Source organism: Myodes glareolus, chromosome 2 (genome assembly GCF_982192425.1).
Source record: "Myodes glareolus chromosome 2, mMyoGla1.1, whole genome shotgun sequence".
NCBI lineage: Eukaryota > Metazoa > Chordata > Mammalia > Rodentia > Cricetidae > Myodes > Myodes glareolus.
In genome coordinates this window covers 123898062-124177317 of record NC_142027.1, presented here as the reverse complement: position 1 = coordinate 124177317, position 279256 = coordinate 123898062, and the positions used below count along the sequence as shown (strand labels likewise).

Sequence of the window (279256 nt, the reverse complement as noted above, 5' to 3'; positions counted from 1 at the left end):
GGCCCAGCACCCTAGGCAAAATACTGAAATGTTCACCAGTAGAGATGCCCTTTTGTCCAGGGCTGAGAAGGTTCTGATTGTCTCTTTAAATTGGAAGATCATCACACCATCTTCCCTAGTTGTTCACTTCACCCTGACTTCGCACCTGGACAGAGTGGCTAACAAGAGCCAGCCTCTGTGGGAACTACTGGCTTTTTTCATGAGGTAACGGCCTAGATCTAAATCTCTTTACCTGAAACTCTCTGAGCTAATATGCACTCTTATCTTCTCAAAATGCCACACCTCCAAGAAAAAAATTCATGGCACGGAGCAAGAGAACTGGAGTCCCTTCAGAGAAAGGTGAGTGGTTCACAGCTTGTTAGCTTGAAGGACCTTGGTTTCCACTGTGCTAACTGAGAGCTATCAGCTCTGATCTTTTCAAAGTTTTGAATTCATCTCTATGCATCTCTGGGGTTTTGGAAAATGCTACAAGAGGCAGAATTTGGAGAAGGTCAAGTTTGGGTGAACGGGAGAGCCAGTACCAACAGTTAAAGCACTCGGGACTGGAGCAGACTGAGTTTGGGCAGAGCCCAGTGCCGAGTGTGTATTGAGCCCCTGCTGTGGTCAGACTTCATATCGTATATACCTCTGAACAGTTTACAAATTCATGGGACTCTTAGGAGTCCACGGCCCTGTGGGTCTGAGAAGACTAAAAGGCCATCTTTGTCTTACTTCTCTGCTTTCTTCTCTGCCAGTTATGGGGCCCAAATCTGAAACATCGCCTTTGATATATCCTTGTCTTCTCCCCTTTGTCCTTCAACACCAGACTTGTCAGGTCACCTTCTTAATTCCAAGTCCATGTGCTTTGTTCTGGCCTCTGTCAACACTCTGCCTGGTTATGTCATTTCCTAGCTGACACAATGTATCCTCCATTCTCGTCTTGTCTGTCTTCGCCTCACAGAGGGACTTTCAGCGAGGTTGCACACCCACTGCAAACCCTCCCTATCTCACCCCTCTGACGTCTGCACGCCTTTGCAGCCCCGTCTGTGCTCTTTGTGTGTCAGTTGGTAATGTTTATTCTTCAAGGTTCGCCCAGGCAAGTTGCCCACACCCAAACCCTTTCTCCATTTTAATTCCCTTTTCCAATTACTACCATTTTTTTTTTCCTCCAGGTCTTTCCTTGAAAGTAGTTTAATCAGACCAGTGACAGTTCTCCTCCCTCCTGGTCCTGTTTTCCTCAGAACACTGAAGGGTCAAGATCATTCAGTTTTTCGTCCTCATGAGCTTCATGGCTTCTAAGGACCAAGACTCATTGCCTCTCGTTTCCTGTGGCACCAAGCACAGTGAGCATACAGGGAGCTAGGTAACCTGTGGATGAACTCAGTCCAGGCTACTCACTGGCCACCCCAACTGCCATTCCCAGAAACGGTGAAAGAAGAAAGACTTCTGAGTAGGAATTCCAGGAGGGGTCTGCAGTTAGCAAGAACAAGTGCCAGGCTAAAGAGGATATCAACTATGAATACATAGGAAATTTTAAAACCGATTTAGAAATTGATTATTTGAGCTGGAGAGTTGGCACAGTGGTAAAGAACATTTGCTCTTGCAGAGGACCTGGGTTTGATACCCAGCACTCGTCTGACTTCACAACCTCTGAGGGCACCAGGCATGTGCATGAATGTAAGAAAACCACCCGTATGCACTGAATAATAAATCAATGTTTAAAAAGTTATTTCTATTTTATGTGTATAGGTGTATTTGTATGTACTGCCTACATGCCTGGTGCCCAAGGGTCCCTGGATCTGGAGTTACAGAGGGTTGTGAGTCACCATGTGGTTGCTGGGAATCAAACCCAGGTCCTCCAGAAGGGCAGCCAGTGCTCTTAATCTCGGAACCTTCTCTTCAATCCCAGGATTTTTAAAACCTTAACTTGAGCAATTTAGGTAATAACCTAAATAAAAATAAACTTAAATATCATTTTGAAACAAACTCTTCCCCACAGCACTGGTGATCAAACAGCCTTGAGCATGGTAGACAAATGCTCTACCACTGAGCTACATTCTTTGAGAAAGGGCTTCACTACACAACTCAGCTGGACTTCAGCACATATCCTCATGCCGTGGCCTCCCAAGTGCTGAGCCAAACCTGAGGCACTATGCTTGGCTTCTTTGGACTTTTGATTCTGCAGACTGCAGTTGAGCTTCTTGGGTTTTGGTAGCTTTTGTTGTATTTTAGGTCAAGCCAGAACATAGTTTTGTGGAGGACCTAGCCTTTAATGAACATGTCTTTTTTTTTTTTTTCCTCCCAAGACAGGATCTCATTATGTAGCTCCAGCTATCCTGGAATTTACTATGTAGATTAGGACAGTCTTGAACTCACAGAGTTCTTCCTGCCTCTGCCTCCCAGTTGCTGGGATTAAAGACATGCACCACCACTACCCAGTCCATGAACAAGTCTTTTTAGATGAGGCTTCCCAAACACACACAGTAGTTGGTAATAGTGTGATGGCCACCTAATGTCATTAGGTGTCCTAACGGCCATCACCCACTGCAGTGGTCAGCCCAGGGCCAGTTTCCTTTCTACCCTCCTTACCCTCATTCTCATTATTTTGAAGCAAATCTAGATAACATATGGATTGCAACTGTTCATAGCATTTTTTTAAATTGGTCGAGCTTGGTGGCATACTTATAATCTCAGCACTTGGGAGGCCAAGACAAGCAGATCTCTGAGTTCAGGCCAGCCAGGGCTATATGTAAGACCTTGTCTTAAACAGGCAAACTAACAAAAATTCCCTCAAATCCCCCACATTTCCATAAGTGCATTAATACTCGTTAAGTCATTTAGAAGCTCCTAAGAGGTTACAGTAAATAAAAACCCTGGAGAATGGAGTATTGTAATTAATCAGATTTCTCCTTCACTGAATCATTAGCTAGACAACCCTTATTTAGAAAAGGAAAGAGCTTTCTAAGATAAGAGTTCACTTTCCTGCCTGAATGGGTATTGTACTGCAGGCTGCCTAATCTCTTTATCGAGTCTGATTTGGTACAGCTCCTGGGCTGTTTGGTTCCATTACAGTTGTAATGGGGGCAGGGTCTGAGCCAGCAGAGACTGGCACCCTGCCACGCACTCAACCAAGCAGCCCCATGCCACCCATTAGTGAGGGTGTGACTGACTTTCACTGGGACACTCACAAGCGCCGCCAGCATCTTCCCTTTTCGCCCTGAGTAGTATCCAGCATCTGCTCCTCTAGTCTGGTCCCCTTTGGTCAATAGCTATACCATGAAGCCTAGATTTGAGCTGCGTGTGGGGAGATCAACTTTACTGGAGATCAAACAAAATCGACTTCAATCCCAAGTGACACGGTCTCAGAGATACTACAGGAGCTGAGAGGATGCAAGACCAGGAGTGTTTCAGCATCTGGGCCAGGAGCCAAGCAAAGCTAGCCAGGCTGCAGAGGGATCTCCCAGGCAAAGCCTGCGGGGATGGAGTGAATGGCAAAGGAAGCAATGGTTGCCAAATCGTAAACGTCTTAGATTTTGGGGGTTTGCCCACCCCAGGGTTTTTCTTGTCTCTTACCTCCTCCGACTTTTGCATTTATCTCCTTTGTCCCTGACTCATTCCTTTCGTGAGTTTCTTTCTCAGCTCTCTCCTCCTCATCAACTTTTCTGTAACTTCCAGCCTCCCTTGCCGGAAAGTCGTGCATTCCCCCACACAGGGTGCAATGGCGCACCTTCTCTTTACCGCCTTAAGCCAAAGCTCGAGGCTCCACCTTGATTCTTTCTTTTCTTTTTGTCTCACATTCTCAATTTCAGTAAATTCTCCAAAATACACACAGATCCTTCCACCATTCTTCCAGAACAAAGCCCAAAGCCCGACTTTGCCATTCACCATAACAAGCTCTGTCTCCCACCGCCTTCCTGTTCACGGCCCAGGCAGAGGAGCAGCCGTGACCTGGCAGCCGTGCATCCCGATGAGTCCTCACCCTTTGCCTGCACCGCCTGCTTTCCTCCTCCATGGCCGGCCCTGGCCTGACTCGGCCTCGTTGGCCTTTGAACTCCCACCAGTGCTCCATTTCTCCGTTGCGCGTGTCACATGCCACCCTCCACTTAGTAATGTAGCCCTCGGTGCCACTTTCACGTCACTGCTGTGGCCTGAGGACAAAGACCATATCTCGTGTTATCTGACATCTGTCATGCATACAGCTTCTACACCCAGAGTCCTTGGTAAGGTCGTGATTTAAATCACATCTACCACTACCTGTTAGCATAGTGCAGCAGCCTGTGAAATAGGCACTATTATTACTCCCTCTGTAGAGATAAGGAAATTGAGGCTTAGAGATGCTTATGTAACACCCAGCACCAAATGCTGATCTGAGCTGTAGTCCGGGGTGTGTCTGGCTGTAGTGCCCTGTCAGGGATTCCCCTGAACTGTAGCAGGTGTGTGCTGGTTCCTCTACTGGACGTTCCAATAGTCCACTTTGTCTTCAGGGTCTACAGAACAGAGATGCTGTCCCATTTGGCACGTGAAAGCCGAGGTTTCCCTTGCTTGCATCTTAAGAACGTTTGGCAAACGAAGAACCCAGGGAACAACTTCAGTTTGACAAAGTTTATCTGTGAAATGTTTATAGCTAGTATATGGAGTAGTGGCAGAGAAAGTCTCCTCTAGGATCAGGAACAAGATTGGGATGCCACTTTGTGCCACCTCTATTCTGCTGTCCTGGAGCTTCTATCTGAGGCAGTTAGGCAAGAAAGCAGAATACAAGGTATTCAAGTTCAGAAAGGAAGACATAAAACCATTTCTTGTTCTAAGTGCTAATGAGAATCCTGTTTCGCTGCTGCGAGCACATGAAACTGGGTGTGTTGACCATGGTTTGCCTGTAAGCAACAAAACTATGTGTAGATGACATGATGTTATACATAGAAAAATCCAAAAAAGTGTCAAGATGGGTGCAGAAAGCAAGATTAGTACGCAAAAGTCAGCTGCATTCATGTGTACCAATAAATAGCCTGCAGATGGAATTAATATCCTGGGGCTAGAGAGATGGTTTAGTGGGTAAAGGCACTTGCCATGTAAACCTAATGACCAGAATTCAATTCCCAGAACCCATATAAAGGTGCGAGGAGAGTACAGTCTGTAAAGTTGTCCTCTGACCTCTACACACATACTGTGGTACTGGCATGTACACACACATGTCACGCCCACACACATTAATAAAATAATCTTATGTAGTATACCATCAAGAACAAACTTCTGCCAAGCGGTGGGGGCACACACTTTAATCCCAGCACTCGGGAGGCAGAGGCAGGAGGATCTCTGTGAGTTTGAGGCCAGCCTGGTCTACAGAGCGAGTTAGTTCCAGGACAGGCTCCAAAGCTACACAGAGAAACCCTATCTCAAAAAAAAAACCAAAACAAAAACAAAAAACAAAAAACAAAAAAAAACAAAAAAACCCAAACCAAACCAAAACAACAACAACAACAAAAAAAAAACAAAGCCAAAAGAAAAAAAAACTCCTAAGAAATAAATTTAATTAAGATAATTCAAGACTATTAAACTGAATTTTTTTCTTTTCGGTATATATTTTTTTTCAAGACAGGGTTTCTCTGTAGCTTTGAAGTTTGTCCTGTAACTCGCTCTGTAGACCAGGCTGGCCTTGAACTCACAGAGGTTTGCCCGTCTCTGCCCACCAAGTATTAAAGGCGTGCACCACCACCGTCTGCCCAGCTACACTGAAAATTTTACAACAGACTAGACACATGCCTTTAGTCCCTACACTAAGGAGCCAGACACGGGTGGATTTCTGTGATTTTGAAGTCAGCCTGGGCTACACAGTGTGACTCTGTCTCAAACAATTTTTACAATATTGTTGGGAAGTATGACTAACAATAAAAAGAAATTAGCTGTTTATATGCAGTACAATATAGGTGAGGGCTGGGGCTACAGGTGTGTACCATAATACCCCACATACAGACCTGACACAGAAGGTCACAGATGGTACGGTTACATACAGATGAGGGTCCTGGGTGAGACAGTGCGCATCTCTAGGGGCAGCGGAAGGTGACATTGCTTCAGAACATGTTGGTAGTGGTTTATTATACAACTTTGTATGCCAAACGCCACCAGATCATGGGCTTTACTATGGCTAACTTTATTTTGTATGAATTTTCTTTCTGTTTTGTTTGTTTTCCTTTTGAGGCAGGGCTTATCTGTGCAGATTTCTCTGTCCTGGAACTCACTCTGTAGACCAGGCTGGACTTGAACTCAGAGATCCATCTTCCTCTGCCTCCTGAGTGCTGGGATTAAAGGGGTGTGCGACCATGTCTGGCTATGAAATTTTCAATTAAAAAATGTTTAAGAAATTATCCCAGAACATGAATGGTTGAGTGAAGCAGGGGAAATCATGAGTTTGGGACTAGCCTGAGCTACATATTTCCCCAACAACCCTGCCTCAAGACATTCTGTGCTCATGGTTCGGGAGACTTGTCCCTGCTGTAGACTGGACATCTCAGCATGAGCTGTAGACTCAGTGCAGTCCCCACCAGACTCCGTCCTTCTACAGGAACAGACAGTCAGTCCTAACACCCATCTGTAAGGCAGGGAACCAAGAAAAACCAAAACCATCTTGAAAAAGAAAAAAGTTTAAACCCAATTTTAAGACCGTTTAAGTTAGGTGTCATGGCTCCTACCTGTTATCCCAGTGCTTGAGGGCAGAAGCAGAAGGATTACAGCAAGTTCAAGGCCAGCCAAGGCTATGTAAGGCCCTGTCTCAAAAAACAAAACAAAACAATAATTGTAAACCTACACTTTGCCTAGAACTTGAGTAAGAGAATCCAAGTTCCAAGCCTGCCTGGGTCACCTGAGACCCTGTCTCAAATAAAACTAAAATCATGGTGAAGCAATAAAGGAGCTGGGGAGATGTGTGTGTGTGTGTGTGTATGTGTGTGTATTGTGTGTATGTGTATGTGTGTGTCTGTGTGCACGCATGTGTGCTTGTGTGTCTGTGTATGTGCGTGTGTGTCTGTGTATGTGCGTGTGTGTCTGTGTATCTATGTATGTGTGTATGTGTGTGCACATATGTGCATGCATGTGGATGTATTGTGTATGTGTGTGTGTGTGCGCACGTGCATGTATGTGTATGTGTGTCTGTGTGTGTCTGTGTGCATATGTGTGTGTCTGTGTGCATATGTGTGTGTGTGTGTAATTTCAGTGGTAGAGCAGTAGTTGCCTAGCATGTGTAAGGTCCACAGTACTGGGAGGAAAGTAAAACAAGAACAGAGAATACGACTCAGTGAGTAGAACACAGGAATGTAAAACAGTGCATTGTGGGAAATAAGCAGTGCTTCCACAGCAAAATGCTGTGCAAGAATAAAGGCGTGAGTTCGAATCCCCAGAATCCAAGGAAAAGACCAGATGCAGGGAGAGATGGCTCAACAGTTAAGAGCACAGGCTCCTGGGTTCAGTTCCCAGCAACCACATGGTGGTTTACAACCATTGAAAACTACAGTTCTGAGGAATCTAGTGCCCTCTTCTGGTATCTATGGACACCAGATACACAAGAGTGCACAGATAAGCAGACAAAACACCCACATATAGAAAAAAAACAAAGAAAACATTGCCCGCAGTAGTATCTATTTCCCTGTAGTGCTAGCACTCCTCCAGGGAACGAGAGGGGAGACCGTGGAATTCCTGGACTCTCAAGCTAGTCTGGCAAACACAAGAGACACTAAGAGACCCTGTCAAAGTTAAGGTCTGTCTGGCACCCAAAGTTGTCCTCTGACCCCCACAGGTGTGCCGTGGCTCCTGCTCGTGTGCACACACACGCACGCATGCTCACACACACACATACATGCACACACATGCGTGCACGCACACAAACACACACACACACATGAACACACACACACACACCAAACATGAATCCTGTCATACTTTTATGAGATGTTTGTACCTACATTACAGTCAAATGTGGAATTGTTGAATATATCAAGCTGAATGTGGTCTATCCACATCAGGGAATGTCACTCTATCAAGAAGGATGAAGACAGACAGGTGCTTCAACATGGAACTTGAAAGCATCGTGCCAAACAAAGGAGGCCAGGCACAACTCCCCACACACCACGTGTAAGCGAAATGGCCAGAGTAGACAGATCCACAGATGGACACAGATTGGTGACTGCCGGAGCCTGGAGAGACACGGTACAGAGAGAACTGCCACCTTGGCGAACAGCGGTCTGGAATTAGATCACAACGGCTGTGGATGGGGCTACAGTGGTGTGCACACGACGGCTGTGGGTACGGCTGTGGTGGTGTGCACACGACGGCTGTGGTGGTGTGTACACGATGGCTGTAGATGGGGCTGCAGTAGTGTGCACACGACGGCTGTGGATGGGGCTGCAGTGGTGTGTACACAACAGCTGTGGGTACGGCTGTGGTGGTGTGTACGCGACAGCTGTGGGTACGGCTGCAGTGGTGTGTACACGACGGCTGTGGGTACGGCTGTGGTGGTGTGAACACGACGGCTGTGGGTATGGCTGTGGTGGTGTGTGCACGACGGCTGTGGATGGGGCTGCAGTGGTGTGCACACAACGGCTGTGGGTATGGCTGTGGTGGTGTGAACACGACGGCTGTGTGCACGGCTGCGGCGGTGTGCACATGACAGCTGAGGATGGGGTTGCGGTGGTGTTTAACTACTGACTTGACGGGTTCTGCAGTCTCGGGGAAGAGACTTCTGAGAGACTGTCTAGGTCAGGCTGGCCTGTAGGTGTGTCTGGGAAGGGGATTATAGTACTGAATGGCCCGTGGGAAGTGTGCGGCTCATGTCCCCGGTTCTGAGCCCTGGACGGTAGAGAGCAGAAAGCTGCCTGAGCAGTGGTGTATGCATGTAATCCTTCATCCTCTCTACGCTCTTGACTATGGGTGTGGGGCGACCAGAACCTCAACCCCCCCACTGTGGCCTCTACAATGCTAGACTGTACCCAGGAAATGTGTGCTCAAATAGACCTCACAGCTAAATTGCTTTTCTGTTTCCAATTTATAGACTAGGTCTCACTCTATATCCCTGGCTTACTATATAGTCCAGGGTGGCCTTGAACTCACTGCCTTCCTGCCTTAGCGCCTAAGTACTAGAATTATAAACATGTGATACCACTCTGCCCTAAATGCTGTTTTTAGAAAAATAAGAGTAAAGAACTGAAAGAGAGAGAGAGAGAGAGAGAGAGAGAGAGAGAGAGAGAGAGAGAGAAAGGGGCTGGAGAGATGGCTCGGTAGTTAAGAACATTGTCTGTTCTTCCAGGAGACCCGGGTTCAATTCCCAGCACCCACATGGCAGCTCACAACTGTCTGTGACTCCAGTTCCAGGGGATCCGACACCCTCACACAGACATACATGCAGATGAAACACCAATGCACACAAGATAAAAGTAAAATTATCTTAAAAAAAAAAAAAGAAAAGAAAAATAAGAGTACTCTCCCTAAGGTTACTTTGCATAGTAATTGTTAAGCCAGAACAAGCCCAAGTATCTGGTGTTAACACTGCTGCTGCTGCTGCGAACACTTCTGGGGCCCCTGCATAGACCACTTGATGAAGTCGAGACTCAGGCTGCTCAGAACTGAGATGGAGAGCTCTCATTATCAAGGACTGTCGTTTGGATAATCTATTAAAGGGCTGGGAGAAGCAACAGGCACTGGTCAGACTATATATTGGTTGCACGAGGAGCCGCCCCCCGACGAGGACTGTAGACAGCCGACTGGCTCAGACCAGCTCCTCTCGGAGATCTGTGAGGAGAAACTCGCCTGCTCCTAAGCCACTGCTGGGGTCAGGAACGTGATTCTTTACCTTCGCCGGTAATGTTCCCCGGGTCCACTTTCATCTCCTTTTAACTATCCCATTTTAAAACTTGAAATCATATTTATTAATCTTTCAAAGGTGTGATGGCTCACCCCTGTGATACTGGTTTTCAGGAGGGTTGCCCTAAATCCAAGGTCAGCCTCCATAGTGAGTCCCAAGCCAGCCAGGGTTACAGAGGAAGACACTGCCTCAAGATTGTTGCCGATAGGACTGGAAAGGAGGCTCAACAGACAGAGGCGATTCTGGTGGCCCAAATCCAATCCAAATCCAATCCCCAGAACCATGGAGAGGAGGGAGAGAAATGACTTCACAAAGTTGTCCCCTGGCCTCCACTGCACACTGTGGCAGGTGTGTACACATCATTCACATATAATAATTAGATACTTTTTAAAAATCTGCAAGCTGGATAAGCATGCAAAGGAAAGGACTCTCTGCCCCAAAGATGTCCTTCTTTATTGCTTTCTGTCCTCCTGTGAGACAGATACGCACAGCCGTGTGTGACTCCAGCTCAGAGAGAGAGCTTTATTAAGTGTTCCGTTATTCTGAGTTAGGGTCTCTTGTTGCCGAGGCCGTTCTCCAACTCTATGTAGCACAGGCTGGCCATTAAACTTACGATCCGTCTGCCTCCACCACCCCAGTGCTAGGATTACAGGTGTGTGCCAGCATGTTTTGACCAGGGCATGGTGTGTCATGCCTGTATTCCAGCCGCTGGGACATGGAGGCAGGAAGACTATTTCCTGCTTAGAGTCAGCCTGGGCTACATAGTGGTTTCCAGGGCAGCCTGAGCTAGAGACTTTGTCTTGGAGTTTTAGAGGCTGCTTTTATCCATTCGCCTGGTATTTTACCTGCGGCAGATCTTGCGTGAGAAGGGCTATGAAGGCTCGTCATTCTAGCACATAAAGAAGAACCTATTTTTTTTTCCTGTTTGGGTTGCATGGTGGCCATGAAAATGTGCTCTTTCAACCCTCACTGGGAAGTGTGATCAGCTGAGAGCCTCTGATGACTGAAAACCTCTGAAACACATTGCCCCACCACAAGGCCCCGCTCTTTACCAGCTACCCAGACAGTGGCAGTGTAGCAGGGACTGAACTGGCTCGACCTCGGGAGACAGGGACCCCTCTGATAATCAACTTTGACTTGGTTTTTTTCTCCAGCAGCTTAGTTAAACTGTATCAGTAGAAGCCATGCATGGGAGGGTACCCATCCATATCTACAGTCCCAGCACAGTGAGGCAAGAGGATCAGGAGTTTAAGGCCAGCTTTAGCACTGGAAATCTGAGACAACCTGTGTGACCTGTCTAAAAAAAAAAAGTTTGCATTCCCACCAGCAATGGATGAGGGTTCCCCTTACTCCACATCCTCTCCAGCATATACCCAAGAGATGCCCAATCATACTACAAAAACATTTGTTCAACTATGTTCATAGCAGCATTATTTGTAATAGCCAGAACCTGAAAACAACCTAGATGCCCCTCAATGGAAGAATGGATAAAGAAAGTGTGGAATATATACACATTAAAGTACTACTCAGCGGTAAAAATTAATGACATTTTGAATTTTGCATCCAAATGGATGGAAATAGAAAGCACCATCCTGAGTGAGATAATTCAGACCCAAAAAGGTGAATATGGTATGTACTCACTCATTTGTGGACTCTAGCCATAAATAAAGGACATTAAGCCTATAGTTCACAAGCCTAGAGAAGCCAAATAACAAGGTGAACCCAAAGAAAAACATATATAGATACCCCTGGAAATTGGAAGCAAACAAGATTGCCGGGCAAAAGTTTGGAGCATGGGGGTGGGGGCAGGGGTGGGGTTGAGCGAAGGGGAGAGGTAGAGAGAGAAGGGAGAAGGCAAAGACTGGAGAGAGCGCGGGGGAGTGGGAGGGTGGAGCTGGAGGAAGGGCAGATATAGGAGCAGGGAAGACGATATCTACATTAAGGGAGCCATTTTAGGGTTGGCAAGAGACTTGGCTCTAGGGGGAATCCCAGGTGTCCACGGGGATGTCCCCAGCTAGGTCCTTGGGCAGCAGAGGAGAGGGTGCCTGAACTGTCCTTGCCCCACTATCACACTGATGATTATCTCGAATATCACCATAGAATCTTTGTCCTGCGACGAATGGAGATAGAGACAGAGACCCACGTTGGAGCACTGGACTGAGCTCCCAAGCTCCAGTTGAAGAGCAGAAAGAGGGAGAAGATGAGCAAGGAAGTCTGGACCGCAAGGGGTTGGCCCACCCACTGAGACAGTGTGTCTGTTCTAGTGGGAGCTCACCAAATCCAGCTGAACAGGGACTGAATGAGCATGCGATCAAACCGGACTCTTTGAATGCGGCTGAAAATGGGGGCTGACTGAGAAGCCGTTGATAAAGGCACTGGGACTTGTTTCTACTGCATGTACTGGCTTTTTGGGACCCTAGTTTATTTGGATGCAAAACTTCCTAGTCCTGGATGTAGGGGGAAGGGCCTTGGACTTCCCACAGGGCAGAGTTCCCTGCCCTCTCTTAAGGAGGGAGGGGGAGGGAGGAGGGGGAGTCGGGGAGCGGGAGGGGAATGGGAGGAGGGGAAGAAGTGTAAATTTTTGAATGGAAAAATGAATATATATATAGAAAAAAACAATAAACAGAAACAAAGAGAATAATAAAAAGAAAAAGAAAAAAAATCTTAAACCAGCTCCACTGGCCAAGAGCTGCCTCCAGCTCCCCTTTGCTCCTTCCTTCTCCTTTAACTAAGATCTGACTGCTGCCAATGGGGTCACATAACTCTCCAGGGCTCCCAGCCCCTCCCCATTTTCGGTCCCTTCCCTCCTGTGAACAGGGTTGGTGTCAGTGTGATCCCTAACACTGGTGTGAAATGTTAGTGTGCACACCTTGTCTGTTTTGTGACCAGGTTAGGACAGGGCATCAGGGTCAGAGTCCTGGTGTCGCTTCTGGAGGTGGCTCTTGGGACTTTTCGGGTCACGACAGAAGCACCTTGAGTGACAGAAAGTCACGCCTCCTGATTGCCTTTCAGTCTCGGGTAAGCTTGGGCGCAGTTTCGCATTTACTGGCTGTTTGATTTATTATTTGACATTTGGTCTTTCTGCGCGCTTGTGGTTCTGAGGCGTCTGAGTTTTTATTTCTTCTCCCCTCTGTCCTTTTCTCCCCCTCTGACCCTCTGCTTCCTCTCTCTTGCCTACTGAATCTTCTAATTCCTTTCTGCTTTTCCTCACTTTTCTTTATACTCTAGAACTAGGAAGTCACATCATTCAAAACTCCTTGTCTTGGGGCTGGAGAGACGGCTCAGCAGGGCGAGAGCCCTTGTTACTCTCCCAGCACCCATGTCTCACAGCTGTAAACACCTGTAATTCCAGTGCCAAGGGACCCAGCGCTCTCTTCTGGCCTCCGTGGGCACCAGCTTACATGTGGCATAAGTTCACACGGACACACACATACACATGGCACATACACGGATAAAATAAAATCTTTCTTCCTACCACTGTGGTAGGCACCTGTTCTCCAACTACTTGGGAGTCTGAGGCAGGGAAATCCCTTTCACCTATAAATTAAAGGCCAAACTGGGCAGATCTGGCCTAGCGTTTATTTCTTTTGCTTTTATCTTTCCCTCACAGCTCTGCGTCTCCCCGACTTCCTTTATAAAGTGGGCAAGCTCCTGCTTTGCCCCAGAGACCCACCGGAATCAACAATCAAAGTTTTATTATTTGTTGTTTCTCTGTAACTCTGATTGTTCAGTTGCTTTTTTTCTTCTTCTTCTTCCTCTGAGTCGGTGGCACATGAATTTCTTTTTTGTTTTATGTTTGCTTATTTTTGAGATATGGTTTCACTACATAGTTGACCAGACTGGGCTGGAACGCCTGGAGTCCTGCCTGCCCCTGCCTCCGGGTTGCTGGCACCCGGCAGCACTTGACTCTTTTGTCATTATTGGGTCGTTATTGGGTATTGTTTCGAGTACAAAGCCACACTATGAAAGATATTTGGGATATTTAGTTTCCCACAAAATGCCAAGGTCTGCTTGTTAATTCTTCAGCCTCTTTCTAGGTTTTGGTTGCTCATGACCCAAAGACATTCTAGGTGCTTGAGAGGTTTTTTTCTAGTTGGGTTCCAGTTAGCTTGGGGTTTATCGTGTTCAGCATCTGTGGTTGGTTCTATCCAATGTCACTGCCTCTAGAGAAGGCAAATATGAGTGAGCGTTCCCTCTTGCCGAGGGTTGCAGCAGGTGGTCTTGATTTAGAGTGAATTGCTGCCTAATCTCTCCTATCTTTTTCGGCACTTTCCTTCTTTCTGAGAATCTGTAGGGGGAAATTAGGTGTTCAAGACAAATGTCACCACAATAGTGGGCCAGCTGCATCAGGCCTCAGGGCTTGTGTCAAAAGTCCCAATCCCAGTATGAAAGCCTCTAGGCCACAGAGGAACAGTGGGTGAAGGCATTGCTACCAAGCTGGCTCCTGACACAGGTCAGCTAGGACCCAAGCAAGCGGCAGTAGATGTCCTGATGCCTGTTCCATGAAGGACGAACCCCGAAAACATGATGCTGTGTGACAGGAGCCAGACTCGAGGGCACACAGTGTATGATGTCATCTAGAGGGCGCTAGAAGGGCAAACCCATACCGTCAGAGCGATTAGTGCTTACGAGGGGCCGAGAGCAGAGGGGGCTTGGGAGGAACCGCTAATGTGGCAGGCAGGGAGTTTCCTTTGGGAAAAATAAAAATGCTTTGGGACTCGATGGTGGTGTGGTTGCCTGACTCAGCAAGCACGCAGGGTTTCACCGGTTCAGAACACAGCTACTTTCCGAGGGTCCCTGTCCTTGTGTGGACACCATAGGGTACACTTGGACAGACCTGGAGGAACGGCCCAATCTCTAGGCTTAGCACAACAGATAGGAAACATGAGGTACAGGATGTACTGCCACCACGACACAGCATAACATTCTGTTGAGTTTTGCACTAGAAAGTAGCGGTACACTCTAAGATAATGCTGAAAGGTATGTATGGTTGGGAGTGTAGCTCAGTGGTAGAGGGCTCCCCAGCAAAGTCCATCACTGAAAAACAAAACACCTAGATGTACTGATGTCTGTCTCTCTTCCCAGCACTATCAAGGCAGAGGCAAGAGGATCACTTGCAAGTTCCAGGCCAGCCTGGTCTACATAGGCAATTCTAGGCCAGAGCCAGGATTGCTTAGACCCTTACTAACCCACCCCCAGCAACAATGTATATAGGACAGGATAGTATTGTATTGTGTAGTATAGTATTGCCTTGTATAGTATAATGTCTTAGTTACTTTTCTATTGCTGTAATCGAACACCATGACCAAGGCAACTTATAAAAGAAAGCATTTAATTTGGGAACTTGCAGTTTTAGAGAATTAGAGTCTATGACCATTATGGCAGGAAGATGGCAGTAGGCAGACAGGCACAACGCTGGAGTAGTAGCTGAGACCTCACATCTGGTCCACAAGCACAAGACAGAGAGAAAGAGAAAACTAACTCAGAATGGTACGGGCTATTCAAACCTCAAAGTCCACCCTCAGTGAACCTCCTCAACAAGACCACACCTTCTGATCCTTCCCAAATAGTGCCACAAACTAGGAAAGAAGCATTTAAATATATGAGCCTATGATAGCCATTCTCATCCAACTACTGTATATAGTACAGTGTATAGTATAGTATTATATATATATATAGCATAGTATAGTACTGTACAATATAGTATAATACAGTGTAGTAGAGTAGAATATATTATTGTATAATACAATATGGTGTTGTATGGTATAGTATTGTATAATGTAGTATAGTATTTTATAGCAGAGTATAGAACTGTACAGTATAGAATAATAAATATAGCATAGTAGAGTATAATATAGTATAGTATTGTATAGTACAATATATTGCATAGTATAGTGTTATATGATATAGTAGAGTATTATATAGCATAGGATAGAGTACATTATTGTATAGTACAATATGGTATTGTATGGTATAGTATTGTACTGTATAATGTGGTATAATATTGTGTAGCATTGCATAATATAGTATAGTGCTATCATTGGGATCTGGTCACCAGCCTATTGGACAACTGGGAAGTGGTGGAATGTTTAATAGATAGAGCCTAGAAGAAGAAAGCTAGATCACTGGGGTCGTCCCTTGGTCCCTGGGACTCCAGCCCCTCCTCTCCTTGCTTCCTAGACTCACCATGGGTGAACAGGTTTCCTCCACCCCAGGGTTCTGCTAGGATGAGCAGACAAAGGCAATGAATGGGACCAAGTGATTCTGCACACAAACTTCTGATACTGTTCCCTTTTCCCTTCTCCTTTCTTCTGAGAGAATAAGATAGTTTGTTCTGAGCCAACACACGTGGCCCCTGCCTGGAAGCATAGGTTCAGGTTATCCTGAGTTCCATCTCCACACGGAAGCAGTTACTGGAACTTCTATTGTTACACAACGAAGAAAGTCCTGGAGCCGCTGAGATGACTCTGGGTATGACATTTGCTACCAAGCCTCCTGACCTGAGTTCCATCTCTGGGGCCGTTATGTTGGAAGGAGAGAACCGACTTGGGAAAATTCCTCTCGCCTCTACATGAGTACTTAAATACTACACACACAAATAAGTAAGTGAATAAATGTGATGAAAATATTTTAAAAGAAACTAATAAACCGAGTCATTTGCCACATACATGGGCGGGGACTTTGGGGAGGTGGGTTTCTTGGTTTCTGTTCTGTTAATGTGAAAAGATGCCATGACCAAGGCAAGCACTTAACTGAGGAGTTGGGGGCTTGCTTAGAGTTTCAGAGTGTAGTCCACGGCCATTTTAGTGGGCAGCGTGGTGACAGGCAGGCGTGTGCTAGAACGGTGGCCGAGAGCTCTTCTGACCTGACAGGTGCAGGCGAAGGGAGAGGGACCTGTGGACTTCTGAAGCCCCAAAGCCCACCCCCAGGGACACACCTCCACTGACAAGGCCAAATGTCCCACCAACTGGGAAACAAGCCTTCACACATGTGAGCCTGTGGGGGCCGTTCCCGTTCAAACCACAGAGAAGTGGGAAAAACCCAGGTATGGGCTTCGGATGCTATCTGATGACATCCTTTTGTTCTGAGATTTATTGATTTTATTTTATGTGTATGAGTGTTTTGCTGGTTTGTATGTATGTATGTATGTATGCCACGTGTGATCCTACTGCCTACAAAGGCTAGAAATCCCCTAGAACTGGAGTCACAGGTGGTGGGTTCTGGGAATTGAACCCAGGACCTCTGCAAAGGCAGCAAGTGCCCTGAACTACTGAGCCATCTTTCCATCTTTCCGGGTCCTGATGATAATACTTTTAAATATTTTTATTCATTGTGATAATTTCATACATGTTTATAATATAGCTTGTTCCTGTCCCTTACCTTCTCGTGTCCCCCTCTAATGTCCTCTGAATGTCTTCCCAACAAATCCCCTCCTACTTCATACTCTGTGTGTGTGTGTGTGTCTCTTGCGTGTCTGTGTGTGTCGTGCATGCCTGTGCGTGTCTGTGTGTGTGTGTGTCTGTGCACGTCTGTGTCTGTGGGAGGAGAGAGGCCCTGCTCTTCGTCCTGGCCGCCCTGCTAGTTTACAGTTGTGTGTCTGTGTCCATGTCTGTGTGTGTGTGACAGAAAGGCAGGGAAAGACTGAGTTTAACTAGTGTTGTTTGCACAATATGGGTGTGAAGCTATGACTGAAGCACGGACAACCTTACCAGACGGCTACAGCTCTGATGAGCAATGACCCCTCCCACTGCAGCCACTGACCACCAGCAGGTCCCCAGGGTCCTTTCTCCCTTTTAAGTTGATTGTCTCCAGTGTTTTGCCACGGCAATGGAAAGTGAACACACATAGTAGTTATGCAGACTGCAAACAAAGATTATTTATGTACCAATTACTGTGCCTAATTTTAGATGCTATACCGGCTTTTGGTTTGAGCGTTGAAGACTGAGCCAAGGCTCTTGTACATACACAGGTGAGTGCTCCGCCGCTGAGCTTGGCCCCAAGCCCTGTGGGGTACATTTATGTGGTAGCACAGTAGACTTCTTGGCTGACATCTGTGTCAGCCCACGCACACACAAATCATGTGTTGTACCACCCAGTGACACCATCGATGAGTGCCCAGTTCTGAAGACTCGTGCACGTTTAACAATTTAACTGTGCTGATTATAGATCAATAAATGTGTTCGTATGTATTACCGAGACCTACCTAGAACCATCAAATCAGGATCTTTAGGTATCAAATCCAGGAATTTGGTTTTGTTTAAACACACCAATAGCACCAGCTACGTACTTAGATCAAAACACATGAAGGATTTTGAGAGAGTGGCAGGAACAGAAACTTAGCCATGCCTGCCACGTGTCTGTAATCCCAGCACTCAGGAGTCTGCCAGGAGGATTGCAGCTTCTGGGCAAACTGAGCTATTCAGCATGACCCTCAGGGTAGAGCATTAGGGTGCACAAGGACCCCTCTGGGTCCTTACAACTGCACACAGGCTGTGCCGCCACTGATCTTGATCCCCGAAGTTTGGGATGCTCCACCTCACAGAGCAGGCCATAAAGTGGACGTATAAAGTCTATTATTAGGCGGAGGAGTAGGGGTGTGTGTGTGTGTGTGTGTATGGTATGTGTGTGCCAACGCAGATGCTTGCTGCTGCGACTGTGTAGAAGTCAGAGGACAACGTCCACAAGTCAGACTTGCCTTCCACCTGGGTTTGAGGCAAGTTCTCTTGTTTCTGCTCTGCGCATGCTCTGTGCTGTCTGGCCCACGATCCTCTCTTGTTTCTGCTCTCCTGGCTCCATCTCCCTTCTTGCTGTAGGAGTGCTGGGATTACAGATGTGTGCCACCACATCTTCCTTTTACCCAAACTCCTGGGATCAAACTCAGGTCCTAAGGCCTGTGTAACAAGTGTTTTACCCACTGAGTCATCTCATGTCTAGTCAAACAGGGAACTAGAGAGGAGAAGCAGACATGTCATAAGGTGTCTTCTCCCTGCAAGGACCACTAAGTGGTTTTTAAAAAATGTTTCTATGTGTGATGTGTACATATGTATGTGAACATGTATTCATGTGTGTAACGCCCCCAGATGTTAATACTAGCCTTCTACTTCATTTGAGACAAGGTCTCTCGTTCAGTACTGTTGTATGCTAGACTAGCTGGCCCGTGACCGTCCAGCCATCATAGGGGTGCTGGAATTACAGGCATGCACTACCACTTTGGCTTTCCCTGAGTTCTGGGGATTTGAACCCAGGCCCTCCTGCTTCCACAGTGAGCTCTTTATCCCCTGAGCCATCTCCCCAGCAGAACACTGTAGCTTCAATCAGAAAACTGCTGTGGAGTCCCCCCGCCTGGGGCTGAGTCATCTCTGGAACTGTGGGCTTTCAGCGACAGAAGACAGGCTGAGAGACCCTAGCTCGGTCTCTCGTCTGCTGATTCCAGTGGAGCAAGAAGTTAAAGACACTAGGCAGGGATAGGCAGGGCCCTCAGAATCTCTATGAGCTCATTGCTTGTCATCACCCAAATCTGGGGCACTGCTGCCGCTGAGACCTTAGCCTTCCTGCTCCTAGGCACTGGCCCCCCTGTGGTTCCCATCTCTTCCTGTGAGGATTGATTTCCCACCATCTTGGCCGCCCCGCAAATGCGTCATGGCCTCCTTATTCAAAGTCTGGCCCTTCGGTCATGAATACTGAGAAGGCTTCACATTTCCAGGTAGCATGCTCTAATTGCCCCCCAAAACTTATCTCAGATTATCAAAGCAGTCCTCAAGCAGAGCGGGGGGCTTTCTCAAGAGAGCATCGGCTGCACACAGCTGATCCCAAGCGATCACACAAACCAGTGAAGGAGGCTCAAGTGCACCACCTCCCTGGCCACTTGACCCCGACCTTTGGATCCAGCTTCACTACCCCAGAGAAATCCCTTTGGTTCTTGTCTCTGGGACTCATCGTCAATCAAATGTGTCAAACAAATGTGTCAATCAAATGCAGCCCTCCGAGAGCAGGGCTGTTCCATCCAAGTTGCTATGCTGATAGGAATGTTCTGCGTCTGTGTTGTCCAGTGGAGGAGGGTATGGTCACCAAGCCATTTGGACTGTGGTCAGTATGCCCAAGGAACAGAATTGAAACAAAAAATATAGCGTTTCAGAGTTCAGTAACACGGCAGGACTGCAGCAGGTGAGAGACCCTGGCACAAAAGCAAACATCCTAAACCATGGAGCTGGGGGGTGGTGGCTCCCACCTTTAATCCCAGCACTTGGAGGCAGAGGCAGGAGGATCTCTGTGAGTTCGAGGCCAGTCTGGCCTACAGAGCGAGTTCTATGACAGCCAGGACTACACGGAGCAACCCTGTCTTGAAAAAAAAAAAAACCAACAAACAGAAAAGAAGTGATGGAGACTGCCCCTGAAGACACGGGTGTCTGGGGACTCCAAAGACTGCTGGGAGCCTACAGCCATGCCATCCTGAATGTACCTGACCATGGGTAAGCGTAGTATGAGATCAGAGTAGAGATACCCATTGGAGCAATAATGGGAAATCTAACCTGGTGGTGGGGGTGCACACTTTTAGTCCCAGCCCTAAGAGGCAGAGGCAGTCGGATCTCTATGAGTTCAAGGCCAGCCTGGTCTACAGAACAAGTTCTAGGACAGCCAGGGCTACACGGAGCAACCCTATCTTGAAAACCCACAAAGAGAAAAAGGATGGGGGGAGGTCTAACTTCTAGCTACACAGCACAGACTCCTGACCGCAAGTTCCCTCTGTGTGTCCTTTGACACATCACATCTCTTCCTTTGGGCCTCAGATTTCCCAAACAGACAACAAAAGTACTGGCTGACTCAAGATTAGTGGGTTTTGTTTGAGCACCTATGAAAATGAATACTGGGCTGATAGTTTATCGTGTGCTCAAGTACTAACATGCTCAAGGCCCTGGGCTCCATACTTGGCTTTGCAACAAGCAAAACTAGACGGCTAGCCCCACGCTTAGACGGTGCATGCGAGCAGATGGGCTCAAGGCTTTGTGTTTCCAGCCTGATGCTCGGTGCCGTTACTGCTGAAAGTTCCCAGACATTTTGAGACACCCCCACCCCGATCCAGATGCCCACTTAAGACCTTATCAGCTTCTACTCAACAGCATGTTGGCTGCCCCTACTGAAGTGGTGGAGCGGGTGAAGACCTGGGAATGCAGTGGGAATTCTGCAGGGGACACTGAGTTACCGCCCTGTACCAGCATGACATTGAACGCCCTTGAGACCCAGCCACTACCCAGAAGAACTAAGGTCAGGTAGGACAGTGAAGTACAACCTGGAATCTGGGTTACACTATAAGCAGCTGTGGAGCCCTGAGTAGTGACTAAATGATTCCTTGCCTCAGTTTCTCATCTTACATACCAAAATGACATTGGCCATGCTTATGACCTGGACTAAAGAAAATGCTTAACAGATGCCTGCTGCTGCTGGGATTAATTGTCTGCCTGTCTAGTGGAGGGAAATGACAGCAACAGAACACTAGCCATTTCCAGAACATTCCCATTCAGCAACACCGTCCAGTCTGGATTCCCACACTCTAATTCCAATGCCATCACAAACTCCAAACCAGATTATGAGATCATGTCAAAATAATTTATTAAATAGACCCTGAGGGCTCCTCCTCGGAGCATGAACACCTCAGCACATAAATACCAATAAATAAATATAGCTGCCACTTCCAGCCCCGGCAAGGGCGGAAGAATAAGGGTTCCGTGGACAGAATAAAAATATCATAAATAACAAGGCTTGTCACAACGGCACAGCCTCTTTCGAGTTAAGTCTGTGGTACAAGTTCAGCCCTCCGACATGGACTCTCCGCTAGAGCTCCGCCCCCTCACTCAGCATATCCTGTCCTTCGGCTTCAGTTTTTCCATGCAGTCTGAGAACTGTTTCAAAACAGTCAGTTTGAAGCTTTTACGCTCATAGAATTTTTCAGGCCCAGAGATGCTCGGTTTCGTTGGATTGGAACAGCTGATGTCGGAGCACGTGATATCACGGAGTCGTTTTATGACTTTGGAGGTGTCTATTCTGTTCTCGCTCAGCCTTCTGACCTCCTCCAGATAGGCCTGGATGATGGAGATGCTGGCTGACGCGTGGCAGCCCAGGGTGAAGCAGGGCAGCTGGAGGGACTGGTCGATCGGCACCTCGCCCGAGCTGTTTTTCTTCTGTAGAGAGAGGGAAAGGTTTGAAATACTGTGAGGATCAGGTTTGTGATAGCCCTAGAGATCTGAGCAGCTTGTTCCAGGCTTCCTCTGTGTCAAGCCTGACTCAGACATCAGCTAATTGACACAGCATCCCTGTGAGGCTCGGGCCACCACTAACCCCGTGTCTGCGGGAATCTAAGGCAGGTTTATAAGCTAGAAGACATGGCACACCCACCCAGGTCGGCCATGTTAACGCTCCTACCTACCTAGCTGAAGCCACCCAGCCTTCCGTAAACTGCGCTTAGATGCTTAGAGGCTGAGGTAAAGGACAAAGGGGGCTTATCTGAGTTTGCACACAGCTCCCTCCTCTTCATGCCTCTGTATGAAGGCCACTGGTACCACGGAAGATGGTTTATGTGGCCTGCACAGGCCTCTGAGAAGCTAGAGAGTTTCTCAAACAAACGAAGGACTCGAAGTCCTTCCTTACCCTCCCTCTTCCTCAAAACTGACAGCTTTTGGGTAAAACCAAATTGCTAAGACCACATCAGCCTCACCTTGCTCAGCACCTCTACGTCTGTGTCTATTTAAGCCAGGGACAAAGCTTCAATGCCGCCAGGTGGACAACAAGGTCAATGATAATATCAATGCCATTTCCCATCTGGGCGCTGTTTTTCTGAAGCTATCTGAGAGGTCTGGAGGAAGTGTGGTATTCACACTTACTGGGTCTTGTGCTATGCTCCTGCCAGCACCTGCCAAGGAAGAGGGCCTTCCAGCAAGTTCCAACAGCTCACACAGATAGTTACCTAGTTAGTTAACTGCTTTGAACTAGCCAGAGGCACCAGCAACCCAAGGGAGGATTTTCTCAACCCGCTTCCCCTAGGACATCTTCTGCTCCTTCGCAGGGGGATTCCTGACTGGAGCCGGCCCATCTCTGAAGCCGTGCTTCCAGCAGGAACGCTGTCTGTGGGAGCACAGACCGCCAGGTAGATGTGCGATAAGGAAGGTTGTGAGCTGCACACACATCCTGTCATCTGGGGAAAGTGGCTGGTGCCTGGGTCCCTTCACTAGTCTGCCTCCGCCTTCTCTGTTAGTACACTGATCCCCTCATAAGCATCCCCACAGCAGCCTGTCTGATTCCTTCCCATTCCACCCTGACTGCTGTAGCTGGTTTCACATCGGGAAAGAATAGCCATTCTGGAAAGCAAAATAAGGCATTTAAAGAAGTGATTTGGAAAAGAGACCTCAAGGGCACTTACGTAGTCTTCATACAGTTCCTTAGATTCAAGTTTCAAGTGTTCAAGTATAATTTTTGTCATGTTTGCTGTAGGTGCACTGTTTGTTGTAGGTGCAGCAAAGGATGGACCGCAGGTGGCCAGCAAGGTTCCTATGCAGCAGAGCAGCACCCAGGCAGGCTTCGTCAATCCTGGAGAGAGAGAGGGATGCCATGAGCTCATGGGTCAGCTCTGCCTGGTGTAGCTGTTCCTGTCTCATTCCCCTGAGAGCCACAGAGCTGAAGCCATGTGAACTACAGAACCGGTGATACCTGTGCGGAAGATCATGCTGATGGCCAGAGAGTGAGGAAAACCTGCTTCACGTGTGGCCTCTGGAGCTTGATGTGTTCGCCATGGCCACCAGGCAATATATAAAGGGCCGACACCGTGAGGGAGATCACAGGCCCGCCCATGGCGAAACCATTGCTCAGCTTTTCTCCAGAAAACACTTTCAAAGCCCTGCCAGCCACGCTCGGGGAAAGCGGGGCTGGAAGGAAGTACTGAGGTTACCCTCAAGGCAGGCAAAGGCTTGAGTCACAGCCATACACGTGCGTACACACACACAGATACACACACATACCACACAGGAAGGCACATGCATCTTGGGCATCTCTTTCTTCTTGGAAAGTGCTTGTTGGCTTAGTGAGAGGAAATTTCGAAGCCCAGTGTTGAAGAATTCTACCACCAAGTGGCTTAGCGGGGGCTGAGGGTCAATGCCCTGCAGGGAATTTCTGGGAGGCCATGTGTAGGCACAGAGTCACTGTGAAATCTGCAGAGCGATCCATCTGTGGGCATTCCTGACGCACATCCACGCCAGTGAACGTGGGACGGCTCCGATCAGCGCTGTGTAGGTGTGCGGGCAAAGATTCCACGCTACGATGCTTGCTCGTGTCCCTGGATTCTCACCTGCGACTTCACAACTTCTAGCTCTAGAACCAAAGCCAGCTCAAGAGTTATTTTGTGATGGTGTCTTCCATTTCCCAAGTAATGGGAGTAAGGAGGGTGGCTGATTATCAGAACACAGCGAGATGGCACACACCTGTAACTTAGTGCTCAGGAGGCTGAGACCAGAGGGTCACAAATTCAAAGCCAGCTTTGACCTAATAGAAAATCACTGTCTGAAAAAGAAACTATTTTTTGAGCCTTGAAGAAACATTTACTACTGAATTTCAAATCACACATGCAAAGTAAGTAAGACATTCTTCTGTCACCTTTAGAATCAAAATATCCTTTAACTATTTTTTTAAAATGAAAGAGTTTTTCATGGTTTGGAGAGATGGCTCAGTGGTTAAGAGCACTGGCTGCTCTTCCAGAGGACCTGGGTTTGATTCCCAGCTCCCACTAGCAGCTCATCACCATCTTTGACTCCAGTTCCAGGGGAATCCAGTGCCCTCTTTTGGCCTCCGTGGGTACCAGGCATGCACATGGTGCACAAATATACATGCACGTAAAACACCCATACACGCTGGGTAGTGGTGGAGCGCACCTTTAATCCCAGCATTTGAGAGTCAGAGGCAGGCGGATATCGGTGAGTTTGAGGTCAGCCTTGTCTACTAGTGAATTCCAGGACAGCCAGAACTGTTACACAGAGAAACCCTGTCTGGAAAAACAAAAACAAAAACAACAAACCTACCCATACACATAAAATAAATTTAAATAAAAGAAGAGTTATTCAGTCAGGCATGGTAGCTCAAACATATAATCCCAACTTTCAGGAAGCAGAAGAGGGAGGATTGATGCAAATTTGGGACCAGCCTTGACTACACAGTGAGCTGCAGCCCAGGCAGGGCAGAGTGAGACTGTAAGTCAAAGAAGAAAGTTCTTTGTTAGGCTGGGTTTATCCATCAATAGTGAACATGCCCCTCACATGCCCAAAGCTCTAATTCAATCCCCAGTGTTTAAAAAAATATTATTGAAAACATTTATTCTTTTTGTTAAGATTTAGTGTGTGTGTGTGTATGTGCGCGTGTGCATGTGTGTGTGTGTGTGTGTGTGTGTGTGTGTGTGCGCGCGCGCGTGTAGCCAATGCCTATGGAGGCCAGAAGAAGGCATCCGTTCTCCTGAAGCTGGAGTTACTGGTGGTTGTGAGCTGCCCAGCGTGTGTACTGGGAACTGAACTCAGGTCCTCTATGAGAGCAGCAAACGCCAAGGTGTCTCTCTAGCTTCCCATTTATTCTTCTTTGTTAGTTTTTGAAGATTCTGGGTCTGATAATTTATTTGTTACTCCTTTTGGAGGTTTGGGCTTTTTTTTTCCGGTTTTTTGAGACAGGGTTTCTCTGTAGCTTTGGCGCCTGTGGAACTAGCTCTTGTAGACCAGGCTGGTCTCGAACTCACAGAGATCCACCTGCCTCTGCCTCTGACCGGGTTTTTTTATTTTATTTTTGTTTGTTGGCTGTTTTGGTTTTGAGTTTTTTCAGACAGAGTCTCTCTATGTAGCCCTGGCTGTCCTGGAACTCTGTACATAAAGCAGGCTGACCTCCAACTCACAGAGGTCCTCCCGTTCCTGCCTCCCTAGTGCTGGCATTAAAGGTGTGTGCCCCCATGCCCAGCTGTGTGTCACTCTTAAAGGCTAGTGGACTGAACTCAGACTTAGAAGTAGCTCCTTTCAGGAAGGATAGCCTCCATTTCTTGGTAATCTGTTCTTGGTATTTTTCTTTGGCTTCCTTCATTCTCTTGATCAAAAGTTTAGCATCTTCTGCAGCCTCTTATTTTTCTATGTGTGTTGTTTCTTCAGAGCAATACATCAGCATCTGTGTTACAGGACACGTGCGTGGAGGAATAACACAGGAGAGCTTGGGTGCACTGGTCCTGGGCCTCTTACCTCCTTTGTTTAAGGGCTTCCGACAAGATATTGGTGAACATCGTCTCCTTTAAAGAGACAGAAAAGCTTTCGGATTCTGCTGCCTCTTTGGAACCACAACTGCTGAGGCCCACAGTAGAATCTGTCAGCCCAGGAGTGATCTTTCTCTCCCTCTTTTACAACAGCCAAGGTGAGACACTCAGATTGGCACCCACAAGGCATCCTGAACAGACTGTGCTTCCGCCCTCCAGTTCTCCTTGATCCATAACAAGAGTGCTCCTCACTCGCCGGGCGGGAACAGTGCTCCTCACTCGCCAGGCAGGAACAGTGCTCCTCACTCGCCAAGCAGGAACAGTGTGTGCCTTTGATCCCAGCAGAACCAGACAGAAGTAGAGAAGTAGGTGAATCTCTGACTTTGAGGCCAGCCTTGTCTACAGAGCGAGTTCTAGGACAGCCAGGGCTACACAGAGAAACCCTGTCTCAGAAAAAAAAAGAAAGAAAGAAAAGAAAGAATAATGAAAGGAGAAGAAGGAAAAGAAGAGGAGGAGAAGGAGGCCCCCTTCATTCAACAGCAGGAACACTGCAGTCGGTGCTGTTTGTTGGTAAAGACAGTCTTCATTCACTAAAATACATTAGAAATGCCACTACATTTCCTCTTTTTGTCTAATAAAAAAGAGGGCTACAACTAATATAAGAAAACTATACAGAATAAGTACAATGACTGCACACAATATACACAGGCAATAAATACATCAACAATATCTGGTCCATTTGCGTTTGACAAATTCAGAGAAAATACTCCATATCCATCCTATCTTGTGAGTCCAAAGTCTTGTACCTAATTTACTTTCTGTCATAACTTGCTTTCTGCTGCGTCAGGCAAACAAGGGAAGCTGTAACTCTCTAGTCTTCAACTCCCTCAGAGACCCACAAAGGAAATAATATTAACTGAGTAAGCAGGAAGTGTGAGCAAGTTACTTCCAAAAACTGCGAGTAACAACAGAAGCAGCCGATCTGGACCACATGGTCCTTCCATTCTCCACCAGAGCATCAGCTGCTGCTGCTGCGGCCACGGGCTTCTGGGCTTCTCGTAAAAAGTATATGATTTGCATTCATCGTCCACTTCAATGAGTTTCTGGCAGCCGTGGCTGGGAAAGTGACATGCAGCTTCATCTTGACGCAGCCAACCACCTAGGTGATGCCATGAAAGAGAGCCGAGAGAGCTCCCGACTTATTTATTTATTGTTGTTGTCTTTTTTCAAAACAGGGTTTCTCTGTTTTGAACTCAGGCTGTAGACCAAGATGGCCTTGAATTCAGCAAGCTCCACCTGCATCTGACTCCTGAGTGCTGGGATTAAATGTTCCACCTTTACTCTTATTTTGAGTGTTAGCTGTGTTCTCTTCTGGGTCCTCAGGAAGAGTCTCAACAAAGTCCCTGTCCTTAAGAGCCTAACATCCCAAAGGTCAAGGGACAGGATTAAAAAGTGTTCGCAAATTAGAAAACATCCAGCAACAACAAAATTACCAGTAACTGCCACACGACTAGCAAGAGAGTGGTGTGTCTGATCCCCTAAGTCAAGGGATCAGACGTTGAAACTAAAGCCAGGCTTGATGGCTCACAAACAGTTTGAAGCCAACCTGTATTACGTAGTAAGTTTCAGGTTAGCCTGGGCTACAGTGTGAGATCATCCAAGAAAAACTGACTTAACAATTAACTGATTGGTTGATTAAGAGTGAGACCTGGCCGGGCAGTGGTGGCGCACGCCCTTATTTCCAGCACTCGGGAGGCAGAGGCAGGTGGATCTCTGTGAGTTCGAGGTCAGCCTGGTCTACAGAGGTAGTTCCAGGACAGGCTCTTGAGCTACAGAGAAACCCTGTCTCAAAGAAAGGAAGGAAGGAAGGAAGGAAGGAAGGAAGGAAGGAAGGAAGGAAGGAAGGAAGAAAGGAAGGAAGGAAGGAAGGGAGAAACTGCAACCTGGAGAGTAAGAAAAGCTGTTGGTCAAGCTGGGGACATTGTTCCAAGGTAGAGAATAGACAGCTACAGAAGCCGGCTTGGTGTTCCTCCAAGGCCATGGTATCTGGAGTGAGGAGGGAGAAGAAGAAGGTGGTGGAAATGTGGGCAGAGGCCCCACATGAAGGACCTCGAGGCCTTGACAAAGACACCACCAGTTAGCTTTAGGTAGGGACACCGAGGATCCAGTGTGCTTCTGAAAAGAGAGAAATAATAGGCTGCTGGGTGAAGAGAGGAGCGAAGATGGAAGCAGGGAGCTAAGAGGTTACACACGTGTCCAGGTGGGAGGGCAGGACAGCCTGGACTCCTGGGAGCTGGGTAGACGGAGAGATGATGTCAGAATTTGTGCGCTAATGCAGAGATGAATCAGAGGGACAGACCAAGGATAACTCCCGGGTTTGTGAGCGTAGGAGCCAGCCATGATAAGCTAAATAGAAACAGAGCACCCAAAGGAAGTTCTTTACTTCCAACTATTATCACCTGCCAGTGTAGGACGCAGACATTAATAAGTTTAATGGAGGCCTGAGTCTCAGGAGTTTACCCTGGAGCAATGCCTAGTTGCAGGAAAAACCACAAACTGAGATTACCTGAGCATCACCCAGGAACAGACCAGCTAAAGGAACCTACCATTCCAACCATTGTAGATAGGATCACCTGACAGCACACACTCATCAGGACACCCCTAGACAAATGTCAACCAACCAGGGGTCCTGAACCTCAGAAACCCCTTACCCCACCTTTACTACTATAAAGACCCAGCTCTAACTGAGCTCAGGGCTCTGTGTTTATTCCAATACGTTGGCCATGCAGAGAGACCAAGTTTGCAAACTTGCATAAAATAAAGGCTCTTTGTTTTTACATATGGGACTCAGTCTTCTTGTTGGTTTTGGGGGGACTTCGCAGATCTGGGCCTAACAGGCAGATGGTTCGAGATGAGGAAAGAAGTCTGCAGACAGGAAGTAGAGAGCCCTGCTAGGAAGAGTTCACCTGGACGCCATTGTCCGTCTATCTGTTCTGTGACAAATGGGCCAGGACACTGGAGTCCAGAGCTCAGACTGAGGTCAGGTGTGGGCAGTTCATAGTGCCCAAGATACATAATAGAGGGCACACCGCCATAATAGAGGGCACACCGCCATAATAGAGGGCACGCCGCCATAATAGAGGGCACGCCGCCATAATAGAGGGCACGCCGCCATAATAGAGGGCACACCGCCATAATAGAGGGCACACCGCCATAATAGAGGGCACACCGCCAGGAGCCCCCTGCCACCCTCACTCCCACCTTTGCTGCCAGCTTCTCTTTTCCATTTTCTCCCCCGTGCTTCTTGGAAGTGTTTCACTCTTAGCCTAGCTTGTTTTGGAATTTACCTCATAACTAAGGCTAGCCTCAGACTCACAGGGATCCTCCTGCCTCTTGGGTCCTGGGACTACATGCATACACCCTGACTCTTCCTCGACCATGCCTCTCCACAGAGTGGTTAGTCCTTGCTCTTTGCCTCACTTTCCAAATCACAACTTAATTTACTCTTATGGTAAAGGCAGCAGTATGCAGTCCTGGGACCGCTGTTGTCTATGCCCGCCATGTTACATTTTGTGGCAAAAGGGTCCCTGGAGAGGAGATCGGGTTTAGTAATCAGGTTACTTGAAGATGCAGAAATTATCTGGCTACTTCGATTGGTTTAGCCCAGTCACGTGAGCCCTAAGGACAAGATGTAGCACCACGGTACAGGGCTTGCCTACCTTCTGAGGCTCTGTGGATCCATCCAAGCGGCCACCAAAACTGGAGGAAGGAAGGCAAGATGGTGCACACTCACCTTCTCAGAACTTGAGAGGTGGAGAGAAGACAGGAGGACCAGAAGGTCAAGGTCCTCTTTCCTATGTAGCCAGCTGGAGGCCCTCCTGGGTCTATGAGACCCTGTCTCAAAGAACAAATACAGTATGGCAAGCAGAACCCACACAAAATTAGGACAGAGAGAAAGGCAGAGATGCCATTGTTGGCTTAGGATAGAGGTACCTCAATGGAATGTACGAAAGCAAACAAATTTGACTTAAATAAAGGTGTGAGCTTGGTACAAGACCTGGAGCCCCGGATGAGAACAGGAGCTCCAGTCTATAGCTTCCTCCTGGGTCTGTTAGAAACCGACCAGAAGACTTGCCGGTGGCAGGCTGGATTTTCGTTGACTTTGTTTTTCAGATAAGGGTGTCACTTTGTAGCCCCAGCTAACCTGAAACTCACTGTGTGGCCCAGGCTTTGAACTTACAATAATCCTCCTGCCTCATCTTCCAAGAACTCAGACTGTTTTTATTAGTATATGTTAATTTTACATAATAATGGGTTTCACTATGACAGTTTCATGTATGTATGTAATGTATTTTGATCATATTCACACACACACACACACACACACACATATACACGCATGCGCTTGGCTGCCATTTTATCTCCCTTCCTCTTCCTCTGTTCCCCTTTCTCCCACCAGCTAGTGTCCCCTTCTAAATATCTTGCCTGTTTAAATGACCTGATAACTTTCATAGGGTTTCTTATAGGAACAGGGAAAATTGTTTGCAACTGAACGAGCACCTTATGGGCGGCTACACCACTGAGGAAAATGCCTCAATCCCTGAACTTACATAAATCCTCAGGGAGGGGTGGGGGCCATGAGCCCTCCATCCCTCCATGACACTCTGTCAACAGGCCCAGTCTTGTGCAGCAATTGTTTTATGAGAAGGGAGTCTCACTATGTAACCCATACTGGTGATCCTCCTGCCTCCACCTCCCTAGAGCTGGGATTCTAGGAATTTCCCACTGTCCATACAGCAAATTTACGGTTATCAAGAGAGTCCCAGTGCAGTCCCAGTGACCTCATGTTGTCGCCTCACTGCTTCTTTTCCGCTGTCTGTTCATGGCCCCTCCATGATCTGCCGGAATTCTGACCATTGTTACGCCACAATGCCAATCATTTCGCCTTTTTTGTGGAGACTGGATTCAGGTCCTTGGGAAGGCGAAATAAGCTTTCTCAAGAGAGCTATAGTTTTCTTAAAATTTCATGTTGGGCCAGGCAGTGGTGGTGCAAATCTTTAACCCCAGCACTCTGGAGGCAGAGGCAGGAGGATCTCTGTGAGTTCAAGGCCCACCTGGTCTACAGCGTGAGTTCTAGGACAGTCAGAGCTGTTATCCAGAGAAACTCTGTCCATAAAAACAGAAAACAAGAGATGTCCCAGTGGGTAAGCAATTGCTCTCCCGACACAAGAATAAATCCTCGGAGTCCACGTAAAGCTGGGCACAATATTACGTGTCCATAATTCTAGCTTTCCTACTGAGAGCCAGAAGGGGGAAACGAGAGGATCCCTGAAGCCTGTAGACCAGCTAGCCTGGTGTATGCCTCTGTGGACAATAAAGAGATCCTGCCTAACACAGGTGGAAAGTGAGGACCCAAAGCTGTCCTCTGACTTCCACATGGGCCCCCCCATACAACATTAATACATAAAATAATAAAATACAGTCTGAGCCAGGCATGGGTACACACACCTTTAATTCCAGCACTCGGGAGACAGAAGCAGACAGAAGTCTGTGTGAGACCAGCCTGGTCTACAGAGTGAGTTCCAGTTCAGCCAGAGCTACACATGAGACCGATGGTCTCCAAAAAACAAAACAAACAAAAGCCAACCTGGCAGAGTAGTGGTAAACACAGCTGCCTTCCAAACCTTCCTCTCCTCCTTCTGAACAACAGACTCTGTCCTGACTGTGCCTTCGCAGGGCTCTAGGCTAAGCACCTGCCTGCTTGGCTCTTTTCTTCGTGGACATATCTCCTAGGTTTCCATCTTTGACCTATATTCTACACCCCTTAGTGACCCCAATACCCTGACTGGATCTCCAACAGCGCATATTCACAGAGGAGCCAGGGTAATGCCGCAGGTGGATGTGGAGAGATGTGGACTGGAAAACTGTAGAAGAGTGAAGCTCAGGAAAAATGGCCGGCTGTGGAGACGGAGGAATAGGAGGAAAGTGAGGGCAACTTGTAGGCTTCTGGCAAGGCAAACGGATACATGGCAGTGAAGCCGAAGAACGAGGAGAGAAGAGAGCATCTGGGGCTTGAGAAAAGTAACTAGGTCCATCCTGACACTGTGAGGTGAAGGAACACGTAGAACACAGCTAGACACTGGTCGATGGTGGTGCACGCCTTTAATGCCAGCACTCGGGAGGCAGGAGGATCTCTGTGAGTTTGAGGCCAGCCTGGTCTATAGAACATGTTTCAGGACAGGCTCCAAAGCTACAGAGAAACCCTGTCTCAAAAAACAAAACCAGCAAACAAACAAAAAACACAGCTAGAGATGGTTAGCAGGACTGGGCTTGGATTCGCAACATAAAGGAGGGAACTGGAAATGCCCATTTGGAGGCCATCGGTATATTATAGCTGACACAACTGTAAGCTAATAGCGGATGACCACCACAAGAAGGGACAGTCCTTTGTAGAGTCTTGGGACCTGAGCCATCAGCAGCAGGAAAAAAAAATGACTTGGTGTACAGTTCAAGAAGGCACACCCAAAAAGGAAAGAAGGAAGCTGTCATGGAACAGGCTAAGGAGTGGTTTTGAAGTCAGAGGAAATGGCTGACTTCATAAGCCATGGAAAGGTCAGAAGATAAACCTGGAGAGTCTGTGGGTTTGTGCACTTGAGGTCACAGGAATCTGGCGAGGAAGCGTTGATTAAATCACTGGGGCAGAAGTGTAACTGTGGCATTGAGGAAAAAGTGAGAGCAGACTGCACAGTCATGAGACGCAGAGAAGGAAGACAGAGGGACGGGAAAAATGGGGTTGGGGACAGCAGGGGAGTCTCCAATGTGGCACTTCTGTCACGACTCTTAGAGTCGCTGGACTAGCCAGGACTGACCACATCCTGAAGCCGAGGGGAAATCTAAGTAAGCTCTCCAGATAGTTCCTTTAGTTCCTTGTTACTTGCTTTTAGTTGAAACTTAAAGCTACCAGCTGGGGGAGAGGAGAGAGTGCTCTACAGTAATGAGCACAGGCTGCTCTTCCAGAGGACCCCAGTTCAGCTCCCAGGGCTGACGTGGCAGCTCACACGGTCTGTGACTGCAGTCCTGGGGGATCCAATACCCTCTCCTGGCTCTGCGGACGCCAGGCTTGCTCGTGGTACACAAACTTATATGCAGGCAAAATGTCACATGCAAGCTAAACTTTAAAAAGACTATAATGAAGCCTGGTAGATAATAAAGCACACAATAAAGCAGGGGTGAGCCAGGCACATGCTTGTAGCCCCAGAACTCAGGAGGTGGGGTTCAGGCTTAGGGTTCTTCTCCGCTACCCAGCGAGTTTGAAACCAGCCTGGGCTCCATGAGTGAGTCTTGAAAACATCACAAATAAAGCAAAAAGATATTAAAAAAAAAAAAAACAAAAAACAAATCTTGCCTATGACTCCACCTTTGGAAGAAGCCAAGAAATGCACAGATACCCAATGCGAGGTACTCTTTGCCATTGGCAGAGCAGGTGGTAGAATGGCCATTTGCTTCACTGGTTTGTAACTTGATGGGAAATGATGAGATCACAGTGGTGTACTCTGAATACCACCAAAATTCACAGAATTGTGCACTTTGAGTTGTATGGTACTTAGATCACACTTCCACAAAGATGCTGCCTCCCCCACTCAGTCATCTCATCCCGTTGCAGAGACCACAGGCGGAGAGCTCCTACCACGTGGAGGTGCTTACCGGCATGACAAGAGAAGACTGGATGAGTCTAAAACGGGTCTGGTGCTCAGCGATTCGCGGATACATAGAACTACACTGGGATACCCTAATTAGAGTCCTAAAATGTTTAACCTCGGACTAATTTTTTCTCTTTGAAACTCCGATCTGCCTAGTGGGGAGACAACAGTCAGCACTCTCCACAGATTTTCCACCTTTGGAAGGAGGGAAAGAATCCCCTGAGAGACACCCACTACCTGCTGTTGCAAGGTGCTGCAGCAAGCCTGGTAGAAATTTAGCTGGGGTCTTTAATACTGGGAAGTTTGGCTTCCACCTGCTCTTCGCACCCAGGGTAACGCGTCTAGCGGTTGCGTAGCAACGAGCCTGTTTCTCGCAGCATGGCGACCAGCGACTCCAGCGCGAGCTACAGAATGACCGAGGGCATACCTGGGACCTTGAGCACCGCTGTGCGTGAGCATTTGCGGAAGCTGTGTCTGCGTGAATTCCCATGTGGCACCGGGAGCTGGGTGCGTACTCCCCACGCCGGGGATGGGGGTGAGGGAGGGAAGGATCCAGCAGGGGTGGACCTGGGACTGGGCCAGAGTGGCTGCATGGAGTAAACCGAAGTAGGTGGTACCTAGCTGGGAACTGGCTGCCCTAGTGGTCAGGAGATACTCAGGTACAAGTTTGAGGCCGGCTGGGAGGTTTGGATGTGGTGTTGACTGATTTGAGAGTTGGTGTAAACAGTGCGATCTGGAACATTGAAGGAGTTCAGGGACCAAGTTCCCCCTCTTGCCATGTGGGGACGGGCCCAGAATGGACTGACCAGCACATCAAGCTGACCTTTGATCTCATGTAGCCCAGGCTGCAGAGGCGAGAGGGAAGAGATCCCTGAGGGAAGAGCTTTGGTCTTGAACACTCTATAGCCGCTCGTGAATGTGGAGAAAATGATTCCCCTGTGCTCTGGGGCTACGGGCCTAGCTTTCTCCTTTTGGGCAGGGTCTTCTGCCCCTCCATCCCTGCCTGCTTCCCTTCTGTAACTGCTGGACTTGGGAAGCTTTGGGCGCTGTGTGACCTCTGCCCTCTTTCCGGGCTGAGGAGAGACTGAGGGAAATACAGCCAAGGGCATGGTCAAGCTCAGCCGGAAAAAAAAATCCCGTCCAACAGTGCAGGAAGATCCTCTTCCGGTCACTCCACCTTGTGCGTTCATCCTTCTCAGTATGCAGGGGGACCCTTGTCATCAGCTGGGTCCACGGGTCGGGATGAGCAGCCTGGTTAGACTTAGCGGTCCCTGAAAATGTGTTCTGACAGTCTGGGCTGTCACCTGGGCCTCCCCACACACTCTACCGGAAGTTAAACAGTCAAACTGGCCTTCCCCTTGTAGAAGGAAGCAGCCACCAGTCAGGGACACACTGCGTTTGTTTAGTCAAGAAATCAGGCTGACGGCTAACCTGTGCTGGGCACCGTCCTAAGCTTTGGAACTTCAAAGATGGATCTAGGGGTAGGCATGGGGATAAGTGCTTTCCCTGTTTGTCCAGGGTGGGGCCTTTAGTCCCACCCCCAGTTCCAAACCAAACAAAATCAAACAAGCCCAGAAAATCCGAAGAGGCGTATTTCAACCATTGCCTGGAGGGGCAGATTCTGAGGAGCACACTCATGTTTTACTCACCAAGACTCAGGTTTCACCTTTCCCTTGCCCCCACCCCTAGAAAACCTTCCCGCTGCGGTTTCCCGATTTCCCAGGTTGCCTACCCAGCCTCCTGCGCCTGTCAAACTAAACTCTCCTTTCATTCTATTTATTTATTGCGTTCTTTTAAATTGTGTGTCTCTGGGTGTGTGTGTGTGTGTGTGTGTGTGTGTGCGCATGCTGGGGCAAGTGATCTCAGGCTGGAAGAGTACACTGGATCTCCTGAAGCTGGAGTTGCAGGCACTTTTGAGCTGCCTGACTTGGGTGCTGGGAATTGAACTTGGGTCTTCTAGAAGAGTGTCAAGTGCTCATAACTACTGACTGAGCCACTTCTGCAGCCCCCAAAGCTATTCTGTTTTGCATGTTCAAAGTTCCCAACTCCAGAATGAAGTGAAAACAGGAACTTGGTCTTTAATATTCTGTGTCTTCTATGTGTGGTGGCACACACTGGGAATCTCAGCACTTGGGAGGCTGAGGCAGGAGGACTGAGCGTTCAAGGCCCGTCTGGCTACACAGTAAAGCTCTGCCCCCATAAATAATTATCTTGTGCCAGGCATGTAGTTCAGTTGGTAGAGACTCTTCTCGAGAGTTCCTAATTTCATCACATCTAGTGTGTAAGCAGAGGCAGCTCTTCTGTTTCCTGGCCGCCCATCACTAGTGTGGGGGGTGTGTGCCTATGGTCCCTCAATTTGGGAGATGGGAGCAGGAGGATCAAGGGGTTCAAGTAACTGTCAGCTATGCAGTGAGTTCAAAGCCAGCCTGATCTGCACAAGACCCTACCTCAGATCACCAGCACCCCTCTGATGGCTCAGGGCAGAAAGTTCTTCCTGACAACCCTGATGATCTGCGTTTGACCCCTGGGAACCACATGGTGTTATGAGACAAGCAATTCCTGCAAATTGTTCTCTGAGCCCGGGGTGGCTAGTCTCTTTATTTTGTCTTTTCAAGACAGGGTTTCTCTGTGTAACAGTCCTGGCTGTCCTGGAACTTGCTTTGCAGACTCACAGAGATCCGCCTGCCTCTGCCTCCCAAGTGCTGGGATCAAAGGCCTGGTGATGGCTATTCTGGATTACACCCAGAATTGACTAAAATCCAAATAGTTGGGTATATCTGTTAGTTGTTTTTTTCTTAAATAAATCATCTGAAGTGAGAAGACCGACTTTTTGTGTTTGTTTTTTGTTTTATGGAGACAGGGTTTCTCTGTGTAGCCCTGGCTGTTCTGGAACTCTCTTTGTAGACCAGGCTGGCCTTGAACTCAAGAGATCTGCATGCCTCTGCCTCCCAAGTGCTGGTTTAAAGGTGTGTGCCATCACTGCCTGGCAAAAAGACCCACTCTTAATCTGGATCTTTTTATCACATTATCTGGGATAAATGTGGATGGGATAAATGTGAAGGTAGCCTTTTTACAGGCTACCTTCTGCTGGTAGCCTGTGAAAAGGACATGGAAGAAGGAAGCTTGCTCTCTTTGCCTGCTTGCTCTCTCTGGCAAGTCCATTTCTTCACTGGCATTAGAGCCTGCTTCTTGGGGATTCTGGCGTATACCGAAGATGAGCTGAGACATCCAGCCTTGGGCACTGAACCATTACTGGATTCTTGGACCTTCTATTGGTAGAAAGCCCCATTGTTGAACTGGCTGGGCCACAGCCTGTGGGCCTTTTTAATTGTGGGCCATTTTAATAAATTCCCTTTAATCTTGCATGTATGTGTGGTCTCACCTTCTGTAAGTTCTGTTCCTGTGGAGAGCCCTGACTGACACAGAGCCCCACACGCACTTGCTATGGTGAACGCGGTAAACATACGTCAGTGTGAGAAGGCTTCCCTCTCTACCTCTGCAGAATAAGTCACGCTTTCTTCCTCAAACATGGCGAGCCTGGAGGGACTTGGTCCCCAAGGAGGAGGAGACTGTGAGTGCTGGCGAGGAGACTGTGGAGGCCCTGCTGGGTCTGGTCCGCAGCAAGCATTCTCCGTGGGCCTTGATGAAGGGCTCCAGCGCTGAGGACCATTTCCTGAGAGAGCTGGCCATCCAGCATCCGCTGATGATCAAAGACACTTTCTTCTACTCCTACTTTCGGTCCCTGCGGGTGGTGGACAAGGGGGTGAGTGCTGGGCATACGGACAGGAAGGGAGGGGGCAGCCTCGGGAGTTGGTTCTGGGGGACCCGGTCTTTTAGACCTCTCCTTAGGTGACAGGAGGGCCTCCGTGACCTTGGTTGTGTAGCTCTCTCCCTGTCTCTAACCCTGGAGAAGCTCAGTCCTGTATGTCTTTGGCTGACTCTTGCACGCTCTGCAGTGAATCCTCCTGGTAAAGACCTTTAAGGGACCATGATGTTTTTCTTTAAGGTGGAAGAGAGGACCTGGAGAGGGTTGGCTAACATCAAGCAGACCTGTTTTTGGAAAGCTGTCATATTAATAAGGCATAGTCATGACAACGACCCCCAGCCTCCCTGGGTCTCTCCTTCCTTCCCCTGTGACCCACCCATAGCATTTTGTCTGGGACTTTCTGAGGGTTGGAAACCTCCCAATCCTGGGCACACTAGTAGACTTGGTCACTGTAGGAAAGGGAAACTCAGTCTGGAAGGGCTTCTGATGACCTGGAGGCCCCAGGAAACCAGGATTCATGGGTAGAGTGATGAAGCCACTGGTAGGCCCTGCTCCGTCTAACCCACAGTGATTCTGGAAGACCAGGCCAGCCAACTGCTATATGCTTTTCTTGGGAAGAGGTAAAATTTCTCAGGAAATGCCAACAACCCTAAGAATGGCTCACTGAAGTTCATGTTGATGAGTATCATGTGCTCATTGCGTGTCTTGTGCAAGTGATGGATACAAACACTCCCCTCCCTAGCCATACCTCCCCGCATCCTTCTAGTCTTCCATTAACCAACATCCTGCTTTGTTTGGTTCTGAGTTCACAGAGGGACCTCTGCAAGCCTGAGTTCTCAGTACCACCTAGAGCTGAAGTAGAGTTGACTACAAGGCTCAGGCAACAGGGTGCAGGCAAAACAGACCATGCCAACGAGTGTTTAATGTGTGTTCCAGGACCTCTGCTGGTCTCAGGAGACACTGTCCGCCAGGGGAAGGATGGCTTGCTTGGCCTAAAGAACGGCTAAATGGTAGCTTGCGGCGGAAAGGAATTGCCCCGAGGGCTGGTCCCTAACAGTGGAAGTTCCTTGGGCTGTGGTAGACGTAGACAGGAGGATTCTTGTTTTCCCAGGAGTCCTGTGATCCAACATAGCAAGGACTTAGGACACTGGCATAGAGATCAAAAGCCTGCTTCTAGGGTTGGAGCTGGGCCCTTAAACCCTCAGAACCATGCCGTGCGGGTGGGAAGGTGATAGTCCTAGGAATGAGCAGCTGCGGAGATTTGACTGAGAGATGCCCCCACCCCCGACACACATACACAGACTTAGATATCTATACACTTCTTCCCCAATTCTTTGGGGATGTAGTGGAACCTTTGGGAGGTGAAGCCTTGCTGGAGGAAGCCCATCACTGAGGCTTTGAGGGGCTGTAGCTTCACCCCACTTCCTGTCCTCCCTGCTTCCTGTGTGTGGTTAGAGTGTGAGCGCTCAGCTTTGTGCCGCTGCTGCCGTGCCTTGCCTTCCCCTCCACTATAGACACCTAACCCTCTGGAGCCATAAGCCAGAGTAAACAGGGTGGCTTTGTCGTGACATTTTGTCACAGCAGCAGAACAGGCTAACATGGCTGTTACTTCCTCATGTGAACATACATGCTCCAGTGTGACCTGGCTCGCCAGGGTCCTCAGTTTCCCTTCCATCCCTTCCAGGTGAGTCTGGTGGACAAAGATCTCTTGAAATTTCTAAAACTGGAGGAGCTGGTTCTGAGCGCCAACAAAATCGAGGAAATCGATGCTAACAATCTGCCCCCAACATTGAAGGTACAGGTTCTGTATGGGGCCTGAGAGTCAGCAGCTTCAGAGGTCCTGCCCTCACCTGTCCCCCACAACTCTGGCTAGGGTGGCTGTGCACGGGACCCAGCCCCGGGCTTCTAAAACATAGGCCGTGTTCCTTATAAAGTTACATAATCCTTTGGACTCCTCTCTTCCGCGGTGCAGACGACAAGAATGGGAGGAAGGACCCAGGGAGGCTCTGGTTACTAGCCCTGCAGTTCACAGCAGACGAACCTGTGGTCAGATGAACAGAGGGGCAAAACATGGTCTCTCCATGCAATGGAATCTTGCTCACTTGTAAAAAAGGAAGGACATTGATAGTCACCTAGAAAACATCACACTCAATGGAAGAAACCGGATCTTAAGGAGAAAGAGAGAAAGATCTTTTTTAATAATTTATTTATTTGTATATTTTTATGTGTATTGGTGTTTTGCCTGCGGGTATGTCTGGGTGAGGTTGCCACACAAAAGTTACAGCAGTTACAGACAGTTAGTTGCGTGCTGCCATGTGGGTCCCAGGTCCTCTGGAAGAGCAACCAGAGGTTTTTTTTTTTTTTTTCTTGAGACAGGGTTTCTCTGTAGCTTTGGAGCCTGTCCTGGAACTAGCTCTTGTAGATCAGGCTGGCCTCGAACTCACAGAGATCCACCTGCCTCTGCCTCCCAAGTGCTGGGATTAAAGGTGTGAGCCACAACTGCCCGGGCCCTCACCCCTTTTATTTTGAAGACAGTAGGATCTAATGTAGCCCAGGTTTGCCTCAAGCTCAGTGTGTACTCAAACTCACTCTGTAAACCAGGTTGGCCTTGAACTCACAGAGTCTACCTGCTTCTGCCTCCCAAGTGCCAGGATTAAAGGCGTGAGCCACCACCACCACTAGCACTGCTTGGCAGTCTTGAACTCTTTATCCTCCTGCCTCCACTTCTCAAAAACTGGGATTCCAGGAGCATGCCATCACTCTGGGGTATTCATTCAGAGTTAGAGATGGCACTCTAGGTCCTGCGCAAGCTAGGTAAGAGCTCTACCAGCCGAGCTATGCCAGCCTTGACTTTTTCTTTCTTTTTCTTTTCTTTTTTTTCTTCTCTCTCTCTCTCTCTCTCTCTCTCTCTCTCTCTCTCTCTCTCTCTCTCTTTTTTATGTGTGAGGGAGGTTTTCGAGACAGGGTTTCTCTGTGTAGCTTTGGAGCCTGTCCTAGAACTCTCTGTAGACCAGGCTGGTCTTGAACACCCGAGTGCTGGGGTTAAAGGCGTGCACCATGACTGTATTTTTAAAAGCAAGTTGGCAACCCAAACTCCCTTCTGAGTTTCCTGGGGTAGGAGTAGGAGCTTGTGGGGTGAGACCGCCCCCCATCATAGTGGGTGCTCTTCTTTCTCAGGTGCTGGAGCTCTATGGCAACTTGATCACCAGCATGGAGTGTCTGTGCTCACCTGCACCCCCGAACCTGCAGCACTTGGGGCTAGGCCACAACAAACTGCAGGGCCCTTTGGAGAGTCTGTATGTCACCTCCAGAAACTGGTAACTTGGGGGCCTGGATGAAAGGAGGGAGAGGCGTTAAGAAAGAGGTGGGGGGTGACTCGGCCCTGGAGGACTCGGCTTTGCTCGTCCTGTGACTTCTCCATGGCTACTAAACGCACACTAGGATTTTATTCTCACTCGGTCACAATACCCCACTGGAGCTCCAGGGAGGCCAAGGATGCCAGCGGCTGGTGGGGGTGGGTGGACGGCAGGGGTCCTCAGCTTAGCTCCGTGGCATTTCAGCTGGCCATGCCTTCTGTAGTGGGGACATTTAGCAACACTCTAGGGGCTGGGTACTTGTAACATCTGCCTCTCTCTGCCCTTCCTTGTGATAATCAAAAATATCTCCAGGCAGAAGCCAGTCTTCTGAGGGCAAACCATCCCAGGCTGAGAACCACTGTCTAGAGACAGCTCTTGGGAGCCCCACTATCGCCCAGCATCCATTAGCCCTTATGCAGGGCATCCTCCCACCCCTAGTTTGTGTCTCCTTGGTGGATTCACAGAGGAAAACTTTGGGATGTGAGAAGCATGAAGAGATAGGAGGTCATCTATAAGGCTGTCACAGGGAGCTGGGGTAGGAGGATGGCCCCTGGGAGAAGACCGCCCTCCCCCTTCCCTCCTCTCCCCTTTTTTATGGTTTCTGAGACAGGGTTTCTCTGCATAATAGTCCTAGCTGTTCTGGAACTCGCTCTGTAGACCAGGCAGGCCTTGAACTCATAGAGATCCACCTGCCTCTGCCTCCCGAGTGCTGGGATTAAAGGTGTGAGCCACCACTGCCCGGCCCTCACCCCATTTCTTTTGAAGACAGCAGGATCTAATGTAGCTCAGGCTTGCCTCAAGCTCAATGTGTAGCTGAAGATGTGGTAGAATGCCTGCTCCCCCTCCTTAGCTCCCACCCCAGTGGAGGTTCAACCATTTTCTCTTGGAGGCAGAAGGTGCCGTGGAAAGGGAAGGCCCTCTCTGGCCCACCTCAGGCCTCCTCCTCTCTCTGCTAGTCTCACCCGATCTGCATGTCTTCTGTTCACTGGGACGCCTTCCTTCCATTGTTCCCTGGCTTCGGCAAACAACACACACAGGAAACAACTTGATCTTCTTGGGACAGCCAATGTAGGTTCATGTCACTGACTGAGAGCAAGTATCTGGCTTTTTTTCAAAATATAGCATAATCCTTTTTTTGGGTCAATGAAATTATAGTTTAATTAGTTAGAATATAGCATAATCTTGGGCTTAATGCCAGTTCGGGATTTAAAAAAAAAAAAACTTGATTGAAACTCATCATTTGCTGTTAATTAAAAGAGAGAATCAGTCGGGCAGTTGTGGCGCATGCCTTTAATCCCAGCACTTGGGAAGCTGGCGCACACCTTTAATCCTAGCACTTGGGAGGCAGAGGGCCTTGGGAGGCAGAGGCTGGGAGATCTCTGTGAGTTTGAGGACACCCTGGTCTACAGAGCGAGTTCCAGGACAGGCTCCAAAGCTACACAGAGAAACCCTGTCTTGAAAAACAAATAAAAAGAGAGAAAGAAAGAAAGAAAGAAAGAATGAAGGAAAGAAGGAAAGAGAGAAAGGAAGTCAAGTGGGAGGATCTGCCCTGGGAACCATTTATCCCCAGGAAGGACGACATTGTGCAAGGCCTGTGATGACCCCCTGCATTGTCCTTTTGTCCCTTTCCAGGGTCTGGCTAGTGACCAGCATAGCAGAACAGACCCTGGGAAGAGGAGGACAGAGGAGAGTGAGGAGGCTGGGTCCAGGCTGTGGGAAAGGCTCTGGGTGACCACGACAGTTGGTGTGGCAACATTATTCCCTGCTGCTTCTTCGGCCTTGGCATCAGCCAGTTCTGTGGTTTGTGGCATGGGCGGAGCTCTGCTGCTCCTGTGTCTTGGTCTCTCCTGGAGGCCTGGGCTTCGTCTTCGCCCGCCAGTCTCATTTGCTCGTGCTAGCACATTCATTCTTCGCTCCTGTGTTCTAGAGGATGCGCTGGCGAGCTCTCTGTGGCCATGGCCATTGTGGCTTTGAGGAGAGATTTCCAGCCACAGCCTGGTGACCCTTCCCGGTCCCCACACCCACCAGACTCCCTGGTCCACCCTCCTGCAGTGGTTTCCAGCATGCCTATCAGTGGGAATTTGTGAAGAACCTTCTAGAGGCACAGCAGGGGGTTGTTCTTTGGCCGAGAGGGAGGTGCAGGTGGAAGCCAGGTGGGGAGGGCTGTGAGAGAGAGTCCGTGAACACAGGCTGTGTTCTGGAGAGAAAGGAGACGGCTCAGGAGCTGATGGGTCCAGGACGGAACAAGGTGTGTGGCCCAGAGCACTGAGCCTCTGCTCCCTGAGCTTCCTAAGCGGCATCTTGGCCAACCTTCCAGGCCCCAGCTCGTCTCCCTGGACCTGAGCTTCAACGAGCTGACGGACTTGCAGAGCATGATAGCGGGTCTCAGCACCTTGAAGCACCTGAGGCTGCTAGTGCTGCAGGGAAACCCACTGGCCCTGGTTCCTTACTACCGCGGCTTTATCGTGGACAGCCTGGCACGCCTCTGTGTGCTGGATGACATCACCGTGTCTCCCAGCGAGAAGCACCAGTTCCGGGGGCTCAGCATTCATGGTGGTAGGTGTATCACACACCCAGGCTTCTGCTTCGCCCACCTTGGTCCTGGAAGCTGGCCAGCAGCTCTCCATTTGCCTCTGGCCCTGGTCAGGTCCACTAAGTACTTTGGGGGCTTTCTCTGTGTGGGACCCCTGTGGTTGGGACGTGGGGTGGCGGCTGGTCTTTCTGGATCTTGTTTCTATGGCAGCTCCACACCACCCCCTTGTGGCCCCTGATATAAGATGCACCAGAACCTTTGCTGGCCCAGTGGTGGGATTCTGGCCTTAGCGGCTACTGTCACAGCTGAGGTAGCTAACTGATGGTCTCCACCTCTCCCTTCCTCAGAACTGTCTCTGCCACGCGCCTCTCGGCACCCGCATTTGGCAAACAGGAAAACAAGACTTCATAGTTATCTAATGGCTTATCCCCGGCTCCCTCCCGCTGAACTCGGCAGAGCCGGGACTCTAACTCTGTGGGTGGGCAGGTCAGCTTTCCCTCCTCCAGCCCAGTCTCTCAGTCCTGCCATCACTCCTTGCAGACCTGTTGGCACGTGAGGCACAGTTTCTGGTGACCATTGGCAATGTCAGGGGTGTTATTGACAGCTCTGTCTTGGACCCAGAGCCGGGACCTGAAGGCCCTTTCATCAGCTACAGCTATTATGTGACCTACGACTTTGTGGAAGACGAGGATGGCGAAAGGAATGTGCTCGCCAGCACGATGGCAGAGACCCATCCCGACAGTGCCCTGGCTGAGGTGCGACCGTGCTAGGGAGCAGAGCGGACTTCACACAGGCCTGCGGGCTTTTGTGTGCACACAGAACCGCTTTTTAGTCCCCCCCCCCAAAAAAAATCTTCAGCACATAGTTATGCCTCATCTATTGGGGGGCTGGTTCCTGCCTGATATCCCCTTCCCCAGGCAGGTTGAGTGGCTGAGTTGTAAACCACCTGCCTGGCCTGCATGTGACCTTGCGATCCCTCTCCAGCACCACATTCACAGAGACAGACGTTTGCCTGCGCCAACCAGCACTCACTGGGATAACAGCCCGGGGGCGTGTTTGTCTTTGATGGCAGATGGTCGAGCCCTCCTCCAGCGTGGAGCAGTTAGATGAGGAGGGTGGCGAGGACCAGCAAGAGGTTCTGCTGGAGGACCACCATGGGGTCCAGCGCCAGACCCGGCCAGCTCGACAGGTCCGCCGTCAGAGGATTCGCTCAGAGTCTCCTGAGGTCATGTCCAAGGAGTTGTCTGAGTTTATAGCTGAGGAGATGAATCAGATGGCCGAGGACTCCGGAGAGTCTGGGATAACAGATATGGAGTCGGAGACAACCATTTCCATCCGCTCTGCCCCACTACCACAGTCAGTTGACTCATCGGAAGAGCTGTCAAAGCTACGGCCACGCATAGACCCACGGCTCTGTCCGTCCCCAGGGTAAGGGTAGAAGGCGGCTGTGGGTGGGCGGAGCATCCGTGGTTGCCACAAGCCAGGGCTGTACTTGCAGCTTGCCTTGGGCATCTGAACTCCTAAGGCCATGCCTTCTTATCAGCTGGCCCTAGGCTGCGCACTTAGCCACGGACCTTTCTTTTCTGGAGCCCTAACCTTCCACTCTGAGGCCCCCCCCAATGCCTGGGGGTGGCGGCAAAATTCTCGGAAAGACTAACTCTCCTGTCCATAGAGAGGACACATGACAGCTTCCATCTCAGCCATTGGAACTGGGTTCTTATAACTTTCCTTTAAAAAAAAAAAAACCAGGTGTGTTTATTTTCTATGGAGGAATGTTTTGCCTCTGTGTACAAAAGTGTACTGCAAATGTGAGTCCGGAAGGGTACAGGGCCCTCTGGAATTGGAGTTATAGCTCGTTGTAAACTGCCACGTGGGTTCTGGGAACTGAACCGGGGTCTTCTACAAGAGCAGCAGCCAGTGCTCCTAATCTCTGAGCCATCTCTCCAGTTTTTCTTTTAGCTTTTCTGTCCATATGGGATGTGTTCATATAAAATGCAGCAAGGGGGCTGGAGAGATGGCTCAGTGGTTAAGAGCATTGCCTGCTCTCCCAAAGGTCCTGAGTTCAATTCCCGGCAACCACATGGTGGCTCACAACCATCTGTAATGACGTCTGGTGCCCTCTTCTGGCCTGCAGACATACACACAGACAGAATATTGTATACATAATAAATAAATTAAAAAAAAAATGCAGCAAGGCACTGGGTTCAAGGCCGTCGGTTCTTTGTTTTGTTTGCTGTACTGGAGGTTGAAACAATAGCCTCATATTACTAGACAAGTTCTCTATGGCAGAACCCCAATCTTTTTTTCACTTTGTGCTTGGATACAAAGACTCACTAATTTTCTAGGCCAACCTTAAACTTGTGATCCTTCTGACTCGGTCTCCTGAGTAGCTCAAATCCCAGACCTCACCAGGCCTACAAGCCAGGTTTTTGTTGCCTAGTAAACCCAGTTTTCATACAGGGCAGGCGTACACACACACACACACAAGCACGCACACACACACACACACATACACACACACGTCTTTGCATGCATGTATTGAATGATAAATTTTCTGCTGGCTTTCATAAGAATGCAGAAAATAATATGGCTATTTAAACACAGTGTGGCTGAGCCCTGATTCACACATTTAACCCTTCATTGGCTTTGCCACTTTGTCGTCCTGGGGTGTGAGAGGTTAGCTTCTTTTAACATGGGCTGTAAGAGTTGGGTTTGTTCGAGGTGGCGAGAGGGAACCCAAGTCTCAGTGTCTGCAGAAAATCACCAGGACCGATCTGCACCCCTAGGTGTTAGTTTAAACCATGCTGAGTGTATGATCTAAACTTGCTGAGTTCCAGGGATCCTGGGCCTTGGCTCCCAGTGATGACAGAGCAGGGGAAACAGCTGTTCTGCTGCCACGGCCAAAACCAAGCAGGGATGCAGTCATCTGACTGTGTGTCCGGAGCCGAGGTGGGTCCCAGCTGAGTCTGCTGCTGAGGACTGAACGGGACCTCCTGCATTCTGTGCTGCCCTGCAGTTTGCCCTACCACTGAGCTTCATCAGGGCTCAAACTGAGGAATTAAACCAATGCTTTTTTACTTGGGGGAAAATTAATAAGAGAGGGTGAGTGGCCAGGTGTGGTGGCGCATGCCTTTAATCCCAGTACTCGGGAGGCAGAGGCAGGCGGATCTATGTGGGTTCTAGGCCAGCCTGGTCTACAGAGTGAGTTCCAGGACAGCCAGGGCTACACAGTGAAACCTTGTCTGAAAAACAAACAGAGAGAGAGAGAGAGAGTGAACATGGTGGTACATGTTTGTTATCCCAGTTTAGGAAGCTGAGGCAGGAGGATTGTGAGCTTGAGGTCTGCTTGGGCTTTGTAATGGGTATCTCTGAATGAATGAATGAATGAATGAATGAAGAGGCATGGGAGGGAGAGTCCAGAGAAAATCAGGCACAGGCTTTAAGCGTCTAAGAGTCCAGTCTTAGTAGAGTCATGATAGGGTCACACAGTAGGTCAACATGCTGTGACAATTCTTGAAAAAGAAATGATGTCTGCTGGAGAAGCTTCCCTCAGCCCGGCGGCTGCGCTTTCACTGGAATCTGGTCACATGGGCACCCATTGCCTGACACCCCACACTGAGCAGGCAGTCTAGACCCAGTGACCTCAGAGCCACCAGAGAACGGTGACAGCCTCCCAAAGCCCAAGCGTGCGGTCGGGGAGACAGCTTGGTGAAGTGCTTGTCTCATAAACACGTGACCACGGGTTCTGCGGCTCACAGAAGTTCCAGTGAGGAGTTGCATCCCTTGGCGCTGTAGTTACAAGTATTTGTGAGCCACCCATTTTGTGGGCGCTGGACTTCTGAACCCTGGTCCTCTGATAGATCAACTCTCTAGCCACTTAATATGTCCTTTGATGAAAGGAAGGGTTTTTTTTTGTTTTGTTTTTTGTTTGCTTGGTTGGTTGGTGTGTTTTTCAAGGCAGGGTTTCTCGTTGTAGCCCTGCCTGTCCTGGAACTCACTCTATAGACCAGGCTGGCCTCAAATTCAGAAATCTGCCTGCCTCTGCCTCCTAAGTGCTGGCATTACAGGCGTATGCCACCACATCTGGTTTTGTGCAATGCTGGAGATGGTGGACCCAGGGCTCTGTGCACACAGGCGAGCGAGCACTCTGCTACTTGAGCCACATGCTCAGACCTTTGTGTTACTCCGTGCTTTTTACTTAGTCACATGACAGACAAAAGTTGACAGTTTTATCCCTAGCAAAATGTCTATTACGCCGGGCGGTGGTGGCGCACACCTTTAATCCCAGCATTCAGGAGGCAGAGGCAGACGGATCTTTGTGAGTTTGAGGCCAACCTGGTCTACAAGAGCTAGTTCCAGGATAGGCTCCAAAGCTACAGAGAAACCCTGTCTCAAAAACAAAACAAAACAAAACAAAAACACCCCCATCAAAAAAAAAAAAGCCTAATTACAAGGCTGACGAGGTCTGAAACTCCACCCCGGCAAGATCATTATTGGATTCAGGTTCACTCAATGACAAGGAACAAACCACCAAAGTCTATTAAACTAGAAACACGCTTCTATAGCTGTGGCCATGGGGCTGGTTTTGGCCTCCTCTTATAGTAAAATCAAGCACCAGATGGAGGTCAAAGAACATTTACAACCTTGAGGTCAGGCTTAAAGTCACTTTACATTTTAAGTTTTACAACATTTGATTATAGGACATTAGAATATTTGCGAAAGCCCATGGCTGACACAGCCACCTTTTCCTGTCCCTGCAAGACAGAGAGTAGAGTCACGGGGAGGGGGGCAGTTAAAAATGAGGGTCCCATAGAGGCAACAGTTAGAAGCTAACTCTGTCTGCAGGACCTGCCTCGCTGGGAAGCTGGGAGGCAGGAGGCAATTGTTCAGAGTTTACTTCTGGCCAAACACTCGGAAGGCAGAGACAGGAGGCCATCCTGGTCTATAAGAGCGAGTTTCAGGACAGCCAGGGCTACACAGAGAAACCCTGTCTCAAAAATAAATAAATAAATATTATCTCTGTACACAGTGGCTGCCAGGATGATGGTGCTTAAGAAATGAATGGTCTTAAGAAAATGTTTGTTCTAAGGTTAACAGTGGCTGCCAGATTTAGTTTTTTTCTTCCAAAATGTGTTTGGCCTTACAATTTTATAGCTCTTTTTTTGTTTTGTTTTGTTTGTTGAGACAGAGTTTCTCTGTAGCTTTGGAGCCAGTCCTAGAACTAGCTCTGGTAGACCAGGACAAGTGTATTCGAACTCACAGAGATCCGCCTGCCTCTGCCTCCAGAGTGCTGGGATTAAAGGCGTGCTCCACCGCTACCCGGCACCATTTTATATTTCTATACCCCTGGACTCTTCAATTATAACTCCCTTTAACCCTGCCTGAGTATACAGCTCAGCCACACTATATTCGCTGGGACTGAGCCAAGGGATCATTGGGAGACCAAGCTCCTTCGCCATCAGCACCACCTGCCCAGCTGCCCGCCCCACCCCCACCCCAGCCTCCTCCGTTCTCACTACAGATCTGTCCAGGTCCGGCTTCCATACAGTCACCGCGTTTGCCTTTCCACGTCTGGATCATTTCTTTGAGCATGATGCAGTTTCAAAGTTAATGTATGCTGTAGCATGGGTCAGAATTCTCTTCCGAGTAGCCTTCCACTGATGGAGAGACTCCCCGCTTTCACTCATTCACCTGTTCAGCTGGGGGTGAATGGCTGACTTCCTCCCCTTGGCCGTTTGGAATGATGCTGCGAAGAACAATGGCCTATGAATACCTGTCCGAGTCCCTTTCAACTCTTTCACTGTGTGCTCTTCGGAATTCGAGCTTTGCCACCTTTGGTTTGTCACGCGCCACTACAAGTTCCAAGAGTCCTCGCATCGCCTTAAAGCATCGCTTTGTAATGGCTTGTGTTTATGATGTTTTTTCCACTTGGCTGTTTTTTTTTTGTTTTGTTTTTTAAATTTTGGAGTCGAGCATAGTGGTACAGACCTACAATTCCAGCATTTAGGAAGTAGAGACAGAGGGGTAACTTCAAATTTGAGACCAGCATGAGCTATTTAGTGAGTTACAGGTCAGCCAGGATTACAGAGTGAAACTTTCTTTCAAAAACCAAAAAAAAAAAAAAAAAACCATAGAGTCTAGCTGGTGGACAGCTACCGTTCCACATTGAGCATGCCCAGAAGTTGTTCAAAACTGAGCATGCCCAGAAGTTGTTCAAAACTGAGCATGCCCAGAAGAGCACCTCTGCTCAGCCTTTGCCAATGTTTCTTCCTGGTTTTCTGGGTCCTTTGCACTCCCCTGGTCTTGGTCTCTCACCATTTGTGGGTGCTTGCTGTCTTTTGGGGCGTCCCTTGGCAGCCTTGCCCCAGGTTGCCAACACAGTCCCACGTGTCTCTCGTTCCCAAGGACAGTTCTCTTCAGCACTGTCCGAAAGCCCTGGACTGACGTCATTCCTTGTAACTATGAGATGAAGCACACCCTCAAGGAGCTGGTGCGGGTCAAGAACTTCCTGCTGGCAGGGACCACCGTGACCATTGTAGAAGAGAAGGTGGGCAGAGCAGGCCTCTCATTGACTGGAATGTTCTGTGGCCGCATCCTTTCCAATGACCTTTTTCTCATCACATTGTCATATTCCTGTTCCCTCCTTGGTCGCCTTTCAGAGCCTTTCCAGAAAGGTCAAGGCAGGGTGGGTCTCAGGAGTCAGCCTCCCCTGTTCACCCGAGATCGGGTCTTGTTCTCCAGATTCTATCCTGGCCTGTGATGCCCACTCCTGTTGAGAGTCCCTTGCCTGCCAAGAAAGGGAAAGGAGACAAGAAAGAGAAGGAGAAAGAGAAAGAGAAAGAGAAAGAGAAAGGGAAGAAACAGAAGGCAGAGGAGGCTGCCAAGGAAAAGGTAAGGCCTGCTTGGGTCACCTTGGGGCAGGGAGGGGAGTGCGGCCCAGTCCTGCTCACACCTGTGTGCTCCTGGCCTTGCCCACAGGACAAAAAGGGGCTCAAGAAGAAAAAGGAGCCGCCCAAGGAGCTGCGCCAGGACCCGCCCGTGCTGCGCGTGCTGGGTAGCGGCCTGGTGTACCTGGAGCCCTTGCTGGCAGGGGACTCAGCGGTGACCACTGTGTGTAATTTTGGGGTGATCCGCACCATGGAATCTGACAGATTGACTCATGCCAGGGTACAAAGGGGCCCTTGGTCTTGCCCTTCCGTCTCTGCCTCCCCTCGTTCTCCCTTATGGACAGCTTGCTGGCTCAGGCAGGGATGGGGTAAGGTCGAGGGTGGGGACACTGTGGAGAGGCCCTGGTTGTATGTCAGGGCTGCTGGGCACCTTTGACAGCCCATTCTCCCCAAGCTCCTGGATGAATCCAAGGCCCAGAGAGGGGTGGGTGACCCCAGAGTCAGCCTCCGGGTCAGCATGGGTCCCATCAAGCACCCGGCTTTGTGGTTCTTTCTCTCAGGATTCAAAGAAGATAAAGAAAGTTCCCAAAAAAGGTAAGAGCCAGCAGCCGCCACTGAGGGCAGGGTGGGGATTGAGCCCATGGGACCATAGGAATGAGGGGACTGAGAATGGCTTCCAGCCAGCACAGAAGCAAGCCCAGAATCATCCTGAAGCGTGGCTGCAGTTGCAGGCTGTGTGTGCTGGAAAGGCCGGGGTGGGTGAGGCCTGGCCCAGCCCTGCCCTGCCTTCCCACCCTGCATTTCTCAGCCAGGTTTGTCTTACGTCTGAGCTTTCTAGCTTCCTTCTTTCGCCCCCTCCAACCGTCCCCGCTTTCTTCTGCCTACCTGGATAGCCCAGGCTGGCCTGGAACTCAGGATGTCTGTGTTAGATTTGAGAGTTTTTGCTGTTGTTGTTGAGACAGGGTTCTTTCACCCTGATCAGCCTGGAACTCACAATTAGTGGGGTGCCATTAAAGTACTTAGAGATTCATTCATTCAGTGCTTTTAATAGAAAAACTTCACCAAGCAGTGGTGGCGCACACCTTTAATCCCAGCACTCGGGAGGCAGAGGCAGGCGGATCTCTGTGAGTTCGAGGCCAGCCTGGTCTACAGAGCGAGCTCCGGGACAGGCTCCAAAGCTACAGAAAAATGCTGTCTTGAAAAATAGCAAAAGATTAAAAAAAACAAAACAGAAAACAAAAACAACAACAACAAAAAAAACCCCTTCAAGGGCTGGAGAGATGGCTCAGAGGTTAAGAGCACTGATTGTTCTTCCAGAGGTCCTGAGTTCAATTTCCAGCAACCACATGGTGGCTCACAACCATCTATAAGGAAACCTGGAGCCCTCTTCTGGTCTGCAGGCATACATGGAGGCAGAACACTATATATATATATATATATATATATATATATATATATATATATATATATATATATATATAAATCTTAAAAAAAAAAAAACAAAACCCTTCAAGCCAGGCATGGTGAAGCCAACCTGGGAGGTAGAGGCAAAAGCCTGAGAGTTTAAGATCATCCTCAGCTACATGTTTAAGGCAAGCCTAGGCTATATGAAACTATCTCAATAAACAAACTAGGCCTGGCAGTGGTGACCTGCGCCTTTAATGGCAGCACTCAGGAGGCAGAGGCTGGCAGATCTGAGTTCAAGGCCAACCTGGTCTAGAAAGAGAATTCCAGAACAGCCAGACCTAAGTGAGATGAGACCCTGTGTAAAAAAATAAACAACCGGGCTGGAGAGATGGCTCAGCGGTTAAGAGCATTGTCTGTTCTTCCAAAGGTCCTGAGTTCAATTCCCAGCAACCACATGGTGGCTCACAACCATCTGTAAGAAGATCTGGTGCCCTCTTCTGGCCTGCAGGCAGACACACAGACAGAATATTGTATACATAATAAATATTTAATAAAATAAAATAAACAACCAAACCAACAACAACAACAAAAAAAACACCCTGCAAAATACTCACACGTTTTCTCTCTCTCACCCAGTGCTGGAGAGCAAACCTAGGGCCACCGAAGCTCTCCACGAACTGAGCTGCATCCTCAGGGTCTTTCCTTTTCTTTTTTTTTCATTATGTATTTATTTTGTGCGTTGACTGTGGCCTGCAAGTGGGTCCTGGGGATGGAACTCAAGTCGTCAGGCTGGCCGGCTTTTAAAAAGCACTCTATATATATAATATATACATATATTATATGTATATATATATATATATATTTAAAAACTGAAACAGCTGAGCCTTATTCACTGATCTTGATAGATGCAATTGAACTTACTCTTTACTACAGCTTACATTCTAGGCCTGATCTCTTTCAGAATTTGAGTTCCTTTAGGTCGGAGAACACGGGATGAGGGAGGAGCACGTCCAGGGTCGGGGAAACCTGCATTCCCTATGTCCCTTGGGGCTCATCTGTTCGCACTGTTATTTTCTCAGAAAAGTCAAAAATGGCGACTCCAGCCTTCGAAAGCGGGTACCAGCCGGAGCCCCTGACCGTGGAGGTTCAGATCCAGCTGCATCAGTACCGCTCGGTGGAGGAAGCATTCCTCAGCCTACTTGACTAGCCGGGAAAGTAAAGGATGCTTCGCGGCCGGAGCTTGAGTGTCTGAGTATCCACCGGCAGGGGAGGGGCGTGGCGCGGGCCTCCCAACGGGCATCGGGAGGAGCGCTGCAGACGCTACCCGGGACGGAGAGCTTGGTGGGGCGGGGCCTAGGGCTCCCGGAATCCCGCCCCCGTAAGTCCCGCCCCGAAGAATTTCGTCGTTGCTCCTTTGGGAGCCCCGCCCCCGCACACTGCCCCCCCTCCATGAAGCCCCGCCTTCTCTTGGGCCCCGCCCAGCGGGGTTTCCAAGCGCACAGGTAGAAGCCGCGCAGCCTAAGCAGGTGCACGGTTCCCACGGGAGTTTAGGTAGGTCTGGGGGAAACGGGGGAGGCCACGCGGCCTGCGGAGCCTGGATCCCGTTGCCCGGAGTGCGGGCGCCTCTGCTGGCGGACTTTCTGTTGCCCCTCCGTCTTGGGTCCACTCTGGGCGGTTGTCCTGATTCACCGCGCTGCTGGAGCTGATGGGGCCCTTTTCCCGGAGCCTGAGGCTGGCGACACCCCCAGGGCGAGGGCGCGTAGGACCCAGGGCACGTAGTACAGTGGGAGGATCCGGTCCCGCAGGACGGAGTTTCGGGCAGGGAAGTGGACTTTTCGGGGACTTTGGGTGGGCATGGGGTGCTGCGGCGTGGAGGGCTGCCAGGTCACGGGACAAACTATAGTGCCCCTCCGTGAGTGGCGCGGACGGCAGCGGACTTCGCACACCTGAGATCCTGGAGCAGTTACAGCTCCGCGGCTCTCCGCACCTCCGCGAGGCTCAGCTCCGCTTTGCAACCTAAGAGCTTTCTAGCAGCCTCAATCACCTCCCGCTCTCCCCCCCGCCCCCGGTCTTTCACATCCTTAGCCGCAGCAAGAATGACATTAAAACAAACCATAGGCACATATTTAATCCTAGGCTACATCCTCAGGTGTTGCTCCTCAGCCTTGCGGGGCATTTGTCTACGTGGCTCCTACTCCAGCACGCAGCTTGACTGTTCTCTGGGCCTGTCACTTTTTGTCCCCGTGCTTCATGCACTTGCTCAAATGTCCCAGGGTCTGGTAACCTTTTCTGTCACTTAATTCTTAGCATTATCTGGGTTATCTCATGCCTGTGAGGGTGTTGCCAGCTGCTTGGCTAACTAACACTAGAGATGCTAAAAGAGATGCTCTGGCTATCCCTAGGGACGACAGGGACGAGGCTGACCCAGATAGGCCGTTTTGAACTGAAGAATAGGAAAGAGATACGGTGACAAGTATTCAGAGTTTTGCCTGCTACACCTGTGGCCCTGTACCCTACGTGTAGGTGTTGAGCTGGCTCCGGCTGTGGCTCCACGCCCCAAGGGATGGAGGCAAGGAGAGTCACTAGAAAACTTGGGCTGGGGGTGGCTTAGTTGTGCACGCATGCTCCCCAGCGCCACATGAAACTTGCCTATGATCCCAGTGCTGACAAGATGGAGGCAGGACGGTCAGGTGTTTAACATCTGTGGCTATACAGCAAATTTGAGATTATTTCCGGGCATGAGATCCTGCTTGGGGGTAGGGGGAATCAGAAACGTTTTTAAGCAGGATGCAAGACAAGGCTGGACCACACCTGGAGGAACAAATGACAGTAAGGAAAGTGAGGATGAACTATGTTACCACAGGCCTTGGGCAGGCGACTGGTGAATACCATTTGTGTTTGGGTCACCCGTAAGACTTCCTGAACCAGAACTCGAGAGGGCGGCATGAAGCCCAAGCTGTAGTTCCTTGGATGAGCCCTGCCCCTCCCCCTCTCACGCTGTGATTTTTTTTGTTCTGTGAACCACCACTGCCTGTTGCCCTGTCATGAAGTTACCTCTTTCAAAAGGCCTGGGACTCAGGTGCTCTCTCCCCACAGGGCCTCAACTATGTTGCGCAGGTTGGGCTGTGTGCTGTCCTGCAGCCTTGTGGCACTGCTGCTCAGCGGCCTGCTCTTTCTGAAGGAGCGCACACCAACAGGGAGCTCCAAGGCCCACAAGCACTTATGGGCGCTGCCAAGGCCCCAGCACAGCCAGTGCCCACCCAATTTAGCAATTGCTAATGCCTCCCTGTCCCTGCCCAGCCGCCATCGCCTCTTCTTAACCTATCGACACTGCCGAAACTTCTCCACATTGCTGGAGCCTTCTCAGTGTGCTAGGGACACCTTCCTGCTCCTGGTCATCAAGTCACAGCCTCATCATATTGAGCAGCGTGCAGCAATTAGAAGCACTTGGGGCCGGGCTGGGAGCTGGGCTAGGGGCCGGCAGCTGAAGCTGGTGTTTCTCCTAGGGGTAGCAGGACCTGTGCCCCCAGCCCAGCTGCTGGCCTATGAGAGCTGGCAGTTCGATGATATCCTGCAGTGGGACTTTGCTGAGGATTTCTTCAACCTGACGCTGAAGGAGCTGCATGTGCAGCGCTGGATGGCAGCTGCCTGCACGCAGGCCCATTTCGTACTAAAGGGAGATGATGATGTCTTTATCCATGTTCCCAATGTGCTGGAGTTCCTGGAGGGCTGGGATCCTACCCAGGACCTCTTAGTGGGAGATGTCATCCGCCAGGCCCGGCCCAATAGGAACACCAAAGTCAAATATTTCATCCCATTCTCCATGTACAGGGCCCGCAACTACCCACCTTATGCAGGAGGAGGAGGCTATGTTATGTCCCAGGCTACTGTGAGGCGACTTCACTCAGCCATGGAAGAGGCAGAACTCTTCCCCATTGATGATGTCTTTGTGGGAATGTGCCTGAAAAAGCTAGGGCTGAGCCCCATACACCACGCTGGCTTCAAGACATTTGGGATCCAAAAGCCCCTGAACCCCTGGGACCCTTGCCTGTACAGAGGGCTTCTGCTGGTGCACCGTCTAAACCCCCTGGAGATGTGGACCATGTGGGCGCTGGTGACAGATGAAAGGCTCAAGTGTGCAGCTACCCACTAACCCTAGCCCTGAAGGGTGGGTTGAGTAACAGCTTTTGAGTGGCTGCTGATTTCCTATCACCAGGAGAAACTGAAAACCAGGTCCCTGCTGGTCGATAGGAAGTGTGCTCTTCATTTCTATAATGCCACCAACCTTATTTGATTAAAAGTGCTGAAACCTGGCAAGCTTGTCCAGCATCTGCGGAATGGGAGCGTCTGCCACAGGAAGGCCCGGGGCTACAACTCCCCCAGCCTAGGCAATGAAGGAAAGACACTGCGTGACTTTTTTTTTTTTTTTAATGCAAACACCAAACTTCTCTTCCTTTGGATATAGTAGAGAAACTTGAAGGGGCGACCAGGAAGCATGTGTTAGAGGCTTGTGGGGAGCACCAGGGGCAGTCACACTCTGAGAAACTCCTTAGCTGAGCTGTGCTCACAGGGACATTAGAAACACAAATCTTACAAACCAGACAAGCTCCCTCTTTTAGGGCAAACTTTAAATTATACTTGAAAATCTGAGTAATATTAAAAACTGCAGCTAAACAGCAATTGAACTTGAGGGTATGGCAGAAAAGGCCCCTCCTCCTCTGGCCCAAGTTGGTAAAATACTTTGGGTGTAAGGTAAAAAAAAAAATTGGCGAGAGAGGTGCTGAGTGAGACAGTGTTGGATGAACCTCGCTCAAGGGCCAAGAACCAGGCAGGGCAGGCACAGCTCACAAAAGGCTTCCGGTCTGACCGGCAAGGGCAGAGCCTGTTGTCTCTGCAGAGTTGGGGGTGACACCAGGTGGATGTCATCGCCCGCTTTCCCCACTGAGTGGGCAGATAGGGCAGTGGGCTCAAGGCCTCAATCTTCCCGCAGGTAGGCCTCCTCTTCCTGGTCAGCCCTCTCATCACCGGCTTCCTGGGTTTTCTGGTGCAACTCTTGTGTCTGTGCTTCAGCCAGCTTGGTTTCTGCTTTCTGGGAGAGCTGGCGCACCTCCTGCACCTGCGACTTCACCAACTGGATGTGATTCCTGGCGGTTATAGAGGCCTGATCGGCTCCTGGTGAGAGAAGGGACAGTGCGTTGAGCACAATTAGGCAGAGAAGTCAGACATAGGCCTGAGTCTGCAGCCCAGCCCTCATGGGGTTACCATCCTGCTTCTCTGAGCTCAAATCTGCATCTTATGCTTTTCAAGATGGGGTATTGGATGTTGGGGAGATGACTCAGTGGTCAAGAGCGTTTGCTGCTCTAGAGGACCCAAGATGGGGAGTAGCCCATGTTGAGTGGCTCACAACCACCTGTAACTCGAGCTCCAGGGAATCTGATGCCCTATTCTTGACTCTGTGGGCATCTACATGCACATACACCCAAGGACATAAGCACCAAATTGTTTTTTTTAAAAAAAAAAAAAAGACAAAAACCTGGGGTCTCCCTATCCAGCTCAGCCAGGCCTTGAATTTTTCTGTCTCACCCATAAGGTGCACCACTCTACCCAGGTGGGTGCTACATTTGAACATTTTGTTGTGTGTGTTCGGCTATCCCTGATTTTAAGGTAATGCCCATATGTGACTTGCAGCTCGATGTAGAAGTAGTCCCACTCAGCTGTTAGTCTGGTGCTGTGCTGGTTTATACACCTACCACAGGTTGGTCAGCACTTCATGCACACAGTAGTGTGGATTGATTTGTTTGTTTGTTTGTTTGTTTGTTTTTGAGACAGGGTTTCTCTGTAGCTTTGGAGCCTGTCCTGGAACTAGCGCTTGTAGACCAGGCTGGTATCGAACTCACAGAGACCCGCCTGCCTCTCGAATGCTGGGATTAAAGGCGTGCACCACCACTGCCAGGCTGGATTTTTTTTTTAAAGAGTCTCTTTGCTGAACTGGGAGTTTGGTGATTAGGCTACTTTGGCTAGCCAGACAAGCCCTCAGGAAAGAAGAGGGAGCCTACTCCCAAAACGGTGTGTGTATTGCCCCAGCTTGTTTCTGCATGGGTGCTAGAGATCTGAACCTGGGGCCTCATGTTTGCAGAAGCGTGTTAATCACAGAGCCATTTCTCCAACCTGGAATTCTATTTTTGAAGATCTAACTTTCCCCTCAAATAATACGGGCTTGATATCCATCTTTGAATGTAATTTCAACTTTACTATTAGTCTTCTATGGATTCCTTAGTTCTTCAACCTATTTTAGATATATGTAAAAATTTATATGGTCTTTGGATGTTTATATTTAATATGTCTCTTAAGAGAATCCAAACCCTTGTGTACCTAGATGTGTTAGGTTGAAATGCTGTCTAGTTTTTAGCTGTGTAATCTGTATTAGATGGTGCTAGTTTCTCTATTTTATTTCAAGGTGGAGAATGGTGTGCATGGGGAAGTAAGAGGACAACTAGAGGAAGTCAGTCCTTCTCCCCACCAGGATTTCTCTGTGTAGCCCTGGCTGTCCTGAAACTCTTGCTGTAAACCAGGCTGGCTTCGAACTCACAGAGATCCACCTGCCTCTGCCCGGAATTAAAGGCGTGCGCACCACCACGCACCACCTGCACCAGTTTTCTTTTTAACACCATTTGGGTCCTAGGGACTGAGTTCAGGTGGCCAGGCTTGGTGGCAGGAGACTATTTGCTGAGTCATCTCAATAGCCTAATTTTTCTTTTTCTATGGTGCTGTGCAAACAGAAGACACCAACGGTTTCCAGCAAGATGAACAGCTAGTTCCTTTGGGGTTCTAATCCTGTGTTTATGTGATTTAGAGGGAAAAGCAAATCAGGGACAGAGTATGCTTTGCAAACCCAGGATTTTAAGTCAGGAGTTACGGAACTTTCCAAGAGCTTTTGGGCAATAATGATCTCTTAATTTTAAATCCCAAGCTCCTTTCTCCACTACACTGTTGCTAGTAATGACAACACTATATTCCTGCAATGACTGGAAGGAGCATCCTGTAAATAGGCAGCTGGCACTTCACTGGCTCCTAGTGTTAACTTGACGGTGACGTCCCTTTACTGGAATGTATTACTAGTGTGATGCTAGACCACAGTGTCTTTACCACCAAAAACCAGTCCAGACACCCACCCCCAAAGTCATACTCCACTTTCGTCTATTTTTGTCTTTTTACACTGTGCCTAGTTAATCTTATGTTCAAATATTTTCTTCTGCTGTTTTCTTGGACTTGCTTTCCACTAGTCCATGCTTTTATTAATTTACTTATGCAGTAGCTGGGTATGCCTGTGGAAGTCGGGACAGCTTGCAGGAATCTGATGTGAAGGCCTGATGTGAGCCTATTTCCACATTGACCAAAGGTCAGAGTTGGAACTTAACCTCTAGTTTCTTCAGGGTTATTGTGTTACTACCTCAAAAGTCCCACCTAGCTGTACAACAGAGTTCTGGTCTCTCAAGGTTATTGTCTACAGGTGTGGCTAATAGCCAGCCCTTGTATTCCAGAAATAGAGAAGTAGATCAACAGACCTACCTCAAACAAGAGTCTAAGGATCCTACTAAGTTCTAGTTCCCTTAAGGATTGATTCCACCCAGGAGCGGTTTGCCTACAGAATGTTTTGTTCTAGCAACAGAGTGTCTAACTATGAATGCAGCCCTCGACCTTCAGTTGGTCTGTTCATTTCCTTGTATCATGTCAATACAGTCTTTTGTCTTACTCCTACTTTTGGGGTCAGGGGTATTTTAAGCAATTCCCTCCCAATACTATTTTATTATTATTTTCTCCATTTTATTATTATTTTCTAAATCCCTACGCCTCTCTCCTGGCAAGAGGTATTTTTGTCGAGGCTGGTCCCCGACACTTCCACCAATTGTCTTGAGGATCAAACTCGGGTCATCAGTATCCATATCTCATCAGCCTGTAAGCCCACTCTTTGTATATAACTTACTACTGGTACCTACTTCAACAAAGACAACTTGCCGTTCATATATTTATGAGATATACTTTATAGGCATAACCACCCAAGAACTACTCTGTGGTATCTGTAAGGGACAGGATCTCATATAGCCCAGGCTAGCTTCAAACTACTAATCCTCCCAAGTGCTGGTGACTACAGGCATGTATCATGTGTGGAGGGAAGAGGTCGATATGGGTGTACCCACTCACTTTTCCACATTATTCTGCTAGGGCCTCTCACTGAACCTGATGCCCACTACCTGGTTAGGCTGACTGGCTAGCGAGCTCCAAGGAATCTGTGTCCCTGCCTTCCTCATTCTGGGGTTACAGGTGTGTTCTACCACAGCTGCAATTTCCACATGGGCGCTGGGGATCCAAAGGCAGGCCTTCATGCTATACTGGAGGTACCTGAGGCAGGTCCCCAGCCCCAGGAGCCCTTGTTCTGTGACAGACTTGGTCTTGTTCTCAGATTCTAAATACTTTTATATTTCCATTTATTCCTTCTTTAGCTTGGGATTGTTCTTTAAATAATTTTGATTGTCTATGGGAGTGGATGTCACGTGTATGCGGTACCTGTGGAGGTCAGAAGAGGGCATCAGGCCCTGTAGATCTGCTAAGACATCCAGGACATCAGCTGGGCTTTAATCCCAGCACCCATGAGGCAGAGGCAGGTGATCTCTGAGTCTGAGGCCAGACTGCTCTATAGAGCGAGTTCTAGGACAGCCAGGGCTACAAAGAAACCCTGTCTCAAAAAGACAAAAAAAAACAAAACAAAACAAAAAAAACACAAAGTCTAGGGCTGGAGAGAAGGCTCAGTGGTTAAGAGCATTGCCTGCTCTTCCAAAGGTCCTGAGTTTAATTCCCGGCAACCACATGGTGGCTCACAACCATCTGTAATGGCTCCCTCTTCTGGTCTGCAGACATTCACACAGAATATTGTATACATAATAAATAAATAAATATTAAAAGAAAAAACAAAGTCCAGGACCTCATGCATGCCAAGGCACTGCCACTGAGCTACACTGCCACCCCAGGAAGCATATTTACACTGGGCAGAGCAGGAATGGAGGAAATGGGCTGAAGGACAACGAGTGAAAATTTCAAGAAAGTAACATCAGTGTGGTATAAAAATCAATCTTTGTATGTTCTTAAGTGCATTATGGTTTTTTGGGAGGCAGGTCAACACTTATATTTTTGTGTGTATGTGTATAAATAAAACGAGCGCTAACCTTGGTGAGAGACTCAGTGGTTAACCACGTGACACCCAAATGCGAGGGCCAGAGTTTGTGTCCCCTGAACCCATGCGTGTGTGGGGTGGGCACGAAGGCCAGCTGTAATTCCAGCCTGGAAGACTGAGATGGGAAAACCAACCTCCAAGAACAAGCTGGCTAGTGACACTAACCACACTAGCTGACTGAGAGACCCTGTCTCACGGACTGAGAAGACAGAGGGTGATTCCCACTTCTGTTCTGCGAGTCCCTGAAGATGCAAAGGTCATCATGTTTGTTATGTTTGTCTCTGCCTTGTTGCTCAGTTCTTCAGTTCCCTCTCTGACACCCATGTTGGTTCAGGTTTTCTGTGCTACACTGTTTCAGGTGTACTTCTGTTGAGAACTTTTCCATCCTTGTGTGCAAGCACGTGTGATACCACGGTCATGGTCAGAGGACAACGCCTAGGGATCCTTTCTACTATGTGGGGTCCAGAAATTGAACTCAGGTCATTAGGCTTGGTGGCAAGTGCCTTAACCTGTTGAGCCATATCACTGGCCTAGAATTATTTTTCTGACACAGCCTGTTAAGGTATCCTTGTTATCGCCCTGGCTGTCCTGGAACTCGCTCTGTAAACCAGGCTGGCTTTGAACTCAAAGGTTCAGCTGCCTCTGCCTCCCGAGTGTTGGAATTAAAGGCGCGTGCTGCCACCACCAGGCCAGTCTGTACTTTCTAATAGACTTTGTCATTTTCTGCCTCAACTCAATGTACCATGTTTTCTTTGTCCCCTCCTCCCCATTATTTTGTAGTGTGTGAACTGGTACCCATGACTTCTCAGAAAAGCTTTGTGTGCTTTTATTTCCCCACTACTTTTTAAAAAATATTTATTTATTATGTATACAATATTCTTTCTGCGTGTTTGCTGAAGGCCAGAAGAGGGCACCAGACCTCATTACAGATGGTTGTGAGCCACCATGTGTTTGCTGGGAATTGAACTTAGGACCTGTGGAAGAGCAGTCAGTGCTCTTAACGGCTGAGCCACCTCTCCAGCCCCCCCCCTACTTTTTATAGTCAAAGTTTCCCAAGTTTTAGAAAAGTAAGTTTCTTCTTTCAGACTTGATTCCTGAGTAGTGTTTCCACAAGTAGAGGCAGGTGGAGGTCTGTTTAATCAAATGTAAAACTTTAGTCTGCTGTCAGTTATCTTGCATCTACTTTTGCAGGGTAAATCAACTACTACTGTCTGGTTCTAGCTCCTCTTCCTAGTACCTTACAGGCTTTTCTCTGAGAAGAGTCCTGGCCCACAGTTTACCGTTTCTGAACACGTGTTGTTCAGTAGTGCTCCCACAGGCAGAGGAGGAGGGTCCCTGGGAGGCTCATGATGCCCTTCTCAGAACTTCCTCATGTGAGAAACTTTTTGCTATCTTTTAAGTTTCCAGCCTAAGAACCAATTATTCTGATTTATTAACCTTTTGATATTACTAGCAGTCCCTCTTTCTGACTAATTGCTAAAACATGTTTCCTTGTAATTAGTGACTTTCGCTGTAATCTTCTCTGGAACATATTTCATGATGGCTGCCTAGTTACCCATTGACATTAGAACCCACTCCCTCTTTCCCATTGCCCTACATCTACCCTGTTTATTCTCCTAATGAGACTTGATCAGAATCCTGTCTTGTCTTCATCCTCTGTGTCTCTTGTCCCTTTCAATTCTCACTCCCCCACTTAGGGTCTCCAATGACTAACCCATGGGTCGGGGCATTCTTGGAAGCTGCCCATCACATCTGGCGAGCCACTGGCTTCTATAACGCTGCTTTCCTACGTTCATTTTTGAAGTTTAGTATAGTATAAAATACAATTATATAGCACCGACTTTCCAAAACAAACCTGCTGGAAAAGATGGCTCACGCCCACAGTTCTAGCGTTTGGGAGGCTGAGGCAGAAGGATCACTACAAGCTTAAGACTGACTGGCTTGGCCTCAGAGTGAGACCATCTCAACATTCCCATTAAAATAAAACCATCCACTACTTTAAAAAAAATAATTTTTAGAACCTCAATCTGAAATCCTGATATGAGAAAAAAAAGCACACATCTGGTTTGGGACTAGATCACATTAGATGCTGAACATTTATTTAATCATTTCTCTTAGGTCCACTGGAGAGACACCAACAGCCAAATCACACTTGATGCAGAAAGGAAAAACACATTTTCTGTGTAGTGCACCAAGAAGAGGGCAGAGCTCTGGACCCTAGGTTCCCCATTTCCAGTGTGGTAACCTGGATTTCTCTCTCTCTCTCTCTCTCTCTCTCTCTCTCTCTCTCTCTCTCTCTCTCTTTCTCTCTCTGAGAAAAGGCTCTGTAGCCCAGGCTAGTCTCATATTCACAGACATCCTCCTGCATCAGCCTCCAAGTACTAGGATTATAGGCACGAGCCACCATATCCAGCTCTAACATTTGTATTTGAAGAGAAAAGAAGCAAAGCTTAATTTCAGGTTAGCCACTTCCTAACTGCAACCGTTGAGTGGCAGAACAAGCTCCATGCTAAAGGAGCACCACAACCCAAAAGTGCCTACTGATGATGCCTACGAAGTGCCACACTGACCCACCCGAGCAGAGAAATGCTCTACTGGTTCATCTCTCTGGTCTTATTTAAAAGGGGCACACAGGCTTATGATCACACGGAAAAGGATGAAACCCTTAAAGCTATTAGCAACATTCTGATAGCAGCTCCACTGGTTATTTTTCTAGACTCGCAGCCTGACTTCTGTGAACACAGACAAAACGTCAAAACTTCATGTGGCAGCTTGGCCTGCCCCTTGGAGAGGCCGAGAACAGCCTGCTCTACATATAGTAAGTCTGAGGCTAGCCAAGGCTATGAGACCATATATACATACAACACAGAAATGGGGAAACCTCTAAACCAATGGTTCTCAACTCCTTGAGGGGTCACATATCAGATATCCTATATATCAAATGTTTACATTATGATTCATAACAGTAGTAACATTAAATTTATGAAGTAGCAACAAAAATTTATGTTTTGGGCCATCATAACATGAGGCCCTGGATTAAAGGGTCACAGGACTAGGTTGAGAACCACTGCTCTAAGAGATATTTCTATTGTCAATCAGACAGTCTAAAGTCCTCACTTTTAACTACATTAAAAGTAAGAAACAACAAAAACCCAGCCCTTTACCTACCAGTTTGATAGGCGGCCTCCGCAGCCATCTCTGACAGGCCAACTGCAGTCATCCACGTGGTTTCCAGCTTCAAATATTCTTGCTGTTTTGAAGTCATCTGTAAGATCAGAAAAGAGCTCCAGAGACCATGAAGGGTTAACACAGTTACTCTCAAAATAACCATTTAGACACTATAATGAGGACCATTATATGAAAATGCTGACAAGTCTGCTCACCTCAACTCTGGCTCCTATAATCACCTGCCACACTTCATCTTCCTCCTGTGAATTCATTTTCCCAAGTAGATTTGTATATTGTCGATACAGAGAAACTAACGTATAAACAGCCTACAAACACAGAAAATAATGAGTGTGTAAAGTAAGTGAGGTACAAGGGAAGGATTAGTGACAGTCACACCTTAGAAAACAAGGTCCTGCCAGATGGTGGTGACACCCGCCTTTAATTCCAGCAGGAGGCAGAGGCAGGTGAATCTCTGTGAGTTCGAGGTCAGTCTGGTCTACAAATTGAGTTTCAGGAGAGGCCCCAAAGCTACACAGAGAAACCCTGTCTTGAAACCCCCTCCTCCACAAAAAGAAAACCCCTGGGGTGGTAGTGCATACATACCATCTCAACACTCAGGAGAATGCCAAGTTCAAGACAACCCTGAGCTATCTAGTGAGACTGTCTTAAATAGACGTAGAAGAATTGGGGCTGGAGAGATGGTTCAGCAGCTAAGAGCACTGGCTGCTCTTCCAGAGAACCCTGATTCAATCCCAGTACCCACATGGCAGTTTTCAACTGTAAATATAGTTCTGGGGATCTGACACCTTCATACAGACACACATAACAGGTCAAACACCAATGCACTTTAATAATAAAAATAATAAAATAATAATAATAATAATACAAGAGAAAAAGATTGTTAGTCCACTGTGCTGTGGGGTTCTTTCCTCCTCGGGCAGGCTAACGGCCAAGGTCAGCCCTCGAGTGTCAGGGATCATAGTTATCAGAACTGCCTTGAGTGGACAGCAGGGTTTTCTGCTCCAAGACATTCAAATGTGAGGGAGGAGTGGGCAGATGATAGTGTCACAAACTCTTGCAGAGTTCAGTGTGGAGAGCGCAGGCTGGGTATGATTCCAGCTCTAGAGGCTCCACCCCCAGTCTCTCTGGGCACCTGTATGCACTCCCACACATACACACCAGTAAACCCTACTACAGTAAACTGGCTCCTCATCCTTGTGCCTCACTGGATTATACAAGTCTAAATAGAGGCATCATCCAGTATATAAGTTAAAATTTTTTAAATTTGAGATAAGTTTTCACTATGTCAACTCAGCTGGTCTAGGATTCAGAGATCTTCCTGCCTCTGCCTCCTGAGCAGGGTCACCCACAGCCTGCTTTTTAAAAATTTTGTAATAGATCCTGAGTTTGAGGCCAGCATGAGCTACATAGTGAGTTCCAGAGCTACACTGTGAACCCTATCACACACACACACACACACACACACACACACACACACACACACACAAAATAAACCCTAAATAAAAATTTTGTTAGCCATCTACACAGAGATGCAGAGAAAAAGAAATGCATAAATGACTTTAAGATAGTGTCTTGCTTGCTATGCTGATGGCCACAAACACTCCTCCTCCAGAGTGGCTAGGACTGGAGCCAGAAACCACTACATGCTGGCTGCTCTTGGGGTGGTTAAATGTCATCACAAACTCTGCTGAGCCAGATGACTTTCTCATCCTCCTGCCTCTGCCGCCCAAGTGCTGGGATTCTGTGTGTCTACCGCCATGCTGCCAGAATAAAACTAAGGCAAACATTTTATAAATGATCTGCTAGCTACAAAAAAACAGAACTCAGAAACTTTTTAAAAAAGGGCTAGACTGTAAATATTTGAGGCTCAAGAGCCTAATGACCAAGGACCAAGGTATGGGGTGGGAGGGTGTGTGGAGGGAATGGGAGGAGAGGAGGGAGTGGGAATTTGGATTGGAATTTTTTTTTTAAAATCTATTTAAAAAAAAAAAAAGAACCTAATGACCTCTGCTAAAGTTACTACACTCTCGCAATACATACATAAGCCTGGCTAAGTCCCAATAAAATACAAACACAGCTATCAGAGAGGACATGGTGGTGAGTCACAGTTTGGAAACTGCAAATCAGAGTTTAGGAGGGGAGTGGGGATTGTAGCACTGTAGTAGAGCACCTGCCTGACCCATAGACCTCTGGGTTCCATCTCTTCACACTAAAAACCAACAACAACAACAAAAAAAACCTGCACAAAACAGACGTACCTTTGTATACTCGGTGATTGCTTCGATCAGAGCATATGTGGTTTGGGACAGAAAGGTGGAGGTGCTATCTGTCACCAAAGACACAGCCCTCCTCATTAAGGCGTCGTTACTAAGAGATTGAGGCTCCGATTTCTGAAAGACAAACAGTCACTCAATTTCCAACCTGAATAAAGCTTAAGACAAGAACTGCATGGTCTCAGGAGAGCGCCCAGCCCTGTGCTTCGTGTGAATGAACCCACAGCAGCACACTTCTTTGGGGTAACTTTTTAGGCTTTCTATGTGGTGACTTAAGATAGCATAGGAATATAATCTCTCGACATTCATTCTCCTAGAAAACTGAGTGTCAAGGGAACTGTGGCAGTCACGGGAAACTACCAGTCCTGTGTTGGGATGTTACCGGCAAAGACTTCCAAGAGCTGATGTGACTGAACTCACAGTGAGTGGGTGGACGTGGGGAGACTGCTGGGGCGGGGGAAGATCTAGTCACTATAACCTCAGCTATTGCATGAAATCCCGGCCGGGCAGAGGTTGTGCACGCCTTTAATCCCAGCATTGGGGAAGCAGAGGCAGGTGGATCTCTGTGAGTTCAAGGTCAGCCTGGTCTACAGAGTGAGTTCCAGGACAGGCTCCAAAGCTACAGAGAAACCCTGTCTCGAAAAACCAAAAACAAAAATCACTAGAACCCTCCATCGGAATTATGGGATCTGGTCACTCCAGCTCAAAACCACTGCCATTCAACATCTCAATAACTTCCTTTCCTTCTCAACAGAGACCTCGCTGTATCCAAACCAACCGCTCTACTTACTGTCTTAGTCTTGCTGAAGAGAGTTGTAAAACTCTGGAGTAACTGTTAAAAGCAGCATAAGTAAGAAATGGTTTTTAATATGTGAATAAATTAAAAAAATCATCCTAGTTGGGCAGTGGTGGTGCACGTCTTTAATCCCAGCACTCAGGAAGCAGAAACAGGTGGATCTCTGTGAATTTGAGGCCAGCCTGGTCTACAGAGCAAGTTCTAGGACAGCCAAAGCTACACAGAGAAACAGTGTCTTGGAAAAAAAATTCATTCTATTTATCTATCTGTCTGTCTATTTATCACATATGAAGAGCACTCCGATCAACAGCTCTGCTCACAAGGAGGGAAACGCTGACACAGCATCTTGAAGTCCTGAGTGTAATGATGCTAACTTTACAATGTGTTCTCACTCATTTCTCCTTTTACAGACGATGAAATCCACACACACAACAGCCAGGAAACTTTCCCTAGAAATCAAATAGCTAGTTAAATCTCAATGCAAACTCTCTCCGAAGGCTGTACTCTTTCTCTTATGTTCTGCTGACCCAACACGGTGCCAGACACGATCACCAAACATCACAACATACATTTATCTAGCAGCTGTCAGAAGAGGAGGAGAGCTGACCAGGAACTGAGAAAGGCTTTAAAGGGATGTGACTTGAACTTGAAGAAGCTAAGGTCCTTGGAAGGAAGGAAATGAAAGCCTGGTAGGCATGAGAGAAATGAAACTGGTTAAGGCACGGAGTGCAGGCAGAAGTAGACACTGTAGCTGTGTGTAGCACTAATGGGGCTCCTGAGAGCAGATCACAGCAGCTCCAGTCTGGTGGCCCAGGACTGGCTAGTACGTGGGACTCAGAACACAGTGCATCAACAGAAAAGAGGACAAACCCCACAATTCTCAGAAAGAAAAAAAAATGCTAGGGACTCAGCTGTTAAGGAGGCACTTGGCTGCTCTAAGGACTCTCGCCAACACACTCGTTCTTCCTATGAGACCCACTTCTCTGTTCTTCTCCATTTGCTGCCTGCCAGCCGGTACCGCCATCTCAACTAGACCTTTACTCTCTCCAGATAAACAATAACCTTAAAACCTATACAGGATCATAATATTCCAAGAACAAATCCTTTGTGATCTATTTAGAATAAAATCCAGAGCCTCACAATGACCCACACAATTCAAATCACAGTATCTGATCCCTGGTCACCTCTGAGGCCTCACCTTTTCCTCATTCCATTCCATTCACCTTGTTTTGTTACACACCACACAAAATTCAGCTTCCAGGCTTTTGCCCCTAATCCCTCTGCTGCAGGCTTCTGCCTTAGGTAGCTTTCTCGAAGCACCCTGACATGAAGCTGTCCCGAACCACTGCACCCTATTTCCTTCAGAGTACATCATCAGCTAATCTCTCTTTCTTTCTGTATTTTGTTTGTTTGTTTTGTTTTTCAAGACAGATTTCTCTGTGTAGCCCTGGCTGCCCTGGACCAGGTTGGTCTCAAACTCAGATTCGCCTGCCTCTGCCTCTGGGATTAAAGGCATTTGCCACCACTGCTGGGCTTTTTTTTTTCTTCTCCTTTTTGGTGTGCTTTTTTGAGACATCTCAAGATGTAACTAACACAAGCTAACCTTATGATTTTGATTTTCCTGCCCTAGCCTCCCCAGTGTTGGGATTACAGGAATATACCACCTCACTTAACTTATGCTTGCTTATTTTCTACCCAGAATGTATGTTTTATGATAGCAAGAATCTGTATTTTCACATACTCTTACCTTCCCAGTGTATGGCACAAACAAGTTGTTCTGTAAAGTTTTGCTGAATGACAGGCTTCTGCCAACAGACTATCTTTCTTTTATCTCATTCTATCCTTTATGCAACTTGGAACTGGGTGGTGGTGGCACACGCCTTTAATCCCAGCACTTGGGAAGCAGAGGCAGGCGGATTTCCGAGTTCAAAGCCAGCCTGGTCTACAGAGAGAGTTCCAGGACATGCTGCAAAGCTACACAGAGAAACCCTGTCTCGAAAAACAAACAAAAACAAGCAGCAACTTGAAGTAGTGTTTATGCCAGTACTGACTAGGTGACTGGAACTTGATTCCTGGGTAACCCTCTGGCCTCACCTATTAAACAGTTCCACTACTAGCTCGCCCCTCCCCTTCCTAATATCATCTTTGAAGACAGGACGCCTACACAAGCAAGTTAGTCTGAACTGGTGGGTGCCTCTAACTAACTTCCTCCTAGTTCCAAGGAGAGTAAAAGATGCACTCTCCAGTGCCAAGGCAGTGGAGGATTAACTCAGTGAAAACTAAACCATAAAAACCTAGAGAAGTGCCCTGTGAATTCCCAGGACAGTCACCCATTCTCAGAAAACCATGGTCACTCCTTCCCTGTTCCAGCCTTCAATTCTTTTACACTGTATCTTTAACGTCCGGACCCCCAAAGGTTGAGAAGCTCATTTGCAAAGTTAATCTTCTACTTCTATGTTTGCTACAAGGATAAATGTCTACTTCCCAGTTCAAACGATGCTCAATTTCACTGGTTCCTCGATTCAGGGGTGGTGGAGCAGGGACAAAAAGCGGAAACTACTGTTTCTACAACGTGAGACAATGAAAACGGGAAATCTGCTCAACTCTGAGAAGATGCTGGTACAGTACAACGCATAGCATCATGGGAGGTGGCACTTGGGAAACTAAAGCAGCTTCACTAAGACCGGGAAAATCACATGACCGCCCCTTACCTGAGCGATAGGGACTGCACATAGGGTCACGCCGAATCCAGTCAACATAGTTTTGTGCCATGGCCTTATCAATTCTGAGAAACAGCGTTTCTTTGAGTTAGCCACGACAGGAACACGCTGTCCATACCTGGAAATATAAGTCAAATTTTAAAAAGCACAAATCAATGTGTAAAAGGCTCGAGTCGGTCCAGGCAGCGGCTAAATGAGGAGGTAGCAGCGGTCTTCCAAGAAAATAAACCACAGGGTGGCCTATTAAGTCCCAGAAACGGACAGAGGTGGTGGCAAGCCTTAGTCTCAGCACTCGGGAGTCAGAGGCAAGTGACGTGAGTTCCAGGCCAGCAAGAGCAACAGGCGCTTTCCACTAGGTGGAGAAGTTTAAAAGTTGCCTCCGAGCTGCTTAGCAACTTGACGCCAAGATAAAACTCTCGTGCTCACAGGACTTAGCCCTGAACCCTGGGCCTGGGTTCCAGGGGTCTCGAATGGTCCCTGCGAGCAAGGTCCTGGAGGCAGCAGCCGGAGAGGGCCGCTGGCGTCGGGCGCCCGTGTTTCCTGGGTCGTGCGCTAACCGCGCGCTGCCAGCCCAGGCCTGAGCCAACGCCGTGGCCCGTCTGTCCCTCGGTGTCCTCGGGGACTCTGAGCTGACTGGAGGGTCAACGGGCTTGGAGGACCCGCTTTCGGGAACTCGTGATGGAGGCGGAGGCGGCACCCTCCGCAAACTTCGGAGGGAGGCGGGACGCGGCGGACCGCGGCCAACGCGCAGGCCGGCGCCGCGGACCCGGCTCCTCTCCGCCGCTTCCAGCCGTCTGCTGCCACTGCCGTACCTGAACAGGGAGGCCACGCTCCGGGACATCCAACTCCTCAGAGCCGCCATCCCGCGGCGGACGGACAGCGGATGCACACGCCGGAAGTGACGCAGCATAGCGAGCAGCCCGGCGAGCGCGGCCGGCTCCAGGGAACCCTGGGCTTCATGGCCACGCCCTCACTAGAGGACGCAGTTGCGATTGGACAGGCGGAAAGGGCGGGACAGGAGCGCTAGGAAACGGCTGTAACGGTCGCACCTGGCGTTCAACCGCTCGCACTTCGGCGCGGGACGCGGCAGGTCCCCGGGGCTCGGGGGGTGTGGAGCGTGGTCGCGCGCCGGTTGGTGGGCTGGGGGCGGGGCGGGGCCGCGGCGGGGCCGCTTCTGGACAGGGGAACGCGCTCCACCGGGCGGGGCGGGGCGGGGCGGGGCGGGGCGGGGCGGGGCGGGGCGAACCGGCCGGGCGCTGTCACTTCAGCACCAGGAAGTAGGTGGTCCAGCCGGCCAGCAGGAGCGCCCCGATGAGCACCGTATAGCTGAGGAGCACGAAAGCGAGCAGTTCCCGCAGCAGCTGCAACACGTGGACGGTGGACGAGGCCGGCATCGCCCTGCAGAGACCTGGAGCCTGAGCCCGCGTAGGGTGCGTGTGGCGGGACAGCACTCTTCCAAGGCCAAAGAAGCCTAAAGTGCTGTTCTGCAGCGGGAAAACGTGCCTTCTAAAGCAGTAGTTGCCCACACTCTCTCTCACTGGCATCTGAGCTCCAAAAGGGGAAAGGGCCTGGTCTTTCCCAGTCCTAGCTTTGCATTAGACCCCAACGCAGTCCTCTCTTGCCACCACCTCTTGCATTTTTAATGCAGCTGGTGCCGCTAATGTGCTGGTGGAGGATAGCTTTATTTTCCCGTCACTCAAGCTGCAGCTCTGTCTGTGGGCCGCCTGGGAGTGCAGAAGCAGCATGCCATTGCTCATTTCCTCTGTCATCTTCCTGACCCCAGGATTGTCGACAATATACTTTAAGGATGTGTGTGTTTGTGTGCCCCAGCATGCTTGCCTTGTGGCCAGTCAGGATTAAAACCGAAGGGCGCCAAGTAATAGGTACCAATTTGATCTTGGGCTCCCATCATTCCTAATATGTTTTACACACCCCATCCGTGCAGATTTCACCTCAGACGCTAAGAGTCACAAACTAGCTCATCTTCATTGCTGCCTTGCCTGGCAGATCCCCTCAAGGCTGGTGTCTAGCTTCCCACTCTTCCCAATTTACTCACTTGGCAAAGTTTCCACGATTCCTCCCCGCCACAGCTTCCACAGCTTCTCTCTGGTCTGCTGAAGAGAGACTTGTGCACACTGCAGCGATCTTGGCAGAACTGAGGTCTTCAGGCAGCTGAAGCACTCAACAACTAGGTGTGGTCTAGCGACCAATTACAACCTCTGTGTGGTTTCTGAGCTCCCAGGGAGCTGCGCACAGGCAATCCTAGGCCAGGCGGGGCACTGGCAGCCGTGCCCGCCCTCTGCCTGTGTCACCTCCAGTCTACAGGATGAGGCATCAGCGATTTTCAAGGTTCCTGACTTAAATGGGCTGAACAACTGGTACCCCAGGGGGTATTTCAAGCCCCTTCTTGTCTTGCTTGTCTAAACACCCCAGTTGGGCTGTACCTCCAGTGTAAAACTGAAAGCAGTCCTGTCAAGAGGCCGGCGCGTTCACCACGACTGTCTTCCTAATGGAAAAACCGCTGTCTTAAGAAAGGCAAGTGTGAACACGCACATGTGTATGTGAAAATCACAGATGATAGCCCCAGGGTGCATGATCCTAATTTACAGAGTTTAGCAGTTTGCAAACTCATTACCCAGGCCACTTCCAAGTTCATCTACAGAAGTGAGGCAACAAAAGGAGCCAGCTGGGAAAGCAAAGGACACTTTCCTTTTCCCCAAAGTAACTACGAAGGACAAGCAAGAACAAATATACAGCTTATTCTTCTGCTTATACTAGATTATGAAGACTATTTTTTGACCTCTGGAAGAGCAGGCAGTGTGGACGTCAACCTTTTATAACATCATCATCCAGAAGCAAATGGCCCCTTAATTTAATCAGGATCTCTTATTATCAAATCATTGCCTTGGTGAAGCCTGCTCGAAAACAGGGGCAGAACATCAACACGCAGCTCAGGAAGCCAGTACGTAGTAATTGCTCCCCCAGAGGGCTGGACATCTGAAGGGCTCCATGCCTTGCCTCGTCACAAGATGGAAAGGATGGCTAAGATGAATGCCATCACCTGTACCAGAGTGGCAGACAGAAAGTTCAGACTCTCCCTACCCGGTCTTCAAATGGATCCCTCAAGGCAGTTATGTAGTTTATGCTTTGTACCAGCTACAAACCTGCCAAACTGGGGTTTTTTATAGTAATAGAGTAACTTAAGCAAAGAAATACTACATGGGGGCTGACAAGATTGGCTCAGCAGGTAAAGGAGCTTGCACCAGGCCTGACAACCTGAACTCGATCCTCAGGACTCACATGGGGAGAGAACCAACTCCTTGAAAGCTGTCCTCTGATTGCTATGGTGTATAAACACACACATACACTCACACACACTCTACATAAGATACATAAAGAACTATAACATGAAATAAAATTCACATTAACCCACTTATAAATAATGAGAAATTTTACATACTGTCTTTTCCTTTTATGGCCTGAGAAGGCATCCTCTGTCATAAATAATGCATCAGCTCCTAGAGTACCACTGACAACCTAGAGGCAACATCCCTAGAGACAGGGATGTATGCTGCATTCCGTGCCATGCCATCTTTTATCACAGCCCCTTTACTTCGGATGCTTAGTTCATTTTGCTGTTTAAAATGTTTTGGGTAGGTAAATCCTAGCACTTGGTAGTCTGAGACAGAAGGACTGAATTCAAGGCCAGCCTGGGCTATAGAGGGAGACCTTCTCTCAACAATAGAAGTATATTTGCTTGAATTTAACTCCTCAGAACACAAACATTTCCTCCTAGGGTCAAGCTACTGGGGCCTTTTTCTTTTTCTCCATGTTGTTCTGAGAATGGAAGCCAGGCCCATGGATGTGCTCAGTAGCACTTCTACCACACGCTAAATGAGTCCCCCCACACACAATTTATTTTTTTGAGACAGGGTCTCAATATATATCACAGATGACCTATATAACCCAGATGACCTAGAACTCCCAATCTTCCTGCCTCAGTCTGCTGATCTCACAGTAAAGGTGTGCCACTGTGTCCAGCTTCTAGCTAGCCTTTGTGTACAACTGAGAACAAGGCAGACCGGCACGCAGTGATCAATCACAACCCGATTCTAGCACAAGTAGAGCAGGAGTGGAATAGGGTTCATATGGAGACCTTCCTAGTTCTCAAGAAACCTCCCATTCCAATCGTCCCTCCCTAGACCATTTCTCTCTTGCTCTACAATCAATCCAGTTAAAGTACTTAGTTTCTGGATTTAAGGCAACAGAAGATGTGTAAATTAACAGGGTCTACGTAGATGTCTTTAATCAGGATGGCTGGTGTGGCAGAATGGTCCAGCTAACCAACTCAACAAAAGTGCAGACATGGCATATAAACCTCTCTAAGAATAAGTGTTCCATTCCCACAGCCTTTCTCAGAGCTTTTGTGTGTGTGTGTGTGTGTGTGTGTGTGTGTGTGTGTGTGTGTTTTGAGACAGAGTTTCTCTGTAGCTTTGAAGCCTGTCCCCTGGAACTCGCTTTGTAGACCAGGCTGGCCTTGAACTCAGAGATCCACCTGCCTCTGCCTTCCCAGCTGTTAGAACACACTCTTAAGAAACAAAGACAGCTTTGTGTGCATCAAAGGGCATAATATAATTATCACCATTTCTATTTGTTCACAGATGAAGTAAGTGTGTGGTTTTAAAAAAGTATTCTGCTGAGTACATTTTTGGAGCTGACCTTGCTATTCTCTGAGCAAACAAATACAGACTCAGAAACAAATGCAGACACATGAGATTACAACCGGGCATCTGTTCACTGCATAAACACCCCAGCCAAGGAGACCTGACCAAACTTGAACAGAATCCCAGGAGTGGAAAACACTGAAGACAAGGTAGGTTGCACTCCCTGGCACTGAGACTAGCCAGTGTCAAGGCTCGAAAGTAAAACCAACTCCCTGGAAGAACAAGAGCTGAAAAAGAGTGTTCTGAGCCAAGAAGGTTTCCCATTTGGGAATTGCCCCCACTTCACCCCCACCCTCCAATACTGAATATCAAGGCTAAATTCATTCCATGAGAAACAAACATTATCTTTGCCACCTTTCATTCTTGTATTTTTTAATACACAATTTCTTTCACTTACAATGTGCAGTGAACTGTTCCTAATTCTACATGAAGAAAATAAGAAGAAAATTTGTGGTTAGTAGTTAACCAGAGCAACCACACCCTGGGATGCGAGCTGAGCAATGTTTAGACAGGCTAAGTTTTCTGAAGACTTGGATGATGGCAGAAAAGCCATCACTGGGTCCCTTGCTTGGCACCCTTAACTTCTCCGGATGCTGAGATGAACTCCCAGCTTCACCAACATGCCTGCTCTCAGTTGTGGCACCTGTCACTGCTGGACTGAGACTCACCACAGTGGCTGCAGTCACCAGCTCAGGGACCAATCAGCTGAGTATTTTCGAGCAAAAATGATGTGTGAACTTGAGTACAGCCGGTGTGCTAAAGAGGTGCATATGGCAGTTACCATGGTCACAGAGCAGCAGGAAGAAACTTAAGAGCTGCGACTGCTCACAGTAGGGTCAGCTGGATGCTGCGGCCACAACGGACATGGAAGAAAACTGAAGCCCCATTAGCGGCATCTCCACTGGCATGTCCTGGAGTTAACGTGCAGTCAAAAGAGCCTTTGTATGGGTAATTGGCAGAAGCGGCTTGCTCTTCAGCAGTCCTTCGTAGGCAGAGAACCTGCACAGATGCAGCTAAATCAGAGAGGGCAGAAACTTCATTACATCAAGAAACTCTTCAAAGCTGATTTTTTTTCAGAAGGAAACAAAACTTGCCTTAGGAATCAAACTGGTAAGAGACTGGTGACAAATCCACAGGAAAGAGCAAGTACTTGGACAATGCTGGCTTAGTCCTCAACACAAAAGCACTATCCTGGACACAGCATGTCTTCCGGACTTATCGTGGCTCTTCCATGAGAGCCTCTATCCAGCTGCTTCCATTCATCAGTTTAGTGGTCGCAATTACATACTCAGTGCCTCCATCTTCCAACTGGGAGAGAAAGCGCAGGGCGGCGATTTCAGCAAACGTGACACCCCCGAGGAAAAATATCAGCGTGACTCTGTTTTCTCCGGGTTGGCCTAAAATGTAAACATTTCAGAATTCAAAATTATCTATTACTGCTGTTTCTTGAAATATTTTTTTTTCATTTAAAAGTATATAAAAGGGTTGGAGAGATGATGGCTCAGCAGTTAAGACTGTGTATTGTTCCTGCTGAGGACATTTAATTTCCCAGCACCCACATCAGGCAGCTCATAGGCGGCTCCAGGCGCGCGCGCGCACACACACACACACACACATACACACACACACACACACACAAATCATAAATATATTTAAAAACAGAGAAGTATAAAAAGGTCAAGTGCATCTTGGTATAGTCGGTTCATTTGAGGCTCTAGAATGCTGACTTTGATTTTACACCCCGAGTCCTGGGGGTCTCAGTGCAGACTGAAATATGCTATTCCCAAGAGCACAGCACAGCTCTGGGCTGCCAATGTGTATTAGCAACTGACTTTACAAATGTTTTCACAAAGCAATGGCACAACACAAGCCCCATCAACAGTACACTGACTGTGGATGGGAGATAAACTCACGTTTCTTCTGCAGCCCGGTGGGCAATGGCTGCCGTTCTTCAAAGTGTGGCCCTGGGAGAATGCGGAGAACCTCCTCGATACTCCGCCAACCTGGGCGGGAAAGGAGCTGAGCGAGCCGCACACTGAGTGGTGCATAACCACTGTACACGTAGGAAATGTCTGTGGGGTTCTGTCAACAGTTAAGGAAAAAAGTATGGAGACTGGGAGCCACCCGCAGTTTTTTGGTAACTGAAGTTATTTGATTAGGAAACAGAAACTTAAAATACCCCTTGCCTGTGTCTTGCTCCAATCCACCTTGCAGGGGCTCTGTGTTTAGCACCCGGGCTTTACGTTCTTATTTATTGATTGATTGATTGGTTTTTTGTAGCTTTGGAGCCTGTCCTGGAACTCGCTCTAGAGCAGGCTGACCTAGAACTCACAGAGATCTGCTTGCCTCTGCCTCCCAAGTGCTAGGATTAAAGGCGAGCACCACCACTGCCCGGTTTACGTTTTTCTTTTTTTAAAGTTTGTTTTGACTTATGTGTACAGCAGGTATCTGTTTGTGAGTTGTAGATGGAAGTGTACAGACCCCTGCAGAATCCAGAAGGTACTGGAGTCACGGGACTTGTAGACCACATGATGCTGGTACTGGGAACCATACCTGGGTCCTCTGGAAGAGCAGCAAATGTTCTTATCTACAGCCTGGCTTCGCTTTAATCATTTGTTGTTTAAGACAGGATCTCACTATACAGGCCATGTCAGTCTCAAAGTTAGGATCCTCTTGCCTCAACTCTGGAGTGCTGGGATTACAGGTATGCACTGGAGAGACTGAGACTGGAGGATCAAAGTGTTCAAAGTCACTTGCTAGTAGGGAGTTAGAGGCTGGCCTGGACTACACTGAGTCAGTCACACATACACAATGCACACGTGCACACACAGAAATGGTGTATAATTCAATGCTAGGAAGCAGGTTTAGCATGTGTGAGACCTGGGTTTAGTTTCCAGGATCAATAAACAAACAAACAAACAAACAAACCCTAAGTAGTATTAAAAAGAGCCAGAATGGAATGGGGCACCAGAAAAGCTCTTAGATCTAGCCCTTGTTAGGCAGTAGGTGTTCAAGGGGAAGAAGGTCAGACAGTGGTGAACTAGCGCACTATGTGGACAATACAAGCTTGGCACATAGCAATGAGTGATGACTATAAAACCAAGAGGATCTCTGCAGACACTAGCACAGAATATGTGTAGAGTGCTGCAAAATGTGCAGACACCCTCTGGAAGAACTAAAACCTGGCCACCAGGGTGGCCTCTGTGAGGAACGTTATCTGTGGCAGGAACTGCTTCCCTTCCCAGTGCACAGCTGACTGGCTTACACATAAGGATGTTTCTGTGAACTATTCCTAACATCCCCTGTACCTCTTCCCTGGGCCCTGTGCCCAGAAGCCTGTAGGTATTGTGCCAACACTCCCATGACTTCTGTTGTGCCACGGCACAATTGGAGAGCAGACAGCAGCCTGTGGCCTGGCTTGTTTTGCCCTGCCCCCTGGTCTGTGACACACATGGAGGTCAGAAGCCATAAGCCACACAGTTTTCTGGTTCCTGTGACAGGTTTCCTTCAGGCCTCAGCTGGTGTGATGGACGCTAACTGTAGGATGGGCCTCTGAGCATGACTGATTAGTCACCATCGCAGGAAGGGCTCCATGACTAATGAGTGTGAAGAGAGTCATGGAGCACTGGCAAGCACAGGTGTGCACATCCTCTCTGTCCCGACTGAACGTGCTGTGCCTGACTCCCTCAAGCTCCTGCCGCGGGGACTCCCCAGCTATGATGGTCTGTAGCCTGCAACTGTGAGCGACAACAGTTGGTGAAGGGTCCACACTGTTCACATCTTTATTAACCTCAAGCTATCCAATCTGACAGCATTCTGTCTCTGCTGAGTCTAGGATGGATGCCGCACACATATGCACTGCTTTTCCTGAAGCATGAGGAAATGAGTAGAAAAGAATACAGACCTCAAAGAGTATGGGCACTTGCTGCCAAGCCTGGCAACCTGAGTTCAAGTCCCAGAACTGACATGGTAGAAGGAAAGAACCAACCCCTTCAAGTTGTACGCATACACTTGCCCACACACGCACTAAACAGATCAATGTGAAGAGACACTCAGGAAACAGAGCTGATGTACAGAATACGGTGTGCACACTGTCACCATGAACTACAAGAATCAAGCACAGGAACACATCTTACTTGCTCATTGACATCATCCATCCAGAGCCGCAACGTTTTCCGAATCGTTGGGTAATTGTTTCTGCCCCCTGTCTGAGCTTTTAGCAGGCCAGCCTTCTCCAGGTTGTTCAAGGTCAGTATGTGCTCATAGCCGTAGGTCTGAAGGAGAAGGCATTTGGCAGTGATGTTAGGTCAGGAAAAGGCTTCTGCAGATTTCCAAAGAGGAGCACTCCAACAAATCAATGTGGTTTGTACCCCAGGGCTCATTAGCAAGGTCAGGACTGAGTGTGGAGAGTACAGGGGACAGGGCAGAGGGTGCTGTGACTGGGACTCTTAGATGCTTGTCCACCAATATTAGCCCTACTCCTTGTTTCAGGAATGATTTAAGATTTTTACTTTAAAGTCAGAGTTTATGACCCAAGCTAAGCATTAAAGAAAGTATATTTTCATGCAGTATATATTAGCTCTCACAGGCTTATCTGCACACCGAGAAGAACAAAAATAGTTCATAGTAAAATTTTGCACATAGAATTTTATTTGTTTTTTAAAAAAGAATAGTAGTCGCTGACCCTGTGGAATGCCCCCCGAGACACTTTACAAACATCATGTCAGCTACCCGTAGACTGCTGTACCAGCCATGCTAACTAACCTGGAGCACACACCGACTGGAAACTTGTGTACATACACGGCCTGTGTGCAAAGAAGAAATAAAAGGAGGAAGGAACCTCTGGGGAGAGAAAGGAATTGGAGCAGGGCTGGGGACAGTTGGCCTGTTCCATGCACTCTTGCAATACTGGAATCTCATGAGAATTTCTGTCACTTGTGTAACTAAAGAAAGAGGAAAACAAAATCCACAAAAACTAACAATATACTGAGCACTGACTGGTAATAACAAATAACCACCTGCCTGAGACATTCAAACGGGAAAATTGTTTTTTTGAGACAGGGTCTTACTATATAGCCCTGGCTGGCCTGGAGCTCATAGAGCTCCATCTGCTTCTGCTCCCAAGTGCATGTGTGTGGCATGCTGCCAGGCTATAGGAAAAAAAAAACATCTTTTAATAGCAGTGGGCTTCCCCATTACTATAAAGTCTAACAAGCTAAGCCTGTTTAGGAACAATCAGAAATTTGTCCTGTACATTGGCCCACAGACATACACACACATGCAAATCAATCAAAGAACGCAATAAAATTTTCCACAGAGGTTAGCAAGATGCTTTAGCAGGTAAAGATGCCTGCTGTCAAGGCTGATGTCCTGAGTTCCATCCTTGGGTCATATGGTGGAAGGAAAGAGCTCACTATCAAAAGTTATCCTCTGTCCTCTCCACGCATATCATGACACATAAGCATGAGTATACACATTTGCAAACACACATAAACATGCTAAATAATTAAATAAATAAACAAACATAATTTTAAAATTTAGATAAAAAAGATAGTGGTGATAGAAGTTAAAGACAGGGCTGCTGAGAAGGTCCAGAGGGTGAAGCACCTGCCACGCTGTGTGCTGAGCCCCACGGAGGTGGAAAGAGAACACATTCTGAAGCTGCCCCGCCCCCTTGTGCATGCCTTGACATGCACACACAGTAACAAACAACAGGTTCTAAAACAAAACAAGTTCGTGTTCACACCACACTAAAACAGCAGCTGTGAGAGTTCTATTATTAAAAGACGCGCTCCTTCTCAGCATATAAAACCTCTCTAGTTTACTACCTGGAGAATTTCCCTTTTGTAGAAGTCCAGAACCTTCTGCTTGAGCCCACTGTTGCACACAGACTGGAGGCACACCAGTCTCAACACCTTGATGAGCGGGTGCTTCTGGGCAATACAGTCCTCGATGTAATTGTTGACCTAGAAATGAAATATAAGCAGACTAACTAGCCCAAGGACTTAAAACAATTTGATATCTCTTATATTCCCCTAAGACAGTGGTTCTCAATCTGTAGTTCTCAATCTGACCCCTTTGGGGGTCATGGTCACAGGGGTCACCTAAGGCCATCTGCATGCCAGATCATACATCACGATTTATAACAATAGCAAAATTACAGTTATGAAGTAGCAATGAAATAATGTTATGGCAATGTGAGAAAACCACAAACCCACTGACAGCTGCAACTACTAGAGTCAGTGGGAGGCAGATGAAGTGAGTCAACCTTTGCCTATGAGGGAATTGTTAAATATAGTTAACACTGTTGGTGTTAATGATAAACCTTCACTGTAAACAAAACAAAAAGAAAAAGGAAATAATGTTACGGTTGGGGTCACAACAACATGAGGAGCTGTATTAAAGGGCAGCAGCGTTAGGAAGGGTGAGAACCACTACTCTAGGCAAAGAAAGGCAGCAGGAGAGAGAAAGGCTGTTTCCTGACTTCCTCACCCCTGCTGAAGGTGTCTCCCTCATCTCTGTGCCCCAACCCGACAGTTACCACACACACAACAGTGTAAGGTGGTGAGGACAACACTGGGCAATCAAATCGCCTGCTCGGACACATCTACCTCATAGACAAACAGTTTAGTGGCTGCTGAATACTTGGGGTTTATGTGGCTTGGTCTACCAAAAAAAAAATACCAACAATTTACCTAGCATGAAATGATAGGAATACTTTTTTTTTTAAAGATTTATTTATTTTTTATGTATACAGCATTCTGTCTAGATGTTCGCCTACAGGCCAGAAGAGGGAGCCAGATCTCACTATGGATGGTTGTGAGCCATCATGTGGTTGCTGGGAATTGAACTCAGGACCCCTGGAAGAGCAGCCAGTGCTCTTAACCGCTGAGCCATCTCTCCAGCCCCTAGGAATACTTTTTAAAAATAGGAACCATTGCAAATTGAACAACTAATATTTTTAATGGTGATGAATATTTTTAAAAATTACATAACAAATTTTTTTTTTAAGTAACCTTCGTTGGTTGTTGTTTTGAGATAAGGTCTCCTGTAACCTAGGTTGGCCTCAAACTTGCTATGTAGCCAAAGCTGGCCTTAAATGCTTCCATATCTCAAGAGCTAGGATTACAGGTATGGGTCACCACGCCCAGCTGGTGTGTGTGTCTGTGTGTCTGTGTGTGTGTGTACAATGTTGTTGTTTGCTTTAGGAATATTGTGTCTGACCCCAAGATTTCTAGGCATTCTAGACAGGTACTGTCCTATCAATAACCTACACCCCCACCCCAACAGGCAAATATCCTTTTTTATTACACACACACACACACAGAGAGGGAGAGAGCGAGAGAGAGGGAGAGAAGGAGAGAGAGAGAGAGAGGGCACAAGTGGAACCAGACAACGGCTGAGTGACAGGTAGAGTGGTGCTCACTCACCTTCAGTCTGAGCACTGAAGAGGCGGCAGAGGCAAGAGGATCTCTGAGTTCAAGGCTAGCTTGATCTACATAGCAAGTTTTAGGCCAGCCAGGGCTCTAGGTGAGTTCTGGTCTCAAACAATAACAACACAGACAACACCACAAAGGGCCACTGATCTGGCTCTAACCGCAGGTGACTGGCTTTCACTCTGGTGAAGAGCAGGCTCCCACATACCTTGTCAGTGTCCACCCCAGACATGAACTCCTGCTCCACTGTTAACTTATCGAAGAAGTCTTCAGAAGCTAAAATGTAATCAGCAAAGTTTTGACTGAGAAATTCAACAGTGTCATTTGGTTTGAGTGCTATACTTCTATTCATAAGCAGGATTAGCAAATGAGGCACACAAAACCAAAAAGGTAGAGACTGAGGACAGCCAGGAGACCTCAGAGCACTGCACATTACACCTGCACACTGCTCCTTCGAGGTCCTTTGCTTCAGGTGCACAGGTCATGGCCAGGCAGGGGTCTCAGTGTCAGTGAGCATTCACTTCCCCAGAGCACAGCCTCCTGCCAACTGATTCCTACTTCTGTCACCAGCAGATAAAGGACTAATTTCCCAACACTGAACTAAGATTCAAAGCATATTTCCTAACAGTTCATACTGAACAGATGCTATTCAGTACTGAACAAGTTCCTCAGCTTCTCCATCTGAGTCAGAGGGGCTTGCATTAGGACTTAATACCTTAATAATATCTCATGAGGTTCTCTGTGACAATTCTCTGGGAAGTTTGTTTTACTTTTTGAGACAGGGTTTCTCTGTGTAGCCCCGGCTATCCTGGAACCCACTCTGTAGACCAGCCTGACCTTGAACTCAGAGATGTGCCTGTCTCTGCCTTCTGACAGCTGGGATTAAAGGCATGTGTCACTGGCTTAGTTTGTTTTTGAGGCAAGGTTTAGTGTAGCCCAGGCTGGTCCTGAACTCACTATAAACTGAAAATGGTGCTTCCTGCCTTCGGTACCCACCCCCATGCTGGCACTGCAGCACATACCACCAGGCCTGTACTGTAGATTGCACACTAACTGAGCTACATTCCCAGACCCTTTTCTTTCTTGTCTGAGAGTCTCATGGTGTAGCTCAAGATGTCCTTGACTTTATGGTCTACCTGCCCTAGCTTTCCAAGTACCATGATTACAGGTGCTCTGCACAGTTCTTAAGAAGACCAAAGCAAGAGTCTCAGCAAAACCCCGAACACCATACCATCCTAATTAAATAACCTTCACATAGGAAAACATCATGGATGAGTGCCTTTTTCTTATCCATATTCCAGCTATCTGACCTCACGATTAATACTTCAGCTGAGTTAATCACAAATGGAACTTTTTAAAAGATTTATGTGTACCCGAGTGTGTCTGTGCATGAGTGCAGTGCCCTCAGAGGTCAGTGGGGTCTCCTGGGTGGAGTTCTAGGTAGCTGTGAGCTACCTGCAGTGGTACTTGCTGAACCCTGCACTGGGGTCCACAGCAAGGGCAGCAAACGCTCGTAACCGTTGAGCTATATATCAGCCTGGACAAGTGTTCCTATTAACGTTACATGCTTAGTCGGACAAAGTGTCCCAACTTCTCACCCCATCCCAGAGAGGTGCAGGCAAGAGGGTCATCAGGAGTTCATGTCAGACCTGGCTATGCATCAAGTTTAAGATCAACCAGGGCTACATGAGACCCTACCTAAGAAAGTCATACACTTCCTTCTCCATTGAGCATGATGCTCAAATGGAACTGGCTGTGGATGGCTCACTGGTCAAGCACTGCTTCACATTAACAAGCCCCAGTTTGATCCCAGGCACTAAAATAATAAAATAAATACATAAAGCACAGCTAGTCTTCCCATGGAAGGACCAAGGTGCTGATGACCAGAGTGCTGGACAATGTATCCACAAGCCAGTTCCAGGTAGGAAGAGCTACAACAAAGGGTACTCACTGGTGACATCTTTGATTAACTCCGCAATTGAGGTGTGGTTGGCAAGAGATCCCCTGGCGGCCTGCATGTGGGGCAGCTGGGAAACAAACTGCTTAATCTCCCCCACCGTCTTGGCATTGTGCCTTTCCTGCAAGAACAGAACAAGCAGCTGCACCATGATGCGACAAGAGAACATCCCGAGGATGTGTTAGCAACATCATGAAAGGGAATACAAATCAGGTTAAACCCAGCTCCAAAGTCATAGGAAGGTAAGTACAGTGACATAGTGAAACTCCATCAAAGGACCCCAGGATGGAAAGGGAGAACTTCCTCAAATTGTTCTTTCCTCCACAAACACATACACACACACACACACACACACACACACACACACACACACACACAAGCTCTAAGAGCCACACACAGCAGAAAGAGTCTCTAAGTCAGGCATGCCAGCGCTGACTCACAACCCCAACACTTGGGAAGACAAAAGGATCAGAAGTTCAAGATCATCCTCAGCCATGAGACCATGTCAAAAATCAAAAGCCAACAATCAAAAATTTTCTGTGTAATAGAAACAAAGGCCACCTGGCATTGGATCTCAACAGTGAATGCAGCCCATGAACAAAGTGAACTCGATTATTGACAAGAACATTTTAATAATATCATTCAAAACTATCTTCAGGAATATGGAGTTAATCTACAAAGAGAATCCCTAAGAAAGGTAACACCTGAAACCAGAAACACAACAACAAAGGCAAAAGGCACTTTTCAGAAACTCTCCCAGTTTCTGTCTGCAGAGTCTAAACAGTCATTGTGTAAATCTAGCGAATCTCACACTTTCAAACAAGAACAAACTGGCCAAAGACAAGAGGAAGCAGGAAGGTGGTAACGAAGCTCTGGGCAGCTGGGGATTCTGCTCTCATTATCACTTCTCACACATGTGGGCTCCCCTGCCAGGCCACGCTGGCCAGACCTCCCGTGTTCTCTCCTGCTGCATCCCACGTCTCCGTCTAGTACGGCTGACATCCTCTAGGGAGGAGGAAAGGGTATAACAGAAGATCATTGGTGTTATTATGAAAACAACACCCATGCTCTCATGCCCCCTAAATAAAGGAACCCTGAACACAGTGCTGCTGATACAAGCCTGAGAAAAAGTTTTAAAGCAACAAAAGCCTAGGCTGGTGACGCAGCTCAAGGGCACAGCGTGTCCAGATGACCAAGGCCCCGAGTTTAATCCCTGGTACTAGAAAAATAAATGAATAATGTATTTTTTTAAAGAAAGAAAACCTTATGCTCTCTTGAATCTGCAGATATTAGAATAAGATAGATGTGCTATAGCCCAGCTTCTTTAAAACAAACCAAAAAAAAAAGATTTCTTTTATTTTTAATTATGTGTACTTGCATGTGTCTATGCATGGGTATGTCCACGTGAGTCCAAGGGAATCGAACTCAGGTCCACTGCAAGAGCAGCATTCTGCACTGCTGAGCCATCTCTCCAGCCCTAGCCCAGCTCCTAAACTATGGGTCGCAGTTCATACAAGACTGTGTAAATGAACATGAGGGTCACAAAAAGTTTCTGAACACGTGTTGTCCAAAAATTAACTGAAACACATTACTGGCAGTGTTCACGAAGGCATTGCTCATGAAGACATTGGCCCTGAACATACAACATGGCACCCTTGCAGGTGTGTGTCCTCACAGCACGGAGCCCTTGCAGGTGTGCATCCTCACAGCACGGAGCCCTTGTAAGTGTGTGTCCTCACACCAGTCCAGACCACACATGCTGCCTAGACACTACGGCTCAGACTCAATGCTACTTCATGCTATAAACTGCAGTGTTCTCACTAGATGAAAGATTTTTGTTCTTATAGAAACAATGGCACTCAACTCAATGCCCATCATAATCCCAGAAAAATTCTTCAAAGACCTCAAAAGAACGGTACTCAATTTCATTTGGAAAAGCAAAAAACCCAGGATAGCCAAAACAATCCTGAGCAATAAAAGAACTTCTGGAGGCATCACAATCCCTGACTTCAAACTCTACTACAGAGCTACAGTACTGAAAACAGCCTGATATTGGCATAAGAACAGACAGGAGGACCAATGGAACCGAATAGAAGACCCGGATATCAATCCACACATCTTTGAACACCTGATCTTTGATAAAGAAGCAAAAAATATCAAATGGAAAAAAGAAAGCATATTTAACAAGTGGTGCTGCCATAACTGGATATCAACATGTAGAAGAATGAAAATTGATCCATATCTATCACCATGCACAAAACTCAAGTCCAAATGGATCAAAGACCTCAACATAAGCCAGCTACACTGAACCTTATAGGAGAGAAAATGGGAAGTACACTTGAACGCACAGGGAACCACTTCCTAAATAGAACCTAAACCACTTCCTAAATAGAACCCCAGCAGCACAGACACTGAGGGAAACAATTAATAAATGGGACCTCCTGAAACAGAAAAGCTTCTGTAAAGCAAAGGACACGGTCAACAAGACAAAATGACAGCCTACAGAATGGGAAAAGATTTTCACTAACCCCACGTCAGACAGAGGTCTGATCTCCAAAATATACAAAGAACTCAAGAAATTAGACACCAAAAGATCACATAATCCAATAAAAATAATGGAGTACAGACCTAAACAGAGAACTCTCAACAGAGGAATGGCTGAAAGACACTTCAGGAAATGTTCAACATCCTTAGTCATCAGAGAAATGCAAATCAAAACAACTCTGAGATTCCACCTTACATTTTACGAATGGCCAAGATCAAAAACACTGATGACAACTTATGCTGGAGAGGTTGTGGGGAAAGGGAACACTTCTGCATTGCTGGTGAAAATGTAAGCTGGTACAACCCCTTTGGATGTTAGTGTGGCAATTTCTCAGAAAATTAGGAAACAACCTTCCTCAAGACCCAGTAATACCACTTTTGGGTATATATCCAAAGGATGCTCAATCATGCCACAAGGACATGTGCTCAACTATGTTCATAGCAGCTTTGTTTGTCATAGCCAGATCCTGGAAACAACCTCAATGCCCCTCGATCAAAGAATGGATAAGAAAAATGTGGTACATTTACAGAATGGAGTACTACACAGCAGAAAAAAATAACAACAGCTTGAATTTTGCAGGCAAATGGATGGAGCTAGAAAACATGATTTTGAGTGAGGTAACCCAGACACAGAAAGACAATTATCACATGTACTCACTCATAGGTGGTTTTTAAACACAAAGCAAAGAAAATAAGCCTACAAACCACAATCCCAGAGAACTTAGACAACAATGTGGACACTAAGAGAGACTTACATAGATCTAATCTACATGGGAAGTAGAAAGTATAAAAAGACAAGATCTGAGTAAATTGGGAGCATGGGGACCTTGAGGGAGGATTGAAGGGGTTAGGGGAGAGGCAGGGAGGGGAGCAGAGAAAAATGTATAGTTCAATAAATATAAATAAAAAAAGAAATAAGGGGGCTGGAGAGATGGCTCAGAGGTTAAGGGCATTGCCTGCTCTTCCAAAGGTCCTGAGTTCAATTCCCAGCAACCACATGGTGGCTCACAACCATCTGTAATGGGGTCTGGTGCCCTCTTCTGGCCCGCAGGCATACACACAGACAGAATATTGTATACATAATAAATAAATATTTTTAAAAAAAGAAAAAAAAAGAAAAATACACACACAAAAGAAAAAGGAAAAAAAATGAAAAACAAAAAAAGAACATAATGGCTTAGCCGGGTGGTGGTGGCACACGCCTTTAATCCTAGCACTTGGGAGGCAGAGGCAGGCGGATCTCTATGAGTTTGAGGCCAGTCTGGTTTACAAGAGCTAGTTCCAGGACAAGCTCCCAAGCTACAGAGAAACCTTGTCTGGAGTGACAGAAAACCTACTATTTTCCCACAGGAGTTCCAGGTCAGGTTACACAAATTCCACCTTAAAACAAACAAACAAACAAACAAAAAACAAAAACAGCAAAAATCAAAGAGAATACCTCCTGAGAAACATTACCTGAGGGTGGGCTGACCTCTGGCTTCCATATGCACAAGTAGCACATATGTGCACACAAACACAAACATACACGCACACTGTGGGGAGAACTTTTGATTTCCAATGATTTCCTCTTTTTTCCTTCCTCCCCCACCTTTTTTTTCTTTTCTTTCTTTCCTTCCTTCCTTCCTGGAGAGATCCATCTGCCTTTGCCTACCGCGCTATCGAGTGCTGAGATAAAATGGAGTGTGACCATGTTCAGTTCCCATTATTCCTGAAATGGCCTAAACACACACCCCTGCTAGTCTTCACTGTGTATGATACGGGAAGGTCGGTCTCAGCACTCACAATCAAAGTATCAATCCACTCTTAAAAACCACTGAAGATGCCCCATGTCCCAAGTATCAAATATCAGCTAAGATTCAATTCTTTACATAAAAGTCAGCAAGCAGGGCACCTCCCTCACATGCAAATTCGCTTTTGTCTTTAATAGCTGGTAAAATTATGAGCACATCAAGGAATTATTTTTAAATAAATTTTCTTATGCTTTGTTAGTTTAGTGTGTACCTGACTTACAGACCTAAACATCTCAGGTAAGTAGAAGTCTGAGCTGCAAATGCTCCCATTGTGACCAGGACTACTGTCTCCTCAGCACTCCCAGAGGGCAGAGTGGCAGCCAACGCTCGCCTCACCTCAAAGGCAGCAGAGATGATCTTCGCCTTCTTGCTGAGCACAGAGCCCACAGCGTTGAAGTTCTTGTCTCGGATCTCAGCATAAAGCTCCTCTGCAGAGTTCAGCTGAAGTTTCTTCGCTTCCGTGGGAAGGTCCTTCCCGCCACCGCTGCCCTGCTTCTTGGGTGTGAATTTCTCTGGCGGTAACTTCACATAACCTGAAGTTGGAGGGAACAACGCACTTGAGCAGTTATTGGAAGACCCAAGAGTCAAAAGCCTGGGCCCAAAATGCCACCAGCAACTCATTGCAGAAGAGCAGATGGTTTATTTGTCAGCCACAAACTGAGTTAGAAGATAAGTGTTCTCCATGGCCCAGGATCAGGTACAGCTGCTTCAACATCCATACCGTGGCTCTAATTGTAATTCTGGACAGCTATAGAAACCATTGCAACAATGTCGAGTTTGTCAAAAGAAGTCTCACCAGCGTGGGCATGCCCCAGGTGAATGCTAGCACTCAGAAGGCAAGGGCAGGAAACTGTAGTGAGGCCAGCCTGCACCACATATCCATAAAACAGCAGCAGCAAACAACACAGAAAATTCCAGAGTGTTCACAGGAAATAACAAAAGGTGGTGGGAATTTTAAAAATTCATTATTTTTATGTGTATATATGTTTTGACTGCATATATATTTGTATGCCATGTGCATGTGGTACCCAAAAAGAACAGAAAGGGACATTGGATCCCCTGGAACTCGGGATCCACTTGGGAGTCACTATGTGGGTGCTGGGAACCAAATCTGGGTCCTGTAAGAGAAGCCACCGCTCATAACCACTGAACCATCTCTCTAGCACCAAGGTGGGGGCTTTTAAAATGAAACTTCTGTTTCAGTTTTACACACACACACACGTTAGAGGAAGGGTCAGAAACTATATCCTCAAGACCAAATTCACACACTTGGTTTTGTTTCTTATTTTTGGTTAGGAAGATTAAACTTGGGGCTTCCAACACACACTTCTTGTTTCTGTAGATAAAGTTTTATTGGCACAGATTCTTTACCTACTGTGCATGGCAGAAGTCTGGAGACTCCAGCTACTGTATAACCTGCAGAAATCTAAAACATTTCCTTCCTGGTCTCCACCCTGACCTAGACCAATGTTCTGTGTGCTCTCCAGGTCCTCTACAAAGGAGCTGCAGGCCACTTCTCTCTCCTCTGTCCCTACAAATCAATCCAGTCACTGCCACCCTTGAGCCATCAAAAGACATTGATGGTTTTCATGACTGCACTTGGAAAGTAAAGGAAACACGCACCAAGCAACTTGGTTCTTTAATTGTTTTAGTTACTGTGTGTACAGTCTGTTGGAGTCAGCGCTCTCCCTCCACCGTGTGGGTCCCAGGAATCAGTCAGGTCATCAGGCTTGGCAGCTTGCACCTTTACTAGCCAAGTCAACACTTTTGACCCTTAAATATCCTACACCATGGAATCTGGGGCAGACGGTTCTGATGTATGATAATAGGTTCTATGCATAGGTGCTTTGATGGTTACAGAAAGAAAATGACACAAATGTCCTACATAAGGGTGATAACTCCTAAAACCTGCAAACACTGTGGATCTTAATATTGCATTTCACATGTGCTGAGAGACAATTCACCATTACACCAGATCAGAAGTAGAGTTTAAGGCCAATAAGATGCTCAGTGATGACCTGAGCTTAGTCCCTGTGGCTCTGGTAGTGGAAGGAGAGAACGGATGGTACAGTCCTCCTGTCCCTCACGTATGGAACTGAGGACAATCTGTAGAACTTGATTCTCTTTTCACTATAAAATGAATTCTGCAAAGAGAGACTTCCAAGAACCGAATGCCATTGCTGTGGTTTGGGCCACAGGAGGGGCTCTGTTTTTCCAGTTTCTCCTTAATTAGCATTTTAGTTATAAAAAACATACAATAAAGAGACTGAGTTCCTATTCTTTCTCTCCTTGGACAGTCCCTACCTGCCTCGCACCTTTACACAGCCGTCCTAGGCCCACTCAGAGGCCACCCCTGCTCAGACCCTTCCCTGTCCTAAACTCCAGGCTCTCCTTTTGCCATCTTCTGGGTATGCTCTGCAAAGGCTCACCCCTTCTTCTGATTCCCACCTATGATCCAGCATCTTGGAATGAACACTTCAGCCAATTAAGAATGAGAGTAAGATACCATTTTGGGGAACAAGTTAAAAAATACAAGCCATATGACCATATCATTAAGGACCTGGCATCTCTTAGTCTTTTTATGGCAATGCCTCTTCATCTCTCTCCTCAGCCGTCCACATCCTGCTCCCTTGGTAGCACACCTGTTCTCATGATAGAAAGTATAGAACACAAAATTTACCACTTTGGCCACTTTACAGTTCACAGTTCACAGGCATTCTGTGCAGAGGTTTACGACCACAGCGGCTGGTTCTAGGCTTTCTCATCCCAAGGGAACGAGCAGTTCTACACCCAGCTCCCAGTCTCTGGAGTTTACAACTTTATCCACAGCTCCAGAATGTCAACAGAGGCCAGGCTGAGACAGACAGCAGCCTGGGTGTATGTGTGTGTCTATGCATTCATGGTAAGGGGCACAACAGACCTTGTCTAAAGGAGCCATCTCCCCTGGACATTGGCTGCCAGGTGGAAATGAGGTCTAGGGGCTGCTAGAACATAGATGTTTTTAAAATATTTATTTATTTATTATGTATACAATATTCTGTCTACGTGTATGCCTGCAGGCCAGAAGAGAGCACCAGACCTCATTACAGATGGTTGTGAGCCACCATGTGGTTGCTGGGAATTGAACTCAGGACCTCTGGAAGAGCAGTCAGTGCTCTTAACCTCTGAGTCATCTCTCCAACCCCGAACATAGATTTTTTTTTAAGACATAGTATGAATCAAGACTATTAATTAATAATTCCTCACATTTGAAACGCTAAGAGAAATATGTTGGCCCAAACCAAACGAACTACACATGCTGTAACCTCTGACCTAATCACTCGTTAAGCTCAAACTCCAGCTGGTCTTCCAAAACTTCCACCTAGTGACCCCAACCTCCTGAGCAGCTGCTAAGGATTTCACCATCTCTGCATGTCAACTCAAGGAAAGTTGGCTGCCCCCAAACAGCCGGCATTTACAGTCTGTCCTCTTTTGAACTTCCACCTAAACTTTACTCTTCTTTCCAAACCAGGAGCTCTCCCGATCTTCACCATCCATATGGGGCTAGCTTCAGCTCATGAGAAGCAGGCAAGCCTGAGAAGAAACATCTGGTCAGCCCAGGAGTCATCAGAGTACTCAAATGTCTAACCTTAGGCTCACAAGATGAGTCAGCACCATTTTTCCAGCTGTGCTCTGACTTCCATGCCAAGGAAACTTTCTCAATAACCTTGGGCTGGTGTGGTGACAGTGTCTAGAGACGAAGGCTGGGGTGGTGACAGTTTGTCTACAGACGAAGGCTGGGGTGGTGACAGTGTCTACAGACTAAGGCTTGGGTGGTGACTGTCTATAACGTAAACTCCCAGCACTCAGATTAACTAAGAAGACCAGAGCACAAGTCCAGTCTTGACTACAGAGAGAGACTTTCTCCCGAGAGTATAAAAATCAGGGACCAGTGAAAGGCTTAGTGAGTAAAAATGCTTGTCACCAAGCCTGATAACCCAAATTCAATCCCCAGGATCCACATGGTGAAGGAGAGAACCAGCTCCTGAAAGCTGTCCTCTGACTTTCACATATGCACAGTAGATACACAAGCACACGTGTGTGCACATACACATAATAAATAATAAATGTGGAAAATTTTTAAATAAGGTATGACAAAATATATACATACATGAAACTGTCAAATAACAGATTAATAACATTTTAAAAAGCATTTTTTCTTTAATTTATTTTTATTTTATGTGCAGTGGTGCTTTGCCTGCATGTATGTCTGTGTGAGGGTGTCAGAAGCCCTGGAACTGGAGCTACAGAAAGGTGTGAGTTGCCATGTGGGTGCTGGGAATTGAACTCTGGTCATTTGGAAGAGGAACCAGGGGGCTGTTGAGATGGCTCAGTGGTTAAGAGCACTGGTTGTTCTTCTGGAGGTCCTCAGTTCAATGCCCAGTCCTACATGGTGGCTCACAACCATCTGTAATAGGACCTGATGCTCTCTTCTGGCTTACAAGTATACAGGCAGCGTGTTCATACATAAAATAAAAATAAATTAAAATTAAAAAAAAAAAAGAGGAACTAGTGCTCTTAACCACTGAGCCATCTCTCCAGTTCCAAAAAATACTTCTAAAAGTTAAATAAGGTGGGTGTTTTGACATACATCTTTAATCTCAGTTCTTGGGAAGCAGAGGCAGGCAGGGGCAGGCAGAGGCAGGTAGAGGCAGGGAGAGGCAGGAAGAGGCAGGGAGAGCAGCAGAGGCAGGAAGAGGCAGGGAGAAGCAGCAGGGGCAGGCAGGGCAGGAAGAGGCAGGCAGAGGCAGGCAGAGGCAGGCAGAGGCAGGCAGAGGCAGGAAGAGGCAAAGGCAGGAGAGGCAGGCAGAGGCAGGGAGAAGCAGCAGAAGCAGGCAGGGGCAGGAAGAGGCAGGAAGAGGCAAAGACAGAAAGAGGCAGAAAGAGGCAGGAAGAGGCAGGCAGGGGCAGGCAGGGGCAAAGGCAGGAGAGGCAGGAAGAGGCAGGGAGAAGCAGCAGGGGCAGGCAGGGGCAGGAAGAGGCAGAAAGAGGCAGGAAGAGGCAGGCAGAGGCAGGAAGAGACAAAGGCAGGAGGTGTCACTCTCCTATCAGCTACTTCCCTGTCCTGTGTGTTATTTGGTTATTTGCTCACTGTACGAAAACGACACATACACAAATATGAGCACAGTTTCTAGTGGGAATAAACAGGACGTACAGTTTCTCATGGTCTTCATTTGTTACTTTCAGGGCTCTGCAATGCTGTATAATGTTCTCAACTATTTAGAATGCCTAGAAAATAAACGGTAACACAAAGATTCACCCAAACCTCCTTCATGTTTTCTGGAATGATGATTCCTCAAGTGACATTCTTGGGATTTTTGCAATCCAAGAACTAATAGCATTTTTTGTTTTGAGACACGGGTTCTCCTGGAACTTGCTGGATAGACCAGGCTGACCTCAAACTCAGAGATTCATCTGCTTCTGCTTCCCGAGTGCTGGACCAAAAGATGTGTACCACCACCCAAGAATCAAAAGCTTTATATGCTGCCAACTTGTTTTTTAAAAAAATGTATTAGTCCCTACTTTTAAAGCATCATTAGAAAATGGATCTTTAGTTAGGTGTGGTAATTTACACCTTAGTGCAATCACAACACTAGGGAGGCAAAGGCTAGCGTGGACTACATAGTAAACTCCGTGTTAGTTTGAGCTACACTCTGTTTCAAAACACAAGGGATGGGGGAGAAAAAGAAGGAGGATGGAACCTTTAGACCTTTGCATTCAAGCAATGCTTGAGAATGAACCATAAAGCCGCAGCCTCCACAGACGGGGGCTTCTACCCTGTTATGGACGAGTGAAGGCTGGCATCACTTCACTTACTGTTCTGAATGCCGTAAATCTCATCAATGAGTCCTTCGTATGTGAGCTGGGTGGCGAGCGGCGTTAACAGATCCACGTTGCGATCAAGCAGCAGGAGGTTATCGAACACAGGGAACACTGAGTTTTGGCTTCCTGTAAACTCCCTCTTCATCCTGACCATCATATTCGCCACTTGCTGGAAACAAAACATGGAATCAAGTGGAGCCTCCTGGGAACTAGCAGAGTTTAAGAGTCTGCTAAAAAGGAGGAAAGCTGCGAGGGTCAGACTAATAATGAAATAAACAGCTATCAAGAAGCACCTGCGCTTAACCACCATGCCAAGTGGGAGACGAGAGTGGCCCCTGGGCCCCAGCCAGACACAGTATCAGACCCGGTGACACTCGCTTCATGAGGTAGTTACATTACAGTGTCTGCAGATGGTGAGGTAAGCAGCAGCTGTTCCCGAGAGAAACACAGGTACCCGTGAGTCTCTGGTTATAGCTTTGAAAATTTTTAGAAAGATTTAGTTATTTTGGGGGCAGAAGAGATGGCTCAGTGGTTAAGAGCACTTACTGGTCTTGCAGAGAACCTGGGTTCAGTTCACAGCCCCACCTTTGCTGGCTCACAACCATTTGTAAATCTAGTTACTAAGAATTCATCCAGACAGCCTCTGACCTCTAGGGGTACCTGCACCCAAGTAGTACATATAAACCCACAAGAGCACATAAATCCTGCCCCACATGAATTAAACTTAAAGAAGATTTCGGGTTTTTATTGATATGTGTGTATGTGTGTGTGTGTGTGTGGTGTGTATGTCTGGGCGTGGCTTTGTACATATGAGTGCAGAGCCCACGTTGATTGTAAGAGGGCATCGGATCCTCTGAATCTGGAAGTACAGATGTCTGCTGAGAACTGAATTTGGACTTCTGTAAGGCAGGAAGTACTCGACCACAGAGCCATCTTTCCAGCTCCCAGTCACAGTTTTTGTCAAAAGATCAATACTAAACCTTGTGTTGTATATTTGTGTTTGGTCACCTGATCATTCATACAGGACAGAAGGACAAGAGCTCTGTGACTCTGGCCCAGATGGAACTTCTCCAATACGTGACATTCACTGTAAGTCACACTACACACCTCACGCCATACTTATGATGCATTGAAACAGCAAAGCCAGCCAACAAAGTGGCCTGTAAAGAGACACTTGTCACCTTGGTCACCTCTGCTAACATGTCCAGTGGGTGAGTACTGACAGGGACGAGACCAAGTCCTCAACATGGAATGCGGGAGTGCTGAGGACTGACTGCGTCTCTGGGACTCCCTCATTGACCACTATTCTGGATAAAACTAGAAAGCAGAGATTTCTCACCCGAGCACATTCTCCTTTCCCGAAGATGTGGGGGATGGTTCCATATAGCGCCTGCAGGGTCATCAGCCCCTTGGCTGCATGGTACAGGCTTGTCTGGTCGCCCTCCAGGTAGCACTCCTGAGGAGACAAAGGCCCGTTAATGAGGGCCACCGTTTACTTTGGACTGTCTTACCATCCATTTACAAGTCAAAATGTTGGCTGGGGGTGGTAGTTCAGAAGGATGAGCCGGGGGACAGGAGTCCCAGGTCACCCCGGGCTACATGAGACCACATTTGAGATAAGCAAAAGATAAAAATGAAAAACAAGAAATGAAAAAAGCCAAAATGGTTCTCTTTTGTAGTCCAGCTTGGTGGCACACATCTTTAATCCCAGGACTCAGGAAGAGAGGCAAGTCGATCCCTGAGTTCAAGGCCAGTATGGTCTACAGAGCATTCCAAGCTACTCAAGGATGCACAGTGGGACCTTGTCTCAAAAAACACAAAACAACAAAAATGGCACCTTTTGTCCCAAAGCCCCCACTGCTACTACCTCAGGGTCTCTTCAGTATTCAAAGCCAGAAGCAGGAGGACAGTAAGAGCCGGGGCTGAGGAAGGGATGGTGGAGTTCTGACCCAGAGCGGGGCTGTCCCAACAAAGACCTCACAGAAGTCTGCTTCACAATGAGAGCCTTGCTTGTGATTCCTCTAGGCTGACGTTTGTAACCTTTCCCCAAGAAAACAGCCAGGACAAGAGTGCCATGAGATGCACGCTCTGGAGCACTTCAAATACTCCACACTTCATTTCATCTTAAAAAGTTGTATTACTGGGCTGGAGAGATGGCTCAGCGGTTAAGAGCACTGACTGCTCTTCTATAAGTCCTGAGTTCAATTCCCAGCAACTACATGGTGGCTCACAACCATCCGTAATGAGATCTGGTGCCCTCTTGTGGTTCATGCAAGCAAGAACACTGTATACATAATAAATAAGTCTCAGAAAAGAAGTTTTATTACTATAAGACTCTCCTTTTACAATGCTATCTTTAAAAAAAAAAAATTTCCAAAGACAGGGTTTTGGTTTTTTTTCTTTTCTTTTTGTTTCTGAAGACAATTTTTCTCTGTAGTCCTGGCTGTCCTGGAACTTGCTGGGTAGACTAGGCTGACCTCAAACTCAGAGATTCATCTGCCTCTGCCTCTACCTCCCGAGTGCTGGACCTAAACATGTGCACCAAATCTGGCATTGCAGATTTTTTTTTCTTATTTTGGTAGTTCTGGGAATCAAACCTAAGGCCTCAAGCACACTGCTCCACTTCTGAGCTACTTGCTCAGTAACAACAGACTTAACCTGAATGACGACCATACTGGCTACCCACCGGAAACAACACTGGACCAGCTGGAGCCCTTGCCCGCCAGGACAGTCAGTGACGGAGTGCTATGCATTAACAGCCACTCCTTGCATAGGGAACCCCACGTGGCATTTCAAGCTACAAGGACATTTTAAGATGAATGCTACTACACATTAATATTTAAAAGCTCTTACTTTGGGCACCAAACTTACTCACCCACACAACAGAAGCCCTGTACTTTTTTACTAGGCTGTCTGACTTTAGATATACCAGTCTTTAGTCACGAAAATGAAAGTGCTAATGCTATGTGCTGGCACTGAACATTCAGTGGGGTGAACACCATCTCAGATTTTATACACTGCACAATAAAGTCAGAAGTACACAAAGATCTGACATCTCTCAATGTCTCTCCAGAAGCTAGGAAACACCAGGCTACGCTGAACTATTTAGGAGCATGTAAGCTCCATCAGAACTGTGGATGGCATTTCCTTCAGTCATAACTCTCTGTCCTAAAACTGGGGATCATACAAACAAAATATTGTATGTGCTATGAGTGAGGGCTGCAGAAAGCCTGTCTGAAAAAGAACTTAAAGCCCACTAAAACAGAAGAGTGAGAGGTGAGCTTGGCGTGGCTTCTGCAGAGGTCTGACACTCAGGGGAAAATGGCCTCATCTCTCTGTGTCCTTTCTAGCTAAAAAAAAAAAGTACTATGTGACATACATTTACAGATTCTTGGGGGACAGGGCAGGGTTGAGACAAAGTCTCACTATGTAGTCCTGTCTATCCTGAAACTTATTATACAGACCAGGCAAGGAGATCCACCTGCATCTGCCTGTTGGGATTAAAGGTGTGTGCTACCACGGCTAGCTATTTATAAAACTTACAAATTATTGCTTTAATTGTTGGGGGTTTTGTTTTGCTTGTTTTGAAGTCTCCCTTTTGTGGTCAAGCTGGCCCCTACCTCTCAATTATGCCTCAGTTTCCCAGATGCTGTGACAGTAGGTGTTTAACTGAAGACTTTAAAGGGGTGAATTTGGGACTGGAGAGATGGCTCAGCGGTTAAGAGCAATGGCTGCTTTTCTAGAGGACCTGGATTCAATTTCCAGCATCCACACAGTAGCTCCCAATCATTTTCAATTCTGACCCACTCTTCTGGCCTCCGTGGACACCAGAAACACATGTAGTACACATCCATACTTGTAGTCAACATATCCAAAGCACGCACACACACACACACACACACACACACACACAAACCCAAAACAGCAACAACCTAGTAAAGAATCAAAAGAAAAAACTCCTTAAAAATAAAGGAGTGACTTCTACAGCACGGGGATGAAAGTGAAACTAAAGTATTAGATAAAGAATTCCTAGCCAGCGTGGGGTGCACGCCTTTTATCCCAGCACTCGGGAGGCAGGCAGATCTCTGTGAGTGTGAGGTCAGCCTGGTCTACAGAGTGAGTTCCAGGACAGTCAGGGCTACACAGAGAAACCCTGTCTCAGAAAACAATAAATAAATATAAATAAATAAATCCTGAAAAACAAAAAGTGGGAGCTAGTCAGGTATGGTTAAACACATCTGCAATTCCAGCACTTGGGAAGTGGAAGCAGAAGGATCAGGAATTCAAGGCCAGTCTGGGCTACATGAGACCTTGTCCTAAAATAGCAAAATAGATTTGGGACAAATATATTGTATCCATGAATGAACATTAAACAAAATATCAAAACAAACAGAAAGAACAATAGGAACCAGCAGGTCCATAATCAGAGCACTTAGAAGGCTGAGTAGGAGGATGGGGGGGGAGCCATCACAGACCACAGAGCAAGGCAGCCCCTTTAAAAACTGTGGTGCAGTGGTGGCGGGGGAGCTGTCTGGAGAGAAAACTCAGTGGTTAAGAGCTCTTGCTGGTTAAGCCGACCTGAAATCCTCACACCCATGGGAAAATGACCAAACAGATGGGGGGATGTGTGAACCTGCTGGCGAGCAGTCTCAGCTTCAGGTCAGGGAGAGACCCTGTCTCAAGGGAACAAGATGGAGAGGAACGGTGCTGATGGCCTCTTCTGCACACACACATGCCATATACACGGAAAAGGGAAGAGAAGGAGAAGTAGGCACAAAAAAATGAGCAGGAAATTTGCCAAAGCGAACATATTGGACATTCGTACACATGTGAGATGGGCCTCACTACAGATGCAAACAGAAGCGGTAGCAGGATACTTCCAGTTATAATTCCAACAAAAATGAAAGTCTAAAGGCCAGTCATGGTGGTGCTCAACTTTAATCCCAGCACTCAGGAGGCAGAGGCAGGTGGGTCTCTGTGAGTTCCTCGTCAGCCTGACCTATATTGTGAGTTCTAGGCTAGCCAGGGCCACACAATGAGACCCTGCCTTTAAAACACGAGTTTGATGTTAGGAAAATGTCAGCCTTACTTTGAATGCACCCTCTGATTCCATGGATAAGAGGTCTCCATCAAATGGAATAAGATCTAAACTGTATTCCTCTCGATGGATAAAGGATCCCAAAACACCTAGGTCCTTCAACCGTTGCTCACACAGCAAACTCCGGCGTGGCACAAACAAAATGTGGAAATCCCTGGTAGGGCCACGTCTGTCTTCACTGCAAAGGAAGTAAACTTTATTAGCTTATGTGTTGCTTAGAGTCGAAGGTTTTTCTTATTTCATCCTCACTGCCTGGCAGGCACTAAACAAACAATGCTTAAGTAAACACAGAAAGACAGACTCTCAAGGGACTGGAGAGATGATGGCCCAGAGGTTAAGAGCACTTGCTACTCTTCCAGAGGACACCGATTCGGTTCCCAGTACCAACACTGCAACTCACAATTACCTAAAATTCCAGTTCCAAAGTATCTAGCACCCTCTTCTGGCTTCCACAGGCCCCAGGCATGTGCACAGTGCACACATATACAGTCAGGCAAATACTCATACACATAAAATAAGGAAATCTTAAAAAACACCAGACTCTCATACCCAAATTATTAATCAAACTTTGATTCCAGCACCAATATCACATGATTCATGAACGTCTGTTATATATATATATATATATATATAGAGAGAGAGAGAGAGAGAGAGAGAGAGAGAGACGAGAGACAAGAGACAAAGAGACAGACAGACAGAGACAGAACTAAAAAACCCAGATCTCACAACAGGACATATTTTTGAAAACAAAACCTCTTTAAGCAAACCAGCTTAGCATAGTCTTCTACTAAAATAATACCTAACTCCCGACTCCCACTTCCTAGTCTCCTTGTTTGTGGACTTCCAAAATTGGCCCATACGCAGCCACAGATTTTAGCAGTTGCATCAATCAACTGTACCACAGAGTGCAGCCTGTGCTGAGAGCTTCCTCTATAGATTGGATTCAACAGTAAACTTTAACCAATTCTTACTCATTTTGCTTATGAAATTCAAACACATTACATTTTGGCATTTTGAAAAAGAGAATGACCATTAGAAGATTTGGTTGCTGTGTTTTTCAAAGCAGGGCTCACTCTGCTGATACAGGTTTGAACTTTTAGTTATCCTGAGAGAGGGAAGTTACTTCCCTCCAGCTCTTCAGAGCTCTCTCACAAGTCTCCCGCCTCTCCCCGAATATCCGGCCACATCTGCTCCTACTCTTCCAAAAGATGGCCTCCCGACACTCTGCCAAGAGGGTGCTACAAGGCACAGGTACTCAGAGCATTAAAGTCACCATAAAAACAATTTCTGGGCAGGAAAAGTTCAGCAGGGGAAAGCACCTACCACCAAACTTGATGAGTCCAATCCCTGGGACCTCCGTGGGGGAAGAGAAGCCATTCCTACCAGTTGATTTCTGACCTCCACACAAGCACCACGGCACACACCCATCTCCAAAATAAATAAGTGTAAAAAACCTTTTTAAAGCCCAACTCCTTTTGAAACGCAAAGCTCTGATGTACCTGAGCACGTTCTCAGCAATTATATCCATCAATTCTAGCCTGGGTCTGACCAAAAAAATGATATTCTTGACATCAGCTGCTGGCAATCGATTTCCTTTAAGTGTGAACATTTTTTCCACTTCATGTTCCTAGGCAAGCAAACACAAAAGGTTAGTAAAAATCCTGACCTCTATCATCTTTAGATTTATAAATAATTCAGAATTATCTATAAATAATTCAATCACATAAAGGACCAAGTTTCAAGACAAAGCCATTATTTCTGCATGGTAGTCTAACTACTGGCACCGCAAACCATCAAAGGCACCAGGTCAGGGCCACATGAGACAGTGCTGTGTGCAAAATGCTTTTTATTCCTGTTCCTTCTCCATGGTGCCAGACATCAATTTCAGGGCCTTGTGCATGTTAGGCAACTAAAGAGCACCCTCTGCAAAGAACGCTAACCATGTCTTAATACCGGTGTTTGAACAGATTAAATAGCTTCGTGAGTGATTATTCAGGAAGAGATGTAAAAATCCCACTACAAATACGAAGTTCAATTCATTAGTAACTCTTGAAGAGATCCCATGTGGCACGTTACCTTGAGTAGTGAATACTGGGCGATCAGTCCAAATGGTCCTGTCAGGTACTCATCCCACACAATGGCCTGGAAGAGAGGAGAAATGCTCCCTTATGCCAGATGGCCTCAGGAATCCCAACAAGAGCAGCAAAAAATGGCAGTTATACACAGTAGGAATACATTCTTTAAGGGTTATTTTTGCCCTGCGCCCCACTCCCATTTTAATTTATTTTAATTATGTGCGGTTGTGTGTGTCTGTCTCTGGGAATGTACATGTGTGGGCAGTTCCTTCAGAGGCCAGAAGGGTGGGTTCTGGAGTTACAGGTGGTTTTCAGCTAACCGTGCAGATGCTGGAAACTGAACCAGCTCCTTGTTCCTAAAATTTGGAGTTAAGATTCTTACACATTCATAGATAAGGTCATATTCATAGCCCAAAGGTCGAAATAAAACTTCCATGGGGAGCAGGTGTGCTACAAAGGTCCAGTGATCCCTGCTTCCTCCGGGAGTGACACTTAGTAAAACTATGATACAAATACCACAGTCATAATCCTAGTGCCCTTAAAATCTATTATATACGTCGGAACTCAGCATCGTCTGTGATCAATCTGGGTTCCTGCGTTTTAACCTGCCTTCTTGACTCAATAGCAGCAAGCAATCATCTTACTTGGAACCCCATTTTTTCCAAAACTGGTTCTGTAGGCGCCTCGGTTTTATTTTTCTCTTCAGATTAGCATTGACAGTTCCCTAGAGAATGATTCATAAATCTCAGAATAGAGAAAGAATAAGGCTTAAAAGAACATCTCACAGCTAGGCAAAGGAAGGCTCATCTCTGTAATGCCAGAACTTGGTAGGCTGAGGCAAGAGAATGAGGAGCTGGAGGCTAACCTGGGTTACGAACCAGAAACAGTCTATGCCGGAAGGAATTGACTCAAAAAATAAAACAGAGCCGTGCACACGCCTTTGATTCCAGCACCCAGAGGCAGAAGCAGGTGGATCTCGGTGAGTTCGCGGCCAGGGCTACAGTGAGCCTCTGCCTCAAATTAATAATGAGGAAAAAAGGGAAGGAAATTCTATCAAGCCCGGCTTCCTTGTAAAGCGGGTGCTTTAATAAGCAAGATGATCCGTGTTAAAGGCCAACTTTTCAAAGTTTCAAGTAACTCCATCCTCTCCCACAACGTGGGTGGAGAGAGCCGTGGGCGTGGGTGCTTCCAGACTGGAAGGGAGCTCGGGGCTGTCACGGAGCAGAGGCCTGGTCGCCGCCCAGGCCTCGCAGCGCCGCGCCCGACCGCCAGGGTGGCGCCGAGCCTCGTCCCTCACCTTGCTCCCAGCGCACTTGTCCAGAAACTCGCGCAGCTCGCGACGCACCGCCTCGCGCAGCACGTTCAGGTTCACCCGACCGTACGACAGGTGCGCGGCCATCTTGCCTTGCCACTGGCGTTTCCCAGGCGCTGTTGCCGTCACGTGACGGGCCGTCCACGTGACCGGACTCGCTGACGTACGTTTACGGCGGAAGGAGAATTCCTTCGCTACGCTCCCGAAGGTCCTGGAGTTCACGCCAGCGACTGCCGGTGCCTCGATCTAGGAATAGCCGTCACTGAAAAGTGCGGGAATGTTCTTTATGTTTTAAAATTTATTTTATTTATTTAATTGTTTTTGTGTGTGTGTCTCCAGACAGGGTTTCTGTGTACAGCTTTGGAGCCTGTCCTGAACTCGCTCTGTAGACCAGGATGGCCTCGAACTCACAGAGATCTGCCTGTCTCTGCGTCCTGAGTGCTGGGATTAAAGGCCTGAGTCACCACGCAGGTAAAAAGTGCTTTTTAAGAGTTAGATTTTATGAGGCTGGAGAGATGGCACAGAGTGCTCTTCCTTAGGACCTCAGTTTGATTCCCAGCAACTGTATGGTGACCTACTAATCTTTTTTTTAAAAAAAAGAATTAGATGTTATTTGTCTTTGCGTTTACAGTACTTTTGTAAAATGGCGATTGAGGCTAAGTTACAAAGTGTATTACCACACCCAGTCTAGTGTTAAAAGTGGCATAATCTCAGAAAAGACAGATCTCTCTGAGTTCGAGGCTAGCCTGGTCTACAAGAGCTAGCTAGTTCCAGGACAGGCTCCAAAGCCACAGAGAAACCCTATCTCAGGGGAAAAAAAAATTAGAGAAATGACTTAGCAGTCAAGAGAATTTGCTGCTCTTCCAGGGAACCAGATTTGAGTTTCCAGCACCCTCATGGCAGCTCACAACTTTGTGTAACCCTAGTTCCAGGTCCTCTTATGCCTTCTTCTGACCTCCATGAACTAATTCATGCGCGTGTGCACACGTGTGTGTGCACATACATAATTTTTAGAGTAACTTAATGTGTATGAGTGTTTTGTCAAACACAGCAGGTGCTCCTGACTGCTATGACAGCTCTCCAGCCCCCACAATCGCCCATCACCTCAAGTTAATATTAATTTGAGAATTTCTGTTGTAGGACATTATTTACTTTAAGATGATGTTTTTGAAACTACTGTGATGGGAGGTAATCATACACTCAGTAGCTGGTTCAGTAGCTAGCCTAACAATTTTGAGTTTGTAAAAGTCTGTGGATTACTAATCAGAAGACAGAGTGGCACATGCCTATAATCTCATCACTTGGGAGGCAGAGGAGAAGGATAGTAAGTTCTGGGCCTGTCTGGTTGACATAGTATTGCCCAGGTCAACCTGAGCCACATAGTAAGGCCTTATCTCAGTGCTTGCCTTGGACATGAAAGGTCTTAGGTTTGACCCAAGCACTACAAAATAAGTAAATGGAATTATATGTTGCTGTAACCAGAGTACTGAAGCTTGTTTCCATCCCCAAAAAAGCCAATAAAAAGGAACAAGAATGGAATATTAAAGATTTATTTTTACCCCCCGCCCCAAATAAAGCCAGGCATGTAGTGAGCACCTTTAATCCCAGCACGTGGGAGGCAGAGGCAGGCAGATCTCTGTGAGTTCGAGGCCAGTGTGGTCTACAGAGCTAGTTCTGGGACAGCTAGTGCTACACAGAGAAACCCTGTTTCAAAAAAAATCTAAAAATTTAATTATTTTTAATTGTATGCGTGTGTGTGCGTGTGTGTTGTATGTGAGTGGAGGTACCCACAGAAGCATCAGATCCCCTGGAACTGGTCTTACAGGCAGTTGTGAGTTGCCACATGGGTGCTGGGAAACCAACACTAGTCCCCTGGAAGAGCAAAAAATGCTCTTAACCACTGAGCCATCTTTCCAGCCCAAGAATTGTGCTTTATTCAGAAAGCCAGCAATCTGAAAAGGCCTGGTGGTGGCAGTGGTGGAGATGGAGAAAGTGCACAGGGTTGTCAACTGTTTGGGAGCTTAGTGTCACCCCTCTGGTTAGGTGGTCAAGCACATTGCCTCTTAACATCTGGATGCCTGAGCTGGCAGCCAGTGTTGACTTTGTGGTCCTAACTCAAAGCAAACTCCAAAGCGCTAACTCAAAGCAAGCAAGCTGCTAATAGTGTGTGCTGAGCTAGCACTAACTTGTATGTGCAGATTCCTTTATGCTATGGAGTGTAGAATATCTGCTCCCATCCTGGATAAGAAAAATGTGGTACATTTACACAATGGAGTACTGCACAGCAGAAAAAAATAACAACAGCTTGAATTTTGCATGAAAATGGATGGAGCTAGAAAACATTATTTTGAGTGAGGTAACCCAGACACAGAAAGACAATTCTCACATGTACTCACTCATAGATGGTTTTTAAACATAAAGCAAAGAAAGCCAGCCTACAAACCACAATTCCAGAGAACTTAGATAACAATGTGGACACTAAGAGAGACTTACATAGATCTAATCTACATGGGAAGCAGAAAGTAGAAAAAAGACAAGATCTCCTGAGTAAATTGGGAGCATGGGGACCTTGGGGGAGGGTTGGAAGGGAAAGGGGAGAGGCAGGGAGGGAAGCAGAGAATAATGTAGAGCTCAATAAATATCAATTAAAAGAGTTTGCCGGGCACTGGTGGCACATGCCTTTAATCCCAGCACTTGGGAAGCAGAGTCAGGCGGATCTCTGAGTTCAAGGCCAGCCTGGTCTACAAGAGCTAGTTCTAGGACAGGTTCCAAAGCTGCAGAGAAACCCTGTCTCAAAAAAAACAAGAGTTACCCAGTCATTCTGCTCTGCTCCTAATGGTTTGCAAGCCTTGGGGTTTAAAATGGGGTGAAAACTATGGTCCTCAGTGTTGGTGCAGCACCAGCTGGATACTGGGCTTCCCGGAAAGATAGACTGCATCCCAAGGAACTGATCACCCAGTGGGCCTCTCACTGAGAGTCTGAGGGGACCACACTGATTCATGCTCCATTCAGGTTTTTGGTTTTTTTTTTCCCCGTTCAGGTTTTTACACCCCCGTCTCCCTCCACCATTTCCCCCTTTCTGCCAGGCCTGCCTCTATTATTGTGCCCAGATTACGACCACCAGAGAGAGATCACCAGAGAGGCCCAGACTGTAATAAGCAAGATTTAATCAGCATAATACAAACATGTTTGGAACTCATCTCCATCCCCGTTACAACAAGGTAGAGAGGAGTTGTATCTCCTCTGTGGGGTAAGCTTTTAAAGGCATAACTACAAAGAGAATCTTTGAAGATGCTTTGGCACGGGTGCAAGGACTTTTGCTCCCTCACATTCTATTAAGTCAGCTTTTTCTTTGTTTTTGGAGCAAGGCCACTGTTCTTGAGTTAGGCCATCTTTATCCGCCTGTACCAGGTGGCTGGCTGGGCTGAGCTAAGTGACCTTGTGCTCGGAATCTCCTGGGTGGGAGAGGGGAAGGCCACTATCTTCCTGGGAAAACATTCTGCTAGGAAATTTCTTCTTGCCCCTTTGAGAATAAGGGGTAAGGGTCCCACACTATTTGTCCAGGACCAGTCTGGCTTCTTCCTGTCCTGAGATGATGGCTCATTCCGAGTGAGCTGGAGGGGAAGGTTGGTGTGAGTGCACTGTGGCATGCATACCTCCTCAAAGGCCGCCTGTGCTGTGAGAGGCTCCACACAGCAGGACAATAGCATTTGCTGATGCTCTAAGGAAGAAATCCTCCATGACCAGGGTGGATCCTGGCTACAAGGCTGGACTCTCAAACTATTTACAGAGGCTGTTTAAGCAAAAGAACAAAACGTTCAGCTCAGGCCCTGGAAGCCTTGTGAGCTTCACAGCTAGTCCGTCTCTGGTCATGGCAGAGCTGATGCTGAACTTTGTGTTTGAGGCAGAGGTGAACTGCAGGCCAGCGGCTCCTCTTAGGGAAATTGTATATCTGAAGGTGTATTCACCTAGGTTCAAACCTGACCTTCAGAGCAGCCTCTCCTAGCCAATCTATTTTGAGACTAAGATGACCCAACAGGTCCACTGTTGTATAAAATAAGACTGCTGGCTCATAGTCCATGCTGGGGACTCTGGAGCCAACAAATTCTACCACTGTCACCTGCAGCTCGGCACCCGCAACTCGGGCATACTGGAAGGCTGTTATGGTCAGTGCCCACGTTTTGGCCCAAAGCTTGCTGGCATCCCTGGGGAGACTTGACTTACATTTTCTAGGGTCTAAGTTGCCCCCATGGATCCTGTCAATCATGACAAGTTTTTCCCCTGTTGTGTGGAATTTCATTATCTTTAGCTGAGGTTAAATTAATCCTTGGTGTGCAAGAAAAACGTGAAGCTTGCCGCTTGAGGCTATGACCCCCACATCCAGCTGGGACTCCCTCCTCTTTCTTCCCTGTCACTTGTTGGCTTCATGGGACTGTCTAGGATCATGTTGACATTTACTGTTACATTTCCCCTGAGCCATTTCGTGTTGTGGTAGAGTCACCGTATAAGTTACAGTTCAGACCTGGACTTCCGAGAGAGAAAAGATCCTGTTAATAATCGTGAAAATCCTAGGTACTCAAAGGAGGCTGAGCCAGGAAAATCAAAAAGTTCAAGGTCAACCTGGGCCACTTAGCAAGACCCCATGTTAAATTAAAAAAAAAAAAGTTAGACATGTGACTCATTGCTAGACAACTTGCCTAGCATGATTGGGGACTGATCTCTCTCCCCAGCACTAAGAAAAAAAACCAAACCAGGGCTGGAGAGTTGGCTCAGTGGTTAAGAGCACTGACTCTTCTTCCAGAGGTCCGAGTTTAATTCCCAGCAACCACATGGTGGCTCACAACCATCTATAATCAGATCTGGTGCCCTCTTCTGGGGTGCAGGTACACATGTAGGAAGAATACTATATACATAATAGATAAATTTTTTAAAAAAAGAAAACTAAAAAACTCCAACAGCCATCAAGCAGCTGTATCCCAGGCCAACCAAGATGTATTCTCCCTCTTGCTTGGTGGCCTGAACCCAGGCGCCCTGTGGTGGTACAAACTCTCCCTGTATATGTTCCTGTGGGAGGGGAACTCCACTTATCTGGGGCTCATACTGGGTAAGCAGCCCAGGAAAGCCAGCTTGCTTGTCTAGTACGTTACCATGCATCTCTAAAATCACTTCAGTTGTTAATCCCTTTACTCCTCCACCCACTGACTTGTTTCTGTTCCTTTCCAGCCACTTTGTACCCATTTTCATTACATTTTGCATTTATTTTGAAAAAAAGAGCCAGAAATATGCTTAAGCTATTGGTCAAACAGTATTGCAAATAATATAGTTTCTGTGTGTTTATTGTGGGACCGGGCAAAAACCTCCACCAACAGGGAATAAACTGTGTCTCTCGTGTTCTGGTGTGAACAGAATAGTTTGATGGTGTTTCATGAAGTCACTTGGAAGCCCAGTATTCTTCCAAGATGCTGTGTGATCAGTCTTCTAGGACACTCTGTTGGATTGAAGCTATTTTCAATCTTTGTGCCTCCCACCCCCACCTTGAGACAGGGTCTCATCATCAAGGCCAGGCTGGCCTTGAACTTGTGGCAATCTACCGACCTCAGTAAGGATAGCATGTTATTGAGGGTAATGCTGGGATGCCAGCCCCCGCAAACCTCTCAGGATTTAGGACCATTATAGAAGGCAAAAACTGACAAAAAAGGTCTGAGGGTAAATAAATTCACATAAGTTTTTATCACATCCCATTTATTCTTTCTATGATCTCTCCGATGCTTTCTTGTTGGCTTCCTCTTGATGTTCCTCTTCGATGTTCCTCTCAGTCCCACAAGGTTTCCAGTTTATATACCCACACAAACAGTTACCATTCCGTAGGCGGTAACAATGGTACCAAGCATGCATTTCTTAGGACAAACAAGATGGATGCAGACTGACAAAGTAGGCACCTTATGTCTCAAAATGGGCATGATTGTGAAGTTCCCCTGTAGATACCAGGAGGATTAGGATGCGCCCCCGCCCCTCCCGCTGCTAAGCATCAGGCTGCTGTATCTGTTGATACAGGTGAGAAAGAATTCCTTTCTCTGGGGCTGGTTTAGCAACTCAAGCTTCTTCTTTTTTTTTTTTTTTTGTATATTAAAGGTAAAGGTCAATATAGTTAATTTCCTAGACTAAGACCTTGTGCCAAATGAAAGGTGAAAGTACAGACTTTAATAGCTTGTTCTGGTAGATTACACTCTCCTGAGTTGGTTGTTGGAGCTTTTAGGTATACCCTGACCTCTTTATCAGTAAGGGTAGATATGCTGTCTCCCCTGCTCAATACCTCCTGCTCAGGATCCCTTTCCTGTCAATAAGTCCTGTTAATAAGAATTTGACAAAGGTTTGGCTGAGTGAATGCTTTCACACCAGGACCTCATGGTGTGGGATCAGCCACGTTTAAAGAATTTTTTATACACTGCTGGGATATTTTGGGATTAATCCCATTATGGAAGGGGGGTAAAGCCATGGCTTTACAAGAGTTCTACAGAGTCAGCAGCGACTGTTCAAAAGACAAGTGTTCCCAAAGCTCTGCAAATGGGGTTCCTCATTAAAATGCACACCCATGACTTTGTCTAATGATCAATCTGTCAGCTGTACATTTACTATATAATGCTTGGGGCTCACACCAACATGTCTCCACCTGTCTCTCTCCAATCTCAAAAATCCACTATATTACCTGAATGTGCAGCATCGTGCCTTCTGGCTAACAGTGGTACCTTACAGAGATCAAAAACTACTAGCGCTGGGTATTTATGTGTGTGCACACGCAGGTGCAGATACATGCTCAGAATATAGGACAACCTCAGGTGTCATTCCTAAGGTACCATCCACCTTTGTAAAATTCTTTCACTTGCTAAGTAGGTTGGGTCAGCTGTCAGCCACTAGGGGCCTGCCTGTCTGTCTCCTCTACAAATATGGCAAGTGTGAGTCACCAAGCTCACCTCTGTGGATTCTGGGATCAAACACACTTCCTGACTGAGCTATCTCTCTAGCTTCTTTCCAGACAGGTTCTCTCTCCTGTGTCCTGGGTTAGTCTCAAACTTGCTATATGGCCAAGGAAAACTTGAACTTTTGATCCTCTTGCCTCCTTCCCAATGCAGGGATTAGGCATTTGCCACTATACCCAGCTCTGTATCTTTTCCTTGCTTCAGTGATTGGCAGCATCATTCCCAAGCAAGCCATACCATTCCCAAACAATGTCCAAACCCACGAACCTCAGAAGTGGCTGCTGGCATTGTGCGTATGTGTGTGGTGGTGCTAACTGAACCCAGGTCTTTGCACCTGTTGGGCAAGCACTGTGACACTGAACTATATATCCAGGTCCTGCTGACATTCTTATAGGCCACTCCATCAATACTTCCAAGGCCTCACACTCAGGACATGTGAGGTTTGTTTCTCTCTCTTTTTATACAGTGTCTTATGTAGCTTGGGCTGGCCTCCAAGTTGTTATGTAGCCAAGGATGACCCTTCTGTCGCTGCCTCCAAAGGGTCCAGCTGGACACACCCATTTCTTATAGCTGTTTAACAAGTTGTTTTATTGAAGTGGAAAAAGCTTTTTTGGAACTATCATTGTGACTCAGAGGTGGGGGGGGGGGGCAAGGGATTGCCTTTGGGTCTAAAGGGCTTTCTTTTCTTCCCAAGACAGGGTTTCTCTGTGTGGCCCTGGCTGTTCTGGAACTCACTTTGTAGACCAGGCTGGCCTCAAACTCACAGAGATCCATCTGCCTCTGCCTCCCAAGTGCTGGGATTAAAGGTGTGCATCACCACTGCCCAATTTAAAGGGCTTCCTTCAAATAATGAAGAAAAAGCATGACAAATAATCCCAAGAACATATTTACTGCCACTGGCAGAAAAACAAACAAACCCATTTATTAGATACATAACTCAGATTTTAATACTGCTTTACATATTTTCTTTGTGAAATAATTCCTATAGTTTTATTAACCAAAAATGTTAACTGGTAACAGATTTGTTTAATGTTCACTTGTCAAGCACAGTGGATGGGGGAATATGGCAAAGGCTTATATACAATGACGGAAGTTCTTATCATGCATGTCGCATGAAGGTACATTTAATTCCTTTTTACATATTCTCAAAAACATTCAAGTGAAGACAGACTCAGGCTGACTGATAAAACTCTTTTGTATGTTGAGGTCCTTCGTTTTATCTTTTTGTGATAAGAAAATTCAAAATTATTGTTGAATTTCTCATCATACATTCATTAAAAAATACAGTAAAAAACCCACAGACGTATAAAGGAGGATCAGTTAGTTTAGCTGTTGTAGGGTGGCTTAGTGCACTACTGAGATTATCTGCTGAAGAAGGGGAACAAAACCAAACAGCTGGGCAGTTCTTACAGCTGCTCAGATGCGGCTCAGAAACAACACGGAAAGGAACATGACAGTTATGAAGCCACACTGCTGTTTCTGGCCTACTCAGTCTCATCCTGACGAGCCGTTTAGGTGTGTTCTTTCTCATAAAGGTAAAAAAATCTGAAAAGAAGACACATTGCATATACTTTTTTCCCAAAATATAGATCTTTAAAAATATATATATACATATAATATATAGAGGTTGAAATTATGTAAAACCAATAAAGAAAACCCACTGTTGGGTCTGTGGGTGCAGCATATAGATTATAAACGTCACCACAGCAGTTTAGGGCTTTCCCCTCCCTTTTACCTGTTTCATGATTTATAATCACGCCCTATGTATGGTCAAGCCTGGAAAAAGGCACTACTGAGAGCAGGTAGTGCAGAGAGCTTGGATATTTAAAATTATTCAAATGAGTACATGAAAATGCAAAGTGGCACATTTTGTTTGCAGCTCATTCCAGTGTCAAAGCATAACAACATCAACAAAAACCCTAAATATACAGACGTAGCCAGAAAATATTTTAGTGCAAATATGAGAAATAACGGCATAATTTAAAGTTTCTTAAATAAGATATTGTCAGGGTCCAGCTTGTCCCATGATGTTTCTCTAGGAACAAAAGAGTAATGGCACCTGGTACAATGTCAGAAATCTTCAAATTCCAAAAAAGAGGATGGAAGTAAAAGCCCACCTACCAAATATTTATTATTTTAACTTATGAGGGGAAATGAAAGGGTAATGTGTTGAAGATCAAAATATTTTCTTAGATTTGTTGACAGGGGTCAAAAAATAATGAGTTCTCCTCAAGCTGCGTGTGCAGTGCTGGTGGAAACTGCTGGACGCGGAGCCCGCGAGGCCTCAGAAGGTCTCGTCGTCGTTGCAGTTGGTTGCCCAGTGCCCAAACATCTCACAGATCTCACAGTAAGGCCGCTCCTCACTCCGGCTGCCATGGTGCGTGGAATGCGGAGGGTCTTCCGACACCTGTGTCTGGGTGGGGCAGTCCTCTGTGTCATGGAGATCAAAGCAGTCACAAATGTCACAGAACAGGCGGGGCTTCTTCTTGGATTGTTTCTCCTGGTCATCACTACAAATGTCAACACAGAAAATCAGGAAGGTGGTCAAAAGAAATTCAGGAGGTCACAGTACTCAGAGAATTTAAAAGGACATAGGGACTAATGACAGCCACATCTAGAGTTTCCAGGAAAGGCAGGACAAACTTTTCTAAAATGTGCAGTTTAGGGGCTGAAGAGATGGCTCAGTGGTTAAGAGCATTGTCTGCTCTTCCAAAGGTCCTGAGTTCAATTCCCAGCAACCACATGGTGACTCACAACCATCTGTAATGAGGTCTGGTGCCCTCTTCTGGCCTGCAGGCATACACGCAGAAAGAATATTGTATACATAATAAATAAATAAATAAAATGTGCGGTTTACGCCGAAGAGATGGCTCAGCATCGTCTGGCCTCCAAGGGCACCAGGGACACATGTGGTACACACAAACTGAATCTAATAGAATGAGCAGTTGGGACTGCTGTGCTCAGTTACTCTTGCCAGATGTATGGTGGTTTATCCTGGCAGAGTGGTCATGCAACAACTGATCTTTTTATCTGACAGTTGCTGGAGATCTCTTCTGATGGACTGAGCTCTGTCATACCTGTCATAACTGTTCAGGTCATCCCCGTTGCCGTTCAGTGCAGCTTCAGACATCATCTCCACCTTCATCTTGAGGTCTTGATTCTTTCTTTGAAGGTCCACTATTACTGAATTGAGGAAATCAATCTGATTTTTTAAAAGAAAAAAAAAAGCAGTGAGATATGCAAATGCCATACAGCTGGAGTCTAGACGTTGAGAAGGGTGTGCCACAGTAGGACCAACTGTGCCTGCTAGAGTCTGTGCTTTCCAGTCACACCGAGGAACAGGCATGCTAGGTGCAGGATGAGCTACAGGGAACTAGATTAAGATCATAGCTAGGTGAAGGGGGCAAGGAAGTTTCTTTCTTCCCTTTTCCATCTCTCAGTGTTTGCTACTAAGGAACGTGTGTGTGTGTGTGCTGTGCGCGTACATGCGCGTGTGCATCCTTTTAAATTCATGTCACTGAATCGGAAGCTGTGGAGGGATAAATTTCACATATCATTCAGACAAATAATGTTACACTTAAATCACTAATCTGTGGATTGGTGAAATGCCACTGATATTTTTCAACAAAACAAAACACCACACCGTCCATAGTTATAATTTCTTTCTTTTTTTTTCCCTAGAGACAGGGTTTCTCTGTAACTTTGGAGCCTGTTCTGGAACTAGCACTTATAGACGAGGCTGGCCTCGAACTCACCGAGATCTGCCTGCCTCTGCTTCCTGAGTGCTGGGATTAAAGGTGTGCGCCACCACCGTCCGGCTGCACAGTCATAATTTCACAATTCTGAATGCACAGGCAAGGTTTATTTTTTTCCTTCTAATGTGCATGTGTGTCTGTGTATGTGTGTGTGTGTGTGTGTGTGTGTGTCTGTGTGTGTGTGTGTCTGTGTGTGAATCCATGGCTGAAAATACAGTTCAGTGGCAAAGCTCTGTCTGGTATGTAAGGTCCTGGGTTCATTTCCCGGATTCATAAATAAATAAATAAATAAGTAAGTAAGTAAAAAGACATTAAAACTGTCTAAATTCGCTGGGTGGTGGTGGCACACACCTTTGATCCCAGCACTCGGAAGGCAGAGGCAGGCAGATCTCTGTGAGTTCAAGACCAACCTGGTTCATAGAGTGAGTTCCAGGACCAACCTGGTTCATAGAGTGAGTTCCAAGACTGGCTCCACAGCTACTGAGAAACTCTGTCTCAAAAAACAAACAAAAAACCAAAAAACTTGTCTAAATTCTAGAACCAACTCAGGACTTTTCTGACATGGAACTTCTCTTCAGGTCCCCTGACTGCTCAACAACGGGACAGCACACCAGAGCATCTTCATAGAGAAGGGGAGATGTGACAGACATGTGACACATGGGAAAGGCATCTGTTCCAAGACCACAAAGTGACTGTCAGAAGGTAGCAAGCATGTCCTGAGCACTTTACACCCTTCTGAACCAAGGGGACTCTAAAAGCAAAACATTCTTCCTTCTAAAAGGTTTCATTTCTCTAAACTGAAGTTTCTCTCTCTCTCAATACACACACACACACACACACACACTTCCTCTCTCTCCTCCCTCTCTCTTTTAGATAGACTCTTGCTACATATCCCAGGCTGACTTTAAAATCACTATGTAGTGCTCGCTTCGGTAGCACATATACTAAAATTGGAACGATGCAGAGAAGATTAGCATGGCCCCTGTGCAAGGAAAAAAATTTAAAAAAAAATAAAATCACTATGTAGATTGGGAATAGTGCATATCTTTATAGTCTAAACAAGCTAGTTCCTATTTGAAACAAACAAAACAAAACCTAATTCATTTTTTGGCAGAGGATGGCCTTGAACTAACTTTTTTAACTTTTTTTTTTTTTTAAAAGACAGGGTCTCACATTGTAGCTAGCTTCAGACTAATGAGATCTCCCTGTCTCTGCCTCTTGAGTACTGGGTGTATTACCACACACCTGACTTTCTTTAATTCTAGATTATTTTATATGTGTGCGTGGTGTGCCTGTGTGGCCTGCGGCGGTCAGGAGGGGTCACTGGATTCCCCGGAATTGAAGCTAAAGATGATGTGGATCACCATGTGAGTGCTTGAAACTGAACCTGGTTTTTGTCTCAGAGGAACTGCTGCTCTTAACCACTGAGCCATCTCCCCAGTCCCACACGTCTTCCAAGTTGCATCTTCTAAATCATTCTATTAGGAGCTCTGCTGCAAGGCCAAGGAAACCATACACACGATCACACGTACATGTGTACACAAATAAGGAAGCATAAAACAAACCATTTGCTGATGGGAAGAAAAGTGTTGGCGGCAGCAGCAGAAACAAACGGAAGCAGAAAGGAAACGGGGGAAAGAAGGAGAGAAAACAATGTTAATTCTGTACTATGCCTGTGAGACACACTAACAGACAAAGTTAATTCTGAGTCAGCTTGAGTCTGATAGCTGTCTACGGTACACCCTCAGCTCAGAACAATCGCAGTGTCCTGTCACTAAAAGGGAACTGACTAGATTATGGTACATTCAAACGCTGGAATACTATACAGCTAAAGAAAGAGTAAGCACAGAGTGACTTATGTGGTCTATTACTACTTATGTTAAAACACACACACAAAATTGCAGAGGGAGCCAGCTGTGCTGGTGTTGCACACTTGTGGTCCAGCAATTGGGAAGCGGGGTAGGAGAAGCACCAAAAGTTCAAGGCTAATTAGGGCTACAAGAAACTGTCTTTAAAAGTGTGTGTGGGGGGGGGGTGGGGGAGAGCCAGATGGTGGTGGTACAGGCCTTTCATCCCAGCAATTGGAGGCAAAGGCAAGTGTTATCTCTGTGAGTTCAAGGTCAGCCCGGTCTACAGAGCAAGTTCCAGGGCTACAGAGAATTCCTGTCTCAAAACACCAAAAAAAAAAAAAAAAAAAAAAAAAAAGGGGGGGGGGGGAATGTTAAAACAGAGGAGATTGTATATTTAAGTGTGTGTGTGTTGGTGTTGTGTTACATAGGCTGGTCTCAAACTCCATGGTTCCAATGACCTCTCATCTCAGTCTTCCAAGTGCTAGAGCTATAGGTATATGCTGTCACATACTACATCTAGCTGTATATTAAAACAAAACAAAAAAAATCTGCAGAGGTAAGATGTGGGTAACAGTGTCAGGGACTTGGGAAACTGAACAGCAGGAACTGGAAAACTTTTTACTGAATGCATTCTAAACTTTCAGCACTCAGTCTATAGGAATGCATTACGCTCTCAAGATATCTAATGATTTTGAAGACAGGAAGGCAACAGAAGCACTAATAGAGGAGCATTACCTGACTCTCCTGGGCTCTCTCATCCTCTTCTGCCTGGGTATCGGTATTGCCTTATATTTAAAAACAAGAACAAGAACAATCAGAGGGGTCACTGGAAAATACTGCAAGTCAGTTCCTTGTTGCTGCAGTGATGGGCTGCCAGGGGACACTCATTTTCAAGTGTCTCTGAGAACAGTGAAGTCCCTGCCTGCTCTCTGGCTACTACTGGGTCTCACAGATGCCCTTTCAGGGTTCTTTCTCAAGATGACCACCTATGGGGTACAGGTGCCTGATTTTAAGGATGCAGTGTTCTTCATTCTTCTTTGTTGCCTTGCACTGTATGATGGCGGCCGTCATGTACTGCTTCATACGAGAAGACTCCATGCTAAGCCCTTGTTTGATTCAACAGTGGGAGAGCTGGGGGCACCTCTACTGGGAAAAGGCCCCTGGAGAAGGCACACATTTTAGGATGTCCTAAAATGCTACTGGGCATCCTTTTACCTGAGGAGCTGCTGAGCTGCCTCTTGTTCTCTTTGAGTTGAAGCTCCAAGTTCTTGACCTTGAGCTCAAGCTTCACCTTATCAGACTCCAGTGTCTGCACAACTGAATGCAGGGACTTGGCAGAGGCATTCTCTCCCCGGAGCACTGTGACCTGCAACACAGACGTTGGGCTCAGGACGGGAGGAGGGGCGGATCATGGCGACCCCACAGCACCGTGGCAGACCAGACCCACAGCACCCTACCTCACTCCGCAGCTTCTCCAGCTCGGCATCCTTCTCTGTGAGTAAGGCACTGGTGAGACTGATGGACCTCTGCAGGGACGCTTTCTCTTCATCAGCGTCCTTTATGTACTCAGATTCTCTAAAGACCAGAGAGTTAAAAGAGTTCCAGAAATCAATGGAGGGAGTGGTCAGCAAGCAACTGTTTCAGAACAGACTTGAGAGTAACTTTAGTTTACATTGTAAAAAAAGGTGTAGCAGGGAAGTTGCATAGGGATCAAGGCTGTTATGCCTGTAAATTTTACTTACTGCGAGGGAGAAAAGGTTTAGCTATGCACAGGCATGCAGAACCTGCATGTCATTGTGTCCATTTGAACTCAAAAAGACAAGTTAATACTGTTGGAAGAGGTAGGTCTTTTAAAAACTGTTGTACCACCCCCCAAAAAATTACAGCAATATAGAACCCCACCTTGAATACTGTTACTTCTGGAATAAATAATTACCAAGCAATGACAATTAAAATACATACATGCAAAGCAATTACAGATGTCATGCAGAGCAGTCTGATGCTGGAAGTATCGGTTGGTTCTCACTAATTTCAGTAACTTTTTAGTAAGTTCTGAGGTTGTGTTTTTAAGATTGTGTGAGCCAAAACAGTAGCAAAGATAAATATTATTCAAACTGAAAGATAACTGCTTTTCAACCAATCTGAAGAAGACACAGGGCTGCTTTTAGAACTGAACCGCAGAAAGGCTAGGGGTAAAACAGAGAAGTGAGGGGTTTCACAGAGCCGAGCTCCTGTTTTCTGCTGGCTCACTAGAGGGCAGGAGAGGCCTCTGGAGAATGTCCACTGTGGAGCCCAGGTTGAGGGAGGAAAGGGATGAGGGGGACACAAAGAGGCTGGGCATAAGGAGTCAGCTCCAAAGGAGGGCAGGTAGGGTGTGTACATGTATGATGTGCATGTGTATTTGAAGGTGTGCTGTGAAATACGAACATGCTGAGTTATGAAAGGCAGGACTTAGTGAGGGACGGTCAGATCTGCAGAGACAGGACCACACGAGCGCAGTGTTACTCCCAGCCTGGATCCTGGATGAGAGAAATGACTGTGCTGGACAGCTGCAGAGGGCCGAGTGGTTTGGGCACGGTGCTGAGGCTGTGACATGTTCATAGTGGGCAGCTGACTAGGGACATGAACTGGCTACACTACCTTTAGAACTCTTTTACAAACCTAAAATTTTTAAAATTAAAAGTTCTTAATCTTTAATAACCAGATCTTGTGTCACCAAATTACTTCAGGGAAAACAAAACAAGAGGAAAGTGTCTCAGGCCAGCGCTCAGGCCACACAATCTCAGACACTGCACCCGTGGAGACGGTCACCGGCAAGAGTTTGTAACTAGGAACCGAGTGGGTCTAGGAGAAGCAGGCAGGTGAGTGAATGCAGAGCAAGCAGCATTTGGTCTGTTTTCAAATCACCTGGGGGAATAGGACAGGGAGGGCCAAGTTAGAGATGGCAGAGGAACGGCTGGTTAGTGAGACCCAAGGTATCCGGCACATGAATTACAAAATTCTCATGGCTCATGGCAAACTGAAATTCTACACGAAGATGGAAATAAACGTGTTATATTGATCTCATTGTGTGGCTTACACCTTTACACTCCAGAATGATAAGTAGTAGGAGAAGAATCTGAGACTTTCCAGAAGTGTTCTAAATTAGTAACTCTGGGAAGACAGGGGCATCGGTGCTGCCAAGTCCTGGGTGAGCTAGGAAACTGGGCATCTGAGAGCGAAGGCAGGGCTTCTGGAGTGGGAGGGGCAAACATGCACTTTTGCAATGTGGAAAGCAAAGCTCTGGTGCCACCTAGAGATGCAGTAAATCTGGGCTCCTTGGATTTCTAGGAAACATAGTTAGTATTTTGTTCTCTTGGAAAAATGAATTCTGAGCCGGTGGTGGTTCACGCCTTTAATCCCAGCACTCAGGAGGCAGAGTTGTGAGGATCTCTTAGAGTTCCAGGCCAGCCTGGTCTACAAGAGTTAGTTCCAGGACATGCTCTAAAGCTACAGAGAAACCCTGTCGAGAGAGAGAGAGAGAGAGAGAGAGAGAGAGAGAGAGAGAGAGAGAGAGAGAGAGAATGAATTCTAGAGCTTTATTTCAAGTAGCACTCAGATTTTAAATTTTTTTTTAAAGTTTTAACTTTCTAAAAATTAGCAGGACTAGGGTTTGTTGAAGACAGATGTGAATTCTCCTGTGTTCAAAGACCTAGTCAGCTAAGATCCCACGGGCACTTAGCATCAGGGAGGGGCAGTCACCAGTAACCAGCAGAAAAGTCACCAACCCAACCCTGAGCCATGCAGCTTGTTAAGATGTTTCCTATAAAAATCAAGCAAAGGACACATGCTGAAGAAAGAAAGAGATGGCTCAGTGGTAAAGTCACTGCCACCAAGTCTGATCAGTTTGATCCTGAAAAGCCACATGGTAAGAATCCTCCCCCACCCCCAACACACAGTATGTGTTAAAAGGAAAAAAAGGAAAAGAAAGAGGAAGAAAGAAAGAAAGCAGGAGATCTACCAGATGACAGGGCACAGAGGCTTGGCAGTTCGCCTCTGTGACAGATCTTCAGTGGTGGCTTCAGTGTGACAATTTCTATGCCCTAATTCCTCTGTACAAACTAAGAGGGGCTGAATTAAAGCATCTATGCCAACATTACTGATGTATGAGAAGCCATGTTGGCTAGAAGGGTTTCCTCATACTGCCAATAGCAAGAAGGGAAGATAACAGTATGAAAGAAGGGCTTCAGGTCCAGAATCTCTTGTCCCATCCCTCAAGGGAACGTGTCGCTCAGATTCTTCTCTTACTACTTAAATAAGAAATAAAGTCCAGTAATGAAGCAAGTACCTTAAAGTGTTACTGGGCAGGCTTTAAAATGCAAGGTGATAAGAACCAAATATTAGAAACATGAAGAAAAATGCAAATACAGTAAGGAGAACTAAATTTGTACCCAAGTTCTTTGCTGTATGTCAATATCAAAAAGAAGTGCATGTCTAAGTGTGAGTGTGTAGGTGTGTGTATGTGTGTGTGTGTGTGCATACATTGCTGAGCATATTTTACAAAACAAAAGCAAGACACAGAGGGACAACAGCAGCCAAAAATATATACAACAATTTGGTTTACTAAAAATATATGAGATTTATTTATTATAACGTGGATAGACTTTCTTTAGTCTTACCATGAAAGACACACAGATATAGCAAAGGAAGCAAGAGTAGGAAAGGGAAAAGAGAGGATGAGGTGAGCACTGGTAAGTAGCGCAAGCTCGGAGACAGTCAGACAGTTACAACCCACAGGGAGCTGATGAGCTGGGCAGCGCAGGCCGCTTCAGAAGTGGAGGCAGTACTTGCATTCCTCACAGGGCTTACATTCTGAACTACTGGTTGAATTAAGACCCTCCCCATAAACCCATATCTAAAACTTTGGCTTTGCTGTTTCTTGTTTGACATTAAAAAGCTCAGAGCAAAAAGAGAGCCAAGCTAGCTCCCCAGGGTGCATCAGCCTGGGCAGCTGTGCAGGAGCAGGGGTCTCCAGTTCAGCAGTGAGACAACTGTGCCTTACCAGCTAGATCCCTGGGAACCTGTTTCCCCCTCTCCTGTTTTTGTTTGGTTTGAAGACAGGGTCACTATGTAACCCTGACTGGCCTGAAACTTACTGTGTAGACTAGCCTGGGTTTGAACTTGGAAAAGATCCTCCTGCCTTTGTCTCCCTAGTGCTGGGATTAAAGGTGTGAGACAATACACTGCCTGGAACCTGTTCTTAAAGATGTGTGTTCAACTGTACCCAATTTTTCAAATGATAATAGTTTTAAATTCAGAGAAAAATGTTCACTACATATTGCCTGCGATACAATGTCTACAGATACCAAAACCACGAAGCACATACGGGAGGACACTGCTGATCTCTTCAAGATAGTCTCACGCAGCCAGGTTGGCCTTCTACCCGCAAGTGCTGGGATTACAGGCATATTCTACCATGCGAAGTTTATAATTTAAAGTTATTCTATTTATTCATTAACTCGTCATTCACTATTACGTACATGTGTGTAGGTGTGCATACTATGGGTGTGCAGGTCAAAGAACAACTGGCTGGAATTAGTTCTTTCCTTTTCCCACATGAGTCTGGAGGATCAAACTCAGGTTGTCAGGCTTGGTGGTAAGTCCTCTCACCCACTGAGTCACCTCACAAGCCTTTAGCTTACAATTTAAATTTACAGTTTGGTGCAGATCAGTTTTGAGATCCTCAGAACCACAGAAGGCTTTTTCCTAGTGTGGGAGGTGCTGTATAGAAACCAGGACCTTACACCAGCTGGGCTGGGGCACTCACACTGACTCCTCAGTGACTGCTCCACCTGATGCTGGGGTCCTGCAAGCTCCTATCATGGCCATGGAGAAAGTCATTTCCTGCCTTCCCTTCTAATGTGAATCAAAGACAGGGCTATTACTCTGCATCAACAAAGGACATTTGTGTGCTTTTATGACTTAAGCTTTTGGAAGGTATTTATGCCAAGATCATATACAACTTTAGTCCTCCAGGCAGAGTAGACAGAGTTAGCCATCACAGCATACATCACAGAAGAAGCCTAATCAAATTTACGTTTGGGAGGTATTTATGGATCTAACTTGTTATTTTAAAATACATTCAAATTCAGTCTTCCAAAACAGAAACAATTGTCCATGAGGGTTGATTAACAAGAGAAAATCAGTTTAAATACAGAAATTAATTATAACTTTTTCAATTTCAGAAAAATTATTCTCTTTGTTCATCAAAATTAGCAGGAGTGGCCTGGCGGTGGTGGTACACGCCTTTAATCCCAGCACTTGGGAGGCAGAGGCAAGCGGATCTCTGTGAGTTCGAGGCCAGCCTGGTCTACAAGAGCTAGTTCTAGAACAGGCTCCAAAGCTACAGAGAAACCCTGTCTCAAAAAAACCAAACGAAAAAAAAAATAGCAGGAGTAACTTCAGTGTTTGGCTTTGGTGGCAGGAGACTGAAACTGGGGCCTCCATGTGTGGGCAAGTATCCTACCACTGACTCTGTGGAGCCTTCTAGAGCTTGCACTTCCTGACAGATCTCATTAAATTGCTTAGGGCTATCCTTGAATTTGTGACCCTCTCACCTCACTCAGCCTCCCCAGTAGATACTGGTATGGCTTAAATTAGGAGCAATTTTTGAGAGACACTTTGTTAAACATAATTAAGTCAGTCACACGATAAGTAAGGAGCCAGGTATACAATCTTTCACGAGTCAGTAATAAATACAAGGTATGGGAAAGAACACAGAAACCTGAAGTTCTGGGTCTCATGCCTGCACATGTAACTCATGGGCCTGAATGCTTAGCTAAGGTCTGGTCTGGGGGCTTCTGCCTCATCCTCAAAAAATGAACACCCCACCACATCTTCCACTGAGATGTTTTGAGATTATACAGATTTGTGAATTAAAAAGTGTTGTTAAATGTAAAGGGATTGCATATTACATCAGCCCATTTTCATTCATTTGTCTCCATTTGAGAAAGTTACAGGAATAAGGCCTCATTATTTTTCTGTCCAGGATAAGCATGGCCGTGGTGAGACACTTGTGCAGTCTGGATGTAAAGATCTTGGAGAAACTCAACAAAGGAGTCCAAGTATTTCTCTGTGCGTGTGTGTTTGAGACAGGATTTCACTGTGTAGTCCTGGCTGTCCTGAAATAAACTCAGTAGACCAGGCTGGCCTTGAACTCACAGAGTTCTGCTGGCCTCGGCCTCCCAGAGTGCTAGGATTAAAGATGTGAGCAACCACCACCTGGTGAAGTACTTCTTAATTAAGCCAGAGAGAAGGGAAAGGCTTGCCTTGGGACAAGGCCTGACAGCTTCGAAAATTCAGCAATCTACATTGCACAATCCAAATGTTTTTGCAGGCTAAATAAAACCCTGAATTCCCAAGCACATCTGTCAGACACCAGAAGGGCAGGGAAACCTCTGTTCTGACATGAAAAACACTTCCTTAGAGCGTGGGAAATCTCTTTCCTCTGTTCTTTTTTTTAAAGCACAGGGCCTCAAACCTGGTATGTATTTGAGGATGACACTGAACTACTGATTCTCTTACTCCCAAAGATTATAGATGGTTTTGTTGTTTGTTTTTGGTGTGGGGATGAACACAGGAGCTCATACATGTGAACCAAGCTCTCTATTGCTGAGCCATATTCTTAGACCCTAAATTATTTTAATTACCTAATTAAGTTATTTATTTGTGATGGGATCTCATTATATAGCCCTGGCTATCCTGGAACTCTGTAGACCAGGCTGGCCTCGAACTCAGAGATCACCTGCCTTTCCCTCCCAAGTGCTGACATTAAAGGCGTGCTCTACCACTGCCCAGCTCTTATTTTAGTTTTTTTAAAGCAGGATTTTGCAATGTTGGAGTCAACTGTATGATCTTCCAGACTCAGTCTCCTGAGTGATAGAATATAGGCATATTTTACTCTGACCTGGCCTAAATATTTCATTTCTATGGACCCCATTTATCTTTACTCACAAGAGTTTGGGAAGTTATAAAATACTATGGAGGGATAATGAATAATAGAAACAAAGTGGTATTACTTATTAATAAAAAAAATCAAGCTTTCCCATAATTAAAATCAGTATTATATCTAAAGTGATTACTATAAATACTATTATAATAATGCTCATTACTAAAACTATTAATATGAGGCAATCTAAATTTAGTAGAGCACTTCTGAGTAAATGCAGTAAAAAATGGCTTAAAATTTTAAATTTTTGAAACTTGCACAAATGGATCTTCATAACCTGTCAATTGTGAGCACTAAAATACCACAATGCCACTTTCTAAATATATGAAGCTGACTGTTTTCTGAAAATTAGCACACACAACACATTCTGAAGTTTTCCTTATTAAACACACACATCAGTAAACATACAGAGAGCCTACCTCTTTTTCATTTCTAACAACTGATTATTGAGTACAGATCTTTCTTCTTCCAGCTGAAAAACAAAAACAGAAAGAGTTCAGTTGATAATAAGTTCACAGAGGCCACACAACCCGCTCCAGGGCAGCAGATGCCACTGGTTTCTCTCAAGGTGACTTGGTAAGAAGTCACCTCCTGAGAATCAGAAATATTAAATCAGATTATAGCAACAGAATATAGATTATAGATCAGAATATAATACTTTTTTTGAGAGAGGGTCTCATCATGGCTTGCAACTCAGTATAAAGACCAGCTCCACCTTCTCTGACTCTCAAATGTTGAGACTGTAGGTGTGCACCACCATACCCAGTTCCTTTCCAACACAGTCTCATGTAGTCCAGGCTGGCCTAGAATCTGCTATGTGGACAATGGAAGAATTCAAGAATAAGAACATAGAAATGTAGATTCCAGAAATAAGAATGTAGAGATAAAAAAATATAAAGTTGTAGACCTAGGAGAATGAGAGCAGGCTGTCAGCAGCTTAAGGATTAACTGTTAACAGTGGGTTACTCCGCTTTACAACCCATAGCTCTGTTTGAGAGGCTGAAGCGGCTCTCTGCAAAGTTAGGGTCGCTCTGCAAACTGAGGGTCAGCTTTTAGATAAACCCCTGGCCACTCATGACCAGCAACTGATGTGAGCTGAGTTAACCATGACTTTTGATTTTTTTCGTTTTCTATTTTCCATACCCTTTCCCGCTATGCAAAACTGGCAGTGTCAGGGGAGGTGCAGAGCCTTGGTAAACACTGTCAAGGAACGCTAGGGAAAACAGTGGACTAGATACAAACACCAATTTAACTGAAAAATAGTGTTAATGGAAATTGCCAAAAAGGGCAATTTGTGTCTAAATTTCACCTCAAGGTTGTAAAAATTCCTTTGTTACTGCCTAATGCTTACTATAAAAAGGAGGAGTCAAAAACCAGCCTTTGTCACAGCCTTACAAGTCCATCTCTGGCTGTGGTCTCAGCTAGCTGATAAGCTTTTTGTTTTGTGCCCCATGGAGATTTATTTTTTTTTAATTTTTTACTTTTTCCTGCAATAGTTTGCTTCTGGTTTACTAGACTTTGGTGATCTGTCCCCATCTTTGCACCACACTCCCTCCCCCATCTGTGGACCCAACACAAGAAATGGCTTTGAACTCTTTGTCCCCCAGAGTGTTGGGTATAAGTTAAGGTTACCGCGCCCAGCCCTATACAGTACATGTTAAGCTTTCAATAAGTATTTGCTCACTGAATGACAGCTCCACTATTGGCACTCTGGCTGCTTTATTTAGAGCAGAGGGTGTCGAGAACTTGCAGAAGTCAAGAAAGAGGCCACTTGTTCTTTGCAAAGCACCTGTGATTCACCTACTGATCCAGCACACGCCTAGCAGATATTTGCCTGCTGTCTACAAAACAAGGCCACAGAAGAACTCCCTGCAGTTCTCTCATTCTGTTATAAATCCTGTTGCTAGTATTCTTCCATAAAATATCACAAACAAGGGCCAGGAAGACGTCTCAGCAGGTAAAGATACTTGCTGCTGTTATACAGACATAAACCACCTTGACCAGCTTAAAAAATAAAACAAAAACTTAAGTATACATGCATATATGTTGAGTATCAGTGCACATTTATCATGAAATCTAAAAGGTATATTATCCAAGTTTTTCACTGGAGCCTCTCTGTTTTCCAGTCCTTAACACAGGCTTGGAGGGCTAGCAAAGTGATCAACAAAGCAAAGGCACAGCGGCTAAGCCTGATGACCTGAGCTCAATCCCCAGAAACCACATGGCAGAAGGAGAGAACCAACTGCTACAAGTTGTCCTCTGACTTCCACCCACAACTATGGTACATACACACACACACTAAAATAATAAAATCATACTTTTCCTGCATGTATAATTCACAGAAATATGTTTTAAAGTTTTTGTTTTGTTTTTTGGCTTTTCTTTCTCTTTTTTGTTTTTGTTTTTCGAGACAGGGTTTCTCTGTGGCTTTGGAGCCTGTCCTGGAACTAGCTCTTGTAGACCAGGCTGGTCTCGAACTCACAGAGATCTGCCTGCCTCTGCCTCCTGAGTGCTGGGATTAAAGGCATGTGCCACCACCGCCCAGCTGTTTTAAAGGTTTTTTTTAAGAGACTGTTTATTCTTTTTTTTTTATGGTCTATTTAACTTTATTTTATATGCATTGGTGTAAAGGTGTCAGATCCCCTGCAACTGGATCTTTAGACAGTTGTGAGCTGCCATGTGGGTGCTGGGAATTGAACCCGGGTCCTCTGAAAGAGCAGTCAGTGCTCTTAACCACTGAGCCATCTCTCCAGCCCCTGTTTTAAAGTTTTTAAGAGTGAAAAGAATAAAAACAGAGGACGGCAACTTTGAAAATGAAGAGAAGCAAGGACAACATCTGAAGTGAAAGATGGAGGGCTGAGAAAGGCTCCCATCTTTTCTCCTCCTTTCTCTTTTGTTGCTTCTGAGGCAGGGTTTCATGTTCTAGCCCCAAACACACAATAATCCTCCTGCCTCAGCTGTCCCTGTGCTAGGATTAGAGGTATGTGCCATTGTGTCCATTTTATAATTTATGTGAAAATTATAAAAAATTTATAGTTTTATAACAGTACTATTTTACAATTAAAGAATTAAGACAGATGTGACAGCTCAGATCTGTAATCCCAAAATTTAGAAGGCTGAAGCAGGAGGATTTCTGTGAGTTTAGTACTATCTGGGTTACATAATGAAGCCTTGTTTCAAAAACACAACTTTTTTTCATGCAGGACCCACATGCAGCAGCAAGAGGATCGATCACCCATGAGTTTGAGTCCAGCCTGGTCTATGTAATGATCTGTTCTGTCTCTTTAAGAGACAAGTCACACCCACTCCCTCCCACCCTCCACTGAGGCAGGCAGATCTTCCTTCCTGCTTGCAGCCTGAGTTTCTTCCTTTCCCATCTCCCTCTCAAAGAGACAGCTTATGTCTCTCCCTTCTCTCTTTCTCTCTCTCTCTCTCTCTCTCTCTCTCTCTCTCTCTCTCTCTCTCTCTCAGCCTTCTGCTCTTCTCCCTTCCCCCTTCATAACTCACTAAATAAATATCCAACCTTACTCTGCATGGCGTGCCTATCCATGTCTCTGTCTCTCTCCGGCCCAGCATATGTCTCCCTGCCTGGACCAGCTGCCTTGGGAAAACTGTGGTGTGGTCTTGTGGCATGCCTGTCTGTCTGTCTCTCCTCATGGCCTGCTGTAGCCACTAGGGGAACTGTGCCATCCCTCCCTGGGACTGCTAGCTCTTGGGACTGCTGACTGCTGCCACTCGGGGACTTACAGCATTTCTGCTACTGCAGCCACCAGGGATGTGGGGATCCTGCAGCATTTTTTATTAATCCATTACAGTCTATCCAAACAGCAAGGGATACATAGCAAGATTCTGTCTCAACACACCACAAAATAAACAAAAGAACTGAAATGTAGAACATGTTTTCATAAGAGTTCCAACACACATGCACACTTACAAAAGATGAAATACAATATTTTAAAAGAATAAAATCAACAAAGATTAGAATTTGTTGCTGCTGTTGCTTTGATTTTTTTGAGAAAGGGTTTCTCTGCGTAGTCCTGGATGTCCTGGGACTTGTTCTATAGACCAGGCTGGCCTCAAACTCAGAGATGTACCTATAGCTGCCTCTTGAGTTCTGGGATTAAAGGTGAGCACTACCACCGCCCAGCCTGTCTTACTTCTTTTGATGACCAAACTGGTTCACATTTGATTTGATATGCTTTTGATGAATTCTCATCATTCTTTGAACACTTTCTTGCTGTCTCATAAACAAAATGTTTCAGACTCTGCTACTCTAAACTCTAAAATTAGTCACTTATCCAAGGACTGTTACTCCCTTTTGGTAAAGAGCATTAGAAAGCAAGTTCTGGCCTGGCATGGTAACAGACACCTTTAGACCCAGCACTCGGGACAGAAGCAGAGGCTGAGGCAGATGGACCTCTTTGAGTACATGGCCAGTCTTGTCTACACAGTGAATTCCAGGATAGCCAGAGCTATATAGAGAGACCCTGTCTCAAAAAAACAATCAAACAAAAGAAAAGAACAAACTGCCATCAATTCACAAGCCTGTCATCTCAGTATGTGGGTGGTAGAAGCAGAAAGGAAGAGTTCAAAGCCAGCCTCAGCTACATAGTAAGTTTGAGGCCAGAATGGGCTACATGAGTAACAACCTCCAGTCCTACTGACCTTCTCCTTTTTTAAATTGTTAGTTTCTGCTTTACTTCTTTGGGGCTTTTATTGTGAGGTAGACATTAATTTATAAATGTTATATCATCGTGAACAGTTGAGTTTTCTTTCTTTGTATCTAGTAACAATTTCTACGATAAGGTGTATTTTGTCAGAATCTGGTCTATCCTCTTCAGTGTACCTTTGGTTACTATATGCATGGTGTATCATCTTTCATTCTCTTGCTTTCAATTTCTTTGTGTTTCTGAAAGTAAACCATCTCTTGTATACAGCATATTGTTAGATCATACTTTAAAAAAATTTTAAATCTCATCTATCTTTCGGTTGGAATATTTTAATCCATTTATATTTATTGTTATTACAGATAGGTTCTATATTGCTTTCATTCCATTTATATGGCCTAGTAGTAATATCAAAATTACAGGACTAGAAAACGTAAGAAATTTTTCAGAGATTAGGTATTGACTGATTATTTAAAAGACCCACTTTGATAAAGAAAATCTATTTTATTTTTTTCAGGTAAGGTCTTGCTCTTAAACCCAAAATAAACAAAAGCTGAACTGTAGAACACGCTTCTCGTAAGAGTTCCAATACACACATGCACATTCACAAAAGATGAATGCTATTTTGAAAGAAAAAAAAATCAACCAAGATTAGAATTTGTTGTTGCTTTCTCTTTTTGTTGTTGTTGTTTATCAGACATGGTTTCTCTGTATAGCCCTGGTTATCCTGAAACTCTTATCTTAAACTTACCATTTTTTTTTTAGACAGGGTTTCTCTGTGTAACTTTGAAGCCTGTCCTGGAACTTGTTCTGTAGACCAGACTGGCCTCAAACTCACCTGTCTCTGCCTCCCGGGTGCTGGGATTAAAGGTGGCCGGGCCTTAAATTTATCTTAAACTTATTATCCTTTCGTCTTGTCTTCTAAAGTGCTGAGATTACAGACACGTGCCATTACATTTGGTGTAGAGATTGACACATGTTTACCAAACTCACAAAGATGGACTGGGTTGATGGCATATGCCTTTAGTCCCAGCACTCAGAAGGCAGAGGTAGGTCTATGTTATTTCTAAGCAATCCTAGTGAGTACTACTACATAGTACTACATAGTGAGTACCAGGCCAGCCTGGGCTACATAGCAAGATCAAAACTAAATATTCGCCAAACTATACACATATGAAAGGTAAATTTTATTTCATGTAATTATAAGATGACTTAGGAGAGAAGCAAGTTTGAGTAATCTGTACAATATCTATTTTCTCAACAATATAATTTTTGTAGAAATAATGAAATAAAATAATAAAAACTGTGTGTACATCTACCCATCTGTAAATGCTGATATGGGTATAAATAACCATAAGGAAAGACACAGCAGGCCATTTAGAGTGTTTCCTCAATGAGCCTAATGAGAGGAGGAACCATTTTTATACTGGTTCCTGTTACTGGGTGAGGGCTGAGACAAGGTCTAGTGCTCACTCTCTTTTTTTTTTGCCTCAGTCTCCTGTGTTGTATGATTAATAAAAACCCAGAGACAGAAAAGCACAACAATCATTCACTGGCTCTCACCTCTACCTCAGTCTGAAATGGTGATCCTGCCTCCAGGAATCTCAGAATGAGACTGTGTGTGAGAGCTGTCTCCTCCCATTTTATATTCCTCTCTAGTGCTGGGATTAAAGGCGTGCATCACTACTGCCCAGTTTCTATGGCAAACTAGTGTGGCTACTGAGATTAAAGGTGTGTGCCACCACTGCCTGGTTTGTAAGACTGACCAAGGCAACTGTTTTTACTCTCTGAACGTCAGGCAAGCTTTATTTATTAAAATACAAACGAGGGCTGGAGAGATGGCTCAGCGGTTAAGAGTATTGCCTGCTCTTTGAAAGGTCCTGACTTCAATTCCCAGCAACCACATGGTGGCTCACAACCATCTGTAATGAGGTCTGGTGCCCTCTTCTTGCCTGCAGGTATACACGCAGACAGAATATTGTTTACATAATAAATAATTTTTTAAAAATTACAAATGAAATATCACTATACTCCTACATGCTGAGCCATGCCTTGCTACATGTATATGTTTGACTTTAAAATAACATTTCAACTTATAAGAAATAATAATTAATTTTTTCAGATAAAAATATTCATAAGTCAGCCATGCTGGTACATTCCTGTAGTACCAGTCATTCAGCCAAGAGAATCATTCGATCCCAGTTCAAGACTAGCCTGGGTAACATAGTAAATTGTTCTAAAACAAAAACAAAATATGGAGAGGAAAAGAAAAATTTGTAAGTTTGTTTTAAAATAATTCTCAGGGCATCAGGAATGGTGGTATACACCTATAACCCCAGCAGTCACCAAGTGAGCAGAGAAGTGATGATTGAGAGCTTGAAACCTATTTATATAAAGAGACTTTGTCTCAAAATAAATAAATAAATAAAACCAAATCTAGCAATTTAGGGTATCCAGGTGTAATAGTCTAGGCCTATAATTTCCAAACTGAAGACTGAGGCAGGCAAACAGAGAGTTTGAGATCCATCTGACTTGTCTTGAAAACAAACATTGGGAAAAACTGTACAAGGTGTGTGAAGTTTCGCTGGGACAAGAGCAGCCAAGAACCCATCACTAGTGGTATTTGATATAGGAGCACACTGTATTGGGTGGCTCCTGTTCCTGCATATGCTTGACATTTTTCATAATTAAAGCTGAAAAAGAAAATACAGATGGCTGGGGGAAATGGAAGGTTATTATTAAGAGAAAAAGTCTACAATGATTAGGAACATTAAACCAGAAGAGGATCCAAGAACTCACATCAAAAACAAGAAAGGGAGCTAAAGACAGCTCAGCAGTTAAGAGCACTGGCTGCTCTTGTAGGTAACTCAGGTTCTCTTCCCATTACCCTTGTGGTGACTCACAACTGCCTCTAACTCCAGTTCCAGAGGATCCAGTACTTTCTGGCCTCCATATGTACTGCACAGACACACACACAGACAAAATACTCATACATATAAAAATTTTTTAAATCTTTAAAAAAAAACAAAAATAAGAAGTGGGGAAGGCAGGACAAAAAGCATACTAGGTACTTTAACTTTCAACCCATCATTTATGCTAAGAAACACAAACTTGGGTGAAATGAGGGCCACAGACAAACTCAGAGTCAACACTAATTCTGATTTCATAGGCTCAGTAAAGCCACTTGAACAAGGGTCCCAGCACCTTCCATTTTGCTTCCTGCAGTAATTTAAAATGCAAAGGCAGTAGCGCTCAGTGACTGCAGAGAGTAGACGGCCATCGGGACGCTATGCTCTCCAGTCCAGTAGTGCACTGCTATCTTACCATGGGAAGCTCAGCTTCTCCCAGGACGAGCCCCTGCTGAGTCTCGGGGACTCTTCTCCCACCACTCTTCCCTGGGAGGTGGCTCATTTGGGCTCTTTCAGTCTACTCTCCAAGCCAGTGTTCTGAGGTTCAAAATAGCAATTCAACACATTCTCTGTGTCTGAGGATTTCTTGTCTTGCCTCCCACACACAGATAGAGACTTCTGCTCTTAGAAGAGCAGACAGAAATGGAGAAGGGAAGGAAATATCCAGTGGGTCTGTCTGCGACAAACTGCTTTCAGAGATGAAAGGAGGAAGGTAGAGAGAAGATGTGTTAATTGGGGCCCCTCTCAAGGCAGAACTGGTTACCAGCTTCTAGGAGCAGGGAAGGAGATAGTTCAGGGACTGCCCAAATGACAGAACCACTTCACAGGGCCACACCCTTTCCCAGAATGGTCCTCATCCAGTGAGGGATCAATGGAGAATATAAAGACAATGAGTGAGCCACTGAGACCACCCAGTGGGTAAATGCCCTTGCTGCCAACCCTGATGACTTGAGTTTAATCACTCAAACCCATATGGTATAAGCTGTTTATACATGTTCAGTGACATACACATGCTTCCACCCCAATAAATGAAGAAAATACAACTCTAAAACAAGGGGAAAAAAGAAAGAAAAAACCCTAGACATTTCAGTTTAATTTGGGGCAATTCTGAAAGGCCACCCCACGCTGGGCAGTGATGGTGCACACCTTTAATCCCAGAACCTGGGAGGCAGAGGCAGGCGGATCTCTGTGAGTCTGAGGCCAGCCTGGTCTACAGAGTTAGTTCCAAGATAGGCCCCAAAGCTACAGAGAAACCCTGTCTCGAAAAACCAAATAAATGAAAAAGAAAGAAAGAAAGAAAGAAAGAAAGAAAGAAGGAAGGGAGGGAGGGAGGGAGGGAGGGAGGGAGGGAGACCAGAAAGCTTTCTTCTCCTGTTACAGATCTGCTGGGGGTGGGGCTACATTCATAAACACTGTACACCATACATAAGCCTCAGCCTTGCTGCCCAGGGAAGCTGGCCTGCAACAGTGATACATTCAGTTTACCAATTTAAGTTACATTCGCTCTCAAGAGATGAGATGCATGAGAGATCCTAAGCTGGTTTGAGTTTACAGGAACACACGCACACAGCTGCATTCTCAAGCACATACATATGTTGGCCTCAGCGTGAGAGGACTGTAAGTGACTGAGGTCAATACACACAAAGTAGGTTTTCATGCTACACACACAGTCCTAATGCTACACAACACCCAGGTGCTGAAGATAACTACTTTCTACTCAGTCCCCGAGTATCTCTGTGCCATATTCTAGGGCAAGTCACAAATACCCTTCACTGAACAAACTGGAAAAGAACCATCCCTTCGGCCCCCATGCCCTGGCAACCATTCACAGCTGAGACACTTGTCAGGTTCTGTAGCATGACGACTGGCTTGTTGGGGTTTCTGTCCCGCCCAGTACCCCAACAAGCCGGCAAGTCCCAAAGAGAAAAATCATACATAGGACTCCATAAGGTTATAAACTGATTGGCTCATTAGGTCAGGCTACTTGTTAACTCTTATAACTTATATTAACCCATTATTCTCATCTATGTTAGCCATAATGGCTCCATACCTTTCTCTGCTGGGCAAGTTACATGCTGCCTCTTCGGTGGTCTGTACAGGAATGGCTGAGAGAGAGCTTCTGCTTCCAGAATACTCCCAGTCTCTTTGCTCCACCCCTACTTCCTGTCTGGCTTTCCTGCCTATACTGCCTGCCTGGCCAATCAGCGTTTTATTAAAATATGATTGACAGAATACAGATAATTCTCCCGCACCAAGGTTCAGGAAGTAGCTCTCTAAAACTCCCCTCGAACGCTAGAGAGTTGAGCAGGATGCTGAAGAAGTCTACAGGGAGAGCTCCAGCAAGAAACTGAAAACAAGTCTGCTCAGGGAAGACCATGAGTAGCTGAACAGGTCCCTTGACCTATTTCCTAATGTAAAGCTTGACAAGTCAGACTTTCCAAACAGAGCAGAGGTTGCTGGCCTCAAGGCCCACACTGCATACAAAATTACTATTTCTCAAAGAATAATTAACTTTATTGTTTTTTGAAAATTAAAAACATTTTTTTCAAAGAGATTTAACAATACTGTATAGAAACAAACTCAAAACAAGGAAAATATCCCTCAATGCTGTCACTTAGAGACAACTCAAAATAGCATCAGCTGAATGTGAATGGGACAGCCAGGCTGTTTGCTGTTTTATTTTAGTTGGTCTGTGCAAGTGCTTGGGTGCGTGGGATAATGTTCATGTACACTGTAAAGTGGTCCTTCAGGATTTCTGCTTCACAGAAGAAAGGTGGAACATGACACAGAAGAAAGCAACTGACAAACTTTGCCAGTACAAGGCAAAGCAGATCTTCAAGTTTCCTGCTTCACTGAAAGGTCTGCCAGGTACTATGGGCCTGTAGGCTGAAGATGGATGCCCCAATGTTACAGAAGAACTTTGGGTGACTGTCCAGGCAGCGAGATGTCTCTGCCATTTCTAGAACTTTGGAAGTTGCTTACAATGCACTTCCTGTTAACTTAGGTAGTATTATATCCTTCTGGGGTCTTTGATGGAGTTGAAGACTAGACATTTATAATTATAGTTTTCCTTAGTTGTGATAAAAGATAAAGTAGATATAAAACTTTAGACTCACAAAGATAGGATAGATATGGGGCTGGAGAGATGGCTCAGAGGTTAAGAGCATTGTCTGCTCTTCCAAAGGTCCTGAGTTCAATTCCCAGCAACCACACGGTGGCTCACAACCATCTGTAATGGGGTCTGGTGCCCTCTTCTGGCCTGCAGGCATACACACAGACGGAATATTGTATACATAATAAATAAATAAATATTTTTTAAAAAATAGGATAGATAATAAAATATTCTCTTTAGTTTAACCAAATACAAATAGACCAAATATTGTAACTGTAACTCTTGCTTGATAACTGTTTTGTATATGTAATTTTATTATGTTAAAGTAAAAATCTTACTTTTTATTTACACAGAAAGGGGGAGATGATGTGGGATGTCCTTCTGTATATGTGTTGCTTTTAATGAATAAAGCTGGTTTGGTCAATGGTTTAGCAGAGTAAAGTCAGGCAGGAAATCTGAACAGAGATAGAAAGAGAGAGTAGGCAGAGTTGAAGGAGACACCAAGTAGCTGCCAAAGAAGTAACATGCCATGCCGATAAGCCACAGCCTCACAGTAATACACAGACTAATAAAAATGGGTTAATTTAATATTTAGAGCTACCCAGTAAGAAGCCTAACACATTGGCCCATTGTTATTATCGTAACAGATAATAAGTTTCAGAGTGGTTATTTCATGAGCGGCTTCAGGAACAGGCAGATGCGGGGGGGACGTCCAGGAGGACCAGCAGGATGGAGAACACTTCTAGCTACACTTTGGCATGTGTCTGCTGAGGTCGGAGGACTGCTGGGAGCTAGTCTTTGCCTTCTCCTATGTGAGGCAGGCATGTTCTCTCCTACTTCTGCTGCTGCACTCACTGCACTGTGTATTCCAGGCCAGCTGGCCCACGAACTTCTGGGAAATTCTCTTGTCTCTGCCTCCCATCTTGCTTACAGGCACTGGGATAACAGGTGCACGACATCCCATTCACCTTTTTTTGGTTTTTGTTTTTGTTGCTATTCAGACAGGGTTTCTCTCTGCAGCCCTAGCTGGCTGGGGACACACTATGTAGACCATAGATTGTTCTGGAATTCATAGAGATGAACTCTGCCTTCTGTGCTTGAATTACAAACATGTGTGTTTAGGTTAAGGCTTTACCCTCATCCCTGGCATTCATATATCCAAAGAGTCTGGAATGTTCAGGTGGAAGTTCCATCTCAAGCCCCCTCCCCTGGGATTTGCCTCAGTCCAGACCCCACCCCTGAGAAAGTCTGCCCAGTGATGACCCCACCCCATATGCTCAAGACCACTCCCATGGGGTATTTAAGCTGTCCCCCAGAGAACAAACACATGGTTTTCCAGTCTTCCTTTCCCATCGCCTCTCTGGGGGGGGGGGGGGCGCTGTAGAGTCGTCTGGGAGCGTTTGTAATCATTAAACTTGGGTTTTTTTTCTAATTTTTTGATTTGGTCTGATTTGGATTATTGCATCAGAGGAGAGACTTACTTGGATGCAGAAACTTTTCAGTGTGCCTCCTGCCTCATGGAACTGAGCTAACTCAGATTGTGAAGCTTGTGTGTATGGTTTAGCCTTTTTACCAGATGAGCCACCTCTCTGGTTGTTTTAAGAGATTCCTCTTCGGTTTTTCAAGACAATGTTTCTTGTATAGTCCTGGCTGTTCTGAAACTCACTCTGTAGACCAGGCTGACCTCAAACTGAGATCTGCCTGCCTCTGCCTCCTGGTGCTGGGATTAAAGGCGTGCGCCACCACTCCTTGGTTTATGAAGGGACTCTGGTCAGCTCAAGCTTGGCAAGCATTGTTCTGGCAGACTTACTTAGCCCTTCTCTACCATTCCCTCTTCCTTGTTAAAAACCATTTAACATTCCTAAAGCTAGCCATCAAGGTCTTATTTAGCCATTCCCTTCTCCTGAGGCCAACTACCAGTAATCAAAAGTCACCTTTAGGTCACACAATTAAAATCATTGGGGTTTCCCCTTGTATCTTTATAAAATGTCATTTTCCTGTGAGCTACACCTGTCTCTTCTCTCTCCAGAGGCAGTCCTGTCTTATTCAGGAACAAATATCCCCGCCTCCCGCCCCCCACTTTGTCCTCTTCTCCTTTCCCCTCCTCCTCTACCCCCTGTCTTTGTCTCTTATTCCCTACCTTCTGTCCCTTGGGCAAATAAATAGCCTTAGTGCTGAGAACTTGGTCTTGAGGTGTTCTGAGCCAATACTTTTCCTTCCAGTTCAAGACTTTTGTTTTAATAATTTTAGTAGAAATTTGCTTTTTCTGGCTAGGCATTGTTAGGATTCGTGCATTATGCTGGCCCCTGTTTCTTGGCAGGATGCACCCAGGCAGTACCCTGGCCCATACCAGCTCTCTTCCTGCTGTTCTTCTGAAAAGGCAAACAGGTCTCTGTCCACCACCCTTTGCATCTCTCTCTCCTTTCCTCTCTCCCTCCCACCCCCTTTAACTCTTCACGGTATTTGTCTCTCGCCAGTCAGGCCTCTGGCTCTCGCCCACCAAGGTCTTTCGCCAAAGTCCTTCTCACTGAGCAGAAATCATTACAGGCGCTAAAAATTTCTTTTTAAATTCTTGAGTTTCAATACAAACTTTTATTATTATTATATGTGATGATGGATGTAATGATCTGTTCTGTCTCTTTAAGAGACAAGCCAAGCCCATTCCACTGAGGCAGGCAGATCTTCCTTCCTGCTTGCAGCCTGAGTCTCTTCCTTTTCCCTCTCCCTCTAGAAGCTTTGGTGTCTCTCTCTCTCTCTCTCTCTCTCTCTCTCTCTCTCTCTCTCTCTCTCTCTTACTCTCTCACTCTCTCTGCCTCTCCACTCTTCTCCCCTTCTCCCTTTCCATAACCCACTAAATAAATATTCAACCTCACTTTGCATGGCATGCCTATCCCTCTGTCTCTCACCCAAATAGCTGCACTCCCTGCCCAGCACCAGCTGCCTTGGGAGACCTGCGGAGTGGTCTCATGGCAGGCTGCTCAGGGAACTGCGCCTCCCCTGCCTGGGAATGGATGCTCTCCAGGACCCCCCGCTATTCGCTGCCTGCTGCAGCCACTCAGGGAACTGCGCCTCCCCTGCATGGGACGGGATGCTCTCTGGGACCTGCTATTCGCTGCCTGCTGCCACATGGCCCACTGCCGCCACTCTGGGCCTGTACCAGTCCCTGCCTAGGACTGGTTGCTCGTGGGACCCGCTGCCTGTCACCACTCAGGGACCTGCAGTGTTTCTGCTGCTGCAGCCGCGGATCCAGAGATCCTGAAGCATTTTTAAATTAATCCATTACAATGTGTATGGGGCTAATTGGCACTCACACACATCATTCACATGCACAATTTTAAAAAAAATACAACAACACAATAACAAAATATTAAATGAATTTTGACTTGGATTAGGACAGAATTTACAGCATTTCTGAAATGACCCTAAATATACTTCTGTCATTTTGTATTACACATTTTTGTAAAGCACTGTTCTCAGCTTTGACATTAATAAAATTATTATCTGTTTGTTTGTTTTGAGACAAGGTCTTACTATATTATAGCTCTGGCTGGTTTAGAACTCACCCTGTAGAGACCAGGCTGGCCTCAAACTCACAGAGATTCACATGCTTCTACTTCCCAAATGTTGGGAGTAAAGGTAAAGTAAAAATATTGATCAACTCTGAAAAGTGTTGAGGATATCCTACATTCTGCAATATCAAATACTCATCTTTTATTAGTATACACATTTTCTTTCAGCTTTAATAAATGGTAAAATTACATGTATCTCAAAGAACTGAAGGCTATAAAAATATTTCTCAGGTAAAAAGAGGTCATGATTGGAGACAGTCAAGAAGCCCTGGTTTTCGCTGGTGCAGTAGCACACAACTGTCTCCAGACTGCTTGGGAGGTAGAAACACACAGATTAAGAGTTCAAAGCTGGCCTCAGCTATGTTAGTGAGTTTGAGGCCGGCCTGTACTACATGGGATCCTGTTTCAAACAAAACAAGAGCAGCAGTAACAGCAGCTCATATTTAAAGCACCCATTTGCACCAAAGAGAAAGACTCTATGGCCCAGCTTCAAACAGCCCTATTTTCTAGTGTTCTCTGAGCCTAGATTAAAATTCTGATGGCTGCTGTTCACTATTGTTATAAAATAATACATAATAGGCTAAAATTAGCTTTCCTTTTCTAATCTGTCTGTGAATTTAGGCCTGTTTAAAAGGCAAATTCTCATTGATCAATTTAGGTGTCAGCCCTAGTTTTTGTACATTCTGCTATAACTTCACTCTGAAATGACTTTTTACCAAATAGTTATTGACCCATCTTATCCTTGTTAAGTTTCCAAAATCAAGCCACGGCCTCATTTTGAAATACCCCTGTGGAAAAGCTGCTGTTTCCATGGTGACAGCTCAAGGTACCTGCTGTCTTTATGGATGAAATATATGTGAGGTTTGTAAATGATAAAGCAGGCATCCATCGCAAAGGTGACCACCAGGGGTCCACTTCTATCGAAGACCTCACATTATTGTATATAGTTAAACTTTCCTATCTTGTTCAGAATACATCTGAGGAAATGACAGAACAGACATATCAACCAAAAAATTGGACATCTATCTCAATGCTGACCACCTGAGGTGCGTTCTTGTATTGTAGAGCTCATATGGTTATTTTTAGAATTCTCTATGAAAAGAAAATATACCCTGTACGGTTTCCATTTATGTGACTACCTGAATTCAGAGTGCTTCTACACCCACACACAGTGAATCCCAGGTAGAGGGATCAAAAGTTTATTTAGTCAGGCAGTGGTGGTACACGCCTTTAATCCCAGCACTCAGAAGGTGGAGGCAGTCAGAGTTAGAGGCCAACCTGGTCTACTTAGTGAGTTCTAGGACAGTCAGGGCTACACAGAGAAACCCTGTCCTGGAAAAAAGAAAAAGGAAAAAGAGAGAGAGAGAGAGAGAATGAGAATGGTTAGGGTCTCATTGTGGTCCATATTTTATAACTACTTTGAGGAGAAAAGGGAGTTCCCACCTCACAGAACATCCAAGGTAGTATTAGAGGCAGCTACCATAGGCAGGGCTGCAAACTTCAACGCCAGGGATGAATCGAGAAAGAATATATATAGCATCCAACAAAAATGGTTAAATAAACATTAGTGCATGTCTATCAGCAATGAAAAATAATTACCCCACTCCTGAAAACAATATGTTAAATGAAGAAGCCATTATAGTATCTGATTCCAATGATATGAACTGTCCAGAATAGATAAACCCTTAGAAAGAAGGGTGTTTTCCAGGGGCAAGGAGAAGGGTTTGTGGACTGACTGCTTAAAATGGGTTTAGAGGTTCCCCCTACAGCTTTGTTTGTTTTGTTTTGGGGAACAGGGTTTCTCCATGTTCCAGCACCGGTTGTCCTGGAACTCACTCTGTAGACCAGGTTGACCTCAAATTTACCAAGATTTATCTCTCTCTGCCTCCTGAGTGCTGGGATTAAAGGCGTGCACCACCACTGCCCAGCCACTTTAAAGTTTTAAAACTGTTTTGGAACTAGACAGTGAGTGAATGAATAACATGGGCACTATAAAATAAAATGAAATTGCATTGGGGCTGGAGAGATGGCTCAGAGGTTAAGAGCCTCTGCTCTTCCAGAGGTCCTGAGTTCAATTCCCAGCAACCACATGGTGGCTCACAACCATCTGTGATGAAATCTGGCGCCCTCTTCTGGTGTGCAGGCATACATGCAGGCAGAATGTTGCATACATAATAAATAAATAAATAAATCTTTTTTTTTTAAAAAAAGGAACTGCATTGCGCACTGTAGAATGTCTAAAACAGAAACTGACGTACACACACGTACGCTCACGTGTGTGTGCTCGCACACACTCACACATAGGCACACCAACACTGAACAACAAGAAATCAGTGAGCACATTAGGCAGAAAACTTGCTGTGAACAAAACCAGTCCATGCTGATGCACTAACAGTCATAATTTCTGAGTCCTGTCTACTGTCAGGTTGCTTAAAAAACAATTTCATTTGGTTCTACCTAACATATTCCATTTTAAAAGATAACACAGGGCGGGAAGATGACTCACAGGGTGAGTGAGTTTGCTGCGCAAACCTGGCAACCTGAGTTTCATCCTTGGAGTCCTCATAAAGGTGGAAGGAAAGAATGAACCAGAGATGTCCTCTTACCTCCCTCCATATGTGTGCCATGGAATACATGCTTGCAATCGCACATAATACATATATACATACAGTACAATTATATTTTTATGCACACAAGTAATAATTATTGTTATAAAAGCTTAAAAGATAATGCACTTTGCATACCGAAGCTAGATAAAAATTTGGGTCACTCACAATCTTAACTGACCCTGATTGTTGCCCCTCTTCTCAACTAAAATGAAAACTCTCACACAAAAGCAACTTAACTTTAGGGTTAGGAAGATGGCTCAGTGGGTAAAGGCACTTGCCACCAAGCCTGGTAACCTGATAAAAGATAAATGACTCCCTCAAATTGTTCTTTGACCTCTACATGGGCACTGTGGCATGTGAGAACCCACACACATAAATAATAAATAAATGTAATAATTTTTAAACTTAAGATATACTTATTTTATATGTACGAGCATTTTGTCTGGTGCCCACAGAAGAGGGCATGAGACCTCCTGGGACTGAGTTGGGGGATAGTTATGAGCCACCATGTGGGCACTGGGAATTGAACCTGTGCAAGAACAGCAAGTGCTCTAAACTGCTGAGCCATCTCTTTGGCCTGAATTTATTTATTTATTTATTTATTTATTTATTTATTTATTTATTTTGATTTTTGAGACAGCGTTTCTCTGTAGCTTATGGTGCCTGTCCTGGAACTAGCTCTTGTAGACCACGCTGGCCTCGAACTCACAGAGCTCCTCCTGCCTCTGCCTCCTCCCAAGTGCTGGAATTAGCTGGCTCAGATAGGACTGTAAGGAAGCGCAGCCTCTAGCACCACTCCATACCCACATCAGTCAAGTACTGCTCATTATTTTCATCTTCCATCATTTTCTCCCTATCCACTTCCTGACTTTTTGAGACAGGGTCTAACGTAGCATAGATCGGCCTTGAACTCCATATATATATAAAACCTCGCTCCTGACTCTCCTGCCTCCACTTCCCCAGGCTGTGATCATAAGCATGCACCACTGTATCCCAGCTGCAGAATTTCTTCACTGCCTTTTTTTTTTTTAAAAAAAGAGAATAAAGAGAAAATGTTCTACACAACCACTGTCACAGAGAGGCAGGGAATCTCCTAATTCAATTAAAAGCCTTGTTTTGAAGTTTCTTGAGAACAGGGTTTAAAAATTCTGACAATGATTCATCCTGGTAATGTGAAAAGGACAAGCAGGAAGTAGGCAGTCTTCAAGTAAAGGAGGCTTCCCAAAGGAAGTAGAGCTTCCTCTCAGTAACTCCAGTGAGAACCTTAGAATGTAGACATTGGGCTGGAGAGATGGCTCAGCGGTTAAGAGCATTGCCTGCTCTTCCAAAGGTCCTGAGTTCAGTTCCCAGCAACCACATGGTGGCTCACAACCATCTGTAATGAGGTCTGGTGCCCTCTTCTGGTCTGCAGACAGAATATTGTATACATAATAAGCAAATAAATATTTAAAAAAAAAAAAAAAAGAATGTAGACATATTTCAGGATGTCTTGGGATTTATAAGTAAATAAACATCTGAAAAAGTGGAAAAAACATATCAGCAAAGTTCAGAGTGCACCCACATATACACCCTGGTGCTGGGCTTAAATCCAGAGCTTCTTGTATTCGAGGGGTGCGCTTTGCCACTGAGCAACACCCCAGCCTACAAATATATTTGTATAGCACTGTTTTGCTCCACCTACCCCATATTCCTGGCTCACAGTTTTGTTTTGCTTCAAGTCTTTAAATCAATGGTTACTAAATAAGTAATAAGGTTTTGTCCTCAGCAGGGCAGCAGCAGGGCAAACAGTCCTACGCCATAGCCACTGCTTCACACCTCACTTCCACCGGGGTGTGTCCTCAGCTGGTTGTCACTGAGGCGCCTCTGCTTCCTCACCTGAAAGATCATCTGGGTTTCAGAGGAAGGTTAGGATTCCATAGAAGCAGTGGAAAGGCTTCTCGGTGAGTAACAATGTTGTCAAGTAAAGCAAACTAGGCTGGGTCAGAATTTATCTAATCCTGTCAATATAGTCTTCGCCTTTTAATTTAGAATGAAACACAAAATATAGTAATACAATTCAAGTTCCATATTTTAAAAATAGTATTTATGTCAAACATTATAGCTCTTTAAAGTAGTTGGTCTTTTCTTTGGGCCACCAACCAGTTCCCAAATAAAGCAAGGAATCAAATAATTATGAATGCTCGACCTTAGGTTAGGCTTGTCCCACTAGCTCTTTTAACTTAATTTAACTTGTTTCCATTCATCTATGTTTTGCTTCCGGTTTTTTACCTGTCTTTCCTTTTATATGAGTGAACCTGCTTCCACCATGTCTGTATGGCTGGCTTCTGGTATTTCCCTGATCTTTCTTCTCCTGAGTCTAAATCCTCCTCCTATTTATTCCCCCTGCCCAAAGGCCCATCTATACCTCCTCCTTCACTACTGGCAATCCAACTTTTTATTAGACCAATCAGGTGCCTTAAGTAGGCAAGGTAAAGCAGGAACACATCTTTATGCAGTTAAATAAATGCAACACATCTTTGTATAGTTAAATGAATATTCTACAATACCGTAATGTAGTTCTCCTCTCTCATTCTTCCTTTTGTGGTACTAGAGACAAAACTCAGGATCTCAGGCATGCCAGGCAAATACTCTGTTCCTAACCTACAGCCCTAGTCCATTTATATTATATTTCTAACAGAGACAACCAATAACTTGACTAATGCAAAACAAAGACCTAGGTTTTATCCCCAACACTTTAAAAAGAAAAACAAAAAATTCACTTAACTCTAGGAAGTTAACTAAGTGAATATTCACAATTTTACAGAAATAATTAGCACAACAGGTTCAAAGAAAGAACATAGTAAAAATCAGAACAGTTAATTTATCTTCTTTAGAACAAGGGTGATTGTAAACCATTTTATATATGCATGCATGAACAGATTATTGAGAGAGGGTCTTGCTTTGTAGTTCAAGCCTGAAACCATGTGAGCTGGGCTGGCCTCAAACTTGCAAACCTCCTGCTTTAGCCTCCAAGTAGTAGGATTACTAGGGTTGTAGGTGTGAGCTACCACACCCAGCTAGGTTATTTTAAACAGGTGTTTTTTCCATTCTTTTGGACGTATCAAGAAAAGAATGATCTATAATCTTTCTTGGTTATTATTATCACTTTTATTTTTTGAACTTGTTTATTTATTTTTGGTTTTTTGAGACAGGGTTACTTTGTGTAGCCCTGGTTGTTCTGGAAGTTACTCTGTAAATCTGGCTGGCCTCAAACTCAGAGATTCACCTGCCTCTGCCTCCCAAGGGCTGGGATTAAAGGTATACACCACCACTGGCTAGTATCTCTTTTAATAATCTCCATAATTGGGGATTGAGAAATGATTTAGCAATTAAGAGGACTGACTGCTATTCCAGAGATACTGAGTTCAATTTCCAGCAACCACATGGTGGCTCACAACCAACTGTAATGAGATTTGGTGCTCTCTTCTGGTGTGTGTGAAGACAGGTCACTCGTATACATAAAATAAACATTAAAAAAAAGAATCTCCATAATCAGGGATGGGGATATAAGAATATAACTCAGTCGGTACAGTGCTTGTCTTCCATGTATGAGGCCTAGGTTGTATCCCCAATCTAAAAAACACAACACAGAAATTGTCTATCACCAAAGCTATCATGTTTAGTTTACATTTACTTCTTTTCTGAATAAAAACCAAACAACAATCTAAAAGTATCATAATAACCAGCTTTTTGGTTGTCTGTTTTAAAGGCAAGGTCTCTCATATAGCCCGCATTAGCCTTGAACTAACCATTGTAGCCTGGGTGGTTACAACTCACAGTGTAGCCAAGGCTGGCCTTGAACTTCTGACTCTCCTGTTTCTATTTCCCAAGTGCTATGATGACAGGCTCATTCCCCATTCCCAGCTTCCGCTCTTTAAAAGGAAGTTTCTTTCATAGCTGTAGCTGCTATTTGCTAACACCCAGCAAAATGACTTTTAAGTCATTAAGCACAAAATCTTTTCAGTAGAAGCGAAGTAGAGAGCTGCTAAGATGGAGCAGAGCTTTGAAAACTCAGCCAAGAGTCAGGAGGTTTCCTCAGCTCCTTCCAGCTCAGTAAGACACAAGTAACAATTAGTCCAGTTCAGATCACAGCATAAGAGGACAGTGTGACCTCCCTGTTCATTCTACAGATGGAATCCTCTCTGTCTCTACCAGAAATATTCAAAGGAATGGGGGAAAATCAAAAAAAAAAAAAGAAAAGAAAAGAAATGATGGAAAGAAAAAGAAAAGAAAAGAAGGAATGGAAGGAAGAAAGAGAGAAAAGAAAGAAAAGCCGATGAACAGACTTCCAGTACTGGTGACACACCCTGGTATCTGACACCCCAGACAATGCAGATATCCCAACAATATCACAAAAGAAAATCTTTCTCAGGTCAAAGGGGCTTCTGCTTTTCACGAACTCAAATTTCTCACAAGCTGATCAGAGAAGAGCGCAGTGACTCTGCTTAAGTCAACTCACTTTGATTCTCTTCCAAGACAAAGAAGCTGACAAGCACTGTGACACTGCCTGCCAGAGGATGCTCAACGAACCACTATCTTCTCTGCACTCCCATCTTCTGCTATAGATGGGGTGAGAGCACTGTCACACGGAACTGCAGAGGGGCAGATCACCCAGCACACAGTAAGAACCAGTGCTACTGCCGATCCGCAGCACCTGAGAACACCACTCGGAGCAGGGAGACTGCAGCATTTCCTTCATGAAATGAGGAAAGAGGGGACAGTTATAATACGAGTCTTAAAAGTCTGAAACAAACTGTGAACATGGTGACTTTCCCAATACTTGGGTGGTAGAAGCAGAAGGCGTGCTCTGAGTTTGAAGCCAACTCGTACTACATAGTGAGTTCCAGGCCAACCATTGATACCCTGCTCCAAAAACACAAAAAGAAAAAAAGGAAGTGTCTTTCCCACACACTGCACTATCTTGATGAAATGGCAGTACAGTAACTCCAAACTACCCTTCCTAGTTAGAGCCAATGCTTGCAGGACATGAGAGATCGTTTCCTTTGCAGTGCAGAGCAAGCATAAATGGTTAAAAATTCCAGTACCTGCTTTGGGTCAGATGGGACTAACATTTTGAATCAAATATCAGAGAAGAATTCAAAGCACAACACGGCATTGTTTACAGTCAGTTTTGTTCCCATGTTTAAGTAACTTCTGTCAGAAACCTCTGCGACACAGATCTCAGCAAACACACTGGGATGCGCTCTAGTTAGAACCCACATTCCACAAATCAACACACACAGATTCACAGTCTATTGGGTAAGTACTACTGAAATCAACTGGTAACCTTTACAACAAAACCATATTCTTAGAATCCGTATCCTTAAAACCAATTTCAGTGAAAGAGGGGGAAAAAAATCTTAAGAGAAAAAAATAATTTTGGAATCAGAGCTGTGGTAGGGAGAAGATAATGCTTGGTTCTTCACTTTAATGGCGCGGCTAGATGATTATCTAGTAAGGACCTTTCCTCGTTGCTTTAAGGTCAGGTGCTGTTGTTGCTAGTGTGTGTGGTGTGTTCGTGGGACTGTCAGCTCACTGTGACCCCAAGTCCTATAGTGTATGCCTCTCTGAAGGCAAGCAGATGCATAACACAGGTAAATGAGCCAACCCATTTGAAATCCCTAGTCACATGGAGCAAATCTGAGTAGCTTCTAAGAAGGCTACAAGAACAGTGGATGCCAGAACCCCAGCTCTAAACCCCCCCTCCCCCACTGAAGGTCCACTGACCTTTTGATGACTTGTGACTTCGTCCCGCGTTCTCCCCAGCTCCTCGGCAAGTTTGACGTTCTCTTTTTGCAGTGCTGAAAGCTGCTGGGACTTCTGAGCTGCTGCCTGCTTTAAGGTTTCTCTGCAAGGACAGTGAGTGCAGGGTTACCATAGAAACAAGACAAGCAAGGAAACTGTGGGAGACAACAGCTTCACAGCACTGAGGAAAATAGATCTGGGTCACGTGCCCAATAAGATCTATAATACCAAGAGACCACATTATCTACATGAAGGAGAGGTCACGTTTTAATCTCTCAAAAAGAGATTGGCTGCCCATAATTATGACATTTTAAAAATATCCAACAAACACTGTCTCTACTCTATGACCGTCCATACACCACAGAAAAGCAAACTGCTATAAAACAGCTGACAAATGACATGATCAGCACAGCCTTCATCCTTCACTTCTGTGTCCGTGAAATAATTATACCAGAACCCACTACGGCCATAGTGGTTTAATGGGCTGCCGAGGCACTCTGTTTCAGAGGCACAGATCTTTTCATCTACTTTTCTCTTGGTGAAATAAAAATCCAGTGGTCCCATTTACCAGTGTCCATCCCAGTCAGGTGCCGTTGGGAATTCTGAGTATATTTTTAGGACAATGGGAAGTGAAATGCCCAAAGGAATTTTTTTTTCCTAACCAAATAGCAGTTATTTGATGGTATTCTTTCTACACTGCTAACTGCTAATTAAAAGAAGCAAATAAAACCATAACACAACCTACCAGATAAGTCGTATCATAATGCCAACACAAACAATAAGGTAGACATTATTAGGCATTTTCTCATTATTAAAATTAACCTAAACATACATTCTGAACTATTATCTTTTACATATGGCTATTCAAAATATTTTTACTTAATCACTAGATTCTAGTTTTATGCCATAGAAGATTTTGAAGCAATTTTGAGCTTTAAGTAGGTCTATGCTGGGTAAACTCTACTTAGCAAGCTGTCATACGTGGCTGGATTCTGAATCTAGTCATCTGGGTATGAATCCATCTGCTGATGCATGAACGCATCTATTTTTAACTTCAATTGTCTAATGGATGGCAGTGCTTGGCATCTTCAATGCTCTCAATTTTTAATTCTCCATCTAACTATATAATATGTACTCTATGATGACCTCATGAAGATTTAGGAGAATAAATCTATACAATTCTCACAGCATACTAAATTAGAACTTTTATAAAGATGTGTATTTAGTAAGTACCAGAAATGGTTTTAACTGTAAATCTATTAACCCATCTGCCCACTCGCATATCTAGATATTGCCAGTTAGCTTTTGTCAGCTTGACACAAACCTAGACATGCCTGGGAAGAGGGGCGCCCAACAGAGGAACCTCCATCAGAGTGGTCTATGGGCATGTCCATGGGACTTTTATTGTTGACTGATGTAAGGGGTGGCAGCCCACCATGGGCAGCACCATCCCTGGGGCCAGGTGGTCATCTGCTGAGTAAGGAAGGAAGCTGAGAATGAGCCTGAGAGTGAGCCAGTAAGCAGCGTTCATCATTGCTCTCTGCTTCTGACTTCCCTCAACGATAGTCTGTGACCTATAAGCCAAATAAACCCTTTCTTCCCCAAGTTACTTTTGGTTGTGGCATTTATCACAGCAAAAGGAAAGGAAACTAAGAGATACTCACACAGACACACCCCCCCCCCATAGCTTAAGCACACTGACTGGTTAATTAATTAATTAAATCCATTAATACTTGACAAATAAGATTTTATTTATGAGGAAACCATCATAAACTAAATAATGTATTTCTCAGGTTGTTGCTGTGGAACAATCTTTTTGTACACTGTGAATATGTATTACTTTCATTAGCTAATAAAAAGAGATTGGCTGATAGCTGGGCACAAAGCAATTGAGTATGAGAGCCAGACTAGGAGAATTCTGGAAAGAGAAAGGGTGGAATCAGACGATTGCCAGAAGATGCAAAGAAACAAGATGAGAATGTTGTACTGAGAAAAGGTACCAAGCCACATGGCTAAGCATAGTTAAGAATTATGGATTAATTTAAATGTAAGAGTTAGCTAGTAACAAGCCTGAGCTATCGGCTGATCATTTATAATTATTATAAGCCTCTGAGAAATTATTTGGGAGCAGGCAGTCAAAACAGGAAACATTTGTTTACAGGTTGTCACTGACTTCATAGTTACTTCTTTATTAGTGGGGGTTGGGGGGTGGCGCATGCCTTTAATCTCAGCATTCGGGAGGCAGAGGCAGGTGGATTTCTAAGTTTGAGGCCAGCCTGGTCTACAGAGTGAGTGTCAGGACAGTCAGGGCTGCTACACCGGGAAACTTTGTCTCAGGGGGAAAAAGAACTTTTCTATTTATTGATACACGGTCTTTCTATTCTTTTAAAGCCAACCTTGACTTTGAAATCTTGCTGCCTTGGCCTCCTGTGTGCTGGGATTACAGTGTATGCCACCATACCTGGTTCATCAGCAGTGATACTGTGTTCCTCTTCTGCCTCTTTTTTTCTTTCTCATCATGCACACATAAATTTTAGTCTTATAAAGTTTTTGAAAACACTGTTTTAAAGAACATACAGTGAGGTCGGGTGTAATAGCAAATGCCTTTAATCCCAACACTCAGGAGGCTGAAGAAGGTAGATCTCTGTGAGCCTGGTCAGCCTGATCTACATAGCATGCTTTAGGACAGCATGGCTGTAGAGAGAGAGAGAGATCTTGTCTCAAAAGAACAAACAGAAAACTAAAAAGAACATTCTGTGGGGCTGGGGATGTGGCTTAGTGGTACAACACTTGCTTAGTACAATCTCCTAAAAAGAAAAAACAGAACCGCAGTAAAAAAAAATTCAAACAAGAAGCCAAAGTTATTCAATAAATGGCCACTGGGGCTCAGCAGCCCCACAGGAGTCTGAGGACTCAGTTCCCCAGAACTCATGTAAAGACGGAAGAGAAGCAACTCCACAGAGCTAGGTTCCATCTCAAATACCACAAGAAATAAACAAAAATTTCTAACAACTTTGTGTGTGTGTTCATGGGCACATACACAAGTGTGTGTGCATACACACGCGAGGCCAGAGGTCCATGTGTCTTCAATTCCTTTTCGTCTTACTTTACAAGATGGTTCTCTCACTGAGCCTGGAGCTTGAGGATCAGCAAGATGGCACTAGCAATTCCCAGGAGTGTTCCTACTTCTGCCTCCCCAGCATTGGCACTACAAATGTGTACCAGTCAATTCTAACATTTTACTCAGGTACTACGGGTCCAAAGTCAGCCTTCATGCTTGTATTGCAACCATTTCACTAACCATTTTGGCTAACCCAAACCAAGGGTTCTCTTGGAGCACCTCTAGCCGGGAGCATGGAGAAAAGCCCTGCATCACAGCTGCTGGGTTCCAGCTGGAAGAGCAGTGGCTACGAGAGGAAGCTCGGTCAGAACGCTGCAGCTGCTCTGGCCCAGTTCCTCTAGGCAGCACAGTTCCATAAGGTGAAGGCATGGCCAGCACTGTGTATTTGTCAAGTCACACACACTCATACACAAGCGCACACACACATATACACAGGCAGCTGCTCATTCTCTAGCTTTAGTCACTGAAGAATGCAACTAAGGAATACACAGTGAGCCAAGAAGTGTGGTTCCCATGACACAGTCCTTTGAGAGCAGATGGCCTTGCCTTGAAGTGTGGCCAAGACAAGGGCAGAGTCACAGGTCAGGGCTTTTCACTGGCTCCCCAGGCCTCCTTCCTCTAGTTTCTATGCAAAGTTAGGATCTAGCCATGGGGTGCCTTGTCGACAGGAAGAGGGAATTTCCTCAGGCCTGGTAGGCAGAGAGAATCTAAAGTAGCCCTGGCACAGGACCTGCCTCTCTCCCTTCTCAGCAACTTCCCTCAGGGCAGTATCAGAAGAAAGATAAAGCCAGGTGGTGGCGGTGCACACCTTTAATCCCAGCACTCCGGAGGCAGAGGCAGGAAGACCTCTGTGTGTTTGAGACCAGCCTGATCTACAAGAGCTAGTTCCAGGACAGGCACAAGAGAAACCAAGAAAGAAGGAAAGGGAAAGGGAAAGGGAAAGGGACAGGGACAGGGACAGGGACAGGGACAGGGACAGGGACAGGGACAGGGACAGGGACAGGGAAAGGGAAAGGAAAGGAAAGGAAAGGAAAGGAAAGGAAAGGAGAGAGGGAGAGAGAGGGAGAGAGAGGGAGAGAGAGGGGGAGAGAGAGAGAGAGAGAGAGAGAGAGAGAGAGAGAGGCTTCCACTACTATGGCAGCAGCTGGCATCAGGGGTGAGATAGGTTCTCACTAGATAGCACTAGCTGACCTGAAACAGAGTAAGCCTCCAGCTTGGCTCCTAATTTCAGGGACTGCAGGCCAGGCATGCACCACATCCAGCTGTAAGGACAACCTTCCACTCCAACTCCCACCCTCACACATGCTAAGCAGGCGCTCCACAGCTGCATGAGCCAGTTTGTCTCTTTCGGCACTGATCCTACATAAATTGGGAAGGGTGACAGGACACGATTAAGTGAGGAATTTAGTGGGCACACTTACCCAAGGACTAGTCCTACGTAACATTCAGTATAAAATTAGAATGCTATCCAAACACAAGAGCTCTCTTGCTTAGACCCACTGTGGCTCTGCCCCTCCGGTACCTAATGTGGCCCAGAGAGAGCTCAAGAGTAGGACTATAGCAATGGGAGACCAGCAACACCTCGGTGTTCCACACTCCAGGGAGCAGAACTACTTGAGTCACAGAGAAAAATTGCTAAACTATACTTAAATCCACCCTGTTTGAATGTAACTAAATGTTAGTTTCTTTGAGTAAAGCATATGTATTCTTATTTATATGTGAATGTGTGTGTGTGCATGAGTGCATAGAAGTGTGTGTGACATGTGGGTGGAAGCTAGAGGTAGACATGGGCTTTCTTCTTCAGTAACTCTCCATTTATGTTTTGAGATAGGGTTCTCCCTGGGGTGGTCTGAATAAAAATGCCCCCCCAAGGGAGTGGCACTATTAGGAGGTATGTTCTTATTGAAGGAAGTGTCACTGGGGGTGATGCTTAAGGTAGGCCCAGTGTGGCATTCTCTTCCTGCTGCTGCTGATCCAGATGTAGAAGTCTCAGCTACCTCTCCAGTACCATGTTTGCCTGAATACCACCATGCTTCCCACCATGATGATAATGGACTAAACTTCTGAACTATAAGCCAGCCCCAATTAATTGTTTTCCTTTATAAGAGTTGCTGTGGTCATGGTGTCTCTCCATAGCAATAAAATCCTAACTAGACACTCCCTTAACCTGGTCTTCTGTACTCTCTATGGCTAATGCTTGTCAACTAGTTGCTGGCTCTGCCCCCTGATCTAAGGTTAATTTTATTACCAAAGTCTTCGAGTTTCACAGTGCAATGAAATATTCCACAATACTCCAGTGCTGTGGGGCAGAGATGGGAGGATCCCTGGAGTTTGCTGAGCATCTCATATAGCTACACGAGATTGAATCTGTCTAAAAGAGAAACAAAGCTCACACAAAGGTAATCCTAGCACTTGGGGTCCCACGCCTTTAATCCCAGCACTAGGGAGGTGGAGACAGGAGTGATATGGCTGAGTGAAGAGAGGAATGTAAGGCAGGAGGAGACATGAGCTCAGGGCAGTCTGAGGTCTGGTGGAGACAGATGGGTCTGGGCACTCTCTAGTGGTTGACCTCTCTGCTTCTTGGATCCTCATTAACCCCCATATCTGACTCTAGGTTTTATTATTAAGGCCAACTAGAATTCGTGCGACAAAGTTTTGTTTGTGGTGATGGTTTTTAGACTTTTTTAGAGACGATCTCCATATCTTGAGTTGACCTGCAGCTTGTTATGTAGCTGAGGCTGTCCTCAAACTTGTCCTCCTGCTTCAGTATCTCAAGTGTGGGAACCACAGGTGTAAGCGCCCATACCTAGTGTTCAATCCAAGACTGAAAATAAACATACTGAGGCTGATGGTACAGTAACAGAAGCTTGGAACCAACCCCTTTAATTTTGCTTGGATATGACCTATTTATTAGTTATAAATGATGTAGAGCCCTGAAGGTAGGAAACAAGATCCTTCTGCACATCCTTCTCAGCCTAATGGTTTCGTGTGTGAAGGACACATGAACTCACCAGATTAACTGGCTCTGGCTCTCTGGGTTCACAGTGGATAGGGTGCAGTTATCAACTGAAAGACCAAGTGAAATCTATACACTGACCATCACTTACAGAGCCACATCAGCACCAATCTCTGGCAAGGGCTTGGGTGGGATCACCATAGGAAACACAGCCACCTTGAAGCTAGGCAGTAGGCTGATACGAAAAATCCCAAGAGAATGTTTTCCAGTAAAGAGAATTATTGTCTGTGTCAGAAGACTGGATTACTTTCAAAATCAAAGTATTGGAGATAGAGACTCAAGACATTGAAAATCTTGAAAATGATATACTGAGTTTTTATTCGTTTTCTTTTTTCTTCTTTCCTTTCCTTTCTTTTCTTTTTCTTTTTCTTTTTTTTTTTTTTTTAAGACAGGGTCTCACTCTAATGCCCAGGCTAGTCTACAATTTACCATGTAGGCCAGGCTGGCCTTTAATTTACAACAACTGTACTGTCTCAGTCTCTCTTAAGTACTTATAGAGTTATAGGCATGTACCAAAATGTCTGACTTCTTTTCTATTAAAAAAAAAAGTTTTGAAGGATTTATTTTCACTTATTTAATCCCCCCCCCCCCCCGAGATAGGGTTTCTCTGTGTAATTGTCCTGTCAGTCTTAGAACTCACTGTATAGACCAGGCTAGCCTTGAACTCACAAAGATCATCTGCCTCAGCTTCCCAAGTACTGGGGTAAAGGTGTGCACCATTATGCCCTACTTTTGAAGGACTTAATTAATAAAAAGATCTTACAGTTCTACATGTTATAACTAGTTATCATGTAAACATACAAATTTACCTTTGATACATGGCCATCCATATATTTCTATAGCTTTACAAAGTCAGATTCAAACTCCATGTTTCTTACTTCAGCAGCTAGCCCAGTTCCCTTTGATGTTCAGTTTAGCTGTGGTTCTAATGGTGGTTACTGAACTTGCTTGTGAGGAATGCATTTTGGGGAACAGATAGACAACTACTTTACAAACCTTTCCAGCACTTTAAAAATAGTTAGTATTGCTTTCCTTTTTAAAACTTACATTTCTTTTTTGAATTCTTCCATTTTCTGATTCTCTACATTCAGAAGTTCTTTTGATTTGTTCAGCTCTTCTACATTTTTCAAGTTGTTTTCTTTAAGTGTGTCCAACTTAAAGACAAAGAAAAAAAATTGATGAATTTATTTCATTTTTCAGTGACATGGCTGGATAAATTATTCACAAAAACATGCAGTTAACAATAGATGAAATTAGTCATCTGTCACAAGCGACAGGAAGTCATCTGGAGAAGAGACTACCCATGACAAGCTGGTCATCCTCTTCCTTCAGTCCCGTACGTCCTGGACACCTGGCCAAATGCAAACTAAATTACCAGTGTACATTAAAACAGAAGTTTCTTTAGTCTGTGTATTTTGGTTGTTTGTTAGTTTCTTGTACAGTCCTCAATACTTGCCACTGAAGATGCCATTCAAAACAATCCCTCTTTAAAAAGCAAGAAATAGGGGACTGGTGAGATGGCTCGGAGGTTAAGAGCACTGACTGCTCTTCCACACACAGATCTTGAGTTCAATTCCCAGCTACATGGTGGCTCACAACTATCAGTAGTGAGATCTGGTGACCTCTTCTGGCCTAAAGGCATATATGCAGGAAGAACCCTATATACATAGTAAGTTTTTTTAAAAGCAAGAAATAGATTGTCAAACAGCAACATTATCAAGAATCAATCTTTGAGCCAGGTGGTGGCACACACCTCTAATCCCAGCACTTGGGAGGAGGCAGAGGCAGGCAGATCTCTGTGAGTTCAAGGCCAACCTGGTCTTCAAGAGCTAGTTCCAGGAGGACAGGCTCCAAAGCTACAGAGAAGCCCTGTCTCGAAACACTCCCCCCCCCCAAAAAAATCAATCTTTGTAATCAAACAAAAATCGTCCCCCCACAACTGACTAGTAATGTAGGAGATATTTCCAATCAATGTCACTTCTAAACTTATGCAATTCTCATTACAGAACTTATTTATTTGAATCAACCATTTGTCAGTTAGGGAAAATTGTTATCCATCTTAATTTCTATGAGGAGGAAGAAGCCATGCAGTGAGATTGAAGGGTGCTCATACATACTCCATCTTAGCCCTGCCTGCCCTCTAGTGGGGACTTCTAGCAAAGGTGTTATCTAACAAAGGATGGAGCTTGTTCTCTCCATTCTCCATACAAGGTGTGGTTCTGGGGCCAGGCTAGTCACCTGGGCTTTATGTCCTTATCTCTTAGAGTCAGAGAATGGAGTTGTCGCTCTTGGTCATGTCATATGCCATCAACCAGAAACCCAGAAGCAACATGCTAATTTTAACATCACCACCTTCCTTTTAATATTCTTTAAGAGCCTGGATTTATGAACAAAGGAAACAAAGCACGGTAATAGGCACATGAAACAGGTTATCCGCCTTATGATCTGGCAACAACAGATACACTGAGGGAGGACACAATTCTGCCTGATCCCATCCTCTAGGAAAACTGTTTTCAGGCTTCTAATTTTAATTTGCATCTGAGTGCACTCTCTGTAAGCTTTTATTTACCCTCAGTACCTCAAATGTCTTCATGAAGTTATCCTGCCTGGCAGTCCCTTCCTATGAACAAGTTTCTGAATGTCCTACCTGCCTGTGACTTAAAAAGCACCAGGAGCTACATAGAAGGTCACAGAGCACTTTAGTGAGGTAACTGGCTATTCAGATAGCAATTTTTCAGGAAGATGGGAAAGGTCCAAAGGGAAATGCTACTTGCAGATCGAAGAGGGATAACCCGATGGCACAGATTTGTCCCAACTCTAGAAATGACTCATTCAAGATAACACAAAAGGATGCCAAGAGAAAGCCTATATTGGGGCTGGAGAAACGGAATGTGTTGGCACCAAATTAGGAGAAAGTTAAGGGGGAAATGTGTAGGATAAAAAGGAACGATTATGAAAACTTAGAAAATGTCACCACTAAGTAGTTATCTAAGAATGCCACAATATTAGAGCTTCCTTTTCATTTTGGGGGTGGGTTGTTTGTTTAGACAGGGCCTCATGTAGCCCAGACTAACCTTAAATTCCTAACCCTTCTGCAGCGACCTCCCAAGTACTGTATCCATAAGCATGTATTACCGTATCTAGTGTCACCTTGAATTCATGAAGTTTAGTGCATTAAATAATAAAGCAATATATTTTATTTAACATTATCATGGCATGTTGTGCATTCAACTCTAATACAGATCAAACCTGTTTAAGTCCACACTTCAAAAAGATACACTCTTAGGTGACCAAACATTCCATGAAGTTGGTAAGCTTACCTCATTCTGAAGTTTTGCGTTTGTTTGCTTGGTGTCCTCCAAGGAGGCCAGCGTTTCTGTCTTCTCTTTGGTCATCTGTTCCATGATCTGCATGGTATCTTCTGCAGTCTGAGAAGCCTAAGCACAAAGGGACAAAGTGAGGAGGCGAAAAGGGCACTCTCTCCTGCACCATCAGGGACATTCAGAAGGCACTGCCAAGGCAGCTCTCAGAGTCTGTGTGGCTAAGCAGCACACAGAAGATGAGAGGCAGCAACCCTAAGGCAAACCGAGACAGGAAGGGTCTGACTGTGAAGGAGAACAAGGTAATTGACCCTTCCCGTGTCATTTTTCCTGAGTCTGCGCCTCAACCATCTCCATGTTCTCACATCCGTCTAAACCTATGTCCATGCTCCAAGTTCCACTGACAAGCATGAGCTCATCACTCTGACAGAATATTTGGTGATGATGAATAACTACCCTATATAACTGAATGGCTCTTAAACTTATTGGTGCAAGTGTAAAATATTTTTCTGGCTATTTCAATTTGGAGCTTTTGAAATCACTCAATTTTTTTGTTTGTTTTTTTGTTTTTTTTAGAGACAAGGTTTCTTTTTAGCTTTGGTGCCTGTCCTGGAACTAGACCAGGCTGGCCTCGAACTCAGAGATCTGCCTGCCTCTGCCTCCCGAGTGCTGGGATTAAAGGCGTGCGCCACCACTGCCCAGCTGAAATCACTCAATGTAAGCTAAGAATTTTTCATATACTAATATAAATTATTTGGGCAATTATAATTTAAGGCTCAAGTGTTATTCATTCATGAGAAGTACTGAATGGGAAAATCTATGAGAGAAACTGAGTAATGAATATAACCATGTCTATGAATAAAAAAGATTATATATAGGAATAAAAATTCTTAGCTTCTAAATATCAAAAATAATTGAAACTATTTTAAGACATTTGATTATCATTTCATTTGGTGGGCTTAATAATGTTCATGAGAATTTTGTATTATACATGTTCTACTATTAACATGGAGATTTCAGTGGCATCTTCCACCTCCAAATGGACAGACATAATGAATGAAATAAAAGTCAAGTAGCAGACTGTATTTCAGTGTGTACACATTCTAATAGTGCTCTAAAATTGCCAAGAACAGTTAACTTTTACAGTTAATGCTTCGCTTAAAGGGAAAAAAAGGAATCTTTTTTATTCACAGCTCTCAGGTCTTTGTGAAATGGGGGGAGACAACTACAATTAGACATTCAGTGATGAGTCAGCCTTCCTGGTTATAATGAAAAGCTGGACATACACACACAGTTGGCTTACTCAGGTGGATTTCCCTCAGTTGCAAAGCAGAGAAATCACCTAAGCCACTAATGTTTGTGCACTTAGTGAGGAGTCTGGGTGCTCTCAAAACTTGAACCTCTCACTTTACCGTGAATGAATGAAGGGTCTCAAGCTCTCTAATTTTAAGGGTAAGCTTGCTCTTGTCTTTTCTCAAAATACGGTTTTCACTTTGGGATTCTAGGAGGTTGGCTGAAATGTGGCTGTTGGTCTGGGCCAGCTGGCTAATCTCTTTTTGGAGGATGAAGTAGCTTTCTTCCAGCTTCTCCTTCTCCTTCAGGACCTCTTCATTTCTTAGCATCATTTCTCGTTTCTCGGCCAGGAGGTTCTTGTTGTCCTGAAGCACCTCGGCTCTCTCGGTCACCGCCACCTCGTGGTTCAGCCGGAGTTCATCCAGGATCTTGGTGAGGCAGCTGTGTAGTTCTTGCAGTTCCAACTTGGACTTGGAAAGGGCAGCAAAGTCGCTTTTGAGGGTCTCAATATTGGCAGCGAGCTGAGCTGTTTCTGCACTCAGGAGTTCCTTTTCCTTAATGATTTCCACCACTTTTTGCTCTGAGTTGGTCTTTTCTTGGACAAGTGTAAAATTCTCAGTCTGGAGCTGCTCAGTACATGCCCTCAGCCCCTGAATCTCCTCTTCCAAGAGCACCATTCTCCCATGAAGCTTGTTGTTTTCATATAAAGAGGCCTCGTTTTCCTTTGCCCTGGCCTCCTTCTCTAGGATTAAGGTCTGCTGAATTTCACGAATCTCCTCATTTAATTTCTGGCACTCTTCCTGCAGGTTCAAGCCGTCCCTCAGCAAGATGCTCTTCTCGCAGCAGCAAGTCCTCAGCTCGGTGTTCAAGTTCTCCTTGGCTTGCATCATACTAGAATGCTCTTTCTCAAGATTCTTTTTGGCATCCTGAGCCTCTTTCAGCATCAGGGAGAGCTCGCACTTGCTGTTCGCCAGCTCTTGGTTTTCCTTCTTTCTTTCCTGAAGTTCTTTCTTCAGAGCATCTATGTTACTGAGCAGTTTCATCTTCTCCTGCACAATGATTCGTCTGTTTGAAGCCTCTTGGTCATACTTCCTTTTAAGATCTCCTATGGTTTTGATAGAATTTTCCCTCTCAGCAACTAAATCTCCATTCTGCATCTCTAGTGCTGATTTTTCTTTCAAGAGGCTATCCAGCTGCTTTTTAAGCCTAGTGATTTTCTGGCAAGCCATCTCCTTCTCAGAAGTTAAGTACGTGATTTTCTCATTTAGGCTCATCTCAAGATGTGTGGTCTCTTCTGAGTGTTTGCTGAGTTTTTCAGTGATGAGTCTATTTTCACTTAACAGTTCCTCTTTCTCTGCTAGGAGCTTCCTCTCAGAGGCTGCCAAGCTCTCCTTCTCGTGGAGAAGCTGGATACATTCCGAGTCTGTGATTGCCCGACAGGTCTTAATCTCTTCCAGGAGCTTTGTGAGGCTTGCATTGGTGGCCTGGAGCTGTCTCGTGTCCAGTTCCGCCTTCCTCAGTGCTTTGCTGGCACAATCTAGCTGTGTGCGCAGAGTCTCTGCCTCTGTGCTGAGCAGCTGTTTGACATGCAGGGTGGCCTCCAGGCTGGCACTCAGTTTCTCCTGGCCTTGGCGCAGCGTGTCCTTCTCAAACTGCAGGTCTCTGTTGCTCTGGAGGAGGTTCTCCCGCTCGGCCTTTAGGGTAAGGCAGGTGTTATCAAGACTCAGCTGCTTCTCTGCGGCTGATTTTTTCTCAGTTGTGAGCTCATCGATCTCCTGGATCAAGGCCTTTTGATCCTTGACAAGCTCCTCATAAGCGCTCTGAAGTTTCTGAATGACGTCATCTTTGTCTTTGGACAAGAACATATTCTCAGCAGTGAGCTTCTTGACCTGCCCCTCCAGGTGCTCTTTCTCTGCCCGGGCCTTCTCAGACATGGCCATCAGCTTATCCTTGCAGAAGTGGAGCTCCTCGATGAGCACTTGCATGCTCACCTTGGAGGCTTCCAGGGCGTCATTCTCCAGGTGCATCTTCAGGAGCTCCTCCTGCACCACACTGACTTCCTTAAGCAGTTTCTCTCTCTCAACCACCAGGGACTCCTTATCCCGATGCTCCTGCTGATAACGCTTTTCAGCAATTTGCTTTTCTTCTGAGACTTTCTCCTTCTCTAAATGGAGGCTTTCATTTACTGCCCAAAGTTTCTGCTGGTCTTCCTGAAGCAAAGTTATCTTGGTCTCCACTTCTACAAGCTTTGATAAAAGTGAACCTTTCTCTAACTGCAAAGCATTTGTCTCCTGCACAAGAAGCTGCTTCTCTGACTTCAGAGCCCTCAGCTCTTCTGACATTACTTCAATCTCTTTTTTGGCTGATGTTAACAAATGAGTTAGCGACTACAGGGACAAAAGATGGAAAGAACGGGAACAAAATGAAACCAAGCAGACAAATGCAAGCCCAAAGAACTTAATGCGGCCTAAACCATGAAACCTTAGAATTTTCTACAATAAGCTTCATAAAAAGGATATGAATAACAAAGGGATAAAAACTAGAAAAGCACTGCATAAAGGGATAATAAACAGTAAATCTAACTAACTGCCAAGTACATAAAGGGGTAATAAAAGACAAAATTAACTAAAGTGTCTATTAGCTTTTTTTCTCTTTGAAATGATGTGGGAAATCATTTCTGAAAATTTGTTTGGTTTGCACACTAGGAATAAGGCTTCTTTACTGTTCTGTTTGATTGTTTCTATCTCAGAAAAGATTCATAAGTCAGGGCAAAAACAAAAGTCAGTGAGTTTATATTACTCAAAATGAGAGGTAGCAAGGAAAACATTATCAGTGTTGAAGTCCTTCCTCAGTGGGAAGGGAGTCAACAGGCTAAAAGTGTCAGTGCCAGCATCATGGACACGTTACTCAGATGCAGACTAATTTCTAGGCTTTGTTGGCTACAATAAAGTATTTGTAAATGTACTATTTATAAGATAAGCTAATGATGTCTATACTGGTACTACCCAGAATTCCATGGTGGACATTTGACGTGAGCTCTCAGAACACGCTGAATGCACCTAGAGAGCTGAATTTTCTGCTGTACAAATTTAACTTTACACGGCTTTATCTAGCTAGTGGCTCCTGGGTTGGACAGTACAGGTGTGCGGCACTGGCTTCCTGACTCTGGGGCCTCCTGAAGGGATGCATAAAGCCTCCTGACTGCACACAGAAACATACTTGGGACGACACACTCAGGTCTCATCAGACTCTCCAGAGCTGTAACTCACTAAAATCAAGTATGAAATTGAAATTTGAAATTTATGCCCTGGCAATGTGGAAGCATGCATGGGTAACCCGTATATGATGGTTCTGTTGAACTTGTCCATATTGAGTTTCATGGTCTAAGGTAAGGAGGATAAATGATCAGGTCTCTTCCTCAAAATCAAATATTGTGATGACAAATTTGAAAGAGGACTAATCCTGGGATTTTAACCAAAAGGTGTTTATATAAAACCACCAAAGTCAGGACAGCTTCACACAAGACATTAGAAGGTTGTGCCGCAATCTACAAAACTGAAGGCTTAAGACATGGGGGACCATGCAGGTAGCATCAAACATGGGGATCATATCCACCATTAATTGGTTTATCAAGCTGAGGTGTTTTTGAGAAAAGGGGTACAGGAGAAACCTTGGACAGCATGTAGAAGAGTATACTACATGAGTACTTGATGTACTACTATACAAGAGTACTTGATGTGTACTATATCATGGTTCTCTTAATTAATGGAAGGTGTGTGATTTTGTGTTGCTAGTCTGTTCTGGTCCTGGGTTGATACTAGGGCAGGGTAGGCTGGCACTCTACAACTAAGTCACATCCTTAGCCCTAACAAGAGATTTTTAATAGTTTCAAGTTCTCTTTCATAATTCCTTTCTAGTAAATTTGTACATAAACATTTTTCTAATGCATTAAAAATAAACATTTAAGACAAAAATAATTTTTGAGCAATAAAAAGTTAAATCGTAGTAGAAAGGGTAAACTTTACTAAGTTAGCAAAGTCAAAGAATATATTGGGGTGCAGATACAATCCTGACAACATAAGTTGAGATTCAATATACAAAATTCTAACTATTTCTAACTAATAAGGGATTTTCTTGAGTTACTTGAAGAGAGCTTCACAGAGCTGTCAGCAAGTTCACAGAGCTTCAAAGTCCTCTCCAGAGCTCTAGTTCTTTCTATAAGACTCTGCTTGCCAGTTGCTCTCCTCCAGTTCCAATACAAAGCTCACTTGCTTCCCTGGCTTCTGCCTCCTGTTTTTCTGAGCTTTGTCTCTCTTTATCCTAGTACAAGGTGGAGCAAGCTCAGCCAAGATCAGAGAAAGATGCTTTGAGAAACAGAAAATCTACTGCAAGCAGACAGAACCCAGGCAACAGTAAGAGGTTGGAACCACTCGGGACAAGCAGCAGGGGGTGGTGATGGCTACACAGTACATTTATGGGAAAGACCTATAGCCATTACCCTCCCCTACAAGGAAGAGCTGGCATGAAACATTTAAAGCCACAAAAGATGCAGTTTACCACCCTGCCATGCATGCAGAGTTTAACAGGTCACACACGTCACTCAGCCCCTGCAGCCTCTACGCAGACGTAGTTAAGATATAACACAATCACACTTTGAGCCTCAGGACATACTTTGGCTTTGTCGGCCTGTGCTTTCAGCTCCTCCACATCCTGCACCAGGCCTTTGTTCGCCTCTTGAGCAGCCTTCAGTTTTTCCTCTGTGTCCACCAGCATCTTCTGCAGGTTCTGCAGGACTTCTTCATGCTTTGTTTTTGTCTCAGAACTGGCTTTTTCATACTCGGCTCTAAGGTCCTGACACTGGTTGTGGCTTGTTTCCATCTTCTTCTCCTGAAGAACAGAAGGCAGGAGTGAGGCGTCAGGCCACACAGTGACCACCCACCCGCTTTACCAGCAATCCCCTTTGTGTCTCCTTACCAGTTCCAACAATTTTTCCTCCAATTCTTTCTTTTCTTCTTCATGCTTTTTAGCTGCTTCCTGCTGGCTCTGTTCAGCTTTAAGAGTTACTTCCCCAATACTTTTCTGCAGAAAACTTGCGTTTTCATTAGCCTTTGTAAGTTTTAGCTGTAGTTCTTCCACAGATCTAGAATAAGTTTCAATATAAATTGTCAGATAGTTATTTACACGTATGCATATGCAACGTGTACATGTAATGTGCATATATGTATGTGTGTAATCACTGTGTGGCTGTGTATGTTCATGTGTGAGTCCAGGCAAGCATAAATCACAGCGTGGAGCATGGAGGTAAGAGACAACCGTGGGTTCAGTCCCCACCTCCCTTGGACTGGAAGTAGAGTTTCTTGTTTATTGCTCTGCACTGGGAGCTCCCTGTCTCCACCTCCCACTTCACTGTAGGCACTCTGGGGTTACCTAGATACTGGGGATCGGAACTCTCATTCTGTGGGTCAAATACTTTAGCTACTAAGCCATCTTAATAACTAGATTTTTCATTTTTTTTAAATAGATGGCAAGAAGCCAAGAGTCATTTATTTAATGTGTTCACAGTGTGCTGACTGCATATATGCCTGTAGGTCAGAAGAGGGCACCAGATCTCATTACAGATGGTTGTGAGCCACCATGTGGTTGCTGGGAATTGAACTCAGGACCTCTGGAAGAGCAGTCAGTGCTCTTAACCTCTGAGTCATCTCTCCAGCCTCAATTTTTTCATATTTTAAACTAAAGAGTTATACTAGAAAGATACTATGAAAAAACAACTATATCAGATTGCAAAATTTATGAGAAATTATACCTGAAATCAAGACAAATTTAAAAATGAAATGCCTGAAGAATTTTAACAACTGTGATTGTTATAAATACATTTAGAGTAACAACTACTATAACTGCAAGAATTTACAACTCTTTATTAATAGATCAGTAAAGAAATATGAGTTGAGATAAATATATTGGGCCAGGCGTGGTGGACACACCTTTCATCCCAGCACTTGGAAACAGAGGCAGGTAGATTCCTGGAAGCCGAGGTCAGTGTGGTCTACACAGTAAGCTCCTGGGCAGTCAGGGTTATACAGAGATAAATTAGCTCACAACCATCCATGACGCCAGTTTGTGGGAATCTGATGCCCTCTTTTGGCCTGTGTAGGCAGTACATGCACATGGTGCACTTAAATATGTGTAGGCAAAAGACACATACACATAAAATAAAGATAAATCTTAAAATATTTTTATTAAAGGTTTTTAGATCTAAAAAATTTTAGGAAAAATATTAAAAGAAGTAAGTTTCAAATTTTTGGCAGACTAGGTTACCAAAAGTCATTTAAGTGCCTCTTAAGAAAAGAAAATATGGTAATTACCATAAATAATTCTTGTTTAAAGAGGACCAGCTAGGTTCTGTGGAGACAGTAAAGTATTTGCTCTGCAAGCCTATGGGACTGAGTTCAAGTCCCAGAACCCCTGTGAAAAAGACAGGTGTGGTGGCACCCTTACAACCCCAGCACTAAGGAGTCAGAGACAAGTCAATCCCTGGGCTCTCTAGTCAGTTAGTGGAGCCTACTTAACAAGTCCCAAATCACCGAGAGACCTGCCTTTAAAAGGGTTGATGGTGCTTGAGGAATGACTTTGGCAGCTGTCCTGCTTTTGTCTGTATGCGCGCGCGCACACACACAACACACACATGAGTTATATAGCTCCTCATGAATACAGTGAAAGCCTGGGACATCGGCACAGGATCAGGGCTATCAAGTGATTGAGCAAGCACGGGGGAAGCACATGGAATGGTGCTGGCTGGATCTTATTAAATACCTTTAGACGTGGCACCTTCTGGAGGCCCTGAAAACTTACACAGCTGCTTCAGAGCAAAGGGGGCCAAAACAGCTACTGGAGCTGCCAGCCAAAGGCCAGGTCACAGTGACCTTCAACTGTGTTTTGTGGGTGAAAGGCTAGAGAGTGATATAATTTCAAAAACATTAATACTTTACTAAGCAAAATTCTAATGGTTCAAAAATGTTCTCTAGAACTTCGTCTTGTTAAGTATTTGATTTCTATATGACACTATGAAAAGAAAGAGAGAAAAAAACAAGAACCTCAGAATAAGCTGGATATGGTGGCACACACCTTGAACCCAACATTTAGGAGACAAAGAGAAGAGCTCTGTGAGTTCAAGGTCAGCTTGGTCTATACAACAAATTCCAGGATAGCCAGGTCTATACAGAGAGACCCTGTCTCAAAAAAAAAAAAAACTAACAAAAAGGAACTTAAGAATAATAGATGTGGCTCAGCTGTGAAGCCTCGAGTGAGCCTTGGCTTCTTTTTCGTTATAATGGGAAGCTAGTGCCTTGTGTTCCTAAGTCACTGGAAGATCTACGGATTCTACTGTATTTCTTAACTCTGTCCGATAGACCTCATTTTAGGTCAAACAAGGACTGACAAGAAGGCTCAATAAAAGCTGTTTACTTGCTAAACAAGCCTGATTGATACCTAAAACCCATGGTTGAATTTTAAAAAACAATAACAAACGTTACACAGGTGATTCAAGATACACTGAGGCAGTAATACAGAAAGGAACAAAGCTGGAATACAGATCCAACTGACCTTAGTCCCCAGAAACACACACACACACACACACACACACAAACACATTAAAGGAGGGAAAACAAGAAAAAAGAAACATAAAGCAAAAAGAGTCAAGAATCCTTAAAATAAGACAACATTGAGCCTTTTGTTTTTGAGTTTTGTTTCTATTTTAAGACTGGGTCTAACCAGGAGGTGGTAGTACAGGACTTTAAACCCAGCACCTGGAAGGCAGAGGCAGGTGGATCTCTGTAAATTCAAGGCCAGCCTGGTCCACAAAGTGAGTTCCAGGAGTTGTAGAGCTGTTCTGAGAAACACTGTCATGGAAAAAAACAAAACAATACAAACAAACGAACAAATAAAAACAGTGTCTCACTATGTAGCCCTGGCTGTCCTGGAGCTCACTGTGTAGAATTGACTGCTCTCAAACTCACAGAGATCCACCTGCCTCTGCCTCTCGAGTGCTAGGATCATACCCACCCAGCAGCCCCGAGCTTGCTCTCCAGCAGACATACTCTCCAGCACAGACGTACCTTTCCTTCAGACGCAGTTCATCGTTCATCTTTGTAAGCTGAGAAGAGTTATCTCCTGACATCTTCATCATTTCTGCAATGTCATTTTCTAATTTTTCCTTTGCCTTTACCAGCTGTTCTTCTCTTTCATCCTTCTCTCTAAATTTTGCTTCCATATCTGAATATATCAGAAAAGAAACAGCACTGCTGTGTTAAGAACAAGAAAAGTTTATTGAATGCATCCATATAGTGGGAATATTGCAGACAGCCACCTCTGCCTAGAGGGAAATGCCAGTCTAGCAAAGACAGTAAGTAGAATAAAGAAAGAACAATACATAGGAAGAGGTGAGTGCTGAGGGGAGAGACTGGAAGGAGAGAAAGGATGTTGAAAGGAGAAGGAAAGAGACATAGAACCCTGTGAATAGGTGACATTTAAGTGAAGACCTGAAGGAAGGATAGGAAACAGGAAGCAAGTCAAAGGCCCCCAGCAGCACATGACCTGACAGGTCCAACAAAGCAAGGAGGCTGAAGTGCAGTGGCCGAGAGGAAGGCAAGTCTGAGGCAAACTCTCAGAGATACGGGTTTGATGGGCAAGTCTTATACCTCTACTGAGTGAGATGGCACTGTGTCAAGAAGAAACAAAAGGGTAAGGGTGGAGACAAGGAGCAAGTGGTCATCTATGTGGTCGTCTGTGTGACACTGAACAAGCAATGCAACAGCAGCAGAGAAAGATTCTGACTTTTTATAAAACAGAGAAGAGGAAATGCTTAGGGCTACAGCTCTCAGACAAGCATTCCGCTGGCACAGAGTGACGCAGTATCTGTGTGGCAGGTCTGTTACTGTAATATAAACTCTTTTTTTTTCAACATTTATTAAATTACAAAAGTTTCCATTTCCGCCCCTGTAATTTAAACTCTTATCCTAGACATTCTATTGCATTTAATGGCTTGTCACCAGGCGACATCACCTTACCTGCTAAATTTTCTCTCAACTTCTCCAGTTCAGAAGATAACATGTTAAACTCTTCCTCCTTTTGGTGCAGTTTATTTACAGTATCTATATTAGGATAAAGTTAAAATTATTATATATATATATGTGTGTGTGTGTGTGTGTGTGTACACACATATACACACATTTAACAGGTCACCCAGTGCGATTGGCTTCTAAGCCAAGCACATGCTCATAAGCTCGGAGGACACGGACATTGAAAGCGTCACTGCCAACCACACACTGCGACAAGAGGGGAGCATGAGGCTCCACCGTCTCCCCACATCTGCACATCAGGAGGCCCTGTGCCTTTCCTAGCCATGTCTTTCCTGCTTCCAATCAAAACCCAAAGCTTATCAATAGCAAAATTAGATAAAATCAGTCTTCTCAGGAATACTAAGATTTTAATATGGAACAAGCCTTAGGTCAAAAGAAGAAATGAGTACTTGGCCAGGCGGTGGTGGCGCACACCTTTAATCCTAACACTTGGAAGGCAGAGGCAGGTGGATCTCAGTGAGTTCGAGGCGTGGTCTACAAGAGTTAGTTACAGGACAGGCTCTAAAGCTACAGAGAAACCCTATCTCAAAAAACTAAAAAAAAAGAAAAAGAAAAAGAAAAAAAAGTACTTATTTCTTGAGTGTGAAGATTCAGGAAACCAATGGAATCCAGTTTTTCTGTGCACTGTGTAATTTCCAGAATTATGACATTAGACTAAATTCTGCACTCCCAAACCAGAACCAGCCCTTAATAACACACCCTGAAACTTTCTGATTCAGGGACACACCTTGCATACTTCTCTGAACAGAGAGAGCTTCCTCTGAAGTGCCAGCAAACTTTTCTTTCTGGAGAAAAAGAATTAAGAGATTCATCACACAAAGATCTCAGGTGACAAAGACTGAACATGTCTATCAATTACAATGCTACCTATTTTTGCAGCTTGTTTCATTAAGGTTATGCACTTAAAACATGCAGGCACCGATGAACTACCAACTGTGTACTGTACACATGTGTATACACATGAGTGGGTTTGCATTTGCATGTATGCAGGTATGTCTGTACACACATGTATGAATGGGCATATACATGTAAGTGTACTGCAGGAACATGCTGTGTCATGACTAACCCTCCAAGATCTGCCTTCGCCTCTGAAATCTGCCTGAGGAATGGGGATGTAGCTCAGTGGCATTGGTCTTGTCTAGCAAGGGCAAAGCCCTAGGGGGAATTTCTTGTAAAAAGAAAAAAGGGAAAGAGAGAGAGAGAGAGAGAGAGAGAGAGAGAGAGAGAGAGAGAGAGAAAAGAAACACAAAAATAAAAAAAAAAAGCAATCTGCCTGAACAATAATCTGGGTTTCTTCCCTCTGAGAGTATCCAGAGAAACTGAACTAAATTCAAGCCTAATATCTGTCTGCAACTTTATAAGCAAAATTGCTTCATTTGTCACCTACTGTTAAAGGTCTCCTGTTCTAAACATGACAACAAGCTAAACTAAAAGAACTTCTCTGGTTTTCCTGGAATAAATTTTGAAGTAGCTGTAACAAGGAATCTTTTAAAAGAGTTACTGATTTGATTTTTATGTGTATCAGTGTTTTGCCTGGATGTATGTCTATGCACTACATACATGCCTGGTGCCCACAGAGGCCAGAAAGGGGCTATCCTACCCCCTGGAACTCGATTAGTGGATGGTTGTGAGCCACCATGTGGGTGCTGTGAACAGAATCTGAGTCCTCTGAAAGAGCAGCCAATGCTCTTAAACACTGAACAAGTTCTCCAGCATCCCAAAGCCATTTTTTAATGAGTATTTCTAACAGGGACTATTAAAAGATGAGCACATAAACTAGCATAAGCCTACAGAGTACCTATTTATATCACCCACAAAGCCAGGCTTCCATAGGCATGCTTCCAAGAGCATGTAGAGGAATATGCTTGCATTGTTTTTTTGGTTTTTAATGTAACTCTTGAAATTTTAGAAGACAGGGCAGCAAAATATAGTACTTAACACATTTTTAAAGCTTTATTGTTATGTTGGATGTGGTAGCACATGTCTTTAAATCCAGAGGCAGTCGATCTCTGAGTTCGAGGCTACCCAGACCTACAGAGCAAGTTCTACAACAGCTACGATCCACATAGAGAAACTCTGTCTTAAAAAAAAAGGATTTAGTTATTATTTTTAATTACGTGTAGGTGTTATGTATGTGCATTTAAGTGTGTGCAGGTGCCCTAGGAGGCCAAAGGTGTGCATCAAATCCCCTCAAACTGGAGTTATAGTCTGTTGTGAGCTGTCTGATGTGGGTGCTGGAAACTGAACTCTGGTCCCCTGAAATAGCAACAACTGCTCTTAACCACAGAGCTATCTATCCAGTACCATTTCCTTTGTTTTTAAAATTATTTATTTCCATGTGCATGTGTGTGTCCAAGTGTGGGCACATGCACCATGGTGTGCACATGAAGATCAAAAGATGGCCTGCTGGAGTCAATTCTCTCCCTCTACTACATCACTAGGACTCAGACTCAAGGCTTCAGGCCTCTACCAGCCCACTGAGACATCTCATCAGCCCCTAAAACATTTTCTTAAAGGACTCCAGATCACAAAATAGCCAGATGTAGTGACACAAGCCTTTAGAGTCAGCACTCGGATTGTAGAGGCAGGGGGATCTCCATGAGCTCAAGGCCAGCATGGTCTACATAATAAGTTTCAGGACAGCTAGAGCTACAAAGAAAGACTCTGTCTCAAAAAAGAAAAAAAAATTCAAACCATAAAATAACGATTTGAAGGCCATTTTTTAAAATGTAGTGTACATATTATATACCAGGACTGTCCAACAGAACTTTCTGCAATGTGGCTATTAAGAACAGAGAAATGGAATTGTACTAAATGTTGCAATTTTAATTTACGCAGCTATATGTAAACAGTAATATGATGAACAATATAGCTATTTTTAAAGGTAGAAATCTGGGGCTAGAGAGATGGACTAGTGGTCAGAGTGCTAGTGCTTACTGCCTTTGCAGAGGACCCAAGTTTAGATTCCAGAACCCACAGCCGGCAGCCCAAAGCCACCTATAACTCCAACGCTAGGAAATCTGACACCCTCTTCTCACTTCCACAGGTATTGCACTCAATGTGCACATACCCATTTGCACATTTGCATACACATAATTAAAAAGAAAATAAAATACTTAAGTAGAAATTTGAGCTCATGCCTATAATGCCAACAGTCAAAGACTGAGGTAGTAGGATTGCTGTGTGAGAGCAGCCTGGGCTAAATAGTTGAGAGGATTTCAAATCAGCCTGCTGTACAGTGAGACTGAGAAAAATAGAAAATTGTAGCACAGACATATGCTAAGAAACCACTGTGGGGGCTAGAGAGATGGCTCAGAGTTTAAGAGCACTGAATGATCTTCTAGAGGACCCGGGTTCAATCCCCAGCACCCACATGGCAGCTCACAACCATCTGTAACTCCAAGATCTGGAATAAATGCAAGCAAAACACCAACGCACATTAAAAAAAAAAAAAAAGAACAAAAGAAGAAAAAGAAAGAAAAAAACACTGTGATCAGCGAAGTAGCAGAGCAACAGGGAGGCATGTGGAGCAGCTGGGACAGCTGCTGCTGAGAAGCTACCTAGGTTCTCTGCAAGCTTCCACGAATACCATGGCCCACAATTACCAGCCTCAAGTAAGGTCAAATTATGGTGTAGGAGGCAAAGTGACAAAAGTTTTTGTTTGTTTATTTTGAAAGTCTTACAATTTGGTGGGGTGTTACCTTTGGCCGGTTTTGTTTTTGTTTTTTAAGACAGGGTCTCACTCTGTAGCCTTGGCTGGTCTTGAGCTTGCTATGTACACAAGACTGGCCTGGAACTCATAGAGTCTATCAGTCTCTGCCTCCCAAGTGCTGGGATTAAAGCCCTGTGCCACTACATATTTGGGATTAAGAGGAAACATGCAAAAGCAGTATAATTTCCTAAGGCAGAATATAACTGAGTGGCAATTCAATTAGATAACACCAACAGAAGGCGCTGAAGACCTGGACAGTTGTTGCTCAGTCAAAAAAAGATGCTGAAGGCCATGGTGCAGGAAAGGCTCTCAGTCAGTGGAAGCTGGCAGTGCTGAGTGTGTGAGTGGGAAGATCTATCTCTGTGCTTTGTAAAACCAAGCTGCCAACAACAGTCCAACTGCTTTACCAGAGGAAAAGAACATTTTTTTTTTTAAAAAAAAAAAAAAAAAAGAAAAGTTATCAGGGCTGGAGAGATGGCTCAGAGTGTTGAGAGCACTGGCTGCTCTTCCAGAGGTCCTGGGTTCAACTCCCAGCTCCTCACAACTGTCTGTAACTCCAGATGGCATCAGCCATGTGTGTGTTTGTTGTGCAGACATATATGCAGGCAAACACCTATACACAGAAAAAACAAGCCCCAAGGAGTCTAAATAAGGTCACCCTCCCAAATAAATTAAACTTCAGAATTTTAAAAAAAAAAGAAAAAAGAAAAGTTATCACCTACCTTTAACACGTGTTTGACTTGATCCAGTTCCCTGGAAGGCATTTATCAGCAGCTAATATATTCAATTTATATCCATATTTTTGAAGTAGAAACAACTGCCGTATTTTTTGTTTTTAATGGACAATGTTCTTTTAAATGGAAAAAATCCAGAAACACTGAGGTTCAGATTCCCAACCGATAGGTACTTACCAAAGTCTGGAGTTCTTTTTCCAAAGTTTCCTTCACTTGACTGACTTCACTCAAAGTGTCCCGTAGGTTACTGAGCATAAGTTCTTTTCCCTGGAGTTCTGTGGTAATGCTATTAGCCTAACACACCAAGTTATATGGTACAGAAGCAAATGAACAAAAAAGAAACAAAAAAATGATAAGGAAAAATAAAAGGTAAAAAAAATGAGAAACACAACAAAAACTACACAAAAGAGTTGTTTTTTGTTTGTCTGTTTTAATTCTAAGAAGCTAGTAACTTAAAAACAATCAGTTCAAAGTATGAGTACCTAGAGTTTTTTGGTTTTTTTTTTTTTTTTTTTTTTTTGAGACAGGGTTTCTGTGTACTCCTGGCTGTCCCAGAATTCTCTATGAAGACCAGCCTGGCCTCAAACTCAGTGTATGTCACATCTAGCCAAAATATGTTAAATTTTACTTATGTGTATGTATGTTTGCCTGTTTCAGTTTATGTGCACCATGTTGTGCATAAGCCTGTCGGAAGACAGAGTCAGATCCCCTGGATCTAGAAACCAAGGCTGGGTCCTCTCTGCAAGAACAGTAAGCATTTTTGACTGCTAAGCTTTCTCTCCAGTCTCTAATGGCTTTTTTCCCTTATTTTTTTATATTTATTTTATTTATTTTGGCATTTCAAAACAGGGTTTCATTGTGTGGCCCATTTATTTTATTTTTTATATTTTTGGTGTTTTGTTCTGTTTTGTTTTTTTGTTTGTTTGTTTTGTTTTGAGACAGGGTTTCTCTGTAGCTTTGAAGCCTGTCCTGGAACTAGTTCTTGTAGACCAGGCTGGTCTCGAACTCACAGAGATCTGCCTGCCTCTGCCTCGCGATTGCTGGGATTAAAGATGTGCTCCACCAACTACCACCTGGCCTCTGATGGCCATTTTTAAAAATATACTACTTTTCTACACCTAAATTTAAACATCAACATGGTCTAAAGCAGGAAGTGCTGGTATTTACTTCCTAAATGAGCCAACTGATCAAATTCACTCCTGATCTTTAAAAACCCTAGTGCCGTATATGTAGCTCAGTAGTAGGGCCTGTGCTTAGCATAGACAGACCCTAGGCACATTATAATGATAGTCTGTATTATTCTGTATATTTGTATACTTAAAATATTTCAATACTTGGGTCATATTTAAAGATCCACTAGACATTAGCAATTAGAACCCAGCTTTCTTCTCTTCTAGTTAACTTGTTTTTCATTGCTATTTCAGAAACACATGCGACTAGAGACAGTCTTCCTGCAGCTACTTTATTTTCAAGTTTGGTTACTTAGCCGACTTTTGTTGTTTATCTGCCTTCACCTCTCCCAGTTTAGCCAGCACAATTTCTTCTTTGCCAATAGCAGCTTCTTCCACAAAAATCATTCCTCACCAGTACCAGAGCCCCCACTAGTGGCAGGACTGGGAAAGATTCCCCTGAAGAACTGAAGCTGATATTTAGCAGAACTTGCTGGCAGGGGACATAGCTGGTAGATATTTTCATTTCCTAATCCTTGACAAGCAGCACATTTATCTAGCTTCTCCATATCCCCAAATAAATCACACAAAAAGGAACGGCCAGAAAAGTAGAGGCCTATGCCTATATTAATCCCAGGACTTGGAAGACACAAGCAGGGGGACCATTGAGAACTCAGGGCCAGCCTGGGCTACAAAGCCAGCCCTAGGCCAAGCTGTCTTGAAAAAACCAAAAACCACAAGGAACAGTGATATAGTGGTACATGTTGTAACCCTGGCACTTGAGAGGAAAAGGCAGAAGGATCATGAGTTCAAGGGCACGAGTTTGAGGGCAGCCTAGGGTACTAAGACCCCCACCTCCAAATGCAAAGGTTGGATGGTGTGGTAGTTTGAATGAGAATGGCGCCATAGGATCATAGATTTGAATACTTGATTTCCAGCTGATGTACTGTTTGGGAAGTATCAGTACGTGTGGCCTTGCAGGAGGAGGTGAGGTTTCAGAAGCCTACACTATTCCTAGGGTCTCTCACTCCACCCCACGCTTATGGATCAAGATGTAAACTCTTAGCTACTGCTCTAGCACCTGCCTGTCTGCCTCCTGCCATGCCCCTAGCCACAATGATCAGGAACTCACCCTCTGAACTCTAACTCCTTCTTTAAGTTGCTTTGGTCAAAGTTTCTTCATCGTGGCATAAAAGTATGGCAATAATGCATACCATACTTACTTCGTTGTGAGCATGACTTATCTTAGTTTGCTAACTTATAGTTAAGAAGCACTCCAGCGTTCATGTTCTGCTTTTATACCCTCTATAAGCAAGGGAATGATGTGGGCAGAAAGGGTTAAAAGGGAGTTTTGTTTTGGTTGATTGTTGATTTGACAGGGTCTCTTTATGCAGTCCAGGCTGACCTGGAACTAAACTGGAAAACCTCCGGCTGCATCATCCTAAGTATTACAGGCACGTACCATCATGCCCAGTCTGAGTTTTTAAGTCAATCTCTCTCTCCTCTCTTCCCTTCATATTCATCTTAACACCACCTTTTTAGGGAGTTAGCTTTATTTAAATAGAGATTTTTTTTAAAAGAAGCTCTATTTTTAAACAGCCCAGAATTAAACTTAAATAGAAGTTTATATCATGACCAGGAGATAAGGTAGCAGATAAGGTTTCCAGATTATAAATCAAAATTCACAGATCTGACCATTATTTGCTCTGATCTCATATAAAAACATACTTGAGATCCTCAGAAGGTATTCTATGATACTCAAGTGGGTGCATCACACAATTCCTGCTAAATCAGGGATTTTGAAGATGAATGACTTCAACTCAAAAGTAACATACAATGAAAAATAACAAATGGAAAAGAATAAAAGTAAAAATGATGGAAGATGTCAATACAAACCTTGCTACTTTCAGCGTTCCTTTCCATTTCTAAATTTTGAATCTGCTTTTCAGCTCCCTCAAGCTGCTGTCTAAGTGTCTCGATTTCCAATTTACCTTCGGAATTGGCTTTCTGAAGTGCATCAAGATCCAAGAGCTTTTCTTCGACAACCTTGAGCTGGGATGTAAAATTATCAATGACCTTGGTTTGTTCATTGTACTTGGCTTGCAGAACCTCTAGCTCCTTTACCTTTATTTCAGCCTCCTGCAGTTTGTTTAACGCGTCTTCCATTTCCACTAGATGCTGGTCTTCTGCACTGTCCAGTCTCGCTTTGATGGCCTCTAGGCTGTCCTCCTTCTCTTTAATGACTTGCATCAGCTTGGTCTTCAGAGTCTCCATCTCTTTTGCGTGAGCAGATCGTTCAGAGTCCTGTTTACTCTGTAAAGTTTCTATTTCGTGCTGATAATCTAGTCTCAGTCTCTCTATTTGTGTCTTTAACTCAGCAAATTCAGCTGAGTCCGTTCCAATCCCTTTGCTGAAAGACACCTTCAACTCCTCCATTGCCTGCTGGTGGGATCCGATGGCGGTCTCCAGCTTAGACTTCCACAGAGCTATCACATCGGAATTTTCCTTGTTGGCGTGGTCAAGTTTGCTTCTCAAGGACTCGTTCTCTTTGGAAAGCTTTTCAGTGGCAGCGTGCAGAGCCTTGATCTCCTTCTGAAATGTCTCTTCCCGAGCTCCAAAGCGGTCTGCCAGAGAAGTCATCTCGTTCTGGTGGTCAGTACGTGTGGCTTCTAGCTTTTCTTGCAAAGCACTTATTTCTTGCAAAAGAGAAAGAGACATATCCACATCCCCGGGAGGCTTACTGGACTCTAGCCTTCTTCGGAGCTCAGCTACTTCCTGTACTCTCAAGGCTAGGTCTTTTTCTAGTTCCATTATTCGGGACTTTTCTGACACTGTGGCCACCTATTAACAGCGGTCATAAGAAACAGAGAGCACTGAAATAGCAAATCACTGATGATTTTCTTAGTTCTGAAGCTCTTTACAAATGCCCCAGAATCAAGCAAAGTCAAGCTGTTGCATGTATTAATGTCTCCCTCACTGAGATAATGTCTTAAACTCAATTCTGGAGGCTCTAACATGGGATTAAAATCTTTAGCAAAATAAATATCAATTTAAAAAAAAGAGAAAAAAATCTTTAGCAAACTTCCACCATTATGAAATCCCAAATGTATATTGAGCTTACCTCACTCCAACAGTATCTGTTTCTCCTCCAAAGACACTTAACCAGGAAGCACTCATTATCTGATAATAAGTTAACAGAAATAGTAGCTTCCAAAGTGCTCAATAACCTGCCTCCTGGAAGAAAGCAAGCTCAGTTGGCCAGTTTTTCTTCCTTCCTTCACCCAGACTGCGTTCAGCAGCACTTCAGGTGCTACTCCATCTGAGGCTGGTGACTGAAGCCTGACCTGTCAGTTAAAGCATGCACAGTCACCAGCAACGTAAGGCTGAGCACTGAAACGTGGCTCATCTGAAGCAGGATGTGCTGAGACACATATCAGGATTTGAAAAGTCAGAGAAAAGCAGACATAAAATATCTTAATGATTTTAATTGTCATTGTATGATGAAATAACATTTTAGATATACTGTTTTTATATTTTATTCAAATTAATTTCACCTATAACTTACTAAACAGTTCATGTGGTTATCAGAAAATTAAGATTCTGTACATGTGGCTTGCATTCTACTTCTATTAGATAAGAGGTATACAACATTATCCATGTTTCATTGAGAAATGCATCGTCCGAAGAATAAAAGCCTCAGTTGGATAATGAAGAATTTATTGGCTTCTAAAAATAACATTAAAAGATAACTTACCTGCAATTATACATTAGACTCTCACAGACAGACCCCTTTCTGGGCTTTTGTAACTCTGTCAACACTCTGACTGACGTACACATCTTGTTTCCCTAACCCAGTGGTTCTCAGCATTAGTATGTATACAATGGAAAGTGTGATTTAATTACAAGATTCTTGCTACTTCCACACACTAGGATTCTACCTGAGCTCTGAAGTTTTAAGGGAAAACACACACACACACTTTCTCAACTTGTGCCTTTTAGTCTAAAAAAATTTTTCTCTACTGCTTCCCCCTAGGCTCTCAGTTTGGTACAAAGAATATGTGTGAAATGGTATCTTACTTAACTAACCTAGGAAACAGCAGGGGATACAAGTAGTTTTAAAATCCCAATGGTCCTAGATTTCAACAAACTTTTTCTATGCTGCCTTTACAGGGACAGAGAACGCAGGACAAGTGTCTTCTGTTTCCTCTGCCCACCCCAGTATGCTGTGATGCTCAGTAAGGTGTCCAGAAAAACAGAGGGAGGGATGCATTGCACAGTCACTGCTCCAGAACTGACTGAAGTTGTGGTACTTTGCGGTTATATATATATATATATATATATATATATATATATATATATATATATGCTTGAGATTAATCATGTTAATTCACTTATATTCTGTTCTCAAGAGAGGGGAGGATCCATGAATTTCTTAGATGTAAAGCATCAATGAACCCCTTGCTACAAGGTTACAACATAAGATCATCAAATTCAATAGGTGACAGTTTAGTCACAATAAAATCGCCAAACTGAGAGAGCGTCAATTCAATACTAGGATGACGGTTCTCTATGTGGCGTTTTGTCACTTCTATTGTTGCAGCTCTGCTGGTTTATGGCCGTAGTCAGGAGCTGTCTCTGATATTTGCTCACGTTTCTACAGCACCAGGTGAGTGGGTATGAACCGGACTTAAAGCGTAGGGAAATTCTAAAATGCTTTCTAAAAAGGGCTGCCAAGTGATGTGGGGATTTGATGGACCACTGGTTATTTTCACACTTGGCATACCAAGAGTGAGGACCAATAGAAGACGTTGTTATGGAGGGCTGTAAACTCTAATTTGAAATGGCTGCAGAAGTCCATTTGCAAATGGATTCCTTACTATCCAGCAGAAAATGGTAAATTTGTCTGCTGACAAAACTAAGACATGGGTTTAGAAGTTAAAAAAAAGTGTATTTCCTTACTTCAGTCACACCAAAGGGTCTCTATCTCCTAACCCCCATGGATTTCCCAGATCAAGTCTTGCATCCTCAGCTTGTACAGAAATGGTACCAAATTATCACATATTCTTTTCTTATTCTTTCAATTTTTTCCTTACCAAATATGCTGGGAACATTTCGTTAATTTCTGAAGCCAACTAAAACCACTTCTTTCTTCTCTTTTTTGCTTTTGCTTTTTTTTTTAAATTAATTTATCTTTATTTTACGTGCATTGGTGTGAAGGTGTCAGATCCCCTGGAATTCAATTTTCAGACAGTTGTGAGCTGCCATGTGGGTGCTGGGAATTGAACCCAGGTCCTCTGGAAGAGCACTCAGTGTCCTTAACCACTGAGTCATTTCTCCAGCCCCTGCTTTTGCTTTTTTTAGACAGGGTCTTAACTCTGTACTGAGACTGGCTTTGGTCTGTGTGGCCGAGGCTAGCCCTGAACATGTGGCAATGCTCCTGTTTCTACACCCCAAGTGCTAGGATTACAGGCACGAGCCACTATGCCCACCTTTATTTATCTACTCATTTATTATTTGTATGTGTGTGTATCTGTGCACACACCTGTGTGTCCGTATGTGTACATGTGCACAATGCATATGGAAGCCAGATGAAATAGCAACTGTCTTCCTTGGGCTCTGACCACCTTGGTTTTTTAAGCAGGGTCTCTCATTGACTTGAAGTTTGCCAAGTAGACCAGACTGGCTAGCTACCAAGCAAGTTTCAGAAATCCTGTCTCTGACTCCCCAGGGCTGGGAATATAAGCGTGCACCACCATGCCTGGCTTTTTTCTCCTTGGGTTCTGAGGACTAACCTCAGCTCCTCATGCTTGTAAGACAAGCACCTTACCAAATGAGCTATCTCCCTACCCTCTTCCCTTCATTAGGAAAAAAATTTATGATTGAGAAAAGGAAGATTATTCATTTGTCTAATTTTTTATATCAATGATTTCACACCAAAAGAATTCTTACAAATACTATTGATTCAAAAGAAAAGTCAGGGTAACAAATTTGATTGGACAGATAAAAAGTAATTTTTTAAAATTTAAAGTTAAGGCCAATCACAGTCAAACATGATTTAACAGGGACATATATGAATCTCTATTTTTACATGTGAGTGATGCTGATTATCTCTTTTAGCACAAATTAAAAGAGTCCATCCTGTAATGTTTAAGAGCAGATTCTGGAGCCAAATGACCTGGAAGGAAATTCTAGCTCCACTATTACTATTTGCTGTATAATCGTAAACAAAAATTTTAACAACTTTGTGCTTAGTGTCCTTGCTCTATAAAAGTCTATAGAAAGATGAGAATAATATCACCTACTGAGAATGCATGGCATGACACTTCTATAGGTGCATTAATATATTAATTAAAACAGGACTGAATCCCAAGCCCCAAAATAATTCATTCTTTTCTCAACACACCTGTTCTTTCTAACCTCTGAGATTTTTAACCTTGGTGACAGAAAGAAGGGAGATGTGAGCTCAGCCATCAAGAGGGAAAAAAAGAAAAGAAAAAGATAATTGGGGGTCAAAGTCCTTATAATATATCATCAAAAAGAGCTAATGTTTTCATTTCTTTTTCTCAACAGGCCGGAGCAAGGGCAGGAAGTAGCATGAATTACTTAAAAAAACCCTGTAACTAGGAATATGAGGACTAGAGGACAACTGAGTGCGTGTGGAAACTGGAGAGCAGTATTTCAAAGTTCTAATACAAAGAACCTCAAATACAGTTGTGGGTAACCACAGAATTTTTATAGTTTTAAGGTTTCTAATTTGATTTTGGTTGAGTCTTTACTTTTGACAAAATACTTTACATAAAACACCTGCACCTACTTATCACTCTGTGCTCATGAATACCTGAGCAGAACTGAGACCAAACTCAGGCTGAACCACTGGGTCAAGGCTCAGGCCAACAGCAGGCATGTCACCCGATGTGTCCACCACTCACACGCGTGAAGCTGCTTCATTAGATAGTGAAAACCATTACCCTAGTGTCTTCTAACTCCCTCTGGAGTTTGTCAGCTTTGGTCTTTTCAAAGAGCAGGCTCTGTTCAAGCTCCTTAATGCGGGCATGCTCCAGTTTGGTCTGCGTCTGTTAGTAAAAGGGAAGAGGAAAAGAACACAACAGTGCCACCATGACATGCCAGCACAAGAGGAGAGAGCGGCATGCAGGCCGAGCCACCAGTACTTTCTGCCAAAGGATGAACATAAAGGGGAACAGAGAAAGAAACAGGACGGAGCTGCAGGGGAAGAGGGAGTGGGATGGACACTATGAACAAAGGGATGAAGTGGGAGGAGGACATGAGCTAGTCTGCTGAGAAAGAAAAAAAATGGAAAACACATGAGGCAAGATGAAGTTTCAGATGCATGCAGCCAAAAAGATGTTATCTTGATAAGTGAAGTTTATCAGCACAAATTAGGATAGTTAATACTCCTCTATCATCTTCCTTCCCTCCCTCCCGCAACTATAGCTACTTGACATTAATGTATATGTAACTGACTCAGGGACTTCACAAGGTTGTCTGACCCTCAAAAAGATCACCACTTTCACCTATATGTAGAGAAAGACAATGACACAAATCTTCAAGCATTCAATAGGTCCCCAGAGCAGACTGTTGGATCTGGCAAACAACTTGTAATAAAAAAGAGTAGAAGAATCATTTTAGTAAGAAGAATCTGGGCTGGGTGTGGTAATTTAAACCTATAATCACAGCACTTGTGAGGCTGAGGCAGGAGGATTACTGCCAAGTACAAGGCTAGCCTGGGTCAACATAGTGAGTTCAAGAGCTGTGCTATCGGGTAAGACCTTGTCTCAAAAGAAGAATTATATATGAAGGAACAAGCCAGGCCGGCAGTGTCTGCAGAAGTGGGTGAGGGGCTCTGGCTGAGGTTCTCTACAGCAGAATACAAGCTGCAGAAGCTCTGATTGCCTCCCAACCAGGATTTTTCAAACGCTTAATTGTCTGTGGAGAAGAGGGGAGGACTCAAGATTACAAAGACAATATATAGTAACGATTACCTACCATTGCCTCTTCCTCTGAAAAAAGTCAACTAAGAAGATCACAGCAAAAGAAAAGCTACACTCCAGATGTAAGGGACTTATTTTTATCCTAAAATGAAGTCATTCCTTACCAGCTCAGAAGACAGGAAAGGATGACAATGCAATATGAGTGGGATCCTCGGAACCTCACACTCACCATGACTCCCTTTCCACAAACTCAGTTACCTGACTGGGACCCAGGGGGTTCGTTCTGCCCAACAGGTTCAAGTGTGGCCGAGTCTTGCTCCACTTGAAATAATCCTGGTAGTAGTCTTAAAGTACTTCCTCCACCATCTCTCCTACCCAACTTGTCACTAGGACAATTGACTGACAATATCAGGATTAACTTAAGATATCAATCTGAACAATTATGGGCAGTGAGAAAATTATAACAGGTCATAACAAAGTGACACCTGGCAGTATAGAGCCTGAGTAGACAGTCCAAGTTATGAACATGTTCGTTGGTATTCTGGTGACTGCAAGGCACTCAAGGGGTCACTTTGTTTATGAACCAGGCATAAACAACCATTACAGGATATTTATTTATTTATTTATTTATTTAGATTTTTGAGACAGGGTTTCTCTGTAGTTTTTGGTGCCTGTCCTGGAACTAGCTCTTGTAGACCAGGCTGGCCTCGAACTCACAGAGATCCGCCTGCCTTTGCCTCCCAAGTGCTGGGATTAAAGGCGTGCGCCACCACCGCCCGGCCTATTTAAAAAGTGAGCAAAAAACATTTTTTTGAGACTGGATCTCACTATATAGTACTGGTTGCCCTGGAACTCCACCTAGAGCAAACTGGTCTAGATCTCAGAGATCCAACCGCCTCTACATCATGGGATTGAAGGTGTGCACCACCATACTCAAGATAGAAAGTTTTTGTTTTTTGTTTTTTTTTAAAAAAACATTCTTCACTTACACTTTCTATATTCTGTTGTCTGGACAGTTCCCTGCATCCATGTGTACTGCAGAGAAGCTATTGATACTCTTCTTTTACAAGAAAATAACTTAATCCAGATCTATGTAGTTACAGTTATAGCTTCAGGAATTCAAGCTCAAGGAAAAGGTCACTCACTATGTGCAGATAAAAAACAAATATCCAGCCAGGCATGGTGATGCAAGCCTACATAGTCCCAGCACCCGAGGAAGCAGAGACAAGGAGATAGAGGCCAGGTTATAGAGCAAATTCTAGACCAGCCTATTATTCCATAGCCAAACCCAATTTTTAAAATAATAATTAAAAAAAAAGCCAAGAGAGCTGGTTTTGACTAGTTCCAGCACTAAGCAGCTTGAAGCAGGAGGATTATCACAGGTTCAAGAGCATTCTGGGCTACAGAGTAAGACCTTGTCTTAAAAAAGAAAGAAAGAAAGAAAGAAAGAAAGAAAGAAAGAAAGAAAGAAAGAAAGAAAGAAAGAAAGAAAGAAAGAAAAAGGAAAAAGGAAAAAGGAAAAAGGAAAAAGGAAAAAGGAAAAAGGAAAAAGGAAAAAGAAAAAAAAAGAGCCAGGCGGTGGTGGTGCACTCCTTTAATCCCAGCACTCGGGAGGCAGAGACTGGTGGATCTTTGTGAGTTCGAGGCCAGGCCAGTCTGGTCTACAAAAGCTAGTTCCAGGATAGGCTCCAAAGCTACAGAGAAACCCTGTCTCACCCCTCCCCCCCAAAAAAAAAGAAAAGAAAAGAAAAGAAAAGAAAGAAAGAAAAGAACCTGGAGGTGGTAGTGCGCGCCTTTAATCCCAGCACTGGGGGTTGGGGCAGGGGGACAGGAGCAGGCAGATCTCTGAGTTCGAGGCCAGCCTGGTCTACAGAGTGAGTTCCAGGACAGTCAAACAGACAAAGCTATACAGAAAAACTGTCTCCAAATACAAAACAAACCAAAAACAGAAAGAAAGGAAGGGAGGGAGGAAGGAAAGGAGGAAGAAAGGGAGAGAGGGAAGGAGGAAGAGAGAGAGAGAGAAAGAAAAACAAAAAAAATCCATATACTATTTCCCCCATTCAGACCTTCCAGCTGAGTAAAGCAAAGAACCCTTCCCCCTCCCATAGAAGGGGGTGCTCCACAGTGGACTTTTACCAGTAACCCACCTCCATGCCACAGCCTGTGCTAAAAGTGTGACACTGAACAGGACAGCCCTTTGAAATGATTGCTTTCTGAGACAAAGATGTGGCATCCCAAGAGGAAAATCTTGGGATAAGGGCTTGGAAGGAGAGCAAAGGCCTTGCAAGAAGCACACAGAGAGGCAGGAGGGAGGTCCCATGCACACTGACACTGGAGGCAACAAAACCTGTTCTGGATGGAGAGAAGAGAGAGACCCAGATCACTGAAGTAGCTTCGCAAAAAGGAACCCTCATCAAAATGTTAATGTGAGTTCTCTATCTCAGTCAATAGGTAGTCAGAGAAAAAGTCTTTGTTTTGAGTTTGTTCCTCTGAACCGGAAAATCAAAGCAAGAGGTTTCAGGTCTTCTCCATTGGTAGCATAGCTGGTAGTGTGTACAAGAAGCAGTGTTCTGGAGGCCACTTTGGTAGTCTATTCTGGGGGAGGAATCTCAGAAAGAAGAGGGAGAACCAGCACCACACCTGGTAGCACTGCTGCTAGGAAAAACTCCCTCGATGACAGTAACTGAAAATATTCTGCATATTTAGGGAGGAATAATGGCCTCTACTTGCAGACAGGAGGAATAAACACAAGCTGGGATTTCTTATTGGCTACACTGGTGAGCAGTGGGGAGCATGCACAAAAGCAACTGGAAGCATCTAGGCTGGGGTCAGGAGGTCAGACTACTTGGAAAGTATCTCCCAGCATTTCCACAGCTCTCAGCTCAGGTGTTCATGCTTCCCTCACCATCATCCCTTTTGAAGTAATTCTACCAAAATTAGAAAACATAATGAATGAGGTGAAGGAGGCTGTGCCCTCATACAATTTCTTTCCTATTTAGTAAAAGGTCTTTAAAAAGCAAATATTTACCTATAATTAAACAGATTAATCCACAGAATTTAGTCAGTACATACAGTTTCTTAAAGATACAAATGCACTTGCTCTGAAAGCCACATGCACAGCAACACTAAGGGGAAAGTCCCAAGGTCAGATTATGCAGTTAGTATTTGAGTGTATCAATAAGCACTTTAATCTGGACCAGTCTGAGTTAAGGGAAATACCCACACAGTTAAGTGCCCTCTTACATTCTCAGGATCTTCAGAAATCTGGCTCTTTTGCTATCAGTAAAAAATAAAAATAAAAAAAGGAAACAAAAGAGATTCAACTAAAGTTTCAATCTGTGTTAGGGCTTCAATATAACTTTGATTAATTTCAAGTAAGTTTATCAAACAGACTATACTAACCTACTGCTAATGTAAATATTTTAACTCAACCTTTTCCAAACTCGAGAGGAGGTAATTCTCATGAATTAGATGGTGGTATGAAATTTCTAATGAGACTTTGGGGTGTTTTTAGATGGATGACAACAACACAAAAGCCAACTAAAGGATGCAACTATATATGAAATGAGTGAAGAAGGTTTCTATTAAATTATTAATAAGCCATTAAATTCTAGACCTTAAAAAAAATCACAACTCAGAAACTGTTCCCTTTATTCTTTATTGACTATAAAAATATATCTGTTTCCAAAGAAATCAGAGCTCCTGTTTGGAAGGACTCCTTAAATTTAAGCCAACAAACTCCAAAATCTTGATGGTGGCAATCAAACAACAACAAAAAGAAACCAAACAACAACAATAAAACACACACACACACACACACATATTGTCTGCTGGGCATGGTGGTGCATGACTACAATCTCAACATCTGGGAGACAAAGGTAGGAGGATTGCTACAAATCTGAGGTAAGCCTGACTTGAATTGTAAGTTCTAGACCAGCCAGCTACATAGTGAGGCCATGTCTCTAGGTCCACTCAATATTCAAAGACTGTATAGAGAAGTACAATTTTTACAAAATGCTATGAAGAATCTTACAGAATCTTCAAATTTTGAAAAAGTTAATAATTTATATTTGTCATATATGTGGCAGTGGTTTTAAAAGCATCCAAACCATTTACCAGCAGTATCTAATTCAAAATTAATGAGTAATTGTTAAGAAGATTTTTTTTTTTTGGAGTCTGTCCTGGAACAAACTCTTTTAGACCAGGTTGGCCTTGAACTCACAGAGATCCCTCTGCCTCTGGCCTCTTTCTCCTGAGTGCTGGGATTAAAGGCGTGCACCACCACTGCCTGGCTGAAAATGGGTGACTTTTAAGTATGCCATAAAAATGGCGTAAATTGCTCCTGGTTTTTGCTTTGGTAACTACATTATTTTAAAAAGAAACCATTTAATCCCTGGCACCAATAAATAAATAAATAAATAGATAGATAGATAAATAAATAAATAAAATAAACTACGAGAACACACTGCTTATTTTTAGTGTTATAAAGGATTTATTCTGCCCAACTACAGAACAAAGCAGAGACAGAACAAAGATGCTTTGCTATGCACTATTATGTTGAAACTTAATTTTTTTTACAATGATATTTCCAGCATCTGAGGAGCAAGTAGAGTCTTACTAAGACTGTCTTAAGACACACTGCCAGATTTATGACTTGATTAAATCCAATTAGCTTCTAATTTGAAGCACGAGAAGAGTGCTGAACATTTTAATTAATGCATGGATTAAGGATACTGCAATCACAGGTGCAAGAACCAACCATCCTCAGTACAACCCAAGTGACCAGAGGCAGGATGCCCGACATCCTCTAGACCAGCTGTTCTAACAAGGATCGCTGGCCCAGTGTATCACTCATATTTCTCAATACTGGCATCCATAAAGGCTTTAGAGAGCTAGAAGGGTTTACCTCAAGATCACCTTTGGTAATTGATTCTTCTTCTACTCGGAACTGAAGGTCCTCAACCTTCCTGTGAAGTAAAACCGAAACAAAGCATTGAGAAAAGTGCTAAGGAATACCTTACCCCACAGCAGAATCCTTGATGAAAACAAACACCGTAGAGACATAGGTAATAAAGGTGTGTATCTTTAGAGCACTAGTGTAGAAAAGCTGTGCTGTAGTTATTTAGAAATTCCAAGATTTTATCTAGGTATCAACTCTAGAAGGCATTAGGTAAAAAAATTTGAAAAGTAAAAAAAAAAAATCAATTGTTTCCCTTGGGCATACATACCAGAATGGATCAATCAATCAAGATCAGATCAACCAGGGGGCTGGAGAGATGGCTCAATGGTTAAGAGTACCGGCTGTTCTTACAGAGGACATGGGTTCAATGCCCAGTACCCACATGGCAGTTCACAACTGTCTATAACTCCATTTCCAGAGAATCTGCCACTTTCACTCAGACATACATGTACTCAGTGCACATTAAAAAATAAAGTCGGGACTGGAGAGATGGCTCAGTGGTTAAGAGCATTGCCTGTTCTTCCAAAGGTCCTGAGTTCAATTCCCAGCAACCACATGGTGACTCACAACCATCTGTAATGAGGTATGGTGCCCTCTTCTGGCCAGCAGGCACACACATAGACAGAATATTGCATACATAATTTTAAAAAAATTTTAAAATAAATAAATAAATAAGTCTTAGCCAGGTTTGGTAGCACATTCCTTTAATCCCACACTTGGGAGGCAAAGGCAGAAGGCTCTCTAAGTTCAAGGCCAGCCTGGTATACAGACTAAGTTCCAGGATAGCCAGAGCTACAACAGAGAAACCCTGTCTTGAAAAACAAACAAATAAGATTAAGTTTCTTTATAAAGACTAAGGTAAGTGAAACCAGGCTGGAATTTCCTTTAGTGATGCTGACTAAAGCTATCCTCGGGAGGTTTGGCATTCATTGGCAATAAGTATCTCTTAATCAAGCCAGGTCTAAATGATACCAGATTTCCTGGAGAAGCTCCATCAATGCCCACTCTTTCCACCTATCAGAGGTCAGTTTCAGCTGAACACAGTCATTCCCTGGGTTTTGTCAACAAAGTTGTTGACAGCAAATTTCTTGCTAAGACAACATTGAACAAAGATTACACTCAAGGATCACCTTCTCTCCTCTTCTAGCTGGTTGAGGAGCTCCACTTTCTCCCTATCAGCAGCTTCTACCATTGTTCGCAGCTGGTCCATCTTGGCTTCCAGTTCCAGGACATGCTGAGGAAGCAAGAATGTTAGTGAGTAGCCCAGGGATACTTCCAAATGGGTATGGCTAAGTGTGACCATGATGGGTGGGCATCAATCTTGATACATTCTAACACTTTCTGTCTCAGTTGGTTACTCCTGGCAACTTTCCTGTAAACTAGATGACAAAAAACTCCATATATAGCAACAGAGGGCAACAGTAAAACAAGTCTCAGCTTTTCCAATATGAAACATATGTTAATAATAATCTACAAACAACATCTGTAATCACTAAGGCTCTAGTAATGATCAGTTAATGCAGACAGACTCAAAGCCTAGACATAAAGACCAAATGGCTAAGATAAAATCAAGAAGAACAAAACTTAATGATGATGGAAATTGGAACCCGGACCACAGCTTTCCAACAAGTTCAGAAATTGATACACATTTCCTATGTTCAGCTCCAACTCCCTGGCTCCAAACACCAGGCACTCTTTTCAGCCTCATCACTCAATTTAGAAACCACCACCATATTCACAAGATCAACACCAGACGTCACCTGGTCATGCCCATCTCGGGCCAGGGCTAGCTCCTGCTCTATCTCCCCCACGTGGCTGGTAGCCTTGGCCACCTCGGCCCGCTCCAGGTCCCGCTCAGCCAGCAGCTGTTCAATGTGCTGCTGCTTCTCCTTCAACGCCTCCTGGAGGGCAGTGGTGCCCGAGATCTTGCGGGCGTAGCGGGAGGAGGTTTCAGTCAACTGCAAAGGAAAGTCAGAGAAGTGAAGGGCGATGGTGCTACCAGGGAGGAAAGGAATGAGCAATGCATGCACAGCAGGCATCTCCTCGGCAAAGCAAAAGTGCAGCCCCAGCTTGTGGGTTTGGAAAATATTAGGCAAAGTTCTCACAAAAAAAAGACCTCTTAAAACAACAACAACAAAGAGATAGAGATGCTAACAGCAAAGTTGAGAAGATGTTTAGAAGATGAATGTGTAGCTCAAACATGGGTACTTTGAGCTCAGCTGACGGGGATTGCAGGAATCTAGACAGTTTTCACAAAACCCATTTTAAAAGTTTGTCTAAAGTCAGATATAATGGCTCTCATCTGTAATTCCAGACTCAAGAAGTTGAGGCAGGGAAGCTGCCAATGAGCTCAAGGCCAGCCTGGGCTATAGAGTAAAACCCTGTCTCAAAACAAAACAAAACAAAACATCCCAAGGTTCTTTAAACTACTTCAGCCAGAGTTATTGTTATCTTCTGATAACATCTGGCCAACCTTTTGATCTTGGTCTTAAGGCTGAGAGTTTGTAAAGCTTCCAAACATTGTTAGCAAATGAAGACATCACACTCAGAGCCACAGCTCTTCAACTGATGGAACAGGTGGATTTTTGTCAGGATTTCCTGCATTTTTCTTTGCAAAGGAAAAACTTGGGAGATACCACGCTAGAACCTGGTCTCTTGGATTTGGATCCCAATCACTAGATATTTATAAGATTTAAAAGCAAAGTCTGGGTTGAAGAAAGACAGTCAGACACAGAAGGAAAAGGAAATGAGAAGATGGAAAGAAAGAAAAAGAGAAACCTATGAAGAAAAAGAAATGGTAAGTGGGAAGAAGACAACAGGGCAACAGTGGGGCAGGAAGGAAGAAGGAAAACAGAAGGACAGGAAGTAGCAGAGACAAGGGCTGGGGGACCCTGAGCAAGAATGGGTTTTCTTGTCATCTATCCATCTCTGTCTTGAAGCTAACAGTCGGATAAAACACAGAGGAAATGACCTGCCGAAGTGGCAGCAGGGAACTGGACAAAACGAAGCACATTCCTCTCTGCAGGCTTCCACAGGCTCTGCAGACTGGGAAGGTATTTGAAAATGGCTCCATCCTTAGCAAGCATTTGTCCATGGCCTTGATTTAGCAGTTGCTGGATCCAGATCAATTCGCCCTTTGCTTCATCTGCAAACAAGTGCTCTAGGTCAGTTTATGGAGCCCTCATCTCAGAGAGCAGACAGTGGGGATCTTCATCAATTAATCCATCAATCTGATGACTATGAGAGCAAAGTAATCCAATCAAACTTACACTGCCTTTTGTTGTTCATTTTGTGGAATTTCTTGAATTATTTAAATATACTGGGCACAAATTCCATTTCTCTCTTTTCAGCATTAGTCCAGCTTTGCCGCCTTGATGCATGGTTAAGTTATACTTCTCACTAACATCTCCTTGAGCACATTAAGTGTGAGGTCACCAAACCATGTGCACAGATTTGCCACGAGGGCGCATGAAAACTCATAGGGACGCTGAAGGATTTGTAAAATTCCAAAGAAATGCAAGGGTAGCTGTTGAACAGCATGCAAATGACTAAATGAGGCACTTCAGTTAGGCTGTGATCTACTCCGTTCAACAGCACCATGTCTGCAAAGTTGGATGCTGGGAACTGTGAAGACAAAAACAAGTACTATGCACACATCAGGGCAGCAAGAAAAGGGAGGCCCCAGAGACAAACACAATTCCAAGGTATGACAAGATGCACAATGCCCAATAGGAACATGTTCCCTAACAGCAAGACACTAAAGTTGCTGAAGAATTAACTAAATACTAACTTTTCTGGGGGCTGTAGAGATGGCTCAGTGGCTAAGAGCGCTTGCTGTGAAATCATGAAGACCAGAGTTCTGATTCCAGCACTCATCTAAGAAACCAGGTGTCCCACAAATGCCAGCTCCAAAGTGCCCGACACACACTGGAGCGCTCACACATTAGTAGTGGATTAGACTACACTAAAATTATAAAGCATTAAATTCTCTCAAAATACGCTGGTCCCTAAAATTGTTAGAAGTCAAAGAGAAAGAGACTTATGTCCACGATGAATGGGATCCCTCCAATTTCCCTGACATTTGGGCCCAAATAATTTCAAAGAATAAACAGTAGTTACTACAGACGTCCCAAGAACATAGATTAAAGCTACTATGAATAAAAGTGCCGCTAAAATTCCTATTCCAAAACTCATGTACTTGCAGGAGTCACAGTTCCAAAACTGCCTTGCACAGACTTTCACAACAGCCTACAGCCGACTCTCAGAACACACAAGCAAAGCGGGGCACTGAATGTGGGCATCTGGTGCCTCAGGAAGGAGGGGAGGCTTACTAGTCCTGTTCGGCTGGGTTTGCTGCTCACAGAAGAGGCCACAGAGCTCATGGAGCTGAGAGAGGAGGCAGAGGGGCTGCGCTTCAGGTTGGCAGGCGTGGTGGCCATCACTCGCCTCACAGCAGCTGCTTTGGCTTTGGCTGGTGTAGTAGAAGGGAAGCCAATCTTTGTCACTTTGTGGACAGGAGCAAACAATCCATATTTGGGCTGACATTGAAAATACCTTTAGAGAACAATAAAAGAAGGAACAAATACAACTTAATTACAAAAAGTAACAACTATAACCAAACACTCTTCCAACTCAAAATGTGTGAGATTATGTAAGTACATAAGCAGCTCTTTTATGTGATAAATGTAAAGAGAAGTTTAGAGACTTAGGGACCCCACTTAATAAAGTTATGACAAACAAGACCAATCACACAAGTCCCTGACTCTGGCAGATCCACCAAAGTAAACTAGAAATGTCAGTTATCTGAGGACACTAGAGATTGCGGCAATTACAAGGCTTAAGTAACAGGATGGCTTTGGGGCAGAGGATGTGGCTCAGTGGTAAAGGCTTGTTTCCGTGCGAGAGACCTTGTGTTTAGTTTTTGATACACAGGACACACACAAAAAAAGTGAGATGACTTCATAAATGTTTTTACTAGGGAGATTTTTATCTCTGTGAGTCATGATGTTTGGGGGTTAAAGTTCATATGCGTATATATGGTTTATAGGTCAATGTTAACTAAATCATGTCATGCTCAACACACTGTATACGAATAATGACCATGCATCATCTCACACAGCAGCACCCAAGGTTTTCAAAACATCTGAAGAGGAAACATTCTAAGCCAGGCATGACTCCATACACTAAAATCCAAGCACTTCAGAGATGAAGAGGATCAAGGAGCTCAGGAGCAGCCTTGGCTACTTGAGTAATTCGAGGCCAACTTGAGTCATGTGAGCCCAAAAAGAATTATGAGAAATCCCTGTACATCCCTCTGTACTCCAAGGGCAGGAGTGGTGCTCAGTGGCTAGTCCCCAAGCACAGATGAATTCTAATCTGACACGAAGACACATTTTACAGATGAATTCTAATCCGACATGAAGACACATTTTATATTTCTTTTTCTAACAAAGGCTGTTACCTTCTCTTTGCCACAACTCTTCTCCTTATGCTCAGGAACTTGTAGAGGCCCGCTACTTTCTCTCTCTCTCTCTCTCTCTCTCTCTCTCTCTCTCTCTCTCTCTCTCTCTCTTTTGGTTTATGTTTTGTTTTTCAAGACAGGGTTTCTCTGTGTTGCTTTGGAGCCTGTCTGGAACTAGCTCTTGTAGACCAGGCTGGTCTCAAACCTAAAGAGATCTACCTGCCTCTGCCTCCAGAGTTCTGGGATTAAGGCCGTGTACCACTACCACCCAGCTTGAGGCCCACTACTTTCAAAAAAGAAAGCCAGAAAGAAAAAAATCTTTGCTGTGCAGAATGACACTCAATGGTCAGCTGGTCTAGCCTAACTGGCAAACTCCAGAACAATGAGGAATCTTGAAGCTGACAACTAAAGCTTTCTTCTGGCATGTACACATGTGCATATGAGTATGCATTAAAAACAAAGACAAACAAAAAATATTTTCTAGTTAGGTCCCAGGAATAAAAAAGTCTAGATGTTGTGATATATACCTTTAATCCCAGCACTGGGAGGCAAAAGCAGGTAGATATCTGTGAGATAGAGGCCACTGGTCTACATAGCAAGTTCCAGGACAGCCAGAACTACATAAAGAGACACTGTCTCAAAAAGTAAATAAATAAACAAACGAAAGAATGAATAATAAAAGTATATCTACTAGAATAAATAAATAATAATAAAAGTATAGCTCCTAGGATGGATGGATGGATGAATGGGTGGACGGACGGACAGACAGACAGACAGATAATAAAAGTATAGCTCCTAGGATGGATGGATGGATGGATGGATGGATGGATGGATAGACATACAGACAGACAGACAGACAGATAGATAGATAATAAAAGTATAGCTCCTAGGATGGATGGATGGATGGATAGATAGACAGACAGACAGACAGATAGATAATAAAAGTATATCTCCTAGTCAGTCACAGTAGCTCATATCTTTAGTTCTGATACTTGGAAGACTGAGTTGAGCAGGAAAACTGCCACAAGTCCCAGGCTAGCCTGGGTTACACAAGCAGTCCCAGGCCAGCCTGTTCCAAAGAGTAATAGTGTCTCACTAAACAAAACAAAGTGCAAAGCTCCTCAGACAGCCATTTCCACTTTATTACCCATGTGTGGTTGAGTTCTACTAGCGCACACCTGTATGTATGAGGGAGAAGCAGTATCACACAAACCAACCTTGTTCCAGCAACAGCACCATCATTCTTCCCCAAAGGTTCATCTAATTCCACACCACACCACTCCCCCTTGGCAAAGTCAGTCTCTCCAAGAAACCGGACTACACCAGCCTTAGTGCCACCAACCTAAAAGAAGAATAAAAGGTGAAACTTAAGATAAAAAACATTCAATAGCTTATTCCTTGTGGTCCTAATAAATGACAGGTGGTGCGGTCCCTCTTCCCATCAGCAGCTTCTTTGTTTTGTCTTCTCAACTCTTCTCAATCCTGAAGCCACACTGGCTGCTTACCTGAGTGACATACTGCTAGACTGACCTGATGTCTGGCCTAGTCCAATAATGAAACATTCTGTATCATTCTATAGAATATGTAATCATTAAGGCTTTTTACTAAAGTATTATCTTACTTAGAAAAACACTTGACACCAGGTCAGCAGGCAGACTCACTAGATAAAGGCACTTGCTGCCCCAGCATGTGAGCCTAACAAGTGCATCCAATCTCTGGTACCCACATAAATGTGGAAGGAAAGAACTGATTTCATAAAATGTGTGCTCACAAATACACACACATACACAATAATAAACAAAATAAATTTTAGAAAAATGCTTGATCACTTCAGAGCAATTTTCCTGGTTGGAAATAAATTATTTGCTATAAAAGTAAAAACCCAGCAACAACAGAGAGAAGTAAAACTCATCTGTGACCCTAGATTCTTGGTATTCTCTTGTACTTCCTTTGTCTCAACACAGTGACGTATTAAAGACACAATCTACACATGTGGTTTTGGCTCACTAATTGCATAGCAAATGAAAATTTAAACTTTATGCTGGGTGCTGGTAATACCAGCACTTAGAAAGTGGAGGCAAGAGGCTGAGACGTTCAAAGTCATCCTGCAGTACATAATAAGTTTAAGTTCCAGGACAGTCAGGGCTAACAGAGAAATTGTCTCAAAAAATAAATGGAAGGAAGGAAGGAAGGAAGGAAGGAAGGAAGGAAGGAAGGAAGGAAGGAAGGAAGGGAAGGGTAAAGAAAAAAGGCAACGTAAGTACTTTTAAATGACTGATTCTACTGTAAAGGTTCTGTTTCCTTACAACTGTTAAAGACCACGCCTCACGATTTTATTCACATGTAGTCAAAACTAAGAATCTTTTTTTTTAAGATTTATTTATTTATTTATTTATTATGTATACAGTGTTCTGTCTGTCTGTCTGTTTGCTGGCCAGAAGAGGGCACCAGATCTCATTACAGATGGTTGTGAGTCACCATGTGGTTGCTGAGAATTGAACTCAGGCCCTCTGGAAGAGCAGTCAGTGCTCTTAACCTCTGAGCCATCTCTCCAGCCCCAAAACTAAGACTCTTTTAAAATATTTTCCTAACTATCTTTAATATGCATATAAACATTAGTTACCACCAAAGTTATCCCATCAGCATTACTTTGTTATCCCTCATCCAGGTTCATACACAGCAACAGCATTTCAATCACTGCTGCTTAGCAGCCTGCATCACTTGCCTGGCCACAACCCTTCTTCAGAACATGCTTTTCATTTTCTCACCTGTTCCTAAGCCTTTTGTCATTCTCCCACACCAGTACAGAAGACTGAACATGGGGCCCTGTGCATGCTGGGCAAGTGCTCTATGGCCGGGCTCTAGCTCCAGCCTCTTTTCCCATTTTGAGACAGTCTCACTAAGGTGTTAGTTAGTCTGTACGGAGTCCACCTGTACCACAGCCAAGTCTTTTTCAGTAGACAGGGTCTCATTATGTAGCCCTGGTTGTCTTGGAATTCACTATGTACAAAAAAGACTGGCCCCAAACTCAGAGATTCACCTGTCTCTGCCTTCTGGGTGCTACAACTAAAGAGATGTGCTACCATGTCTGGTTAGGCTTTGAACTTCCTGCTTTGGTTTCTTTCTTTCCTTTTCTTTTCTTTTTTTTTGTTTGTTTGTTTGTTTGTTTTTCGATGACAGGGTTTCCCTGTAGTTTTAGAGCCTGTCCTGGAACTAGCTCTCATAGACCAGGCTGGCCTTGAACTCACAGAGATCCGCCTGCCTCTGCCTCTCTAGTGCTGGGATTAAAGGCGTGTACCACCACCCTCTATAAGAGCAACACCACCGCTATGTGGATCTGAGTTTGATTCCCATGTGGTAGTTCACAAACATCTGTAATTTCAGTTCCAGGAATCCAATGCCCTGTACACATACATTCATGCACACAAAATTAATAAATGTAATTTTTTTCATGGAGAAAAAAAATAATAAATGTAGGATTTTTCATGGCTAATGATAGTCGATGCTGACATCTAGGTTCATTTTCTCATCTCTATTGCTGTGGCACCAATACGGCCGGACTCCACTAACACTCACACTAAAGGCTAGAGGTGTAGTTCAGTTGGTAAAGTACTTGTCTAGCACACACAAATCCCTGGGTTTGGTCCCCAGTACCACATATACCAGGTGTGGTGGCAACACCTGTAATTCTGGTACTCAGGAAGTAGAGGCAAGAGGCTTAGAAGTTCAAGTCAACCTGGATTACATAGTAAGTTTAAGAACAACCAAAGATATGTGCGACCCTGTCTCAAAAACAAAACAAAATCCTCACATTAAGGCTTAGTGTCCAGTGGTACAGTGTCCAGTGAAGTGGGGCCTGGTGGGAAGTCTGTGGTTTAAGGTGGAGGAGTAGGACTCTTATAAATGTAGTAATGTCTTTCTGCTGACGAGTTAAGCTCTAGGAGGATTAGACACCATGAACATGGGTTGTCACAAAACAAATCTGTCTTTTCTGAGCTCCTCTCTGGACACATACATTGATTGTTTTGTAATAGAAACAGGAAACTTGGGGCATCTGAGCCAGAGGCTCCCTGTTTTCACCCCCAGCCCCGGCTATACGTGTGTGTCAGCAGTAGTGTGCACCACCATGCTCAGCGTTTATGTGGATGTTGGAGATCAGACTCAAGTTCTTGTGCTTGCAAAGCAAACACTTTACTGAGCTATCTCCCCAAGCTCCCTGCCTCTGCCCAATTATTTCTTTATTTTTGTTCTGTTGTTTTTTGGTTTTAGAAACAGGGTCTTGCTATATAGCATAGCCAGGATCTGAACACTCAACCCTCCTGCCTCTGCCTCAACAGAACTGAGATTGTAGGCATTCAATACCATGCCTGACAATATTTTTAAATTTTAAAATTTTAAATGAAACATTTCAGATTTCTAAGTCCCTTTGCGTATTTGCATGTGTGCGTGCGTGTGTGCGTGCGTCTGTCTCCCTCCCCCTCTTTTTCACTTATTTTTCATTTTTTGAGACAGGGTTTCTCTGTGTAATCCTGACTGGACTGGAACTCATGCTGCAGATTGTCTCTGCCACCACCGCTCGGCTACCATGCTTAGTTTCTAAATCTTATTTTTTTTAACTAATTTAAAGTAAAAATGTTTCTTATTTCTTTTTTTTTTATTTATTTATTATGTATACAATATTCTATCTACATGTATGCCTGCTGGCCAGAAGAGGGCACCAGACCTCATTACAGATGGCTGTGAGCCACCATGTGGTTGCTGGGAATTGAACTCAGCACCTTTGGAAGAGCAGGCAATGTTCTTAACCTCTGAGCCATCTCTCCAGCCCATGTTTCTTATTTCTAAATCAAAGATTTATGTTTAAAAAAATAAAATAGTGTGGTAGAAGGAAGCATGATGAACAGCACTGCTGCAGCCTGGGCTGCAAAGAAAGACCTTATCTCGAAGAACAGGAGGAGGAACAATTAGAAGAGGAGGAGGATGTCAAAATGGAAAAGTGAAGCAGCAGTGGCCACAGTGACTTGTGCACACCAACTCACCAACACCCTGTCTCCGATCTTGAGTTCCCGCTCTCCTTTCTTGACAGAGCCAGCCTCTGAAAGGTTGGAGATTGACTCGCTGGCAGTTTTCGTAAGGTTGCTGATCTGTGATGGAGTTGAAGTTTCTTTTGTTGTTGACTGGGATGGTTTGTGGGGAATATTCGAGGGAGTGGCTGTAGCAGTGGACAGAGGTGAAGCAGTTCTGACAGGAGCTGTCTGCAGGCCATTGGCTTCATCTTCTGCTTGCACCTTCCTTGTTAACTTTGAAGGCCGGGTAAATATCCCCTTTAAAGGTTCACACTGGAAATACCGAACTCCTGCCACCGAACCGTCGTTCTTTCCTATGGGTTCATCTAAAACAATCCCAGCCCACTGGCCTGGTGCAAATTGAGTTTCCCCAAGAAACTGGATAAATCCAGGCTTATTGCCATTCACCCAAACACGTTCTCCAACTCGAAAGTCATCCACAAATTCATCTTGGGCCTCAGAGGATGGAGGGCCTGCGGCTTTTTCACTGGGTACTGTCTTCTCCACTGGAGCTGCAGCTGAAAACAAAGAAGGGTTAGAAAGACTCAACATCATAATCAACAGTTACCTTCTAACTTAAAGAAAAACACAGAGTGGGCTGGAGAGACTGCCCAGTGGTTATAAGCACTTGACTCTCTTGCAGGGGTACCCAGGTTCAATCCCTAGCACCCACATGGTGGCTCACAACTGTCAATAACTACAGGTTCAGGGATCTGACATTCTTTCTCTGCTGGCCCCAGACACCCATACACATTAATAATAATAATAATAATAATAATAATAATAATAATAATAATAATAATAATGACTACTTTAGGCCGGCTGTGGTGGGGCACAGCTTTAATGCCAGCACTTAGGAGACAGAGACAGGCGATCTCTGTTAGTTCGAGGCCAGTCTGGTCTACAGAGCAAATTCCAGGACAGGATCCAAAGGTACAGAGAAACCCTGTCTCAAAAAACAAAAAACAAAACAAAAAACAAAAAGCTTTAAACCTAAAGAGAGAGAAAACAATAGCAATATGAACAGACCATGGCTTGTTGGACAAATTTTGTGTTTGTCTGTTTTTAAGCAAGGAGGTAGAACACAGTCAAAACCGTGAGCTGTGGAGTGAGGTTTATTCTACTTTTGCAATTAAGACTGGACATCATTAAGGCAAGAAAAAAAGTTCTGAGTTCATGGCCACCCCACTCCCTTCCTGAACATTTCAGGAATACCTGTCAGATCCACTAAGACTCATTCATTCTCATATCAGAGTATGTCACGCCAACAAAACTCAGACTATTCAACCAGACACATGGAGTCATGTTTGACAGATGAAAGGATTTGGGGCTGAGGCCCCTGCCATCTCTATAGCAACACTATTATCGCCTTTGACGGTGGAGGTAGAATCACAGTAAAAACAAAAAGATAGCCAAAAGCCCCGGGAAGGCAAAATACTTTAGTGCAACCTCTGTCCTATCATAAAGATAACAGTTAATATGCCAGAAATGTGTATTTACACTGAAAACATCCATTCAGTCATCCAATAGGGATTTATTAAACATTTAGTGTAATTTGGAAAAGTGCACATTCCTAACCAGACTATCATGATCTCAGGATGTGACACAACCTCCCTGATTTGATTTCTTCCCCTGTAGGGAGGCTGTGAACTCTCTTGAAGGCACTTAAAAAGAAAATTAAATGACTTAATGTATTTATTTGTCCTCCACATATTTAAGCAGCTGCTGCATCTCTAGGACTAGTTCAAGGTATTGTTCTCTGCCAGGAAGCAAAGCAAGACAGCACAGTCCGTGCCCTCAAAGAGGTCAGAGAGACAAGAACGCAGGTAGCCTGAGTGCTGTGGAGAAGACAAGCCCAACACATACCCAACAATCGACATCTAGGCTGAGGCCTAAGTGTCAAAAAAAATGTAAGCAAAACTGGGAGAAAACCTGAACTGTGGGCAACACTTTTGTGTTGTTTGTAAACTCCCAGTCTAAGACCATTTGTTTTGCAGCAGTTCTCAACCTTTCACAGGGTCACCTAAGACCACCAGAAAACACAGATATCTATATTACAATTCATAACAGCAGCAAAAACAATTATGAAGTAGCAATGAAATAATTTTATGGTCACCACAATATTAGGAACTGTATTAAAGGGCTGCAGTACTGAAGTTGAGAATACTGTGTTAAAGCCATCTGCATGGACTGAATCACTTACGCATAAAATGTCTGGGAAAAGCTTCCTCACTGACTTGAAAGCCAACTACAGTTCAGTTAGTGTCATAAAATCTTTTTTTAAAAAAATATTTATTTATTTATTTATTAAGTATACCTAATTCTGTCTGTGTGTATGCCTATAGGCCAGAAGAGGGCACCAGACCTCATTACAGATAGTTGTGAGCCACCATGTGGTTGCTGGGAATTGAACTCAGGACCTTTGGAAGAGCAGGCAATGTTCTTAACTCCAGCCCCATGTCATAAATCTTTAGAGTAGACTACTGTTTATTTGTTTCTAATTCCATGGAGAAAGATCTGGAAAAATTAAGAGAAATCAAAATACCTTCTTAATACTGTAGGGATCAAATAACTCAAGTGACTTAACTTAACAATTATTTTAACTACTCCCACTAAATCAACTAAATTAAGAAAGAATAATCTCCAAAAATGTGATTTTTAAGAATTCTACATCTACCAGGCAGTGGTGGTGCACTCCTTTAATCCCAGCACTCGGGAGGCAAAGGCAGGTGGATCTTTCTGAGTTCGAGGTCAGCCTGGTCTAAAGAGTGAGTTCCAGGACAGCCAGAGCTACACAGAGACCTTGTCCTGGAAATAAAAGAAGAAGAATTCTAGCTCTGAGTGGCTGTGTGTGGCTCACTAGGTAATTAATGTGCTTGGAGGACTTGAGATTGGTGCATCGGCATAAAGAAACTATGTGGGGCAGAGACAGGAAAGTCCTGGAGTTCACTGGACAGCTACCCTAGCCTCCACGTCCAGTTCCAGGTTTAGTGTCCCAAAAGCTGGGTGGAGAACAACTGAAGAACATACCTAACATGACCCTGACCTGCAGAGGTGCATGGACGGGGAGTGTGCATGCACACATGGACACACAAGTTGTGTTGCTGTTCTTTGTTTTGCTCTGTATTTCTTTTCCAAAGAAAGGATTTCTCTGCATAGCTGTGGCAGTCCTGGAACTGACTCTGTAGACCAGGCTGGCCTCCAACTCAGAGATCCTTCTGCCTCTGCTATGCAGAGAAACTCTGTCCCAAAATGAAATAATATAAAAAAAAATAAAAAGTAAACATTACCAGCGGCAGGTGTCTTCAAGGCTGTGCTTCCAGGCTTAAAGATCTTGGTAGGGGCCTTCAGCCCGCTTGGTTTTAGCATACTCATCTTTTTGGAAGGTCAGACAGCTTTCCCTTGTTGGTACCACTATCTTTCCCCAATCATCCATACAAATGTGGGAGTTTCTATAGAGAACTTAATCTCTCGATTAAACCTGAAAAGAGAAACATATCAGAAGAAAGAGAACAGGGACAATAGTTAGTCCAAATTCCAAACGGTACAGTAGTGGTGCATTCTTTTATTTAATCTAGGCAAGAGAATCACAGGAAGTCATCGTTTTGTTGTTTGGGTTGGGTTTTTTTTGGGGGGGGTGCTTCTGGAGAACTCACTAATTTTTAAGAATATAGAGGAATTCTAAGAAAAGTGTTTCCCGGGGCTGAAGCAGTGGCACAGTGGTTAGAGCACTGGCTGTTCTTCCAGAGGACCCAGGTTCAATTCCCAGCACCCACAAGGTGGTGGCACAGAGAGAAGTTTTCATCATTGCACACAGGACTGACAGTTCTACTGGACAGCGGCATCCCACAAGCTCCTCTACCTAAAGGTACCCTCCTTGCCAAAGAATCTAACATATCACGTGACTGCCTGAGCAGCTGGAGAGCTCAGCAATTAGGAGCACTTTTTACTCTTGCAGAGGACCCAGTTTGGTTCTTCCCTGCACCCAGGTCAGACAGCCACAACTACCTGTAACTCCAGTACCAGATGCTCTGTCATCTGTCACCCTCTTCTGACATACATATATGTAAAATGTTTATACACATAAAAATCAATATAAAAATTTTAAAGGTGACTGCCTGAGCCCAGCATGGTGGTGTCTGCCTCTGATCCCAGCACTCAGAGGAGGCAGAAGCAGGAGGATCTTTATGAGTTCAAGACCAGCCTACAGAGTTAGTTCTAGGACAGCCAGAGATACATACATACAGTCTGTCGAGAGGGGGGGGAGGGGGGAAGAAAGAAAAAAGCCAGCAAATGAGTGAATGAAGTAAGTTCAGAAGATATTAGTGGTGTGACTCCACACTATCAGCTGTTTCCAAAATATGGATCACAATATCTCAAAGTTAAATGATGCACAGCTACTGAACAAAGCAAACTATATCCAAAGCACACAGGGGAAATCCAACAAGTTCAAAAAATTAATAGCTATGTCACCATAATAAATAATACCTCCCCACATGAAAGACCTTGTGTCGATGTATATAAACTTTTGAATATATTTTTCAGTTAATCACATCCAAGGAGGTAGCTCAGACCTGTGATGCCAGAAACTGGGAGAAAAGAGTAGGACGGCTGCCTTACGTGCTGGGCTAGCCAGGGCTACATTGAGTGAGACCCCGTCCCAAGAAAAAAACATTGCTTTACAGCCTTGCTTTCCACACAACAATACCGGTGTGTGTGTGTGTGTGTGTGTGTGTGTGTGTGTGTGTGTGTGTGTGCGCGTGCGCGCATAGGAGTCTTGCATTTACAACACTGAATGATACCTTATAGGTTTTTATTGTTGTTGTTTTTGATTTTGAGACAGGGTTTTTCTGTACCTTTTGGAGCCTGTCATGAAGTCACTCTGTAGACCAGGCTGGAACTCACAGAGATTTCCCTGTCATGCACCACCACCACCCAGTGCCTCAGAGTTTTTTTGTTTTGTTTTGTTTTTTGGGTGTTTTTTTGTTTTTGTTTTTGTTTTTTTAGTCAAGAACTATTTGTAAAGTGTTTATCTTTAGAACTACATCATCTCCGAGAAGTTAAAAACAGCTACTGTTTTGCTTGCACTCCTAACAGAAGAAGCAGGAAGAGCACCTACTTGAAAGCACCAAGCAGTACCAGGAGCTCAGCATGAAGGACTCTGACTACACAATCCCTTCTTGCTCCTTCTCACTAAAGGTTTTACACTTCCGCCCCAAACAGGAAGCTGTATTGCTCAACATCAACACTAAAGCAACTGTTTTGCTGTCCCGTGTGCCCTACAGAATTTCTTGAAGACAAAGGCAAACCTGAAATTTTTTTTAAATATTTATTTATTTATTTATTTATTTATTATGTATACACTATTCTGTCTGTGTGTATACCTGCAGGCCAGAAGAGGGCACCAGACTTCATTACAGATGGTTGTGAGCCACCATGTGGTTGTTGAGAATTGAACTCAGGACCTTTGGAAGAGCAGGCAATGCTCTTAACCACTGAGCCATCTCTCCAGCCCCAAACCTGAAAATTTTTGAACTAGATTATTATCTTAAGTTTGTAATTTAACTAAGATCTGATCTAGAACCCAAGACTAAAGGAGCAAAGTATTTATTTCAAAGAAGCAAATAACCTTAGATGATGTATCCTTGGGTTTTTTTTTTTTTAAAAAAAAGGTGTGCTTTATACTTTTTTAAATTTATTATTTATATAGTGTCCTGTCTGCATGCGCCAGAAGAGGGCACCAGATCTCATTACAGGAGGTTGTGAGCTGTCATGTAGTTGCAGGGAACTGAATTCATGAGGGCTGGAGAGATGGCTCAGAAGTTAAGGAGCACGGACTGCTGTTTTATTCTCAAGTTTGCTTATAGTTACAATTCCAGAAAGTAGGATATTCTTCTATTCTAAAAAAGTGTCCATCCCCTATGAAGTTATGGTTTAGACCACATCTTTTATGTGTGGGGGAGGTATGTTATTAGGATTTGTTTGCTTGGTTTTCAATTTTTTGTTTTGTTTTTGTTTTTCGAGACAGGGTTTCTCTGTAGCTTTGGAGATGTCCTGGAACTCGCTCTGTAGACCAGGCAGAAAATACTTTTTTTTATTAGGGGTGTGTGTGTGTGTGTGTGTGTGTGTGTGTGTGTGTGTGTGTGTGAACATGAGTGTAGGTGTCTTCAGAGATCAGAGGTATCAGATTCCCAATGAACTGGAGTTAGAGGCAGTTTGGAGTTGAGTGTTCTTAACCATTAGCTGTCTCTCCAGACCCTTCTTTGCTTTAAGAAAATATTCATTTATTCATTCGTTCATTTATTCATGGGTGCATGTATGGAAGTTAGAGAACTACTTGCCAGTGTAGTGTCAGCTCACTCTTTCCACCATATGAGGGGATCTCACTCGGGTAGTCAACCTGGGTGGTAAGCACCTTTACCTGCTGAGCCATCTTCACGAGCCCAGGTATTTGCTATGGTATGCTATGGTCTAAGTGTCCTTGAACTTCTGGCAATCTTTTTGCCTCAGTCTCCCAAGGTGCTGGGATTAAAGTTGTCCACAACACCCCCCGCCCCAGCTTTGGTGTACATTGTATCAAATATATTGTTACAATTCAATATCTAACCACAATAACACCTAGAGCAGTGATTCTCAGCCTTTCTTTTCATTTTCATTGTTTTGTTTTTGGAGATAGATTCTCTGTATAGCTCTGGCTGCCATGGAACTCACTCTGTAGACCAGGCTAGCCTCGAACTCAGAGATCTGCCTGCCTCTGCCTCTCAAGTGCTGGGACTAAAGGTGTGCTCTACCACTGCTTGGCTGATTCTCAATCTTTCTAATGCTGTGACCCTTAAATATAGTTCCTCATGCTGTGGTGACCCCCAACCATAAAATTATTTTCACTGCTACTTCATACCTAGTACCTTTGCTACTGTTATGAATCATAATGTAAATATCTGTGCTTTCCTATGGTGTTGGATGACCCCTGTGAAAGTGCCATTCAACCCCAAAAGGGTCAAGCCCCACAGGCTAAATACCACTGGTCTTCCAATCATGAGAATGGTACCATGTTCAGCAAGCACCACAATGAACAGCTATCACTAGTTTCAAGGTTCCCTAGCCAGCGGTGGTAGGAGGCATCTTTAATCTTACACTTGGTGCGGGGCAGTGGTGGCACTGCCTTTAATCACAGCACTTGGGAGGCAGGCGGATCTCTGTGAGTTCAAGGCCAGCCTGGTCTACAAGAGCAAGTTCCAGGAAAGGCAACAGAGAAATCTTGTCTCGAAAAAAAACCTAAATAAATAAATAAATCTTAGCACTTGGAAGGCAGAGGCAGGCGGATTTCTGAGTTAGAGGCACGTAGTCTACAGAGTGAGTACTGGGACAGTCAGGGATACACAGAGAAATACTGTCTCAAAAAGCAAACAAAAAGAATTCAAGGTCCCCATTTTCCTCAGATACAACTTCTCTCTAAACTTTGAATAGGAAATTACAGAAAAATAGTATTCTGATCAGAAACAAATTTTTAAAGATTGAGCATGTGGGTCAGTATCATAATCTTCTCAAAATACAGGGCATATGTTTACTATGTACTCTTTAACAAGCAATCACCTAAAACCTGCCTCATAAAAGTAGAAGTAGGAACAACCAAGTTTAGAGAGATGATGCAGCGGTTAAGAGCACTCAATTGCTCTTTTAGAAGACCTGGGTTCAGTTCCCAGAACCCACATGGTTGTTTGCGTCTAGTTCCAGGGCATGTCCACCACCTGACCTCCACAGGAATAAGGCACACCCGTGGTACATAGACATACATGCAGGCAAAACACTCATGCATCTAAAAATAAATATTTTTTAAACATTCCTTTAAAAAACCATTTAAAGCAGTTAAATACTGCCCCGAGGTCAAAGTTCACCTCTAACTGGCAATTTCAGGGATTTTGCTTGCTAGCTTTTCTCCTGGTTTTGTCACAGTCTCACATAACCTGGCACATGGAATGTAGCTAAGGCTGGAATTGAACCCTCCTTATCTCTTTCCATGTGCTGGAAGGAGCAATTTCAAATTTCTACAATCTGTGTGTATGTTATCTCATTCCTAAAAGAAAACAGGGACATGTGACTGAGGAAAAGAAGGGAGCACACAGGGCACAATCTACCAGACGGGAGCACACAAGTTTAGGTTCTATCTTAAAACACAAGAGAGACCCTGTCCCACACACATGCATGCACGCACACACACACTCTCACACATAGCAAAGCCAGGCATAGCACACCAACCAGGGTTACACAGAGAAACCCTGTCTCTCTCTCTCTCTCTCTCTCTCTCTCACACACACACACACACACACACATACACACACACTCTCACAAGTAAAGCTAGGTATAGTGGCACAGGCCTATAATGCAAGCACTTAGGAGACAGAAACAAGAGGATCATGAGTTCAAGGCCAGCCTGGAACATATATCAAGTTCAAAGCCAGCTAAGACTATGAGACCATGTCTCAAAACCAAAAAGAATTACTTTGGATTAAAGGTCTTAATCTCCCCTGTTATAACAGAGTCAAACACTGAGAGTTACAAGACTTAATTCCTACTTTGCTTTCTCTATTTTTTGTTTTGTTGTTTTTCAGTCAGCATTTCTCTATTATGTAGATCTCACTATCCTGGAACTTGCTACATTGATCAGACTGGCCTAGAACAGAGATCTACCTGGCTCTGCCTCCGGAAAAATGGAATTAAGGGCAAGGGCCTCCACACTCAACTCCTAAAGAAAATATCAAGTGTTTGTTTCAGGCATCTGGGAACATAAAGTTCTTTAAGAATATCCCCCCTGGTCTGGAGAGATGGCTCAGTAGGTCAAGAGCACTGGCAGTTCTTCCAGAGGACCTGGGTTCAATTCCCAGCACCCACATGGCAGCTCACAACTGTCTGTAACTCCAATTCCAGGGGATCTGATACCTTCATACCAATGCACATAAAATAAAGCTAAATAAATTATAAAAAAATAAAAAAAATTAAAATAAGAATGTTCCCCCTCAGTGCTGATGACCAAACTCAGGGTGTTGAGCATGAAAAGAAAGCACTCTACCAATCAGACAGTTCCTACTACCCCATGACATTTCTGTTTGCTCCAAGAACAAGAGAAGAGGTATAGGCCTGGATTCCCAGGACTGGAGAAGGAATGTCAGAAGTTTGAGGCCAGGCTGAACAGCCAAGGTAAGACTTAAGAAAATCATATGTTAACCTTCAGGAACTACCTTTGGAGGTTATCTGCATGAACTCACACTGGAACTTACAGCTCCTCCTCAAGACAACAATCAAAACCCAATGCTGACAGCTTCTCAATTGTCATGTGTCTGAAATTAAGTCTGTAGGTCATAAACTATTTTTACTCCTCATAACTAGATCTAACCATTCTAAATTGTTATGGCCTGATGTTAAAGGCGTATTTTCACAGAACTAAAAATATTATGTCTATTTGCAGAGAGATGTGATGGCAAATTACATAACAGAGCGCTGACAACCCGTACAGCCACTCAGAGTGAGCGCACACTGCTGCTCATCTTCCGAGCTTCTACTTCTCACTATCCTGCCAGGAGAGTCACAATGATTTTCTTGACATTATATAATTCTTCAAATTGTGTAATTTGAATACATGAATATAAAAAACAGAGACATCAGTGTCTACTTTTTATCTATAGAACTGTAGAAAATACAACCCAAATCCACTAATAGGATAGACTGGTACCTCATGGTATCTATGGGATCAGGCCAGGCCTCAGCTAACATCTTCCTAGAAGCTAAGAAACATTTTGAACTATCTGGCTGTGAGGTCACACTGGTGACCTCACAAATGGGAATTCTGATGTCTGCCACTCCAGACTCACTACTTCAAAGCAGAAAAAAGGGAAGGCTCCACAATTCCTGAACCTGGAGCTGATGCCAAAAGTGTCAAGACATCCTCCCCCACTAGACAGCATCGTCTTCTGCTACTGAGTGGCAGAAGCAGCACAGGTGAGCACACTCACACACACACACACACACACACACACACACACACGCCTAAGAGCTCAACACCAGGAACGCGGGACACAGCCTTCCAGTTTGCACGTTGTTATTTTGGGTCACACACACACACACACACACACTCACACACACATGCCTAAGAGCTTAACACCAGGAACACGGGACACAGCCTTCCAGTTTGCACGTTGTTATTTTGGTTCACACACACACACACACACACACACACACACAATCACACACACGGCTAAGAGCTCAACACCAGGAACGCGGGACACAGCCTTCCAGTTTGCACGTTGTTATTTTGGTTCACACACACACACACACACACACACACACGCCTAAGAGCTCAACACCAGGAACACAGGACATAGCCTTCCAGTTTGCACGTTGTTATTTTGGTTCAACTACAAACACCGTTTTCTTTTCTGTCCTAGAAAATTAGGCTACAATGTGGAATTCTGAAAATGGAGTAGGAAGTAAATCACAAGCTTAAAATAACTGCTGCCCTTTCCCTGCCACTCTGGTGCACTGAAGGTCACCAGCCCTAATAGTTATTATTTACCAAGCAAGGGGAGCAAAGATTAAAATGCAGAACAAGTTCATTTTTGTCATTAATTTATTTTACATCCCGACTGCAACTTCATCTCCCAGTCCTCCCCTCCTCTGACTCCTCCTATGCCCCCCCAATCTACTTCCTCCTCCATTAGAAGTTCATTTTTAAAATGCCAAAAGTTCCTGCAGCTTCGCTGTAGCTCTGGAATTCATCTCACTGGAAAAGAGCAAAATGCTCAGATGCTTGCTACTATTCGAGTTTACAACTCAGTATAGAATAAAGATTTTTAGATAGATAGATGGATACAGATATATAGATATATAAATATCTTTTTGTTTTATCTTGTTTGTTTTTCTAACAGTCTCATCTGCTGCTCTCTATATTCTGTAACGCTATCCTCCTTCCAGAGTCCTGGGATCAGAGACCTGAGCCACTACAGCCTATTCGCTTTATTATTTCTTTTACTCTTGCAGCACAGAGAGCAAAGCCAGGACTCTTATTATTTATTTTTAAACCCAGGACTCTTGTATAACAGACAAACACTACTGCTGAGCTAAACCCCCAGACCTAAAAATTTCATTCTGATTTTTTTTCCTTCTGCTCTCTCTCCCTCTCTTCTCAATAAGGATTCATGCAGTAGGGCTGGACAGATGGCTCAGTAGTTAAAAGCACTGGCATCTCTTCCAGAGGACACGGGTTCAGTTCCCAGGAAATACATGGCAGCTCACAGTCACCCTTAACTCCATTTGCAGGGGATTCGACACCTTCTTCTGGCATCTGCAGTCACTGCACACATGTGGTGTACAGGTATATACATGCAAGTAGAACATTCAATAAAATAAAAATAAATCTTTTTTAAAAAGGTCTCCAGGCTGGCTTCAAATTTTCCATGTAACTAAAGATGACCTTAAACTTCTGGGCCTTCCACGCCATCTCCCGAGTGTTGGAACTATAGATGTGCACCACCATGCTCCATTTACTGTTTTCTCTTAGATTTGTTTATTTTGTGTGGATGAGTGTTTTGCCTGCACGTATGTCTGTGCACCACGTACACCATGTGCTTAGTGTCCAAGAAGGAGAGCCGAGAAAGTCAGATTCCCTGGAACTGAAGTTAGGGATGCCTGTGAAGCACTATGTGGGTGCCGGGAACCAAACCCAGGTCCTCTAAAAGAACAAGTGCTCTTAACCAATAAGCCATCTCTCCTGCCCCTCTTTTTGTTATTTCGAAAATTTCTTAAATTAGAAGGAACTTTAACAAAAGATTAATAATAATTCCCAAATAATGATAGATTATTGGTAGTTTTTATTCTTTGTGGACTGGGACCTCATATATATTAAGTAGGTGGAATGAAAATATAGTTTAGTAGTATAGAGTATGCTTAGCACGTGTGAGGCCCCACGTTCAATTCCCAGGTTTGCTGGGATTTAAATTAAAAAAATTCACTGGACGCCTTTACTCCCAACACTCAGGAGGCAATTCAAGGCCAGCCTGGTCTACAGTGACTTTCAGAACAGCCAGGGCTACAGAGAGAAACCCTGTTTTTAAAAAAAAATCCTGGCAGTGGTGGCCTATGAATTTAATCCCAGCACTATGGAGGAAGAGGCAGGTAGATCTCTGTGAGTTCAAGGCCAGCCTGGTCTACAAGAGCTAGTTCCAGGACAGGCTCCAAAACTACAAAAAAGCCTGTTTCGAAAAAAAAAAAATCACACACAATAAAAAATAAAAAGTAAAAAGGTAGGTAACCTCAACATAAAGCCAGCCACACTGAACCTTATAGAAGAGAAAATGGGAAGTACACTTGAACACATCGGCACAGGGAAACACTTCCTAAATAGAACCCCAGCACCATAGACACTAAGAGAAACAATTAATAAATGGGACCTCCTGAAACAGAAAAGTTTCTTTAAAGCAAAGGACACGATCAACAAGACAAAGTGACAGTCTACAGAATGGGAAAAGATCATCACTAACCCCATGTCAGACAGAGGTCTGATCTCTAAAATATACAAAGAACTCAAGAAATTGGTCACCAAAAGATCACATAATCTAATAAAAAAAAAAATGGAGTACAGACCTAAACAGAGAACTCTCAATCTAAAATGGCTGAAAGACATTTAAGAAAATGTTCAACATCCTTAGTCATCAGAGAAATGCAAATGAAAATAACTCTGAGATTCCATCTTACACCTGTAAGAATGGCCAAGATCAGATGGCTCAGTGGTTAAGAGAATTGACTGCTCTTTCAGAGGACCCGGTTCAATTCCCAGCACCCACATGGCAGCTCACAACTGTCTGAAGATCTGGTTGCAGGGGATCTGACACCTTCATACCAATGCACATAAAATAAAGTTAAATAAATCATAAAAATATTTTTAAATATTTATTTATTTATTTATTTATTTATTAATTATGTATACACTATTTTGTCTGTGTGTATGACTGCAGGCTAGAAGAGGGCACCAGACCCCATTACAGATGGTTGTGAGCCACCATGTGGTTGCTGGGAATTGAACTCAGGACCTCTAGAAGAGCAATCAGTGCTCTTAACCTCTGAGCCATCTCTCCATCCCCAAAATATTTTTTTAAAAAAAGAAAAAATATATTTTTAAGGCCTGAAGAGATGGTTCAGCGATTAAGAGCATTCATTGTTCTTACAGTGGACTTGAGTTCAGTTCCCAGCACCCATTGCCTCTAACTCCAGCTCCAGGGGATCCAAAGCCTTCTTTAGGCTTCATGAGACATCTGCATAATTGCACACACATGTATGAATGGATGGGCACATGTGCATACACACGCACATAAATAAATAGATAAACTAAATCTAAAAGATACTTCTTAAATGCTAATACTTGATTTCAGGACACACCTTGAATCACCACTGGTGTGGGAAATCCTTCTGTATATGTGTTGCTTTTATTGGTTAATGAATAAAGAAACTGCTTTGGGCCTATAACAGAGCAAAACATAGACAGGCAGGGAAAACTAAACTAAATGCTGGGAGAAATAAGACGGAGTCAGGGAGAAGCCATGTAACCCTGCCAAAGCGGGGGAAAAAGGTAGGTAAAATGAACTTCAAAGGCAGGGTTAAAAAAAACTAATGAGGGGGCTGGAGAGATGGCTCAGTGGTTAAGAGCATTGCCTGCTCTTCCAAAGGTCTTGAGTTCAATTCCCAGCAACCATATGGTGGCTCACAACCATCTGTAATGAGATCTGGTGCCCTCTCTGGCCTGCGGGCACATGTGTAGGCAGATATTGAATGCATAATAAATGGATAAATATTAAAAAAAAAACTAATGATTTCTGACCCTAAGAAAATGAAACCAATCCTACTCACTTTTTATTTGTTTTTACTATTCATCAAAACGAACAGTTCCCCCCATGCTCAAATTTAGGAAGAAAAAGAAATGCCTGACAGTGATGGGGCATGCCTTTGATCCAGTACTCAGAAGGCAGAGGCATAAAAAACTTCCTTTTTTTTCTTGTATTTTTTTAGATTTGTTATATTATTTTTTACATATGGTGTTTTGCCTGCATGTATATGTGTACACCATGTACGTGCTTGGCACCTAAGGAGGTCAGAAGAAGGTGTCGGATCCCCTGGGACTAGAGTTATATAGTCATGAGCTGCCATTTAGATGCTGGGAATTGAACCCAGGTCCTGTACAAGAGCAACAAGTGCCCTTAACCTTAGAGCCATCTCTCTAGGCCCTCCAAAAGAATAACCTTTCTTTTGTAACAGGGCCTTGCTATGTAATCTGGCCTTGTTTCCACAGCAATTCTTCTGCCTTAACCTCCAGAGTGCTAGGATTATAGGTATGCATCACCACACCAGTGCTGTGGATCAAACAAGGCTTTGAGCATACTAGGCACTCTACCAATTAACGCATGTCCTCAACCCCAAACTCTCATTTTCAAAATGTCATACCTAGGGCTGGAGAGATGGCTCAGTGGTAAGAGCACTGGCTACTTTCCAGAGGTCCTGAGTTCAATTCCCAGCAACCACATGGTGACTTACAACCATCTGTAATGAGGTCTGGTGTTCTCTTCTGTACTGCAGGATACATGCAGGAAGAACCCCGTATACATAGTAAATATAAATCTTAAAAAAAAAAGGATGCTTGGTGTAAGGTTGCTACCAAATTCCACTGATACTATTAAATATATTGGAAAAAAAACTGAAAGTCTTGACTCAGAAAAATATAATATGAGAAGATGGATTGGGAAATGAGATGCATGGTTTCTGTCTGAGCTAACCGACCTGGAATAATTTATCTAGCCCTTACCAGGCCTCAGTAGTCCCACTTATAATCTGAAGCTACTAATCAATATTCATTTCTAATTTCACCCTTTTGGGGTCCTACCAATGGTTTAGATTTCAAATCCCAGTAAGGAAAAGGGGAAGGACTCAAAAGTGAAAGGGAAGTGATTTGGCTCTGACTTTGCCAAGGTAAAAGTACTCTGCCATCAGCCGGTGATAAGATCACTCAGGTCCTGCTGTAGTTCCTGGCACTCTGTGCAGCAGGGAACACACAGCTCAGATGCTGCGCAGGCCGCCCTTTCCATCTGTAAACTGAAAACACCTCTTCACTCTAAACCTCAGATTTCTGGTGAGGGGAAGTAAAGGACAACTGAAGAAATTGCGAAGAAGTTTTCCTACCAGGAGAGGGATTTTAAAATTATATTTCCAGAATCAGGCTAGTGTAGATGTGCCAGTATCAACCCACAGCTGTGAGCAAACAGAGCACAGGGCTCAGCCCTTACCTGGAGACTCTGTTCTAAATGATGGTAGCCAAGAACTAAGGCTGGGGTGGTGGTGATGGAGTCTAGCTGGAGAGAGTGCTGCTGCTGACTGTCAAATGAACCTTGACACAAGTCACACCCTGTTCTAATACCATCTCCTTGGTCCCGGGCAGTTCATCCACCGCTTAATTCTATCACCCAAGTCATGGTTATGTAACTGTGGTTGCATGGTTATGCTGTGTCACTTGCTGTTCCCCGCCCCCAATGCAGAAGAGGCGATGTAACCTGAGCTGCTGGGCCATGGCCACGGAAAACAGAGACAACACTGGTAGCTTTCCAGAGGCCTCACATCTCACAGAGGAAAGGCAGCTTACTCCATTTGTTTTCCAGCTTTGTCCACTCATATTGGAAAGACACAGATTTTTAGCTGCTGAGTGAATAACAAAGGTCAGTTTTCCAGTTTCAGAGCAGGCTGTTGAAGCCCAGTCAACAGGTGCATGGGTCTGGTTGAGGTTGACTTAACCATCTCACTTCCTATTTGAAAAGAGCTTGAGGCTCATGGATGAGAAATGCAGGGTCATGTCTCCCCTTACAAACCCCACCCACCCTCTACTGCTATGCAAAAGCTTCTGGGGAATCACAGGATTGACTTGGAAAGAACAGAAGGGACTGGAAAAATAGCTCAAAGGGTTAAGAGTGCATACTGCAGTCAGGCAATGGTGGCGTATGCCTTTAATTCCAGGAGGCAGAGGCAAGAAGATCTTTGTGAGTTCGAGGCCAGCTGGTCTAGAGAGTGAGTTCCAGGACAGCCAAGATTGAGAAACACTGTCTCAAAAAAAAAAAAAGAAAGAAAGAAAGGAAAAATACTGCAGAGGACTTGAGTTCAATTTCCTGCATCCATGTCAGACAACTGTCTGTAACTCTACTGCTATGGGATCTGATGCCTCTAGCCTCTGCAAGCACCTGAGTTCATGTGCACATGCCTGAGCTCCCCACCCCCGACACGCAATTTCATGTATGCCTGGGTCTGACACACAAAGCATTTTTAAAAATTAAAAGAAAAAAGAAAAAAAAGGGCCAGGTGTTGTGGCACACACCTCTAATCACAGTGCTCCAGAAACAGAGGCAGACATGGATCTCTGTCTATGTAGTGAGGTGCAGGCCGACCTGGAATATGCAGAGAAAACTAAAAACAAAATGAAAATACAAGGCAGCACAAGTCACCAGCAACTGTCTCTTCTGACAGTTCTCCAGCCCACCTCTTCTTTTCTGAGCTGCTAGGGCCACTGGGCAGTGCTCTGCTGATCAGTGACAAACCACAGTCCCAGTTTTGTTTGCATTTCAGTGACTAAGTTCCTCGTGGCCAGGAGATTTGGCTTGTGCTGCTTCTAAATAAATTTATAAGATTATTTGATCTACTTCAAACTTTTAAAAAGTACTAAATTGACTCAACAGCAAAACAAGAACCCATAAAATAATGCCAAGTGATGTAATTATCAAACTAAAAACAACAAGTAGAACTATATCTTACCTCCTGAGCCACTGTTAAAGATGACTGCATTATTTTCCCAACTCTGGAGCTCTTTTTAAAACCAGGCCAAGGAAGCTATGAGCAAACTACTCAATTACTACCTCTGTGAGTGCTATTGGAACTGGCTGAAGTCTTAAATTGGATAATTGTATCTGTTGACAATGCTGTACTTTCTAGAATATCACTTTCCAACAGGAATATATTGCAAGGCAATTCTGGATTTTTATTTTAAAATATGGCCAGACATGGTGATCTACACCTTTAATCCCAGATAGAAATAGGGGAGATCCCTGTGAGTTCAAGGCTAGCTGGTCTACCTAGTGGGTTCCAGGACAGCCAACACTCCAAAAAAAGAAGAAACAAGTAAAATTAATTTTTTAGCATAGTCAAGGACCAACAATATGGGCTCAGAGAGTAAAAACACTTGCCACCAATCCTAGGACTTGAGATGGATCCCCAGGACCCACATGATAGAAGGAGAAAGAACTGACTTCTGCAAGTTGTCCTCTGACCTCCATACATGTGCCTAGCATGTTCATGAGTGTGGGAGGAAAAGAGGTATAATCAATACAGAATTTTTATTATACTAGTTCTTTGAAATCAACTGTGTATTCTATGTTTATAACATATCCCAATTTGTACTTGCTATGTCAAAAATGCTCAAAAAAATTCATGTGGGCCATTCCCAAACACATGCCTGTAATCCCAGATAAGGAGAGGCAAGAGGATTGCTTGCCCTGGAGTTCATGGCTACCTTAGTCAACACAGCAAGATCATCTCACAACAAAACAAGACAGAAAAAGGACAGAGGCTATAGAGAAGATATATCTAGGGCCAAAAATAAGATAGTTCTATTCTTATTATCAGATTAATAATACCACTGCCAAGACCCCTGGGTACACACCATTCATCTTTCCCACTCTATATGAGGGAAAGGGCAGAGAAATATAAAACTCTTTAATATAAAACTGAATAATCTACCAGGCCATCCCTTTAATCCCAGCACTTGGGAGGCAGGGGCAAGGGGATCTCTGTGAGTTCCAGGCCACCCTGGTCTACAGAGTGAGTTCCAAAACAGGCTCCAAAGCTCGAAAAAACAAAACAAACAAACAAAAAAAAACCCTGAATAATTTAATTGTTCTTAGGATAAGGGGGGGGGGCAATCACAGTAAAAGGAACTTTAAAGTCTCTATTTGAAAGGTGATGTATAATGTATAAGAAAGCCCTGTAGGAAGCACAAGGCACTGCCCAGTAAAACTGATAGCTCAGCACTAAGAGTTTGAAAACACATCCACAAAAAAACACAAAGCAAAAGATAGAATGAATTACACATGAAAAATTTATTAAGTATGTCTCAAGATACAAGGAAGAAACCCAAGAGTGAGTGACTGGCAGAATTCAAGCAAACAGCAGGAGTTAGCATGTCAAGTTCGGAGAGCGGAGTGAGCACATTCCTACTGAAGCAGTGTTAGATCAGCTCCTCAGTCTTCCTACTCATGAAACCACGAGAGTCAAGGAATGTGATAATAAAAATGTATACAGCCAGAGTGGTGGCACATGCCTATAATGCCAACAGTTGGGACACTGAGGCAGGAAGACACAATTTGAGGCCAGTCTAGTCTGAGTATGAGACATTGTCTAAAAGAAAAAAGAAAAAAAAAAGGGAAGAGAGACTTAAAGGCTACAGAAGAAGCTACAGGAGAAAAGAAAGGTTAAGAACATGGCCAAAGAATCTATTATTCATTTCTTACTAATCTGCTCCCTCACTACTCCTCTCATAGATTGCCTGTGGCTTCAAAACAGTCTTTAGTTATCATTTAATATAATACCCAGCCCCTGGGTCCAGCACACACCTGAACGTCCAGTGCAGGGGAGGCCAGGACAGAAAATGGTGAGTTCCAGACTAGCTTACATAGGCCAGCATAGATTACAATGAGAATAATCACCCAGAGAAGAAAGGCTGCATCTATTTCATCTAGAGACTACTGTACTGGAATTCCGAATGGAGGCAGAATGCTCTTCCCTCTGCACGCTTAGGCAGAGAAGCCAAATGATGTAACAGTGTGACTGACCACTGTTTGTCACAACCACATTTTTGTGGCCTAGGGAGCAAAACCACAAGATACATAGAGAGCAGGGTCTACATGAAGTAGAGGACCTGGAGAGATCTCAGCCATTGAGAGCCATAATGGGTGACAGCAAGCCACTTAGGCCATCATTTACTCTGACCTCTCAGAAACGTATCCCTGGAATAAGACAAAATGTGTGATGTCATACAACACAATTAGAGCACAGGTCACAAAAGAGCCACTGTTTCAACCAATGTAATAACCAGTGACATTGGCCAAGGAGAAATAATGCTGGGTCTGAGTTTCCCGCAGCAACTTAGGAGGTGTGCTGAGGATCCTGAAATAAAATTTTAAATTTGGGTAGGATGGGGGTTGGAGAGCTAGCTCAGTGGTTAAGAGCACTCGCTGCTCTTTTAGAGAATTCTAGTTCAATTCCCAGCACCCACTTGACAGCTCACAACATTCTGTAACTCTAATTCCAGAGGACCTGACACCCTCACAGCAATGCACACAAATTAAAATTAAATACATTTTTAAAAATTTGAAGCTGGATGTTGGTGGCACTCACCTTTAATCCCAGCACTCAGGGGGCAGAGGCAGAGGCAGGTGGATCTCTGTGAGTTCGAGGCCAGCCTGGTCTACAAGAGCTAGTTCCAGGACAGGCTCCAAAACTACAGAAAAACCCTGTCTCGAAAAACCAAAAATAAAATAAAATAAAATAAATTAAATAGGTGGGTGGATGGATGAATGGAGGGAGGGAGGGAAGGAGGGAGAAAGAAAAATAAAAGTTAAAAAATGGGTAGGCTGATCTCAATGGGATAAAGATCACAAATTTTCATTCCTTTTTCTAAAAAGTTTTCAAAAGATTATTTATTTTATGTGTATGAGTGTTTTACCTGAATGTATGTATGGGCACCACTCCATGCAAGCCTGGTGCCTGCAGAAGTCAGAAGAGGGGGTTGGAAGCACTTGAAACTGGGCTTATATGGATTTGAGCCACCTTGTGAATGTCTGGAACTGAACCCGGGTCCTCTGCAAGAGCAGCAAGTACTCTTAACCATGGAGCCATCTCTCTGGGCCTCTTAATTATTTAACTATTTCTAGCAGAGCATTCCAAAACTCAGGAGTTAAAAACAATATTTAAAAAAAATGATTAAGCTAGGCATGATGACAGTACATGCCTGAAATCCCAGAACTTAGGAAGCAGAGGTAGAAGGATTGAAAAAATTGAAAAACTTGAAAAATGTTTTTATTAGCTGTGATGGTCTGAATAAGAATGGCTCTCATAGGCTTTTATGTTGGAATATTTGTTCCCAAACTGGTGGAATATTTGGGAAGGATGAGGAAGTGGCCTTGCTGGAGAAGGTATGGCACTTGAGGACAGGCTCTGACATTTCAAAAGACTTGAGTCATTCCCAGTCTCCTCCTCTCTCTCTGCCTCTTATCTGTGTATCAAGATGTACGCTCTTAGCTGCTCCTGCTGCATGCCTTTGCTTGGTCATCATGGATGGTAACCCTCAGAAACCATAAGTCCCAAATTAAATGCTTTCTTTTATAAGTTGCCTTGGTAATGGTGTCTTTATCACAGCAATAGGAAAGTAACCAAAACATTACCATACATTGATTATATATATAATAATGGTTTTATTGTGATTCTTCCTTGTATGCATATAATATTTTTAATACTTATTTTTTTATTAAGGATGGGTGGGAATGTCTAAATGTAAAGATCAGAGGAAAATTTGCAAGAGTTGCTTCTTTCCTTCCACCATGTAGATCTGGAGGACTGAACTCAGACTGTCAGGTTTGATGACTAAGGCTTTCATCCTCTGAGCCATCTTGCCAAACTCCATATAATCTATTTTGATCACATTCTATTTTCATGTCACACATGCATGCGTGTGTGTGCATGCATGTTTGCATGTGTGTACCAATGAGTTCACTAGGGTTGCTTACAAGAGCATGGGCCAGAGATTATGGGTTAAAGGGTTAAAAAAGTTAAGGAACATGGGAATCTTACCAGTGGCTATAACAATGTAAAAAATGTCTCCCATGAGCTACCCCTTCCCCAGTCACTACTAATCCTCAAGGGTAGATAAAGTCTCAAGAGCCCCTCCCAGATCGATGACATAAAGTTGACAAGAAGATTGAGAGCTCAACACTAGCCTAATGAATTCCAAGCCCCATTAAGTTATATAATAACTGTCAAAAGAATAAAAGAAAATAAAGTTAATACCAAGAAACCCTGAACTATAATGCAAAGCCTTAACTTCCTAAACATGTAGATGAACCAAAAACTAACCACAAACAACCTGAAAAAAAAAATCCCATACAAAATGAAATTGAGAAAAACTTTTCATATAAACTAGAAAATGTGATATCTTAGTCGAGTTCAAAAGCGACAAATAAACCAGGCACAGGGACCCATGCCTATAATTCCAGCACCTGAGAGGGTGAGGCAAGAGGCATAAGATATTGCTTTAAGAAAGGCAATGTTGCTGGACAGTGGTAGCGCAGGCCTTTAATCCCAGCACTGGGGAGGCAGAGGCAGGTGGATCTCTGTGAGTGCAAGGCCAGCTTGGACTACAGAACAAGTTCAAGGACAGCCAGGGCTGTTAAATAGAGAAACCCTGTCTCAACAAACAAAAAATAACAAAAAAAGCAATGTGTGGAGTAGGACTGGAAATATGGATCAGAGGTTAATAGCACTGGCCGCTTTTTTCTAGAGGATCCAGGTTCAATTCCCTGCTTCCTCATGGTAGCTGACAACTGTCTGTAAATCCACTTTCAGGGGATCTGACCTTATGGACCTATGGACTTATGACCTATGGACACCAGGCATTTACATGGTACACACACACACACACACACAAATTTTTTTTGAGAGAGTTTCTCTGTAGCTTTGGAACCATCCTGGAACTCACTCTGTAGACCAGGCTGGCCTTGTACTCACAGTGATCCGTCTCTGCCTCCTGAGTGCTGGGATTAAAGGTGTATACCACCACCACCCAGTCACATAAAATATTTTTTAAGCAAAGGAAAAACTGTTTTTTACAATTTATTTTAACTCATTCCCCTTCTCCTCTTGTTTTTGAAACAGTGTCTCATTTACTTATGTATTGATCTGCCAAGGATTCTCCGGTCCTAGCACCCCAATTGCCAGGACTACAATCAGCACGACCATACTACCTTTGTTGGGAGGGGTACATATATGTATGTCTACATACAAGTCTGAGCATGTGGGCTGAGGCCAGAAGTTGATGTTGGGAATCTTCCTCAACCACCCCCCCCTTGTCTTTTTAAATTTCATTTAATTTTAATTTATTTTTACTGGGGAGTGGAGGGACAAGCATGTGGAGGACAGAAGAAAGTTTTGTTAATTGGTTCTCTCCTTTCACCTTTACATTGGTTCAAGAGATTGAACCCAGGTCAGCGAACATCTTTACTTGCTGAATAATCTCACTGGCCTTGCTCTCCATCTTATTTTTTGACACAGGATCTCTCACTCAACCCAGAGCTCACTGATTTGGCTAGACTAGCTCACCAGCAATCCCCAGGGATTGTCTCCAACTCCCCATTACTGGGATTACAGGTAGAAGCTACCATGCCTGGTTTGTTTGTTAGCTTGTTTGTTCTGTTTTTGGGGGTTTTCTTGAATTTTGAGGGGTTTTTGTTTGTTTTTTTCTTGGTTTTTCAAAACAGGGTTTCTCTGCAGATTTGGAGGCTGCCCTGGAACTAACCTTTGTAGACCAGGCTGGCCTCAAACTCAAAGAAGTCCACCTGCCTCTGCCTCCCGAGTACTGGGATTAAAGGCATGTGCCACCACCGCCTGGCTGGTTTGTTTATTTTGAGAGAGGGTCTCTCTATGTAGTCCTGACTGTCCTGGAACTATGTAGATGAGACTATCCTGGATTAGAGATCTACCTGCCTCTGTCTCCCAAATGCTGGGATTAAAGTGTGCCATCACACCTGGCCTTACACCTAGATTTTTACATGGATCCTGGGTATCCAAACTCAAGTTCAGATGATCCACATGCTTATGTAGCAAGTACAGAATTGCCTGGCAGCCAGCTTAAAAAAATTAATATAAGAGTGTGTGTGATGTGCCTGTAGTATACCTATGTGGGTGCATGCACATAAGTGTGTGGGTACATGTGCCGAAGCATGAACGTGCAGAGAAGAGGCCAGAGAAGGACATCAAATGTCTTTGTCTACTGTTCTCTAACTTACTGCCTTGGGACACTGTTTCTCACTAAACCAGAAGTTTGCTGTTTAAGGCAGGCTGGCCAGCCAGCTAACTCTCAGAATTCACATGTCTCCACCCCCAATGCTGGGTCACAGGTCTGTGAAGTGTGCCTGGTTTTTAAGTGTGTACTATGCATTTGAACTCAAGTCTTCATTCTTGCAGAACAAGTATTCTTACCACTGAGCCATTTCCCAGGCTCTTGTTTTTCTGAGACAGGGTCTGATGTAGCCCAAGCTGACACAGAGCCAACAAATAGTTAAAGATACCAGAATATCTGATTCTCCTGCCTCTATCCACCAGTGCTGGGATTACAGGCATGTTCCATCACACCTTACTCAAAACATATGAAAAAACAACTTTGGGGCTGGGGAGATGGCTCACTGGGTAAAAGTGTTTGCCATACAAGCATAATGACCTGAGTTCAAATCACCAGAAAGCCAGAGATGAGCCAGGCATGGTGGCACATACCTTCAATCCCAGCACTGGGGAGGCAGAGGCAGTCAAATCTCTGTGAATTCGAGGACAGCCTGGTCTACAAAGTGAGTTCCAGGACAGTCAGGGCTGTTATACAGAAACCCTGTCTTGAAAACCAGAAACCCCGTCTTAAAAAACCAAAACAAAACAAAAAAAAAAGCCAGTTGTGTAGTATAAATGTCTGCCTGTGACCCCAGTACTACTACAAGATGGAGACAAAAATAAAACCCCTAGAAGCTCATGTCTACAGTGTATAAACAACAGAGACCCTTGTCTCAAAAAAGGTGAGGAGCACCCAGCAGTAGTGGTGCACGCCTTTAACACAGAGCAAGTACCAAGGCAGGCCCCAAAGCTACAGAAAAACCCTGTCTCGAAAAATAACAACAAAAAGATGAGGAGCAGAGACTAACACTCAAGGTAGTCAGTCCTCTGAGTGGGTGAGTGTGTGCATGTACACACATGTGCACATGTGTATACACACACACAAAACTTTACTAATGGTGTTACGTATCCACCGCTCATATTTCCACTTAGTTCTACAACACTAATTTTAGTTCTAGAAACACCAAAAACAAACATCATGACCAAAAGTAACATTGGGAGAAGAGGTTTTATTTAACTTAGAGCTTACAGTCCATCCATCATCAGGTGAAGCTCACAAAGGCAGGAATCTGGAGTCAAAACCGAAGCAGAAGTCATAGAAGAACTCTGCCTACTGGCTGGTTCAGCTCTTTTTTCCGAGACAAGGTTTCTCTGTGTAGCCCTAGCTGTCTTGGAACACACTCTGTAGACCAGGCTGACCTCAACCTCACAGAGATCTGCCCGCCTCTGCCTCCCAAGTGCTGGGATTAAAGGTGGGCACCACCACCGCTCGGCTCAGCTTGCTTTCTTATACAACCCATCACCTCCTGCCTAGGGGGGCATGGTCCAGAGTGGACCGGGTCCCCCACATTAATCATTAATGAGAAAACACTCTTTAGACTTGCCTACAGGCAATCTGATGAAGGTTATTTTTTCCACCAAGATTCCTTTTCCCAGATGACCCTAACAGTTGACAAAAAACAAAACAAAACAAAACAAAAAACAAGATGCTGATGTAAGACCACTAGACCTACTGTCCCTGATACTTCTCAACATAAATATTCATATACAGACTCTAGTCTTTTTTTTTTTTTTTTTGAGACAAGGTCTCAGTAACCCTGGCTGGAACTCAGAGATCCACCTGTCTCTGCCTCCTGAGTCCTGGAATTAAAGGCTTACACCACCACATCCGTTCCCCTAAATATTTTTAAAAGGCCAGACCCAGTCTAGGGAGGTAGCTCAGTGGTAGACTGAATGCTTGCTAGAATGTGCAAAGCTCTGGGTTTCATTTCAAGTACTGAAAAAAGAATAATAAACCAGGCGGAGGTGGCATACTCCTTTAATACCAGCACACAGACAACAGGCGGATCTCTCAGTTCCAGGACAGCCTGGTCTACAGAGTTCCAGGACAACCAACTACACAGAGAACCCTTGTCTTCAAACACTGTCCCCCAATAAAAAAAGAACAATAACTGAACAAAAGGGGCAGATTCAACAGCCTTAAAATGAACAAGTTGAAAAAGGAACCGACTAGCAAGAGTAAAGAACAAAAGACGACAGTAAACAAAGGAGTCACTATTCAACAATCACTTAGACTCTCCAGGGCCTAAACAAACCAGTGAGAATCAGAAAATTAATTGGCTCCTAATTCAAAAGGTGTTACAAGGGAGTCTTACCGATCAAGCCCTTACAGAGCAATTTATAAAATCAACCTGTCAGCATTAAGTGTTGGTTTGAGAGCATCATACAATAAGACACTGACAGTGAATAGAAAGATTTACAGCATCTTTACGGAAAAGTCAGAAGTAGACATAATCCTCTGAAAAATTAAGTCATACTTGAAAATTATAAGGTTTTAAAAGTTAGGTTGTATGACACAATATAGAGTACAAGCTGTACTCAGTGGTTTTTAAAAGGGAGGGGAGAGAGACAGAAAGAAAATTCAACCAACCCCAGCAGCGGCTAGGACACTAAACAATGCTTTTTTGTTTGTTTTTCAAGGCAGGGTTTCCTCTGTGTAACAGCTCTGTTCTGGAACTCACTCTGTAGACCAGTTTGGCCTCGAACTCACTGAGATCTCCCTGTCTCTGCCTCCCGAGTGCAGGAATTAAAGGCGTGCATTACCACTGCCTATTTAGACAACATTTTTTTTAAAGGAAGAACTCTAAACTCTGATGCAACTGCCAGAGATTATGACTATCTGCCTGGGTCAATGCAATGAGGACTACTATTCTTATAGCTTACATACACAAAAACAAACAGCCTCCCAAAGTTCTTCCACTTGCAAAAGAATGTGAAAAAATAAGAAACTCAGAAAGTCAAATAATTTGAGCTATTTTGTTCATCTACACAACATTCTATAAAATTCCTGGTGATTCTGTAACTCTGATTTATGTCACTGCTTAAAAACAGATCTTAAAGGAGATTAAAATTACGAGCTTTGGTTAGTATCTCCCAGAAGAACTTAAGGTCAGCAGCAGTCAATTATGCTAATATGTAAAAGAGAACAAGATGCTTAATATAAAACTTTAGACTCAGAAGAGACCTTAGCAACCTAGTTCAACGAATTCACTTTACCACTGAGGAAACCGATTCTAAAAGTGTAATCGCTTGTTACTCAATGGTCTATGACTTAAACTCCAATTTGTAGAAAGACTCCTGACTGGCGAACAAGCTTCTGATCTGTTATATACAGCAGGGATTTAAAAGGGTCGTTTCAGGTGCATTAAAACTGTCTTCCTCGCACTCCAAAGACAAAGACACACTGCTGCTCCTTCACAACGCACATGGCCGATACTGAAAGCAAAAGCATACCAGCTGTTCAGAACAAGAGAAGGGTAGACGACTCAGAAGGATCAAGAACTCCCTCCTTATTTGGGATTTTTTTCTCCCCTCTTTAAAGGCTTTTTGTTTTTACTTTGCGAATGTGCAACTATAATAGTTGCTGTGGGTCTTGAGAGTCAATGGAAAAAAATAACATTTCCATATTGATAATACTGCAGGATACTGATTTCAAAAGAAGCCATCAGTCTATTAAATGCACTCACAAATACACCACTGTCTCAAGCAGTCAGCCTGGATGCCATCAGTGCACACTCAGAATTGCTTTCATTTGGATTTTAAGTGCCAACTTCAGTGTTGGTCACAGCTAACCTGTGATGCAGACACACAAGTTCTACCAGATCTGAGAAGGAGCGCTCCACCTTTAATTAAACCAAAACTGGGGAGCATACGAAAGGGCCTGAGAGTTGGCAAGGCACAGGTTCTGACAGGAGGAGCACAAGTTGCTTTTCCATTTGGAACACAAGTCCTTGTAAATCACAAGTTCCCCAATGACAACTGCTCACTAAAACATGCCCTTTCTGTCATGCAAGTCACTTCTACTCAAAACGAACTCTGTCAACACGGCAGGAAGAAAGGTTTATTTCTGAAACCAGGAAACCTCACTGTCTCCCAGTACAATTTAAATGACGGAATAATACTTCTAGCTGAAAGGGGGAAAGGGGAAGAGCACTTACTGAGTCTACACCCATTGATTCACTTATCTACAAGACCGCTACCCAGGGACTGTTCTCCACAATTTACAGATGAAGGAACTGGGCTCCAAAGGTTTATCTAAAGTCTTCCACAAGATAACAGAGCTGTAGTTTGCAGTCAAGAAAGGAAGGAGCTGGGAATGGGAGCACACACCTAGGACTCCAGACCACAACAGATCAAAGATATCCTTGGCTGTATACTGAGGCTCTACCCCAAAGGGGTGGGAGCTGCTGAAGAACGTGGCTCAAGCACGTAAGAACATTATTGCTCTTCCAAAAGACCCAAGTTTGGTTTCAGCACCCATATCAGAGTTCACAAACCATCTATAATTCCAGCTAGCTACAGTGATTCAACACCCTCTTCTGACCTCCTTAGGCATACACACGCACACTCACATGCATGCAGATACTCACAAACACACACATGCAGACACTCACAAACACATCACACATAAATAAAAAAAAAAAAAGTCAAATATGGTGGCACATGCCTTTAATCCCAGCACTTGGGAGGCAGAGGCAAAGGCAGGTGGATCTCTGTGACTACAAGTCCAGCGTGGTGTACATAATGAGTTCCAGGCCAACCAAGCCTATGCAGTGAGACCTTACCTCAAAAAATAAATAAAGAGAGCTACTGATGGATAGAATAGCGCGTACCTATAATCTCAGTTCTCAAGAGACTGAAGCAAGGGGATCACTGAAAGTTTGCAGCCAGCAGGGTCTACACATTAAGTTCTAGGCTTAGCCAAATCTACATAGGAAGACTCTCCTCTCCCCCTAAAAAGAGAAAGACGACATTCTTGTTTTAACTTGTCTTCTATGAACAGAAGTTTGAACCTGTTTTCCTCTACTTGTTACCTGGGATAGTGCCTCCCCTAGCAGATACTGGATAAATTCCTGATGAATATATGAATTAAAAGTTAAGTGACAGGCGAATATTCTAACACTAAAGTGGCAGAGGCAGCCTAGTTTACATAGCAAGTTCCTGGCAATATATATATATATATATATATATATATATATATATATATATATATATATATATTAAGATCCTGTCTCAAATGAAACAAAAGAAAAATAGGGTCGGGGGGATACTTCAGTAAAGTTTTCGCTACATAAAGCATAAAGACCCAAGTTCAATCTCCAAAACCACTATTTAAAAACAAATAAAAAGAAAAGACGTGCATTCTGACACACACACACACACACACACACACACACCCGCAAAGCTGAAGAGGCAGAGAAAGGTGGATTCCCAGGTCTCCTTGGCTAGCCAGTCTAGCCTAATTGGTAAGTTGAAGGCTAGTCAGAGCCCCTATTTCAAAAAAATAAAATAAAAGGGGGGTGACATTTGAGGAACACCAAGATTGACCTCTGGCCTACACACACACTCCCTCTCTCTAAATAGTTGATTTAAGCAGGGGAGGGCCAGAGAGATGCTCAGTGGTTAAGAGCTCTTGCTGCTCTTCAGAGGACCCAGATTTGATTCCCACACTCACTTGACAACTCACAACCATCTGTTTCTCTAGTTATAGGGATCCGACACCCGTTTCCGGTCTCTACACTTATCAAGCATGTACATTGTACACATATATGCACATAAAAACATACACACATAAAAAAATAAAAAATCTTTTAGTAAATAAAATATAAAACAATAATAAAAACTGATGGCTGAGGCTGGAGAGACAGTTTAGTAGTCAAGACTGAATACTGATCATGCAAAAGAGCTAAGTTTGTTTGCAAGAACCTGTGTTCAGTGGCTCACCACCACCTAAGACTCTGGCTTGAGGAGATCCAACACTCTCCTCTGGCTTCTGCAGGCACTGCTCTCACATATACAAATCCACACTTAGATACACACACACAACACACACATATATACTCCTTTTTTTGTTTTGTTTTTCGAAACAGGGTTTCTCTGTAGCTTTGGAGCCTGTCCTGGAACTCGCTCTTGTAGACCAGGCTGGCCTCGAACTCACAGAGATCCTCCTTCCTCTGCCAGCCAAGTGCTGGGACTACAGGTGTGCGCCACCACCGCCCTACTTTTTTAAAAGTCTTAAAAAACAAAGTCTTCAGGCCTGGCGGTGGTGGCACACACCTTTAATCCCAGCACTCAGGAGGCAGAGGCAGGCGGATCTCTGTGAGTTCGAGGCCAACCTGGTTTACAAGAGCGAGTTCCAGGACAGGCTCTAAAACTACAGAGAAACCCTGTCTTGAAAAACAAAAACAAACAAACAAACAACAACAACAAAAAAAAAACACAAGTCTTCAAAGGGCCGGGCATGTAGCTCAGCACTAGAGCACTTGCCTAGCATGCACAATGTCCTGGATTCGATCTCCAGCAACACACACAGACACAATTTTCAGGCTTTAACAGGATCTGTAGATAAGACCTAAATAACAAGAACAGGACTCTTCAATTGACTACTGCAACCAATAAAGGCTATTTATATTTAAAAAAAATCTAGAGCCAGGAGGTGGTGGCACACCACTTTAATCTTAGCACTTGGGAGGCAGAAGCAGGCGGGTCTCTGAGTTCAAGATCAGTCTGATCTACAGAGGAAGTTCCAGGACAGCCAGGGTTACACAGAGAAACCCTGTCTCAAAGGGGAAAAAAAAATCTAGGAAAATACCCCTACTATCACTTATTTTTCCTAAAAGGGGTTCCAAATACTTCAGGGTACGACATGAGTTGAGGAATGTATAGGGCCAGAAAAATGGCTGTGTACAGGAGCACTCTGCTGCCAAGCCTCCCTGGAAACCACACGGTGAAAGGAGAGAACTGACCCCTTTTACTGACCTCCCTGGTGGCCTGAATGCCTGTCTTCCATGGGCTCAGGTATTTTTACACTTGGTCCTCAGTTGCTGATGAGGAGGAGGAGGTACAGCAACAAACACTAGGGGTGGGCCTGGAGAGCTCACAGCCTCACCAGACTTCCAGATTGCTCTCTGTGCTTAATGCTTGCAGGTGAAAATGTAATCAATCCTCAGCTTTCTGCTCCTGCCCCCCCGCTGCCATGTCATGATAGTGTCTCCCTCTGGAACCATAAACCCAAATAAACGCTATTCTAAAAGCTGACTCACTCACAGGGTTTCATTACAGCAACAGTGAAGTAACTAACATATCCTCTGACCGCCACATTCATGCTGTGGCATGCGTGCACACATGTACAGACACACACACACGAAATAAAAATAATCTGTACAGTCAGGAAAAAAAAGTTAAAGTTGCTTTTCTGTTATACATCAAACCCAAATTCCAGATGATTTGCACATCCTGAACATCTGGATCCTTCAGCCCTTGGTTTCAAAAATAACATTGTCAATCAAGGACTTGCCACTTTCAAGTGTCAAAAATGGGCAGACTCTTCAACTGGGATTTAATCCAAGTTTAGATAGAAGTAAGCAAGTAAACAAGCTACATAACTCAAGTTAAAAGCAAAATGGGGTCATATCATTACATAATTATTTTATTCTTTTTCTTTGGTTTTTAGAGACAGGGTTTCTCTGTGTAGCTTTGGAGACTATCCTGGAACTCACTCTGTAGACCAGGTTGGTTTCAAACTCACAGAAATCCTCCTGAGTGCTGGGATTAAAGGCTAAAGCCATGCACCACCACCACTCAACTGAAGGCTTCCCCAGGGACTAAAAAACTAGACAGGCTTCCCAACAGGCATCCTGTAACAGGACTATTTCCTCCTGTCAAGGACTTTGAAAAAACAAAAAACAACAACAACAACAACAACTTTTAAGATGTTGCTGGACCACAATAAACAGAAAACCAAAAAACAGACCCACCCATTGAGTTAGTGCTAATGGAATCTGCCCTTCCAGAAGTGCCAGATGGAGATTTAAGGAAAAAAAAAATCTCTTTACTGACTGTGGCCAAGATTCCTTGGTACTTCATGCCAGGTCCAGGATATTAACCCAGATGTACTAGCCAAATTCGAGGTTGGTTAAGTACAATCTGTCAACCTATTAAAAAAAAAAAAAAAGAAAAAGAAAGAGTGGGAGAAGTTTCTTCTGTATCCTGACTGCAGACTGCAGTCTAAAGGTCAGTCTTCATCAATGATTCCCTTAAAGCAAATGCTGATTTAAAGCACAGGGACCCTTGAGTTCCACCTAGATGGGCAACATACCCTATGTTTATTAAAAATATATAGGATGCTGTAATAGTTTAAAGCCTCCTTACACAGCTGTCTAATAATTCATGAGCAGAGTAATAACTCGTGCTGGGAATTACGGGTCAGATGGCTTTTTTTAATGTCAACAAAGATTAAGCCATCTCCTTTTACTATAATCCACTTCTGTGTTTTTTCTTCTTCTTTAGTGCTGGCATCTACAAAGCCAGTCTTGAAATTTATGGATCCCATAATTTCAATTAACTACATAACAAAGAGTTTGAGCACATAAAATGGCAGAATTCTGTAGAGGATTTCACCGAGTTGGGGGCAGGGGGCGCAAAGTCCCTTGCCTTTGGTATGTCAATTCAAGAAGAAACAGAAATCTACTTGTAAATAATAATGAAGGACATCAGGAAGTCAACATAAAGACGTTTAAAAGTTCCTACCTTTGTATGGGATTCAAGACCAAATCATCCCTTACACACAACCCTCTTGATTCCAAGCCCTGGTCTGGAGAGGTAGGAAGGTGGTAGCGCACACCACCCTAATCTCTGTGAGTTCGAGGCCAGCCTGGTCTACAAGAGCAAGTTTCAGGACACACTCCAAAGCTACAGAGAAACCTTGTCTGGGGGTGGGGGGGAGGCAGTTAAGGGCACTTACTGCTGTTGCAGAAGACCTAGCTTTGGTTCCTAGCATTCACATGACAGCTCACACAAACGCCCATAACTCCAGGGATGCACATAAAACATAAACATGCAGACAAACACTCATACACATAAAAATAAATCTAAGAAAAGAGGGTGCTGGAGAGAAAGTTCAGCAGTTAAGAGCAAGTGCTGTAACTATAGAGGACCTGAGCTGGGTTCTCTCTATTGGAAGACTGACAACTGCTTATAATTCTGGCTCTCATCAGGCCTCCCTAGGCACTTCACTAATATGCACAAATTCCCCATGAGTGTGGGTGTGTACAATTAAACAGGGCTAAAGAGATAGCTCAAAGGTTAAAAGCACTTACTACCACTCTTGCAAGACCTGGGTTTAGTTCCACACACATAATGGATCATGTAACAAAGTTAATAATAGAAATAATAGGGCTGGGGGCTGGAGAGATGGCTCAGTGGTTAAGAGCATTGCCTGCTCTTCCAGAGGTCCTGAGTTCAATTCCCAGCAACCACATGGTGGCTCTCAGCCATCTGTAATGAGATCTGGTGCCCTCTTCTGGCCTGCAGGCATACATGGAGGCAGAATGTTGTATACATAATAAATAAATAAATCTTTAAAAAAAAAAAGAAATAATAGGACTGGAGAGATGGCTCAGCAGTTAAAAGGATAGGCTGCTCTCCCTAGAGGTCGTGAGTTCAATTCACAGCAAACACATGGTGGCTCACAACCATCTGTAATGAGATCTGGGGCCCCCTTCTGACAAGCAGGAATACATATATAATAAATAAATAAATCTTTAAAAAAAAAGAAATTGGGTAAAAATTGGGCTGGAGAGATGGCTCAGCAGTTGAGAGCCCTGGCTGCTCTTCCACGGGACCTGGGTTCAATTCCCAGTAACCACATGGTGGCTCACAACTGCCTGTAACTCCAAGATCTAACACCCTCACACAGACACACATGCAGACAAAACACCAATGCACATAAAATAAAAATAAACAAATTATAGAAATTGGGTAAAAATAAATAAAAGTACTAAACTTCTAGGGCTGGAAAGATGGCTTCATCAGGAAAAGTTGCTTGCAGTCAGGTCTGACAACTTGAGTTTGATCCACTGGATTTACATGACAGAAGACCCAGCTCCCACAAGCTGTCTGCCCTCTGACCTCTACAACCGTATTCCAGAACACGGGCACCCACCCACCCACATACACAAACACACACACTAAATATATAATGTACTAAAAGGAAGTTTCAGTAACTACTAAACCCCTTCAGGTTTCTATCCTTAAAGAACAGGTTGGCTTGTTTTGTGTGCTCAACAATGACTGAAAAAACAGAGAATAGCAAAATCCTCATGTTCAGGGATGCTAGGAAAGCTCCCACCCAGTTTCAGCCAGGTCTAGCAGGAAGCCAACAGCTTTCTCTGCACCTCAACAAGGGGCTTAACTCTCAGTCGAGCACTCGCCCACTTCCTGGGCTTTAACAACGTCTAACCTTGCTTTTTTGCCATTGATTCACTGTTCGGACAAAATTACTAAGCAGACTGAAGTACAACTCCTGATATCACTTATAGGCTGTGACTCTGACCTTTCAACGCCCTCTCGGTAAAATGAGAATGACAACGACCTCCCTAGGTAGGGTGGATTACACGAGCTGAAAAACCCCACTCTAGCCCAGAGCCTGGCCATAAGCTCTCAATAAAGGTTAATTGTTATTCTTTCAAAAGGAAGAAATGCCCCCGGGGGCTGAGGCACAACATACCTGAGGAGTCTCGCACAAGCTTATCAGTACTCCTAGAAGCCAAACACTGCTCTCCGGACCGGAAACCACGGGCACGAGTAATAATAATACTATCCCAGAACCCGAACCATCAAATCGCAGCAGCCAGTCACGGCATAAATAGTTAGAGAGCCCCAAGCAGCCACAGTCCCGGCCTAGAAGAGGGAGAGGCCAGGCTGCTGAATCACATGCACACAAAAAGAAAAGGGAAATTACAGAATCATCTCCACGCCCCTTAAAAGAACAGTAATTGGCGCCCAAGTTTTTGCTAAAAAGAGGTATCCACGCGGACTACAGATCTAACGTGTCATTTCTTCATACCCGAGGGGTGGGGCTGGGCAGGAGGAAGGGGGTGGCGCGCGGTTCCTGCCAGATGGAAAAGCCACATGAAGTGGAGACTGCGAGATCTCAGGGCTAGACTCCAAAATCAGAATCCGGTATTCTGGGTTGGTTTTGTTGTTCTCAGAAGAATGCAAGGCTTCCTAATTCGAGAAAAGCCAGAAGGCTCTTGCTTTTAAAACCCCCCCGCCCCCATCCCCGAACAAGTGTCATCTGTCTTCCGCGCCAATCCCCGGCCGCGGGAGCAGGTTTGGGTTACCCGGCAGCGGTGATTTCAGAGCTCTGGCACCCCAGTCACCCTTTCTCCTCAGAGAATCATGATCCGTGGGGTCTGAGGGAAAACAAAAGCCCAGGGCCGAGCAGGGACGTAGCAGGGACGTGGCCGGGCCGACCGGGGCAAGGGCGCCCTCCATGCCGGCTCGCGGGCACCCGGCGTCCCCTGCCTGACTGAGGACGGCTCAGGTGACGAGCTGCGGCGTCCAGGGCAACAGGTCCAACCGGACCCGCGGCCTCCACGAGGGGCAGAGCCGTCCCCGGAGCCCCCGCGCCCACCTCAGGAGCTGAGGAGAGGGCGCGGGCCGAGAGAAGAAGAGCGAGCGGCGCCCGAGGCGGCGGCGCAGGAGCAAGAAGTCCACGCTCCATCTTGAGGCGGCGGGAGGAAGGCGAGGCCCCGGCCGCGGCTGACAGGGCCGGCCGGCCGCGTGCCTCTCGCAGCCAGCCGGTCCTCACAGGCGCTTTCTCCTCACCGCCCGCCGCCCTCACGGGTGCGCCCGTGTCTCCTCAGCCGCGGCCCGGGTACGTGGCGGGAGCTGGAGGCGAGCCTTCCCTCCCAGCGTTCCCCCCGGACCCCAGCGACGGGAAGGAGCGGAGGGAGAGAAAGGGTGGGACGGCGAGGAAGAGGGGAGAGAGAGAGAGAACAGGCCCGCGCTTCGCTCACCGCCTGAGACGCCGGGGTCTCCGCCACCTGCCTCACAGCAGCAGCAGCCGCCGCGGCCGCCGCCTCCCGCCTCCCCGGCTCTCGGACTCGGGGCGGGGAAGAGAACGTGACGCGCCGCCGCGGGGCCGGGAGAAGACGCCGCGCCGCCCCTCCCCGCGCCCGAGCCGCAGCAGCCGCTCGCCTGCTCCCCGCCGCCGCTTTGTCTGCGCGCCCCTAAATCCTCCCCAGTCCACCGCGGGGGCGAGCAGGATGCCCTGGACAGACCGAGAGGCCTGCAGCCGCGGGCGTCTTGGCATTTCAGGCTCTTCCCGCTTCCCTAGTCAAAGTGTGCCCAGAATTTGCAAGTCACCCCGGCCGGCTGCAGGGATGGGGTGGGATGCGGTGTTGCTGGGGGTAATGAGTATGTGTTATTCAATTTTTTTCACCTCACCTTCCCGCCCAGAGCAGGGTGAAAAATCCTTTTGCCACAAGTTGGAAGGGTGATGCCCATGTGCAGGCTAAGCTTGGGGTGAACCGTCTCTGCTCTCCAGGAAAACTCTCAGGGGTTAAAAAAAAAAAAAAAAAAAAAAAAAAAAAAAAAAACCTTTGAGACAAGCCCAGGGTTGCATCCCGTTAGTTTAAGAAAAGCGTCTTTTATTCGCCCCAGTCATTTGGACAGAAGCCCAGGTTAATGTCCCGTCCGAGCTCCTCCCCAAGTATGGATCCCCTTGAAAAGCTTTTGAAAGGGACTGGAGAGGACGCTGCAACAGCCGGCTAGGGCTGCGGGACCAGAGGGCGGCCAGCATTTCGCTCCCATGGACCATGGCAACCCCAGAAGTTTTGCAGTTCCTGGCGGAAATCGGCAGCTGTTGGAAGCCCAGGATTTTGCAGCGACTCCTTGGTGTAAAAGGATTCCGGAGGGTGACCTCCCTTGTTGACCTTTATTTCAAAACATCATTGTGTCTGGACAAACAGGCACGTACAGAGCCCAAGAAAGGAACTCACACTGGAAACGCATGAAATTCTGAAAGTAAATTTATCTGCAGACCCTCCTGTCTTTTTAAGCCTTAAATCACAATAAATAAATAGATAGATAGATAGATAATCTATTACCTAATTCCACCTGGGCCTGGTAGACGAGCTCCAAGGTCAAGAGATGACAGTACCCTTGAAATTCGGAATTCTTTCCTACTCAGAAGGGTGATTCTCACCCTCTCATCCGAATACCATCCAGCTCTTAAGCTTCTCAAGTAGTCATAGATACCATAGAATGGGACGAAAAGCACTGCCAGTGACGGAGTCAATATACACTTCCTGGTTTTGCATTGAGCCCATCTTTTTCAATTTATTTATTTTTGAAACTGTCTTTCTATATAGCCCTGGCTGTCCTGAAACTCACTATAGTGATGAGATTAAAGGCATGCCCTTCTGCACCTGGCAAGCCTATGATTTTGTTATTCTTGGGGTTTACTTTGTTTATTGAGATTGGGTCTCACTATGTAGCCCTGGCTGTCTTGGAACTCACTATACATAGACCAGGCTGGCTGACAATTCACAGAGATCTGCCTGCCTCTACTTAGTGAGTGCTGGGGTTAAAGGCATGTGCCACCATCCCTGGATGCTTGAGTTGTTCTTTTTTTTTTAGTTTTTTATTGCTTTTATTGAGCTATATATTTTTCTCCATTGTCTTGTTTTTTGATTTTTTTTTAATATTTACTATTATTATGTGTGTGTATGGTATGGGTAAAGAAGAGACATGCAAGTTTCCTTCCGCCTTTACATGGACTCCAGGATTTGAACTCAGTTCTCCAGGCTTTGCTAGACAACATCTGGGAGTCATCTTGTTAGCCCCTGCTGAACCTACCTTTATTTAAAATAGATTGATTTGCATTTTTTGTTTTTTATTTTCTTTTTTGAAGAATTCATTAAACTCACAACAGTGATACACACACACATACACACACACACACACACACACACACATACACACACATCTATTGATCCCAATATATGGGAGGTGGAGCAAGGTCAGAAGTCCATGGTCATCTTCTGTTACATACAGAGCTGGAGGCCAGCCTAAGCTACTGATATCCTCTCTAGAAAAGCAAAAGGCCCAGTTTGGTGCCACAGACCTTTCATCCCAACACTTAGAAAGCAGAAGCAGGCAGATCTCTGAGTTTTAAGCCAGTGAGATAGAGATGCCCACCACCAAGCATGAAGATCTAAGTTCAATCCCTGGAACCCACATGGTGGGAAAAGAGTACCAGCTTCTAATAGTTGTCCTCCTCTGACTTCTACACAAACACTACGACACATGTGTGCTCCTACCCCACAGTTACACACAAAGTCAAATATCACCAAAGAATGCTTTACACAAAGTTACTTGCTAAGTCCTCCAAAATAAACACTCAAAACTCTTTATCCGATCAAGCCACTGTGCTTTGTTCCTTTGTTTTCAGATGGGGTCTTTTTTTTACTTATTTATTTTATGTGCATTGGTGGTTTGCCATGGGTATCGGGTCTGGAGTTGTAGACAGTTGTGAGCTGCCATGTGGTTACTGGGAATTGAACCAGGGTCCTCTGGAAAAGCAGTCAGTGCTCTTTACCATTGAGCCATCTCTCCAGCCCCGAGATGAGGTCTTTTATAACTTAAAATAACCTTAAATTCCTGGTGCACCCACGTCTACTTCCCCAGTCCTAGGATTAGCAGTATGTGTAGCCCACCTGCTTTATGATGCTGAGGATCCAATAGAGTCTCTCAGGCGCTATAGGCAAGCACTCTAACAACTCTGGTACATCCCCATACTACTCTCTTTGGGGGAACCATTTTTTTTTCAAACACCGCAGCCTATCTCAAAAGACAAAACAAAAGAAAAAAAGAAGAAAGAAAAGAAAAGTTGGGGATAAGACCCTAGATCAGCCAAGATTTATTTTCAGTCTCTCATTTTTTCCTAATTATTTATTCATTTGATTTTGAATTTTTAGGACAACTTGAGGGAGTATTGTGATTTCAGTGCGAGCTGGACCCTGGCGTTCTCACAGCAGGTAAGGACCTTACTGTGGGCAGAATCAGATATACCATACAGAGTTTGAGTATGGAGTTATGGAGTTTATTGAGAGAAGGGTAGAGTGAAGGGAAGGGAGAGAAAGAGCCGGGCGGGGGGGGGGAGGGGAAGAGACCTGCTTGCCAGAGAAAGTGTGAGTAGCTTGTCTTATTTTTTGGTTTGCTTATTTTTGGTTTTTTGTTGTTTTGGGTGTTTTGGGTTTTTCGAGACAGGGTTTCTCTGTGGCTTTGGACCTGTCCTGGAACTAGCTCTTGTAGACCAGGCTGGCCTCGAACTCACAGAGATCCACCTGCCTCTGCCTCCCGAGTGCTGGGATTAAAGGCACTGCCTCGCTGCACAGCAAGGATGTTATTTCTATAAGCAATGCTGCCACTTGTGGTTTTATAGAATTTTTTTGCAAAGCAAAAATGATGAAAGAATGATAAATGGCTTTGTTTAGATTCCCAGGAACAGCTCTCAAAAGCAAACCATCTCTGAACCACAAGAGCACGATTGCACATATTCAGTTAACAAAGAGCACAGGCTCATCCTCATGTACGTTGCACTGCACGCTTTCTAAGTAGACCATACTGCTTTATACTGCGGGGGTTGGACAAAATTACTTACAAAGTTGCCACCACATTTTTAAGATTCTGTGACTTTTTTTTTTAAACTTTGCAACTCTTTTTTTTAAAAATATTTTTTATGGTTTATTTAACTTTATTTTATGTGCATTGGTGTGAAGGTGTCAGATCCCCTGAAACTGGATCTTCAGACAGTTGTGAGTTGTGGGTGCTGGGAATTGAACCCGGGTCCTCTGCAATAGCAGTCAGTACTCTTAACCACTGAGTCATCTCTCCAGCCCCCTGTCATTTTTTTTTATCCAGTAAAGCAAAATATTTGTGAAATGAGTGCTTGATGCAGTAGCTCTGATCAGCACATGTCTTTTGAGTGCACAAAAGAAGCTGAGACCACCTGCAGCAGAAATCCAACACATTCATTGATGGTGGTAGTGAAACCTGTCTCGAAAAATTACCATCGGTCTATCAAAAAGCATAAGTGAGTATTAGAAGTCATCCCTTCATGCCCCAGCTCACTTAGTCACCAAGCCCGAAGACCCATGAATCCCCCTGGCATCTCAGATAAGCTCTCCCTCGCTGTACCACACACTTTCCCACTCTGGAGCTACAGGGGAAGTATAAAAGCACAAACCGGCACCTTCAGTGAGGAAGTTAATTTTAGTTTAATAAGCTCTTTTGATACTGTAAAATGTGCTTTCAGGCTGCTGAAGTTAACACTCCTTTTTCTGACTGTTTTAAGGAATTTAGATAAAAAACAAAATTAGTTTGTACTTTCTTTCTTTTTTAAAAAAAAAATAATGTTGGACATTATATGTTGGCCTTACCTATGCTAAGGCTGCATATGAAATCCTGGCTGAAAACTAGCAGAAAAGTGGATCCAGATGAATTTGTGTGTCCTAAAACAAAACAAACAAAACCAGAGTCTCATTGTTTAGCCCTGGCTGGCTTGAACTAGCTACATAGACCAGGCTGGCCTCAAACTCAGAGGTGCACCTCTCTCTGCCTGCCACACCTGGCTGAATTTGTTATTTTTGTTTTTGTTTTCTCAAGATAGGGTTTTTTTCTGTGTAACAGTCAGGGTGGTCCAGTAGTTCACTTTGTAGACCAGGCTGGCCTTGAACTCACAGAGATCCTCCTGCCTCTACCTCCCAAGCACTGGGATTGACAGCAAGTGCCACCACCACCTGGCTTCAGCATCCTTTTTTTTTAAATTTATTTCTTCTTATTTTATGTGCATTGGTATTTTGTCTGCATGTATACCTGTGTAATGGTGTTGAATCTTGGCATTACAGACAGTTGTGAGCTGCTGTGTGGGTACTGGGAATTAAACCCTGTCCTCTGGAAGAGCAGTCGGTGCTCCTAACAGCTGAGTCACCTTTCCGGGGCCATCATACTCATTATGTCCTGCTTTTGTTGAACTTAAAATAACAATTGAAGAATGGGTGTTGTAGCTCACATCTTTAATCCTAGCCCTAGGGAGGAAGAGGCCTGCAGATCTCTGATGTCAACAAGAAGGGCAAGGTTGTGGTTTAACAGTGACCTGTTTTTGTGTCAGATTGACAAGGGGTCAGTGTGCTGACTAGTTTTATGTCAATTTGACAGAAGCTAAAGTCATCTGAAAGGAATGGAATTTCAACTGAGAAAATGACTCTGTAAAATCAGGCTTTAGGCGAGCCTGTAGGGCATTTTTTGTTTGTTTCTTTGTTTTTTGAGACAGGATTTCTCTGTGTAATAGTCCTGGCTGCTGGCTGTCCTGCAACTAACTCTTGCAGATCAGGCTGGCCTCGAACTCAAAGATATCTGCCTGTCTCTGCCTCCCAAGTCCTGGGATTAAAGATGTGCACCACCACCACCAGGCATAGGGCATTTTCCTAATTAGTGAACAATGGGGGAGGGACCAGCTCTTTGTGGGTGGTGCCATTCTTGAGTTGATGGTTCTATAAGAAAGCCGACTGAGTAAGCCAGGAAGAGTAAGAGAGAAAGCAACACCCCTCCATGGCCTCTGCATCAGCTCCTGCCTCCAGGAGGTTCCTGACCTTTTGAGTTCCTGCCCTGAGTTCCTTCAATGATAGACTAATATGTAGAGGTTTAAGTCAAATAAACCCTTTCCTCTCCAATGTGCTTTTGATCATGGTGTTTCACTACAGCAAGAATAACCCTTACTAAGACAGAAACGAAGCTGGTTTGATCTACATAGGGAGTTGTCACACCAGCCAGGGCTACTTAGTGAGACTTAGTGTTTAAAAAAATGCACAACACACACCACCACACACATATATACATTTACATATACATTGTATGTATGTATGTATGTATGTATACATGGTATTTATATATATATACATATGCCAGGCAGTGGTGGCACACACCTTTAATCCCAGCACTAGGAAGACAGAGACCAGAGACAGGTGGATCGCTGTGAGTTCAAGGCCAACCTGGTCTACAGAGTGAGTTCCAGGACAATTAGGGCTACACAGAAACCCTGTCTTGAAAAAACAAAAAACAAAACCAAACAAAACATATATACACATATATACAAATGTATAAACACATATGCTTTAACTCTATATGTAGATTCACAGATTTAGCTTAGTGGCAGACTGCTGGCCTCACGTGTACAGTTCATGAATTCAACACACAAAAATAAAACAAAAACTGAGAAAATGCCTGAGAAAACGAGCTGCATTTTCCATGTACTCAAGCCAAAAACACATCCAGAATAATAACCCACGGGGCACAGCTTCAGATCTCTGCTTCTGAACGGCAAGGACTAATTATTACATGTCATAAGCCTGTGTCTTTGGGAGAAGAAGTGGTAAAGTGTTATTATCCCCACATCACAGATATAGGGAAGCAAGAGCAGGTAAATTAGATGCTCACAGCTATAGAAGTGAGCACCATATATAACTGTAGCTCATAGTCCTTTCTCCAAAACAGAGAGGTGTGCCTCTCTGCATGCAGTGTCTTAGCAACTACTTTGTTGAACCACATAAAATTGCTGGTATTTGGTTATTTTCATCCTTTATGTATTTACACACACACACACACACACACACACACACACACACACAATTTTCTATGTTCATTGATTGGTTTGTTTAGAGTGTACTTGAGCATGCATGACCCAGGTCCTATGGAGAGGTCAGAGGACAACTTGTGGGAGTTGGTTCTTTCCATCTGTCAGATGGGTTCCAAGGATCATCAGGTTTGGCAGCAAGAGCCTTTAACTGCTGAGCCATCTCACTGGCCAATGTTTGTTCCTAAATATTTTTTATTTTAGACATAGTGTCTCATGTAACCCAAGCTGCCCTCAAACTAACTGGCTGAGAAAGTCATTGAACTTCTCACTCTCTGACCACTAAGGGCATGTGCCACCAACCCCAGCTTATGTGGTGCAGGGATCAATCCCAACCCTTCCTATGTGCTTGGCAAATACTATACCCACCGAGCTACACTGCCAGATTACTGTTTTTCTGTACAAATAACAAATTTATCTGGGCATGGTGGCATATAACAGAGGCAGGTGGATCTCTGTCAGTTCCAGGTCAGCTTAGTCTACATATAGAGTTCTATCCAGGACTACAAGCAAGACCCTGTCTTAAAAAGCAAAAAGCAAACATGGGTGCTAGAGAGATGTCTCAGCGGTTTATAGCACTGTTGTTCTTGCAAAGGACATGGGTTCAATTTCTTTTTCTTCTTCTTTTTCTTTTTTTCTTCTTCTTCTTCTTCTTCTTCTTCTTCTTCTTCTTCTTCTTCTTCTTCTTCTTCTTCTTCTTCTTCTTCTTCTTCTTCTTCTGTTGTTGTTTTGTTTTTTGAGATGAGGTTTTTATTCGTAGCCTTGGTTGTCCTGTGGTGTGGGAGAATTATCTGTATTCTGTCAATCGTGTATTTTAATAAAACGCTGATTGGCCAGGCAGGAAGTAGAGGTGGGAAAACCAGACAGGAAGTAGAGGTGGAGCAAAGAGAACGGGAGTATTCTAGGAAGCAGGAAGCTCCCTCTCCACTCCTGCGCAGACCACCGAAGAGGCAGGATGTAACCTGCCCAGCTGAGAAAGGTACTGAGCCGTGTGGCTAATGTAGATAAGGATAATGGGGTAACATGAGTTATAAGAGCTAATAAGTAGCCTGACTTAATGGGTCAATCAGTTTACAACCTAATGTAGACTTTGTGTGGTTTTCTTTGGAACTTGCCGGCTGTGGGGTACAGGGTGGGACAGAAACTCCAAGTCGGCCCCTCATGTTACAGTCCTGGAACTCGCTCTGATGGTCTTGAACTCAGAGATCCACCTGCCTTTGCCTCCCAAGCGTTGGGATTAAAGGTGTGTGTCACCCCCATCAGCTCCCACCCCCACTTCATTCTCCTATTCTTACCCAGCATTCATTAGCATCCCAAAACTTGCCATCCCAATTCCACATGTGCACTGTGGCATGCTCATGCCCATGTACATCCATCCATATACCTCTACACACACACACACACACACACACACACACACGCACACACATACACAAAATAAATAGGTAAATATGAAATAAAAATTAACAACAGCAAGTCCCCAAGCTACTGACATAACTAATCATGACTCATTCTTTTTGTTTGTTTGTTTGTTTGTTGTTTTTTTCCAAGACAGGGTGTCTTAGTTAGGGTTTCTACTGCTGTGAAGAGACACCAGGACCACGGCAACTTTTATAAGGAAAATATTTAATTGGGGTGACTTGCTTACATTTCAGAGGTTCAGTCCATTATCATCATGGCAAGCAGTATGACGCTGTACAGGCAGACATAGTGCTGGAGAAATAACTGAAAGTTCTACATCTTGTAGGCAACAGGAAGTCGACTGTCACACTGGGTATATCTTGAACATAGGAGACTCAAAGACTGCCCCCACAGTGACATACTTCCTCCAACAGGGCCATACCTACTCCAAAAAGCCACACTTCATAGTGCCACTTCCTTTGGGGGCCATTTTCTTTCAAAACCCCACATTTCACTCCCTGGCTCCCAAAGGCTTGTAGCTATATCATAATGCCAAAACGCATTCAGTCCAACTTCAAAAGTCCCCATAGTCTATCAGATTCAAACTCGTTTCAAAGTCCAAAGTCTCTTCTGAAACACACAACAATTTCTTTTCTTTTTTTTATTTGTTTATTATGTGTACAGTATTCTGTCTGCAGGCCAGAAGAGGACACCAGGCTTCATTACAGATGGTTGCGAGCCACCATGTGGTTGCTGGGAATTGAACTCAGGACCTTTGGAAGAGCAGGCAATGCTCTTAACCGCTGAGCCATCTCTCCAGCCCCACACAACAATTTCTTAACTGTAATCCCCTGTAAAATCAAAATCAGAAAGTAGATCACACACTTCCAACATATATATGCACAGGATATACATTACTGCTCAAAATGTAGGGAAGGGAGAGCACAGTGAGAAAATATCAGACCAAAGCAAGACCAAAAACCAGGTGGACAAACTCCAAACTTTGCATCTCTCTGCCTGAAGTCAAAACACTCTTCAGATCTCCAATTCTCTTCAGCTTTGTTGACTGCAACACACTTCTTTTCTCTTTTGCTGTTTGTATTCCCTGTTAGCAGCTCTCCTTGGCACAATCCTGGCATCTCTAACATTTTAATTCTCCAAGGCAATCCAAGCTTCAATTTTACAGCTTCACACGCAATGGCCTCTTTAGGGCTCCATTTAGGGATACCTTTGACACATTCCTGGCCTCGGTGGCTTTCCTTAATCTCAGAGGCAAATTCCACAACCCCTTTCTTCTATCCTTAACTCTAAAGCCAGAACCATGTGGCCGAAGCTGTCAAGTTCTGCTGCTTGCTGGGGTTGGAACATGGCCTCCTTGTTCAATTACATCTTCTCCAACTCTTGGCTTTTGATTGCTTCCTTCACTGCCTAAGTTTGGCTGTCCTGGAACTCTGTAGACCAGGCTAGCCTCAAATTCTGCCAGCCTCTGCCTCCTGAGTGCTGGGATTAAAGGCCTGTGCCACCACACCCAGCTCTAAATTTTTTTTCCATTCTGTCTCACAAGTTGGAAATTTAATTGGGTGGGATCTTGCCCTGTGGTCACCATTCCCTTTATTCCATTTCTTAATCCATTTATGTCCTTGAACACAGAACTTAGATCCACTCCACTTTCTGGTGCTCCTTTTCTCCTTAAATAGTTTTCCGTGCTCAGCTTGTTTCTTTTCATTATAAATCCCCATCAGAGTTAACACTAACAACCATACAACACAGTCTGTACTAGGCTATTTTGAGATTTCCTCTGCCAATGGAATTAATCCAAAATTCTCACTTTAGCTTTAGGCAGACTCTTCAGATAAAGGCAAAGAATATCCACTTTCTTCACCAAATTATCACAAGACCAGTCTCTAGGCTACAAACTAACATTGCTCTCCTCTGAAACCTCTTGATCCCCACAGTTCATCAAATCACACTCAGTACCACTGTCTTCCATGTTCCTACTAGAATGGCCCATTAAGCAAAATTTAAAGCATTTCACTACTTTCCTAACCCAGACTCCCAAAGTCCATATTATTCCAAACAAAAACATGGTCAGGCCTATCACAATAATACCCTACTCCTGGTATCAAATTCTGTTAGGGTTTCTGTTGTTGTGAAGAGACCATGGAAACTCTCATAAAACAAACATTTACAGTTCAGAGGTTCAGTCCATTATCATCATGATAGAGAACATGGCAGTGGCATTCAGGCAGACATGGTGCTGGAGAAGCAGTTGAGAGTCCTACATCATGCAAACTACAGGAAGTCAACTGTCACACTGGACAGTATCCTAAACACAGCAGAACTCAAAAACTTGGCCCTCACAGTTACACACTTTCTCCAACAAGTCCACACCCACTCCAATAAAGCCATACCTCCTAATAGTGCCACTCCCTTTGGGGACCATTTTCCTTTTTTATTTGTTTGGGTTCCCTCGCCCCAGACAGGGTTTCTGTGTTGCTTTGGAGCCAGTCCCGGAACTAGTTTGAGCCACCACAGCCCAGCGGGTTACGGTTAGGGTTAGGTTAGGGTTACAGTTAGGTTAGGGTTAGGGCTAGGGTTAGGGTTAGGTGGGGACCATTTTTTCAATCCCTGTCTGTGCTTTTTTTTTCTTTTAAATATTTTTTATGGTTTATTTAACTTTATTTTATGTGCATTGGTGTGAAGGTGTCAGATCCCCTGGAACTGGATCTTCAGACAGTTATGAGCTGCCATGTGGGTGCTGGGAATTGAACTCGGGTCCTCTGGAAGAGCAGTCAGTGCTATTAACCACTGAGTCATCTCTCCAGCCCCCCCTTTTTTAAATATTTATTTATTATGTATACAATATTCTGTCTGTGTGTATGCCTGAAGGCCAGAAGAAGGCACCAGACCTCATTACAGATGGTTGTGAGACACCATGTGGTTGCCGGGAATTGAACTCAGGACCTTTGGAAGAGCAGGCAATGCTCTTAACCATTGAGCCATCTCTCCAGCCCCCCTGTCTGTCCTTGAACTCATTCTGAGACCAGGCTGGCCTCAAACTTAGAGATTTTTCTGCCTCTGCCTCCTAAGTGTTAGGATTAAAGCATCCATCACCACTGCTTGACTAATCAAATTCTTTAAATACTAAAGAACGGGCTAGGGCTGAAAGTCATCATGTAGCCTAGGCTGGTCTTTAACATTTGTGTGTTTTGAGACTGGATTCTCTATTTACTGGAATTTGCTGTGTAGGCTATGCTGGCCTCTTGATAGGATAAAAGGTGTGTGTGGCCACCCCTGGCATTGAAGTAACCCTTTTTAATAGTTTTGTCTTTCTTCTTCGTTTTTGTGGGTTTAAGATTAATTTTTATCTTCATGATTGTTTTTTATGCAGTGCCTGCAGAAGTCAGAAAAAGGCGCCGGCACCTCTAGAACTAGAGTTACTACTAAGTAGGTCCTGGGAACCCATCCTGGGTTCTCTGGAAGAGCAGCCTGTGCTCTTAATTACAGAGCCATCTCTCCAGCCAGTACCTTTCTGTGATATTTAAAAGTAGGGTCTTCCAGGATTGGAAGTTAGAGCAGGCTAACCTTGAACTTACTGTGAGCCTTCTGACTGCCTCCCAAGTATTGACGTCACAGGCAAAAGGAACCAGACTTGGCTTCAGATGTTTCTTCCCCTTATTGGCCTACAGTGAAAGGGTTCTCTCAGCCTGCCGTAGGTGGTGTGTGTTTTGTGTGGTGGCATGTTTATCATGGTCTGCCCAGGTCAGGAGGTCTTATTCCTTTCTGCATAAAGTGGATTAAACAGATGTCAATTAGTGGTGACCAATCATGTAACACAAACATATTAATCTGAATTTAAACATAATATTTCAAGTCAGTCATAAGACAAACAAATTCTGGAAAGAACATTCTATTTGTGGAGGCCACATGGATAAGACTGGCGTGTTGGAAACTCAGTGCACTCAGATGAGGGAGGATTGTTAATGTTACTTTGACAGGCTCATCCCAGAAGCTGGCCAACATGAGCTAAGTAGTTTTCTTTTTGGTTCGCTTTGTTTTAAGACAGGGTCTCACTATGTAGCTTTTGTTGGCCTGGAACTGGCTATATAGATTAGGCTGGCCTTTAACTCAGAAATCCTCCTGGTATGAAAGGCATGAGTCACCATGATCAGCCTGAACTTTTAATACACATCCTGTCACACTGATGTTCTGCCCCACCGTGGGTCTAAAGTCAAGGCAACCAAGGACTGTGAAGTGAAATGATGTCCCCAGGTAAACCCTACCCCAATCAAGTTGTCTGTGAACAGTATTTTATTAAAGCAATGAAAAACCTATGTGGATGAGATGGCTTAATAAGTAAAAAGGCCTGGTGCCAAGTCTGAGGATCAGAGTTCAATCCCCAAGACTTACATGATTAGAGAGAATCTACTTCCATAAGTGGTCCCATGTGTAAACACACACACACACACACACACACACACACACACAATACAACTAAAAACATTACAAAAGCCTGGCGGAGGTGGTGCACGCTTTTAATCCCAGCACTTGGGAGGCAGAGGCAAGCAGATCTCTGTGTGTTCAAGGTCAGCTTGGTCTACAAAACAAGTTCCAGGACAGCCAGTACAGCATAGAGAAACCCTGTCTCAAAAAAATAAAAAAACAAAATGTAACAATTATATTTATAATTATTAAAAATTCAATTTAAGCTGAGCAGTGGTGGCGCAGGCCTTTAATCCCAGAACTTGGGAGGCAGAGGCAGGTGGATCTCTGTGAGTTCAAGGCCAGCCTGGTCTACAAGAGCCAGTTCCAGGACAGGCTCCAAAGCTACAGAGAAACCCCATCTCAAAAAAAAAAAAAACAAAACAAAAAAAAACAAACCAAAAACCCCCAAAAAACCAAAAATCAATAAAAAACCATATATATTTTTTTAAAATTAAGAGGAGGAGGAAGAGAAAGAGAAATCAAACTAATACAGTAAGGCAGCATCGTGTTGTGTAGCCCTGGCTAGCATAAAAGTCACAATCCTCCTGTCTCAACCTTCTTAGAGCTGGGATTACAGGTGTGTGCCACCATGCCAGCAGGATAACACATTCCTCTGTACCCACCTGCTAGCCCTGTCTTGATTTCTACTGTCATGAGATCATCTCCAACTCTCAGGGTTCATTAGTCCTCAGTGTTCCCAAGTAAAAGCTTTAGAACGACCTGGGCTGGGGCAGTGAACAGAAAACTGTGATTGTTTTAAAGGCCCAGGTCAGAACAGGCTGTCAGCATGTGGAAGAGAAGGGAACTCCTTAGTCCGTGAGAAGTTAGCCTTGGGTCGAATCCCACAGCCTGTCTGGATCCAGTTTCATTTGTCATTCTCAGTTATGACTAATGCCCAAGCCACTGCGACTGAAATTGAGAACTCATTGTGTTATGAGGTCACCCTGCAGGGGAGTGGTGTCAGCTGAGAGCCCAGAAAGAGAGCTGGATAAAGGTTCCAGGTCTCACCATTGCAGTCCCGCCTTGGGTTGCAAAAATCCATCCCCAAAATAACCAGGTCATTGGAGGTTTTGTCTTAAAAATACATTTCCCACCGTTTCAGATATATAAAAGGATTGGGATTATAAAATATAAACATATACTATATAGACCAGGCAGGCTAACCTCAGAGATCTATCCACCTGCCTCTGCTTCTCCAGTGCTGGGATTAAAGGGGTGTGCCACCATGCTCAGCAGGTCTTCTACTGTGTGGGTCCTGAAGATAGAACCCAGGTTGTCAGGCTTGGTGGCAAGCGCCTATAACTACTGAGTTATCTCCCTGCCTCGTCTTAAATTGATTAATGGATTTATTTTTGAGACAGTCTCACATATTCTAGGCTGGCTTTAAAGTTGCTGTGTAGCTGAGGATGACCTTGATCTGCTAGTTCTCCTGACTCTACCTCTTGAGGGCTGGGATCACAGGCACACATCCATGCTGGTTTATAAGGTGCTGGAGCTGAAACCCATGACTTTGTACATGCTGGGTTAGCATTCTACCAGTTGAGCTCCATCCCCAGACCTAAAGGGATTTTTACAGAATTACAAAAGACATTGTTCAGTAACATGTTAAAAAAAAATACAAAAATGAGGTTTGGTGTGGGAAGTCCTTCTGTATATGTGTTGCTTTTATTGATTAATAAAGAAGCTGCTTTTGACCAATGGCTTAACAGAATATAGCCAGGCTGGAAAGATATCTATAGAGAGAGTAGGCTGAGTCAGTGAGCAGCCATGGAGCTGCCAGAGGAGAAAGATGTGAGCCACCGGAACCTTGCTGGTAGGCCACAAGCCTCGTGGTAAAATATAAAATAATAGAAATGGGCTAATCTAAGATAGCAATACACTTAAGTGATTGGCCAAGCAGTGATTTAAATAATATAGCTTCTGTGTCATTATTTCAAGTTTGGGAGCTGGGAACAAGCAAGCAGCCTCCAACAACAGAGTTTTATAGAAAAAACTCCAAAAGCATGCATTAAACTTGTTAGCTGATCCAGGACCACATCCTAAGAATGTGTTTCTTTAAATCCCAGAGTGGGATTATAGGTGTGAACTTTCCTTTACCAAATCACTTGCTTCTAAGCAGTCTGAAGGGACCTATGCTATCAAATGAACCTGAGACTGATGGAAAAGGATTTTCCTAAATCCCCAAACATCAGCTGTCTGAAAGCATTGTAATCTCAGAGAATGAGTCACACCTTGGAAGCTGTTTGGGCACTAAAGATTATTACAACACTCAGGTTGGTTTCGTCTGCTCATGTCAGTCTCTGAACTACAAGACAGGAAAAAAAAATCAAATGAGGGTCACTGAGAAGGTTCAGTGGATAAAGGTGCTTGCTGCCAAAATGACCCTAATTCTATCCCCAGGACCTACAATGGTAGAAGAGAACCCACAAGTTGCCTTCTGACTTCCCCATGTGCACTGTGATATTTGCTTGCACAAACACACACATGCATAATAAAAATGTAAAGTTAAAAAAATAGGAGGAAAAAAAAATCAAAGCATTCTAGCAAAGAACGTGAGAATCTAGTCCCCTGGGAGACATCCGTGGCTATCAGAATGCAGGCTGCTGACACACAGCCTTTGGAGGCAAGTGTTGTCAGCAGGCTTTGGTGTTAGGGCAGTTGCCTTCTTTCCAGTCACATGCTCAGGAAAATGATGGCCTTGTTGTAGCAACCTGTGGGACTCCACTTGACAAACAGATCCCCACCCCTGCTTGAACGTCTATCTTGAGGTGTTTGGTTATTACCTCACTGGCCCACACCTGGAGACCTGTCATAACGCTGACAAGTCCAAACGATCCCTCCTCCCTCTGCCCAACATTCTCGCCCTAACACCCAAACACAGAATACTTTTAAAGAGTGTGTTACCTCCATGAAGCAACTTCGTCCTATTCCTCTGCCCTCCTACATATGAATTCCTGTCTTTAAAAATAAATCCCAGCCTGCAACTGGAGAGATGGCTCAGCAATTAAGAGCACTGGCTGCTCTTCTAGAGAACCCAGGTTCAATTCCCAGCACTCACATAGCGGCTCACAACTGTCTGCAGCTCCAGTGCCAGATCTGGAACTCACACAGAGATACATGCAGGCACAACACCAGTGCACATAATCCTACTAATGAAAACATTAAAAAATAAATTCCATTCACTCTGAATTCTGCTATAAAATTCATTTACTTAACCAGGTGTGGTGGTGTACACCTTTAATCCCAGCACCCAGGCAGTTCTCTTGAGTTCTGAGTTTGAGGCCAGCCTGGTCTACAGAGCAAGTGTCAGGACACCTAGGGGTACACAGGGAAAACCTGTCTTGAAAAACAAAACAATAATCTACTTTAAAGAACGGCTTGGGAGCTTGAGAGAGGGCTAAGCTATACCTCTCTTCCAGAGGACCTGAGTTTGATTCCCAGGACCCATGTGAGGTAACTCACAACTGCCTGCCTCTAACTCTAGTTCCAGGGGGCCCGGAGGCCCCAACCCTCCTTGGGCACATGCATAGACACACATATATACATATAATTAAAAAGTAAAAGAAAAAGAATAAAAAGAGAAGAATAACTTCGGGGACTGGCAAGATGGCTCAACAAGGACACCTGCTGACTTGAGCACTATCCTCAAGGCCCACAAGGCGGAAGGAGGGAGAACTGACTCCCACAGGTTGTCCTCTGACCTCCGCCTGCACATTGTGCCATGTGCCCTCCCTCAGCCTCCATCACATGTTACAAAAAGTAAATGTGACTCAAAGCATTGCTCGGGACCAGGTTTGGTGGTGAATATCTTTAATCCGAGCACTTGGGATGCTTAGACAGGAGGAATGTGGTGGGTTTGAGGTCAGTCAGGGCTACATAGCAAAGGCAGAGCAGCCTGGGCTATAGAAATTGATCCGACCTTCAAAAGGAAAATGGGTAGTATTACTTAGATGAAGTCACTCCTCAATGAAGAACCTTACAGATCCTTTCACCTCATAAACTTGAAGCGCACAGCAAAGCAGTGATGGGTTCTTAGCATTCATCAACTTTTTTTCAAGGTCTTTAAAAATATCCTTCGCCAGGTGGTGGTGGCACAAGTCTTGAATCCAGACACCCCCACCTAAAAAAAAAAAAAAACTAGGCACAAACCCTCATATCAAGGCTGGGTGAGGCAACCCGGAAGGAAAAGGGTCCCATGAAAGGCAAAAGTCAGACATTCCCACTTCAACACACTAACGACTACAAGATGTATGCGGAGGGCCTAGTGTAGAGCCATGCAGGCTGTGATTGTCACTTCAGTCTCTGAGCCCCTATGAGCCCAGCTTCGTAGATTCTGAGCCGTTTTCTCCTGGTGTCCTCTAACCCTGCCTCCACATTTCACTTTTACTATTCCCTGATTTTTTATTTTTTATTGTGTGTATGCAGGCACCATGATGTGCATGTGGAGGTCAAATGCCAACCTGTCTCTCTTCCCAGTACATGGGTCCTGGGGACTGAACTCTAGTTTGGAGCCATCTTGCTAGCATTCCTTATGTCTTAGTGTGCATTCAGTCTGTAATATCCTCCTTCCTATACTTTAAGGACTGCTTCTGGAATGGTCTTCTTTAGCTTCTGTGCTCTCCCAAAGCCATATACCGCTCTATGCTGGGACCCATGAATCAAATGAGCTCCTTCAGTCTCCCGGTGCCAGGCTTTCTATTTACGAATGTGCCCCAGTGGGTAGCTCTCAACCTTTCTGGCTAGCTCTCTAACACTCAGATAAAATTCCAGTCCTAATTTAAAAAAGAAAAAAGAAAAAGAAAAAAAAAAAGAGCCTGGTTTTTGAGAAGTCAATGCTTCTGTAGACCTTCTCACAGGAAGGCAAGGCAGTGGGTAAAAGCCCAGATTTGGAATGGAGAGATGGCTGAGCTGTTTGTTCAATTTGCTGCTCTTGAAGAGGGCCTGGGTTTGGTTCCCAAAAACCACACCAGCTCACAACCACCTGCATCCAACGCCCATCCCAGAGGATCCAATGCCCTCTTTTGGGCGCCAAGGGCACCTGAACTCACACATACACACATATACACATAACTCAAAAAAAAAAATAAAAATAAAAAAGAGCTTGGATACAGAGGCAAGAGATCTGAATTTATTTACAATCAGGTTGCTTACCATCTATGTCTTAGACATTTACTTAAAAAAAAAAAAAGAGAATACCTATCAACGAAGTGAAAATGGAAGAATCCATACCTTAATGGGGTATTTATGGGCTAGAAATAATTGTTGAGCTATCTCAATACAGGAGGATACCAGTAATACAATAGTTAAAGGAATAGTTTTGTGGGTTTTTTTTTTTGTTTTTTTGTTTTTTTGTTTTTTTGTTTTTTTTTGAGGCAGGATCTCATGTAACTCAGGCTAACTTAACTTGCTATGTACCAAGGCTGGTCTGATCCTGCAGCCTCCCTCCCAAGTGCTAGGATTCCAGGCACGAGCCACTGCACTGGAATAAACAGTCATTTATTACTCAGAAATCAGTTTAGCCTAGCGGTAGTCTGACCAGTCAAGAGGCATGACACTAGGGCTGGAGAGGCAGTGTGGTCAGCAGGGTGCTTGCCTAACACACACAGGCTCTGGGCTGGATCCCTGGCAACTGGGAGTGGTGGTGCACACCTTTAATCAGGAGTTAGGAAGGCAGACACAGGAAGATCAGGCTGGGGAACTGGATCATCAGGTCAAGGTGCTTGTCAGCCATGCTTGATGAAGACAAACAGTAGTGGGAAGAGAACATGGACCCCCAACCACTGTCTTCTGACCCCATATGCATGCCAAGGAAGGTCCCCTCTGCCCCAATAAATGTGTTTTTTTGTTTTTGTAAAAGAACCATGTCATCTTGCCTGTAATCCCAGCAGTAAGGCAGTTAGTAGCAGGGAGATGGTGAATAAGGCCAGCCTGGACTATACAGCAAGCTCCTACTTCAAAAGAAAAGAAATGAGAGCGGGAAAACATATTCAATGTTGACAAGACCCCTCATCTTCTTTCTTGGGGCAGGGCTGATAGAAAGGCTTACACTCATAATGGTCAGTGCCACACAACCCCCTGGGAAGAATTCACTTAAAACTCGGATAACAAAAAAGCTCAAAGCACTCAACATTTATTCCAGCATGGCCTCATTCACCCTTTTTTGTGAGCACCCTTCCTTTACTGCTTACAAATCAGTGAACTGGACGATGCAAGTCAGAGATGAACACTGAGTCCAGAATGATTCCCTTTCGCCCTCTGTTGGCCTGGGAGCAGAGTAACAACACTACAGGAGTTCAGGATCTCCAAATGTTCCCGAGCTTGACCAACAGCACCGACAGAACCAGATCTGGCTCCTGCTTGCCTAATAGACCGTCACACTCAGTTTGTGTCTGTCTATTACCTTACGGCTTGAATGCACAATATTATCTTGTATAAAGGCTAACTGACCTCCATTCCAAAATAATTAAACAATTTTGTTTCTATATTATTATATGTAAGGCTGGGGTCCACTTATAGCAGCCAAACATGCAGTTTCTTTGCAACCACATAATTTTCATCTAAGTTTAAAAGAACAATTTAACTGTGAGTCACATCTCCCAAAGTCTTGGTTCATGTGTAAGAAAACTAATTTATTAAACCTCTGTACACAAAGGTGAGCACACCTTTACTGGATTCAAATAATTAAATTACAAAAAGTAAAAGTGTTATTAAAATTCATGCATGAAAATCTTACAAAAATACCCCAAGCAGGACAAAGCTGCTCATCCCTGATTGTTCTCATTTGGTTGTTGGAATTGAAATGTGAATTTAAAGTTGTTAGAATTTCTTTTAAAAAGTGATATATTAAGTTTCTATATACAGGATAATAGCAAAATGTAGAAAGGGAAAACATTTACAAAAGACATTAAAAATAAAAAAACAAAAAACCTTCACTCTGGACAGATACTCCCGAACCAACCACCTTTGAAGCAGCTCATGAACACACCCTCGGCTGTTGTCAGAGAGAGTAAAACAGCAAACTCACGTCTAGTCTTTCATTCTGTGAAACAGGCTAGAGCTGAGATCACAATAAAACCATGGGCAGATTCTGAAAGGTGGGAAGGGCACACGGGAAGTGACCGCACTTGCCATCTCAGTCCACGAGAACAGAGCTGCAGACTGTCCTGCAGCAGGGACACTGCGGCAAGCGCTCACTCAGAAGCCTTTTTGTTTTTCTGTTGATTTCGGGGTGAATTCTTTAACAGGCTTCTTATCCTGAGGTACATTCCAGTGGACTCAGCCATGTTCTCAAATTCGAAGGGTGTTATTCCAGTGGCAAACTTGCTCATGTCAGGTACCAGGCTGTGGGTTTTTGAAGCTGTCGAGGGGCGGGTGCCCAGATGAAGGAGCTTCTGGCTGCCTCCATTCCTCACGTCACAGTTCGACACACTGCCATTGTCAAGAGCATCTTCAGGGTCCCCCTCTGTATCTTCTCCCTCTTCTTTCTGACAGAGCACGGCTGCCCCTGCAGCTGGGCTGGAGGGAGGTTCAGGTCCAGTTGTTTCTGCAGAAATGGTTGGTCCCTGGGGGTCAGTCAGCACTGGTTTTTCCACGGCCTTTCCTTCTGGAACAGAGAGGTCAAACTCATTTGGACAAGGGGAGGAGGCAACTGAATTCCCAGTTAAAGGTGTGTCCACAGGAACATCAGAGTCGCTGTTGCCGCCCTCGGCCTGCTGCAGAGCTGCCCAGATCTGCCTCTGCTGCTCCTCAAGCTCCTCCAGTGTCAGGGTGTCTTCATCCATGGCTGCTGTGGGTCGGGTCTGGGGTGAGTCACTGGGCGTCAGTGGTGGGGTGCCCTTCGGGAGCGGAGGAGTAAAGAGGGGTGGAGGTGTTCCCTGTGGCAGCGGAGGAGGTGTGCCAGGAGGCAATGGTGGTTGAAACTGAAAGGCTTTGCTGCTCTGAGAACCAGGTGGAACCTCCGCATCTGAAAAGACAAAGATGCTTTAGAAGGAGTCATAGCATTTCATACAAACTTATTATTTGAACTTGGGGTACCTAGAGATAGAATGAACCAAAATAACTGTCTTTGAGAAGGCAGAAAAGGGTTAGACGTGGTGGCCCATGCCACTAATGCAAGCACTCGGGTAGCCAGCCTGGATTACAGTCTTAAAAACCAGGAAAGGGGGGGCTGGAGAGATGGCTCAGTGGTTAAGAGCATTGCCTGCTCTTCCAAAGGTCCTGAGTTCAATTCCCAGCAACCAACCACATGGTGGCTCACAACCATCTGAAATGAGATCTGATGCCCTCTTCTGGCTTGCAGGCAGACACACAGACAAGAATATTGTATACATAATAAATAAATAAATTAATTAAAAAAAAAAGGAAAAGGGGAAAACAGTGGAATGTCTGAAGTCCTGAGGAAGCCCCATCAGGGAGAATGCTCTGAATCTTGGTTCTAAGGAATGTGACATGAGGAGACAGGAGGTGTTCCCATCAATGAGTAGGGAAGACTGCAGAAGAGAAGAGGAAGTTTCTGCTGTTAGCTGCAGAGTCTTCTTTTCTGCCTTAGTCCCAGACACTGGGCTCCCTCAAGTCCACCCTTTCCTCTATCACAACGGTCACCACCTTATTCCAGATCCACGGTCCACCGACATGTGTCAGGAACAGTGAGCCACACTCACCTCCGGATACATTCTTCTTACATTTATCCTCCAAGTTAGCTGGACACCTATTTCTAAAACACCCACTTGATCTTATGAACCTTCCATTTCAATGAAAGCCTTGGATGCCATTCTTAGAAATCTCCTTATGGCCAAGAATTTCTCATAGCCTGGCCTGATAAAGGTGCAGGCCTCTAATCCAGCTACTGAGGACACTTAGGCAGGAGGACTGTTATGTTCAAGTTCAGCCTGGACAACTTACTGTGGCTCCATTTCAAAACGTTTAAAAAACAGAAAGCGCACTTGCGCAGCATGTGTGGCAGTAGCAAGAGGCTTGTTTGCTTTTCCTTGGTTACCTCTGCTGTCCAGCTCCCTCTCTGCTGCTAGGCTAGTGTGCTAGAGTTCATGCTTGTGTGTGTGCATCTCCTACGGCCTCAAATGATTGTCCTGATTCCCTGCTAAGCCCTAGAATCCACTCCTTAAGATCAATTCTAAGTTGCTAACTCTATGGTCTGTAATCGGGTCTGTTACACTGTTGCCCTCTATGTACCATTCAGTATATGCTATGCTTTCAAAATACAGTGATAGTCTGTAATCCCTAAGTGGTGACGAGGACAACTTTTAATAATTTATTTTTACTTTATGTGCATTAGTGTTTTGCCTGCAAGTATGTGTGAAGGTATCAGATCTTGGAGTTATAGACAGTTATTAGTTGCCATGTGGGTGCTGACATTTGAACACAGGTCCTCTGGAAGAGTACTTGGTGCTTCTAACTGCTGAGTCATCTCTCCAGCCTGTATTATTATTTTTTAATTTTGATTTTTATTTTTTGGAGACAGAGTCTTACTATATAGCCCTGGCTGGACTGGAATTTGCTGTAGACCAAGCTAACCTTGAACACAGAGATTCTCCTGCTGGGATAAAAGGCACGCTGCCATGTTTGTCTAAAAATTTACTATTTTTTGATTATACACACACACACACACACACACACACACACATAATTTTTGTTTCTGTTTTTTTTTAAACATTTATTTATTTATTATGTATACAGTATTCTGTCTACATGCATGCCTAAAGAGGGCACCAGGTCTCATTACAGATGGTTGTGAGCTACCATGTGGTTGCTGGGAATTGAACTCAGGACCTTTGGAAGAGCAGGCAATGCTCTTAACCACTGAGCCATCTCTCCAGCCCCCTGTTTTTGTTTTTTTGAGACAGAGTTTCTCTGTTTAACAGTCCTAGCTGTCCTAGAACTCGCTCTGTACACCAGGCTGGCCTCAAACTCACAGAGATCTGTCTATCTCTGCTTCCTGAGTGCTGGGATTAAAGGTGTGAGCCACCACTGCCTGATTGATAGAATATTTTATGTAGCTAGACTGGCCTGTAACTTGAGATCCCTTTGCCTCCACATCTGGAATGCAGGAGTTAAGGCATGTGCACCACACTTAGTTTTATGAGGTTCTAGAGAATCAAACCCAAGACTTCATGTATCCTAGTCAAATGGACTCACTGAACCACATATTCAGTCTTTCATTTGTTTGGAGAGACAGCTCACAACCACCTATAATGAGATCTGGCAAACAGCCAGGGAGTGTGTGCCTTTAATCCTAGTGCTTGGGAAGCTAGTTCCCGGATAGGCTCCAAAGCTACAAAGTGAAACCTTGTCTTCAAAAAAGAAAAAAGAAACTCAACCAAAACCAGCCCTCTCTCCAAAAGCTGGGCAGTGGTTGTGCACAACTTTATCTCAGCACTGGGAGGGGGAGTCAGAGGCAGGTGGAGCTCAGTGAGTTTGAGGCCAGCCTGGTCTACAAGAGCTAGTTCCTGGAAAGGCTCCAAAGCTACAGAGAAACCCTGTCTCGAAAACCAAAATGAATAGCCAATAGCAAGGCAGGAGAAAGATAGGTTCTTTCCATCCATCATGTGGATCCCGGGGAACAAACTCAGGTCATTAGGCTTGGCAGCAAGAGCTTTTACTCACTGAGCACCCTCCTTTTAACACTGCCTCTCCATTTTAAAAAAAAGAAAGAAAGAAAGGAAGGAAGAAAGAAAGAAAGAAAAAGGCAGAGACAGGTGGATCTCTGAGTGAGTTCAAGGTCAGCCTGATCTATAGAGCGATCTCCAGGACAACCAAGGATACAGTGAGAAACCCTATCCCGAAAAACCATAAAAAGAAAAACCATAAAAAGGAAGGAAGGAAGGAAGGAAGGAAAGAAGGAAGGAAGGAAGGAAGGAAGGAAGGAAGGAAGAAAAGAAGGATCCCATTCTATAGCCCTGGCTGGCCTAGAACTTGCTATGGAGACCTTGTGAGGACCTCTTGTCTCTTAAGTGCTCGGATTATAGGAATCTACCACCACATCCAGCTTGTTTCAAATTTTCATGGGTCTTTAGCAGATGATACAATATAAAATGATTTGGCAGCTTAACTGGTTTATCTTTGGGGACAGGATCCTGCAATACAGCCCAGGTTAGACTTGAACCCACAATCATTTTTGTAAAGTAATTAATTTTGGACTTCATTTCCCTTCAACTTTAAGAGAATTTAGTTTATAATCTTTTAAAATCTCCCTGGGAACTTGAAAATGGGGAGTGTTTCCATTCAAGTCTGGAATAAAGTACACTATTTGTGCCTCTTCAATGCTGGTATTTCAACCCAGGGCCTCCCACATGCTAAGCATGCAATCCACCAGCCCTACCACTGCCCCAGTACTGTTTTATGCTTTTTTCATAATGTTGCCATTTTACCTCATTTCAGAACACCTGCCTTGCTATGTAGGACAGACAGAACTAGCCAGGCCTACTTTGGAACAGGACAAGAATTTTTAGTCTGGGGTCCAGAACAGCCCTGGAGTCTATCTAATGAACCACGAATCAGGCAAACACAAATGAGCAGTGGCTGGGCTGGGTCAGAGGGGCTCCTAACACAGACACTAGCTCTCCCTGTCAGGACCACCATGATCCTGGGCAAGCACAGGTCCATGGGAAGACATGGAGGAACAAAAGGCCAAGGGAGTGTTTCAGAGGCAAGGATATGCTCAGTTTTGAGTTCTAACGAGTACATGGCCCCTGGAAGATAACGCTGAGGAACAATACGCCTACAAAGGCACAGCCCAATGGCTCAACTCTTCTTGAGGCTGGAGCTGCCAGAGACGTGCATACATGCCCCTTTGCTGTTTGTTCCAGAGTGATGCCCTAAGAGAGGGCCCGATGAGCTGTGGCACCATGGGTGCCTGACTGCCAAATTCAGGGACTTGGATAGCTGGTCCCTCTGCTTCTCACACCAAGCATGGCTTCCAATTCAGGTTTGACCAGCAACAAAGGCAACGCTCTGATAAAACATACCTGAGTCAAGTTCCATGTCAGCGGGGGAGGCTGCTGAGCTGCCTTCCTTCCTCTGCTTCTTTGGACTATTAGGGCTGGACTGAGAGGAAGATCGCTTGCTGCCAGACTTCATGCTCGGCTAATGGAGTAATCAATAGGAACACAAGTTACACAGAGAACCTCGAACCCATACTTTAACCAGTCTGGACCCAAGCAATTGTTGAATGAGCTCCTATTCAGCAGCCTCTTGATTAATCAGCTGTCAGTGTTTACAATATAATCCAAAAGAATAGTTAAGATACCGCCATAAAATCTCAAGGCTACAAACATTTACCAACTATACCCTTAAAACCTATGTATTGAGGCTAGGAATGTAGTTCAGTGGTAGCGCGCTTGCCCAGCACACCTGAGATCCTAGGTTCAATTCTCAGCATCATACACGGGCACACACAAATCTATTTACCGACTGGATGTTAGAAGTAAGGTAACTGGCGAACACATCCTTCTGTTGACATGCCTGCATTGGTATGGAACCGAATATTCTCCATTCCTAATGTGGAAAAATGGAATGAATGGATTTGGAAAACATCAACTTTTTAAGATTTTGCTCCTAGCACTAAAGAGGTTACTAAGGGTCACTGCAAATCCCAGGCAAGATTGGGACACACAGTGACTTGAAAGTTTTTTGGGTTACAGTGAGACCCCATCTCAACAAAACCCCTCCCATAAGTCCTAAAACAAAAAAAATGTCACAATGAGTAGCACACGCCTTTAATCCCAGCACTCAGGAAGCAAAGGCAGGTGGATCTCTGAGTTTGAGGCCAGCCTGGTCTACAGAGTGAGTTCCAGGACAGACTCTAAAGCTACACAGAGAAACCCTGTCTCAAAACAAAACAAAACAAAAACAACAACAACAACAAAACAAATGTCACAGAAAAATCCCATTACTTCATATGCAAACAAGAAAATAATAATAAAAACTGTAAAACTAGACTAAATGGCAGACTCTTGGATCCCAGGGCATAGAGGACACAAAAGGAACATCATTGCATCATAAAACACCCGAAACAAGCTAGGTGGTGGTGATGGTGGTGGCACACACCTTTAATCCCAGCACTTAGGAGGCATAGCCAGGAGGATCTGAGTTCAAGGCAAGCCTGGTCTACAGAGTGAATCCCAGGACTGTCAGGGCTACACAGAGAAACCCTGTCTCACAGATTCACTCCCCTACCTGTCAAAGTCAGGTTACAGTCGCCACCACACACCACACTGCAGAAGTCCTCTTCTGAGGTTCACACTCCAGTCGAGCTTGCGCCAGAGTTAAGATTATAGAGCCTAACAATTGACTTCTGCTCCTTCACTTAGGAAATAGTGCCAGAAAATACCCACAACTCTGATAATACAGTTTTGCACTTAATATTCTAATTAACAAGAGAGACTAAGACTGGGATGTAGCTCAGTTGACAGTGTGGTACTAGCACATAAGAGGTTCTGAGTTCAATTTCTAGTACTGAAAAATGGAAGTTAAAGCTCCGTATAGGATCTGGGAGATTTAGTGCATAAAGAGTTGCAGTCTGGGGGGCTGGAGAGATGGCTCAGTGGTTAAGAGCATTGCCTGCTCTTCAGAAGGTCCTGAGTTCAATTCCCAGCAACCACATGGTGGCTCACAACCATCTGTAATGAGGTCTGGTGCCCTCTTCTGGCCTTCAGGCATACATGCAGAAATAATATTGTATACACAATAAATTAACAAATAAACAAATATTTAAAAAAAAAGAGTTGCAGTCTGATAATCTGAGTTTGGCTGCAGCACCTACATCAGAGCTGGATGCATGCACACCTACAATCCTAGAATCTGGGAGTGAAGGCAGGACCATCGAGGCCAGCCTAAAACATGAGATCTGTCTAACAAATGAAATGTTAAAACATGTCAGTAAAAACTCACTTCACTTTGCCCCCACTTCTTATGTGCCAAGATTACACGTGCCCAACTACGAATTCACTTGCTTAAGTAACAAACTGCTACATACTTTAGTATTTTGAAAATCTTTAATATAATCATCACAGTTTAGAGGAAAAATTGTTAAATGTATACTTACATCTGGAATACCTCTGGGAGTAGATATATTAAAACCAGGATAGTTTACCAATTTTGAGAGATCATAAGTGACATTTTTATTCTGTATTTCTCCAGTTTCTGTTTCTCCATCAGCATCATCTACTAGAGACCAGAGAAAATATTAAAAATCTAGACAAAAACATGTCTCCTCCACATCAAATCACACAAAGAAAGTGCTGAGATACTGTATTAGAATTCAGAATTGGCCTAGGGTTGTAGTACAAATAATAAAAACCCAGAGACAGATATTGGGGATCAAGCTGAAGATCAGAAAAGCAAAGCAGCCAAGACACTAAAGAGATCTTACTTCTACCAAGGTTCACACAAACAAAGGTGAGATCCTACAATGCTCTCCACCAACTTCAGACCATTGAGTTCCAGTCTTTTCCCCTTTATATTCCTCTCTCTGTCCAGTCACATCACTCCTGTCTCCACCTCCCTAGCACTGGGATCTGTTTCTCCTTTTAAAAGATTCAATCTTGTGTAGCCCAGGGTGGCCCTGAACTCAGAGATCCCCGTTTCTGGGATTAAAGGTATGTGCCACTACTCCCTGGCCTGCATGGCTGCTTAGCCCTCTGATCTTCAGGCAAGTTTTATTTATTAAAAAACAAATAATATATCACTATATTAATTGCTATCATTTTTCTGAACCATTTCAACTTTTAAATAGGCTCTAAGCATGACAGCCTGTGATCCAACGATTAAGAGGTGAAGGCAGGATTCAAGGTCAGCGTTCACTCACAAGTTCCAGGCCAGCCTGGGATATTCTCAAAAATATCTGGGATTCTGTCTCAAAAAACAAAAAAGATTTAGCCAGGCAGTGCTGGCACACACTTTTAATACCAGCACTTAAAAAGCAGAAACAGCTGAATTGGAGGCCAGCCCAATCAATGGAGCAAGTTCCAGGACAGCCAGGGCCATGCAGAGAAACCCTGTTTTGAAAACCCAAAAAACAAAACAAACAAACAACAGATCCTGTTTCTGTCAGGCAGTGGGGCACACGCCTTTAGCTTTTAATCCCAGCATTTGAGAAACAGAAGCAGTCAGGTCTCTGAGAGTTCGAGGCCAGCCTGGTTTACCAAGTGAGTTCCAGGACAAGCTCCAAAGTTACAAAGAGAAACCCTGTCTCAAAAAACAAAAACAAAACAAAGCAACAACAACCAAAAATACCCCAACAGACCAGGCAGTGATGACACACACTTTTTATCCCAGTAGTCACACTAGTTTGCTATCGAAATCAGGTGGTAGTGGTTGGTGCATACCCTTAATCCCAGAACTAAAGAGGATTATAAAATGAGAGACAGCTCTCAGTCTCATTCTGAGATTCCTGGAGGAAGGATCACCATTTCGGACTGAGGTAGAGGTAAGAGTCGGTGGCTGGTTGTTTTGCTTTTCTGACCATCAAGTTGAATCCCAATTTCTGCCTCTGAGTTTTTATTAATTGTAATTCATGGGTCTCTCATTGTATTTCTTTCTTTCTTTTTCTTTTTTAAAAAAAGATTTATTTATTAAGTATAGAGTGTCTGCAGGCCAGAAAAGGGCACCAGATCTCATTATAGATGGTTGTGAGCCACCATGTGGTTGCTGGGAATTGAACTCAGGACCTCTGGAAGAGCAGTCAGTGTTCTTAACCTCTGAGCCAACTCTCAAGCCCTCTCACGTTACTTGTACTGCCAAGGAGCTACACCCAGTCAATCCCCTTTGTCTCTCCTCCCACACCACTGTGGAAGTGTGCATTACCAATGCTAAGAAGGCTAAAACTCCAAGACTATCTGTAGGCTTTCCACTCTGGCTTCAGTGAACACAGACCAAACCAAAATAATGTTCTGATATTCCTTCTTTTTCATGACAGGGTTTCCTCTGTGTAGAATAGGCTGGCCTCAAACTCATAGACATTACTGTCTGGCCTGTGGTCTGATACATTTTTTTTTTTTGAGACAGGGTTTCTCTGTAGCTTTGAAGAACTTCCTGGAACTTGCTATGTAGACCAGGCTGGCCTCAAACTCACAGAGATTCACCTGCTTCTGCTTCCCAAGTGCTGGAATTAAAGGCGTGCACCACCACTGCCCAGCCCTGATACTTCTTTTTAACTAAAGGGAAGTTATTGTTGTTGTGTGTGCATGACATGAGTGTGCAGATGTACCATAACAAGCATTTGGAGGTCAAAGGACAACACTACAGAGGCAGTTCTTTCCTTCCTGGATGCCAAGTTTGTATAGCAAGCACCCTTTCCCCCTGAGCCATGTCCCTAGCTCCCCCTACTTGATACTTTTTCTTTCATGTTATCATGTTATTCCTTCCCCCTCCCCCCACCTTTTTTTTTTTTTGTTTTTTTTTTGAGACAGGGTTTCTCTGTGTAACAGTTCTGGCTGTCCTGGAACTCACTTTGTAGATCACGCTGGTCTCAAATTCAGAGACCTGAAACCTGGGATTAAGGGCCTGTGCCACCATGTCTAATCTCTCTTTCTCTCTCTCTCTCTAAAAGACAGGGTCTTGCTAAGCAGCTCAGGCAGAATGGCCTCAAACTCTCAATCCTCCTGCTTCTGTCTAAGTGCTGGGATAACAAATGTGCCCCATCACATCTAGCCAAACCGCCTGATAATTCTGTATGCTCACTTCAGTTCCTTCCTTGTAAAACAGAAAATGTCACGATGACAGTTTTAGCTACCTCAGCACACATTAAACAGGCCTGGCACTCCTATCATTTTCCTGTGATTCTTTTTAGACAGGGTTGTGCGAAGTAGACCAAGCTGGCTTCAAACTCACTGCCTCTTCCTTCCAAATGCTCTCTTTTTTTTTTTTTAAAAATATTTTTTATGGCTTATTTAACTTTATTTTATGTGCATTGGTGTGAAGGTGCCAGATCCCCTGAAACTGGATCTTCAGACAGTTGTGAGCTGCCATGTGGGTGCTGGGAATTGAACCCGGGTCCTCTGCAAGAGCAGTCAGTACTCTTAACCACTGAGCCATCTCTCCAGCCCCCCAAATGCTCTCTTAAAGGCCTAGCTAATAGTTGTAATTAAAAAAGGGGGATGAGAGGGACTCATAAACTGACTTCTCGATGCTAATATACTGTACCATTTCCATCATAAAGTGCAAGCCCTGAATTCTCCAGTTCAGCCTCCTTGAGCCAGCCTGGAGGGTAGCCCAGCTGGCGCATCCGGTAGATGAAAGGGGGAAGACTCTTGTCCGACACACCCAGTGCATCCTGAAGTTCCTCACTAAGTAAAAAGAAAGGGGAGGAAAGATGATGAATCCATACTTGAATAAAAACACTATTGGCATTTTTCTTTTTTAAAAAGTATCATCATCATTATTTTTTTATGTGTGTGAGGGTTTGCGACTGTATGTATGCCAGTGCAACATGTGTGCACATGACGCCCATGGAGGGCAGAATCCATCAGATCCCTGGGAACTGGGTTACAGATATGGTTCTGAGCCATCCTGTGAGTGCTAGGAATCGAACCTGGGTCTACTGGAAGAACAGTCAGTGCTCTTAAGTTTAAGCCTTCTCTTTAGATCCATATTTTTCTTAAGATAGAGCTCTTACTCTGTAGCCCAGGCTCACTTAGAACTTATGGGGATTGTCCTGCTTCAGTCACATGCGGGATCACAGGTGTAAGCAACCATGCCTAGTTAAAACATTTCTGTCCCATATTTCAGAGCATGAAGACATATTAAGCACAGTGAGTTTGAATGAATGGTTGCATTCTGTACAGACATGTTACCGCATGCTTATATTCTTTTTTGTTTTTTCGTTTTTCAAGACAGGGTTTCTCTGTGTAGCCCCGACTGTCCTGGAACTAGCTCTTGTAGACCAGGCTGGCTTCAAACTCAAGATATCCACCTGCCTCTACCTCCCCAGTGCTGGGATTAAGGACATGCACCACCACTTGGTATACACTTACATTCTTGTAGTCCTCAGAAGACACATAAAATGTTCTAAATACTAAGAAGAAGAAAAAAAAAAGACACTCCATGGTAAAACAGCAGTGGTACCTAATAACTCCTGGCTTGAATCGTCCAAATCTTTCTTCTACTTCTTCTGCATGGTACCGCTGCTGAAAACTCTGACTGTTTGCCTCACCACAGGCATCCATATACTCCTTTCTCTTTTCACTTATTCGAGCAGCATTCCGAGGCTAAATCATAGTAACGTTTGAAAAGAATGATATCAAGTGATTCAGAAATTTACTGCAAATATTCACTTTTTAAAATGTAAAGCACAGATTGCTCTAGTTTTAATGTAGACTATATGCATAAAAGCAGACAGACATTTTTGAAAATCTGGCAGACAATTTTGAAAATCAAGCAAGAACAGTCACTTTAACTATTTATTATTTTAATGTTATCAGAACCCAAAATTAACTTTTTAAAATAAACTGTTTGAAAATTAACTCATACATCATTTACCTCAAATAGAGTATCACTATTTTCTTTAAAAAATTCAATGTCTTAAGTATAAACATGAATTTGAAATGATTAAAGTCAAATGAGTGTAGCACAGGAAGTTCATGCACATTCCCCAGGGCCACACATGCACATAACACCCACCAGCTCTTGTTTAAGGACTCTGCTTATGGGAGAGGGAGATTTACCATTGGGCACTCCTTCATCTGATGCTCTTCAGAACCACAATTGAAACAATGAGGCCTCGGCCTATTAGATCAGAACACAAAACAGAACAGAAATCCAAAGATTTTCATAATGTAAATGACAACAGAAAAGCAAATGAATGCATTCTAAGGCCAGCAGAGTGTCAGAGACAGCAGAAGGCGAGCGCACTGTATCTGCAATTATTGAGCACAGTAACGTATCTTTTATTTATTATGTATACAATATTCTGTCTGTGTGTGTGCCTGCAGGCCAGAAGAGGGCACCAGACCTAATTACAGATGGTTGTGAGCCACCATGTGGTTGCTGGGAATTGAACTCAGGAAGAGCAGGCAGTGCTCCTAACCTCTGAGCCATCTCTCCAGCCCCACAGCAATGTATCCTCTATTCAGTTACTAAACAGCACTTTGTAGCCGTTTTAACCCAAACCAGCCTGCTCCAGATTGGGATGCTACATCAACTTTTTTCAGTGGTTAATGACACAGAACCAAAGCAAACAGAGCATGGGAAGGAGGCGGATGGTTCTAAGACCGTAACCACATTGACACCAGTAATAACTTCTTTCCACCCTCCCAAGCACTGGGCCTGCATTCCAAGAAATGAATGGTCAATTTAAACATTTAATATGTATCTCCTGATATCAGAATTCTAGCTCAATGCGTAATTTATATCAAACTAGCAATTATGAATATAAACTTTAAGGAGTTGAAAAAGTTTATGGTTCTGATATTGGAAAACAAAGAGTAAAACAAGACAACGCCCCACACAAACCTTTTTGCCTTTACTTGCATTTCTTGCCCTTCTAGAGAAACAATGTGGCTGAAGACTTGCTGGTACCTTTAGTGAATTTTATTAAGGAATAGTTATCATAGTCTGCAAAATTTGGTAAGCTTTTTTTTAAAGGTGAACTTAGTGGCAAGATGCATAAAAGATCTTCATTCACTATGTAGGATACTTGGGTATTTCCCATCCTTCCGTAAGCTGAGGGTTTTCATTTAGTAGCGGTTGCCCCAATTTATCAAGGCAAAAATTAGTAAAATACAGGACACTTCCTACAACCTGCAGAAAACAAGTCAAAAAATATTGCTATTTAAGCAGAAAAAAAAGACATTAAGTAATGTAAGTCTATGATAATGTAAGTCTATGATTACCCATTACCCGTTTGACTTGGATGAAGCTATGAGAAATAAAGTTCTAGACGGGAGTTGGACCCCGGTGAGCTTTCACGGGTACTGTTAGTACTATAGACCATTCTGTCTCAACTAAACCTGACTCTCACTGGTCCCTCCAGTACTTATGTGTCTGCAACAAGACCCTCACAGGCTACATTTATTATTTCCAGTTCCCTGGTTCCCATTTACTTTGTTTCCTACTGACTTTTTGCAGCCATTTCTAACAGATCAGTTGAAAACACAGTACAAAGAATATTCATGCACCCTGTTCACAGACTGAATAAATAATCATCTAAAATTTTCTGTGCATGACTCTTTTCATATGTACACATACACACACATACTCTTTACTTAACCATTTAAGTCAGTTATAGAGAGTATCACTAACCCTTAAATGCTCAGTATGAACTAAGAACATTTTCCTGCAAACCAATATCAACTCCCTAGTACCTCCTACATCAACTCTACACGCAAGCTTCCCTACCTCCAGAATGCTTTTTACAGTTTTCTTGCCCTCAAGCCAGGATTTATTAAGGGTTGCACGTTGTCTTCAGGGGTTTATTTAGAACACGTCCCCCCTGCCAGTCTCTCTCCACCACCTCCGGCAATGCTGCACTTCTGCCACACTAGCTGGATGATGGAGCCAAGGACGTCTCTGCGCTTCAGTCCTTTAGGGAACTGTCAATCCTCATCTCTCAACCCATTAGCAAGTGCTGGCACAGCACTTCCTTCTTTCTACAAACACTTTCCAACTCTGGAAGGCCTTCAGGATGCCACTTCAGTTCTTCTTACAGATGAAATCCCAACTCCTCCACCCCCCGTACCTCTCATCTTCCCAGACGTCCTTAAACATCTTTTCCATTTTTACTTCCTAGGCGATTCACCCAGGTCTAGGGCATGAGAAATAATTTCTATGTTGATGACCACCCCACTCCCTGTTCAAAGTAAGCTGTGATCCCTTAGCTCCAGTTTTGGCTATTCAAATGCCACTATGGCACCTCTGTCTGGACATGTAAGGTATCTCCAACTCACCTATTTAAAATGGCACAGGAAGCCAGGTAGGGTGACAACTGCCTGCAATCCCAGCACTTGGGAGGCTGAGACAGGAGGACCACAGTTCGAGGCCAGCTAGAGATACACAGCAAGACTGTCTTAAAAACAACAACAGAAAACCCAAAGTAAGTAAATTAAAAACAAAACAAAAGAGCCAACCAATTCCCAGCCTCTCCAAACCTGCTCCTCCCCACACTTTCCACTTTCCTAGGTCAAGCCTAAGTTCTGACTATTCTCTCAGGAGCGCTCTTATTCTACAGCTAACTCATGAACACATTTGACTGGTTCTACTGCCAAGTATATCCAGGTTTCAGACATGTATCACCATAACTACCATGCTGGTCTCAGTTGTGCTTTCTCTTGTGTGAGGTTAACAGCAGTTTTCTCACTGCAGACCCTATGCAAGCTACGTTCCACAAAGAATATAGTTCTTTCAGTTAAGACATAGCATGTCACTTGGTATCCTTACATGGTCTCTTAGACTACACTCTGAAGGTTTTATTATAGCCTATAAAGCAATATAAGGCTGTAGATCATTTGGCTCTGTCACCTGACTACTGACAAAATCTCTTAGCTTTCCATGTGTTTCCTTTTTAATAAGCTGGCAAGGTATTACCACCACAAGTATCGCCCGTAATCAGCTCCCATGTGATTTACCAGTACTGGCTGCACAGAAAGCAATTTGAATACTGGCTGCTGGTATCTACTTCCCTTTCCTATTTATTGAGCCCTCTTCACACAAAATACAGTCTTGCATTTTCCTTCAATTCATCCAGACCTTGGCTCACACAGGCAGTCACCAGCAACTCACAATATAAACCACCCACCCTGGGTATTGTACCTCTCCTCTCCCTGCCATCGCCCAATGGAACTGAAGCCTTTTACATGCTAGAAAGTTAAGTACTCCATCACCGAACTGCAGCCCCAGCCATTTCTTTACTTATCATGAGGTAGAATTTCACTAAGCTACTTAGACTGTCCTCTGTAAGTCTGTCTGTCCATCCATCCATCCATCAATGCCTCTCTCTCTCTCTCTCTCTCACGCACACACACCCCTATGTACTAACTACTAGGGCATTGAACCCAGGGCCTAACATGCTAGGCAAGCACATAACTACTAGCCTACACCCCAACCTGACTTTTCTTAGGAATTTAACCTTTTCCTACTCAACTGCTCATTAAACCAGAGCTGGCCTCAACCCTTTCTTTTCATTGCTATCTCTGAAACCTCTCTGCTTCTGGCACAGAACAGCAACAGTAAACACCAGTATTGTCTGAATAACTAAAGCGATAACTATAAGCTCATTCTAGACAAACATTATTTTAATCCCAGAGCCTTTGAGTTGAAAGAAAAATGAAAGTTACCTAGAACTTTCAGAGATCCTCCTTTAAGCTAACTGTGGCTTCCCTGTAAGTTCAGCACTTCAAAGGCAGAGACAGGAGAACTGCTGTGAGTCTGAGGAAAGCCTGGACCACAGAGCGACTCCTTGTCTCATAAACAATTAGTGCTGGTGAGACGGCTCGAACACCAGCCTGACAGCTGGAGCTCCACAGTCAGGGCCCACAGGGTGGGAGGATAACAACTCCAGAAAATAGTCCTCAGACTTCTACACACACCACAGCAATGCAGGCAGGCATGCACACGAATAAATTTAATTTAGAAACTGAAAATAAAAACTAAACTATAAACAAGAAACAAGAAATAGAAAACTTAAAAATATTCTTGATAGGGTTGGTTGGTGGTGGTACATGCCTTTAATCCCAGCACCTAGGAGTTAGAGTCAGGTATATCTGAGTTTGAAGCCAGCCCGTTCCACACAATAAGTTTCAGGACAGGCAGGGCTACACAGAAAGCCTGCCTCAAAAATAAATAAAAAATAAAAAAATAAATAAAGTATTCTTGATAGCATCCCTAATCTTTATTGTACTCAAGTAACCTGGACTGTTTTCCCGGTCTGATGCAAAGTTCTGATTTTATAAAGAATTATCCTATTTTTAATTATGTACATGCACGCATGTCTATGGGTATGTGGCACAAGTGCTAGTCCCTGGGTAGGGCCAGAGGTGTTGGATCCCTGGAGATGGAGTTATATGTGGTTATGAGGCACCTAGTTTAAGTGCTGCGAATTGAACTCAGTTTTTCTACAAGAGGGGCACACGCTCTTAGCCCTTAAGCTAACTCTCCAGGCTAAAAAAATAATACCAACACCCAGCAGACTCACACATGAAGTACTCTGCCACTAAACTACATGCCCTGCCTAGCTTTTTTCCTTTTCCTTTGTGCCCTCGCCTCTTAGGTACTAGGATTACAAGTATGAGCAACTACGGCCACATTCTTTGTTCGTTCTCTAACACCAAGCTGAAATGTACCTCTTGTACTCAATCCCATCACTAATCCTGCTCTGCCAGGGATGCTATGAAGCACATATAGCAGCTACTGTTGAATTTTCAAGTCTTTTCATGAGACCTGCAGCTCTTCATCACTTCATCATCTCAGCAGCCCATGTCTTTAAAAATTGGGGCACATGATCAGGGGGCATATCCTGTAAGCATAAAGTAGCCACCCTTTGAGAGCAAGCTACAAGAATGGCTTGATACCAACGAACTCTGCAGAAGCATTGCAAGGCCTAAACATAGACTCTTCCTGTTAAGCTTTTGCTTTTACCTACTAATTAAACCTACTGACATTTTTAAAACTTCAAACATGCCATATAGTTAATGGTTACTTCTCTCAGCTTCATCTGTAAGCTTTGCAAGTCTACTTTCTACTTTTTAGTCAAAATTTTCAAGATAAACATGAAGAGGCTGGTCAGGACCAATACAAACTCTTGCAAATAAAGTATACTGTGTCGTCACAATAGAGTGCGGCAACCTCTGAAGAGCAAATGGTACTTAGAGGACGCCAACTACAACAGTGGTCACCACAGAGAAAACGCTGTGATCTTAGAAGCCATGCGACTATGTCACCTTATCACTCATTAAGCCACCCAACTGAGAAACAAAGGAACTGCACGTGTGCAGAATTCAAATTGAAGAATACAAACTTACACTGAAAGCTTCCTTGTTGCTTTTAATGGCACATGATTCTTCTACTTTATGGTCCTCTTCCAAAATAACACTGGACGGCTAAGACCAAATAACACGCATTACAAAGAGTCACAAGAGAACACCTTTGTTTTGATTAGTTACTGTGTTTTTCTTTCATGTATGTCTGTGTGAGGGTGTCAGATCCCCTGGAAATGAAGTTACAGACAGTTGTGAGATGCCAAATGGGTGCTGGGAAATGAACCCAGGTCTTCTGGAAAAGCAGAGCTCTGAACCACTGAGCCACCTCTCCAGTCAAAGAAATACCTTTTCATTTTCAAAATTTAGGAACCTCAACACCCTTCTTTCACTTTAATAATATACATAAATAAGCCTGGCATAGTGGAGCACTCATTTAATCAAGCAATTGGGAGGCAGAGGCAGGCAGACCTATGTGAATTAGAGTCCAGCCTGGTCTACAGAGTTCTAGGACAGCCAAAGACACACAGAGAAACCCTGTTTTGAAAAATCAAAGAAAAACCAACAAACAAAATACCCAGAAAACCATAAATAAGACACCTTGTCATAATTAGAATGAATTTAGAAGCTAAGGCAGAATTATTTACAAAATGTCAAATGTTTCAAATGATGAGGCAGACTTGAGAAACCCTGTCTTGAAAAAAAAGGAACAACAAAAAAACCAAAAATGAACAAAATAACAACAGCCAATACTGATAGCCTCATAGACCTCAAACCATTACAAAATTCTGAATTGTTCACTGAATCAAAATTAACATTTTTGGGGCATGGTGGCACATGCTTTTAATCCAAGCACTCAGGAGGTAGAGGCAGGTGGATCTCTGAGTTTGAGGCCAGCCTGGTATCCAGAGTTAGTTCCAGGACAGCCAGGGTTGCACAGAGAAACCCTGGAATCAAGAAACCAAAAAGTTTTTTTAGCTGAGTGTGGTGGTACACACCTTAAATCTTAGCATTCAAGAAGCAGAGGCAGGTAAACCTGTGAGTTTGAGACCAGCCACGGCTACATAGTTAAGACCCTGTCTCAAAACAACAAAAATTTTCAAATAATTAAAATACTTCCTTCTCCAGTTCCTAAGAACAAAAAGTATCATTGCTTAATTGAAAGTCCCCCCCCCCCCAGTCAGAAGTTTTCTGTATATGTTTGGCTGATTCTATTTATTTATCTTAATGTTTATTAGAAAAAAGATCATAAAAAAAAGGAAAAAAAAAGGCCACAAACCATGCTACTGAATACATACACACTCTGTAATTCCTCAGACTTCTTTATCTTCGAGACAGGGTCTCTCTATATAGTCCTGGTTGTCCTGGAACTCACTATGTAGACCATAGTGCTAGCCTATGCCTCCTGAATCAACACTCAAAGGTGTGCACTACCATACATGGCCTCAGATTTTTTTCTTCTTCTTTTTTTTTTGTAGTCCTAGCTGTCCTGGAACACACTTTGTAGACGAGGCTGGCCCTGAAATCACAGAGATCTGCTTGCCTCTGCCTCCTAAGAGTTGGGATTAAAGGCGTATGCTACCACCACCTGGCTTCAGATTTCCCATAAAAAAAAACCAAAAAACAAAACTATTAGTTTTTGTTTTGTGTTCATAAGTCTGTTGGCCTGTTATACATCTCCTACCTCAACTCCTAGGCATAGAATCTCTAACTGAACTGGAAATTTGTCATCTGGCCAGGCTGGCTGGCCAGTGAGCTCACGGGACTGTCTGTCTCTGCCCTTCAAAGGCTGGGCTGCGCACAAGTGGGTACTGCCGTCCAAACTCAGGTTACCGCAATTGCACAGCAGCACTCTGATCCAATAGGCCACCTCCCTGGCCCAAGAAGTCATCTTTTATAAACCTTAGGTAAATAAACCTGTCCCTCAATCAACTTTCTGCCCTCTGCCCAAATTTTGTCCAAGTTGGGAATGAAAAGAACACCTTCAATTTTAGAAGTAGTCATACAACTACATTCAAAGGAAAGCCAGGTGGCGGCACTGGTCAGACTCTGGAGAAGACAACGAGAGGATACAAAGTCAGCACACAATCTTCACCATTTTAGTTTTGATTCAAGGATGTTTCTGGTGTAACAGCAGTTGGCAGCAAAAAGCATAAACCACTTAGCATTGAGCCTCAAGTTTAAAATACCTGGGGTAAAAGGCTGAAGGAAGTTTTTTCCATTTCATTTTTTTGCTGCTCCTCAAATCGTTTTACTAAATTTGATATAAACTCCTCTATTTCTTGGTGGTATTGTCTGTAGGAGAGAGTAAGACAGACAGGTGGTTAGAACCTGGACAAAGTGAAACATGAACAGAATGAAGTTCTCTGTAGTAAAGAAGTCCCAATTTGGCCGGGCGGTGTTGGTGCACGCCTTTGATCCCAGCACTCAGGAGGCAGAGGAGGAGAATCTCTGTGAGCTCGAGGCCAGCCTGGTCTACAAGAGCGAGTTCCAGGACAGGCTCCAAAGCTACACAGAGAAACCCTGTCTCAAAAATACAAAGAAAAATAAAAAAAAGTCCCGATCTCATTTTTGTTTTTCATATATGTTACATTAGGGGCTTCGTAACTAAGAATGCTACTCCTCAGAAGTTCTACGTATTGTTGCAGCATTAGCAGTTTCTGATCATCTATGGGTGTCTGGCACAGAACCTCAAACAGTTGAGACAATAAATAGAATTTATTTATAAATTCCATATACTTAATCTTTAATATAGGCTACTTGTCAATGGTTCAAATCCCAAAGGAAAAGCCTAACACGGTGATGTATGCCTATAATCCCAGCATTTGGCAGGTAGGCAGAGGTGGGAGGGCAGCTGCCAGTCAGGGACACAACGAGAGAAGTTGTCACTGTCCCAGAAAACAAACAAAATCCACTAAAAAAGTTACATAAGGAAAAGCTTCCTTTCTCCTCACTATTTCTGCAATATAAGAACACCCAACATGCTCAATCCTTCCCATATCCTCCTTCCAGACTTTCAGTGCTCATATAAGAAAACGCCCATTTCACATGAAAACTAGAAAAGGCACAATCAAAATACATTAGCCAAAAGAACAAAACAAAACAAAACAAAAAAACCCAAAACAAACCAAAAGAGAAAGAAAGGAAGAAAGGCGTCTACTCTGACCAAATATCCCGGAGCGATCCCTTAGCTCAGGTTGCTATGTTGAAACAAGGCAGCTAGGGCCTCAGACAGAGCTGACCTTTCCTGTCTTGTCTAACTCTAGCACCTACGATTTTGCATGGTACTGAAGTTAGACCATTAAACGCTAGACTAGATTAATACCTCTCTAATCTAGTCCCCAAGTCCAGGTAAGCCTAGTATTGTGCTTCATACTGCTGCTGCACTCACCACCCACTAGCTCCCAATGCCTTGATTTCACTCCTGGACCAAAGCAGACAATGACCCTAGTCTTGTACCTTCTTGGTCATAGGCAGTGACTCAGGAGGGGCAGGCCACTGCAGGAGTGCACTGAGGCATGCCAGACCACCTGCAGTAGTCAAGTTCTGCTACTGACCAAAACTATACACGTGGGCAGGCTTCAGACAGCCAACATGGAAAACTGTTATCCACGTATAGTGTGGACAGCTAACCTTGTTATTATAGTTGTGGTGGTGGCATTTTTATGAGATGGTACTTCCTGGGCTCTCACAGATTTTGTTTAAGGACCTGAGAGGTGTTTACTATCAGTACATACTGTTTTCTAGTGAGAAACCTGACAGGTACTGAGAGCTGCGCCAGTACACGGATGTAGGAGTCCAGGTTCAAATTCATGCCCATGACTCTCATACTTTAACCCTGACACAATTAAAATAATAAAGACGAGGGTCCTCAAGATGGCTAAGCAGGTAAGGGTGCCTGCAGTCAAGCCCAACTACCTGAGTTCAAGCCCCTGGACCAACACAGGGAAGGAAAAAACTGACTCCTACAAGTTATCCTTTGACTACCACATACCTCTACCATGGCACATGCATACCCACACACACATAAAAACACACGATAAATAAAGTGTAATAAATACTCATATGTAATAAAGAAAAAAACTACTTACTTTGAAATAGCATTGTTCATAAATAGAATTTGTAATAAGGGTCCATCTATCTTAGTATTGCTCACCAGTATGCCACTAAAACAGAAGTTAAACATATTCTTAGAAGACATCGAAGTACATACATCACAGTTATAAGCACATGAGTTTTGTGATTACAGTCTTTGCTGAGACAAGGTCTCCTTAGTGGTCTGAACTTGCCTCATGCTTCGGATCCTTCTATTTCAGCCTCCCCAGTTCTGGGATCACAGGTGTACACCACCACACCCAGTTAACTTCTCTAACTCTTAAGTACTAAAGATCATGTAATATCCTGCAAACAAGACCAGGAGGGCTGGAGATGCAGCATGTGGTGGAAAGCTTGCTCAGCATGTGAAAGGGCCTTAGCTTCCAAGCCCAGCGAAACAAATAAGGTGAAAACGAGATGCACAAGTGCTCCAGCTTTCAAGAAAAACCTAAGTTTTCACCTATCCTACTATCTTTAGTGGTTTGAACAAGTCATCTCTCTCTCTCTCTCTTTTTTCCAAGACAGATTTTTTTCTGTGTAGCTTTGGGGCCTGTCCTGGAACTCGCCCCACAGACTAGGCTGGCCTTGAACTCAAGAAATCTAGGGGGTTTTGCCTCTCGACTGCTGGGATTAAGGGCGTGAGCTACCACCACCCACTGTCTTTCTCTCTCTTTAGTATTTTTATTTCATGTGCATTGGTGTTTTGCCCAAATGTATGTCTGTGTGAGGATGTGGGATCCCCTGGAACTGGAGTTATAGACGAGTGTGAGCTGACATATGGGTGCTGAGAATTGAACCTGGGTTCCCTGGAAGAGCAGCCAGTGCTCTTAACCGCTGAGCTTTTTGTTGTGTTGTGTTGTGTTGTGTCTGTGTGGGTGCAAGTGCATATGTGCATGGTGAGTGAGGCCAGAAGGGAAAGTCAAAGTGTCCTTCTGTTTTCTGAGATAGGGTGCAGGGATTCTAATTATACAATGAACACTTATCATCCAGCTATCTCCTCAAGCCCTAGAAAGTCTGTCTGTCTGTCTCTTTGAGTCAGGGTCTCCATGGTGTAGATCAGGTCTGGCTTTGTTTGAATTCACGGGGATCTTACTGCCTCTGCTTCCCAAGGGATCATTAGCAGCCTGCACCACCATACTTGGCCCAGAAATTATCTCAACACAAAAAAGTTTCACATACACACACCAAAGAGCCATAGGTTAATCTTTTAGTTTTTAACAAGGTTTCTTTAATGAGAGGCTAGTTAGTTTCCTTACAAATCAGGGCAGCGTGGAAGAGGATAAGCAGGCAAGTTACAAGAATATACTTCTAAACATTTCTACGTGAATTTGGTTTGGAAGTATAAAGGAAAACTAAACATTTCATTAATGAATTTTTATTTTATTCTAGACTCCTGGAAGCCAAAGCACATTGCTTCAACTACAATTCAAGATTCACAAAACTCGGGAAAGGTAGGCAGCACTGCTTCTAGTTTGAGGCCAGTATGGGCCAGAGTGAATTCTAGGTAATCCTGACCTCTGCATGAGGACCTGCTACAAGTGACCTCAGCTGACAGACCGCTTGCCTAGCATCATGCCTATAATACCAAGATGTAGAAAGATAAAAAGTTCAAGATCAGAGCTCCACCATGAGTCCTAGGATAGCTTTGGCTACATGAGACCCTACCTGAAAATCTGGTCACAACCTAGCCAGCGTACGAACAAACAACAGAAAGCACAGGGTAACCTCCCAGTTCCAACACCTGGAAATATTTCAAGCGAACCTGACTCTACCTGTAATGCCAGCACTTGGGAAGTTAAGGCAGGAGGAGGCCAAACTACGAGTTTGAGAGCAGCCTGGGTCACACAGACTCTGTTGAAAGAAAGAAAAAAAGATGGAGAAACAAAGGAGAATAAGAGAAAGAACCAGCCATTCTATATAAATTAGCACATTAGGCCAAGACTGCTGTCATATGTTTTTAATCCAGAACTCAGGAAGAAGAGGCAGCTGAGTCAGAAACCAGCCTGTATAAATAAAGTAAGTTCCAAGCCAGTCAAGGCTACAAAGAGAACTTCCTTGACTCAAAAAAATAAAATAAAAATTAATTTAGTGACTTGTTAAAAGTCATACTGAGATACCAGCATTTGGAATATCTGTTATGTCCACATGTCTGAATACATACCTATATGCTGTACTTTCTCAAGAACACATTACTGTCTGCTCTAAAGCATTATGTGTTCCCAGACTTAGCAGCATAGGGTATATCCCAGCACCAGGGAAGGGGAGGCAGGAGGCTCACAGTTCAAGGTCATCCTCAGTTTCCACTGTGAGCTGAAGCCAGCTTAGGGAACAATCAGACTGTTTCAACAAAACAAAACAAAACAAAATGGTATACTTTGCACTGTCTGTATTTACAAAATATTTGAATTGTGTAAATAATGCTAGTGTGGTTGCTTGCATCTGTAATTCCAGCACTTTCAAGGTAGAGGAACAAGGTCCAATAAGCTGAAGGCCAGTCTAAGCTATACTGGGAATTCCAGGCTAGTTTGGGTTATAAGGTGAAACCCTGTCTCAAAATCAGAACACTGATTCCTGCTCAAAGAACAAAATTAACCAACAACAACAACAACAACAATGCTGTAAAGAAATTATCAGGTAAGTATCTGTAAACTTATTTTATCTTCCCAGAAATGTGTGTTGAATATGAACAGCTGGGCTTAGTTTGCTTTTCTAAACACAGGCAAAATTTTCTGGATTCCAAAGTGACCCATTAAATCCATTTAAATGTTTAACCCACTTACCAGAATTTATACTCATAAGTCAACAATAAAGAACCGTTATTGAATTCTTCATAGTATTCTGAAATAAATGATGATGACAAAAATCCCACAACCTTTTTAAAGATGTTGTGATTAATGAGATGAACAGCAATGGGCATCTCAGGTATAATTTCAAGATCTCATACCTGGGTCTTGTCAGAATGTTCAATTTTCTTTTAAGTTCTTGATGTTATTACTGGTTAAGGAATATCCGTCATCGAAAAATAGAATTATACAGGTCATAACGTTCAAATGTCTCTCACTTTTGTTATCCAAACAGTAGAATGTAAAGGAAGGACCTGCAAGTGTTCTGGGGGAGACATACTGAGCACGTGCTTTGCTGGAGGACAGGACAACTGGGCCTAAATATTAAATACAGTTTTCTGCCCTTTGAACAAATATTCTCCAACATGATCCTGAAGTTCAGAAACAGTTTAATATCAGTTAGACAACTGTGTTCCTGGAACAAGCTAGAGCAGCCAATTACGAAAATTTTCCTTGTCAAAGCAGCATGATAAATGATAAAATAAAGGCAATATAGCAAAATGTTAACAAGAATGTGGAATTGCATCTATGGATATTAAATGTACAATCCTCAGCTCTCTAGTATTTATAAATACTCACAATAAAATATCATGGAAAATAGTATTATAGTAATATTTTATTACTATATTTATTATAAATAAAGTTTGCCTGAAGACCAGAAGGTAAAATTAAGCCACCAGGGGCTAGGCAGTGGTGGCACACACCTTTAGTCCCAGGATTTGGGAGACAGAGGCAGACGGACCTCTGTGAGTTCAAAGCCACCCTGGGCTACACAAGACCAATGTGGAAACAGGTCCAATCCAGGTGGTGGTGTCACCTTTAATCTCAATACTAGAGTCACACGCCTTTAATCCCAGGGGAATATAAAACGGGAAGAGATAGAGGCTCAGTCTGTAGTTGCCCAGCCTTGGTAGAGGTTAAGACTTCTTTAGTGGCTTGGGTATTTTGCTTTTCTGATCTTCAGTTTGAAACCCAGTATCTATCTCTGAGATTTCATTATTCGTGTTATATAGCATCATAAAAAAAAACAATAATCAGACTTCAAACTTCAAAACCTGATATATCAACTATTCTCAGGATTCATTATCAGTTTTAAAGAGTTACCTTGGTCAAGACTATCTGTACATGCTGATTCAAGAACCTTATGAATGAAACTTAACATACTGCAAATCCGGAAACTCTGTAATCATGTTAATAAAGTCAAAGGGAAATTTGGCGCGTTTTCCCCAGAGCACTGCAAAGCAACCTTGCTCAAAGCGGAAGATATCGAAAAAGTAAAACTATCATGCCAATTGACCATTTCTCTTTGTATGCTAATTCTTTAAGGCCCCGACTCTGCATCATAGAAGCCACTCAAGCTTTTGCCCCTCCACAAATACCCCTTCCCCGCATCGATCCCCGCATCTTCAAACCACACCACGACTGTCTCCACTAGAGCCCAGAAAGAAATCACCGTGACCTCAAAAAGAGGGAGAGAAGTCGGGAACCGTTGACAACGTAACAGTTTAGGTTCTGAGCTGGGGGCCAGGGTGGTCTACACAAGATTCTCGCACGGAAGGGTTTGCGCGCAGGCCGCGCTGCAGCTACGTGCAACCCGACCGAGACCGCCCGCCCGCCAGCCCTCCGAGTCGAGGGAGAAATGACTTAGAATGCTGATCCTTTTGGAATTTCCGCCGTTCCCGCGCCCGCCACCACAGGGACCCCAAGTCCCAGGTGACAGAGCCAACAAGCCGGAAGGATATTCTCGGCGCGGAGTTGCTCGATCGTTTCCTCACTGTGCCGAAGCTGCTCCTGTAGCTCCGCGTCCCCCACCCCGTTCTCTTCGGCGTCCTCCTCTTCGTTGTCGTCCTTGAAGCGGGTGTGAACTGGCTTCGGGGTTGACTCCTCTTGAGGGTCAAACGCCTCGAATAATTCTAGATCGCCAAAATCCACACCAGCGGCCATTTTGAGCTGTGGGAAAAAGTCGAGGGCAGGGGCGAAGGTTGGAGGGCGGCACAGCTCTCCCTGGAGGCTTTTCTCCACACGCAGGCCTCCAAAGCCGCTCTAGAGGCGGGACCTACCAGAAGACTACAACTCCCCGAATGCCACGGTTTTCCTCGTGTCTCCGATCGACTGGGTTCCGGAGCGTGGCATTCTGGGATATGTGGTTTCTAAGCGACTGAACAGATGGTTTGCATTGCACACTGGGATTGATCGTTTTTTAAAACGATTCCGAATGAGTTAAAACAATACGGATTCTTCCCGTTAGGCGTCCAAAGCTGAAGAATCAGAGCCCGGTAGATGCTTTATGACAAATTGTGGTGCGTTTACCCCACGTCAAAAAGACAAAATAGGAACTCTAGCTTTGCCACTGGCGACAAATTTGCTCGTAGACACAAGCCACTTTATTGTACTTGTTTCATTTTTAAATGGATGTAAGTGAAATTAGGTCATTATATCGTTTTAGATTTCTCGGAAGAGGTTTTTTTATGGGATCATCATTCATTCGATATAGATTCACTGCCTTTAATGTGTTTGACACTTCTCTAGAAGTGTCACTAACGTCTGCCCTCATTAACTCTAATCAGGGACAAAAACAGAAAGCCCCATAATTATGTTTCTATTTTCTTGTTTGGATGGATATTCGGCATCACACATTAAAAAAACAGGAAATTATAACATGCAACAAGGAAACAATATAGTCAACTTGCACCATATTTAGAATCAGTAATTCCAGGTCATCTTCAGAGACAGTGCTCGTAGTGAGCCTGGGCTACATGAAATATCTTGTCTATCCTCCCTTCTTCAAAGAAAAAGAAAGAATAAAAGAATTAAAAAAAATACCCTCTTGGTGCCTGTCATTGAAAGGAAGAACTTGAACTGAAATATGAAAAAAGTGGGCAAATGGGGGCCAGAGAGGAACACAAAGATCAAAGTGAGCAAGATGAATCTGAACATTAGTCAAGTTCTCCTAGACTGCCTACCAGCTAAAGCCATTTAAACAGACAGCATGTTTGTAATAGCTAACTTACCTTTTGATGAGGTAGTCTTGATTAAAGGATGGGGAAACAAACAAGATAAAACAATTGAGTCTATCAGATTCATAGATTTTCAGAGTAAAATAGGAAATTGTAGTTTCTGAGGACTGGGTGAGGGTGGGATCCTAGAGATAGATTGTAGCTCAGCAGCTGAACTTCTGATTTGCATAACACCCTGAGGGTATACGTTCCAGTATTGGGAAAATAGATAAGAAATAGAAAATATTTAAAAGATAAAAGAGCAGAGTGTTGGTTAAAAGCATTGAGAGACAGGATAGTATGTGGTTGCCAGGATTTCTTTCTTCGCTCTCTCTCTCTCTCTCACACATTCATTTTTCAAGACAGGGTTTCTCCGTGTAGCTTTGGCTGTCCTGGAACTCATTCTGTAGACCAGGCTGGCCTACAATCTCACAAAGATCTGCCTGCCTCAGCCTCCTGAGCTCTGGGGATTAAGGCCGTGTGCCACTACCACCCAGCATAAATGGTGGGAAAGTTCTGGGAATGATTTTATTTTGATGTGATACCTTGAGGCAATTTATCCCACAGGTAATAGAGAAGAAACTAGACCTGTCGAAGATGTATTTTTTAAAAATCTTTTTTAGTGGTGTTGGGTATTAAATTCAGGACCTTGTACACATTAGTCAAAAGTGGAGTTGGAGCTGGTAGCTCATATCTTTAATTCCAGCCTGGTCTAAAGAGAGAATCCTAGGACAACTAAAGCTACACAGAGAAACCCTGTCTAGAAAACCAAATAAAGTAAGGGATGGGCATTACTTGAAAATGGGTGACTTGCAGGTAGCTTCGACAACAAAGTTTCATTTCCAATAATTTTTTTAAGGTCTTGCTAATGTATAAACTAACTGACATGATGGATACATAATTTTTTTGGGGGAATATGAGGGAGAGATCAGTCAGCAGCAGCATTTGGAGGAGTCCAGAGCAGGGAGAGTACACTGAACAGAATATGGCTAACAAACTTGATTTGGTTGGGGCTGTCTGCAAAGAAAGGGAAGAGAGAATAAAGTAGAGAGAGACCAGCAGGAGCAAAGCATAGAGTGAACATAGAATAGTAGGGTTATAAGGGGAGGGCAGTGGTGGTGTACACCTTTAATCCTAGTGCTTGGGAAGCAGAGGCAGACTTAACTATGTGAATTCAAGGTCATTCTAGAGGAGAGAGTTAATTCCAGGATAGCCAGAACACAAAAGAAATCCTGTTTGAGGTGGGGTGGGGAGGAAGAATAAGAAATAGCTAGCCAGAGGTGGGGGAGATATGAAGTGGAGGGGAGGTGGTGGGAAGACTAGGATGGACTTTGAAATGTTACAGGTAAGTTACTTGTGATTCCAACATGTGATGATATGTTAATATGTCCTTTTGCCAGAGGTAAGGAAAATGGATTCCTTTTGGAGTGGGCCAATGAAGGGAAAATAAACCAAATAATTAAAAAATCTTATGTGCTGGGCAGTAGTGGTACACGCCTTTAATCCCACTACTCAGGAGGCAGAGGGAGCCTGGTTCACAGAATGGAGTTCCAGAATAGCCAGGGCTATACAGAGAAATCCTGTCATAAAACAAAGTCTTATGCATTTAGCATTTCAAGTAGTAATTATAACTGGGTAATGGTTTTATTTGCGATGATGGTCTTAGAAGGCTTTTGAGATCTTATCATATACCCAGTTAATGTAGTGCTGGGGATCAAGCCCATGGCTAGACAAAGGTAGCAACTGTGCTACATTTTCCAGGTCCTTTGGGGTTGCCTGGGGCAATCTTCCTGTCCTAGTTTCCCTAGGGATCACATTCCAGCATCTGAGCCTTCCTTTCTTTTCTCGAAGAGAGAATTTTAATAGCTCCTATATCACAGACCTGTTTCAACATAGGTCTTCATAACTTTACCACAATGGTAATGTCAAGAACAAAGGAAACTGTTATAGCAGACAAAATGTGTGGCTGGGCATATTAGGGACTTGGATTTATTTCTAGGTTAAGCTTAGAGCAGCTGAGTTAACATTCAGTTTACCCTTGTTTTTACAGTCATATACAGTGAATATACATAATAGAAGGAAAATAACCGTCAGACTTTCAAGGAACTACAGGTGTTGGGAGAATGAAAGGATTCTCATTTAAACTAAACACATGGTTACATGTGCACCACATCAGCCGGGTCCTGTATAGCTTATTATCTGTGACTGGAGGGAAGCATGAGGATTAAAAAATGGCAAGTAAAAAAAAATATACAAAAGACAGATATGGATCAGGTGTACCGTATGTGTGCAGTGATCGTGGTTAGAAGGTGTCTATCAGAAAAGGTACAAAAGACAGAGACATGGATCATGTTTACCATACGTGTACAGTGATCATGGTTAGAAGAGGGTGTCTGTCAGAATCCAGGTTACTTGAAGTAGTCGTAAGCTGCCAACTTACAGAATCCCAAGTTTTCTGTAAGAGCAGCAAAGACTCTATTGAGTCATCTCTCCAGCCTCATTTGCAAGTATGCACAAGATAATTCATGCCTGCAGCTCCTTAAGTCATTCTAACTGGATCTTCCTTATATTAACACACGTATCAGTTTGGACTACCACTGAGCTCCTCAAAGTTGTTTCTAGTTAGGCAGTGGTGGTACATGACTTTAATTTCAGCACTTGAGAGGCAGAGGCAGGAAGCATGGTCTACAAAGTGAGTTCCACAACAGCCAGGACTGTTACTCAGAGAAACCCTGTTTGGATACACTTAACCCTCCTGCCAGAAAAAGTTGTGGTTTTCAATATGTTTCTTCTGAATAAGACAGGCATAATGACTAAGTAGCATACAACAGACTTGTTATAAGGCACTTTATTAATATAAAA

General features: G+C 44.4%; 8 protein-coding genes, 1 long non-coding RNA gene and 1 other non-coding gene across 26 annotated transcripts; 4 read left to right on the top strand and 6 right to left on the bottom strand.

The window, feature by feature from the left end:
- Window positions 1-21413: 21413 nt before the first annotated feature.
- On the bottom strand, window positions 21414-34157 carry Il31 (interleukin 31; the record flags this gene model as incomplete). The annotated part of the gene is made up of 3 exons (XM_085678480.2): window positions 21414-21999; window positions 23235-23401; window positions 34019-34157. Coding segments are annotated over 3 exons (633 nt in total), but the record flags the coding sequence as incomplete, so codon positions are not given.
- On the top strand, window positions 34141-52968 carry Lrrc43 (leucine rich repeat containing 43). Its single transcript, XM_048447296.3, has 12 exons — window positions 34141-34288; window positions 37284-37544; window positions 39232-39342; window positions 40725-40864; window positions 43221-43459; window positions 43977-44191; window positions 44509-44864; window positions 49842-49983; window positions 50178-50327; window positions 50415-50603; window positions 50884-50917; window positions 52810-52968. Exons 1-12 carry the CDS (start codon window positions 34160-34162, stop codon window positions 52935-52937), a joined length of 2094 nt encoding a protein of 697 aa, XP_048303253.1. The 5' UTR covers window positions 34141-34159; the 3' UTR covers window positions 52938-52968.
- A 326-nt stretch (window positions 52969-53294) lies between these two features.
- B3gnt4 (UDP-GlcNAc:betaGal beta-1,3-N-acetylglucosaminyltransferase 4) lies at window positions 53295-56043 on the top strand. The gene has a single exon (XM_048447298.2). It carries the CDS (start codon window positions 54837-54839, stop codon window positions 55881-55883), a length of 1047 nt encoding a protein of 348 aa, XP_048303255.1. The 5' UTR covers window positions 53295-54836; the 3' UTR covers window positions 55884-56043.
- Window positions 56044-56140: 97 nt separating this feature from the next.
- Diablo (diablo IAP-binding mitochondrial protein) lies at window positions 56141-70904 on the bottom strand. The gene is made up of 6 exons (XM_087903646.1): window positions 70750-70904; window positions 69929-70055; window positions 66407-66538; window positions 64343-64453; window positions 64128-64224; window positions 56141-56902 (listed from the first exon to the last, which is right to left on the bottom strand). The coding sequence occupies exons 1-6, from the start codon at window positions 70845-70847 to the stop codon at window positions 56706-56708; spliced, it is 762 nt and encodes a 253-aa protein (XP_087759772.1). The 5' UTR covers window positions 70848-70904; the 3' UTR covers window positions 56141-56705.
- Window positions 70905-71011: 107 nt separating this feature from the next.
- Window positions 71012-72721, bottom strand: LOC146895396 (uncharacterized). Of its 2 annotated transcripts, none has more exons than XM_085679306.2 (2): window positions 71994-72721; window positions 71012-71421 (listed from the first exon to the last, which is right to left on the bottom strand). In XM_085679306.2, exon 2 carries the CDS (start codon window positions 71329-71331, stop codon window positions 71197-71199), a length of 135 nt encoding a protein of 44 aa, XP_085535432.1. In that variant the 5' UTR covers window positions 71332-71421; window positions 71994-72721; the 3' UTR covers window positions 71012-71196. The 2 variants fall into 2 exon arrangements, with proteins under 2 accessions (XP_085535432.1, XP_085535437.1); XM_085679311.2 differs by having other exon boundaries at window positions 71012-71335; window positions 71994-72719.
- On the top strand, window positions 71268-75211 carry LOC125408763 (uncharacterized). Its single transcript, XR_007234564.3, has 2 exons — window positions 71268-71367; window positions 74599-75211. It is a non-coding gene; the product is annotated as an uncharacterized LOC125408763 (long non-coding RNA).
- Vps33a (VPS33A core subunit of CORVET and HOPS complexes) lies at window positions 75003-102854 on the bottom strand. 3 transcript variants are annotated; one of them, XR_014998219.2, is made up of 14 exons: window positions 102721-102854; window positions 101425-101490; window positions 100848-100975; window positions 99340-99526; window positions 95590-95706; window positions 94245-94419; window positions 88725-88921; window positions 84049-84175; window positions 82306-82373; window positions 80490-80627; window positions 78798-78935; window positions 76575-76743; window positions 75756-76058; window positions 75003-75674 (listed from the first exon to the last, which is right to left on the bottom strand). XR_014998219.2 is itself a non-coding variant. In XM_048447297.3 (13 exons), exons 1-13 carry the CDS (start codon window positions 102820-102822, stop codon window positions 75877-75879), a joined length of 1794 nt encoding a protein of 597 aa, XP_048303254.1. In that variant the 5' UTR covers window positions 102823-102854; the 3' UTR covers window positions 75003-75876. The 3 variants fall into 3 exon arrangements, 1 of the variants encoding a protein (XP_048303254.1); XR_014998220.2 differs by having other exon boundaries at window positions 75003-75660; XM_048447297.3 differs by having other exon boundaries at window positions 75003-76058.
- Window positions 102855-110598: 7744 nt separating this feature from the next.
- On the bottom strand, window positions 110599-230078 carry Clip1 (CAP-Gly domain containing linker protein 1). 13 transcript variants are annotated; one of them, XM_085679293.2, is made up of 27 exons: window positions 229974-230078; window positions 198183-198373; window positions 194866-195410; window positions 191044-191168; window positions 188697-188919; window positions 186126-186323; window positions 185496-185599; window positions 184312-184372; window positions 182649-182681; window positions 178425-178529; window positions 173353-174297; window positions 170465-170581; window positions 166569-166626; window positions 165770-165853; window positions 164819-164975; window positions 161679-161844; window positions 161376-161591; window positions 156824-159091; window positions 155412-155528; window positions 153139-153245; window positions 145937-146057; window positions 123724-123776; window positions 116775-116892; window positions 116533-116683; window positions 116053-116102; window positions 112790-112914; window positions 110599-112222 (listed from the first exon to the last, which is right to left on the bottom strand). In XM_085679293.2, exons 2-27 carry the CDS (start codon window positions 198265-198267, stop codon window positions 111997-111999), a joined length of 6558 nt encoding a protein of 2185 aa, XP_085535419.1. In that variant the 5' UTR covers window positions 198268-198373; window positions 229974-230078; the 3' UTR covers window positions 110599-111996. The 13 variants fall into 13 exon arrangements, with proteins under 13 accessions (XP_085535419.1, XP_085535366.1, XP_085535385.1 ...); XM_085679240.2 differs by lacking the exon at window positions 156824-159091 and having other exon boundaries at window positions 229974-230077; XM_085679259.2 differs by lacking the exon at window positions 156824-159091 and having other exon boundaries at window positions 173581-174297; window positions 229974-230077.
- On the top strand, window positions 114388-114494 carry LOC125408843 (U6 spliceosomal RNA). Its single transcript, XR_007234602.1, has one exon. It is a non-coding gene; the product is annotated as a U6 spliceosomal RNA (small nuclear RNA).
- An 18575-nt stretch (window positions 230079-248653) lies between the features above and the next one.
- On the bottom strand, window positions 248654-275450 carry Zcchc8 (zinc finger CCHC-type containing 8). Of its 2 annotated transcripts, none has more exons than XM_048447273.3 (14): window positions 275141-275450; window positions 273500-273542; window positions 270552-270626; window positions 268650-268755; window positions 266506-266583; window positions 262188-262291; window positions 262004-262069; window positions 261217-261277; window positions 260618-260760; window positions 259697-259839; window positions 256599-256720; window positions 254963-255049; window positions 254521-254638; window positions 248654-250502 (listed from the first exon to the last, which is right to left on the bottom strand). In XM_048447273.3, exons 1-14 carry the CDS (start codon window positions 275340-275342, stop codon window positions 249730-249732), a joined length of 2121 nt encoding a protein of 706 aa, XP_048303230.3. In that variant the 5' UTR covers window positions 275343-275450; the 3' UTR covers window positions 248654-249729. The 2 variants fall into 2 exon arrangements, with proteins under 2 accessions (XP_048303230.3, XP_048303232.3); XM_048447275.3 differs by having other exon boundaries at window positions 256599-256717.
- Between the last annotated feature and the right edge of the window lie 3806 nt (window positions 275451-279256).

Excerpts from the sequence above, each read along its gene's own strand:
- Clip1 (XM_085679293.2), bottom strand. The coding sequence starts at position 198,267 with ATGAGTATGCTAAAACCAAGCGGGCTGAAGGCCCCTACCAAGATCTTT. Across the intron at positions 188,920-191,043 it reads GGTGCTGTTGCTGGAACAAG|GTATTTTCAATGTCAGCCCA; the intron begins GTTGGTTTGTGT and ends TGTTCTCTAAAG. Across the intron at positions 116,893-123,723 it reads TTGTTAGAAATGAAAAAGAG|AGAATCTGAGTACATAAAGG; the intron begins GTAGGCTCTCTG and ends TCTGGTCTTTAG.
- B3gnt4 (XM_048447298.2), top strand. The coding sequence starts at position 54,837 with ATGTTGCGCAGGTTGGGCTGTGTGCTGTCCTGCAGCCTTGTGGCACTG.
- LOC146895396 (XM_085679306.2), bottom strand. The coding sequence starts at position 71,331 with ATGCCGGCCTCGTCCACCGTCCACGTGTTGCAGCTGCTGCGGGAACTG.
- Vps33a (XM_048447297.3), bottom strand. The coding sequence starts at position 102,822 with ATGGCCGCGCACCTGTCGTACGGTCGGGTGAACCTGAACGTGCTGCGC. Across the intron at positions 100,976-101,424 it reads CCCAGTATTCACTACTCAAG|GAACATGAAGTGGAAAAAAT; the intron begins GTAACGTGCCAC and ends TTGCTTGCCTAG. Across the intron at positions 80,628-82,305 it reads CTGGGGTGGACACTGACAAG|GTCAACAATTACATCGAGGA; the intron begins GTATGTGGGAGC and ends TTTCATTTCTAG.
- Lrrc43 (XM_048447296.3), top strand. The coding sequence starts at position 34,160 with ATGGCGACCAGCGACTCCAGCGCGAGCTACAGAATGACCGAGGGCATA. Across the intron at positions 37,545-39,231 it reads TGCGGGTGGTGGACAAGGGG|GTGAGTCTGGTGGACAAAGA; the intron begins GTGAGTGCTGGG and ends CATCCCTTCCAG. Across the intron at positions 49,984-50,177 it reads TGACCATTGTAGAAGAGAAG|ATTCTATCCTGGCCTGTGAT; the intron begins GTGGGCAGAGCA and ends CTTGTTCTCCAG.
- Diablo (XM_087903646.1), bottom strand. The coding sequence starts at position 70,847 with ATGCTGCGTCACTTCCGGCGTGTGCATCCGCTGTCCGTCCGCCGCGGG. Across the intron at positions 66,539-69,928 it reads GTGCAGTCCCTATCGCTCAG|AAATCGGAGCCTCAATCTCT; the intron begins GTAAGGGGCGGT and ends TTTGTCTTTCAG. Across the intron at positions 64,225-64,342 it reads TTATAGGAGCCAGAGTTGAG|ATGACTTCAAAACAGCAAGA; the intron begins GTGAGCAGACTT and ends CTGATCTTACAG.
- Zcchc8 (XM_048447273.3), bottom strand. The coding sequence starts at position 275,342 with ATGGCCGCTGGTGTGGATTTTGGCGATCTAGAATTATTCGAGGCGTTT. Across the intron at positions 268,756-270,551 it reads ATGAACAATGCTATTTCAAA|ACAATACCACCAAGAAATAG; the intron begins GTAAGTAGTTTT and ends TCTCTCCTACAG. Across the intron at positions 255,050-256,598 it reads CTCCCAGAGGTATTCCAGAT|GAATGGAGAATATTCGGTTC; the intron begins GTAAGTATACAT and ends TTTCCACATTAG.